This window comes from Macaca nemestrina, chromosome 10 (genome assembly GCF_043159975.1).
Source record: "Macaca nemestrina isolate mMacNem1 chromosome 10, mMacNem.hap1, whole genome shotgun sequence".
NCBI lineage: Eukaryota > Metazoa > Chordata > Mammalia > Primates > Cercopithecidae > Macaca > Macaca nemestrina.
In genome coordinates, this window is record NC_092134.1 from 73,536,890 (window position 1) to 73,825,247 (window position 288,358).

Consider the following 288,358-nt stretch of genomic DNA (forward strand, 5'->3'; position numbering starts at 1 on the left):
TCTGAGAAATGTGTTATTAGGCAACTTCCTCACCATATGAACATCATAGAGTGTTCTTACACATACCTTGAGAGTATAGCCTACTACACATCTAGGCTATATGTATAGCCTACAACACATCTAGGCTATACGTATAGCCTATTGTTCCTAGGCTACAAAATTGTACAGAATGTTACTGTATTGAACACCACAGGCAATTATAACACAATGGTAAGTATTTGTGTATCTAAATATAGAAAAGGTACGTAAAAATATGGCATGAAAGATTTAAAAAAGTGGTACTCCTATATAGGCCAGTTCCATTATAATCTTATGGGACCACCATCGTATATGCAATCCGTCATTAACTAAAATGTCATCATGTGGTGCATGACTGTGTGTGTGAGTGTGCGGATGACTGCATCTATTATGCTTTGCTTTATTAGTGATATATTTGGACTTCTTTTTTCTCATACTAGTTTTTAAAAAAGTATTATTTAGCTAATATGTTATATAAAAAACCTGTGAGATAATAGTTAGAACTTTAGAGAAATATGTGTGATTACACTATTTCCTAATGTAAATATACAACTTGACATATATTTTTCTTAAAATAGTATTCAAATGATTAGTATTATATAATCATGTTTACAATTTAATTTTCATTTGCTAGAACTTCAAGCTAATATTATATAAAATTAACAACACCAAGCTTAAGATTGGCTTTTTAATTTTAAAACAAAAATTATGTAAACAAAATGTATAAAGAAAATTATGTGAAGAGGACAATGGGAAAAACTGCTGTAAATAGATTTTCTTATAATTAACTTGAAAAGTAAAATATAGTATGAAAGTTTGACTTGGTGATAGTGAATATAATTATGCTCTATATTTAGTTATTCTTTAAAATAGGAAATGATTACATTCATCTCAACTTAGGGTAATGAGCAAACATAATTTTAATATAGTGCCTTTCACATAGAAGTCAAGAAGCTTGATATGATGATAATGACAATTATATTTTTAATTTGAATCTATGAGGCATAAGTTATCTCAATTAAAGCAAATTGGAAATGAAGAACTATAATCAATAGAAACATAGTAACTTAATGTCATCATTTTTTTTTTTTTTTTCCAATACATAGTAGCCATTTTGTCTTTCAACCTAGCAACTCTTCCTCTCAGGCATAAAATCTCAAATTTCCTTCAGGAAAATATCCTCCATTCAAACTCAGACCACAAGGTTCAGGAGGGTCTCTGTCACAAGCTAAATCTCTGCATTTGAGATTTAGCCTGGCCAAGCAAAGCCCTGAACTGCCTTAGACACAGAGATTGGTTGAATGATGAGCATTTGGCCAACTATATTGAAGCAGAATTCTGGGGCTTGTGAGGAGCCACTAGGACGAAATGGTCACTGTTTTGCTAGACTTGAAGCTATGATCATGTATGTAAGCCAGGAACAATTGACAAACATTTTGAAACTATAAGAAGTCTTAGAATGTAACCTGTATAGAGGAAATTGATACTGAGCAATGGAAAAAGACTCAGTCCTAAAGACTTAAGTTGAGATCCTTGAATCAAGTGGCATGTCAAGTGATTTCTGAGGAAGAAATTTCTTTTACTTATCTAACTTGGGTGCATTTTTTTGGTCAAAAATGGAAGACTGTACTTATAAACTAGGCCTGGAGTTGATTTTTTTAATGTTTTATAGATGTTTATCTAATTCATAGTACTGGTTAAGTGAGGCATAATCCTATATAATTTTACTGTCAATATTCCACACTGTAAACTAAGTTGAGACTTCAGTAAATTCTCAAAGATAATCAGTATGGATGCACAGTCATCTCGTGCATTCTCAGCACTTTATTGATATTCTTTTTTAAGGATGAAAGCATGATGCTTGCTGTTAAGAAAGTTATAGCATATTTTGGAAGAAAATAAAGATACATTAAGCAAGAGCAAGTAAAATGCTCTCTGTGTCTTACAGTGCTCCCTATGTCTTATAATTAAGTGCTCTGAGTAAACACATCCCCTCAGGGTCTGTGTACCTTACCACACAAATTACATGTTTCATCCACTAGGGGGCTGAATAGCAGGCAACTCTTTGGTTAGAGTAGCATTGTAAATTTAGAATTTAGTGATTAGACAAAGGGCAAAACCTAGGGAGATTATTAGCAAGGAGAGGAAGATTATTTGCTAGCAGAGGATGAAAATACTTGAGCTTGATTTCTATGTTAATGGATGATAAGATAGGAGCTTGCAGGAGGATCAGGGGACATTTGATGAGGAGCAAATAGCAAATAGTCCCAAAGCATTTTGCACATAGCTATTCTACATATTATAAAGATGAAATTTTGGTTTCTGGTGTGTTTACATAATTTTCCCTATTTCAAATACAAGTGTAGATTATCTTTCTGAGCCTATTATAATTTTGTTCAAAAATTAGAATGTGTGGAATTCGGTGTGTTAGAAGAATTAAATGTCAAGGTTCCATCTTAAATCTTATTGCAAAAATCAATAGCTGAAAATCATTGACCAAACCTTGGTAAGTAGGAGTTCATCAGGTCAAGAAATGGGAAAGAGCATTATAGGCTTATGAAATAGCATGAGGCAAAAAAAAAGGGGGGGGGCGGGGCAGACTTATGAAAATAAAGAGACACATGGGTCTATATTTTAGAAATGATAAAAGGACTTATAAGAAATAAGTCTGGAAAGCTAAGTAGTGATAGCTAATGAGGCATTTTTATACCATGCTCTTGATATTGATCTTTTTATTTTACAAAACAAAAACGTCATTGAATATTTGGAAGGATGGTGGTAATTTGATAAGAATCTAGGTAGAACACAAAAGTTAAATAATCATGGGGAAAATTTGAGTGAAAGACTAGATATGGAATATTTATGGGATATAAAGAACTAGGGGATTAGATAAAGACCTATGTGAATTAGAACAGGGACCACAGGTGGAGTGTGGTAATGTCCATGGAGATGGTAGAGCCCTGTTGATTGATTTGTGACATTTTTATTGTTTTTATTTTCTATCTTTATGAAAAATAATTGTAACCAATGCTACTTTCTCTTAGTGTACAAGTCAAAGTCCTTTATCTGATCACCAGGTTTCTAAAATTGGTCCCTAATTCCCTCTAAGATCTCATCTGCTGCTTTCTCCCTTTTTTCTCTGTTTGAACCCTGCTGAACAACACCTTGCCCTTTCTTGAACATGCCAGATGTACTCCTGACTTAGAGCTTTTGCACTTACTGTTTTCTTTGCTCAGGATATTCCTTCTTCAGAAATCTTCATGGCTTGTTTCTTCACCTCCTTTATCTTTATATGCAAACATCACCGAATTTACATTTTCTGTTCTATCTAAAATTGCAACCTCTTTATCCCCCTTCCTTGCGCTGTTATTTTCTTAGCACTTATTATCTAACATATGTAATGATTTACCTTTTTTGTTTGTTTTCTCCACTAGAGAATTATGTGTTCTAAACGTTTTACTATTTTGTTTACTGCCATAAACTTAGCATTTAGAACATCTCTACAATTATAAGTATTCAAATATATTTGTCAAATGCATGAAGTAATATGTTTTATGGTTTATATAGCTGTTTATGTGCTTTTAATATTTTTATTCATTTGTCATATATACCACCCTACCACTACCACTTGTGAATTTGTCCAAATTTGTGTGCAGAAAACCTCTGAACACAATATACAACTCCCCCATGCCCACCAGGCCCTGTTCCTAAAAAACACACGCACAAACACACAAATGCACTTTCCTTCTCCCTTCCTGTCTAGGAGAAAATATATGAGAAAAATATTTTCTATTTTGACTTAATAACCTTGTGGATGAAAGCTATATTACATAATGTTTTTTACCTAATTTTATCTATTAGGTGAAATTCATTCATATATATTAAGCTAATCTATGTAGCTTATTATGTCAAGTTCCACACCGTGACAGGCACCTAATATTTATCTGAGCTTCTCTCTCTCCCTCTCTCTTTTTTTTTTTTTCTTTTTTGAGACAGAGTTTCACTCTTGTCATCCAGGCTGGAGTGCAATGACACAATCTCGGCTCACTGCAACCTCTGCCTCCTGAGTTCAAGTGATTCTTCTGCCTCAGTCTCTCAAGTGACTGGGATTACAGGCACCCACAACCACACCCAGCTAATTTTTGTATTTTTAGTAGGGACAGGGTTTCTGTCCTACTAAACCATGTTGGCCATGCTGGTCTCGAACTCCGGACCTCAGGTGATCTGCCCACCTTGGCCTACCAAAGTGCTGGGATTACAGGCATGAGCCATCGCACCCAGCCTGTCTGACCTTCTGTTATTGTTACTAACCTGTTAGAAATAGATGAAAGGCCCTTGAGCTCAGGGGAGACAGAGTCTACGGAAACTTCAGGGAAGAATCACCACTGGACTGTTTAGGAGTGGTCACATTGTCACCCAGTCAGTTCTGGCTAGTGAGATCGCAGTGGGATGCTCCCCAAAATGGACTTCAGAGAAAGCCCCTTATTTAATGATTGAAGGGTCACATTCAATTGGCACAGCCCTTTTCCCTCTGCACTGCATCACTTGCACTTTCCCAATCATCCTACCTGGAATGATTGGTGGGAGTGATGGTGAAAGGTGCAGCAGTCATGAGGTGATAAATACAGTGAAAACCATTTGTCAGTACTAAGACTTACCAAGCAGAAAGTCAGAAAGACTCTCGGTCTCTGATGACATCACTCAGACTTGAAACAGCTCTTAGGCAGCTATTTCTGGATTTCTTGTTACATGAGGGGGATAAAACTTATTTGCATAGGCCACTGCAATTTGGTTTTGTATTTCTAAATGCATTCCTAATTACTGCAGTAGTAAGTTAGTGGTTCAAATATGTTGATTAGTTTGTGTTAATTAAGAGTACTATAATACATAACTTACTTATCTGCAATACTACATTCCTTGTGAAATCCTTTATTTGATAGCGATGAGTTATATTAAAGTAAAAATGGAACTATTAGGGAACTTCATATGTAATTTTAATTTATTGACATGGGTTAATGGCTTCATGAGGTAAAATTATATTTGAGAGGTAGGATCTTATAATAGATAATAAGGGCTAATATATGTTGCTTATTACAAGTGAAATAGAGTTTTAAGTGTTTCACATTTAATTTTCCATCCAATTTTTAAGATAACTCTATTAATTTGTATCAAATCAAATGTAAATCCATTACTAAATATGTCTCAAGCTCTCTTTGTTGTATATATATCATTTTTCCACAAAAGTTTCTCTAATTTCCACATTGTAAAATGTTCTGTATCTGTTAACGGAATGTTACAAAATTAATATCACCCAAAATAGAACTGCATCAAGATAGTTTGGTTAATAGGTGAGACTGGTACAGATTAATTATCAATGCCCCATTAATATGTACTTTAAATGCAAGCACATAAGTCTTCCCATTATGATGACCAACAATTTTCAGGTTGATAAATTTCAGAACCATTTCCTTTCCTTATTATTCAAAAAATGTAGTTTTAATCACTATCTTGAAATAAACTGTGTGATAAAAGTTCAGGACAAAAACGAAAATATTGAACACTATACTTGCATTAAAAATAATGATTAGAAGATGAGATATAATTTAGCAGCAATTTTTTAGAAAGGATGGGGTGAGATTAGTTTCTAGCCCAGCATCTAAAAACTTGGAAGTCACCTCTCTGTTCTAACCACAAGTAAAACACTGAACAAACCAAAAATCAGCAACTCTTCTTAGCTCTATAAGAGTGAAGATCAGGGCGCAAGCTGCTACCCTCTTGCTCAAATGGAGACACCAACAGGTAAATACAGATAATCACAATTTATGGAAGCAGAAACCATGAGTAATAACTTCTGCAGGAACCACTGTCAAAGGCATGTAAACCAGAGCAACTCCTTCTTAAACAGGAGCTGGGGAAAATAAGGTTGAAACCTACTGGGCTGCACTCCCAGACAGTTAAGGCATTCAAATTCACAGAATAAGATAGAAGGTCAGCACAAAATACAGGTCATAATGACCTTGCTAATAAAACAGTTTTCAGTGGAGAAGCCAGCCAAAACCCACCCAAAGCAAAATAGCCATAAGAGTCACCTCCGGTCGTCCTCACTGCTGCACTCCCCCCAGCTCCATGACAGTTTACAAATGCCTTGGCCATGTCATGAAGTTACCCTATATGGTCGAGAAATGGGAGGCACAAGTAATCCACCTCTTGTTTAGTATATCATCAAGAAATAACCATAAACATGGGCAACCAGCAGCCCTCGGGGCTGCTGTGTCTACGAAATAGCCATTCATTTATTCCTTTACTTTCTTTAAACTTGCTTTCACTTTTCACTGTGAACTCAACCTAAATTCTCGTGTGAGATTCGAAAACCCTTTCTTAAGGTCTGGATCAGAACCCCTGTCCTGTAACACCACTGCCCAGGTAGCAAACCTGAATTGTACTTGAATTGCTAGAGGCTCAATGAGGAAAAATCTGAGAGATAAGTACTCTAGGGGGACCCAGCCATCAGAGGCTACCACACGCTTTTATAAGACTTACCTCACAGAGCTCTGCCAGGTCTTCACAGTGAATATCAGACTAACACCTTATGCTTCTGGCAGGGTGAGGGGAAAATGAACCATTAAGAAATACCTCAGAGCATTCAGTTCTTAACAAGAAGAAACTAGTTAATCAAAGCCTAACCTTCTGGAGTTGTATCCAAGTCTAAGTGACCCTAGCTAAGAGAAATAACCAGCTCCATCCAGCTCTAGCCATCCTGTCCCACAGAAGGGGAGGAAAGGAAATTGAGAAGCAGGTGAAGTTCACCGTCCAGACACAAAGGCTCACTAAAGACTGAAACATAAGAAGAAGACTATAGAATGCTCCCCTCCCCCACACCTTACCACCACATTACTAAAGGCCTATTTACATCCATTTATTTTACCCAGTTATTCATGTCTGGATATCAGGAAAAGATTATAACACATAATAAAAGGTAAGAAACAAAACAAAAGGCACATTTTAAAGAAACAGCAAGCATCAGAGTCAGACTCAAATAAGGCAAGGATGTTGGAATTATAGGACTACAAATTTAAAGCAACTGTGATTAATATGTAATGGGATTTAACAGATAAAGTAACAATCTGCAAGAACTTAGGTGGCAATGTAAGCAGGGTGATGAAAATTCTAAGAAAGAATAAAAAAGAAATGTTAGAGATCAAGAACACTGTAACAGAAATGAAGAATGCCTTTGGCAGGCTTCTTAGTAGGTGAGAAATGACGGAGAATAGCTTCTCTGAGCTTGAGGATATCTCAATAGAAACTTTAAAAACTAAAAAGCAAAGCTCCCTGAGAGAGAGGAGAGAGAGAGAGACAGAGACAGAGACTGAGAATACCCCAGAATATCAATGAACTGTGGGACAACTATAAAAGGTATAACATATGCATAATGGGAATACCAGGAGGAGAAGGGAGAAAGGAACAGAAGTAATATTTGAAACAATAATCACTAAAAATTTATCCTATTTGATGTCAGACATCAAACCACAGATGGAGGAATTTCAAAGGACACCAAGCAGGATAAATATCAGAAAAGCTATATCTAGGCATATAATTTTCAAAGTACAGAAAATTAAAGACTTTTAAAAAAATTCTGAAAGAAGCCAGAGGGGGAAAACACCATACTTATTAGAAAAGCAAAGCTAATAATTGAATCTAATGTCTCAGAAACCATGTAACCAAGAAGACAACACAGTGAAATATTTAATGTGTTGAGAGAAAAAAACTGACTGATTTATGATTCTATATCCTATGAAATTAACTTTCAAAAGTGAAGAAGAAACATAAGAGTTTCTCAGAAAAACAAAAATTGAGGGTAGTTGTTACCAGTAGAACTCCCTTGTAAGAAATAGTAAAAGAAGTTCTTTAAAGAGAAGAAAAATTATGTAGATCAGACATTTGGATCTACAGGAAGGAAAGGAAGAACATCTGAGAAGAAATAGGTGAAGGTAAATGTAAAAACTTTTAGTTTTCTTATTCTTAATTTGCCTAAAAGGTAACAGTTTGTTCAAAATAATAATAGCAACAATGTATTTGATTATGTATGCATGTATATATAGAGAGATATATCTTTTTCTTTTAATTTTATTTTAAGTTCTGGAATACATGTGCAGGATGTGCAGGTTTGTTACATAGGTAAACGTGTGCCATGTGGTTTGCTACACCCATCAGTCCATCACCTAGGTATTAAGCCCCACAAGCATTAGCTGCTTATCCTTCTGCTCTCCCTCCCACTACCCACCCAACAGCCCCCAGTGTGTGTTGCTCTCCTACCTGTGTTCATGTGTTCTCACTGTTTAGATCCCACATATGAATGAGAACACGCAGTGTTTGGTTTTTCTGTTCCTGTGTTAGCTTATTGAAGACAATGGCTTCTAGTTACAGCCATGCCCCTATAAAGAACATAATCTCGTTCCTTTTTATGTCTACAAAGTATTCCATGGTGTACCAAGTTTTATTTATCCAGTCTATCATTGATGGGCATTTGGGTTGATTCCATGTCTTTGCTATTGTGAATAGTGCTGAAATAAACATACGTGTGCATGTATCTTTATGATAGAATAATTTCTATTCATTGACTATATACCCAGTAATGGGAGTATATACCCAGTAATCATCAAGCTGTCTTCCACAATGTTGAACTAATTTACATTCCCACCACCAGTGTAAAAGCATTTCTATTTTTCCACAGCCTTGTCAGCATTTGCTATTTCTTGACCCTTTAATAATCATTATTTTGAATGGTATGAGATGGTATCTCATTGAGGTTTGGATTTGCATTTCTCTAATGATCAGTGATGCTGAGGTTTAATATATGTTTGTTGGCCACATAAATCTCTGCTTTTGAGAAGTGTCTGTTAATGTCCTTTGCCCACGTTTTAATGGTTTTTTTTTCTTGTAAATTTGTTTAAGTTCCTTGTGGATTCTGGATTTTAGACTTTTGTCAGATGGATAGATTGCAAAATTTCCATAGGTTGCCCGTTCACTCTGATGACAGTTTATTTTGCTATACAGAAGCTCTTTAGTTTAATTAGATACCATTTGTCAATTTTTCCTTTTGTTTCCATTGCTTTTGATATTTTTGTCGTTAAACTTTTTCTGTACCTATGTCCTGAATGGTATTGCCTAGATTTTTCTTCAAGGGTTTTTATAGATTTGGGTTTTACATTTAAGTCTTTAATCCATCTTGAGTTAATTTTTTAAAAGGTATAAGGAAGGGGTCCAGTTTCAATTTTCTGTATATGGCTAGCCAGTTTTCCCAGCACCATTTATTAAATAGGGAATCATTTTTCTATTTCTTGTTTTTTGTCAAGTTTGTTGAAGATCAGATAGTTGTAGATGTATGATCTTCTTTCTGAGATATCTATTCTGTTCCATTTGTCTATGTGTCTGTTTTGGTACCAGTACCATTCTGGTTTGGTTACTGTAGTCTTGTAGTATAGTTTAAGTCAGATAGTGTGAGGCCTCCAGATTTTTTTTTTTTTTTTTTTTGCTTAGGATTGTCTTGGATATACAGGCTCTTTTTTGACTCCTTAGAAAATTTAAAGCAGTTTTTTCTAGTTCTGTGAAGAATGCCAAGGGTAGTTTAATAGGAATTGCATTGAATCTATAAATTACTCTGGGCAATATGGCCATTTTTATGATGTTGATTTTTCCTAACCAGGAACATGGAATGTTTTTCCATTTGTTTGTGATTTCTATTATTTCCTTGAGCAGTGGTTTGTAGTTCTCCTTTAAGAGGTTACATTGCTTGTTAGCTGTATTCCTAGGTATTTTATTCTCTTTGCAGAAATTGTGAATGAGAGTTCATTCATGACTTGGCTCTCTACTCGTCTATTGTTGGTGTATAGGAATGCTTGTGATTTTTGCACATTGATTTTGTATCCTGAGACTTTGCTGAAGTTGCCCATCAGCTTAAGGAGTTGTGGGGCTGAGACGATGGGATTTTTTGGTATAGGTTCATGTCATCTGCATACAGAGGCAATTTGACTTTTTATCTTTCTATTTGAATGCCCTTTATTTATTTATCTTGCCTAATTGCCCTGGCCAGAATTTCAATACTACGTTGAATAGGAGTGGGGAGAGAGGGCATCCTTGTCTTATGCTGGGTTTCAAAGGGAATGATTCCAGGTTTTGCCCATTCAGTATGATATTGACTGTGGGTCTGTCATAAATAGCTCTTATTATTTTGAAATATGTTCCATCAATACCTAGTTTATTGAGAGTTTTAACATGAAGGGATGTTGAATTTAATCAAAGGCTTTTTCCACATCTATTGAGATAATAATGTGGTTTTTGACTTTAGCTCTATATGATGAAACATGTTTATTAATTTGTGTATGTTGAGCCAGCCTTGCATCCCAAGGATGAAGCCAACTTTATTGTGGTGGGTAAGCTTTTTGATATGCTGCTAGATTTGGTTTGCCAGTATTTTTTGTTTGTTTTCTGTTTTTGAGATGGAGTCTTGCTCTGTTGCCCAGGCTGGAGTGCAGTGGCGTGATCTCGGCTCACTGTAAGCTCCACCTTCCGGGTTCAAGCCATTCTCCTGCCTCAGCCTCCCTAGTAGCTGGGACTACACGCACCCGCCACCACGCCTGGCTAATTTTTTGTATTTTTAGTAAAGATGGGGTTTCACTGTGTTAGCCAGGATGGTCTTGATTTCCTGACCTCGTGATCTGCCTGCCTCAGCCTCCCAAAGTGTGGGGATTACAGGCATGAGCCACTGTGCCCAGTCAGTTTCCCAGTATTTTATTAAGGATTTTTGCATCGATGTTCATCAGGGATATTGACCTGAAGTTTTTTGTTGTTGTATCTCTGCTAGGTTTTGGTATCATGATGATGCTGACCTCATAAGATTTAGTTAGAGATAAGTTCCTCCTTTTCAATTGTTTGGAATGGTTTCAGAAGAAATGGTACCAGCTCTTCTTTGTATCTCTGGTAGAATCCATCTGGTCTTGGACTTTTCTTGGTTGGTAGGCTATTTATTACTGCTTCAATTTCAGAACTTGTTATTGATCTATTCATGGATTCAACTTCTTGGTTTTATCATGGGAGGGTGTATGTGTCTAGGAATTTATCCATATCTTCTAGATTTTCTAGTTTACCTGCATAGAGATGTTTGTAGTATTTTCTGATGGTTGTTTATATTTCTGTGGGGTCAGTTGTGGTATTCCCTTTATCATTTTTTATTGCGTCCATTTGATTCTTCTTTATTTTCTTCTCTATTAACCTAGCTAGCAGTCTGTCTTATTAATATTTGAGGAAAAAAAAGCTCCGAGATTCATTTATTTTTTTATTTTTATTTTTTATGTGTGTCTCTATCTCCTTTAGTTCAGCTCTGATCATAATTATTGTCTTCTGCTAGCTTTTGGATTTCTTTGCTCTTGTTTCTCTAGTTCTTTTAGGTGTAATGTTAAGGTGTTGATTTGAGATCTTCTAGCTTTCTGATGTAGGAATTTAGTGCTATAAATTTCTCTGTTAACACTGCTTTAGCTGGAACCCAGAGATTCTGATATGTTGTCTCTTTTTTCTCCTTGGTTTCAAAGAACTTGTTGATTTCTGTCTTAATTTCAATATTTGCCCAGGAGTCATTCCAGAGCAGGTTGTTCAATTTCCATGTAGTTTTGAGTGGGTTTCTTAATCTTGAGTTCCAGTTTTATTGCACTATGATCTGAGAGACTGATTGTTATGATTTAAGTGCTTTTGCATTTGCTGAGGAGTGTTTTGCCTCCACTCATGTAGTCAATTTTAGAGTAAGTGCCATGTTGCACTGAGAAGAATGTATATGCTGTTGTTTTGAGGTGCAGAATTCTCTAAATATCTATCAGGTCCACTTGATCCAAAGCTGAGTTCAAGTCCTGAATATTCTTGTTAATTTTCTGTCACAATGATCTGTCTAATATTCACAGTGGGGTGTTAAAGTATTTCACTATTATTGTGTGGGCATCTAAGTCTCTTTGTAGGTCCCTAAGAACTTGCTTTATGAATCTGAGTGCTCCTGTATTGGGTGCATATATATTTAGAATTGTTAGCTGTTCTTATTGAATTGATCCCTTTACCATTATATATTGCCTTTCTTTGTCTTTTTTGATGTTTGTTGGCTTAAAGTCTGTTTTGTCAGAAACTAGGATTGCAACCCCTGCTTTTACCTGCTTTCCATTTGCTTGGTAAATTTTCCTCCATCCCTTTATTTTGAGCCTATGTGTATCTTTGAACAGGAGATGGGTCTCTTGAATACAGCACACCAATGGGTTTTGACACTTTATCCAATTTGCCAGTCTGTGTCTTTTAATTGGGGCATTTAGCCTATTCACATTTAAGGTTAATATTGTTATGGGTGAATTTGATTCTGTCATCATAATGCTAGTGAGTTATTTTGCAGATTAGTTGATGCAGTTTCTTCATAATGCCATTGGTCTCTATGTGTTTTTGCAATGGCTGGAACCAGTTTTTTTGTTTTTGTTTTTTTCCCCTATATTTAATGCTTCCTTCAGGAGCTCTTGCAAGGCAGGCCTGGTGGTGACGAAATCCCTCAGCTTTTACTTGTCTGAAAAAGATTTTATTTCTCCTTCACTTACAAAGATTAGTTTGACCAGATATGAAATTTTGAGTTAGAAATTCTTCTCTTTAAAAATGTTGAATATTGACCCCCACTTTCTTTTGCTTTGTAGAGTTTCTGCTGAGAGATTCAATGTTAGTCTGATGGGCTTCCCTTTGTAGGCGGCCTGGCCTTTTTCTCTGGCTGCCTTTAACATTTTTTCCTTCACTTTGACCTTGAAGAATCTGATGATTATATGTCTTGGGATTTATCTTCTTGTGCAGTATCTTACTGGGGTACTCTGGGTTTTCTGAATTTGAATGTTGCCCTATATTGACAGGTTGGAGAAGTTCTCCAGGATGATATCCTGAAGTTGTTTTCCATCTTGGTTCCATTCTCCCATCTCTTTCAGGTACTCCAATTAGTCATAGCTTTGGTCTTTTCACATAGCCCCATAGTTCTTGGAGGTTTTGTTCATCCCTTTTTATTTCTTTTTTTTCTAATCTTGTCTGCTTGCCTTATTTCAGCAAGATAGTCTTCAAGCTCTGATATTCTGTCTTCAGCTTGATTTTTTGGCTATTGATACTTGTGTTTGCATCACAAAGCTCTTGTGCTATGTTTTTCAGCTCAGTCAGGTCATTTATGTTCCTCACTAAACTGGTTGTTGTAGTTAGCAGCTTCTGTAACCTTTTATCATGGTTTTTAGCTTCTTTTCATTGGGTTAGAACATCTTTACCTCAGTGAAGTTTGTTATTATCCACCTTTTGAAGCCTATTTCTATTAATTCATCCATCTCAGCCTCTGCCCAGTTCTTTGTCCTTGCTGGAGAGGTGCTGCAATCATTTAGAGAAGAGACATTCTGGTCTTTTGAGTTTCCACCATTTTTTTTGTTGCTTCTTATCTTCGTGAGTTTGTGTAGTTTTGATCTTTGAGACTGCTGACATTTGGATGGGGTTTTTGTTGGGACTTTTTTTGTTGATGCTATATTGTTGCTTTCTGGTTTTTTTTTTGTTGTTGTTGTTGTTTGTTTGTTTTTCCAGTTAGGCCCCTCTTCTGTAGGGCTGTTGCAGTTTGCTGGGGGTTCACTTCAGGCCCTCTTCACCTGGGTTCCCCCTGCACCTAGAGATATCACCCAAGGAGGCTGGAGAACAGCAAAGTTGGGTGCTTGCTCCTTCCTCTGTGATCTCTGTCCTTGAGGGGCACTGACCTGATGCCAGTAGGAACACTCCTGTATAAGTTGTCTGGTGACCCGTTTGGTGGTGGGGGGGGGACTCAACAACTCAGGGGGGCTGGGACCTGCTTAACGAAGCACTCTGGCTGTCCCTTGGTGGAAGGGGTGTACTGTGCTGAGGAGAAAACTAGTGTCTGGGCTGCTCGAATTCCTCAAAGCTAGCAACAGGAAAGACTAAGTCTGGGAGATCAACCCACCTTTTCCCCTAGGGGCTCAGGCCCTGGGAGATCAGAGTTCTGTTCCTAAGTCCCTGGTTGGTGTTGCTGAAGTTCCTGCAGGGAGGCCCTGCCCACTGAGGAGGGATGGGTCAGGGTCTGGCCTAAAGAGGCAGTCTGGACACCAGCTGCCACAGTTGGTGGTGAATACCTCTTGGGTGCAAGCCATCCCCTTTTCCCAGCACCAGCGGGGAACAATGATGACCTGGAGCTGTAGTAATGGATGCTGCCATTCCCCACCAGGAGTTCAGCATTTTAGGCAGCTGGCAGTGACAGTGATGGCTGCCATCTCTCCCCTGGGGAGCTCAGTTTTCTTAGGCAGCAGGTGGCAGCAGGTAGCTGCAGTGATGGCTGCCACCCTCTCTCAGGGAGCTCAGATGACTCAGGCAGCAGGCAACCACAGTGATGATGGCTGCCCCTCCCCCCGGGAACTTGGTAGTCTTAGGCAGACTCTCAGCTGAGTGGCTGCTGAGAATCTGCACAGCTCTCTACACTACCAGACCCAAGGTACTGGTAGTGTAGGCTCACAAGTGGGATCTCCTAATCCATGGGTTGCACAGATTTGTGGAAAAAGCATGGTTTCCAAGTCTGGGTAGCACAATCACTCACCACCTCCCTTGGTTAAGAGTGGGGGCTCCCCTTGCCCTTTGTGGCTCTCAGGTGGACTGACATACCACCCTGCTTTTCTTTTCCTTCTGTGGGTCACATCAACCACCTCGTCAGTCCTGATGATAGAACCTGGATACCTTGGTTACCAGTGCAGGATTTGCATGCTGTTTTCATTCTTTTCAGTGAGAGCCTTTGACTACAGCTGCTTCTAGTCAGCTATCTTGGCCCTGCCCTCCTGCATGTATATATTCTTATGCATGCTTATGTATAAGTGAAATGAACAACAGCCATGATACAAGGGATGGAATAATTGGGATGATTTTGTCATTATAAGGTACTCACACTACCCATGAAGTGGCACAGTATTTTTGAAAGTGTACTTGAATTAGTTGTCAGTATTGTAAGTTCTAAGTTAACCACTCAAAAAAGTAAACAACTATTATACTTAGAAAGAGGAGAAAATAGAATAAAACGCTAAATTAAAACCACAAAAAGCAGAAAAAGAGTGAAAGACAAACATAGGAACAAAGAACAAGGGTAACAAATTGAAAATAGTAAGAAATTGGGTGATATTAATCCACTAATATCAGTAATAAGCCAATGGTTTAAATGGACCAGTTAAAAGAGATTGTTACACTGGATCAAAAAACAAGACCCAACTATATATTGTCTACAAAAAAACCCACTTTAAATATACAGATGCATATAGATTAAAAGTAAATAGATGGAGAAAGATATAACATACTAACACTAATCAAGAGAACAGAGGTAGTTATACTAATTTCAGACAGAGCAAAATTCACAGAAAGGAAAGTTGTCAAGTGAAAAGAAGGGCATTGCATAATGATTAAAGAATCAATTTTCTAATAAGACCTAACAATCTTTAATGTATGCACCTAACAACAGGTTGTCAAAATACGTAAGGCACAAACTGATAGAATGATAAGGAGAAACAGATGAATCCACCATTATAGTTGGAGACATCAACCCACTTCTATTAAAAATGAACAGATCCAGCAGGCAGAAAATCAGTAAGGACATAGTTGAACAACATTATCAATCAACTGGACATAATCTGCATCTATAGACTGCTTCAATCAACAATAACAGAATATGCATTCTTCTCGAAGTCACATGGAACCTTTACCAAGACAGACCACATTCTGGGTTATAAAACATATCTTAACAAATGTCAAAGAATAGAAATCATTGTCTGCTCTCAGGCCACAATGGAATTGAACTAGAAAGATAGCTGGAAAATCCCTAAATATTTGGGTATTAAACCACACACTTCTAAATAAAACACAGATGGAAGAAGAAACCTTAAGAAAAATTTTGAAATATTTTGAACTATACTAAAATAAAAAAAAAAATCAAAATTTGTGGGATATAGCTAAAGCAGTGCTTAGAGGGAAATTCATACCCAAATTTATACATTAGAAAAGAAAAAAGATGTGAAATAAACCATCTAATATTCCATCCTTAGAAAACAGGAAAAAAAAGAGAAAATTAAATCCAAGTAAGTGAAAGAAAAAATAATAAAAGAGCAGAAATCAATGAATATGCAAACAGGAAATTAATGAAGAAAATTAATAAAACCAGAAGCTGGCTTATTAAAAAGATCAATAAAATTGTTAGGTCTCTGATCAGGCTATGTAAGAAAAATAGAGAGAGAGAAAACAAATATTGCCAATGTTAGAATGAAAGGGAAGACATCACTATAGTTCCTATGGACATTGAATGGATAATAAAGCAACACTATGAACATCTCTATGCTCACAAATTTAATAACCTAGATGAAATGGGCCAATTCTCTGAAAGACATAATCTGCCAAAACTCACATGAGAACAAATAGACAATATGAATAGGCCTGTACCGATTAAATGAATACAATCAGTAATTAATAATGTCCCCAAACAGAAAGTATAAGACCCAGTACTGTCTTTGTTCACACATGGCATAGTCATTTATGTAGAAAATCTGAACTAACTGACAAAAAACTCCTGGAACTAATAATCAATTATAGCAAGGTTGTAGAAAATAAGGGCAAAATAAAAAGTTCATCACTTTCCTATATGCCAGCAATGAACAAGTGACATTTGATATTAAACACACAGTACCATTTATATTAGAATCTCCCAAATTAAATACTTAGGCATAAATCTAACAAATCACATACAAGATCTATGTAAGGAAAACTACAAACATCTGATAAAAGCAACCAAAGAATAACTAAATAAATGGAGATATATTCCATGCTCATTGATAGGAAGACAATATTATCAAGATATCAGTTATTTCCAAGTTGATCTACAGATTCAGTGTAATCCCACTCAAAATCCCAGCCAAGGGGGTGGATCCAGGATGGCTGATTAGACACAACGATGGTCTGTGGCATGCATGGAGAGGAATGTAAAGGAGCGAATGAATTCAGCACCTTCAAATGAGATATCCAGGTTCTTACATTGGGACTGACTGGAAGAACATCTCAATCCACAGAGAACTAAGAAAAGTGGGCAGGACCAAAGGAACCCCCACCCCCAGCCAAGGGAAGCGGTGAGTGATTGTGTGAGCCTGCTGGGAAACCAAGCTTCTCCCACAGATCTTTGCAACCCACAAAACAGGAGATCCCCTAGTGAGTCCACACCACCAGGGTCTTGGGTCTGATACACAGAGCTGTGTGAAGTCTCAGCAGAGCAGCTGCTCACACACTCAGAGACCCAATAGTTTTACATAGTCCAGCCCTGCGATCCTTGGCAAAGTGGGAAATCCATCTGTACATATCCCCAGGAAGAGGGCTGAATCCAGGGAGCCAGGTAACTTTGTTCTGTGGGCCCCACTTCTATGGTACCTCACAAGTTAAGACCCACTGGCTTGGATTCCAGCCAGCCAATGGCAGTGGGTTGGAGTCTGCCTGAGACAGGTCCAAGTTCCCTGGAGGAGGGGTGGCCACCATCTCTGTGGTTTGGTAGACTCAGCCACTCCATTCTGCCAATCATGGAGAATACAGATGGTTCAGATGAAAACAGATCCCCCACAATGCAGCACAGCTGCCTTGCCAGATTGTGACCAGACTGTCTCTTTAAGTGAGACCCTGATTCATCCCTCCTCACTGGGTGAGACCTCCCTGTGTGGCTTTGGCCACTCCAGCAAGGGTTCTACTGACAAAGCGATCTCTCCCTGAGACGGAGCTCCTGGGGAGAGGGGTGGCTGTCATCTCTGCGGTTCAGTTGACTCAGTCACTCCAGCCTGCCAGGTTTGGAGAATAGAGGTGGCCTAGATGAGGAAGGGACCCTCCCACCCCTAACACAACACACCTGCTCTACCAAAAAACAGCCAGACTGCTTCTTTGGTTGGGTCCCTGGTTCCATTACTCCTGACGGTGTGAGACCACCCAGTGTGAGACCACTTCCTACAGGTAGGGCAGGCTGGCAATGGGTCACTACTTACCTGGGACCAAGTTTCCAGAGGAAGAAGCTGACTGCCATCTTTGCTGTCTCACATCCTTTGCTGGAGATACCTCCAGGTATGGGAGAAACCAAGTCGACTGAAGTCTGGAGCGAACCCCCAGCAAATTGAAGTAGCTCTAAGGTAGAGTGGCCTGCCTGTTTTAAAAACAAAAACAAAAACAAAAAAAACGAACAAACAGAAAACAACAACAACATCAACAAAAAGATCCCACAAAAACCCCAAAGGTCAGTAATCACAAAGATACAACGTAGATAAGCCCACAAAGATGAGAAAGAATCGATGTAAAAACACTGAAAACTCAAAAAGCTAGAATGCCTTCTCTCCCTCAAATGACTGTAACACCTCTCCAGCAAAGGCACAAAACTGGGCTGAGGCTGAGATGGTTGACTTGACAGAAGTAGGCTTCAGAAGGTGGGTAATAATGAACTCCGTGGAACTAAAGGAGAATGTTGCAACTCAACGCAAAATCCTAGACAGTCATTTTGTGGATATAAATAAACTTTCTAAAGTTTAAATGAAGAGGCAAAGCCCAGAATAGCCAACACAGTATTGGAGAAGAATAAAGTTGAAGGACTAACACTACCTGACATCAAGACTCACTATAAAGCCACTGTAAACCGAACAGTGTGGTATTGGCAAAAGGATGGACAAACAGATCAAGGAAACAGAATAGAGAGTACAGAAATAGACCTACAGAAATACAATCAACTGATCTTTGACAATGGGAGCAAGGGAGGCAATGGAATACTACGGAGAAAATTCTTTTCAACAAATGGTGCTGAAACAACTGAACACCCACATTGCAAAAACAAAACAACAATAACAAAATGAAACTAGACACAGACCTTAAATCTTTCACAAAATGTAACTGAAATTGGATCATAGATCTAAAAGTAAAAAACAAAAACATTTAAAACCCCTGGAAGATAAGAGAAAATCTAGATGATTAAGGGTTTGGCAATGCCTTTTTAGATGCCAACCCAAAGGCACGATCCAAGAAAGAAAGAAGTGACAAACTGAACTTCATTAGAATTAAAATATTCTGCCTCACAAAAAACACTGTCAGGAGAATAAGAAGAAAAGCCACACACTGGAAGAAAATATTTGCAAAGGACATATCTGATAAAAGATTGTTATCCAAAATATACAAAGAACTTTTAAAACAATAAGAAAACTAACAACCCGGTTTATAAATTGACCAAAACTCTAGACTAACACTTCACCCAAGAATATACACAGATGGAAAATTCTCATCTGAAAAGATGTTCTATATTATATGTCAGCAGGGAAGTAAATAGCAATGAGATACTACACACATATTACAATGGCCAAAATCCAGAGCACTGATGGTACCAAATACTGGAGAGGATGTAACACAAAGCCTCATTTAAAGCTGGTGGGAATGCAAAATGGTACAGCCACTTCAAAAGACAGCTTGATGGCTTTCTATAAAACCAAACATTCTCTCACCATACAATCCAACAGTCATACTCCTTGGTATTTAATCAAAGGAGTTAAAAACTTATGTCCACACAAAACCTGCACAAGGATGTTTTTAAGCAGCTTTATTAGTAATTGCCAAAAGTTGGAAACAACCGAGATGTCCTTCAGTAGGTTAATAAATTGGAACATCTAGACAATGGAGTATTACTCAGCTTTAGAAAAATTGAGCTTTGAAGTCATGAAAACACATGGGGGAGACTTAAGTGCATATTCCTAAGTGAAAGAAGCCAGCTGAAAGCACTACACTCAGTAGGATTCTAACTACATGACATTGAAAAGAAAACTACGGAGCTAGTAATCAGTGGTTGCCAGGGTTTAAGGGATATGGATGAATATTTGGAGTACACAATTTCAGTGCACTGAAACTACTGCACCATGCCAAAAGTGAACCCTAATGTAAAAACTATGAACTTTGATAATGATGATGTGTCAATACAGTTTCATCAACTGTGACACATTTACTACTCAAGAGGCCGGGATGGGGAGTGATGTTGATAACCAGGGAGGCTATGCATGTGTTGGTGTGTCCAGAATTGGTGGGTTCTTGGTCTCGCGGACTTCAATAATGAAGCCCTGGACCCTCCCAGTGAGTGTTACAGTTCTTAAAGACGGTATGTCGGACTTCGTTCCTTCAAATGTTCAGATACCTCTGGAGCTTCTTCCTTCTAGTGGGTTCATGGTCTCACTGCCAGGAGTGAAGCTGCAGACCTTCAGGGTGAGTGTTAACACCTCATAAAGGCAGCATGGGCTCAAACAGTGAGCAGCAACAATATCTATTGTAAATAGCAAAAGAATCAAGCTTCCACACCGTCCAAGGGGACTAGAGCTCACTGTGCGTGATAGCGCCTGCAGTCTGCTTTTATTCCCTTATCTGGCCCCACCCACATCCTGCTGATTGGTCCATCATACAGAGAGAGGACTGGTCTATTTTACAGAAAACTGATTGGTCTATTTTACAGAGAGATTATTGGTCCATTTTACAGAGAGCTGATTGGACTGTTTTGACAGAGCGCTGATTGGTGTGTTTACAATCCCTGAGCTAGGCACAGAGTGCTGATTGGTGCATTTACAATCCTCTAGCTAGACCTAAAAGTTCTCCAAGTCCCCACTAGATTAGCTAGACACAGAGCACTGATTGATGCCTTTACAAACCTTGAGCCAGACACAGAGTGCTGATTGGTGTATTTACAATCCCTTAGGTAGACATAAAAGTTCTCCAAGTCCCCACTAGACTCAGGAGCCTAGTTGACTTCACCTAGTGGATCCCGTGCCAGGGCCCTGCAGAGCTGCCTGCCAGTCACCTGCGGTGCACCGCACTCCTCATGCCCTGGGCGGTTGATGGAACTGGGCACCAGTGGAGCAGGGCAGTGCTGGGGAAGCTCGGATCACGCGGAAGCCCCCGTTGATGGGGGAGGTTCAGGCTTGGTGGGCTGTAGGTCCTGAGCCCTGCCCTGCAGGGAGGCAGCTAAGGCCCTGCAAGAACTGCAGTGCAGCACCCACCAGCGGCACTGCTGGGGAACCCAGCGCATCCTTTGCAGCTGCTGGCCCCGGTGCTAAGCCCCTCACTTCCTGGGGCCCAGTGACGCTGGCTGGCGCTCGCAGGGCGGGGCTGTGGAGCCCATGCCCACCGGGATCTTGCACTGGCCAGCAAGAGCCAGGCACAGCCCGGGTTCTGCCCACGCCTCTCCCCCTACACTTCCCGGCAAACAGAGGGAGCCAGCTCCCCCCTCGGCTAGCCCAGAGAGGGGCTCCCACAGTGCAGTGGCAGGCTGAAGGGCTCCTCAAGTGCCACCAAAGTGGACGCAGAGGCTGAGGAGGCACCAGAGTGAGGGCTGCTGGCACACTGTCACCTCTCATTGGGGCAAGGGGTATATGGAAAATCCCTGGACTTTCAATTTTGCTGTAAACATAAACTTGCTCTAAAAAAATGGTCTATTTTTACAAAAAGTCCAGAGAACAAGAATAGGCTGGGAAGGGGTTTGAGGGGAACTTCTGTGATGCCAGTAATGTTCTCCTTTTGAACTGTGTTAGTTTATTCTGTATAAATCTATTAAAGTGTATACTCATGAAAAACAACAGTAAAAATTCATTTCAACCCTTAGGAATTCATTGTATTTTGGGCCGTGTCTGACTTCTGTTGACATTATCAATTATGTACATTCAGGCAAAATAAATGCCCTTAATTTGGTCTGGTGTGGGAAATTATGTGTTGATTAGCATTGAGTAACAGCATTTAATGGAAACTTAAGAATATATAGTATATATTTCATTTCAAAAGTTTAACATGAACGTTTTTAATTTTAATTTAATAAGCAATACAGTTTTCTTACATATTATAGAAATATATATGCATGTACTTTCTAAGAAACAGCACAGACCTGCAATAAAAATTAGTGATAAGAAATAACTAGAATACAGTAGGAATAGAGTACAGAGGAACATGGACAGGGTTAAACTGCATAATTCAGACAAAAGAGATATTCTGATTTTATTGCATCCTTCCCACCAAACTTTCTGTCCAAAAAGAATAAATAAAGCTTAGCAGATAGAAGCACTTATGATCAAGGTAAATGTTGAAAAATAAGTAGCACCTTTGGGCATCAGAATGATTGTCGACATTTCCAGGAAGCTAAAATAGAGCATTTCTGATTTTGAAAAGAAAATAAAACTAATTAATTTGTACCATAAAGTTTAGCTGTTGCATATTTCAGTATTTGCATAGAATGTTTGACTGACAATGTAAAAAGGATTCAAAACAGAGTTTCAATTTTAAATAAAGAAAATGCTACAGGTGTTTTGTTTTCTATGTCTTACTTTTAAAATTAGCCAGAGAATTTCTTGAATATACACTCAGCCTGCATCATAGAATACTGTAGTAGCATTTTAATAATCAGTATCTATCAATTCATTTCAATAAAGGAATACTCTACGCCTGGCACTTTGCTAGATATTAAAGTTGTCATTATAACTAAAATAACATCCTTGTCCACAAGGAGCTCACAGTCCAGTAAAAAAGAGATGAATTTGAAAATATATTTGAGGCCGGGTGCAGTGGCTCACGCCTGTAATCCCAGCACTTTGGGAGGCCGAGGCAGGAGGATCATGAGGTCAGGAGGTCGAGACCATCCTGGCTAACATGGTGAAACCCTGTCTCTATTAAAAATACAAAAAAATTAGCTGGGCATGGTGGCGGGCACCTGTAGTCCCAGCTACTCAGGAGGCTGAGGCAGGAGAATGGCGTGAACCCGGGAGGCGGAGCTTGCAGTGAGCAGAGATCACACCACTGCACGCCAGCCTGGGCGACAGAGCAAGACTCAGTCTCAAAAAAAAAAAAAAAAGAAAGAAAAGAAAAGAAAATACATTTGAAACTGTAGGCAAAATATGTACCCCCACAGAGAAATTCAACATTTGGTTTCAAATTTGTTATGCAGTGAAAATTACAAACTACAACAGAGATTTCTCTAAAACATTATGTTCATGTAACACTGTAGTATACCTGAAAGGCAAGAACTTAAATAAGTGTGCCGAAAAACAAAGTAGGAATAATTGAACAAAATATACTTTAAAAATGATCAACGACATAATATATTCCTGATTTAAATAAATCTAAGTTATTTTATTTAGTTTAAACAAAATACGTATCCATATGAAAATGCCAGTTCTTTCATTTTTGGTTAATTCCTTTACACATATTATTTGCTAAGTTCAGAACTGCTATATATACAAAAATTTCAAAAATAAGTATCCCAAGATCGCATAACAATCACTTTAAGTACATTCATGTGTAAGAAGGCAAAAAAAGAAGGTTCTATCTTATATTTTAAAACTTTGACAGGTATTTAAATGTATTATTTATATTTCATTAATTTTCTTTAAAAATGAAATAATACAGCCATGATTTAGGTCATGTAAAAACAACTGCTTGGATCATCTTAGGTGTCAAGCAAAACTATCCTCTTTAATTCACTATCATAGTAACCATAGTTGATAGACCATGTGGCAATATGATCATTTGTTCAGTGGTCATCAAGATATCTATAGAATAAACAAGACAATTACATTTTATTTTTTTCACTTAAAAATCACAAAAATACAGCCTAAAATATAATTTATACTTTAAAAATAATTCTAAAGATTAACCCCTAAATCTAATCCCTTAAAAAATTCTTGCAACAGTTAGCTGGATATGTCTGTTGCCAAGGAATGTCTTACTTATTAGCAACAAGTTACTATGTATAACTTTTATTCCAACAATCTTATTTTAAATATTTGTTTCAATACTGAGATGAGTAAAACATATTTGTTCAAAGAATATAAGTAGTAAGTAAAATGATTTCAAAAATCTATCAAAAAAGTAGAATTATTCATTCTAGGAAATAATTAACATACTGGTTTAAAATATCTGGGAGAACTTTTACATAAAAAGCTTCAAATTTAGTCAGTTTTAGCAAACACTTGAAAAGACCTTGCTCTTTCTTCTGCAATATAGGGAATTACTATATCTGACTTATATTTGATTAAGTTACAATCTCATTTTTGTTGTCACTACAAAGAAGGATCCTTATATTAGTAAATGCACTCACTGTAATTACTGAGGCCGCCTCCTGTCAGAATGACAATGCTATTTTAGCATACGGGTGTCAGTTTGGCTGAATCTAACCAAATACATCATTTACTACAGATGTTTTTAGGGCCCACCCAATTCATAAAAGATTTTACTGTGATACATGAGTTTACCCAAATTTTTATTAAAGTGTGTTTTTAGGGTAGATCTTGATGAACTATCTTGATGAACTAGGCAAACAAATACTGAATGCAGATTACTCTTTTTACAGTTTTACCAGGAAAACTAATAGCAACCCCTTCACCATGGATCTTTAATTTAGGTGTGATTTTTGTTTGTTCTCTGCAAGGGAATAAAGAAGAAAATCTAGAAAGACTATATCTATCTAGATAAGACGTAGAGGTAGCTGGAATCTCTAACATAAAAGAAGCTCTAGTTACACTATTGCCAGACAGCTGTTGTGGATTTTAGTGTTATTAGGTGAAAAAAAAAAATCACCAAAATAAGAAATTTGAGATAGACCTTATTCTAATAATTTCATTAACACATCTTCAGGTTTTTAGATCAAGAAATACTGTAGAAGTGTTCTCCTCAAGACTATGCTACAGCAATAATTTCTTGCATACAATTAAAGAATTTAATAAACTTGTAGTGTGTGTTCTGCGCTCTGGCGTTCTACTTTAGAAAACAAATGAGCACTGCTTCTAAAATAAAAATGAACAAACTGAAAAAGGAATTAATGAGATATTGACATGTTTTCTATTAATACAATATTGGTATGTTTAAATGATTTTGATATTGCTATAACAACATATATTGTGCAAAATAATTAATCTCACTAAATATTATTTCTGATTTGCCAAGAATTATCTGCCATGGCAATCAGGAAATAGTCTTCAAAGTAAGTTTGCAAACATGATTTTGTAAACCATGATTGGAAAAATATATTCATTTGGGATATAAACTATCAAGTAGGGTTTTCATATGTATTTCTAGGAAAATATTTTATTCACTCTATAAAAGTAATCATTATGACCTTATGGCTTCTGTAGTTCAATAGAGAAAAAAGTGTGTTAGAAGTTAAAAGACCTGAATTCTATCCTCAACCCTGCATTTACTCAGAGTATTGGTATAGGTTTAGGCAAAATCCTTAATCCAGTCTAGTTTTATACGGTAAAAATGTGGATACCTAACAAAACTGAGGGTTGAGAGGATGAAATGAATTCATTAAATATATATTCTGAGACATAAATATATCAAAACAAATAAAAATACAATTAGATCTAATGCTTAGAAATAAATATTTTAATTCATATGTGCTATTTCACTAAATCTAGAAATATTAGTGCTTTAGTTAGATGTAGAAAGTTGATGGTAGAAAAATAAAATCTATTGTACCACTGAAAAGCTTGTCAGAAATATGTACTCTTGAGATTCAGAGGATGAGAAAAAAAATGTGTACTCTAACAAGCAAGCTATATAAACTGAATCTAACTCAAAAAACTTATTTTAGATGCATATAAAAACTGAAAAAACAGAATTAAAGACTTAGTCAAAATAATGTTTTAAAATTTCCATCCTAAATTTATGTGAGATAAAACGCCATTCTTTTGTTTTTCTGAATAGAGGAGGTTTTTATCAACTTATTCTATTTTAATAAAATGTTTAGTATCAGTGTTTTCACACAGAGATTCTCTAGCTTATTTTGCCACATTTAAATTAAAAACAAAGAAACAAAATTCCTGTTTGATCATGTGAAAAATATTTGCTCAAATGTGAATACATTTATGGTCATTAAGTAATTGCCTACTGATATATCCCTGAATATTGTTCACCTTATTAACAAGTATATACAAAGACTGAAAAACATGTAGATCATGCAAACAAGTGTAAGTGTAAATAAATACACCAAAGAAAAAAAATCCATACTAAACATGTCCATAGTTAAATAAAAATGTTAAAGAAGTTTTACCTAGATATTATAAAAACATAGAAAGTAAAACATTAAAAAAAAATTATATAAAGAAAAGGAGGGGGGGATGATGAGGAAGCAGGAGATTGGGATGGGAGATGTAATTTGATCTAAATTCCCATATGCTCCTGTAATATCAAAAATTCATTTTGCAATATTAATTTTGCTCTTAAGGTAGAGACTTTTAAAATGACCATTCTCAATACTACAGCAATTCTTTCATGATTTGGACATAAATGAATTAAAGTGAAGAAAAATCAGTAGATAAGACTAAAATAAACCAGATTGTAGCACCCTGTAAAGAGCTAAAATCTCCAGTGTACAAACAACTGATAGGAAAGAAGAGAAAATCAGAACCATAATAAAATGACAAGCTCAGAAAATCACTCATTTTTAACTGCATCAACAAAGATAATTTATAATTTTGATTATGCAAGCATTATAATTACTGATAATTGGGTCTCAGCTTTTAAGTGCCTTCTCAAACATGAGCTCTGCATATGGTTGTGCAGAAATCAAAATTTTAAAGAGAGATGAGTCAAGTTTGTAATATTAGTCTTATATTCTCAATACTTTAGATGCTGATTGGTGCTCTGAATGGTTGTGGTTAGAAATCTTGTTGGTATGATGTATCAGTGATGTCACTGCATTGATGGAGACTACAGAATAATATGTAATGGTGCAATGTGGTGATGGTAAGCTTTGTTACTCAATGTTGTCAGGCACTTTAAGAAAAACATTCATGATAGTGCCAGTTTTTCAAGACTCTAAAATTATGTTCAATTATATGTGTATGTAATTATAAACGTGCATCACAGTTGACTTTGAAAAGAATGCAGCGCCTTGCAAGTGCACTATTTGAATAGAGGTAAGGAGAACTACAGTCTAAGGACTGCAAAAGTCTAGATGGAGAAGACAAAAGCAATGACACTTGTTTTCTCTATAGAACAAACAAAGAGACAAATGACAACAAAGATGTTCAGAGAAACTTGCAAAATAATCTAGAGTGTAGGGTAAGTTGTATTAAATGATGAAAATTAATATGTAACTGTATAGGTAAACCAAATCATTTGTATCTTACAGTCTTTTTTTTTGGTAGCTAGGGATATTATAAATGGGATAATCACTAACATTCTAAATATAATGTTTTCTAGTAAGTACATTTTCCCTTTTTCTTTTTTTTTTTTTTAAACAGAGACAAGAGTCTCACTCTGTTGCCTAAGCTGGAGTGCAAGTGGGACCATTATAGTTCCCTGAAGCCTCAACCTCCTGGGCTCAAATGACCCTTTCACCTCAGCCTCCCGAGTAGCTGGGACTATAGGTGCACACCACCACATCCAGCTTATTATTGTACTTTTGGAATCATGATATGTAGCAACCAATCTGGGAATTATTTATTCATAAAAGATAACATTTTCCTGATAACTCCAACCTCAGAAAAAAATGTATTATGCCTGACTCAAATATGTTATTTTTATGAAAAAAGAGTCATATTAAAGCAATTATGTCTATACATAATAATTATCATTATTTGAGATAATTTGCATTGGGGAGAAAAGCAAGCAATTAGAAATTACATATTCAAGGCTGGGTGTGGTGGCTCACACCTGTAATCCCAGCACTTTGGGAGGCAGAGGCAAGCGAATCACCTGAGGTCGGAGTTCGAGACCAGCCTGACCAACATGGAGAAACCCTGTCTCTACTATAAAAAACAAAACAAAAAAACCCCCACAAAATTAGCAGGCATGGTGGCACATGCCTGTAATTCCAGCTACTCGGGAGGCTGAGGCAGGAGAATTGCTTGAACCCAGGAGGCAGAGGTTGCGGTGAGCTGAGATCGTGCCACTGCACTCCAGCCTGGGTGACGAGAACGAGACTCCATGTCAGAAAAAAAAAAAAAAAAGAAAAAGAAATTGCATATTCAGGTTCTAGCAAATGCAGTTCTCTAATAAACACTAAATAAATCATAATACAAGTTACAGTTAAACCTAATTGTATTACTATATAGGATGTACCATTTTTGTACCTATATTTTATCTTTGCTTCTCTGGCCTCTATTGGTAGGCAGCATGGTAGTGAACACTCTAGGGGATCTTTCTGGTTTTAGGTAAACCTGAGTTTTAAATTTGGTTCATATCACCTTTTAACTTCGGGCAGTTTGCTGAGCTTCTTTGTTTTTGGTTTTCATTCATCTGTCATGTCAAGCTGGTAATAATTCTGCCATGATTTTGGTTTGAATATTGAAAGGCATTACATAAGCAAAATTCATCTCATAAATATTAGTTCCCTTTCCACTATGTATCTAATCTCCCTATTAAGCCTAAAAATAATAATTTTTTATTTTGTTTTATTAAGTCTTCAACATTCTACTTATAAAAGGGATTTTTTAAAGGTGTTTTAGATAAAAAATAAGTTTCAACTAACTGATCATGAATATCTCTTCATATTTATATCATCTACATAAAAACTTACATTTATATCAGATATCTTTTAGTCTTTTCTATATTCTTGATTGTCATGTTGTACAGCCAGAAAAAAATGAGTAAAAATTATCTAGATTTTTTAAAGTGCACATTCCAACATAACAAATCTAATTATTTTACCTATTTCTTAGTATTAGGCTGAGGTCAATAAGTCCATGAGCTAAGGTGTTGAAATTTGGTACCAAAAAAGTGATATTTATGAGTCATGTAGATTTATACTGAGAAAACACCATGTCTTCCAATGTGAAATACACTAAAACCTGATCTGTTGTCTCCTAAGGTATGCTAGGTGAACGCAAAAAATGATTAGGAAAGGAGGTGAGGATAGGTCAGGAAAAGTGCAAACTCAATGTTCTATTCATAAATTAGTGATGGCCTATTTAAGTAGTGAAAAATATGGGGGGCTCCATTAACACGAATGAAAAAATTCTTAAAGTAGCCATGAATTATTTTGATACCTTAATTAATGACACCCTTCCTTCTGTACAATTTCATAATGGGGGAATACAGATTAGTGGGGATTGTAGTGGTATACACTGACTTTGCTTCATGATATCTCAAATGTTTAAAACCTATTGTTCCCCAGAGGAAGAAATATGTTCAGCATTAATTGTTGTAGAGGCGGAAGCCAAATATATCTCCTCCTCCATTTATGTGACTAATAATGAAAATCCTAGGTTGATACTCTTTTCTCAATCTTGAAAAGATTCTGCTAAAGCAGCAAATCTTCAAACAAGTTCAAGAGGGTGGGGAGCGTGAACAAGTAGAATAATTTATATTACCCTGGAACAATTCTGAATCCTGTAGGTATGTATGTCACTGTTTCATGTGTGTTCTGGTTTAACTGTCAATATTTATGCATGGCAGTTAACATGTGTGCATATTTGTAACTCTGTGCAGTGCTACTGCCAGGTGTGACTGTACAAATCATGTGCGTTGAATGTGCAATTTTTACTTTCTTTTCTAAAAATTTAATATAATCAGCGTTAGAAATAACGAATGAAGGCTGGGCGCGGTGGCTCAAGCCTGTAATCCCAGCACTTTGGGAGGCCAAGACGGGCGGATCACGAGGTCAGGAGATCGAGACCATCCTGGCTAACATGGTGAAACCCCATCTCTACTAAAAAAATACAAAAAATTAGCCGGGCGAGGTGGCGGGCGCCTGTAGTCCCAGCTACTCGGGAGGCTGAGGCAAGAGAATGGTGTGAACCCGGGAGGCGGAGCTTGCAGTGAGCTGAGATCCGGCCACTGCACTTCAGCCTGGGAAACAGAGCGAGACTCTGTCTCAAAAAAAAAAAAAAAAAAAAAAAGAAATAACGAATGAAGATAACCAAAGAGCAGCCAGACAAAAGTGAATTGGTTTTGACGTGATGAGAAACTGATCAGTAAGTAAATAAACCTCCCTGGAGAAGGCCACTGAAATGCACCCAGCAGAACGTCTCTACTAGAAGGTAATAAAAAATATATAATATAGCCTTTGACCTAAAACCTCATGATTATTACTTTGTCATTTATTTCCCCCTGGAACATGATATTCATATTAGTTTAATGTACCTTTTCAGAGAATTCAAGACACTTTTTGGGAAATAGAATTTTTTGTGTGTGTTTGGAAATTTATGATTGGAGAGTTACTACACAATTTAGGGGTTACACCTCTTGAGAAATCCAAGTTTAATAAAAAAGAACTAAAAATATAAACATAGCTAATTCAAGAATCAAGATTGGGTGAAACTAAATTAAAAACAGCCGTAAAGTCCCACATTTTTTCCTAATTTATTTACCTATGATATTGGCACATCTTGTTTTACTTAACATTTGAAAAATACAAGTATCTCTTCATATGCAAAAGAGCAAATGTTAAATGAAAAACTGAATTGTATATAGCTTCCTAAATATGAGCCACATGCTTAAACAGTGAATTAACTTTATGAATCAAATCTTTAATGTTAACTATTACAAAAGCCTGGTATCCAGGTGCAATCTTACCAGAAAAAAAATAGCACCTGCCTTTATTACAATAAAAAAAATGAATGTCTAATTTGCTTTGACATCTTAGGAGTGACATGACACTGCTTTAATAGTCAAGCACTAAATACTTTTTAAATTAATCATAATGTTAAACTTCAGATTTATAGATGCAAATATATTTATAGCTTTAGTCATACTGTACAATTTGTTTCTTGTTTAAAAGTACTTTCTCAGTCAAAATGGTATTTATAGTTTAAAAAGAATATGCCTCTGTATTCAGGAGTGATTCAGGTTCCCAGATGTTTTCACATAGTTATGAAAATGGGAAAGTGCTGAATTAACCTGGGCTGCAATATTTCAAGCTTTTTGCTATCAGGTTATAAACTATACATACAATTGCAAGTCATACAGTGCCTCTCTTTCTAGAAGGCTTTTTACGTTTCCTGGCTTAGTTATGTCCAAAGGCAGCAGGAAGTACTGCCATTCTTATCCTAGGAGACATTTCCAGTGGTTGAGCACAAGGCCTGTTTGTGGTTTGCTTTTACTCTTGCATTTTGTGGAAGGGAGGGAGCTGAGACAGCTTAGAGAGTTCATTAAAACCACCTCTCACCCTTAGTTGTAGTCAGATGAAGTATTCATAACACTAACCTCCAATTACTACTATGTGTTGGGAAAAATTAGAATTCGGTCTACTTACAATCCTGCCAACTAGGATTTTACTTTGATATTTCAGTATAACAGCGAATCTGGATTGAGTGCTGTTTAAAATTAAATCCCTGATTATTACTTTCTGGATTACGAACTAAAATCCTTGTAAAATCAATGGATGTGGTTCATTGTTAAGAGTCGTGCAGACTTTTACATGTTAGGTAAGAATTCTAAAAAGTATTTGAGGGTTTTATTGTCTAGCACCAGGTACTAATGCCCCCTACTCAAAAAAAAAATCATGCTCATGGATTAATCAAGTCTAACAGTGCTCAGATTTAATGGTTTAACATTGATTTTCTTTTCTTTGTCAAATTTATATATGCAAATATTTTTATAGCAGTCAGATATATTTTTGAATAAGGATCACCCTCATTTTTACCCATGTGCTTATCTTTAAAACTAACATTGTAAAGTAGCACACAGACATATGTTTCTTTTGTCTTCATGGATTTTTTACCTTAAAAATAAATTATCGCTTCTTTTTAATTTGTTTTTTATTCTCCAGACACTCTGTGTACATGTGGGTAAGCATGTGGGAGTATGTGTGTTTGTGTGTAAGAGGAGATAATTAATTGTCTCTCATCTCTATCTCATACATTAATATCAAGCAAAAAAATGAAATGTATTAAGGATCACTTTGTAGGATTAGGCATCCTCCTTCTACCTACTTAAACTAGGGGTTTGAAATTCAGAACTTTCCACATAACCAAGACCGAAAGTCACTGGGAGACTTTAAAATTAGTATTTTCACCACCACATCCAGAGTCAGGTATGGAAATAAACCTGTAGCATGGATTCTTTCTATGCATAATCTCAAAATTTACCCAAATAAGTTTTAAAACTAATTTAAAATTTGCCATTGAGGAAAATATCATCTCCATCCTTAATTGTGACTCCTCATTTCAGCTAAAAACTTTTCCAATACTTTAAAAAAACAAAATGAAAAACAAACTGCTAGGGAAAGCAATAAACACTGAAATCAGAGATGTGATTCTTGTTAAATATTAGTTTCTCTTTCTGAGGTTACACTCGGTGGATTTGAAACTTTGACATTAACATCTTCTGAATGTTTAGATTTGCTCAAGCGTTCCGATTCTCTGGTTGTCTTTCTTGCACTTTGCTCCCTCCTTTCCTTTGCAAGCAATCTATAGTTGATAGCATTGCCAATGAGCAGCCACACGCTTGCTGCTACCACAATAGCCCCACAGGCCATGTACATGTATTTATAATCTCCAGTTATATCCACCAATTTACCTAGAAGACAAAGAGCATCTTTTTAAGTTGGCATCATAAAACAGTCATATAATGATAAAAATTTCAAATAAATTATTCTTCAAAGTATATTCCTCTTATTTAAATTAATATCAAATAAGACTTTAAAAATAAAAAAAATCTAGATTATGACTTCTATATATGCTTAGTAAAGATATGCAGAGACACTCACAGTATTATATTACCAGTACATTAAATTTACTAAAAATTATTTCTCCCACTAAGATACACAAACAAGACAAGTTAGGTATATATGTTTTGTGTGTATATATTAATACATACAAGAGTGAGGTATATTTTTATATCCATACATGTAAATACAGATATCTCTATTTACAGTACACATGTTAGGATTGCTTCACCTTTTCCATGCTTCCTTTTCTCTTCAACAGAGAAAACTTACTTTCTTTAGGAGAAACCCAAAGACTTTTACATGGTTCCTAACAGTGTCTAATATTTACTAAGTGTTTTCTCTATGCTCCATACTAGCCTAAGAATTTTATCTGTAATATCTCACTCTATCCTTACAAGGAGTACTGTGAAGTAATCTGGGCATGGTTACGTAGCTCGTTAGTGGTAGAATCTAGACTCTTAATTGAAGTCTGTCTGGACTTATTCTTAACTACTCTGCAGAATGGCTTCACCTAACCTGTTGGTTAAGTGTAACACTATTTGAGCTAATCCCAGTTTCTTACTTTATCTGAGTCTAAATTATTAAGGGCAAACTAATCAGTAAAAAACTACTTGTTCCATTTGATTATTGAGACCATTTAAAATTTAACCTGGTGCCCTTTAATCTAGACGTTTACTGACTTTTAAAATTTTGTCAGCTTATATTTAGTTTTGTCTCTTGCTTATGCAGGCATCTAATTCTTAGTAATTATTAACAGCAAAATTTAGTGTATACAAATCTACATAAATTAGCATATGTATTCCAAGTGACTCTGATATACAACTTTCAAACCAGTCTGTTTAGTCAGAATCCATAACATTCTCCCTAGAATCTAGTCAGTGGCTCAACATTAACTTTGTCTACTTGCAATATATTACCTATTTGAACAAAATTTTCTGTTTTAATTAGGTAGATGGTAGAATGGTTTTAAGTAAGCATGATATATTCATAAACATAACAAAAATTGCATAATTTTAATTTTCCTTCCTAACTTGAGTCAAATATTTCTATTTCTACAATGATTGTTATACTTCTAAATATAAAAGCATTAGATCCATGGCCCATCAGAGTGAACACCACTTTGGGCTGCCACATCAGCATACTTTCTAAATGTTTTAAGAATTTTTTAGCGTCATCAAGAAACCAGATATGCTTTCCAGAACTAAAGCTTCAATTCTTTCTGAGAGGAGCAGTGAAAGTATAGTCTGAAAAAAACAAATATGAAATAGAAACCACACACTCCCTACTTTTCATTGCTATGCTGCAACTATGTCAGAAATAACAGCAATAATATTCAATCATTCAAAAATATTAACTCAGTGCCTACTATGGGCCAGGCAGTTCTAGCAATAATCAAATACTATAGAGGAGAAGTCAATCTAAAAGTCAAGACGAGTTGATGGGTGCAGCACACCAACATGGCACAAGTATACATATGTAACAAACCTGCACGTTATGCACATGTACCCTAGAACTTAAAGTATAATAAAAAAAAAGTCAAGAAATATTAAGGGTAGCAGATGGCAGATACGGAATGAAAAAATGGATATATAATGGCTACAGTCTGAGAGTTTCAACAATAGGTCTAAAATCAATTACTGCCATTTGCTACCAGTGGCACACGGTTTGGCAATGTTAATGCAATAAGCATTCAAAAATATTGAAACTGTTTTTTAAAAATATTAATGCACATTATCTGCTCAGGTGGGAGTGGCCACATAAGATTCCTTTATTTTAATTCTTAGAGTCTATCCCCACAATGTATTTGGACTTGATTCTTTTTTCATCCCCTCATGCATGGTGACTTCTCTGTTAACACTAAGAATTGTGTGGATCATGAATAGGCTCTAAAACTCATTTGATCAAACTAATACTATATGAAAAGAAGGACCAGTCGTGCTTATCTTATGTAACAAAATCAACTGCCTGATAAATAATAAGACCTACTGGCTTTCACTCTTTATTGACAATTGTTTTGATGTCATGGTATATTTATATTGAGAGATATACCAACTACCATCAAAAAGTCAATGATGTCATTAAAATTAACAAATTAAACATGAATTTTTACACTTTCAGAATGGTTCCTTGATGTCATGTAGAAAACAGTTAAAAAACTGACTAAATAATGGAAAAATTTACATTTAGCCTGGCAGTGACTCTGACCATGAGAGAGCAGGCCAAGAGTCTAAGTCAAGTATTAACCAAAACAATATACAGTTGTTGCTGGCAAAGGCTGGTGCACAAACAGAACGTAATATTTATAACATTTAAAGTCTAAGACGAAACGAAGTTTTAACTTCAAAATGCTCTTATACATGTCTTTAAACCAGAAGTTCAGAGGGCATAATTTATTCCTTAAAGCATTCACCACTGTAATTCAGAAGGAAACTATAAAATAACCACAAGCAATTCTAACAAAACTCTAATGCTTCTGTGATGACTATTTTATCTATTTCTCTCTCTCTCTTAAATATCAGACCAGCTTCTCAATTTGTGAGGGTACTCTTTGGTCATGCCCTAAACATGTACTGCATCTTTTTACTGAATACTTTAGCATAGACACTTTTATTGGCATTTTGAAAATATTTCAGATTTTAAAATCTGAAGGTAATCTTTCCAATTTATAAACATGGAACATAAGTGGCACCCAAAAAACCTCTGAATAAATTTTCAGTCATCCCTGTCTTTCTCTATATGTAATATATACATGAATATATTCCTATCAGTGATATTATAAATGTATTTTCTCAGCATGTAACAAATTTCAAATTAATATATCTAATGTACTCTATTAAAAAATAGATTCTGACCTTTAGAGAGAATATTTTACATTTTTGGCTCATTTCAATATAAACAGTTAAGAAATTGTTCACCAATGATAAAGATAAAATAGCATTTTTTTCTGATATATTTTTAAGAGACCAAAACAACTGAAGTAGATAAAAATCCTGAAGATTATGATGCTAATTATCAGTCTAACATAAGTTCTTAAGTTCATAGGTCCAGGTTCTGAAACAAATTTAGGTCTAAAATTGACTATGAAATTTTTAAGTTTATAGTAAAACCTAAAATTAGCCTGCCCATATTCCTTCAGGCTATTAGTATTATAAAACACATTTAAAAATCTGTATATAGCCAGGCGCGGTGGCTCAAGCCTGTAATCCCAGCACTTTGGGAGGCCGAGGTGGGCAGATCACAAGGTCAGGAGATCGAGACCATCCTGGCTAACACGGTGAAACCCCATCTCTACTAAAAATACAAAAAAAAAAAAAAAAAAAATTAACTGGGCATGGTGGCGGACGCCTGTAGTCCCAGCTACTTGGGAGGGTGAGGCAGGAGAATGGCGGGAACCTGGAAGGCGGAGCTTGCAGTGAGCCCAAATCGCGCCACTGCACTCCAGCCCGGGCAACAGAGAGAGACTCCGTCTCGAGAAAAAAAAAAAAAAAAAAATCTGTATATAAAGTCTCAGTTAATGGTTATTAATTTTATGCTTTATATTTTTCTTGATGAAAAATGTTCTTACCAGCAAGAGGAGGGCCAAGAAGAACTGGGCCACACTCCACAACTGTGACAAGTCCGACGGCACTGGAAAATCTCGGTGCACCCACGAGGTCCATGAGAGTTTCAAAGAGAACACTGCTAACACTCCCAAATCCAAGGCCAAAAAATATAGCATATAATACCAGGCTTGTGTAGTCCTGTGCCAGCGGGCACAAGAGATGACACACTCCATTGAACATGATTGCAAAACTGAAGAAGTACTGAATTCGAGGTCGAATATGTTTGGAGTTTGCAATTAATCCTACAGAAGGCCTAGCAAACATATCAACGAAAGCCATAATAGATAGCAGAAAAGCTGCCGAGTACTCATCAATTCCCTGGTCTTTAGCATATGGAGCCAAGAATATAATGGGGGCAAAAAAACCTAGGAACATAATGACATTTCCAGACAGATATATCAGAAATCCTCTATGCTTAAAAAGGGAGAAATCTAAATACTTATTAACTTTTTCCCAAGTTGATTTCTTCGGTTTGATTTTCTTCTGGCCTGAATCGTCTTCTGTTGTGACAGTCTTATTTTTAGACTTAGAAGTGGTTTGACTGGGTCCAAGGGGTCTCATGAGGGACCCAGCCACACAGGCATTCAAAAGTAGACTTCCCAAAATCAGGAAACTTCCTTTCCAGCCAAAAGTATTAAAAAGGTACTGATTGAAAGGAGCCAATGAACTTAAGAAAACAGGACTTCCTGCCATGGCCAATCCATTTGCCATGGGTCGCTTCCTATAGAAGTATTTGCCAATTATTGTTAAGGCGGGTTGCAGGTTGAAGGCTAAACCTAAACCTAAAAAGAACAAAACAAAAGTGGGGGAAAACACAAACACATTATGGCACTCACAAAAGAAATTACTCCTCAAAATTTACATTCAAGGGGGAAAGGCAGAATTAAAAATGCAATAAGAGATAGTACATTTTGATTATTATAAATGTAATTGCACAAAAATAAAAAGGTTTTCATAATCGAACACTTGAAATGACAGTTTCATATTCCTTTAATTTTAAAGCACAAAAATAAAACTAAGAATTTCTACTGATGTATCAACAGTCATACAATAGGTTGAAACTAGGACAAAATTATTAGTTCTCAATTAAAATCATTTAATTACACAGATCCTTTCCTCTTGACATACACTTATATACACATATATGGAATAGATTTCTTCCTTGTGAGCAAGAGGGCAATATAAAGGTGTGAATACTTTCCTTTTGGCATTGAAGAATTATAAACAAACTAAAAAGGTCATAATTTGTAACAATCTTATGTCTCCCTACAAACGTTTGTTTGAACACCATGCAAATAACAAAAAGAGTAATGAATGTATGCCATTAATTTCATGCTCTACATCCCTCACATTCCACATTTAATGTATATAGATGCACATGTGTGCTAAGTAAAAAGGAATTTTTTGCTTGAAACATAGTTTTTAATTCAGGGATTAATGCTGATTGTTTATATGAGCCAAAGTCCCCACTGTCTAGGGAGCTCCTTGGCAGTGTTGAGTGTCACCTTTGGAAAATTAATTACCTCTTGTAGCTCACTAAAGTACTACTGAGCGATTGTAATAAATAAGGTCCTTTAAAAAGTACATTGATTGAGGCCGGGCGCGGTGGCTCACGCCTGTAATCCCAGCACTTTGGGAGGCTGGGGCAGATGGATCACGATGTCAGGAGATTGAGACCATCCTGGCCAACATGGTGAAACCTCGTCTCTACTAAAAATACAAAAATTAGCCAGACATGGTGGCAGGTGCCTGTAATCCCAGCTACTCGGGAGGCTGAGGCAAGAGAATTGCTTGAACTGAGGAGACAGAGATTGCAGTGAGCCGAGATCACACCACTGTACTTCAGTCTGGCAATAGAGCAAGACTGTCTCAAAAGAAAAAAAAAAAAAAAAAAGTATATTGATTTACATAAAATTGACTTATATAACTATCTGTTGTTTTTCCTTAAACTAGGCATTACTCTATATTTATTTTAGGGGCTAGAGAGGTAAGAGTTCTTCTATATTTACAAATTTACCTAAATTGAAACAGTTCTGTAAAGTGGTTAAGTATTCCAGTTGTGAAATACACAGGTCTGTGTACAATACTCCAACCGTTTAATACAGACATTTTCTATAAGTAAGAGGACCCCTAAAAGCTGACAGGAAGGAACAAGAACATGCTTTGGCGAGTAACAGAATAGCATGTTCTCTAACACTATACCTCAGCCATACCTGTGAGAAATGCAGAATGAGTGTAATTAAATCCGATTTATAAATAACAAAACTGACCAGCCTGTGGTCAAGTAGCTTGTAAGTGGAAGAACCCAAACTAAAATCCAGGTATTATGGTTCAGAGCTTAAGTTTTTTTTATCTTATATCATTTTCCCCATTCTGTCGCCTGGAACTTTTGCCTTCAAATGTTAATCCATATTTTCATTTGGAAATAGTTGCCATCTCTTTCTCATTCTGGCATGGTAAAACGAACATAGACCTGAAATAAGTAGAACTGATCTGCTCCAAAAAAGTACCTATTTTATATTACTGGGCAAAACACTTAGACTTCCTGACCTCGACTTCACCTAACAACACAAAAAGATTTTGCCAAAATAAAGTAAGTTCTAGAACTGTAAGATGTTAAATAAATGGCATTGTGATTATTTGCAAACATTTATTTATGAACAGCAAAATTCTGGGTACACTGTAAAGTACTATGTATTCATTTTTTACATTAATCATTCTAATAACTCCTTTAAAAAGACATATTATTTATCTAATTTTATAGATAAAGAAACTTAGGTATAAGGAGGTTAACGTACCCATGATCACACAGATAATATGTGTCAAGTTTAAATGCTAGATCTGTCTACTTTTGGAAACTGAAGTCAAAGTATTTGCTGATAATGATTTAAAGTAAATCCCTCATAGATGGACTTAATAATTAACTTTGGGGGCATCAAAGTATTTGAGACGCAAAGAATACAATTGTAAGTTGGAACACCAATAATGCCATTTATATCTGCAGTACAGGAAATAACAAAATCATCTTTTCCCTACTTGTAGGCCCATCCCGACTTCTACAGTCAAATGCAGTGGTCAATTTCTCTACACAAAAGAAAAGGCACTCTCTTCGCTATGACAATGCTTAGATATAAGATGATTTTCGTTTATAATATTAAATGCATTTTGTTATACCAAAAAAGGAGAGAGATGTGGATAGATTGTAAAGAGAAAGATTTTAACATCACTATTATTGTACGCCTCAATACATTTTTTTCACCAAATGATACATGAGTGTAAGATTACACAAGTGTAAATATGTTTGCCTTTTTATCTCTGGGCAGAAAGGAAAGATTCCGTTTCTTTATATATTGAAGTCCAATTTTTCCTAATATGTTGAATATAAATTTGTAATGCAATTTTTTATTTAGACTAATAAAAAAGTGATTTTTGAAGTGTACATATTGTTGTCAGTTTGAGTCAATAGATATGTGCATGAGAAACAACTATGATCAAGTGACAGTAGGTCATTTTTAATACTTGTGTTAGAAGAAAATGTGGCTCACCAAGCTTTTAAACAGGATCATTTCAATAAGAAAAAGAAGGAACAGAGTCAATGAGCTCTACCACTAATCGGAACAAGCAACAATAATTTTATTGTTGAAGCTAAATGAGTGCATCCAGAAAATATCTCTCTGGCATAATTTTAACATATTATGAGTGGAAAGTCAGATAGATACTGCAAATGGAAATAACTCATGAAAATAAGTTTTATAATAATTAAGGTATTTATTTACATCAGAAAGTCTATGTCCAACAACACCATCTCCACTGGCTGAAAAGTAAAAAGCAAAAAAGAAAAAAAAAAAAAAAAACTACAGCTGTTTTATTTTAAATTTATGTGATAATATGTAACTTGTCTGATAACTTTATTTTTTTAAAAATGAAATGTTTGGCCATTATATAGCTTGAATTTCATTTCAATGTACTAGATGGAAATACTTTAAAACTGCATTGTTTAAAAAAAGTAAATTCAAAGAAAATAAGAATTTTCTATTGTTCATTCTTCTCATAGAGTTTTGAAAACAACAGAAGAGTTAAGAATAAACTGAAGACTAAACGACTTACCTGTAATGAATCCCACAGTGAGGTACAGCTCGATCACGCTGCTACTGAAGGAGGCCAACACCATTCCAAGACAGCATAATAAGCCTCCTGCTATCACCACCGGCCGGCTGCCATATTTATTCACCAAAACACTACTTATAGGACCTAGAGCAGAGAGGAGATAAAGAAATACTCAGTTGCTATTGTCATTTATTTGTTTATCTTTAACATCCAATCATTTGGAAAGGCAAGAAAGCACATTTTAATGGTCAGAGGAGAAATATTAGTTCACATAAAATATAATGAGAACTTTCCAATACTTCACAAATGATCAGTTTGAGAGGTTATTTTCAGTCTTATGTATAAAAGCACATGAAATAATAAATTAGAAGTGTTCAACATATATTTTGTCACAACCATAATCATTCAAATCTTGATGGAAAAGTTTTTCAATAGAACATAGCTAAAATATCCAAAATATCTTAACAGATACAGGTAAATTTATGTAATAAAAAATCGAGGAATTACATAAATGACTTGTCTGTTAAAATTTTATTTTTGAGAATAATATGTGTATACACATACATATGCCATTAATTAGAGCTGAAATTGTTTTTTAAAATTATCTTCAACAATGATTTTTCTTTAATACCATAATTTGTTGATTCTGGGACACCTATTGTTTTCACATCCTATCATATTAGCAATAAGGATGTCTTACACCTAATGACTTCTTCCAATCTAGGTTCATCAAGAGGCAGTCATGGTAGTAATGTTGTTATCATGGACGATGCATGTTTGAATTTGCTTATTATTTCCTGTGGCTCGATTGGACAATGCTTAATCACATTTCAATAGAACCTTTTAAGGAGCATTTGAAAAACGAATATAAACATGGATCCTGATTTTTGCCTGAAAGATCTTCTGTTGACACATTCTAGTAAGGTAGAATAAATAGCAACATCAAAACTTAAAGATTGGGTGCAGCTCTTTGGATGAAATTACTAGAAAAAATGGTGGATCTCGCTGTTAAAATATATTGCACACTGACAAAGAGAATAAGCTTAGGTGTGAGATGTGAATGTTGAAAACTCAGACTCCAAAGTAATTTAGAAGAGTCAGATAGTGAAAGGGAAGAAGGTTTAGGAATGTCTTACCAATTTTTTAATGTATATTTTCCATTGTATGTCTGTGTGTGCATATACATAAAATATTCACAAGTGATTAAAATTATTAAAATAATCTGCATTTAAGTCTAAAAAAGTTCTTTTGGTAGTTATAAAAATTCTAAATGTTGAGAAACTGTTTTATTTCAGTGACAGCATTATTTTCTTTCTTGGTATACTATAAAATAACAGTGCAACTTAACAATTGAGACTATCTTAGACTCAATGAAATTCCATAGTATTTTATGGGACTTGTCAATGTATAAATGGCTTGCTTTGACATTTCATTCTTAAAGTAAAATTGTATTTCATCTGAAACTAGGGTCACTATTTGGAGGAAATAAATACTATGTTAGGTCAGAATTTTCAATCAAATATTTGGCCTAAAAATTTTTTAGCTAATACTATGGTGTTAAGAATTTCCAAGTGTATTGTATTTGAGAATTTTTACATGGATCATATATAAAACACATTGAGATTCATTTATCAATGCACCCATATCCTTTTATACAAATATAACTATGATTTTTATTCTGCAAAAAAAAATGTAAAATTAAACGTCAATGCCTAATATTATTTATTACTCCACAATATCTTTTGAAAGAATATTGGTAATAACACACAATTTCAGAAAGAGATAACAAACACAGAATACAAAAGTTTGCATTTATAATAGCAATCAACATAAAACTCTAAAAAGGCCACATGAAAGCTCTATAAAAACAACAGGGTTTGGAGGGAAGAAATCAATGTAAATTGTACTAGTTGTATAAAAAGAATATAATTATGTCCATAACATGGTAAAGTGCACCTGAAGAGCTGAAGGAAATTAATAATTATACATGTAGAGAATATACATAACACATATTATATAAGATATACCCCAGAGACATTGCAGGTGAGGTTCCAGAGAACCTTGATAAAGCAAATATTGCAATAAAGTGAGTCACAAATTTTTTGGTTTCTCAGTGCATATAAAAGTTATGTTTACACTTCAAACACTATATTAAGTGTGCAAAGAATTATATCCAAAAAGTGCACATAACTTAATTAAAAATATTTTATTGCTAAAACATTTAATGATAATCTGAGCCTTCAGTGATTTTCAGTCTTTTTCTAGTGGAGGGTCCTGTCTTGATGTTGATGGCTGCTGACTGATCGGGGTGGCAGTTGCTAAAGGCTGGGGTAGCTGTGGCAATCTTGTTGTTGTTGTTGAGACAGGGTCTTGCTCTGTCACCCAGGCTGGAGTGCAGTGGATTGATCATAGCTCAGTGAGGCCTTGACCCCCGAGACTCGAGACCCTCCCAACTAAGTCTCCCTAGTACCTGGGACCACAGGTGTGTGCCACCACGCCTGGCTATTCTTTTTTTTTTTTTCGTAGAGATGGGGCCTTGCTATGTTGCCCAGGTTGGTCTTGAATTCCTGGGCTCAAGTGATACTACCACCTCAGCCTCCCCAAATGCTGGGATTATAGGTGTGAGCCATTGTACCTCGTTGGCAATTGCTTAAAATAAGACGAACAGGTTTGCTGCATCAGTTGACTCTTCCTTTCATGCAAGATTTCTTTGTAGCATGTGATGTCATTTGACAGCATTTTACCCACAGCAGAACTTTCAAAATTTGAGTCAATTCTCTCAAACCTTGCCACTGCTTTATCAACTAAGTTTATGTAATATTCCAAATCTTTTCCAGTTATATCCACAATATTTACAGCATTTCCTTCAGGAGTAAATTATATTTCAAGAAACCACTTTCTTGGCTCATCCATAAGAAACAACTCTTCCTTGATTCAAATTTTATAAGACTGCAGCAATCTAGTCATATCTTCAGGCTCCACTTCTAATTCTAGTTCTCTTGCCATTTCTACAACATCTGCAGTTACTTACTTCACTGAAGTCCTGAACCTCTTAAAGTCACCCATGAGGATTGAAATCAACTTCTTCCAAACTCCTGTTAGTGTTGGTATTTTGACCTCTTCCCATAAATAATGAATGATTGTAATGTTATCTAGAACAGCAAATCCTTTCCAGAAAGTTTTCCATCTCCTTTTCCCAGATCCATCAGAGGAATCATAAGTATGGCAGCTGGTAGCTTACAAAATGTATCTAAATTTTAAGAATTGAAAGTTGAAATGACTCCTTTATCCATGAGCTACAGAATGAATGTTGTATTATCAGGCATGAAAACAATATTAACCTCCTTGTACATCTCTATCAGAACTCTTGGGTGGCCCAGGTACATCGTCAGTAAGCAGTAATATTTTGAAAGGAACTTTTCTTCTTAGCAGCAGGTCTCAACAGTGGGCTTAAAATATTTAGCAAACTATGCTGTAAACAAATGTGCTATTATACAGACTTTGCTATTCCATTTATAAAACACAGGCAGAACAGATTTGGCATAATTATTAAGGGCCCCCGAATTTTCAGAATAGTAAATGAGCTTTGCTTCAACTTAAAGTCGCCAGTTTCATTGGCCCCTAACAAGAGAGTCAGCTTGTCCTTTGAAGCTTTGAAGACAAGCATTGACTTCTGCTCTCTACCTATAAAAGTCCTAGATAGCATCTCCTCCCAATAGAAGGCTATTTCATCAACACTGACAATCTGTTGTTCACTGTAGTTACCTTCATCAATGATCTTAGCTAGATCTTCAGGATAATGCTGCAGTTTCTAATCAGCATTTGTTGCATCACCTTTCACTTTTATGTTAGCAAGATGGCTTCTTTCCTTAAACCTCATGAATCAACATTTACTAGCTTCAAACCATTCTTCTGCAGGTTCCTTACCTTCAATAGAATTGAAGACAGTTAGGGCCCTGCTCTGGGTTAGGCTCTGGCTTAGGGAATGTTGTGGGTGGTTTGATCTTGTATCCAAACTTCTAAAACTTTCTTCACTTTTCCTTTGCATTCACAACTTGGCTAACTTTAGTGCTAGAGACCTAGCTTTCAGCCTGTGCTTTCAGCACCTTTCTCATAAAGGTGAATCATTTCTAGCTTTTGATTTAAAATGAGAGACTTGCGACTATTCCTTTCACTTGAACACTTAGAGGCCACTGTAGGTTTATTAAGTGGCCTAATTTCAATACTGTTACATCTCAGACAATAGAGAGGCCCTAGAAGAGGGGAAGAGATAGCAGAACAGCTGGTCTATGGAGCAGTGAGAACACACACAACATTAAACTTACCCTCTTATATGGGCACAGTTCATGGCACCCAAAAACAATTACAATAGCAACATCAAAGATAACCATAACAGATATAATAATAATAAGACTTTGAAATACTGTGAGAATTACCAAAATGTGACACAAGACACAAAGTCAGCACATGCTGTCAGGAAAAATAGTGCCAACAGAGTTTCTGAAGGCAAGTTTGCCACAAACCTTTAATTTGTAATTAATGCCATATTTGCTAAGTGCAATGAAGTGAAATGCAATAAGTAGAAGTATACCTGTATTCCAATTTTTTGATTTTTTGCCTCTAAATGATAAAAGGGCAGTATAGTTATTTTCATTTCTTAAGTTTTGGTAAATGTTTTTGATAGACTTCTCAGAAATGCTAAGTTTATTGACTAGAAATAATCTTTTTGTTAATCAGATGGTTTCCAATTTTCTGCTTTTCACAATATTGAGGACAATTCAAATGAATTGTCAGCCCACAGATCATTACAAATAACATTTGATAATAAACCATTATGTGATTTTTGGCAAGTTCAAATAATTGACTAACACTGAAAATAAAATACTTTCCACTGTCATCTACTTTATTATGTGAACAAGTTACTCAGCCTGTACCTCAATTAAAAACCAAGAAAGAAATACAATAGAGACAAAAACCTGTATCTGCTTAGCTAGCACTAAAAAATATTCATCTATAGATACACAGTATGGCTACTGATTTCATTAAAAGACACATTTCAAGTCAAATGTTTACATTTTATTTAGTAATTATCTTATTTTGGTTGGAATCTGCTATAACAGTATTATAATAGAATATTTTAACCATGTAGTGTCTTATGATCCCAGAAAAATTTTTAAAAATTAGATATATGTGCAATGGTTTTGCAAATAAAAATAAAATGAATTGAAATACTTAAACCCATGAAAATAATTTGCAGAGATGTAACAAAAATATAAGTTCAAATATAGACTAAATACAGAATTTACCATTTTTCTATCCCATGATCATTCATTTATTTTTAAATGATTGATATTGAGCATCAGATTTTATTTTATTTTTTTTTGAGAAAGATGAAGTCTCATTATGATGCCCAGCTTGAAGTACAGTGGCTATTCCTAGGCACTATTATAGTGCACTGCAGTCTCAAACTCTGGACCTCATGTGATCCTCCCAGCTCAGCCTCCCGAGCAGCTAGGCTGTACTAGCCTGACTAATTTTGATATTGAGATTCCATTGTTGTTTTAGAAAGAAGTTACTGTTTCTGTTCTTATGTAAAAATTTGTAGTAGAAAGAAAATTCAAAAGAAATTTTTAGACCTTTTTTAGTTCTGGGAATGATTGTTTTACACTGAATATGTTCCTTATGGACAATTTGCAGTCAGTGGATAATTTTAGAGATATAAATTTTAGAGATAATTTTAGAGATATAAATAAAGCAACAGCACAGCTTTTCAGAATTTTATAAGACCTTTCATTCAATTCACAATGTGTCATAACTATATAAATAGTATAATAAAAGAAATGTAATTATGAATTTATCTTAACACATTCCATTTGGATATTCAAGCTAAAATGAAACAATTTAATAAGAAAACTTTTCATGAAGAGTTTCAAGAGAGTGTATAAAAAGAAAGGCTCCTTACTCATCCCATTTTATTCTGGCTTATGATATGAAAATTGTAAAAAATTTCTCAAATAGCAGGTGAAAAACAGAACAATTTTGACTCCAGAAACAGAGAAAATTCATATGACACAGGAGGATGACAAAGACCCACTCCATTTGTTCTCCTTGAGTCAGATTATATTAGAGAACAATTCAGCCAGAGCTTAAGTATGCCATTCATTCTATAGGGTGGTAGCCTGATACGGGCCCAAAGAAAGATGGAATCCCCTTAATACAATGGGCATAATGAGTAAAATCATATATAACATTGCATAAACACCATGTGCTACTTATTTCTCCCATAAAATGACCATGTTTAGGACTGCTCTTTTAGTAAATATGGGATGACGCCCAGATAACATGAAAATGCTCTGAATTTCTGTTTGGAAGCTTGAAACCAAGGGATCAAATAGATAAATATGTGAAAACAAATGAGTAGCCCTGCTAAGTGTTTCCTTGGGCATTTTGGCATTGTCATTTCCAAGGAATTATGCCTGGGCCTCAGGCATTCTTCTGTTTCTTGCCAAGAATATGTGTGGTTCACATGAAATAGCTACTGTTTAAGTTGATGTTCATTGATTTACACATGTACTCATGGTACATATTTTCAGAGAGCAATCTATGCTACAAATAAGACTATATACTACAATTTGGTATCATTGTGATTAGTTAGAAAGAAAAATTAAATAAAATTTAAATGAGCCATACAACGCAACAGTAATAAAAGAGTTGAACAAATAGATTCAGGTGTAAAAGGGAGTCTGTGGTAAATCACTATTTTCTATAGTCTTTGTATAACCAATTACTAGAGAGTTATATAAATGCATTGAGATTTTATATGTGCCATTACCAATAATAAAGCATTTACGTACCTTAAGTAGTACATTTACCAATCCAAATATTGGAAAAGTTAGAAACCTAACCATCAGACTTTGAGAGAACATAAATGCCTCTAAAACAGAAGACGAAAAAAGAAAGCTAAATCTTATCAACCAAGTATTTAACAATAAATAGTTCCATGTTCCTAGGAATGATTCTGATTGAGTAAAGCTTCACTGAATCCTAAAGGATGTGGAGATCAAAAAGTTTTCAAATATTCTACCTGTAAACACAAGTACATTTTGCAGTAACTTCTTCAATTAAATATCATATTGTCAAGACATATGTGAATTTTTTTAATATTTAAAGTATTTGAAGACTAGTTGTTTAAAAAATACACTTGGTTTAATATTTAACAGAAGAATCCATGCACAATGTTACAATATATTTCACTAACAACAATGAAACCATTCACCAATCTGCTCCTGGCTTCAGGTCTTTTTATTACAGTAGTCCCTCTTACCCAAGGTTTCACTTTCAGTGTTTCAGTTACCTGTGGTCAACAAAGGTCCAAAAATGTTAAATGGAAATTGCAGAAATAAATAATTCATAAGTTTTAAATTATGCAGTAGCATGATAAAATCTCGTGTTGTCCTGCTTCAACCTGTTTGGGATATGATGTGAATCTTTCTTTTGCCCTGTGTATTCATGCTGTATAGATTACCTACCCATTAGTTACTTAGCAGCCCTCTTGGTTATCAGGTTAACAGATTGCAAGAAGATAAAAGGCAAGTATACTACAGTTAGATATTTTGAGAATAAGAGACCACATTCACATATCTTTTATTTAAGTATATGATTGTTCTTTTATATGAATTGTTGTTAATCTCTTCTTGTGCCTATTTTAAGGGCATATAGTGTTGAGTACTATCTGTGATTTCAGGCCACCACTGAAGGTCTTGGAACATATCTCCCACAGATAAGAAGAGATTACTTTATATGCAATTGTGGGTTTACTATGAAATGCAGCTTAATCTCCAGAGCCCTGCACTTTCATAGGTCACTTCCAAGGACCTGGGAAGACCTAGAGATGTGTTCACATGGTCATAGGCTTAATAAAATTTGAAAGGTAAGACATATTCATATTTTCTTTTTCTCAAACAGTTTCTCCCAAATGGTATAATCTTTACAGGCAACAAAATCTAGATTTACTCCTGGAAATGCCAATGCTTTTTGTCTGCACTCTACATAAAAGTCTCAAGTTTAGATTTACTTTAGTTTCACAGGGCCAAGTTTGAATTGTTTTGTTCTTGTAATAATGGGGTATAGTTTCTGTGTATTTCTCAGACACTAAGATCTATGACAGATTTTTAAATTAATGTGATCCACAAAACTGGGAAAATTCCAGGGTGTTCACAAGAAACACATTTATTTTCTCTATGGCCATGAAGATCAGAGGCCATCTATTTTTGATCCACACATAAATCTCATTAGAAAAATGTAATTGCTAGGTTTAAAATGTCATGCTAATATTAGTTACTAGTGCAATTTAAGGAAGAAAAAAGACTGTTTATATGAACTTACCAAAAATAATTTTACAGAAAAGATAGCCTTTAATATTGTATAAGTTACCCTAAACACACCATTGCATTGTTCTGTCTCTCAGAGGCACAGCATCAGAGCATTCTGAAATAAAATATTTTCCCCTGAATTTATCTCAAATATAGCCTACAAATATTTTATAAAATATTTACTATTGTGCCTTAATAACATAAATCACAAGAAAGATGTCTATTTACATTCATTAATAAAACTGTTACTTTTCTTGAAGTATAAATATTGTTTTTCATGGTTCACCAATCTGTAAAGAAACATTGGGACATAAATAAAAAACTGTATTCTAAAGGCAAATGATAAAATTAAAAGTATCTGGCAAATAACCGATAAAATAAGAATTTCAAGGATATAACTTACCATGTTTATTTGTATCCCTAACTATTGTCAAGAGGTTTTAAGAAAAATGCCCATAAAGATGAAGTAAATCTTATTCAGTGAACAAGAAAATGGGGTCCTATTTTAATGACCCTCAAATGTTTCCAATGATATATAAAGAACAGACTTCAACAGAGAGATAAATGTGCAGCTATGTAGATAGGCAGATAGAAAGATGGATTGATTTTAGCTTAACTACTATGCTAGATACCTCTTTACACTCTACCCTAAATTGTTTACTTTCATAATTCTGAAGGATAAAAGTTCCAAGTTACATGTTTATTATTAAAATATTCAGTAGCCATCAGATTAGATTAGTATATGTAGTAGTAGATTAATATATGTCCAGTTTCAGAATGTACATGTTTTTCCTTAAGTAGAAAAAAAAGTCCATACAGAAGATTCATGAAAAAAACTAATGATTGACCCAAAATATTTTCCATATCAAATTATATAATACAGCTCACAGCTCTTAAAAATGGCAATGAGACTTGGAGATGAAACAATACATATGTGCATTAAAATAATGTTATGCACATAACATTATTATGTGAGAAATGAAAGCTATCTGACAAATGAAAATAAATTTGTCATAAATTGATGCCCAAGAACCAGTTCACTGTGAATTACAGACTTATCTTAAAACAAAGTGGCACAGAGATGTACATGTGGTACTGTAGCAACAATGAATAATTATCATAGTTAAGAAATTTGTTAAATTTATAGAAATGCCAATCATATGAGACAGTGGTTTACATATTCTTCTCAAATACATATTAGGTACATATAAACTGGTAATCATTAGTGACTCCATTCACATTCTACTGGGTCTATTTTCTTGTTTCTCCTTGCTTTATTTTTTACATCAATATTATCATTTTATTCTATTTACATTATGAATTATTATGATTGAATTAATACCCTATAATAATTATGCTATCCGTAGTAGAGATTCTACTCCCCTTTTTTAGGATACCTCGTGCTAGTTTCATTCAAAATAAAGTTTTAACATTTAAATTTAAATTATTCCCATCTTCCCTTGTAGAGGAAGTAGCATATAAGACAGTACAGTATCTGCTGGAAAATACAGAATATCCTTTAATAAGTGAAAATCTAATAATTATTCATAAGTTTTCTAAAATATTTTTGCAAATTTTATTTTATTGTGGTAAGAACACTTAACATGACATCTACTCTCAACAAATTTTTAAGTATATGATAAAAGCATGGTATAGTTTTTCCTAATTGTTTTGTTAATTGACAAATAAAAATTACATACGTTTGACCCTTGAACAGCACACTCTGTGTATGCAGTTTGGAATGCATGGAGGATTGGTCCCCCTAACCCCTGTGTTGGACCCTGTGTTGTTCAGGAGTCAATTATATGTAATATTTATTTATCAATTAACAAAAAATAACTAATAGCTAAAATAGCTAAAAAACTAATAGCCTTCTTTTGGCTCTGAAAGCCTTACTGATAACATAAATGATAGATAAACATACATTTTGTAAATGTATTATATACTGTATTCTTATAATAACTGAAGCTAGCCAGAAGAAAATGCTATTAAGAAAATCATAAGGAAGAGAAAGTATATTTACTATTAATTGAGTGGAAGTGGGTTATCATAAAGGTCTTAATCCTCATTGTCTTCATATTAAGTAGGCTGAGGGGGAGGAGGAAGAGAAGTTGGCCTGGCTGACTCAGGGGTGCCAGAGATGGAAGAGGTAGAGGGGGTGGAAGGGGAGGCAGGAAAGGCAGGCACACAGTGTAACTTTGTGAAACTACACAGAAATTTCTGTCTGACATTTTTGCACTTTCGTTTCTCTAAAAATGTTTCTATATAGTACTAATCTTCTTCCACCATTTGCTTTAGTTTCAGTGCTTGTATCACAGAAGAGCACAAGTCATTAAAAAAACATCAAAAGCAGTCTTGAATAATCAGAACCCTCTGTCAGATTATCTAATGTCAATTTGCTTTCTGGCATTGCTTTATCTTCTTTTTATTATTATTGTTATTATTATCATTATTATTATTATTATTATACTTTAAGTTCTGGGATACATGTGCAGAACGTACAGGTTTGTTACATAGGTAAACACGTGCCATGGTGGTTTGCTGCACCTATCAACCCGTCACCTACATTAGGCATTTCTCCTAATGCTGTCCCTCCCCTAGCCCCCCAACTCCCGACAGGCCCCGGTGTGTGATGTTTCCCTCCCTGTGTCCATGTGTTCTCATTGTTCAACTCCCACTGACGAGTGAGAACATGTGGTGTTTGGTTTTCTGTTCCTGTGTTAGTTTGCTGAGAATGATGGTTTCTAGCTTCATCCATGTTCCTGCAAAGGACATGAACTCATCCTTTTTTTACAGCTGCATAGTGTTCCATGGTGTATATGTGCCACATTTTCTTTATCCAGTCTATCACTGATGGGCATTTGGGCTGGTTGCAAGTCTTTGCTATTGTGAATAGTGCTGCAGTAAACATACAAGTGCATGTGTCTTTAGAGTAGAATGATTTACAATCCTTTGGGTATATATCCAGTAATGGGATCGCTGGGTCAAATTGTATTTCCAGTTCTAGATCCTTGAGGAATCGCCACACCATCTTCCACAATAGTTGAACTAATTTACACTCCCATCAACAGTGTAAAAGCAGCCTATTTCTCCACATCCTCGCCAGCATCTGTTGTTTCCTGACTTTTTAATGATCACCATTCTAACTGGTGTGAGATGGTATCTCATTGCGGTTTTGATTTGCATTTCTCAGATGACCAGTGATAATGAGCTTTTTTTATGTTCGTTGGCTGCATAAACATCTTCTTTTGAGAAGTGTCTGTTCATATCCTTTGCCTACTTTTTGATGGAGTTTTCTTGTAAATTTGTTTACATTCTTTGTAGATTCTGGATATTAGTCCTTTGTCAGATGGATAGATTAAAAAAATTTTCTCCCATTCTGTAGGTGGCCTGTTCACTGATGATAGTTTCTTTTGCTGTGAGGAAGCTCCTTAGTTTAATTAGATCCCATTTGTCAATTTTAGCTTTTGTTTCCATTGCTCTTGGTATTTTAGTCATAAAGTCTTTGCCCATGCCTATGTCCTGAATGGTATTGTCCAGGTTTTCTTCTAGAGTTTCTATGGTTTTAAGTCTTATAAGTCTTTAATACACCTTGAGTTAATTTTTGTATAAGGTGTAAAGAAGAGGTACAGTTTCAGTTTTCTGCATATGGCTAGTCAGTTTTCCCAACACCATTTGTTAAATAGGGAATCTTTTCCCAATTGTCCTGTTTCTTCTATGCCTTCTACCTCATTGTCTGGTGCTAGTTTGGAAACACTCATCTCCATCAAGTCATCTTCTACTAATTACTCTGGTGTGGTTTTTATTAGCTCTTGAATTTTCCAAGATCTGTATCTTGAAGCCCTTTACCTTCCCACCTTTTCTGCCATATCCACAACCTCTTTCATGATTTCTCTGATTGGCTGTATCATAAATTTTGTGAAGTCTTGCAAAACATTTTTTCTCTAGCAGAAATGTATTGCTTCAAGCTTGGTGACTTTCATGGCTTTTCCTATAACAATAACGGCATCTTCAAGGGTGTAATTCTTCCAGACATCCATGATACTCTCTATACAAAGGTTCTCTTCCACAGCGTTGACAATTTTTTTCCATAGAGTACCATGTGTAATGAGCCTTAAAAGTGCTATGACCTCCTTATCTAGAGGCTGAATGAGATACTCTGTGTTTGGGGGCAAGTAGACCACCTTGACACCTTTGGCATTGAGCTCATGGTGTTTGGGGTGGTCAAGGTCATTATCCAATATATAAAAAAAATGCCAGTACGGCAGCCCTTACTGGCAAGGTACTTCCTGAATTCAGGGACAAAGCATCAATGAAACCAATACAGAAAAAGGGTTCTCACTGTCCAGGACTTCTTGCTGTACAGCCAAAAGACTAGCAGCTGGTGTTGATCTTGCCCCTTCAAAACTCAGGGGTTATCAGCTTTATAGATAAGGACAGTCCTGATCATAAATTGCATTTTCTTAAAACAGTACAGTTAGCCTGTCCCTTACTACCTTAAATTCTCAATGCTAATTTCTCTTCCTTACTAATAAATGTCCTTTGTGGCATTTTTTTCCCCAGACTAGTACACTTTTGTCTGCATTAAAAACCTGTTAAGGCAGATATCCTTTCTTCTCAATGATTTTTTCAGTGGTCTCTTGGAAGTCATCTGCTGCTTCTTGGTCAGCAGAAGCAGTTTCTCCTGTTAGCTTGACATTTTTTAAAGACAAATCTCTTGTTAAAATTATTAAACCATAGTTTGCTGGTATTGAATACTCTGGATTTAGATATTTCATTTAGCTCGTACCTTAAGTTGTCATTTGCTTGTTTTCAAATCATATTAAAGTGCCGATTTACAGGTATGTCTTATAGCAATCCCAAACCTACATAAAAGCTGCATTTTCAATACAAGATAAAAAGTTTGCAAAAACTATGAAGTTTTCACACCTGTTGGCAGAGCCTGCCACAAAAGTTTCATAAATTTCCTTTTATTTTCTTACAGTAGTAGTTTTGCTGTATTCAATTATCTTGAAATGAGAGACAACTACAGTAGCCAACTTCAGTCTATGGTCCATATCAAGCAATTCAATTTCCTATGGGTCCCATGGTGTTATTCAAGGTTTATGGTATTACACTAAACTTGATACAAAATATGTAAGAACTCTGAGAGTCCATTTTTTTATTGTGATAATTTACTGGAGGAAAGAACTGCCCACATAGAGATAAGTGTCACACTTATAAGTGTTTTAAGCATCACACAACACTTTAGCCCAGCACAGTAGCAACAGGAGATGGCTACAAAATTATTACAGTAGCACAGTATGTATTACAGTTAATTTCAGACAGTCTGATTTTACACTGTGTCCTTATGTTTGTTTACATTTTTCTGCACTGTGAATGGTGCCCTGTAATGTGTTTCTGTGCATAAGTTTTGATAAAATTTAACTTCTAATAATAGATTTGTAGCTAAAATCCTATCCTTTCTAGCTAAAATTTGGTATCCTTTGACTGATGCCTCTCCACTTCTACCAATCCCTGGATTAACCCTTGCAATTCTCCTGTCTCAGCCTCCCGAGTAGCTGGGATTACAGGCGCCCACCACTATGCCCAGCTAATTTTTGTATTTTTAGTAGAGATGGGGTTTCACCATATTGGCCAGGCTGGTCTCAAACTCCTAACTTCAGGTGATCTGCCTGCCTTGGCCTCCTAAAGTGTTGGAATTACAGGTGTGAGCCACAGCGCCTGGCCTATGATTCTGTTTTTACGATTAATGGTATCTAGACTACTTCACAAATTGTTGTAGGATCCATGTTGGAGGATCAAGTGAAATAATATATGGGAAAGAGTTTTGCAATTATTAAACAAATAAGATCCACTTTTTCTTCCTACACCAAGGTTGCCTCTATTTACACAGCTTCCGGTTATACAACCCTACCCTACCCATTACCTAGGCTAGGCCTAGAGAGAAAGAACTGCTCATATAATTGGTTAGGGTCTGCAAATTGATTCAACCTGTTTGACAGTATTGTTTGCTTTAAACAGTGTGAGCTAGACACTTTGCACCCTTTTACTTATGGTGTCTCCTATGTGCTCCTCTTCCTGGATTATTTCCCTCCATTTGGCCCGAAAGAAGAAGTTAAGATCACAAGTTCTAGATATATGGTGGGGATCAGGAAGCAGAATGATACAATCAAATGTTCATTTATTAGAAAAGAGTTAAAAATAATTGATTAGAAAAATCGTTTATAATTTTTTAATTTGAAACAATACATTATACTATTTTCTGTACAACATATTTTGAATTTCACATTAAATAACAATTTCACTGTTGTTTAGAGTTATTTAATGATTTATTTATTGAAATGTACAACACAATAACTTTATTACAATAGTCTAATAATTGTAAAAATTTCTGCTTAAATAGTAACTTAATTTTAATGCCTTTCTTTCATATTACTATATCATTAGATGTATACACACATATGTATGCATGTGCAGTTCTTGGTAGTAAAATGTCATTTGTTTTAGAACACACTAGGCCAGGTGCACTGGCTTACACTTGTAATTCCAGCTCTTTGGGAGCCTGAGGCAGGAGGCTCTCTTGACCCCAGGATTTAGAGACTAGCCTAGGCAATACGGTGAGACACTGTCACTACTAAAATTAAATAATTAGCCAGGCATAGGGGTACACACCTGTAGTTCCAGCTACCTGTTAGGCTGAGGCAGGAGGATTCCCTGAGCCCAAGAGTTTGAGCTATGCAGCAAGCTATGATCATCACTGCACTACAGCCTGAGAGACAAAGTGAGATCCTGTCACAAAAGCAAAAACAAACACATACACACAGACAACAACAACAAAACACACTAAATATTGCCTTTCTGATTTTGAGGGGGTAGGGATCATATTGCAAGGACATCCTCATCCATAAATTTCTCAATTATTTTGCTGTTACTCTGTCAATATTCTTTGAAGGAAAAGATAAAATAATTTTCTGCTAGGTTCAGATGCATGAGAAGACAACCTATTTGGAATGTTAACATGGCTTGAACCAAACTGGGGTACTATTAAAGATGTTCATGAGGGAGTTAACATTAACGCAGAGTCTACTTTTGCTCAGCTTAACAATAAATGTGAAGCCATCTTCTCAACTCACTTTCTAAGTTTTCTTTAGACTTTAACTACCAGGCGGGTACCAAATAAAAAAATTGTACATTAAAACTCTTTTCTGATTGTATAACAAGACAAACAAGACCTTTCTAGCATTTTCAGGTGCTCATGTCACTGATGCCTCAAAATAAACTGAGTCATATACATTGTTTAATTCATGTCCCAAAATAAAATTTGCTTTGGCTCTTGTATTGCTGATTTCATTGATAGACATCACTATCAGAGGGTCAGTGTGATAGTCTTTAGCATCTGCACCCGAGCTCTTGTTTGGCATCCAGGAAAAATCAGGTCGCACAAATGAATTGAGGGTTGGTGAATATGGAGGATTTTATTGCCGACGAAAGTGGCTTTCAGCAGGAAGAGGAGTTGCAAAGGGAATGGAGCTGGAAGATAAGCTTCCCCCAGAATCCAGCCTTCCCCTCTGGACTCTTCTCTGAAGCAACACTGTCAAGTCGTCACTCTGAAGTCAAGCTGCTTCTCTCTGATGTCCAACCATAGTCTCCGATGTCCAGTTGCTTCTCCTCTTCTCCTCTTCTCTGCCAGTGGAGCCTATGGTTTTTATGCATACAGGATGGGGGTGCCGGTGGTGGGCGGGGGTTATGGGTGATTTTGGAAAAGGCAACATTCAGTGGGAAAAAAGGAATGTAGGTTCTCACTTGGGGTTGCTGTTCCAGGCTTGAGGGTGGGGCACTCGCCAGGGGACCTGCACTCTTCTGCTCAGAATTTCCCTGCCTCCAGTTCCTATCAATAATCTTACACAAGATAATATACGTGCATTTTGTTTAAACTGATTTTTTTTTCTGTTTCTCATATGGAAAACATTCTAACAAGAACTTTTAACAGTGATTGTTATTGAATTACAAGTACTCCACTAAGTGACTTTCATTCATTATTTCATTTTCTCTCAGTAAGACTGTAAGTTAAATAGTTGAACTCATATTCTACAGATTTGGAAATGGAAGCTTGGAAAAGTTAAGTTCTTGTGACTGAACAAATTACAGAGCCAGGCTTTGAATCTAAGTCTTTTTAATTGCAAATCCTATGTCCTTAAGATTATTGTAAGTTCAGCATAAAAATTCCTCATTTTCAAAATTAGAAATTGATATGTAATGAGAAAATTTCTGTAACAATTGTACACATTTAAACGTAATATTTCGATGTAGTAGCTTCTAAATATATTTAATTTGTTTAATAAAAATTTGTTAAAGTCTTAATTTACTTGAAAATTGATTTAGGTAATTTTTACAACAATACAAGTGAAAACATTTGTTCATTCCTTTACTCACCACATATTTACTGAACATCTTTCAGGCTATGTGTAGGGATTATGATAAACAAGAGAGTTATGATGCCTGCCTTTAAGGAGTTTATATTTTAAAGGATTTATATAAATGCTAAAAATGCAAAGCATGTCATGTAAGATTATGATGTTGTATCCTTTTCTCTAATTTAGAGATGGCAAATTATCAGAATGAATTTTAAATGCAAAGGCATTTAAATGATCTTTTGTAAATACAACTTTTACAAGTATTTTCTTAAGTCCAAAGATATTAATGTAGAAAAATGATGTTTTGATTTATAGGTAAATAATTTACAAAGTTTGCCTTTTGTTCTGACTCCTCAGTAATTATTTTAGCCTCTTTCTTTAATGCCAGCATCCTCAATTTCTCTTTTTACAGAATGGCTAATTATCAGTGAAACAGCATGATGAGTCCCTTGAGTAACTGGTATTCATATGCATTTTCCCTCTGGTACCTCATGCAGCCTAGCATTATACATATTAAGTTCTGAAAGAGTGGTTTCTTCTTTGTCAGAATAATTTCTGTGCACTGAATCATCTACTTTTTTTGACAATTTACAGACACATGCAGTTTCTTGTGGGTGGGAAGATCCTTTCTTAAACTTCCAATAATATAGCTCTAGTAACAAAACAAAACTAAACTATTATGAAGAAAAGTAACTGTGCATGGATTTATACAGAGAGGAAAAACATGCTGAAGGGAAGAGAATCTTCAAAAGATATTGACTGATAAAGATGTAGCCCAAGAATATCATTAATTCCCCATCTTTACTTTCAGCTGAGCCCAAGAGATCTCTAGAGATATTCATTTTGCTACAAGTGTTTCCCTTCTTTGGGTTTATCTTTTAGATCAGGACCATTATCTACAGATGCTTGATTGTTTCAAACCTCTCTATACATTTTCATCAACTTTCATTAGGATATTTTTCCTTGCCTTTAATTTCTCTTTAAACTGCAGAACACTCGAGTTTCCCACCTCCATTGTGATTTCTCACTTTCCTCCTAGGTTGACATTTAGGGACACTGTGAAGTGTTACAGGTTGTTAGGCATGAGGAGGGCAAGAGCAGGCTTTTCTCCCACATCCACTAGGAATATTAGGTGGTGGTTTGACAATTATCACACTGCCTCTTTAAAAATGATACTTCAGCAACCCCACCTAGGCCACCAGGGAGAGACAATCTCCTGATGATCCAGAACTGTTAACATTAAAGTGTTAATGGAATGCAACCAGGGAGAAGCAACTTCCTGGGCATGAGCTTTAAGAGACAAAATGTTGGAGTATGACTTTCCAGGGGCATTCCACCAGAAAAAGGAAGAAAGCCTCAGATGGGCACGTGTACAATTTCCTAAACACACTGCTCATGCTCACTTCCCAAGGGTAAGGAGGGCACTGTGCATGTGAGCAGCCCACCCGAAGGGAAGAATCATGGGAAAGGGCTGCAAGATGCCAGCCTATAAAGACATAGAATCACAGTTAAACACCCCAAGTTACCCACTAGGATCTCTTTTAAGTGTTCTTTCCTTTCTTTCCTACTCTAAAACTTTTTAATAAACATTCGCTCCTGCTCTGAAACTTGCCTCAGTCTCTTTTTCTGCTTTATGTCCCTCAGTCAAATTATTTCTTCTGGGGAGGCAAGAATTGAGGTTGCTGCAGACCCAGATGGATTCACCACCAGTAACTAAGATGACTTCTACCACAACAGGAGGACTGGCAGGCAACAAAGTGAGCACTGAAGACACACTCCTTTCCTCTCTGTCCTAAAATAAGCTGTAAATCAACTAACCGATAGCATAAAGTTATTGCTTTTAGCTACTGGCTGGCTTCAGAGACTCCCGTGAATTTTCTTCAGATTCAAATCGATGTTTTCTTGCTTCTTAAAAGAACTCTAAAACTGAATGAAAAGGATGGTGGTAACTGAAAATGGTGACTGTATTAGCATGCTATCCCTACGATAACTTTCTTTTCATTTCCTTCTGAACGAAAGAAGCAGAACGCTTCACTGTATCTCTGGATTTTTTGCCGTATTTTTAATAAGCATCTACAAGAAACCCTAGGAAGCCCATTATTCCTAAGACTAACCAGAACTAAGAACAAACAAGGGGAAAGTTCTGGCATCTGTTCAGTACAGCTGTGAAAAGTTTGTTCCTCCTGGTACCACATTTACAAAAACACTGGGTAAGGTTTCTCAAAGTGCTCCAGGGTGTGAAGGGGACTTTGGTACCTCCTGCATTAAGAATCTTTGAGGATAGGAAACAAAAATCTACTCTTAATAACAGTCAATATCCTTAAGAGATTCCTTTGTACCTAAGTGTTAAATTTCCTGAGAGCTAAGCTCTGTGCTCATAGTCTTTCACCTATGAGCAGTCATTAGCATTTTCTTTCTCTGAGGCAAAGCTCATCTGTGGGTCATACTATTCCTGGCCAACAACGTTCTCGTTAAGAACAAGAGTCAAAATTAGTGACAAGCAAAATGTTGAAATGCCAGCAAAGGGTAGGATGAATGCAAAAACACGGTTTATATTTTGGAAACAAGGACAGAGGCTTGGTCTATGTCAGAATTTGGAGCTGGTACGTAAGATTTTTAAAAAATCCAACAGGGTAATTGTGAGAAATGTGTAGGTCACTCTACTTTTAATAAGCCACAGGGGCAAATAATAAATGCACGCTTACACATAGACATATAGCTTGGAAGGTATATAAGCTCTGGAAAACTTTGTAATTTTGACTTGGTCTGGGGATAATTTCCAGGCCTTGTCCTGTAACCGGTTGCAGAAAATAAAAACTTTTTTCCTCCCCAGTTCATCTGCATCTTGTTATTGGTCCATGAGAAATGGCAGCCCAGCCCTCAGTTTGATATGGAAACAAGTTCAGATTTGTACTTGCATTTCACAATCATTCACACATAAGCTTCGAAAAATTACGTTTTTGTTAGGAGATATTCTATCTTGGAAATCTTATAGTATAGTTGCATATTTTATGGATAAAATTATTCCTTGGCAGAAAGACTTCATTCTTGTTATGGTGTGACATAGACTGCTAAAGCAATTCTCCAAATCAAAACCAAAACCACCCAAATCCAATGTGGCAGACGTGCTGGGCAAAATAGTTTAGACCAGACATCTGCCGTGGAGTTGACGTGGACACATTTTTTATAAGTACAACATCTCTGTGATAAAGCACCATAAGAATTCATAGTCTAGAGATCTTTAAGGATATAATTTAATATAAATCTTATAAACAACCAAATAATGAAATAAAATAGGAGAATGGATCATTATCTCATACTGTAGAGGCAAAGCATTTATCAGTATCTGCAATCCACAAGCTCTTTGTGTGGTGTACTCTAGTTTAGACCGGCGACTTACAGGCACAAGCTGACATGCTAAACCATTGGAGAAGTAAGGAACTATTCTATTTGTTGGGTTGGTATAAGAGTTGACAGGATAAAAACAGGACCATACCCCAAGTATCAGTTAATGTAACTGTGCTTCTAGGGCCAGGAACACTGGTTCAGAGCTACGGAAAATTTTGTAACAGGGATAAGCTAGAGTCAGTATAATCTAAAGATAGGGAGTCCCAGTCATCCCCCCAAAAGTCCAGTCTTTTCAAATAAAAGCAATGGTATTAAACATTAGAAAATCTACAAAAAGTCCTATCAATTTACCTAGTTACTCACGAAGTCAGCTCCCTTTTTATCCCAGCCAAAGGAGTTAAGGAGTATAAACATTGTGTTAGCAATCAAATGCCTAAGAGGACACAGTTTAAAGTAAAATTATTTAATGAGGTTTCAAGAGGAAAGAGGTTTTAGAGATTCGATTATTTTAAAAGGTCCATTACTAAGCAAAAATCACTTCTTAGAATTCTAATAAACTGGTCTGAAATTCCTCTTTCTCAACAACGCAATCAACCCAAACACGGGCATTTTTAACTTATTATAAATCTTCAATTTTAATTCATCAATGATTTCATAGGACAACGAGTAGCCTCTTTATTATTATTATCTAGGCTTTTAGGTGTGTGCCAAAATTCTCTCAAAGAAGATAACCTCATGGAGAGGATTAGTTGAGTGGTACATCCCGTTTGATGCTGACCCTAAATGTCCTTTGTGCCTCATTTGCAGATCCCTTCCCCATCTGCAATTGTGCCTCACAGCAGAAGCACAGATGCTATCTGAGTCTTGAGAGCCGGTGTCTGTGACTCGCTGTTGAAAAGCTGTGGAACAATATGCAATCTCCAATATGCATATTGGAAGTAGAGTCAGAGAAGACCTCAGGACTTGCTTAGGACAAGCAGACAGAGGAATTGTTCAGTGAAAGGGGCTGAGTGTGTAGAGAACAGATGACCGGAAATGTCTTGGAAAAGTAGTTCCAGAGGGCTCAGTGGGAGGGTTTAGAAGGCATGCTAATGCAAGACTAGAAATCATGAGAGAATCATTGGTCAGCATGTGGAGGAAGTTACATATGAGGAGGACAGATGATCAGGACTTGCTTGGTAACAAAGGCTAGAAAGAGATGAAGAACTAAATAAGAAGAGGTCTTAATTTCCAGGCAGAATTAGGCAGTTGAGCTCTAATGAGGCTGGTCATCTGTGGTCAAGTTATTTTGATAGGGTCCTAAACTGACATCTGACCAGTCTGTTGTTTAGAAGGAATGATTTAACTGCAGTGGTGGGAAATACAGCATCTGCAGCAGCTGATAGTGGAGAAAGTCACCAAGTGTAGCATCCTGAACCAATCCAACCTTGGAGTGATGCCTGACCAAAGTGAAAATGAGTTCACAGCAAGAATTCACCCTACAATGGACCTTAGTGACTGCTGGAGTTAGTAATTTGGATATGGTATTTAAAATTAGTTTTAGAAAAACCTTGTTTTTGTTAGTTTTTGGTATGCATTCCACTCAAGCCCTCCCTATTTTCTATTATTTCATATTTATGAAATCTCTTCTCCCAGATAAATCATTTGGTTTAACACCCACTCTCTAGCAATTCTTATTTTGCCTCCACTGTGCTTTGTGTGTATGCTGCTTCTGCTAATATTTTGCTCTTCCTTTAAGATCCAGCTCAAACTCAGCCACGTCCATGATTCTGTCCCTGGAGGCTTGCTCTCATATTTCCAACCACTGATACCTCTACTCTCAGATATGAGAATAAATCTCTCACAGTTTTATGGTGTCTCACCAGCTATATCCCTGAGTTCTTATTAAACCATGCATTAAAATAATGTTTCTACCAAAATCTTGTTACCTCAAGTAGATGGTGATCTCTTTAAAGGGTGAATGATGCATTCTGCTTCTCCTTTTTTCTTATCATACCAAAGTCATAGAGAATTTATATCTGATAGGGGCCATTTGAAAGGTTAATTTTATTCTAATGTTGGTGTGTTTTTAAATACATGGCGATATTCATAACATAAAATTTATAATATATTACTTACTCCACAAAATTTCATGATAAATATATATTAATAAAGTGTTCAAAAAACCCCAGTGGAAACTGCATATTAAATTTATGTTTTAATATAATGCAAAAGCAGTAAGGCTACAGTTTTTCATTTAAAAATACCCCCACAGTTACCTATGATAAGGCACAATGAAGTGCATGATATATTGCTAGATAGAACTGGTAAACTTCTGACCTGATTCCACTTTAGGACGGGCTTTGTTTTCCTTTTGAAATAGTCATATTTTCTCATCTGACATCAAGAAATAAAACCTACCACAAACAGAACTCTTATTCGCCATGAACTGATGTAAAGCAGCTTACTACTAATGGCTGCAATGCATCATAAATTCAAAATAAATTAGTGGCCATTAAGCCACAGGCTCCCCATCATTTGTATTACAAATGATGCTGAGACATCAGGCATTACTGGAACCACCTTTCATCTGAAGAGTGATATTGATATTCTTCAGCCAGAGCACATTAAAATGATTCAATGAAATACACCAACTTTGGGAAAGATACAGCATGTTAAGCTTGTGATGAGAATAATACTGAAGTTTCCTAGGAGGAAAAAACATTTTCTTCCAATATAAAAACTGTGTCTTCGAGGTAGAAGTTAAATATATCTCAAATCAAAGTGACTTTTTAGAAACCCAGTAGTGGTGTACTATTTATACCTTAGCCGTTCACCACCTAAATCACAAAGCACAAAGGGAGTGTTCAAAATTTATTCATAAGCTATAAAAGACAATTTCAATTTCATTTTTGTATCATGTTTTAAACTCTTTTCAAGATGATTTAGTTATACAGAAAATGTATTGGGCTTTATTGGTGTCATAGAAAAGGAAATGTCAAGCTGAATGTTAAGAAACTAGAGAGTAATGCATAAATGCATGAATTTATAGCAATGGGTGAGATTTTAAAAAATATAGCTATAGACCCAATGAAACTACTCTTTTAATGTGTTATTTTTATATATATTTTGAATTTAACATCTGAATAATATCTAGTTACAAATAAAATAGAGAATGCCAATGATGTAAATCATCAAAGTCCTCAAATCCATTCAACTATAATCTCAAAGGAATTTTACTAGTTTTGGTCCTAATGGCAACAGAGACTGCCTGGAGTGGCCTCTACGAAGACAGGGGCTGCAGTGGGGGAGGTGTGGCCAGGGCCCCACACTATGTAAAGCTGGCAGGGACCAGGAACAGGTGGCAGCCCTGCCCCCCACCAAGTTAAAGGGATTGGAGCCCCACACTCCCCAGTGCAGGTGTAGCTGCTGCTGCCACTGCCCAATCACGCCTCCGGACCTGGACATCCCTGCACTCTCTGGGGCCCAGGAAGCTCCCCTGCCCCATAGGCTCAGAAGTGCCTGCTCCTGCTCCCTGGCCTATCCCTGCTTCTGGTGGCTGCCTAGATTTCAGGTCAAAGTTGAAGCCAAGCCTGGGTGCTGTTGCGACCTGGCCATGTGCACCTCTTGGGGTAGTGTTGACATGCCAATCCTTCCTGGACACTCTCTGAAACTTTGGGCATCGATGAGCTCTGGGAGGGAGGCTGGGGCAGGGGAGCTGAGGGCAGCTTGGTGTGAGCCTCCAGGTGACCCTTGGCACAAATAACCTGAGTGCCATGGAGGGCATGTTGATGGTGGCAGTCAGACAGATTCCTGGGCAGAAAGGGGCTGGATCCTCAGTGAAACCCCACCTTTAATTCAGAGACAGCCTAAGGCCTGGGGCCAGACAGTCAGTTCTGGGTAGAATCTGCAGCCCAAAGTGAGAACTTATGGAGCTTTTTCCTGGCCCACCCATGGCTGCCTACAGACCAATCAGCATGCACTTCCTTCTGAACCCTTAAAAACCCCAGACTCTGCCAGACTCACACAGACGTCAGGATTACCAGCTGCAGGAAGGAGCTACCCACTTTGGGTCTCCTCAATTAGTCAGGACAACCTGCCTGTGGAAAGAAGCTGTCATCCACTGTGGGTCTCCTAAGAGCTATTATGTTGCTCAATGAAGCTCCTCTCTGCCTTGCTTACTCTCCAGTTGTCCATGTACCTCATTCTTCCTGGAGGTGTGATGGGAACTTGGGACCTGCTGAATGGTGGGACTGAAACAGTTGTAACACAACCAGGGCTGAAACACCCCCGTCTCGCCATGTCGCAGGTGATGAGAAGGAGAGAGGAGCTGTGGCCCTTTGGGAAGCCCCTAGGTCTGGGCTCCCTGAGTCAGGGCTGTGACACCCTCTTTGGGGCTCTGTGGCTCCTGGCATTGACAAGCTTCCAGGTACCACTGCATTCCCCAGTGCCCACAGCAGAAGCTGCTTTTGGTATGCCCGGTCCAGCCAACAGCCTCACATAAAGCCAATACCTGTGCCAGCACCAGGAACTGCCCACCTGCTGCAGCCGGCACGCCTGGCTGTGTGCTGTGGCTGGACCCCCATGCTCACTGCTCACTCACACATCCCTTGCCGCTTTGCACCTTGCTCACCCTTGGCAGGTATGGGATCTGGGCAGATCCCACAAGCTGAGCACAACCTGCTGGGCCAAGTAGGCTGAACGAGCCCAGCAGGTTTGAACAAAACTTGGGCACAGAGGTTTTGGGCTGGTGAAGCGACACCCCTAAGGACCCCATGACCCTAACCCAAATCTTCCTGTTGATTCCCTTTACAGTCAGCAGATCCAGTGTGTACTAAGACAACTCACATTTGTTGAGTTGCACATTGAGAGTGTAAAGTTACCATTTGAATGTGTTCGCTCACCTCCCAAGAGCCCTTTTGGGTATGTTGGCAACCTCAGGGATTTTTTTTTTTACCCCCACATATCAATGAGAATGAATTACACACTCTTTCTACAAAGATATTTAAAAGTGATCTTGTCTGTCAACTCATAGCAATCAGCCCTTCATATAACACCTTCTCTTTTGCAAAATTAGTGTTGGCAGGGAGAGGATAAGGAGGCCTCTAGCTATATCTAGCTCAGAAAAGCTGTCAATTTAATAAATGAGTGGGGTGAAGAACTACGCATGAAAGGAAGAGTCCATATGGAATGTCAGTTCAACTCTTATGAAGTCCCTCAGAAAGTGGTAAAAAAAATTAAGAACACTGGGTGTTTGAGATATTTAAGTAATACAGGAAGAAAGGAGTTTGAAATTCCCTGAGAAAGGGAAAAGTGTGAAGATGAGTGAGTTACAAGTCACAAATTAGGCTTCAATCACATATGATCTTTCTGGGCACAGCACCCTCTCATATACCTACTTTGGCATATTTCCTTTAGAAGCCAAAAAGATTCAGGAGCCATTATGTTTTCTGACATAGCACTAAAACTATAGCATTTTTTTTTTCCCTTGAGATGGAGTTTTGCTCTTGTCACCCAGGCTGGAGTGCAATGGCATGATCTCGGCTCACTGCAACCTCCACCTCCCAGGTTCAAGTGATTCTTCTGCCTCAGCTTTCCAAGTAGCTGGGATTTCACAGGCATGTGCCACCACACTGGGCTAATTTTGTGGGGTTTTTTTAGTAGAGATGGGGTTTCTCCATGTTGGTCAGGCTGGTCTCGAACTGTGACTTCAGGTGATCCGCCCACTTCGGCCTCCCAAAGTGCTGGGATTATAGGCGTGAGCTACTGCGCCCAGCCAAAACTATAGCATTTTTAAGTATACTACATGCAAATAATGCTTTTCTCCATATATATGGAAATACATATATGGATATATATATATATTTGCATAGATCCTTTTCATTGAACAAAGACCTTCACACTTTTGTTTATCCCATTCAACCACTCACAACAATTTGTCATTGATAAATATCACTATTTAAATGATTTAAATATCACTCAAAAATCCTTATTTTACAGTGAACAAAACAAATTCTCACATAGGTTCAAGGACTTGTCTGGAGTCACACAGCTTCTAGTGGTAGAGTTAAGGTTTGACCCTGTATCTTTTACCTCTGGGTTAAATCCTCATTACAAAATACCATGATGGCATGACACAATATTTATGTTTTCAAAAAGCATTCAGTCATTTTCAGAGCATTTTTCCTTGGTGTGGGCCACCTGAGCTCTATGTGGAAGAGCCAGAAGCTGCACTACAACCATGTTGCAGATACAGAAGTCAGGCTCAGAGAGTTTACACCACTTGAATAAGAATCACATGGCTAGAAAATAACGAAGACTGGAATTTGGTTTTTTTTTTATTTTAAATTCAAAGTTCTTAGCCAGTGAACTCGATTAATTGAAGACATACAAGGAAAAGTTAATGGGAGGGCTATCTGGGATTCTTATTCTACTATCAAACACTTCAAAGCACTGAGCTTGAGGCTACCAAGCTTGCTTTCCTAGGAACTAGTCCTGTGATCTTTCACCATTTAACCTTTTTGTACTTCAGTTCTATAATTTGGAAAATGATGATCATATCCTTCACAAACTCATAAATGGATTAAAATTCAAATGAGGTAATACATGTTAAAGGATGCTATAAACTTTACACTGCCATACAAATGTAAATGTCACTACTTTCTACCACTTAACTCATGATTTTCTGAAAAGGTCTTATGGGCAGTTTCTTATTTGATTCAGAAATTTGGAACATACATTTGAATAAAGTTAAAATATATATACATATTTAAGCTTGAATATCTTACATTCAATTTTATTAGCAGTATACAATATTAACTATATTTATTAGGTAAAAGGAATTATACCAGGCCAAAAAAAGATACTTGGCATAAACACCTTGAGGACCTGTCTTGGCAGAAATTTAATAAACAAACATGTATGCTTTAGATTTTCATGATCATTTATTTTGTAGAGTGACAACCTCCCCCACTTTGTTTCCCATTGACTCAGTAGTGCAAAGATCTTGATGGGTCTTGGGATAAACACTGCTATATATAATCACAAGTGATGAAGAGACTTGAGAGTAAGTCTCTCAAAAAGCATGAAACTTTCTTAAATCTAATAACAAAGTAATATTTCAGTGGAGGAGAATAGTACTGAATCATTCCATTCTGAAAAGCAAGTATTTCAAGAAAGAGTTTCTGAGCATACAAATGCCATTTGGAATCTGAATGACTCTCAAAATAAACTAGGAAAATAAAAATAAAAATACATGAACTCTGCGTACTCAGATAAAATGTCCTCTGTCATATGGTCACCTACCTTGTCCTCCTTAGCTAAGTCAATCCCAATGTCTTTTGGTGACTTCCTTTGTTCATTACATAGCATTATTATTATTATTATTATTATTATTATTATTAATTATTGCTTTACCAATATTTGTACTCAGCTGCAACTATACTATATAACAATAACCTTAATAATCATATGCTAACATATATCCCACAGTTATATTAATATAATAACATAAGAAATAGGTGGCATTTTGGAAATTCCAGTAGGTCATCATTTTAGGAGGTGTGTTGTCTATTTTTTGTTTGTTTGTTTTGTTTTTTAATTTTAGGAAGCCTACTCTTTTAGAGTGGACATAAGACTATCCATATGGATGGGAGTAGAAAATTAAGTTATTTTTAGTAGACAGTGCTAACAGAGAGGTGCCTAAATATGAGTCAGAGGTGTTTTGTTTTTTTTTTCCTTTTGTACTGGGGATCCTAAAGAACCCTGCAAACAGTGAGGAAATATGTTAGCCATAACTGATGTGGACACCAGCAAGCTAAGGCTCCAATAATTCCTGGTAGATCCTGAACTAATTTTTGGGAAGAACCTCAGTCCTGAAATTTCAAATCTAGAATTCCACAAGTGATATGGCCATAACTGACCTCTTTGTAGACACAGAACAATCTTTTTGAAAATGTGAAAGTTTGCAGACCACTCAATAGAAGAATAAGAGATGCTCATTAAGTTTTAATTATTTGAAAGAATGAATCCTTTCCTAAACTTTCTTATAACTTTTCCACAAAGGCACATGACTGGATAGCATTTTTTAGGTATAGGGTCAGCTAAATTGTCAGCAAGTCACACTGTGCTATTGAATACTGTGTTTAGATTTTCCTGAACTCGTCATTCCACATTCAGATGCCTACTTTTGATAGGTCAATTTTAAGTGACAAATGAAGACCTATTTTAAGCCAAAAATTAATGAGACTACCCTGTTTACATGATGAGGATCCATCCCCTTGCTATATAATCTTTTTAAGAACCACAAAAGCATCTATCTATGCAACTTATACCAGAATTAAGGGGTGGCGGCGGGGGGAAGTGTTGGGCTTCTTGTAGAGAAAGATGAACCATAAAAGGCTATATTGCACACAGGTGCAATGAAAGGATTAAAAGCTATAAAATTATAACCAAATGATAGGAATGAAAATGTCAAAAAATAATGATTTTGGAATTAGAAGAAGGCATTTAATAAAGAGAGAATAGAGAGAGGGGGGCAGGGAAACAGAAAGAGAGAGACATGCTACTTTTCACTTTTGTCCCAGAAGATTTACATGAAGTATGAAGTCAAAAAGAGATGATGGGAAAGGCAAAGACAATGCCCACCTGGGCAGCATGGTAATCCGCATAATGAGTTATAATACCAATAGATTCCTTTGACATTTATGGATTCTGTGAAATTGTGTAAATTGTGTAGGCTTTAACAGTAACCTTAATATGAATAAATGACTAAAAGGAAAAAAGCATAATTATTAACTCAATTATACAAACCATACATAAATATGGTTAATAAGAACACTGGCCATCAGAGAAATGCAAATCAAAACCACAATGAGATACCATCTCACACCAGTTAGAATGGCGATCATTAAAAAGTCAGGAAACAACAGGTGCTGGAGAGGATGTGGAGAAATAGGAACACTTTTACACTGTTGGTGGGATTGTAAACTAGTTCAACCATTATGGAAAACAGTATGGCGATTCCTCAAGGATCTAGAACTAGATGTACCATATGACCCAGCCATCCCATTACTGGGGATATACCCAAAGGATTATAAATCATGCTGCTATAAAGACACATGCACACGTATGCTTATTGTGGCACTATTCACAATAGCAAAGACTTGGAATCAACCCAAATGTCCATCAGTGACAGACTGGATTAAGAAAATGTGGCACATATACACCATGGAATACTATGCAGCCATAAAAAAGGATGAGTTTGTGTCCTTTGTAGGGACATGGATGCAGCTGGAAACCATCATTCTTAGCAAACTATCACAAGAGCAGAAAACCAAACACCGCATGTTCTCACTCATAGGTGGGAACTGAACAATGAGATCACTTGGACTCGGGAAGGGGAACATCACACACCGGGGCCTATCATGGGGAGGGGGGAGGGGGGAGGGATTGCATTGGGAGTTATACCTGATGTAAATGACGAGTTGATGGGTGCTGACGAGTTGATGGGTGCAGCACAGCAACATGGCACAAGTATATATATGTAACAAACCTGCACGTTATGCACATGTACCCTAGAACTTAAAGTATAATAATAATAATAAAAATTTTAAAAAAAAGAATGTGTTGAGTATCCAGTGACAGCATATAGAGGGCATAACTTTCACCCAACTTAATGGCACCACTAATAATGCAAAGTGAAAAAGTATTTTGCAATTTTTCATTGACAAAAATGAATTATAACATGAAAGTTGAGACAAATTGGAAAAATAATCTCAGACAAGTATCTAGGTAAGACACCTATTTGATGTTTCCCCACTTAAGAAGTTAATAAACTTTCAGAATTTCTAGGTTCCTGTTTTCCTCTACTAGGAAAAAAAGTACACCACAAAGTATAAAAGTATATGTCTTTTCATGGGGAAATACAGCTGATTGTCATCCCATAGGTGTCACATAATGGCATTCATTATCTAAGCATGGCTTGATGATAGTTTCTTATTTATGTTTTAAGAGAAAACATCTTGTTCTATCATCCAGGCTGGAGTGCAGTGGCACAATCATAGCTTACTGCAGCCTCAAACTCCTGGGCTCAAGTGATCCTCCCACTTCAGCCTCCTGAGTAGCTAGGACTATAGCTGTGCTCCACCATGCTCAGATAATTGGCTTCCAAAGTGCTGGGATTACAAGCATAAGCCACCACACCTGGATGACGATAAGTTCTTGTGCTTGAAAGCTCCAATACCTTTTTTGTCAGTAATCTGAAAGCATATCCATCTCTCAGGGGCAAACTCATATCGATCATTTACCATCTTAGTTCAAGACACTATGACGTATCTGCAAACTGCTACATTGCTTAAAGAGCTGCTCACAGCCAATACGGCCTCACTCCAGTGTGTAGCTAAGAGAAGAATATGCAGTGGATGCCAGGATGTCACTAAAGGAAGTATTTGGACCCAGAGAATTAGCAGTGAGTGAATGCCCACGCTCTTCCACCTGGCCCAGACCCATTATGTCCCAAATCCTTGATCATCCTAATCACCCCTCGAAGAGACTTTTTTTTTTTTTAAACATCCAGGTTGCTCTATTAAACCCACCATGCAATACCCTGCTTTATAATTTCTACATTTTTACTGTATGCTTTGAAGCTATTTCCATCAAGTCATAACACCTTCTCCAACCTCCTTGTTATTATCTATTGGAACCTGGGTCTCTATTCATCTTTTTCATGCTGGCTTATGGCTAAGACTCTATCTCTGTTCCATTTCCAATCATCTTTCATAGTGACATCAGTATACATGTGGCTTCTTAAGTTTCTCAACATCTTAAAATTTCCCTTGATCTTTTGTGTTTCTCTTTTTTTGGATATTCTACCTTATCATATACTGCATGGTCATAAACTAAAATTTGTCATTAACTAATATGACACTACCTCCCCCCCAACACAATTAAAATGTAAACATCACCCTCACCAACTTAAACCACTGTCAGTTCATTTCACTTGCTCAAATACTCTTACTATTAACAGCTTTTTAGCCTCACCAAGATTTCCAATACACAAATGCTATTACTTCACTCAAATCCCCGATATTTACCAAATTCTCCTACTTTTTGTTCCATTGTTATAGAACTTAAATTAGATGGCTAATTCTTACAGCAACTCCTTTGAAAGCATTTCTGAATTATTTACTCCTGTCTACATGATGTTTATCTGGAAAATACCTAACCCAGGATGAACTCAAGGGCATCTCTACAAAGACCCGAAAACTGCTGGATTCGATCACAAAACCATACTAACTGGTGCCTTTAAATTTCATGACATACAACTTCAAATGTAATCTCAACAGTGTCCCAATGCTGCAATACAATTTTCCAGTAATTTGGCTTTCCCCACATCTGAGACTATGTACACCTCTTCCTCTATCCTCTGTTCAAAGTAGCCACTGCTCCATTGTCAGCCTACGATGAAACTGTTAATGTCATCACCAGAGACTAACTCATCTTTTCATGACTAAATACCTCACTCTATCTGAATAAGTATTTTCACTCCTTCTAAATTATATATATATATATATATATATATATATATATATATATCATATTTTTAATGATCTTGCTGACAAATTGTAACACTCAATATCAGTTGGCTAAAGTTCCTCCACCACTGGTCAGTGTTTGGATAGATACTGACAAGTTTTGTCTCGTGACTCTCCTTTTGATTGTCATCCTTCTTTAGATAAGTAAAGGAATTTAGTATAATTACTATTGCAATCTAGATGTTTTTTAAAATTTTCTGAGGTGACATTGCATATCTTTATTCTGATCTATTATGTATTGATCATAAAGTATAAATTTCTAGACAATCTGATTTTCAAGTATTGTTTCGCATACAATTCTTAATTTTTTTCAGATATGTATATAATGATTACTGGGTGGTGAGTTTCTGGAGGGGCTTAGTTGAGGTTGCAATGTCTCAGACAGGAAGGTAAGGAAAAGCGTGACCTGAAACACCACAACCAGCATCCCTGACAGCCCAAGATGGAGGATCCACGACTAGAAATCAGATCTCCTGGTCCTTAGTTCTGTACCCTCTTAATTTTTAATGTTATTTACTAACTTGCTCACAACTAACACAATCATTATAATCTAGTGGATTAGAAATTGGTTAATAAGATTTTAGACCATATAATTCAATATCCAAGAGCAGTAAGCATAAGAAGATTGTATGAAACAAACAAAGCTGTCTGTCATACTACCTGAAATGAATCCAATCTTCCCCTTCTTTCCCTTTTCCCCTACCCTTCATTTTGTTCTATTTTTAGAGTGGAAAATCTACTTGAAAGCCATACACTTAATATTTCTACTAATCTACAACTAAAAACTTTATTCTGTGCTTTCAGCAGATTTAAACATACTGATTCTTTAAAAACACACACTTTGGCTACCTAAAAATAGCCATTCTTTATATTCCCAAGACCCTTCTCAAAACAGCCTCATGTCACTTTTAATTTCAGCATGAACACCACTAGAATTCAAAGGAGCATTCTGATAATTTACAGGTCTAAGACAAATCAAATTAGATGTGCACTCATTGATCACTTTAGCTAAAATAGCTTTAAACATGGTCAGAGGAGAAATGAGATTGAGACTAAAAAATGCTTCTGAAGTCTAACCACTGACTGTGAATTTTGATTGCTTCTTCATATTCTGTACAAGATTAGAATGGCTTAGTCCAGTTAAAGTTCAGTCTGTGACTTCCGAGAACACATTAAACACAATGTGGCAATTTTAGTCATGTCTGAAAAAAAGATGTTGTGCTGTGAACAGTGCCAAGTAAACTGTCAACACTCAAAAACTAAATTACAATAATAAGAACATGTAGGAGGCCGTTCAAGAAAAGACAAGTGAAATGTCTGAAAGCTTAAGGAACTAATTTATGAGGGATGATTAAGAGAAAAAAAATGAATACCATGGCCAAAGAATACTAAGGACAGTGATGGAATAACTTCATATTTTTTGAAAGGCTTAAACATATTGAAAAGTAAAAGCATTTATTATTCGCCAGGTAGGATAAAAATGATACCACTATATAACATTTTCTTTAGTATAGTTTTCAAAATACATCTCATATATCTTAGAGTGTAATTAAGCTGTAAAGAAGTCATTTAAAATCTATAAAATATTATTTTTGTGATGAAATAATTTGGCAGAGGAAAGTTATTTCTAATGAAAGAACCTGATGAGCCATTTTTAATAGGGAAATGGAGACTGACCTAAAAGGGATAAATAATTCTAAAACAATGATTGAAGGTACCACAAAATCCTGGAAGTTGCAAGCAGACACCCTCATCCTACCTCGCACTGACACTCTCTGTATGACGTTCAGAAAACTCCTAACTTTCTCAATCTGTAAAGTAAAGCAGTGGAGAAAAGTTTCTCTCGCTTTGTAAAGATCTATGAATTCATATAATAATGATTCAATGTGGTAGATATTTCTTTAGATAATATTAACTTACATGGAGTTGAAAGTGGAATCTAGCTAATGACAAACCATACCTATAGCATGGCATTAAGAACTCATCAATAGTATTCTATACTTTTAGTGATGAACATAGCAATGAATTATGCCCAGTATCTCTGTGATTAAATTTGGATGTGTTCCTGAGGAAAAGCATTCATGCAACAATATTTTTGGAATTATACTATTATTCCTTGGTACAAGAATATCAATAGGTATCATTCTTGAGCATGTATTACATGGCAGGAAATACACTACACTTTGAATAATTCATCTAATTTATTGGTATTATCACAAACCAAAAATTTTCCATTATTACCTTCATTCTACGGATAAAGAATTTATATTAGACTTGCTTTTAATGTTATCCTCTTAAATGCAGAAATTCCATATACATCTTAATTTTTAAAAAGTTGTTCTTAAAATACATAAAAACCCTCCACTTCTTTAAGTATAATTTTAATGATAATATTCTGACATCATAAACTAGTTAATCATGCTCTGTAAAATTAAATACAAAGTCACATTTATATTTTAAACTCTAGCTCTTTTCTTTTGTGCAGCTTGGCAAGCATCTCAGATATAAGCACCCAACTGGTTCCAGCAAGTCCTGTAGCAATAGTTACTTAGAATTCCAATTGAATTTGCTAATCTGAGGTATTACTTCCAAGTAAATACATGTTGCAAAGTAAATACATGTTGCAAAGTGCAACATGTATTTACTTAGAAATATATGTTGCAACATGTTTTTACTTGGAAGTAATACAGCAGATTATCAACTTCAATTATAACTCTTTTTTGTTATCTATAATTGACACAAAAACCTACAGACTAATTTATTTTCTCCTTTCCTTAATATACACCTGAAAAGCTGTATTAAACTATGACAACAAGCTTAGCTTCCAGGGGAGATACCCAATATGTCCTTTGGCTGGTGTGAAAGGTGAAAAGTTGTCCTGCTTTATCACATTACCAGTACTTTTTATTCCACTGACACTTAATCCTCAGCAGTAGAATGAGAGACACACACAAAAGCTGTATTCTGCTGAGGATCTAACAGAAACTTTTCTGCTTTAAGGTTTCTTGGAAAGTGTATCTGACTACTTATGGAGCTGGTGAGGTATCTAAAATATTAAAATCATATATATATATATAAAATCGGTAGGTCGACATTACATACATATATATATATTTTTTAATCACCACAATTACATTTTTCATTTTGAGTTTTTATAACCTGCATGCCTGTTTAAGAATGAAAGAAAAAGAGAATTTGTAAAATATTCACTAACTGCAAGTGGGAATATACTTTTCACATGGAAGAAAAAAAGGCAATGGAAACAAAACAGCAATATAAACAGGGGAACAACAGTAGAAAACAAATACGTATCGTTTTAGAATTTTGTAAGAGAAAATAGCTGAAGGAGTTTCAGATCTTATGAGTATTTGTGCATATTTACACTGCGACCTCATAATAGCACACAGTCATTGTGCAATGCCTTATGCCTAAATATCCCACATTTCCACATTTCATACTACAGGAAGGAGTTAATTTTGAATATGTTATATGTTGCCTTTATACTAAAACGCTGATTCTTTCTAAACATTTCAAACCTTTTTTATCCTCAAAAAAGTCTTGCATTTTCCCTTTCATCAATTATTCCTTTGACCATTAAGGCTTTTATTTCTTCTGTCTTCTCTCATAGCAATTCACATCTTCGCCTTTAAGAGTATTATGAAGCGTTAATAAATTTTACTTCTCTTTATTCCTGACTAAATGGAACTCCTTGTCAGGCACCACATCTTTGTAATCTTTGTACATCAGTATCTACCATAATTCCTGGCACAGAGGAGGATCTTAATACATGTTTATTAAATGAAAGAGAAAAATATGAATGAAGTAAGTCGGGTTCCAAAAAAGTAAGTAACTTCTGAAAAATCACCACATTATTGAGTGGAAGGGCAAGGACTAGGATTGTATTTCAATGTCTTATTTGATCATTATTATAATAATTTTTATAATGTTCAGTTTGTTCATTCCTTCAAAAATATTTTCTACTATATGCCAGGGCATGTTTAGGAATACAGCAATGAACTAAATAGAAGGAAAACAAAATCCCTGCTCTCATGACATTTATATTCCAGTGGGGCACTGAAAGTTTACATTCTAAACATGCATTGTCCAATATGGTAACCATTTGCCAAGGGAGTTTTTTAAAATTTAAATTAATTAAAGTAAAATACAATAAAAATTCACTTCCTTTCTCAGACTAGCTTCAAGTGTTCAATAGCCACATGTGACTACTGGGTAATATATATTAGACAATCAGATTTATAGAACATTTCTATCACCACAGAAAGTTCTACAGGACAGTATTATTCAAATACAAAGTAAATAATAGATAGTGATAAGTGTTATGGAGAAAAAAACATAACACAATGAAGATGGATAGAACCATGTGATGTGGTGTTGAAATTTTAGACAGAGTACACCTAGAAGACCTCTATGAGAGGTGAATTTTGAGTAAAGACCCAAAAGAAATGAAGGCATTTTTAAATCCAAGGGAAAATCATTCCAGGTAAAGGGAAGAATGGGTGCAATTCCCTAAGATGAGAACATGGCAGGTATATTCTAGGAATAGCAGGTGGATAGCATAGCTAAAGCAGAGTTAGCAAAAGGGAGGATAACAGAAGACAAGTTCATGGAGATAACAGGGAGAGTAGATAATGAGAGTGAGTTGGGAAGTCTTAGGTAGGCTTGGACATGACTGAACTTAGGTTATGACAGGATTTCATTGGTAGGTATATTCAGAAACAGGAACACCAAATCATAGACTACAAAGATAATCTAGACTATAAATAATAGTACCTTGGGCCAGGTAACAGCAGCAAAGGTGATGAGAAGTGATTAAGTGTTGGATTTATTTAGAAGGCAGCACCAATAAATTTGCTAATAGAAAGTTAAGTGGGTAAAAGAAGAGAGAGGAAAAGTCAAAGCATAGCACCAATGTTTTTTACCTGATCAACAGATTTGGAGGAGAATTTCAGAAGATGAATTTTAGATATGCGAATTCAGAGATGCCTGTTAAGCATTTGAGTGGAAATACTGAAAAGAGGCTTTATATATAGGTCTAGAGTTAAGGAGAAGTTGAAACTGAAGATATAAATTTAGGAGGCATCAGCCTATAAATATGAGCTACAGTCATGAGAAGGTGCAAAGTCATCTATGGAGCAAGTATATATGGAAAGGAGATCCAAGAGCCAAACTTTTGAACATTGAGAGTTTAAGGGGAAAGGAAGAACCAAAAATAGATACTGAAAAGATGTGGCTAATGGCATCAAAAGAAAAAAACTTAAGTGTAATATTTTATAAGTAAAATCAAGAATGTGTTTTATGGAAGATCGAGAGTGATTAAATACTGTATCAAATGCTCCAGAAAGGTCAATTACAATGGGGACTAAGAAAAGACCACTACATTGGTAGCACTGAAGTCCTGAGAGACTTGAAAAGAGCAATTTCAGATGAGGGGGTAAAAGAAAAATTCTGACTGGAGTTGGGGCAAAAAGAAGGGGGGAGAGAGAAACTGGAGCAACACTTTCAAGAAGTTTTGCTTAAAGGGAAGGACATAAGTATGGTTGTAGCTGACAGGTAACGTTGGTCTAAATAACATTTTCCATTTGTTTTGTTTTTTTCCCAAGTCGAAGGATGGAATACCATGGTTATAAGCTACAGGAATGACCCAGTTGTGAGAGGGAATATTGCTAATGGAGAGAGAAGAAAGAATTTTGTCCACAGTAATGCCCATTAATAGTTGAGGGGGTGAGAAAGGAAGTGTATAGTTGACCTTAGTTAGGACAGATACTGATACAGGAAAGAAAGTAAAGTATGTCAGATCTGGATGTAAACAGGTGGGAGATTGTAGTAGTAGAAATATGTGGAAGTTTTACTGATTATGTAAACTTTCAAATGAAGTGGGAATTGAAGTTACCTTCTGGGTAACTTCAAGGAGGGAAGACAGTGGCTTTGGGGAATACGCATTAAATGACAAATAATCATCTCACTGAGTGAGAGAGAGACTGGGCTAGAGTAACAGAATATAAAATATGGTTAGCAGGCAGCATTTTGGGCCCACCTAAGATTATCGATCATCAATTAAAGAGATTAGTAAATCCTACAGTGTGGTTTACATTCTGCCATGGAGATAAAGGAACTAAGCTGATGGCTTCAGCCAGAGTTCTGGTTTCATCAAGAGATTTAAAAAAAAAAAAAAAAATTAATGGTAGGTGGATAAGAATGTATGCAAGGAACTTAAATTAATTGAATCTGAAGTTTAGCTCGGTAAGGGAGGTGAAGATGGTATGGAAAGCAGTTATAGATGAGGTAGTATAGCAACACCTTAACAGTACTTATGGAGTTAAAGGATTATTACAGTTGCAGTACTAGAAAACAATGGGGTGGAAGATAGGACATGGTGACTGAGGAGTAAGTTATTTAAAAATTGAGATTATTTGAAAGTTGTTGATAATGACAAGTTTAAGGGTGTGAACATGGGAGTTGGGGATCTTCTGGAAGACAAGGAGTGGGGAGGAGACTGGATGATGATAATAGCTATTGAATAGCTATTGTTTCATTCATTCCCTTTTTTCAATTACGACAAAGTGTCTGGATTGGATATATAATTTCCCCCTATATTGTAGAAAAATCACTAAAATTTAGAAGGGATGGATAACACGTTTAAGGGAGATACTGGAAACAGGACATTCCTTGGTCTGACATCAAATATATACTTTTGTTCACTATTTTATTTTAGTGATACAAGAAGGTTACACTACTATGACTGGTCCTTTTCAATAACAAAAATATACACATTTCTGTTATTATGGGTACTAATTATGGTCTCACAAGATGAAAAATCGATTTCAAGAAAACACAGACCAAATTTATGATAGGGTGCTTAAAAAAAGAAAAAGATCTAATAAATTTTAGTCAACTATAAATATATAAGTAACAATTAACAATAACTTAAGAAAATTCCAAACTGGGACAAATGTATTATCTTTCCAATTCTGTGTTCTTTAGACAGTGATCCTATAATAACATGTCAATCAACTGATGGACTATATAGCTACTGCATATGACACCAGCCTGAAGAATTAGAAAAGAAAGGTATAGTCATGAGGCATTCCTATTCCAGAAAAGTTAACAAAAACATGAGATTCAAAGTCAGATAGACCCAGGTATGCATCCTGTTTCCAATATTTACTTAGAAGATTAACATGTTTATTCTTAGTAAATTCAAAATACAGCAATCCTCAATAAGTGCAGATTGATATAAAATATATATTTAATACTTTTGTTTCCCTTTAAACCTACAGCTATTGCTAATGAATTTATCTAAAGTTTATTTGTTACAAACTGTTACAAAATTTGGTTTAACTCATTTTTTATTGGGATCATACATTTTGTATATTTTTCCCTTATGTTATAAAGTAGATCTTTTTCAGGCTTCTCTTGGGCCCCATTTTTCTGTCTTCTTTCCCACTGCAATTCCAATATTGTGGAATTTAATTAACACATCTCTTCATATAATCCATACTCTTCAGGATTTCATATTGTTTTATTATATCTCTTCTTAGACTTGATATTTTCACCTTGTAAAGATAAAATCTGATTTGTCTTTCTTACTAGAACAGGTATTCTTTATATCAAAAACAAACATGAATTCACAAATAAGTGCTTTCGATGATTTTAGCTTCTCTGTTTTTAATTTTCTCTGGATGCCATGTTATGAAGAATGGTGCTCATTTTGTGCACCTATTTTGTTAAAGTCTATCTGAACACAATACACAGCTATTCACAGCAAAGGTAATGCACAATGACCTCTGTAATCACAATGGATTTTGCAATTTATGCATTCTCACATGTGACAAGTTTTCTTACTCTACTGCATTGAAAAAGACAAAAACAAAAAGTGAGGGAATGGGGTCCTAGATGATGGAACATAAAACCTGGACTAAATGTTAAAACATCTAATTTAGATAGTGTCTAGAAGTACCATAGGCTAAAGATGGGCAGAGTAACAGAAAGATGGATCACTTTTTTTCTTCTTATGTCTACAACTATTTTAAGTTGAAATATAAGGCAAAGCAGGCTTTATCATATGATACTTATTTCCTTCTATATCCATTTTTCCTAGTTTCCATGCTGCAGAAGCTGTACGTATCTTTGGACAATTTTGAATTTTCAAAACAGCTTAAATAAATTCAATGTTAGAACATAAACTTAACATAAACAGGTTGAGATGGTAGGACATCTTCTCCCAGATAGCCACAGTATTCTTTGTTACTGTATTTAATTATGAGATATGAACTAATCATAGAGTTCAGAAATATTAGTTCATACAAATAAACCGCAGGCATTTTATATATAAGGAATTGAAGCAGAGAGGTGTTGAGTATCTTCCCAAAATTCCAATTAATAGGAAGCAGCACTGGAATCTGAACACAGACAAATCCTCCGTGCCCTACCACTATTCCACTATGTCAATGCCTCTTAAAAAAAAAAAAAAGGCAAAACATTTTTTAGGTATTTTGTAAAAAAGATGAGTTACTCATCTCTGAAAGCTTTTGGTATGCTTTGAAACAAGATTGTATGTAGGCTTTTTACTTAAAGATCAATGATTAAGCACTCTAAAGAAATAAATAAACGAGACTGCCAGTGGAAAAAAGAATACCTCTTAGACAAAAATCACCATAACAAATAAAGAGTTATATTTGGAATATTACATAAGTATCATTGAAGCTATAACTAGTACTTGTATATATAGCTAATTTAATTTGGACCTTATTAAATTTATTCTTTAGCTAATAAATATGTATGACTTAGCTAAAGCAATAAAAAGAGAACTGTCTGAAACCAAACAGAAATTTAGATACTTTGTGAGATGTGTTTTTCTGACACTATTACTGATCCTCCTAAGGGAGCATGAATGTCTTCAGAAAATTTATCTTTTAAAAGGCATTTCTGTTTCCAATTTTGTTTCTTCACAAATAGGTAGAAAAAAATCTAAATATAATTGTTCAACATTCACTGCTGTTTCATTTAATAAGCCAAAGAGAATAAAATCACTAAAATAAACAAGAGATTACAAATATAAAATTAAAATATGAGGTGAATAAAAACCTTTCTTTTTCTCCCACATTTGTATTTTGGAGTGGTTTATAGGGCACAGAGGTGAGGCTATTTTGTTAGGGAAACAGTTTCAGAAGCATGCATGAATTGCCTCAGGTTTCTAGTACAATTGTGTCTGATCTAATATGGGAGCCAACTCTAAGGGGCAGAGGTTATGTTGGCTTTGAAAAGTTTTATCTAGCTTCTAAAACATCATGTTTGACTTAAGAAATACTATTAAGTAATATTTTTGCCACAACATAGAGGTACTTAATATTTCTCATGAGAAGGACTTATAGTTCATTTTATCGGAGTCATCTGACTAAACTTGTTTTTCTTTACCTGCAAGAGCCAAACTAACTCTGTGTAGATATTTTACCTACATTTTAAACGAATCATGAAATACTCCTGGTGCCCAAGAGGCATTTGGAAAGTTAATGACAGCCTCTGTATTCAAGGACACTGTAACTAAGGTTATTAAAATTCAACCCTTTGCATATTTCTGATGGAAGTGGGGAAAAGTTTGTCCCACACAAGAGACTAAGAATACAAAGGGAGGCTTTAAAAATTTTCTGTCTCTAGATCCATGTTCACTCTTTGGAAGATGATAGAAATCGGAAACATTGAGAAAGACCTATTTCAACAGCAGTTTCTATATTCCAGTTTTACCCAAAAGTCAAATAAGCAACCATCTGTTGTTTGCTATGTAGATTTTTCAGCTGCCATTGCCAAAACACCCATCATTTCATCTTCGTACCAATATCACGGCCGTTTACACCAGCTGAGATAAAATCCTAAATGTTCTGAACTTACTATATGGTTTTTTCCTAATAGAACCAAAAAGAAACTTTAAATGCCTTTGATTTACAGATTATTCTTTTATTTATTTATTTTTATTTATTGTGAGACAGTCTTGCTCTGTTGTCCAGGCTGGAGTGAAGTGGTGCCATCTCAGCTCACAGCAACCTCCCCTTCTTGGGCTCAAGTTATCCTCCCACTTCAGCCTCCTGAGTAGCTGGTACACAGCACACACCACCATACTCCAGTACATTTTTGTATTTTGGGTAGAGGCAGGGTTTCACCATATTGCCCAGGCTGGTCTTGAACTCCTGTACTCAAGTGATCCTGTCAAAGTTCTGGGATTACAGGCATGAGCCACTGCACCCAGCTGATTCTTGTATTTCTATATCAATATAAGTCATATACATGAACTTAGGATTATCTAGTAGAAGAATGGAAAATTTAAATGAAATTCCAAATTGCCTGCACACACATCATATTTCTCCTTTTGCTCCCCTTTGTTCACTATCCATATTTCTCTCATAGTCCTATTTACAAATGCTCTTTACTCATCATATAAGGGGAAGAGATGAATCTGAAGTAGATCAGAGTTCTATTTAATGGTTTTATTCCGTTTCAGCCTTCCAAGAATGCACACTCATTTCCTGGGGTGCTGAGAAAATATACAGTTGCTTCCACTGACTGCTGCTAATCCAATCATCGATTGCATGAGACACAAGGCCAAAGTAGGAAACCACCAGCCAACAGAATGCTACAGTCATGCACAGCACATTCTAATCAGAATAATTCAAGCCTGTGGATCATCAGTTGTTCATCAGTTTTCAAAAATCCATCAAAGCTTCCACAGAAGCTTTCCAAAGCTTTATACTTAACGCCCTTCTAGTGATTAGGACTATTCTAAGTGTAATTATTATTGCTTTTATAGCTTAAGAAAGTTGTGTTCCTTTAAAAAGAACTTCAGTAAACTCCAGGATGATAACCAATACCTATCTACAAAAACGCTAATGTAAATTAGCTTTGTGGTTGTGCAGGCTTATGCAATTCTTATAAACGACAGATAAACTATAATAAAAACATTAGGTAATTACAAACACCTTTATAAAGTACAAGAAATGCAGTAATTTCACCAGAGAAAGGGCATAGGTATATTATTTGCAGATTCTATATTTACAAATGTCTTCATTATTTGCAGATTCTATATTTACAAATTTGTCTACTTACTAAAATTGATTTGTAACCTTAAAATCAATACTCTCAGTTCTTTTGCAGTCACTGGTGGATATGTGCAGAGTGGCGAAAAATTTGGATCACCTGACATGCATTGTGTGCCCTCATCTTCCCAGCTGAGGTCAAACAAGGTGATGATCTGCTTTCTTGTTCCAGCTCCCAGAGTATAAACAACTGTCCTTTTCAGGGCCTATATAATACCACATTTTCTGCATTTTCGTGCTTTTTGTTGGTAATTCTTCTGTTTAAAATGGCCTCAAAGCATAATGCTGAAGTGCTGGCTGGTGTTCCTAGGCACAAGAAGGCTGTGATATGCCTTATGGAGGAAAGGTATGTGTTTAATAAGCTTAATTCAGGAATAAATTATAGCACCTTCAGCCAAAATTCAATGTCAGTCAATGACATATATTGAATCCAATGTCTTTAAATGGAAACCCATAGAAAACAAAGCCATGGATTGCTTTGTGAATGAAAATTTTATGATCAGAGGTTCAGGGAACTATAACCCTAAATCTCCCCTAGCAGCAGCAATTTGGTATTTTTTCATTCAGTGTTTGTGGCACTTTATAGAGCATAACTACCACAAAGAATGACAACAATGTATTTTAACACATTCTGGATTATGCATCTGCTCTTAAAATTGATTAAAAAGGAGAGTACTCAGAGTTCTGATCCTAGTACCTGTTACGAACTAAATTGTGTCCCTCCAAATTCATGTTGAAGCCCTAACACTTCGTGTATCTGTCTGTGAAGATAAGACCATTAAGGAGGTAATTAAGGTTAAATAAGCTCATAAGAAATATTAAGTTGGGCCATAATCCACTATGACTAGTTTCCTTATGAGAAAAGAGAGAGGCCGGGCATGGTGGCTCATGCCTGTAATCCCAGCACTTTGGGAGGTCAAGGCAGGTGGATCACCTGAGGTCAGGAGTTCGAGACCAGCCTTGCCAATGTGGTGAAACCCCATCTCTATTAAAAATACAACAGAGCAAGACTCTACATCAAAAGGAAAAAATGAGAGACAGAGAGAGAGAGAGAGAGAGAGAGAGAGAGAGAGAGAGACACCAGGGATATATGCACACAAAGAAAAGACCACGTGAGGACACAACTAGGAGGCAGCCATCTAACAAGACGAAGAGAGAGGCCCCACCAGAAACCAGTCCTACTGGCACCTTGATTTTCAACTTCCTGCCACTAGAGCTGTGAGAAATAAATTTCCATTGTTTAATCCACTCAGTCTGTGATATTCTTTTATGGCAGCTAGAGCGGACTAACATGGTAGCATAGATATCTATCCTCCAATCCTCTTCTCTTTTGTTTATGTGGATATAATATGTGGCCCAGGATCATTTCTGGTAGGTTTTAGGCCATCAAATACAACTTTCTCCATCTTTTTACCGTAGATCGATCACATTTACCTCCTCTGGACTACGAGAACTCTCTGTGACTCTTCCTTCCACGGCTTTCACAAATACTGTTTCCTCTGCCTCAAACACTTCCTTTTGCTTGACTAGTGCTGCCTCCTTATCCTTCAAATTCAGCTTCAAGAAATTTGCCTGATCACTCAATTATGAGATCAATTTCCGTTTTCTGTTGTTGCATGGCACCCACTGTGCCTCTTTACTAACATTTATCATAACTGTAATGAAATAAGGAAAAGTGTAAATGGCTATTTCATATTCTGAAAGCATAGCCTGTGTCTGTTGGCTCGCTGTGGTTTTTCCAATGCCACACCAGTGTTTTGCACATTTAAGATGCTCAGTGTGTATCTGTGGAATAGATGAACGAGTGAAATTATATATAGTTTTCTTCTTAATTGTGATGCTGGATTTCCCGGACATCCCTACCTCTGGTGACTGCAAATGAATCCTCAGACAACAATTGTGCAGGGATAGTTTATGCCATCACCAGGGCCTTCCCTTAGGGTCAAATATATGAACCACACTCCTGTAGCATATACTTCCATCCAGCTGAGCAAATTCTCACTCAAGGAGAGCCATCTAGATTAACCATTTAAAAATCCCTTTGGAACAATGCAATTATTCCGCCAAAGTCACTACTATTATAACGAAAAAGTATTCAACGTGTATTTACTTTGCATTCTGTGACATAATCCATCAAACTTAAGTCACCCACAGCATATGAAAATATAAAATTTAATTTCATTTTTTACAGAGCTCTTTAAAATGGTTAATTAAAAAGAACTGCGGTAAATTATTCAATCCTAATATGTTGTTGAGGAAGAGCTGGGAAACAGTAGGAATGTTCCTTCTTTTAAAGGAAACATTCAGCTGGGTGCAGTGGCTCACGCCTGTAATCTCAGCACTTTGGGAGGCCTAGATGGCTGGATCACCTGAGGTTGGGAGCTTGAGACCAGCCTGGCCAACATGGTGAAACCCTGTCTCTATTAAAAATACAAAAATTAGCTGGGTGTGGTCTTGGGTGCCTGTAATCCCAGCTACTCGGGAGGCTGAGGCGGGAGAATTACTTGAACTCCGGAGGCAGAGGTTGCAGTGAGCCAATATTGTGCCAGTGCACTCCAACCTGGGCAACAGAGTGAGACTATATCTGTTATGTATCCACATGAAGGGAAGGCGAGGGGAGGGGAGGGGAGGGGAGGGGAGGCGAGGGGAAGGGAGAAAAGAAAAGATCCATAGAAAGTTTTCAAAATAACCAGTTAGTTCATGACAGCATTTCATTCTAGAATTCACTAGGACCTTTGGGGAACTGAACTCCATATATATCTATCAAATATCCTAGTTAAGGAAGAAAGCATTCATTAAGGATATAAAAGTAAGTCAGAGAACATGAGGGGAGATTTAAAAACCCAAGCTAGGATGCTGACCAAATCACATGACAAAACTGATTGCTCCAATGGGGACATCACAGCTGCCACCAATGACTACATAGTTTACAGTGAAAAGTCCCATTGACCCTAAACACTGACACTAGTTTTGCATGAATGGGTTATTAATTATCTATAACCACCTCATCTGAATGTTTTTCTTGAGGAATCTGCTTCTTCACATCAGTAGTTTCTGAATGAAAACTGGCCTTTCTACACTGGGTTGACGGAGCCTGGGTCACATGCCTGTGCCCTAAGTGTAATAAACTCTGAGAAAGTATATATCTGTCTTTTCCCTTGGGGAGGCAGAAAATGATGATGTTGGGAATCCCCTAAACATAGGAAGGATTTTTCAATATAGGATGGCCCAAAAAGAATGACCAATGTCTTGTCCACTATCCAAATCATAGGAGGCACAAGGGAAATGCCACAGAAAATATGAGTAAAGGGCATAGATTTCTTCTAGAAATGATTATTGACCTATTTATTTCTTGCATTCCCAGTTGTTTTCAAATGTTATTGGCACAGATTGCTCAAGTCAGACTTACTATCTTCTTTGTTCCTTATCTGCAGTTTCACTGATTAATGGAGAATATATATATATAAAAAAAAAAAACAGCAGCAACAAACTGCAATGAATCAAAAACTACAATTTCCTAAGTATCATATTTGGTGTTTATTATTAATAATGACTCTTAGCAGGAGAGTGTACACTATACATACACACACACTCACATATGCACACACAAATGTATATATTCTAATGTAATTTTTATAGATAAGGAAACTGAGTGTCCGAGGTAAAATGGCAAATAGGCTGAATGACCCAGTAGCAAAGTCTCAATTTCATACCTGTTATTAATACTTTGGAGCTCACTCTCCAATTACAATGCTCTTCTGCTTCTCATTGCACAATTACATCACTAATAATCCATTTTGAGATCCTGGGACTTTCCATATCTATGTTCCACTCTAGGCACCAACTCATATAAGATGCAGTTAGGGCTGGGTGGGTGTGGTGGCTCACGCCTGTAAGTCCAGCCCTTTTGGAAACCAAGGTGGGAGCATGGCTTGAGTCCAGGTGTTTGAGACTAGCTTGGGCAACATAGTTAAACCTCGTCTTTACAAAAAATCAGAAATTAGCTGGGCATGGTGGTGACCTCTCCAGTCACAGAATATTCAGGAGGCTGAGGCAGGAGAATTGCTTGAGCCCAGGAAGTCAAGGCTGCAATGAGCCATGATCACACCACTACACTCAGCTTGGGCAACAGAGTGACCCTGTTTCAAATTTTTAAAAATTACAGTTGAGTCCTCTGGGTGGCTACTAAGCATTATATTTCATTAGGCAATAGTTTCCAAATATGATATACGCATTTTGACATGTAACCTATATATGCAGCTTGCTAGCTAGTTATAAAGTATCTACATGCAAAGTTCCCCGTGAGTGACTAGTAAAACCCAACACATTTTTACTCTTGAAACATAACATATTAATCTCTTTAAAAAGACTAAAGTAGTAAGTGCTTATTGTTAATACTTTGTCTCTTCAGAATCCTTCCTTCCTCTAGGAACAGTAGTGTCCTTCCATTACGGAACTGCTCCTTTCCTATCTCAGAGGCATAGTTCCGCTCAGGCTGCCAGTGTTAGTCCCTCATTCACCCACTGCCTGCAGGGCAAATGCAAAGTAGGCCATGTCCTAGCAATCTTCCTTAGAATTTGTCAAAGTATAACTTAGGGAATAGTGGCAGTCTTCCTAGTGTCAAATTTGAGCTGAAATATGAGGCTGAAATGTTGGTAAACATCTTCCTGGTGCCAGGGGAAGAATATCAATATAAATAAACAAAGCTGCCCTCTGGAAGAAGCAGAAGAGAAAAGAGAGAGTGCAACACGCTGGACAAATAGAATTATTGGTGCTAGTTGAGCTGGACGACATTGGTGTCTGTGCTTCTCCTCTGTATACATGATTTGTATACATGAACATTTCTCTTTAGGCTTTATGGTATCTGTATCAGGTTTCTGTCATTTGCAACAAAAACACGTCTGCATAAAGTGAGTAACGATATAATAACATATTTTTGAATTTTTTGAAGCCAAAAATCAGGAAAGGTAGTCTTATTCTCATCAGGTCATAAATTAATAAACAGGTTCTTTTTATATATCAGTAAGTGAAGGGTTCACTGTCTAAGGCACATGTATCAGTCAGAAAAGATTTCAACAAAGGTTCTTAAAATTTCTGTTGAAAATAACATTTAGTAACTCTCTGATATTATTTGTACTAGATTATCCGCTCTCTGTAGGGAAAGTATGTCCTGGAATAATTTCAAAGGCTCTAAGCACACTTCCAATCTGTCGTTGACCTCTATCCCCTTTCATCCCTGTTTTGGAATAGACACACAGATTTCATCACAGAAAGCTCCAGGGCCAGGACTCCATTCCTACTTTGTGTTTTGAAGTCCTTGCCTCTCACTTTTATTCCATGGAAACTGGCAATGATAATATCCACTCACAACTTTTTCATTTGAGATACCAAAGGATATCTCTTCTCTAACAGAGATATGACCAAGTAGCACTTGTACATTTCATGATATAATATAAGCTAAATTGACTAAGGATATCTCATAGTGCATTCTCATCCCATGTAATAATGTATATAACTTATATTGTGGTTACACAATAAATCAAGCTCTCATGTTTGTAATGATCAGTATAGTCTATATAACTGTAGAGAAAGGGAAGATGCATGCCAGATCAAATCACCTTGCCAGGAGGCGTCCAGAGGGACATACGTCCTTCCACTTATATTTAATTGGTCAGAAATAGTCACTTGGCCTCAGCCTAAGGGGAGGAAAGCTGGGAAATATAGAGGAGTGCATGGATACATGGTGAGCATAATAGTTTCTGCCACACTGTGCCATATTTCCTAGAAAGGTTTAGTGATATTTATACCTACGGATGAAAAAAAGAGCCTAACATGGCATAGATATAAAAAGTCCACAGCCTACTTGCACAGGGCTGTCAAAGTGTACCTCGTACTTTGTGCTTTTTATAAATCTAAGATGAAAGCCCTAGCTATCTCAAACACAGGAATGGAATGACTTTCTTTTTTTATTGTTGCTAAGACATTGCACAGTATGAATTATTTTAATAGCCTCCCTCATTCTGTAAAATATTAGGGCACAATGCAGAATAATATATTGAGCTTATTTAAAATTTTAAGAGAATAGAAAAATACATATTTGATGTTATGACCACCAACCTGCTATGTTAAAGCCTTTTGCTTCTTGGCCTCCAGTAAAATAAGGTCAGTGTTCTAATGTTCAATCCCTGTGTAAAGTAGTACATCACAAAACTATTACCCTTACTTTCACACAATTGGCCTTCACTATTCACATAAAACAGAAAAATAAGTTACCATGGAGACAAAGCCAATTCTTCTCTCCAGAATGGCTGATTCTTCCAAGTCAGAACGGATTTTTATCAGAAAAGTCACATAAAGTACTCATAGAAACTGGCAGTCCAAAATCTGTAGTCAGTAACTGTATAGGTAACCATGTATAGATTATCATTCAATAGAATACAAAAACAAATATTGTACTAAAGACAATCCTATGTAATCGCTATTTACAAAATAAAACCCTATGTCCTTCTAAACAGTGTAGAAAGTTTAAATTCTGTTTTCTACCTCTACTTAGTGCTTTATTAATGGGGTGACCATACTGTTTGACCTATTAGCTAAAATTTGCTAGACCTCCAGGAGAACATATGGACATCCAGATGGGTTGCTGTAATTTAATGCCATTATTCTAAGGATGAAGTAAGGTATAAACATAATTTGCATTCTTTTCCATCCTTCCTGCAAACCTTTCATTAGTTTCATTTTTAATGCAGACATCAGAAGGGAAGATAATACCTTGCTACCAAAGCCCACATGCCAACTAATTACTACAAGAGACTCCAGTCCTGACATCACAGGCCAGGCCTCTGAACACGCTCTGTCTTACTCAGTGACCCCACAGTAGTGATTAATAGGTTGAGTGCTAAGCCCTAATGAATGTGTCAGATCTTAGGTGTTCTCTAGGCTAACGCAATTAGCATTGCATTGAACAGAATATTTCAGCTACTTGCTAGAGAGACTCATTATACTTCATATTAAACTATGTCTTTTCACCTTATGCTCTTTAAATTTATTTTATAATCATCAACCTAAAAGACTCCTGTAAATATATTTCATATATTATATGAAAATTTAAGTATTTTAAAATCAAATATTGATTTTCTTCTACAACAGTGAACCCCTGTGTTGTGTATAAAGTGAAGTTGTTTTCAGAGATGCTTGTTAAAATGCAAGTTTCTGAACTCTATCAACAGAAATCCTGATAAAAGGGGATTTGGGATAAGGCCCAGGACTTCATTTTTAACAAGACTCATGACTCAGAAGCAAAGCATTTTGTAGACCACACTTGAAGAAAGACTGCAATGTGAGTAACAGGACTAATACCTGTGTCTTAGATTAACTGACTATATCTAAATAGTTACTATGTTTCTGAAAAAAAAATTATCGCATCCACATTAAGAAAATTGTTTCCACATTAGATTATAATTTTAAGTATGCCAATTATTTTTGGTTAAAAGATTAGAAACTAATTATCAGGATAAGATGTAGATGTTATTTCCAACAAATTATGTAAATGTATAAGATCTATATTCAACAGTGGACATGGCAGGTAAAAGCATTTTCATCCACTAGACAATGGGCATAGAATTGTGTTTACAGTTTTAAAAGAAGGACCAAAGGTGAGCAGAATTTCTTCAATTCCTGACTTTTCTCTATGGCCAGAGATGAAACATTAAATGTTTTAGCCAGAGGACGTTAGGCAATATTCCAGGTATTTACTTGGATCTAACCTAGATATTACCATCATCAATTACTAAATACTAAGAATTTGTATGTATCTAGCATTGCTTTCACAAAACAAGCATATATAAAATCCCTATCACCCTAAAAATTTTAAGGCAGCTTTTTCCAAATTTATAACTATTTTAACAAACTACCATTTTCTTCCTGAATTTCAAAAGAATTCTTTTGTGCTTTTAAAAATTTATACCATACATAGTAAAATAGAAAAGTAAGTATGAATAAAATGAAAACACTTATTTGTAGTAAATATAGGATATTTACTTTTCATAATTTCATATTGAGATTTCGTAGTTGGAGAAAGTTAATTATGCCACTGTACATTCTAATGTTCCTTTTAGATCCAGCCAGAGGGTGGAGGGCTGTCATAGGCAAGTCTATAAACACATGCATATTTTGTTCAATGGAGAATGTTGAGAAACCAAGCTCTGTCTAGGACTGGCTGGATGTTTTGTAGTTCTGTTTCTTCCTTTAGGAAGGCTGCATTTCCCAGCATCCATGGTCCCTGACTCTGGGTAGGGCAGTATAAGTGTTCTAATCAATGGAATATGTACAGAAATAATGTTTATTCCTTCCAGGCCTACCCCCTAAAATAGTCCACATGATCTTCTGTGCTGTCTGCCTTTACTATTTGTCCAGCAGATGGAGCAGATTTAGGGAACAACATACAAAGCCTTGGGTGATGGAATAGCCACCTGTTGAAACATTGCTTCAGCAAGAAATAAACCATATTATTTTAAGCCATTGAGACTCTGAGGTCTGAAAACTAATAGACAATGTAAATTAAGATTTGGTTAACTAAAACGGTGTATAAAATTGTGTCCTACTGATGAGTTAGTCAACTATCTGCTCAATAAAGAATTATGACTATATAAGACCTGAAGTTCAAATTCAATGGACTTATATTAATTCAGTAGAAGAGACTGTTTCAATTGTATTTAAGAGGCAAAAAAAAAAAAAAAAAAAACCTCCTACGTATCTTAATATTAGCACGTTTTGGAGTTTAAGTCAAGATGATTATGTGCTGCTCTATACAGGAATATCTATTCTACAATACCTACTGTTTCTATGGTCATACGAAATAACATTCTTACAATCTATAAAGCAACTGCCCAAAGGAGATTCACAGAATGTGTGTTAGAAGTAGAATTTTGCATTGACATGCCCAAATAGTATTTAAAGGATACCTTTTGATACTGGAAGAAAAATGCATGTTTAACCTAACCAAATGGATAAGGGAAACATATGCTGTATTAATATAAAATCACTATACATAAAAAGTAGAAAACACATTCCAGCACCAACACACATAAACACACACACACACACACACACACACACACACACACAGAATTATTTCAGGATCAACTGTTTACCTTCATAGTACAAGAAAAAGATAATGTCCTAAAGAATAATTATTATGTCACTGAACAAATGATGTTGGTGGAGGTGGTACACAAGCCACTGAGCTGAGATGGAAAGAAATGAATCAGGTTTACAGAAGGCCTGGGCTGAATCTGGCTTTGTCACTCTCTAGATGTAAACAGAAAGATGTCACTTTCTAGATGTAAAAGTCAGAGACCATAGGTGTCAAATGCTTGGAGTTGCAGTCTCTATTTGCCACTAACAAGCTGTTTGACTTGGGAGAGCTATCTTATCTATTTCCTCAGCTATGGAATAAGGAGAAGATAATACTTATTTCACGGATCATTAAGAGGATTAAGTCATATCACACATATTGAGTACTTAGGCCTTGGGTGAAAGTAAATATTACTAAATACTGGATATTATACTAATGTCCTATCTCCATGACTAAGAGCCATATTATCCTTACTTGAAAAATAAGAAATCACAGAAGATAATTGATATAATTTCTTTAAATGACTATAGTCTGAGTCTATATCTATCCCTTAAAGTCAAATATCCACTTGAAAAATAAAAACTCTAAAAGACATATTTTAAGTAATGACTTTCAAAAAATTCTACAAGAGAGTCTGGTCTGCTACTGAGATTGATTTAAAGAAAATAGGTGACATAATAAGGCACCAATAATTCCAAATTTTTAACATTTAGAAGTGGGATGGTACTTTGATCTATTCATTATCCTTCATGACTCATACCCTCATTTGAACATAGAAGGTAATAAGATAATTTTCAGGCAACCATTTAAGTTAAAAAGATGTCATATTTAATGAGTCTTACAGAGATAAATAATCATTTCAGTCACAGAAATTTGAATGGGTCTAGAATGTACATGTTAACACTTCATTTTTGCAGCTTAAAGCGATGTACTTTCTGGGCTTATAAACTGTCAGCAACTTAAATTTTCTTCTCATTCAGAAGAAAGCATTTCTACCAGAGGTTGCAATAGTGAAAAATGACATCAGCAATATGATGTGGACTTTATTTCAAACTAAATGAAGTAGCTTCACTTGGAAATTCCATAATTTAGTAAATCTTGCTTTGTGCTTACCAATTCTTATTCAAACAAATCCCCTATTAAGACTCGATTCAAAGCAAATAGCTTAAGATGCTGAATCACTAAAATCATTGAAAGTTCAGTTCTAATTATACTTTTGATTGGTTTTAAGTGACTATAACATAAAAACAGGTTTTAATATACCAAGACACTATATGTAAAACATTGTGACACGGAGGAATTATTTTCTTAATTCAGGATTCTATTTACTGCAAGAAGCTTACCTCCTGCGTACATAACAGCCAGCATAATGGATGATATCCATGCTATTTCACTGTAGGTAGTGTGGAATATTTGCTGAATTTCTTTGAAGAATACGGTGACGGCTTTAGGGAATGCATATGAAAATCCAATGGAGATAAAAGCTGCTCCAACCACAACCCAGCCCCATCCTCCATCTGGAGGTGGATGCAGAGGTGGGGTACTTGGCATTGGTGGCATTTCTGCTCCTCTAATGAAAATTCAAGTAATCTATATTTAAAAAAATGAAATAACAGTTTAAATTTTATTTCCCCTTTTGTTTACCACTCTTGATAGTCACTAAAATAGTACTTTCTAGTTAAAACTACAATATGATTTTTCATGAATATTTTTCACACTCTTCTATTCAGAAAATTACCAGAAAATGTACAAAAAAAATCAATGCAAGTTATATACCTTTGATTACTGTGGGCTAAATATTTAAATAATTTAATGTGATTATTGAAACAAAAATTACTCAAAGTGAAGAATTTAGATCTGAACTGAAGTACAATTTTACATTATACATCAGACATAGCTCTAAGATAGATCTCATACATATTCTACTTCAATCATCAGTTGTTTTAACCTCAATAATTGATAATTTTGGTCTCATTTTTCCTTCCCGCTTAAGGCTAAACCAAGGAATGAAATGATGGTTGCACAGCCTTTTGACATGATCTATTGGCTTTTTTTTTTTTTTAAGTGCTTTCTGTTGTCTAGCTTTTTGATGATTGTCAAGACAACTCTAACTCACTTTTTTTTGTTGGGGCGGGGGGGCGGGATGGATTCTCACTCTGTGGCCCAGGTTGGAGTGCAGTGTCATGATACTGGCTCACTGCAACCTCTACCTCCCAGGTTCAAGCGATCCTCGTGCCCCAGCCCCCTAGTAGCTGGAATTACAGGCAGGTGCCACCATGCCTGACTAATTTTTGTATTTTTAGTAGAGATGGGGTTTCATCACATTGGCCAAGTTGGTCTCAAACTCCTGACCTCAGATGATCCACCCACCTCAGCCTCCCAAAGTGCTGGGATTACAGGCATGAGCCACCACCTCCGGCCCCCACTATTTTTTTAAAATAAAAATTATAGGCCGGGCGCGGTGGCTCAAGCCTGTAATCCCAGCACTTTGGGAGGCCGAGACGGGTGGATCACAAGGTCAGGAGATCGAGACCATCCTGGCTAATACGGTGAAACCCCGTCTCTACTAAAAAAATACAAAAAAAAAAACTAGCCGGGCGAGGTGGCGGGCGCCTGTAGTCCCAGCTACTCGGGAGGCTGAGGCAGGAGAATGGCGTGAACCCCAGAGGCGGAGCTTGCAGTGAGCCGAGATCCCGCCACTGCACTCCAGCCTGGGCGACAGAGCAAGACTCCGTCTCAAAAAAAAAAAATAAATAAAAATAAAAAATAAAAAATAAAAATTATATATTTAAGGTGTAAAACGTTTTGTTATACATACTCATAGCAAAAATGATTACTACAGTCAAACTAATTAACATACCCCTTGCCTCATAGAGTTACCGCTTTTCTTTTTTGTGCTCAGAACACCTGAAATCTACTCTGTTGGCAAATTACCAGTATACTATACAGTATTACTAACTATACTCACCCAGTAGTTCAAGGCTGCAGTGAGCTCTGATGGAGCCACTGCACTCCATCCTGTGTGACAGAGAGAGGCCCTATCCCTAAAATGTTTTTTAATTAAAATAAAATAGCTAAATAAGCTTTAATTGCCACAATGATTTGTACAGAAAATATCTCATTTTTAAAAATGTTTTTTATAAATATATTTTACATGTCTTATTTATATACTCATACATCAACAAATTTAGCTTTTTTATATATTTACTTGTATCTATTATATATTTATGGGGTACAATGTGATGTTTTGATATATGGTTATTTTTTAAAAAGCAGTCTCAAATTACTCTTTTATAGGAAGTAGAGGTATAATTGATAAATGTGCCTACCATTCTATTAGACACTATAAATTTTAAAAATTTTAAATGAAAATTTAAAAAATTTTCATTTTTTAAATTTTAAAAATTGTTAAATGGTGAAAAAAATTTTAAAAATTGTTAAATGGTATGAAAAAGGTAAATCCTCCTGATTTTCCCAAGAAAATACAATAAAGTAAAATTTAAAGTTATTCCTGACTAAATATACAGATATAAAATATGGCTTTAGATACAGTGGCATTAATTTGATGGAATAGTCTCAAGAGTTCAAATTACTTATCTTATTGAATTAATGCATGATACTCAAAGTAATCTATAATGTAATCTATAAGTATACAAAAATGGATAAGGGGATCTCACTCAATAAATATTGTGTACTTATTATGCTAAATACATGCTTTTTATTTTCAGTAAGTATTCAATTTAGTTTCAATAAAAGCCTTTTCCGGTATTTTTTTTTTTTGTATTTTTAAAATGTGACAAATTTCAGAAATATTAAGAAGCCTTACCCAAGTAAAATAGTAATGGAAGGGACTCAATTTTACTAATCACTGCTGACTTTACAGATAATATAAATAGAATTAGAAATAAGACTACCGAGTAATGTAATTTAGGGGGACAAAAAGCAAGCAAAAAAATTGTTGGCATTTTTATTACAGCTTCTCTGCATATCTATAGTATTCTTATTGATCAAAATGGTCACAGGCATCTAATTTTCAAAAAATGAATACAATAACTTGAAATATTTTATTTTATAGGTATACATTTGTATGTTAGAAGCCTACCAAAAAATGTCATGGAAACTATAGTGACAAGGTCAAATGAAAGGCTTTAACCACAAAGAAATAATGCACATAATGTAGAGCTTAGTCAATCACAGTAATCGGGGCAAAGCCACTTCTATAAGTTAATGTCATGCAAATGCTAAAATTGCTAAAATCAACCCAAAATACCACACCTCTCAATAATTATTTTGAGATGGTTTGTAGTCTTCAGCATGTGTACAGCTTGCTTTTGCAATCATTTTTGCTTTCTTAGAAACATAAAAATTACCTGTCTTCTATCTATCAATTCATCTATTAATTGGGAGATAAGTTTATTTCTCCTTGGTCTTCAGTTAACCTAACATGATGACTTTACATCACATGTGAATTGGAAATAGTATCTTTGAAGATGTATAATATTTAAGGAAAAAAGAAAAGGAAATAAATATTGTAAGTGTTAGTGAAACCAGTTGAAAATAGCAAATGATCTCTGAAAGTTGTCTAAAGTATCTGAATCTATATATTACTAAATTTTATTGCTATATTTTAAAGTACCTATTTTATTGCTTGAAAATTTAAAAAAGAAACCATAGAAGAATACTGAGGAAATACCAAAGGACATTTATGTGGTAAACTACTCTTTGTTGTATAATCAGCATGTAAAAACAGTTACGGGGCTTAAAGTCCTCACTCTGCAGTTTTCCTGCTTGCATAAAGAAAACTAAACCATCTTTTATTACTAATTCATGAGTTTAAACTATTGTAGTTTTTATCACATCTGCTATAGTAAACATTCAGAAATACAACTGGATGATTTTTTTTACTCACTTCAAATATCATAAATAACATTTCTAAGTAATCTTAAACCCATATTTTAAAATAATAATATCAATACAAATATTATAATTCATTAATATTCAAATCATGTTATAAATATGGGATTTCCATTTTACAGACAGGAAACTATGCCCATAGGAAAGTAAAGAGGTGTGTGTAGACTCACACAATAAATAGGTGTCAACACTAGTATAAATTCTATGAATTAGAATTTTCTCAGCATTTAAATACGCTCCACCTTTAGAAATGGAACACTCTTATATTAAAATAATTTGAACTTATAGACCCTTTAAAACCATTCTACTTGGTTTGCTCCTATACAAAGAATAAAATAGAAAAGAAAATGTATATACACATGCACACACACATATATACAATTCTATTTTCTAAAATTCTAGTTTATTGTGAAATTGTACATTTAAGCCTATTTTCCTTTACATGGTTTCCTCTTGTGGCATGAAAATTAAGCATAAGAGCTTCAAATGCTACAAATACCGGCTCCATCATTTACTCTGTAACGCTTAGTAAAGTAATAAAACTGAGTCTGTGGTGTCATCTGTAAAAACAGGATAATACCTATATTTAGTTTATAAGGTCATTAAGAACATTGACAGAAGACTACATGTAAATGGCATCACTAATATGTACTAGACAAATTTACCTATCATTATCCTAATTTTTATTAAAATTATATATAAAATGACAATGAGTGAAGATCTTAAAATTACATTTTTAGAGAGAAAAAATATATATGTGGCTTTCAAAATTCCATGTCTTTTATTACATTTAATGTAGAAGCTATAACTTTTAAAAGCCAAATCTTAAAGTGAAATTTGCATGACAATCTCATCTTGAGTGTCAAAAAAAAATTGCATGAAGAGTACCTACCTCACAAGAGTAGTGTGAGAATTAAATGAAATAGTGTGTGCTTGCCTCAGGTTTGTGATCTGCACATAGTTCAGTGTTCAATAAATCATAGTTTAGGTTGAATGTGAAATCCTCCAGAATTTCTCTAAAAATATTAAATAACTGTAGGATCTTCAGAAAATAGCAACAGCCATTTTTTAATCAAATCACCTCCGTGTGTCCCTCTCTGACCACATCGCTCTTTCTCTACCAAACGGCAACAACTATCCCAAATTGTATGATGGCTTTTAAGTTAATGTTATTTATACTTTTACCATATATGTATGTGTGTATATGTATATGTTATATGTTCCTAAATTTATATATAATACATAAGCTAAATATATATTATACATAAAATTTGTATTACCTAAAATATATATAGATCAGAGTCAACATTTAATTCTTAACAATAATAACAATAATAAAATTATTAATATTTCAAGTATATATTACATTTTATACATTATATGCATGTAATAATATGCATATGACATATATAATCTTGGAAACAGTTTTTTAATTTAATATTATAATTTTAGATTTAGACATTATGTACATAGACTTATAAATCTCATGTCACAGAGTACAGTTGATTCTCATTATTCATGGAAGCTGTGCTCTATAAAGTCACCATGAACACTGAATTACCAAATGCTGAACCGCTGCACATAGTAGAAAAACAAGGTTAGGTTTCTGTGAGACTCTGATCACATTTTTATCAACCAATCAATACAAAACCTTGTTTTACGTGTGTTTCTGTTTAAAGATACCTTACTTAATACATATTGCTGATTCATTGAAACTAAACTTACAGGGAATAGCGCCGTAACTCATGTCTGGATGAAGCTTATCTAACACAAATATTTTTTCTAAAAGACACTTCACAGTTTTCTCGTGCGGAGGAATGCTAGACAGCACTTCAGCATTACTCTTAGGGAATATTTTAAACAGCAAGATCACCAACAAAAAGCACAAAATGTGAAAAACATGGTATTAGACTATAAAAAGAATACTGGTTTACAGTGTGAGAACTTAAACCAGAAGGCAGGGTCTTGCCTTGTTTGACCTCAGCTGGGAATGTAAGTGTTGCATAACAACTTTTTTTGCTGTTCTGTGCATGTCAGCAAATGATTGCAGAAGTGCTGTGAATCACAAATTTCTGTGGATATGCAAATTTACAAATATGGAATCACTCATAATAAGGATTGACCATACGTCATTTTTGAATATACATGTGTATGTATCTATATCTATATGTAACTCATACCTAAGTATATATAAAGATTTGAACTGTCTCCAGATAGATGTCATTATGCTCCTATGAACATTCCTGTACTTTTCTCTCTTGGGGCATTTGTGTAAACAATTCTGCAGAGATACTGGATAGGAATTATAGAAGATTTATTGTAGAAATTTACACTGAAACAAGCAGTGCATAAGAGTTCTCCTTGCCACATATCCTGATCAATGCATAATTTTTAATTTTTTTCTAATGCAGTAGACATGAAAAAATTCATTGTGCTTTTAATTTGCATTCTGTGATCACTAATACTTTTGAGTATCTTTTCATGTAGTTAGAGCCATTCTGTTCTTTAAACACCAGTTCTTGTATTTTACTAGTTATGCTTACACCAATGGAAGAAAACTTCCAACTTGTCCTTCTAAAATTTGGACACTTATGCATCATATTTCCACTTCAGTAATTATCCTACAAATTCAGAATACATTTTCACTTAAAGATTAAAATAAGTAACTATTTATCATTTGCCAACGATATAAATACTAATTAGTAATTTAAAAATTTTAAAAATAAAAAATACATTAAAAAATATAAATCACCCACAGTCCTAACACTAGAGTAAACTATTATAGACATACTGGTGAATATATTCTGCTATATATAGTCTGCTATAGCTTCAGTTATATATGTTTACATAATACATTTTATCCAATTGAAAATGACAACAATTTTTATATCAAAATTATATGTATAAATATGTACTAAAAGAAAACAACTTCCAACTCATTAAGTATTGCTAAATATTTTCACAATCGGATTATGATTCTTCTGAATCGCTTTTTGAATCACAGTTTGCAATAGCTGTGTTTTTTTACACAATATCCTCCTCTGGCCTATAAAGAGCATCCACGGTTTGGCATTTCTACAGAGTATTCCATTACTGTCTAGGAATTTCTTTCAAGCTGCTTACACCACTTTAAATTTTGACACTGATGTTCTTCGTCTTACCAGAAAATATCAACAGAAGATACTCAGTGAACAACAGAACTTATATTCCTTCCTCTAATGGTCCACAAATGGTTTATTGACTGAAATATCAAAAGACTGAAACTGTCCAACCATGATCAGAAACAATCACTAAAATGTGCATAGGCATAGGCAACATTAGCAACAATGATTATAAAATGCCATCCAGTGTAAGACATCCTGACTTCAAAGATGTTAAAATGTGAAATATGTGCTTCTTAGAATTGAAGAAACAACAAATGCATAAATATTTATCTGTATATATGTATATTCAATGTGTGTATATATTTATGTATATAAATTTAACTAAAATGTGCTGTATAGAAGTAGAGTTCTAAGATTTGAATTTCTCATTTATTTGGATTTCTTTAAAAATCACAAATAGCTGCATAATCAGTTTTAATATTTCACTGGTTAATATTCTCTAAATTATTTCATAAAAAATTCAGGACTGTTTAGATTCTTACCTTATCTCAATATTATAAGCTATTGTAATAAGTACTTTTCTTATAGTTCTGATTTCAATTTGAATCATAGGAAAACATAGATTTCTCCAAATTCCTCATTCTCCCAATGAATAATTTGGAAACAGCCACAATATTTTTGCCTTCAAATAACATTTCCACTGACTTATTCACTATCCATCTTTCCCATCAGATTCTAAGATAACAAGGCAGTTATTGTATTCCAAGTTCTCAGTATAGTTATTAGCATATAATAGACAAATTGTCTTTATAATAAAATTTGTCTTTATAATAAAAGACAAATTGATCAATAAATAGCTATAAATATTTGAACTTGAAAAAAAAATTTCACCCATTATGCCATCCGCTGTCATTTTATCTCTGTAAGTATGAAGTTTCAGGTTTTGTTTTGTAATGAAGTTAAAGAGAAATAAATCAGAATAAAATGTTAGGCCCCTATATGTTTGTTTGAGGCAGACTTTTTTTTTTTTAACAGTCCTTTCTAGACAGTGGCAGCAATCTCAAGGCAAATGCTGGTAGCAATTATGGTATAAGTGCCTGAGAAGAGGTTGGCTTTAGATGACATCCTAAATGAAAAGTAAAGGAAAGGAATATTTGCTAAATGTATCTTGACTATGGTATATACAAGTAAATGATGAGGCCATCATCCAAATTCAGAAAAGGACTAAAAAAATGGAAGCATCAGAAAAACTGAAAGGAGTAAAAATGGATAGTAATAGCATACACTACCAGCCCTTCCTTTGACTCCTCCCATTTTTCTATCTCAAACACACATACACATGTGCATCCACATGCGTGTGCACATGCACACAACTACATATTCACCTCCTCTAAGTATCAATCATATCCCCAGACATATTTTAATGCACAAATGTTCTTTCTTTAACAATTCTGAATGACAATAGGTGACCTGCACATCAGCCTTCCATAGATAATCAGCTGTTTCACATTTCTCTAGATTCCGGTCTGAAGGAATATCACCGAGGAATTCTGATTTATATTCCCTATTAAATTCATGTTTTTCTAATGTACTGCATGTTCATTCTCTGAACTGTCAACTACTCAAATTGTTTCCGCTTTGTTATAAAAGTGAAGCTATTTTCTTAGATGCTACACAAATCGTTCCTTTCAAAAGTACACTTGCCTTTAAATAAAAAACATATGATTAAGCATTTTTTCTCCTCAATCTTTTCTGTTTTTGCATTACATTTTTCCCACAGTTCATCAATTTATTTCTCATTTATATGATATTTTACTCTCTGTTTTCAGCACATTTCCTTGATTTGAATGATAACTGTGGGCTCCAGGGTGCAAGGCGCCACTCATATACTTCTTCATTTTCTTATCTACTACTTCTTTTGTTTTTCTTCATATAAAATGACATCTTATGATCTCTTAACTGATCCATTAGAAAACAGACCCAGAACCAATCAGTTTCAAAAATTATAATTCCAACATTGTTACGTCTGCCTTATTAGTGACTCTTGAGTTGACCAGTTGTCAAGATCCAAGTCATACACACTCATTGGCTTCATGCCTTTTTTTCCTATGCTCAATTCTATAATATTTTAATACAATTTATATCAGTTGTGTCTTATTTCTTTTAACAAGCACAACTTGTAAGCATAGACAAGAAAAACAGAGTTAAAAGCATAGTTTTACCTGTTGATAGATGTCCACTTGAACAGATTTCTTTGGATTATATGTGAAATCTTTAGGCCTAGTCACTAAACCTTGAAGTGTGATATTTGAAGGTATTACAAATGAAGAGAGGTAGAGTAGATTTTGGATTATCTAAAGAAATAGAAAAACAAATCATTACATGCATATTTGAATTCAGTAAGCCAAATTAGAGCCACTGCCTTTAAATCACCTCAATAAAATTTGAACATCTTTTAATAATTAGTGAAATTGAATACATCTTTGTCAATACAATAATAGAACTAAGATATGACTAAAATGACCAAACATGGCATGAGAAAAAAAATAAAAAGTATAAGATTTAAAAAATCAGGTTTTGTTAAAAAGAAAACAACAGTAAACTATAAGCCTATGATTATAAGAAAGAAAATTCTTATTGGCATTCACTATCTGTCACTTAAATAATTCCCTATACTCATTTAAATAATTTTCTCTAAAATTCAATTAAATAAATTAAATATCCATTGACAATGAAAATAAAAAATTGAAATATAATTATTAGAAATACTGTCAGTAATATACATGCCTTATAATAAGACAGACTGGGTTTCAGGAAAGAAACAAATTATTTTAGAGATCTTGTGATTTAGAATTCAAACTTCCTAATCAAATCGGGGTGACAGAAAAATATGCTAAATCTCTAATCCATCAGATATATTTGTTTCAATTTAAATATGCTGCTGAATATATAGAATTTAGTACCTAAGAGTTTGTTTTGTTTGGACCAAGGCTTTCTTTGCCTAGATCAAAACTAAGAAAAATGTCAATACCTTCATTAAATACCCAGTGTCTGTCTTATATCCAGGGCCACCTATTCTAAAGTGCTGAACAAAGGCAACACAGCCACCAGGTCAAATGAGGTTTGTATGAGAGTATGAGGAAAGTGTGATCTGCATGCCAAGTCCATGAGAAATGGCGGGTGGGTCGGGACTAGGAAGAAGATGAGTGAAGAGGCTTAAAAGTCATGAATAAACACTGAGAAATTCATAAGGATGGAACTAAAGGTCTAACTTGTGCTAGGAATGAAGAGTTCACACTAAATGGGTCTCCTGGGCCTGGGATTAGAGCAGTGAGAAGAGGCACATACATCAGCTCTGGTCCTACAGGGAGCCTTCGGACCCATCTGCTGCTTTTTAAAGCTGGGTAATTTGAGAATAGCAGCTCCATCCCACCCCAAGTAATCAGCTCATCCAAAGGTAGAAAACCTTTATATTTTGAAGAAATTATTTTATATCTATTTCCTCTGGCAGGGAGAACTTCCCTGGCTTCCAGGCAAAGCCTCAGAAGAGAACCTGAGGCATATCTAAAAATTAGGTTCTGATCTTCCAGTCTATGTGCTTAATTATACTCATAATTTATACAGGCTCCATGTGGCAACCCTCCAAGAAAATAAAAAAATATATATAATTTATGCAGGCCAGCTTAGGGACCAGATAAAAGAGACCTTGACAAGTCCAAATTCTACATGCTCACCAACATTTCTGTGAAATTTCACAGCACCTTAACTTAATTGGCCTATTTTCTTCCAGAAAGACTAGCTCACATCCAGAGTTCCTTTCAACAAATGAGTAAATAATCCAGGAAGACTCTGCTTGATAGTTATATCTATATCGATCTATGTTGCATCCTTTTCTTTACATATATTAAACTATCATCATATATTTCATATACATTTATGCAGATATATTTATACAATGCATTTACTAATCTTTAGTTTTAAAAATGAAAGGTAGTGTTTTAGTGGAAACATTAAAGATGAGGAAGCATAGAAGCAGAGAATAGTATAGTTGTTTCCAGGTACTAAAAGAGGAAAATGGGGAGGAATTAGTCAAAGAAACAAAGATAAAATTATGCAAGATGAATAGATCTTAGAGATCTACTGTACAGCATAGTACCTATAGTTAACAATACTCTACTGAACACTTAAACCATGTGGTATGAGGGTAGATCTTATGTTGTTTTCTGTTCAGAATGTAACAATAATAAATAAGGAAAGCAGGAGCAACCTTTTGGGGGTGGACATATTTAAGGCATAGATTGTAGTGATGGTTTCATGGGTGTACACTTATCTCCAAACTAACCAGGTTGTACACATTATAGACAGCTTTTTTTGTATGTAAATCATACCCCATTAAGGTGGTTTAAAAGTATTTTTAAAAAGGTAGTGTTTTAGAGTTTGTATGTCTGACTACAAAGCCTGTAGAAAACCAACAATCCTTAAGCCAATGAGAAAGCTTTCCTTCGATTTGGAAAAACCATTATTTAGAGGACTGCTTCTTGAATTCCAAGCAGGCATAAGCTTATTCCCCCTACAAAAGTAGCTTTAATTATTATAGCCAGAAGTTGGGCTTTGCCATCTGCTAATTTTGTTCCTTAGTAATAACTCATATGCCGTATGTTTTATGATGGGCTTTACTTATAACAGGGTGCATAAAAAATAAAAAATGTTTTAGAGCTTTTTATTTTTCTAAAAATGCAAATAATTTACTTTCTTAATCCCATGAACTCCAGGGAACTGGTATTTTGAATCACGTTTTATAGACGAGGGCATAAATGATCAGAATTGCAAAGTGACTTTTCTAAGTAAAATGTCTATTCTAGTAGGTGACCAAACTGCTACCACAACTCGTATTTTTTTATTAGGGCCTTTGTTGCTGATTCTACTATAACACAACATGAAAGCTAACTCTTTCTGCATACAATTATACTCCTTCGGTTTTATTCCTCTGGAAATTTCCAAATTTCAGTTCTTGTACATGTCCATTCTGATGGTATTGTTCATCAGAATTCATATTCTTATCTTTGGAATTCAAAAACTACAACTATCCTTCAAAGTCTTTTGAAATTCATCATCTTTCCAGCTCATTGACACCTGTGCTTTCCACAATGTTTTTGAATATATAGGCTCCAATAGAATATCACCGTTTACAAGAATGACCTGCAAGTGATTTTCAACAATTTATGTGGTGGGATGAACTGAAGCCCAATAACTTCGCCTTTTCTTTTAGAATCAATACCAGTTGATTAAACTATGGAGAAAAATATGTAAGACATAGGAGTAATTAAACTATCAGTGATGATCCATGGCTAGACTATAATGTTATATTCAAGGCTCTTTCAGTCACATAAAGTATTAGAATGTTCCTTTATTTATTTTGTGAAAAATCTTTCTTCAACTTTCAAAGCCTAAACCAGCATGCCTCCATTCTATGAAGTCTTATCAATATCCCATGCTATCCAGAAGTTTATATTTCAAAATACAGTCTAGAAATAATGGACTCACCAAACTAGTCCCAAAATAATCAATAGTTCTTAGACTATTGTTTTCACTATAAATTTCTCTAGAAGCCCTATAGTTAAAGCATGAGTTTTTCTCTACATCCTACTTATAAAGTGTTTATGAGTAGTAAGTTATATTATGTTTTCACCTAAATGAATTAATTTGTTCTCAAAGAATGATTGTCTGTTTTTTAGCTATTTCCTTTTTTAATACAAAAGGATATAGCAATATCAAATTAATGTACAATGTTTAACTTTGGGTGACAACTCACCCAATTTTACAACAGAAATTAAACTGAACCAAATCTTTTCTTTCCCAACATGTAATTAAATTAAAATTGGACTCTAATCCCAAGAGGCTATTTTATTCTTCAAAGTGGACCATCTCGTAAATCCTATTGACTAATTTACTTTGACATCTAGACAAGAGAGATATCAATAGTGCATAGCTCACAAAATGTCAGTAACACAAAACCTGTTTTTAGACTAAACTATTGCAGTGGTTAAATGACTGAGAATGCTAATTGGCAATAAGGATCAAACTAACTAAAAATGTTTTATAATGGGAAAGTTAGAAAAAAATAATATAAACCAGTATGTAATTATCTATGAAGAATTGGAAGTGGACCTCCCATACCAAACAATTCCCCTGATTCCTAATACAGGTTGAACATCCCCAAATCCAAAAATCAAAAAAATTATGCTTCAAAATCCAAAACTTTTTGAGTGCCTATGTGACATCACAAGTGAAAAATTCCACAGCTGACCTGCTTACAAGCATTTCGGACGAGATATACTCAGACTGTAGAATTATGTGTAAAACAGTTATAATAGGTTTAATGCCAGCTATGTCCATGTTTGGATCCCCAGAATTTGTAATATTACCTTATATGGCAAAAGATGTGTATAAATTAAGGCTGTTGAGAGAGAATCTTATCCTGGATTACCCAGGTGGGCTCTAAATGAAATCACATGTATCCTTATAACAAAAAGAGACAGAGGGAGTTCAGAGACAGACACACAGAAAAGAAGATGCAGAGAGGAGATGTGCTGTGAAGATGGAGGCCCAGCAGAAAGTGATGTGACCACAAGCCAAGGAATGCCAGCTGCCACGAGAAACTAGAAGAGGCATGGAACAGAGTCTCCCATAGAACCTTTTTAAGGAATGTGGTTCTTCATCTTGACGTCCAGAAATATTAAGAATACAGTTCTATTGTTTTAAGCCACCAAGTTTGTAGTAGTTTGTTACGACTGCACTAGGAAACTAGGATAGTAGTAGTGGTGACTCATTTATAAAAGCCATTAACCAAGCAACTGCACTACTAAGATGTTTTTCTTGTAGGCACAATTGCACAGGTATGCAAAGACACATGATGTCCAGGGCAACATCATTTATCACTGTGGCAAACTGAAAGTCATTAGAAAATGTATAAATTGTACATTCATAAAAAAGTATTAATATCATATAACTATAAAATGAATAGGCAGATTTACACACATTGATATGGCTGAAATGTTGCTAAAAGTGTAATAAACGAAAAAGTAAGATGTAGAACAGAATATAATTATTTTAAATTGTATACACAGAAAGACTACTTAGGTTGAGAAAAGAAAACTAGCTCAGAGCAATATAAGCTATATGAAGTATCGAAATTTATCAGGCCCAGAAAGACAGGAGTATGAGACTTCAGTCAGCCCAGACCCTCTTCCCCACCCATGCCTGGAGGCAATTGTTCAAAGTAATTTTGTTCTTGACTAGCTGCTTCATCCATTATCTTCACGTTCTGGAGTTTGTAATACAAAACAAACAAACAAAAACAATATATAGCCAATGAATAGCTGATGTTATTTTAATGTAATTTTTTACAAACAACTCAAGAACCCCCTCTTCTTTTCCTTTAAAAATTCACCTGTAGACTGCCACTAATTGGAGTGTATATTCAAGGCAACTGAATCTATGTTCCAGAGCTGCAATCCACAAGCTTGGTCCAAATAAACTTTCTATGCATATTAATTTTGCCTCAGCTTCTTCCGTTAGTGAGATAATACACATACATTTGCATATCTATACAAATTATGCCTTTGGAAAGTGACCATGTGGGATTTATATATTTTTGAAATGTTTAAATGTTATATAATGAGTAAATCTTATACTTCTATTAAAAACTTGAAAATACAAAAATGTTGAAATACAAAACTTTAGTATGCAAATATAAATATATTTCCTTACGTGTTTACTTGGTTGTGAGTTGTACTTCTGTTCATATTAAATATAAAATTTTCTTATTTTTTTCTAATGTTTTTCTCCTTGTAGCTAAATTTCTGTCATATTTAAGAGAAATTGATCCTTGCTTATAGATATTATCTAGTTGTTACAGAAAACCAGAATATGCGACCCCAGAATATGACTCTTTAGCTTAAGGATTACTTTGAGCTGATTATTTTGAGAACCATCAGACACAGGAGAAGCTCTGAAAGTCAAGTCACCCTTTTGTAAGGGAAATTTATATCTATAAAGGAAATTTCTATTTTTAATGGTGTCTCCCTCTCTGCACCAGTAAGAGAGGAACAACTAAATCGCTAGAGACTTATCAAAAGAGAAGGCATGGACTTAATCTGTGTAACAAACCTTATCATTGTTTATCTGGTTTTCCTAGGCATCTCCACATAACTGGCTCTTCCCACACCTTTCTTTCTTTTAATTAGTGGACAATGGTATTTAAGCCTGAATTCAAATCCGCCTCCTTGAGATTCACTCATTTTTCTGGGTATCTCACAAGTATAATGAGGTATATACTTTATAAACTTCCTTTTGTTTTTCTCTTGTTAATCTGCATTTAGCTACTGGGGTTGCAGCTAAGAACTCAGAAAGTATAGAAAGAAATTATTTTTTTCTTCCCTTACATGGGAAGCCGGAACAGTGCTGAATATCATGCCCCTTCCTCAAAAGGGAGTCAGCCCAAACTTTTAAATATGATTTTCATGTCCTTTAGGGAAAAATTTATCTGGGAGTTTTACATGTTAGCATGTGTGCAGTCTTTAATTCTCTCCCAGAGAGAAATTGTGTATATGGCTCTACAGTGAAAGAGGATGGCACAATCATTGTGTGTATATCCTGTTTTGTTTGTGTTTTTCTCCTTCTAAAGTTTTTAAAGCCACAGAGTCCTTTCTAGGAACGAAATCCTACTCAGAATCCTACTACGCAAACCAGCTACTCTGGTTTATGGGGTTGGGAGTGTCATAGAGAGCCTGGAACTCCACTTATCGGCATCCCCTGACTCCTGAAATGGTCCCTGGTTCTTCCTAAAAAGCTTAGAATTCCTTAGAGCATAGCTGGGAAGCCACTTATAATACTTTTCTTACCTCTCAACTTAGGAAAAAAACAGAATTATATGTAAGAGATTTTTGATCCTCCATTTTGCATTAGTCTCCAAAGATTCTCTGGTGTTTTGGTTATTTTCTCAATTTGAAAGCATTGGATCATTAACTGGCACTACAAAAGAGGAGGTAAAGAAAAATCCCTGGATACTTCTGGGAAGATTACATGGCCAAAGAATATCTTTCTGACTTTTATATTAAAATGTCCATTTTAAAAAAAATCAAATAAAAAAACCCACAGGATCTCCTGATATCAATGATGAGATTCAAAAAGATGTTAGAATCCCTAAAGTTTCTAAATAATACAGTATTACTGAGGCAGGATGAAGAAAAGTACCACAGCAAGGTGAACCAACCTGGCCACAGGCATTGAGAAACAGGGTCTTCCATTTCACCAAGACGTAAGTTCCCCCGATGTATGGACTCCTCTGCCCACCTGAGGGCAGAAGCTTCCTTGTGAACCACTGCTCTTCAGAATCCTGAACATATTTAGTTCCATCTATGACATATCTCTTTGTCACTCAACACTTTGTCAGCTATAGTCTCATAATTCTATGACCCCTTCCCCTAGTTCCCGTGAGTAATCATACTTATAATATGGGAAAACTAACCTAAATGCCAACTCGGAGAAGTAGTTGCATATGTTACTGTCATTCATTTGATAAACTATTAAATATACATTAAATAATTATGAAAACTATATAATAAAAAGGGAAGTATTTGTTATATAATTTTTAGTTTAAAAATACTGATAGTAACCTGTATGATAGCATAATTCCAAAATGTTATAAAAGATACACGTAAAAAAACATAAACATAGGCTATAGAATTAGGGTAAGGATTGCAGAAAAAATTATAATTCCTTAATTATATTAAGTTGGTATAATACCACTATAACACGATAATATATAAAGTACTTAAATTAATATTACACATTTACTTATTTGCCCTAATTTTTATTTTTATGTCTGCTTTGAAAAATAGGTTTAACTAGTCCACAACTGATTCAAATACAGTTTTTGTAAGGCAATACAATGAAACTGGAAGCTGTATTTTATTTAGAGATCTTACCTTAGAGATCCTGTGGGTTTTTTTATTTGATTTTTTTTAAAGTGGACATTTTAATATAAAAGTCAGAAAGATATTCTTTTTTTTTTTTTTTTTTTTTTTTTTTTGAGACGGAGTCTCGCTCTGTCGCCCAGGTTGGAGTGCAGTGGCCGGATCTCAGCTCACTGCAAGCTCCACCTCCCAGGTTTACGCCATTCTCCTGCCTCAGCCTCCTGAATAGCTGGGACTACAGGCGCCCGCCACCTCGCCCGGCTAGTTTCTTTTTTGTATTTTTAGTAGAGACGGGGGTTTCACCGTGTTAGCCAGGATGGTCTCGATCTCCTGACCTCGTGATCCGCCCGTCTCGGCCTCCCAAAGTGCTGGGATTACAGGCTTGAGCCACCGCGCCCGGCCCAGAAAGATATTCTTTGGCCATGTAATCTTCCCAGAAGTATCCAGGGATTTTTCTTTACCTCCTCTTTTGTAGTGCCAGTTAATGATCCAATGCTTTCAAACTGAGAAAATAACCAAAACACCAGAGAATCTTTGGAGACTAATGCAAAATGGAAGATCAAAAATCTCTTACATATAATTCTGTTTTTTTCCTAAGTTGAGAGGTAAGAAAAGTATTATTTTTTAACTTTCACCTTTTTTTGTTTTATATTGATGTTTTTAGTCATACCTAAATGAAATTACGAGACTCCTGCATAATTGTAAAGAGGAAACCCACAGTCACCACACAAAAATTTAGATATAAATAACATTTGCTGATTACCAATTGCCTATATACATTTATCATTGCTGCCACCTATTATGGTACAGGTAAGTATCAATAAGCAAGACACTTAACAAACAATTTAATACACATTTTTTCATAATACTATCTTTTGGCTACTGTCTTCATTTGGCAGGCAATGAAAATAAAGTTCAAACATGTCAAATATCTTGTTTAAAGTCTGAAAGTCTACCATAGTGTTTGTCTCACTCTAGAACTATGCTCTTAATGAATTAAAAGCCATATACTTCCTACCAACTTATTATCTTTCATTCATGAACTCCTTAAAGTGGTCATATTGCCACTCCTTCTCCACCCTCCTGTATTTTGCTTGTTCTAATACTTGCTTTCCTCGTGGTCACTTGCCAGGTCTTCTGCCTCCACCATTCCAGCTATGTGCTTCCCCAATGACTTCAGGAGACACTCAATTAGTTGGTAATTGCCAAAACAAGAGGAAATGAAAGCTGAAACTCATAGAATATTAACTATCCACTAGATTCAGAAAATAATACCAATAATCAGGATTATGAAAGAGCCATGTTGAAGGGAAGGACTGTAGAATTCATAGGAACATAATAAAGTTACCAGATCTTTCTTCTACCATACACTTACAAGTGAATTGATTTGGTAGATTTTATTTTTGTTAATACTTATTTGTCCCCTACTCATACTTGTCATATTTCTCTGTAGGCAAAGTGTAGTTCCTATTCATTGACTTTAGGTTTGGACATGTGACTTCCTTTTGTCAATGGAATGTAAGTCAATGCAGTGTGGGTCATGTCCAAGAGTATGTTTAAAATATGTTTGCATATTTTGCCTTTATAGTAGTCCTTGCTTTCCAAAATAAGAACATGTCCCTTTAGCCTGGATCCCTCAAAATAAGAAAATGTTTGATGGTTAGCTGAGCCCTTCAGAACCAACCAGAGCCACAGCTGACCCATAGTGCCTAAGCAGCATAGCATGGGTAAGAAATAAATATCTGTTATTGTAAGCCCTAAGAGATTGCAGTTGTTTGACAGAATAACAAAATCTGAGCTAAAATCCCAAGAAACACGTTGGCTCCAAGGATGCGCAGCCAGTAGTGAGGAATCTGTTAGAAGAAGTTAGAAAAATGGCAAGATATGTTAAACAGTAACAAAATATTTGGTAAAACTTTTCCCTGATATCTTCAAATGCAGAAAATGTACACAATGTATTTGGGGCTCTGGGAAAAGAGGTTTGGAGATGATGCCGGTTGCATGAGTTGGTGGTAATTAGCTACATTTAGAAGGTTACTATGGAAGCTATAAAGCCATAATAGCAGGATTGCAGGGACAAAAATAGGAAAAGGGATAGGTATTGTAGGACTTGCAGGATGGAAAGATATGTTCCGCCCCCATCCCCCACTTAGCTTTAGCCTGGTAAAAGATTCTCAAGTTAAGACACTCAGGACAAGTAAAAACAAGGTCACTAAGCCAAAGAAAAGATCAAACCAAGAGTATGACTTTAGCTTCTTTTTTAGTTTATAGCATTTTATTAATATATTCCTTAAATTAACAAGTAAAAATTGTATATATTTATGATGTAAAATGTTTTGCTATATGTATACATTCTGAAATGACTAAATCAAGGTATTTAACATACATAGAACCTCACATACTTATTTTCTGTGGTGAGAACACTTAAAATCTACTCTCAGCGATTTTCAAATATACAATATATTGTTATTAACTGCAGTCACCATGATGTATAAAAAATGTCTTGAACTGATTCCTCCTAACTGAAATTTTGCTTAGCATCTCTTAAAATCTTTTGCAGGAGTAAGTCAGACACCAGTAAGTCTTTTCAGTTTAAAAAACAGTCGGGAATGTAGCAGGGAGAAGAGATCAATGGTGTGGTCTCATGCAGGTCTGATAAATTTGAATTTTCTGCAATGAAGCACATAGAAAGAGGCATGTCTTTTATAAAGAATCGATGGTACTATTATTTGTATTAACTAGAACCAAATAATCTTTTCAATGTCTTTAAGAGTGTTATACTGTAAAATATGCTACTAAGCTGGATATGGAAAAGAACAGTGACTGTTGGAAATGTAAAATGACCAAGCGATTAAGATGACTCAATATCCAGTAACTTGCTTTATGTGATATGCAAAAATATAATCCCATGTGGTATTTAAAAACATATATCACAGTAAATGTCACTAAAGTGTTGTAACATTTTGGCCAAGTGACAATAATACTGGATCTTAGTTTCTTTATTTGTAAAAAACACAGTGCAGAACTTAGTATTCTGAGTCCCTCTGAGCTCCCATACTTTGATTCAACGACACTAAAATAGTTCTCTTATTGGCTGTCTTAGCATGTAAAACACAAATTTCTTCCCTGCTCTAAGAAAATGCTACTGCCATTCAAAATAAGTAATAAACATATGGACAGTGTTTTAACAACTTTTCCAAGCTCCTAAAAACTATGGCGACAGAACAGGGACCCTCCCCCGCAAAAAAAAAAAGAAAGAAAGAAAGAAAGAAAAGTTATTTTGAAAGAATCATTTGAAGAAATTACATTATATAAGCAGACAGGGCCTGTGCTTAACAATTAAATACTACAGGCTCCCAAAGGCCAAGTCTTAGTTCCTTAAGACTGCTTAGAATTTTATTCTATTCTCAAATCACAATTTAGTTTCCATAAAAGCTATAATATGAGATCCTCAGAGAATCTAGTGTATGTTTAGTTTTCCTTTTATGAAGATTAAATTAATAAATTTTTTTATACTACTTAACAAAATATGTTCCTACAAAACTGGTACAATTTAGCTCAATATTGCAAATAAATCACGTGAAGGCTTTTTTCAAAGACAGAATGAAAACAGAAGCTTGTATACTGTATATTCAAATATAAAAGAACTAATATTTCAATTCATAAACTATATATGTTATTTAGTTCCCCGTATTTGCCCAATTCATATACTCTTAAAACAAACATTTATACTATACGACTATCAAGTGGGAATCATGTCAACCATATGTTGTTGGATAAAAATATCATGATCAATAGCATTTAAAAAGCCATGAAATACATCATAAATAATGCATAATAGTTGACTATTTACAGACACTCCAAAAAGTATTTCCTTTTTTGAGCTTCTATATACATTTTATGACACTGACATCAGTGAGGTCGGTTCACCACCAGCATGTCCTATAAAGGATCAAAAAAACCCATTAAAGTACGAGGCAAAGCTGAAATAGATCATTTCCATCACATTCTATAAACATCAAGATTCACTATGAAAATCCTCTCCAAGGAAATGTCATATTAAATCACAGAATTCACAACTTTAAGTCCTTATATTTAGAATTTGTTATTGTTACATAATAAACACTAAACACTGATAATGAAGTTGGTGCTGAATGGAATAAAAATGAACCCATAGTTAAAGATAACCTAGATGAAAGCTATAGGAGCTGCTAAAATCAGTTTGTTGGATCCTGCTTGTCAATTCTGGAAGATGACCAGAAAGAACCATCATCTTAAATACAGAGAAAAGAAAAACTTAGCTTTTTCTTTTCCCCATACCTTCCTGTACTAGTCAAGATCCCTAAAACACATCAACAAGCACACACAGTCCTCTGGGAATTGATGGCATACTTGTACCACACTAAATTAGAAGTAACAAAATTATTAGGAACATTTTGTCTTTACTCATTGTGTCCATTTTTCTTCCCCCTTTGCCTCCCCCTAAAGACCTGTAGACGGGCCTCTTCCAGGTTTGGTGACAACAGGGAATAAAATATATCAATAATGCCAGGCATCAACTTGATACTAATTTAATTTCTCAATTTTCAAATTATGTTATTGTTTAATTTTGTTTCCATCTTGACCTTTCCTCCTATATCTGGGTATCTGCTCATCATCCTAGACCAGAGATTTCCCTGCCTGACTGGGTTCCACTCTGCCCCAGTCTACACACTCATGTTTGCTCTGACTTTGCTGCAGCATGGAGAAGCAGCTGTGTGTTCCTTAACACTTCTTCGATACACCTTCACTCTCCACCAGAGACACCATGCTTTTCTGACCTTTGGTTTAGCAACCCCATTCACTCCAGCCTGAGAGACAGCCCACCAACAGCTGAGTGGGGAGCACCAGGTTGCTGTCCTTCCTACCCTGCTCACTAGAAGGACAACATTTCAAACCTGGGAGCAGCAGGAAGGAGGTTTCTATCTTCTATCAGACAACCTTTCCTTTCTTTTCTGTCCTACAGGAAAAGGAGTCCGTCTCAGGCTAACCCATTTACTTATGATTTTTAATGAAGTCTTTTGTCTTTCTAAAGGATTTGGTGTCAGTGATTTTCACACTTTATTTTTAATTTATCAGTCATTTCTAGTTCTTTCCTTAGCCTACAAAATGTGTATATTTCTCTGAGCCTAGAAAAAGTAGGAAAAATGTCCTCTTTTAGAGTTGCCTTTATCTTGAGCCACCACTAAATTTCTTTCATCTTCTTTACTTCAAAATTTCATGCAAGAGTCACGTTTCCTTGTAGACTCTACTATCTCACCACATTGGCATTGTGAATTTCTTGCACTGGACCTTTCTCTTATAAAGTCTGACTGAATAAATTTTCTCCTAAAGATAAGCTATAGCTTTCTAATCTCCAAAGCCACTGAACTTCATCTCATTAACATTTTTAACGGTATGTAATAATATTCAATTGTACCTTGTACTTGAGACTTTGCAGTCCTTGGCCTCTCTCTTATTATATCACTACTCTTTATTCAATGGCTACTTTTCCTCATTAGGTCCTACATATGTGGGTTCTCATAAAGGTTAAATTGTTGGCTCTTTACTCTTTACGTATCCCCCATAATATTATCTATCTCTATAGATTCAGTTACCACTTTTATTCATGGTGTGCTCCAATTCTCTACCTCTTGCAGTAATCCTTTTCCTAAATTTAAATTCTTCATTTATTGCTACTTCCTAGATATTTTCAAATGGGCACCCCACTGAAATGTTAAATTTTTGAGTTTGTACATTGCAGGAACCGTTCCTAAGCTGAAAAACCCCAAGTCCTTTCTTTAATAAGTAATTCCTCTTTAATAGCTCTTGAATGCATCTTTCTTTTCATTTCTCTCTTGATCATCATGGTTCATGTGCTTTTCACCTCACACACGGACAACTGTAATAGTCCCCTAAAGGACTGTCTTACTTTCAGTTTCCCAACCTTGCCTCCTATATCTCTCCACGCTTCTGGCCTCTCTCCAACGCATCCTAGCAGGATTGATCTCCCAATAGTAATTCTCAGATTGGGTCACTCCTCCATCTTCAACAGAAGGCATACCAAAGTTTGACTACCTTAAATTTTTCTTGCCTATTTTCCATAATTTCATGCATTTTATTCAAATTGCATAACACTCTATCAGAAGACACCTGTCTCACAGGATGTTGACAGGTATTACACGGAAATGATTGGTAGATTTGAGAAATTTTCTGTTAAATGTTATATTTCACAATTTCTCAACATCTTCATTATGTCAATATGCATTTTTTTTTTTTTTTTTTTTTTTTAAGATGGTGTTTCGCTCTGGTTGCCCAGAATAGAATACAATAGCATGATCTCGGCTCACCGCAACCTCCGCCTCCCAGGTTCAAGAGATTCTCCTGCCTCAGCCTCCTGAGTAGCAGGGATTACAGGTGCCCACCACAATGTCTGACTAATTTTGTATTTTTAGTACAGACGGGGTTTCTCCATGTTTGTCATGCTGGTCTCGAACTCCCGACCTCAGGTGATCCACCCACCTTGGCCTCCCAAAGTGTGGGATTACAGGTGTGAGCTACTGTGTGAGGCCGCAATTTGTTTTAGTTAGACAATACAGAACTCCTAGACTGGCTTTCATGTACAAAGTTTTTTTCTTTTTTTTCTCAAGAAAATCTAAACTGTAAGCATCCTGAGACCATAAACAGTGAATAAATCATTTATATTCATTATAGTGTCTAATAAAGTGACCTTAGGCCAAGGAAATAACTTCATGTCAGGATACGCTGAACTTTATTTTTTTATAACTATTCATAAAATTATTTTTATAGTAGTCTTTTGTCCCCCAAGATGTTAAAATTTATGTACGTTTAATTATATAAACTAGCAGTTAAAAATAAAATGATAACCCTAACATGTAGTTTGTTATACATGTAATCCTAAAATAGATATTGCTGCTAGAATCATTATCTGCAGATAATGATAAAGTTTAGATCTACTCAATGGATTTAGCTTAAAAGCCGAATGTATTTCCATAAATGAGGTACAGGATTCATAAAGTACTAAGTACAGCTAGGTAAAGAAATTTTAGTCTCAGCAAAAGTTTTTTTAATGACCAGTAGAATTCTACTTGGAATTTCTAGGGTCAGTTTAACCCGGTTCCTTTGGGATCAGCATGTAACATGTATTTTCAAAGACCTTGGGGAATAAAGCTGTATTATGAGATTCTTGGGGTCGCAGGACTCTAATTGGCTCCAAGCTGGTCCCTATAGGTGATAGAAATAGACCTATTCTGAGAGGAGTTCAACTGAATTCAGCCATGCTCCTCAGGGGCCTAAGAAAAAATGACCCGAATGCTATTGGTTCCCTATATGCCCACAGCAGACCCTCTCAAAGAAACCAGTGACAGAGAGATCCCTATCCAAATATAAGAAATTAATAAACAGTATAAATTGAATCACTGTTCGAAATACTACATTCAGTAACATTTAAAATTGAAAGGAGCTGCAAGGTGAGAATTACTCTTCATTCCTTTTCATTCCATCCTCCTCCCCATGCTTAAATCTCTCTAACTTGTAGTAATTACCTGATGAAAAGGAAGATTATTACAGGAGATAATTTAGTTAGGAAAAATATTAACAATTTTTCTACAATTTTTGAAGCAGCTCTATAAAAACATATTTGCAATGAGCCACAGAAGTACCTAGATTAAAAAAACAAAACAAAACAAAAAAAACAGCATTTGCTGGCACAGGTAAAGCTGGGACTCCCAACTGTATGCTTACAGAGCTAGAGAACTGATGAACATTCTAGGAGTTTATTTGCATGAACTGACAATTTTGTTTGTTTTGCAATGTGGCTACAGACAGACAGGACAGTGCATCGATGCCCAGGAGGGAGTAAAACAATAAACAAGATGGATGACATGGTACATACACTTTTCTCGTCTGCAGGAAAATTTGAGGTTCCAGGGGATAGGTGATTTAAGAACTGATGCTACAGAAGCTGTTTCCACAAAATACTTTAAGACTCTAAACACAATGATGTTTTAAAATTCATATATGGTCAGGTATGGCATGGATTTGAACAGGGGTCATTTTTTCCATTGCTGCCTGCACCTCAGTTTTGGGTATTTGGGAATCAGTTACTTTGGAAGCACAAGAGGACAAGAACTTTCCATAGGCAGTGTTTTTGTTGCGCTGTTGCTTTTTCCACTGAGGGCATTAGCAATGATGAGAAAGCAGTAGGGCAAAAACTCATTTGACCTCTCTACTCATTTGACCTCTCTTTCAGCTCATGTGCTTCCCACAAATATTTGGTGCAGGAATTTACAGAGAATTCAGGGTCATAGAAAAGGCAAATGAAGGTGAACAGTCCAAAGAACTACAATTATTACTATCAACCTAACTTCATTTTTAGTCATCAGTTCATCTATTCATTTGTTCAACAAATATCAATTGAAAGCCTATTATTTGTCAAGCACTGTGGCTACAGGGCTAAACAAAATATGAATACATATTTTAGTAGAGGAGAGAGGCAATGAGAAAGTTAAAAATATAAATAAGATAATTATAGATTGCATTCTATATAAAGAAAATAAATACAATATTATAATAGAGATTAATCATTCAGGGATAGAGGTAAAAAAAAAAAAAAGTCTGCAAGTAGAGAGTGGCCAAGAATATAAGAGGTGGAGAAATTTTCATTTTACTTATTCTGAAGAGTAGAGGCTAAAGAACCTCCTTCTCTCCTACCTGCCTCCTTCTCGATCCAAAACACAATAGCAATCAAGATAACTCATTTTCAGTCTAAAAGAAATAAGACTAGACATAATGCCTATACATTCCAAGGCTATTTTTCAAATCTGGTTAAATAATATCTTGAAAACACTACATTGGAAAAAGTCCTCTATCTTCTGTGACGTTCGGCCCCAGACTCTTGGAAGCTCTCAGGACCACCTTAGTGATGCACTGTTTCATTCTTTCTTGGCTACGAATCCCACAGACTTGGACTGGTTTCTACTTTTCCTGTCTTTTGCCTCTCTATCCTTTGTAAAAGTTCTGTTCTTGGACATTTTGACTGCAAAGTGGGATAGCCTTTCTAACTTGCTTTTCCTTGATGCCAGTAAAGTCAGGCAGAAAATGCCTTTATTTTTCAGGTTATTACTAATTACTGTGGAAAAACACATGAGCATTGTAAAAATGATTAACATGAATAAGTTCCACAGCTTGGAGTTATGGAATAACTAACTGTGCTGGTCTTCAGTTACAGATCCTGCCTGTCTCTGAAATGATCATTTTAGTGGCAATAACTTTCTACCTTGGGTTTTTATACTTAGAGGTAACCCTTACCATGCTTCTTTCTTAATTCTAATTCTGCCCTTATGATGAAATCAAGGTAGAACATTGTACTTAATGTCTTGGTGTCTCCAGCATTCATTCATCCATTCATTCATTCATTCACTCACCAAATATTTATTTGGTATTTCATTTTATGCCAAAGACTGTGCCACACATTGGAAATACAAAGATGACTAAGACGTAAGAGATAGTTTCCTTTCTATAAAAGGACAAAATGTAGGAGGTAATTATAAAGTAGATAATTACATCATATGATAAACTTCCTGAGACAGGTAAGTTCAGATTTCTATGGGGCAAAGAGGAGAATAACCTAACCTAGATAATGATAGTCAAGAAATTAGAACAAGAAGAGTTAAGGTTGCACTGAACTGTTTGAACTGTCTTGAAGAATGGGATTAACTCCTGGGATGAGTTCAGGTAGGGTGAAATTGGGAGTAGGGTGAAATAGGTAACAAAAAAAAATACCAGTTGATGATGGCAGTGGTGGCCCTTCTATAGTGGCCACTGGCATGATGCCAGCTGCAGTGGGAGGGGTACATCTGGGGCTCCAAATAGCCGGGAATAGGTGGAAGCTCCGCTCCTTTCCGACTTGGCAAGGCAGAAGTCTTGCACTCCCTGGGAGCAGCTGTGGCCACCGAGCCATGGCTGGGGACCCAGGCATCCCTGTGCTCTTGGGAGCTGGGGGCAGGCAGGAGCCCACCTTCCTAGGTGCAGCTGCAGCCACTCAAGTCACACTGCGGACATTGGCATCTGTGCACTCTTGGGGGCCTAGAAAGGCCCCTCTGTCCCTGCAGGCTCAGAAATGCCTGCTCCCACAGCTTGGCTTCCCTCTGTTCCTGGTGCCTGTTCTGATCTTGGAGCAAAGATGAGGCCAAGCCTGCACACTGTTGGAAACTAGTTGGGTGTGTCTTTGCTCAGGGCAGCACTGACATGCCAGCCCCCTGCCACCTCAGCCCCCCTGGAGTTTGGGCATCAACAAGCACAGGAGGGAGGCAAAGTGGGGGCTGAGGGTAGCTTCAGCACTAGCTTGCAGCCACCCGTTGGCACAAGCAGCCTGGGCATCATGAACAGCTTCAGGAGACAGACAGACTCCTGGATAGAAAGGGATGGGTTCCAGGTGAAACTCTACCTTCAAGCTGGGGAAGGCCTAAAGCTTGGGTGCCAGGCTGTCAGACCCAAGGACCAGAATGGGAAATTATGGTGCTTTTTCCGTGCCCACCTGTGGCTGCCCATGAACCAATCAGGAGACACTTCCTCCCATCCAAAGCCCATAAAAACCCTGGACTCAGCTAGACTCAAAGAGATGATGGGACAACCTGCTTGTGTAGAAGAGTCTCCTCTCTGAAGAGAGCTGAGCAGACATCGGAACTACTAGCTGCAGAGAGCAGTTACCCACTTCAGAGTATCCTCTCTGCTAAGAGATGAACACTCATCAGGATACTGTGGCTGCAGAGAGGAGCTACCTACTGCGGGTCTCCTCTGAGCTGTTCTATTACGCAATAAAACTCCTCTTCCCCTTGCTCACCCTCCATTTGTCCACATACCTCATTCTTCCTGGACACAGGACAAAAACTCAGACCTGCTGAATGGTGGGGATAAAAGCTGTAACACAAACAGGGCTAAAACACACCCCTTCCCCGTCATGTTGCAGGCAACAAGAAGGAGAGAAGAGAGAGGGAGGGAGGAGCTATGGCCCTTCAGGGAGCCCAGACCTGGGAGTTCCCTGAGCCAGGGCTGTGACCTCAGCCAGCATGCCTGGCTGTGTGCAGTGGCTAAGCCCCATGCTTGCTCACTCATATGCCCCTCGCTGCTCCACACCTGGCTCACCCTTGGCAGGTATGAGATTCAGGCCAGCAGAGCAAGCCAAGTACAGCCTGCCAGGCCAAGTGGATGGAATGAGCCCACCAGACTCCAGTAAAAACTTGGGCAAAGGCACCACCAGCCACAGAGGTTTCTGGCTGGTGAAGTGACACCCAAGGATCCTATAATATTTGTATGTCCTAGAAGTAAGGGACACCATGGCACCATGACCTATGTAGTTGGAAACAAGTGAGGGTAGAAAAGCACAAAGCACATTTTTCTTAAAACTTTCAAAATTACTTACTGGTTTTTGAGTAAGGGAATGATTTGGCTAGTTTGCATTTAAGAGATAGGGTAAAGAATACAGTTGAAGACAGAGGTTATAGCAACAAACTATTAGATTCTACTGCAAGTAATCTAGAAAAGCCATGACAAAACAGTAGCCTTGTGGAAAGACAAGAGGGAAGATTTGAGAGCAATTAAGGAACTAGAACCTTACTGTACTTGGAAGATAGATGCTAAAACTAGTGGAAGAAAAGAGAGGGATTGAGAATGAGACAGATATTTGACCTGAAAGTCTCGCTGAAACCATTTATTTATTGAGACAAGTTTTAGGTAAAAAAGATAACATGTTTAGTTTGGAATAAGTTCCAATTTGGAGTAAGCTATAAATACCACTAGCTTTGTTAATAAACATTTGTATGCAAGGTTTAAGAGCTCCTTAAAAAAATCTCTTTAATATTTCAATGTTCGATTTTCAAATTTTTCCAGCTTAAGTGTCACCCCTTCCAATATGCCTCTGGCCTACCCAATAATGATGCATTGGACCAACCTCTTCACACACAAACCCTGATTTTGTCTTTTTACTAGAAAGGAAAATGCAGTTCACAAAAAGACTGCACTCAAAAGATCTCATCCTAGATTCCATTATAAATTCAAAGTATCAAAAATTCACAACTATTCATTAAATCTTTCTATTATAAGAAAAAACACTAAGCACTACATTAAAACACACACACACACATGCAATGAGCTAAAACATAATAAAGTTTAAAATAAGCTGTCTCTGTATGAAACAGGGTGCAGATGAAACAGGAGAGGAATAAACTCATTTCAAGTGATATTCTAGTAAATTCTTCAGTTGAATGGTAGTCCTCTGGATATTAATTTTGTTAATATGCTTTCTACCTTATGCAAATGTTACTTAAACTCTTTTGCATTTAGCGAAAGATTTTAAGTAACATTTGCATAAGGTAGAAAGTATAAATTATATAGGAAACATAAAATAAAAATATGTCCCTTTACCTACTTAGTAGATAAAAATACTCTAGGAAGGAATTATGTATTATCTACACTCTCTATTTTTTGCATTTTGTTTCCTTCTTTAATGTGGCATACTTTAATTCTTAAAAAAAATTATAATAATTTAGAGTAATTGAGGAGTAAGAAAAAAGCGATTTATTAGTTCTCTATTTTCCAGAAATTATAAAGTTTGTTAGTGGGGGTTGTACCTAATTGTTTATAATTGTTCTTCACATCCATTTGACATGCTTGAATGAAAAAAATGGTAAAAAAAATCCAATTATTACTAAACAGATTTTATATGAGTAATAGTTTGCTGTTAGCTACAATTAAAAAAAATCAGGAACTACTTCACATCAAAAAAGAAAAGGGCAGAAATCATGCCAGCATACTTAAAAAAATAAAAATTGTACTTTAAAAAATAAAAGTTCAATTTAAAATATTAGTTTACTCAAAATGCAAATATATTCAATATAAAAATTTATTTTTTATCCAATTAGTGAAAGAACACAGTAAAAATACTAAAAAATGAAGTAAATTGTTTTTACCTAGAAGCATTATAAATCAGAAGCAAATTCTGTCAAATGTTAGTCATTGAGAACATCAATCTGTACAATGACTCTGCTGTCAACTTCAGGTTTTGAGACTTAATCATTTCAGAAGCAAGAAAGCCATAAGTCATATTTTACCCAAGAGACACTTGGGTACACATATTCAAGCTGTTACCCTCATAAATTTCTTGACAGTTTGCCCAAAGGTCAATTGGCAATGAAATAATAAAAAATTTAATTTTGAACAGATTATGTGAAGAAAGATTTAAAGAAATATTTAGTCATTTGGCTTTATATATAACTGGGGAATCTGCAATAGCTGCAAAACTAGTAAACACATAATAGTCCTGAAGTATACTTAATATGTAAGTGCATGATGTGGAAAGTGGAAGTGCTAAATAACATCAGAACATCTGACCCAGTTCATTTTTTTTTCTAAAAGTGTTCATTTAAATTATTTTATATAAAAAGAAGCATAGTTCATTAATGTGTAATCCCTACACAGATTTTATTACATCATGCATTGTATTTTTTCAGACTGTGGTAAAATTATGGTTGATAACAAAACAGGCCACAAATGCTTCCCCTCTCTATCTTCCTCTTTTAACATTTTCCTTTTACCTTTACTTTGAGGCTTAAACATGTGATCTGCTGTGTATGCCAGTCTGCCCTGGCTGCCGTAACAAAATACAGTGGTGGCTTCAACAATGGAAATTTGTTTTATCACACTTCCGGAGGCTGCAAGTCTGATATCTGAGTGCCACATGGTCAGGTGAGGTTGAGGGCTCTTTTGCTGTGTGCTCACTTAGCCTTCCTCTGTCCAAGAAGACAGTGGGAGAGATCAAGTTCTCTGTTGCCTCATAAGGACACTGATTTCATCAGAACAAGATGCTACCATCACAACTTAATTACTTCCCAAAGGCACCATCTCCAAATTCAATCACACTGGGTATTCTGGGGGTATACAAAGACTCAGCCCGGAATACTATGACCAGTGAATAAGACAATAAGAAATATGAAAATATGAAATAAGTAGATATTTGAAACCATTTGTGCATTTGAGCCTGTCCTCTCTTGCTAGTTCTTAAGGATGTCTTGGGACCCTTGTCATCACCATGCTATGAAGAAACAAACTAGTCTGCTGAATAATGACTGGCATACAGCCTTGTTCCATCATTGCCCTCGTTGACCCAGACTTGCTTAGCTGTGGGTAAGATGATCTGAGAGATGAGGATCAGACCTACCACTTTATGAGACAACTGTAACTGAGTCTTAGCATTTTAGAAGTCCTAAACCCTCTAGCATGTTTGAATCTGATCTATCTTCTGTCCCATTGTATCCATTGTGATCTGGGATACCAGAATATCACATGAGTAACAGCATTCCCAAATGTACTCCTATCTCTGTAGCATGACTTCTATCTTGACTGTTGGTTTTCACTCCAGTTCCCAAAGGACGGAAATTGTGGCCTAAATTTTAGCCCTTTTTATTGGAACATAGATCTCCTGCCTTATTTCTGCCACGCTGCTCCTCTTTTCTGTACCTTCTTCCCAGCACCTCTTACTTTAGAGAGCTGATAAGACTGTAGAGAATTTTGACTTAACGTAAACAGGCCTGCTATCTATACATATAACATTGGTGGGCTGACAAAAAAAATATCAGCACAGTTCAGATTTCCTCTGCTTTCCCCACCTGACTGGCCCTTTCAAATATCAGCACTAGTTCATGTGTAATCTAAGCTCTTTGGACCCAGTGATATGGATTACCCGTCACCTTAAACAGTTCTATCAACAAAGTTTTGCGAGAAGAAGAAAGCCTCTTTCTATCATTTAATTCACAAATATTTATCAAACTACTCCTATGTGGCAGAAGTCCAGTGTGCTAGCACTACGGGTATAAAGAGGAAACAAGATATAGTCTATGCCTTCATGGAGTATATAATCTTTTTAGAGATAATAACAAGGAAAAAAGAATATAACACTCTATGGCAGCTTTTCAGCTAGAATTATCTGAATCCCTAAAAATGGAAAATTGTTTTAGTGGCTATTTTCTTAGTTCTTCTAATATTACATAAATATTATGCAACATAATGCAAAAGAGAAAAGTTAACACATAAAATGGATAAATCAGGTGTAAGGCTTAGGTCATTAGGGAATAATTTTCTCATCAAAATCTAGTTGGGAAAAACTGCTCTAAAGTAATAACTATTGTATAAGGCAGCATAACTAAACCAGACTGAGATCATAAAAATATTTTGGTTACTTGAGCCTTGAATGATGAGCATGATTTCATCAAGTGACAAGCAAAGAGTAAAAAAATCCAAAAGAATATTTGCAAAAATTCTTCTCAAGAGAGATGAGGATATCCTTGGAGAACTAACAGATAAATAAATGCCCTCTTCCAGTTAGATAACCAATGATGTTCCAACAAGTAGCACAGCAAAGATCAATAGAGACTTAAGACATTTGAAGAACTGATACACAGAATTAAACATGCAGTGTCATCTTTATAAACCTGCTTCAATATTAAGTTCAGTGTTATGGGTAAGAAATGAATATTGAAATATTTTATTCATCTTTGTTAATGTCCTTTGGGTTATATGAGACAGTTTTTCACTCCTTCTATGATGTTAGGCTGCACAAAAGAGAAGAAAGTGTACTAATTAAATGCTCAGGTAAATATTTTATTGCTAACAAAAATTACTAGAGATTACTTGTGGACAAAAAAACCCCAGAAAAACAAAAAAACATATTCTCTGACAACTTGTCTAAACTATAAGTAACACAGTGTCCTACCTTACTGAGCTAGGGCTTAATTTTGTTCAACATCATGGGAGTCTCAATTTCAGCACTTATTCTTTGTTATGACATATTCTTACTAGTATATGTTAGAATCAACTTCAAGAAATAACTGAATCTATTTGCCAATTATTGTCAAAAACAACAGCTCAATATTTATTATGCCAAAACCAATTCATCAATTTCAGCAAATGTTCTTCTACACTCAGATATAAAATGCTCAACGTTTTGTTCAAGAGGTTAGCTTCATTATACGTGGAAATATTATGTGGCAAAATCATTCTGACATGTTTAATATACTGCTCAAAATTATAAATTTCATAAGAACCTTGTAAGTTATTTTATCATAGAAGTGATGGAAATGAGACTTTAGCCTACAAAATATCCTGAGTCAAAGTCAACTCTTTTATGCTTTAGAGTGGAGAATTCTAAGGCTTTGTTAAAGCTCGGGTCAAATAGCTGACTAGATCCAAAACTGCATTTGAATTAAAGTCCTTGGACTACTATAAAGTACACTTACAGAACTATCTTGATAGAGAGATGGCACAGCCTTCCATCCAGGTACGAACACAAATAAGCTCTTTGATTATTATATAAGAATGTCATGTTTGCAACCCACACAATTAGAATTCAATGCATATCTAATTGCAATAGGCAATACAGAACTGCGATGCACTTTATATTTGATAATTTGCTATCCACCTTTAGTCCAAAGTCAGCCAAAGAATCAACATGTTGCTGTAAATTCACATGTGAATGTAACCTCTCTGCTGCAAGCACATGATGATAAAAAAATCTGAAAAGCAAAAAACAAATTAAATATCTAACCTAAATGGTGATCATAATAACAATATCAACAAGAAGAAGCATCTCCATTGCCCAGAAACAGAGGGAAAACACAGCATGGTTTTCCAACACAACATTGGAAAACACAGCATTGAGCCTGCTGGAATGTGGGACTGGAAGTAGTCAATGAAGCAGAAGTTCATGCTCTGCGTGGTAGAGGGGGCTCTAAGTACTCCACACAAGATGGGAGATAAGAAAGTCTGTCTCCCTGATACAGGCCTGGTGCTGGTCCGGCCTGCTGTCCGTACCTTTAAACCTCCTGAATGGAGGAATACAAAAATAAAATCATTGCTCATCAACACCTGAGAATATGTGAAATTATGAACCTGTCAGCATGGCTTTGGTGTGTATCTAAATGAGAAGTAGTAATACTATCCCAAATGTTTTGGAATGAAATTACCTAAGTCCTAGAATAAAAATCAATTTATTTTTACTATTTTTTTCCAACAAAGTACACACACACAGTTATAAAATACAATGATTCAGAATAGGAAAAATAGGTTACTTTTGGCATTATAATATGAAATACAAATAATTTAATGATTAAAGATTTAGTCTTATTTTCAGAATGTCAATGTTAAAAATTTTTAAAATTTTCCTTACTAGCCAAGACTTGGCACACTATATAATGTACCTTATTTTAAATAATTATGATTAATACATCTTTCAGCCAGTAGGATTAAGAACCACAATTGATAGTTTCATAAAAACATGTAAAAATTATCTTCCCATCTAATACAATACAGAATCTCTGCTTAGCCTTAACTTGGAATACTTCAAAAATAAAATATTTTTTATTACATTAGCCAGTATATATAAAGTTTCTCACTGTTATTCCAATATACTTAGAGCATGAAATCACATGACACTAAAGGAAAAAAAAAAATCACCTCTATAATCTAAACTACAATGAACATGAATACGATTTGTATCATTTTTAAAGTTACCTGAATAGAGAGAGAACCCGCGTTTGACACTTTTCTCCCGGCTCAGGGCTAAGAACAGAGGCAACTGATCATTAACTTTTAGCCACAAGCAAACTTACACACATATCTCCAGAGACTCTGCTTTGCCCTTCCCTCTCTCTTCTCTCAAATAGGGGAAAGTTAGTTCTTTCTCTTTTTCAAGAACCTGCTTTGACACGCACAATTAGTTGATACTTTTCAAAGTCTAAAGTAAGCTTGGCTTAAATTATATCATGGGTCAGAGAAGGTGGCCAAGACTGGCAATGTGAACTGCTAAATTTAACCTTCTCATGTGTTATGTTGATGTAGCCACATTTTCAAGCACATTTTCCATCATGTGATTTAATATGCATAAAGCATATTGCAAAAATGCTGTACTATATAAATTAATAGTTGAGTGACTTTTCACTGAGTCTGAGACTAGGTAACTTTGTAAGTTACGAACAATAATAAAGAGGCCAGGGTCAAAGTGTTGAATCTCTTGTAGGCCAGCCAGTTTAATCTGTTTCCTGATCACACATAACACTCCCTACATGGTCAGCCATTCTGTAAATGCCTGTTCTCTGCCCCAAAGAGTCCCCAGCCCTGTGTGAGGGTGAATCTGGTGATAGATCATTAGTACCATCTTTGTGTTTGAAGAAATTACAATAACCTTTGGAAAAATGCAGTGCTGTAATTTATTAAATACTTTTCATATTCTAGGTAACCATTGTGCCAAATAATTTATACCTATTACCCTATTCTCTAAATGATACATGATAGACATTATGATCAATATTTTCCTATGGGGACACTGAAGCTCAGAGTTTTGATTACTTATTTCACATAGCTGTGAAATATTGGGTCCCGGATTCCAACTCTAGATTGTCCAGATTTGAGGCCTATGTTCCTCTCTATCAAACAGCATGCCAGACTCCCTCTATCAGTGGAAGAGAAATATCTGATTTCCTTTGTGAAAGATGCTATTATTTACATCTAAGCACTAAGCAGTTGCCACTTGTAAAATATGCTTCCCAAAGATTTGGGAAGGCTGCATTTCTAAATGTGTATAATTATTAAATAATAATAAACAGGTAATAACACAAATAACTTCTAGAAATTTTATCTAATTTATTTAACCAAATAAATTAAATGCTTTTACAAAATATGTGGTATGTTTCTATCATTTCTACTGAAAACTTAAGCTTAAAAACTAAAATGAAATAAAAGCATAAAGAAATTTTACCCTAGTACAAAATTAGACATAAACTGAGATTTTAACACAGTGAACAAATTGTACTATGAATTTCACAATTATATAATATATCTGACAATCAAAAGCAGTCTATATATTTACTGAGAAATCTTCAAATGCTTCTTTGTCCCAATGAAACAAGGTGCTTAGTGGCTAGTGAGTGTTCAATACATTTATTTGGGGTAAAATTACTAAAATGTAATATAAGTGATTAACCAATGAATAACTTCATTTTGTACCCTGTACATATACCTCAAAGTAGTTTCTTTTTTAAAAAGGGTAAAAGAATAAAATTTCAATAATATTGTTTGCTTTATCAACTACTTTTTTATATTGATAATATGACAAGACTCAATTTTATGTACAGAAATTATCATCAACATTATTCAGTTAATATGTTATTTATTACATCAAGAATAACAATTTTAAAAGGCTCCCATATGTATAAGTTAACTGTTTTAGCTAGTATTATTACAAAATATTCTAAAGTTAAACAAGAAGAGAAATACAAAGACATACTTTTGATATGTAAACATTGTTATCAAGAAAATAGTTTGATAAGATCTATAAAGAACAAAATTGACAGGAGTTTGAAAAATGTATTTTGTACTTATTTTGTATTATTTTGCTTACTGTCGTTACAATATAAAATCCTCAAAAAATACTATCCACTGATAAAACCAGGGTCTGTTAAGTCTAGTGTGCATGTTCGAAAAGTTTAAAGAGTTCAAATTATAAATTACATATTTTCTTTCTAAATGTAGAATTCATCTTTCTTCACATAAGATATTTCTTCTATCATATTACTTTAACATGTTAAATAAACATTTTAAGCAAATATATCAAAAATTAAAATTCACCTAAAGCAGCAAATTATGGGTTGTTTGCTGGTGTAAAACAAATTGCAAATAGAATGAACTTAGTTTAATATTAACTTTAGTCACCTTTGTAATCACACTAACACCTTCAACAATTTGACTCACCTTTTTTTATAAGAATATAACTTAGAGTACAGAGAAATCACATTACTAAAGTTGGGCAACTAAATTCTGTGAGATGTGAGATAAACACAGACAGTGTGGTTTCTACATGCACCTTTGAGAAAAGAAAAGCCAAATGCAAAACAGACCTGTTCACCAGGAGCCCTGGGGAGAGAATGGCTGAAGGTGACTAACTTTTGCCAAGGTTATAAATTCTCAAAAGTAACTCCAAAAATAGGATCATGCGAGATTTTTTTTTGATTTCCGGTTTCCAAAATTCTTCAATAATATGAGGACAGGAGAGAAAGGAAATGCAGATAGTCTTAGGAGAAAACCTTGATAAATAGCCTGTGTGCCCTTGGAACAGGTTATTAATTCCGTGTTTAAAACACGACAATAAGTTCTTGGCAATAGATTTATTTATAATATTATTCCCAAGTTTCACGAAGCATTTTACACATTTCCCTTGTGAGATTATGATGTTTTTCGCATTGTAACTAAGGAGTAAAACTGAATTAATGTGCAAAATCCAAGTTTTTCATCTGAATAAAAAGTACAAGAAATTCTAAAGAACAGAAAGCTCACATATATCTTGTGAATGGAAAACAGCAGTAAATTAATCAGAAAACACAAAAACCAAAGGTCTCACAAACATAATGGAAATAATATAACACATTTCTTTTCTCATCTGGATACAATATTTTTTTCTATTCTTTTCCTGGAAACAGTACCATAATCCTAACTTTCACTGAGTAGTACTAACAGTGATTCTATTTTCTAAATTCTAGAATTACAATGGAGCTAAAAGTTAGCTTACAGCAGAAGAAAACAATCCACATTAATTATCTCTCAGAGTTATAATGTAAAAAGAAATCATTTTAACCTTGATAAGCATAAGAGAAAGATGCCATCAGTCAAATTTGCTTTCACAGAATAATTCCTTTAAAGTTTTAATACATCCTAGAAAAATCTAATTGGGGGAGGGTGATCCTAAATATGCAAGTATTCTACCACCTTAATAGATTCCCCCTTCTTGCTGACAACAGGAGTTCACTAATGGAAAAGAATTATTGGAAAGGTGATTTGAGTACATGGTACATTTAAGACCCTTACTTTCTTAGCTATTATCCATTCAATAGTAGATACTACTGTATTTAGCCAATAGAGGAAACAAGTTCAGAGAGAGAGTGCTTTAAAAATATTCTTCTAGCTCAGGACCTTGGGTTCCACTTAGCTCCCCACCATCACTCTCAGCTTGCAGTGTGGTCCCACAGCTTTCTATTAAATGCACTAACATTCTGCCACTCAGCTCAAAGTCTCAGAGTCAGCAAAAATGTCTCCTCTTCTCTAAAATGAAACCAAAGTTGCCAATCCTTGTAAATTCTACTTGGAGAAGTTAAATCTATCTTCTTTCCCTAATTCCCACAGGCACCAACAAGTTTAGTAGCCTTCCAAGTGTTATCCCAGCCTTCAATCTCTCTACTCAAAACCCCAAATCTTTGCCTAAATTGTACATCTAACATGAATGCAGACAACGACATGCTCCTACTCAAAACTGGTCAATATCCCCTCCCCTTCCCAACATCCACATACCACAAGCATCTTCCACCCACCCAACCACCTAACCACTTCTCCTCCACATAGGAATGCCAGAGAATATGTTATAAAACATAATATGATAGGGTGTGTAGTTTCCATCTGTTGCTATTGCAAATTACACTAGAATAGGTATCTTAATGTGCTTTGACTTTTTACTGCTATTTGTAAAATAAGAAGTCATTATTTCTCCTGGTTTAAAAACACTACAAAGGCATTAGTCATTAACCAGATATAAATAAATGAAGTTTAAGGCAACATTAAATCTACTGTCTCAGTCACATCTCACAGGGCATGAGATCTTTCCACACCTCAAAACAAATTTATATCTTAAATAAAACTTAAGGTAACCTTTTGTTATTTTAGGATTTTTATCATAGTTTATTTTATTGTGTTTTTCAATTTTGTGACAAGGTCTCACTCTTTCACCCAGGATGGAATGCAGTGGCAATCAAAGCTCACTGCAGCCTTGAACTCCTGGGCTCAAACTAGCCTGCTTCAGCCTCCTCAGTAGGTGGAACTACAGATACATGCCACTACCTCTGGACAATTTTAAAAATTTTTTTGTAGAGACAAGGTCTGGCTATGTTGTCCAGACTGGGATTTTAAGTTATTTTAAATAAAAGTAGAAAACCTCCATATGATGATGTCAGAATATAACAATTTAAAAAGCAATGTAAAATTACATGGCAAAGACAGTTTATAGAAGCCATAACCATGCCCTAGAAGTTAAAGTCCCATGGCTTCAATGCTTTTATTACCCTCTGGGTTCCCCACAGGGACTAGACTCTCTTGGTGTTCTCCTCAGCAGCAGATGGAGGACATGGACCTCTTTTGCCCTGGACTGGCACTGTGACAGACCTCAGCCTGTTCACTAAACGTCATTCCCCCGGGACCACCAGTTATTACTATTATGATGCAGCATAAAATTCTTTTAAAAAAGATGTTTTTAAAAAAATCTAAAGGATTCTTTTTAAAAAAGGATTATTTAAAGGGCTCTTAAAAAAAAAAAGCAGCAGTAGCAAAAGCAAAAACAAAAACCACAAAATAAAACGACGACAAGAAAACACCTTGATTTAGTATTAGAAGAGTTGGGTAAAACCTATACTCTACTTCTCATCTTGAACAAAGTATCTAACCTCTGTAACCCCCAGGCTTCTCACCTACATACTGGCCTCATATTTCCTAATGCAGATACTACTGTTAAAATAACACTTCAATCCACTCCACATCTGATAGCTGAATTTTCAAGAAAAAATTAAGCAAGCTTGATGCAGCAATATTCTGGGCTCTCCCTTTTCCAGATATGCCTTCCTACGGAGGAGACAGATTCTGATCTGGTCTACATTGTATGATAATTTTACTAGAGCAGGTTCTTCCCATACAAGGGAAAGCCTAAGTTTTGATAAGTTCAAATGAGAAACCCCATTTGACCATATATCCAAGCAATATTCTCCAGTTCTGCATCAATTTTAAGAATTAAAGAGATGAATCAAAGGGACTAGCTGAATACATTTTTTCCTTGTGTTTAATTAAATAACTAATTTAACCAACATATAGTGAGTAGCTAGCCACAAAACCCATTATATTATGTACAGGAGGGATGCCGGGATAAATAAGGCAGCTTTACTTTTCTCAAACAGTCACTCGCTGTAATAATAGACATTGGAGGCTACAAAAGGTGGGAAGCTAGGAGGAGGATGAGGGTTGAGAAATTACCTATTGGATACAATGTTCACCACTTGAGTTATGGGCACACTAAAAGCCCAGATTTTACCACTGCACAATATATGCCTGTAAGAAATATGCACTCATACCTGCTAAATAAATTAAGAACATTTTTTAAATATTCACTTTCCCATGGTGGGAGGCTATATATGTGTGTGTGAGTGTGTGTGTGTGTGTGTGTGTGCATATTTTAAAACCAGAATTGTCAAAGCTAAAATAGAGTTATAAAGTAGTATTAGCAAAGTCATATATTATAAAATCTTGCATAATTTAATTGATCACCACATACATTCACATAAGCTAAAGGTACGAGCCAAAATAATAAAACTACCTACTCTAGGCATCTGCTGTCACATCATAAAGCTGTTAAGTAATGTTAGGATTTTAATTATCAAGACAGTATCACAGAAATGTTTCCCTGTATCTAAAACCATTTATACTCATTTTAACCATATTTTTATAGACACATTACCACATTTGACGGATTATTTCATATCAGAAACTCTCAATTCATTATTTCTGAACCATGTTATGAATGGAGAAGACTGAACATTTAAAAACTTTCCTAAGTTTAAGATACTGCCAAATATCTAAATCTGGCCAACTCAACATGAAAGAAAAAGCCTAATTATTTGATTGTTAGCATTTATACCGACCCACACAATCCATAGTCTATGTGAAAGAAATGAGGACACAGTGAGAGGCTTACTGGAATATTAGGGAGGATATATTAACAGCCGGGCATGCTCAGCTTACCTCTGTACTGATTTATTAATGCAGTTTCAAGGTAGAAAGGCACAGAAAGGCATAGAAGGCATGGGAAGGCATTTGGCACATAATTCACTTGAAACCTTCCACTAACTCATTGCAGTGATTTTTTTGGTCAAATAGTTCCTATTTTCCTCTGCTACCCTTCTGTTAACTGCTGGATTCAAGTGAAAACATAGGGAAGAAACAGTGATATCCTTTGTAGCTTCCGTGTTCAAACAGTTCTCCAAGGCTACCCAAAGATTCAACCATTTCCACATCGTTGAGTGCCTTGGGGAAAGCTCCTCCTAATTTTCTGTGATTTCTAGCTTTATCCAGGTAAATGAGATGCCAATTAGTTAAGTGTGGGAGAAGTAAGACTGTAAAATGAAAATCGAAGGAATTGATTGAAAAACACCACAAAGATACCACACGTATTTGAGGAAAAAGTGAAACCTCGTTTTACTAAAACATACTATGTGATTATTGATATCTGTTTCTTAACCACAGACTCAATAGGCCTGTGATTATAGTTTTTAAGTACACAATTTAAAGGGATTCCTTGTATTTCAGGTGTCTATGTAAGGAATGTATTTTGTTTTGTTTTTCCTCGTACTAGAGAAAACCTAGGGTGTCAAAAGACAGGCACAGACAAACTGTTTTGTAAGAGCAATGCACGTTTTAAAACTGCATAAGAAATCATGGCATGCTGCAACTGGCCTTTGTGTGTGGGTAGCTAGAAAGAGTAAACAGGTCTTACCACCCTGCCTAACTAGACTGCTAGAATCTATGCTACTTCAGGGATCATTGGTTCTTCCCCACTAAGCTGGAAACATCTTGAACAGACATTATTTGTTTATTGGCATTAGGAGGTATGTAACACATGTTGGTTGAATTAATTAATATATTGTCCCTTGGGATATAGCCACTGTGGTGAAGGCCTAAAAGACTGATCAAATATATGCTCCCACCAGGCCTAAAGCAGACCCACCACCGTCAAACACAGAGAATGGGGCACTGACCGAAGTAGTCATTTCTATGTATCCACTTAAGAGACTCCTCTCTCAACAATGTCTTTGAAAACTCTATACAGATTAGGTTTTTCTCACTTGTGAAGTATTTTTAATCTAGGATCTCTTATTACAAGGTGCTGCATACTTTCCCTACTACCAAGATATTCGCATGCTGAAGTAGTAACATCAAAACTAACCTAAAGACTCACAGTATAAAACAGTTAAGACAGTACAATAAGTAAAGTCAATGAAACGAATTATTATAGAATATACAAATTTGCTTCATCTACATATTTATGATGACGAAAACAGACAAAGAAGAGGCATTTCAAAGCATGAAAGGTTTTAAAAAATTAAGTAAACTATCAAATTACAAAATTCACGTAATTATACTAAAATGCCTCCACCACAAAGGCGCTCATCCCTTTGAGATAGTTTTGGATACTTTCCTATCTAGATCTGAATAAAGAAAATGAATCTAGAAAATACAGTATTTGAGGAATAATTTAGTAATAATTATAGCTACCACTTAATTATTCCCTACAATATGCCAAGTATTAATAGTATTTTAAGCACTTAACACAAATTAATAGCTAATTCTCACAACAGCCCTATAAAGAACTTGTATTGTCCTCATTTCACAGATGAAAAAACTGATGCTCAAAAAGATTATAATTAGTAAGCATCAGAGGCAGCATTTGAACCCAAATGCTCCAAGATCTATATTCTGTACTCTTCATAAGAACAGGCAGGGGTAAGCTGGTTTCCTTAGCAAACTATGTATCCAAAAGGAACCATACGACATATTACAACCTAGCCCTATGATCATACTTAACATGGAACAAAAAATTCAGTCAAAGCAGCAAATACCCCTATGACTGACCTAGTAACCTCTTGGCACAAACCACTGTTTCTACTCTGAGGCTCTCCATAATTTCACAGTGTTGAGCTGTATTCTTTTTCTGTTGCTGCTGTAACAAACAACCACAAATACAATGGCTTAAAGCAGCACAAATTTATTATCTTACAATTTCAGAGGTCAGAAGTCTGAAATGGGTCTCACTGGACTAAAATCAAGGTGTGAGTGGAAGGTTTAGGACAGAATCTGTTTCCTTGCTTTTCCATACTCTGAAAGCCACCACTGGCATTCCTTGGCTTCTGGCTGCATTCCTACATCAACAAACCGTCAAGGTTGGACTGAGTATCTTTCATGCTGCCTTCTCTCTTTCACTTATAAGGATCCTGGTATTTACACTGGGCCCATGCACATAATCAGGGATAATTTCAAAGTCACCTAATTAGCAACCTTAATTCCATCTGCAACCTTAATTCTCCTCTTACCATGTAACATAATATTCTGAAGCGGCAGAGTTTAAGATGTGGGGGTCCATTATTCAGTTTACTACATAGATATACCAAGATTTGTTCATGAACTTGAGGTAGAAGACAGAGTACATGATACAACAGAGGTAGAAGATAGAGTACATGATACAACAGAGGTAGAAGACAGAATACAGCCATACAGTTGGTCTAGGAATTGTTCGCAACAAACAGGTAATATAACTTTGTAAATTTATCACACTACTCTTATAAACTAGTTAAAATATGTAGCAATCCAATGCAAAAATAGAAATTTGACCAGTTGAATACAGTTGCTTACATTTATTTGAAAGAGTATAGACTAGTTATAAGAACAGTCTAGAGAAGATAGTATAGACTGGTTATAAGAATATTGAATTTTAAGTCCCTTATAAGTTATGCAGCCTTCAGCAAGACACAATGCTGAGCATCAGTTATCAGTTTTCTCATCTGCACAGTGAGGATTAAAATCCCTGACCTGCTTTAAACCAAGATTGTATGAAGGATTAAATCAGATTGAATCATGAGTGTGAAAACTTCGTGAGTGATAAGCCCTTTGCAAACAAAATATGAATGTAAAAAACCCCAATATGATCATTTTTGTTCAAAATGTAGATTTTTAAAAAGTGTCAATGATAAAGGTAAATAACTAAAAGTATATATCTCTAGCTTTCTCGTTAATTTTAAAATCAGAATTCATGTTAGTAATAAAAATAGAATATAATTCTATTAATATTATTGAAACTTTATCATTTACTACTTTTTAATCATTTTAATGAAGGAAGTTTATATTTAGCTTCTTTTTATATACAGAGAAACTGAGACTTAGTCTCTTGACCAAGATCACACAGTATATTGGATCATGAAAACACTAGAAGCTAAAAGTACCAAGTTTAAGGTATGTCCTATTTTAGAAAATGAACTAAAACAGTAGTCATGCCAATATTACCATTCACAGTAAGATTTACTAATTGCATAAACAGCATGACTTACAACAGCTAGATGGAAGAAAGCATCATTACACACCAAGGATACTCACAGAGTAGCTCTGTTGGCACCAAGAGTCCTAGAGTCTTTGGTTCCCCAGATCACCTTGTTTCAGGTTTCACATGAAAGCATCACATCTTAAGATTGACTCCTAGAAGAATCAAAGAATATGGTAACCATCTAAATATTTTTATGCATGTTTAGAAAAATGGAAAATATATCCAACTTCATATCTGAAAGACTTAATAACATATAGCTTTCTATTGCACTGGCTGAAAATGCTATTTACCTTCTTTTAAAGCTCCAAGGTTTTATTTAAAGGCCCCTTTAGATATAAACAGATTATTTAGTTAAATTTGTTCACATCACTACTAGCCCTATGTTATAATTATGGCACCTGCCTTTATTTGTGCCTGCCCTTATATTTTCTGTCCCAAGTAAAATTTCTCAAGGTGTAGAGGATTTCCTGCCAAAACATCAGAGAGACTCATTTCAGTCCAGCATCTTTGGGATTTCAAACCAATAGCTTGTTTTTAACTTTTGAGTGATGTTTCCCTCCATTTTTGGTACAAAAATATATGTGAGTGTGAGTGTGTGCGTGTGTGTGTGCATGCATATGTGTGTGTGTTTATAAAGTTATATCTTGAAATTTTTTACATAAATACACTAAAATTCTATTTATATTAAATGTCTTAATTAAAAATTGAGCAAAATTTCAGTGAAGCATCTAAGGTTTAACAATACATCAGAAATATTATAAAAATATAACCAATGTTTAATAATCAGTTCTTGTATGTTCTTTGATATGAACCTTGAAACAAGTTTTTCACTTCTCTGTCCAACTTCTTTACTTGAAAACAAAGGATATACTAGTATTTACCCCAAAAATTTGACTATTGAATTAAGCTAGTTAACATTTGTAAAATACCAATACATACAGTGTTTGGCAATGAAATGATAACAACATGAATAACAATTGCTATTATTGTTATTAATAACAATTGTTGAATGAATAATTGTTATTGATTGTAATAATTGTTAATAGTTAATATTAATTAATATTAATTAACATTAACAATTAACTATTAACTCTTCTCTTAAAGCTACAAAGTTCTATTTAAAGACTCCTTTACATACAGATTATTTAGTTAAATTCATTTGCATCACCACTAACCCTATGTTATAATTATGTTACCCCATAATAGTTGATTAAAATATAATTATTAATAATGACACTAATTAATATTAATATTGCTACTTAATACAGTAAAAATTAGAATATATAGATGAATAAACATTAGATCCCTGCAGATTCTTTATTTTAAAAATAAAATATTTAAGTTTACAAATTCTTATATTTATCTTATTATTAAATCAGTATAATCAACTTTGAGATGTAATCAAGAAAAATCAGATTGTTCTACAGTAGCATAGTGCAGTGCAAAGGTTTTTAAAGTATAAAAAATATCACATGAGTAAGGCCAAAGAAAACAGAACAGAAATAGTCTGAGGTCATTCTGATAGCACTTGTAATGTTACGTGATTTAACCAGAGAACCTTGACATTGTAGTTTAAAATGGAAGGAATTTTAGGTTGATAATCAATTGTTTACTTTGTAAATTCCAAAACTATAATAAGTAGACCATATATATACATTGTAATTTAATAAAAATTACACAAAAACTTGTGAATTTTACATGCAAAATATCTCCTTATAACAATAAATTCATTTGAATTTAGAATCAATATTAAGATATACTTCACAAAACTCCCAGTATTATTATGCCACAATAATTAAACTTTATATAGTAAATATTTTTAAAACATAACATCTTACTCTTTCTGATTCAGTAATTACCACTAAAATTATATAATTTTGAATTTATTTCATGTATAGATATGGTGACAAACTGGTATTATTTGCTATAATCCATTTTTGTCTGTGTAATTATATTTCTTACCTTGTACCTAACAAGTGAGATCTCCCACATTTTGATTCTCATGTGAAATAAAATAATATTACTAATATTTGAGAATCATTAGTTAAGGAAGTTTTCTTTCTCTTTTTTATTTCTCAACTAAAAATTTGTTTTAACAACATGACTTTAGAAATTCCCTGGCTCTTCTCTACAACATTAGAATATTACAGTTAATTTTAGTTTACAGTATTTTGTTCTGCAAATACAGGGCAGTAAAAGTTTCATTTGTCTTAAAGAGTGACTTTATTCTTTTAAAACAGGAGCAAACTTTAAAAGTTATGTTTGAGGGCTGATATGTAAATCATGTCTACTAAATAAAGATTTTTTAAAAAGAAAGGTAGTTGAAATGAAATAAAATGTTTTCTATTTGTTTTAGCATGCCTTTCCATATTCCAAGTAACTTTTACCTTGTACAAAAGTTAGAATACCTGACCTTCTGAAGCATGCATGTGTAAATCACAGATAAGTTCTACAAAGACTTTTACTTCTATTAAAAGGCAACTTTTGCATAATTTCTTTAATATAAAACCAATAGCAAAAGTATAAGCTATATTTACTTTTCTAGAAAGGTTCATAAACTAAGAGAAATTCCTTGATCTGTTTTACTGAAAATAAAGTTAACACAAATAAGAAGGAACAGGAAAGAAAAAAAAAATGGAATCTCTAGGCCTTTGGAAGGCTAGGTTAATGTCTAATTTCTCATCCAATTATCAGGTAGGAAATAACGTGGTATTTTTAATTCTGTAATTTCAAAGATCATTATTTAGGTGATTTAAATGGCCATACTTTTTAGAAAGGGCCAGCAGCTATTTCAATACTGCTATTTTAATAGAATACCCTGGGTGTCATAAAGTTCCATGTCTGGCGTAACTCATAATTAATTGACTCAAGAATTTTAGTTACAACCAAAATGCATTACCCAGGGTTCATGATCTCTTCCAACTCATGAAACAAATTTTAATCAAGACAGAAATGAAATATATTTTTGCAAAGGTGCTTATTCAAAGGGCTAGGAATGTATGATGTAATAGAGGAAATATATTACTCATGTTTACACCTGGTTGATTATTATCTACAGAATAATAAAAGTGAAAAATTATGTCAGCTGACATATGTAATTTTATTAATTTATTTCACAAAATAAATAAATGTCCTCCTAAAACAAGAGACTGTTTTAGAAACCACAGTAAATCTAAAAGGAATATTTAAAACTATGTAAACCCACACTCAAATTTTCAGAAAATCACCAAACAATCTATTATCTTAGGAGAGAGAGTCTCTCCCTTTAACTTAACAGCACCATCCCATCCAATCATGTTTATAAATTCTCATAAGGGCTGAAAAAAAAGTTCCTTGAATAAAATATTTATTAATACCTCAAGCTTAGTTCTTGCCTTATGATAGGAGTTGGCATTAGTAATAAAGCCAAAGTAACTGTGAAACCATCTACTATCTTCTTTTAAATCTTTTTGCTTTTCCCTTCCTTAAGCCCAGAAAGCATGTTTGTTTTGGAAGCAACTGGCAAACACTACAAAAGGAGAACTTAAAGTGAATGATTAATGATCAAGGCAAAAATGTAAAATCACATCAGCTGATAAGTGGCTGACTAACTCAAGGTTGAAGAATGTGAGGGCATTGTGGCAAAGCTGAAGAGTAACATTTCTTTTGCTGGCAAATGACAGGCATGAGACACCGCATCATACTCTTAAATGTCCAAAAGCAAATCCATTGTTTTAAGTTTACATAACCAGCAAAGGTGATCTTTGAAAGTCACTGAAGACAGATTCTAAAAAGCCATGTTGCAAACAACTACATGTATATAACTGTAAACACTATTTACAGCTACGGTATATAGCTGTTTTCATGGTTGACATAAGAAATTCTACGGTACTCCTTAATAAGTAGTGTAACTTAAAATCTCTAAGCAAGGGCAATACAGTTCCATGAATCGAATCTAAGGAAATGGCCTACATCATCATATACTGAAAATGAGTAACAGAAACACTAGGACAATAAGCTTTGATCTCAGAACTTTAACAAAATTATTCAGTTCACTAATCTTGTTCTCACTTCTTTGTTATAGAGACATTAACAGCCTACCCTTTTCCTAATCGAGGAAGTCAAAGATGAAAGAAAAATCAATAAACATTGAAAAAATATAATTTGTTTAGTGGTGTACTGAAAATTAACCATGAGGAGGGGCAAAGCCAAGATACACTGCAAAGGCAAATCATACCAAGCTTGTCTTGGAATGTTGCCATGCTCAGTTTATCATCTTACTTTGAGGGAAGCATGGGTGGTTGTGAGAGGGGCTCTGCATGAGAGTAAGAGAGAAGCATAAATAGTAGCTTCTTTTAGCTACCATCTCCCCATAGCAAAATTTACATTTATCTTTCACTCTATAAAGCAAATACTACACTAGAGCTTTTAGCAATTTTATTTTTATATACAATTAAGGTGGACAAATATGATGTGGTGTTCTTAAGCATGTGCCTCAAAGGCCTACAACTAGAGGAAGTATAACTGGCCAAGGGCTCAAGCTGCTGACCTCTGAAATCCATTGTTGAATTTGCGTGAAGTCCACATTTCCCACAGGCACCTCCCAACCCACGCCTGAGCACAGCAGGGATACCAAAGCAGACCCATTCCCGGGACATATGGGACTCCTCTGATGATCAAATTTGTCCAGGAGACTCCCAGATGCCCTTGCCTGGCAAATGTAGTTATTCAATCATTATCTTTGGGGAAAATAAGACATGGTTAATAATGAGTTGTTAAAGGCCAGGTTGCTGCATAAACACCAAAAATTATACAGTGGGAAACTCAGTTTTAAGATAATTTTCAACTTCCTAACGTGGTCCCAGGATGCTGAACTATAGTGAATTGATTAGAATTACAGAGAGATAGATTTTTGTTCAATATAAGTATGACCTCATAGTCAAAGATATCTAAAGGTAAAATGGGCACTCTAATCCTCTTAATCACTCTTTGATAATGGTAACATCCCCATTTTACAGAAGAGGAAATACTCGGCTTGGAGAAGCCAAGTTCTCAGGGGTATACAGATTTAAGGATAGAGCCAATATTCCAACTTTGATCTTGCTCACCGTTTCCACGATACCAGTTAGAAGAAATATCTTTCATGAAAAGATACCAAATGCACATGAATCAGCCATAAACAGGTGGTTGGACTATGTGGTGTATAAAAACACTTCTAGTGCTAAACTTTGATGAATTGTATGCTTAGAATTCACTTCATAATACAGTATCTCCTTTATTTTATATAAAACACACATTCTTTTTCATGTCTTGTGAAACAAGTAAATCTACAGACCCAATTTAAATTTTTGTTACAGTTATTCAAGTGCTCAGGTAAGACTATGCCCTTTTAAAATTTAACAATGGAAATTAATATCATCAAGTGGGTATCTGTCCTAATAAGCAAAGCATAAATGATGATATGCAAATCCTAAACAATAAATATTAAATTAATATAATATAATGCCTTGAAAAAGTGAAATATTAGACAAATATCTATAAAATTTGTACTAATATTTTTAGAACTTTTTTTCTGGTGGGGATGGGGGATGGAGTTCCACTCTTGTAGCCCAGGCTAGAGTGCAATGGCACAATCTTGGCTCACTGCAACCTCCGCCTCCCAGGTTCAAGTGATTCTCCAGTCCCAGCTTCCCGAGTTGCTGAGATTACAGGCACCTACCACCACACCTGACTAATTTTTGTATTTTTAGTAGAGATGGGGTTTCACCATGTTGGACAGCCTGGTCTTGACCTCCTGACCTCAGGTGATCCGCCTGCCTCAGCATCCCCAAGTGCCGGTATTACAGGTGTGAGCCACCGTGCCTGGCTTAGAATTTTTAAAGTAAAATACTATTAAGCAAGGCCACAAAACCAGAGGTATAGATCCAGTTAATATCATCCAAATTTTCCACTGATCTGACCAACAAGACTCCTGTATCAGCCCCAACCACCACTGAACTTTGAACACTGTCATCCTCACTTAGCTCAAATAATAATGTGGTTGAAAGTCAGGTCATGGTAGTATTTGGAAATGAAATAGCAAAACACCTTTAAACCAAAGCTCTGTTTACAAATTTAAAGCCACTAAATTCCACTGATGCCTCTTGTCTCTCACTGTCAAGCCCCAAATAAACTGCTTCCTCTAATCACTAACCTTCTTTCGCAATCTCTCACTCACACAGCTATGCACTTTTTCCCATTTGGTTCATACTCTCCACCCTACCACACTCCTTTTGATGTCCTTCTCAACCTTGTCCATTGTACACTCTATGACTACCATTTTTTAATAAACAAACTTCCTTATTCCTAACCGAGACATTATGTTGTCTCCAAATTGTTTTCTCCTTGAAAGCCTGATTTATATAAGTCATTGTCTTCATACACTCAGACCAAGATAGAGGCTCAGAATAATCTTACTTCCATTTTGTGGCTTTTGTATCATTACTTTTCCACCTTCATGCAAAAAATTATTTTTCACTTACATTCACCAATCTGTATCACTCTGAATACTAGGACTCATCAGCTTTTAGATCAGTCCTTCAAAATCCATTTCTCCTGATTCCAAAATCTCACCAAATCAATATTGATAATCAATACCTATGTACTACAATAAATAATCTATCCATAGAATTCATGATCTCTACTTCAACTCTCATTTCAGAAAACCATTTCCCACTTGGATCTCATGGCCACTCTGAATGCCTCTATCACTAGAGGCTTAAACATTGATGTTCTACTTACCAATTAGTTCCCTGTATTTCATGCAATCTAAAATATTTTATTTCTATCAATCCTGTTCTGGAATCCTCTTGAGACTGGTTAGTCTCTTGACATATTTTCTCCCAAACTATGAACCCTTTTTTAGCCTCACTTTTTTTTCTCTATTCAGCTGCAATGTTAATCTTCACTCAAATCCCAGTTACATTACATCATGGTAAATCTATCTTGAGAAAATTACATACCTGGATCCTCAGCTGGTTTTTAGAAAGTGGGAACAATACTTTTTCCTCATAGAAAAAAAAGGTTTAAATGTGGCAACATATGTAATGTACTAAGCACAATTACTAACACATCATATGTACTCAATAAATATTAATATCATCTATAATCAATCACTAACAATCTCAAGTCCCCCATGCCTGTCTTCTTTCAACAAGAATTCTCAAAATTCCAAACTTGGAATGGACTATACAATTATTGTACTAAATAGAGCAAAGGAAAATGGATTAATTGTATAGATTGATACCACTACATATTCATATATTTCAATTTCAGCAGGACCCCAAGGCCTGTTCTGTAAGCTCTTCACACATATCTTTGTATCTTCCTCTCCTCCATTAAAGTTCTAACATCATCCGTTATCCTTAAGTTCCCTAAATATCCTCAATCACCTCCTGCAGTTGACCTGGCTTCTTATTGTTGTTGTTCGCATTGTTGTTGAGACAAGGTCTCACTCTATCACCCAGGTTGGAGTGCAGTGGCACAATAATGGCTCACTGCAGCTTTTATCTCACCAAGTTCAGGCGATCCTCCCACCTCAAACTCCAAAATAGCAGGGACTACAAGCACATTCCACCACATCTGGCTAATTTTCGTATTTTTTTTTTTTTTTTTGTAGTGACGATGTTTTGCAGTCACCATGTTGCCCAAGCTGATCTCAAACTCCCGGCGTCAAGCAATCCTCCCGACTAGACCTCCCAAAGTGCTAGACTTACAGGAATAAGCCACACACCCAAGTGACCTGGCTTCTTATTTAAATAAAAAATTAATGCCATCAGATCAGGCATGAACTCCCACAACATCTTCGTTACCTATGCACACTTCTGTATCTCTATTAGTCCTTCATTCATTCCCTTCTGCTTCTGGAGTGTAAGTGAACCGCTTTCTGGTCACCAAACATTTTACCCGATGTGATCATTTCTTCATGAACTTTACAGTGCATTATTAGTACATTCTCAAGTTGCTATAAGGACATACCCGAGACAGATAATTTATAAAGGAAAGAGGTTTAATTGACTCACAGTTCCACAGGGCTGGGATGGCCTCAGGAAACTTACAATCATGGTGGAAGGGGAAGCAAACACATCCTTCATGTGGCAGCAGAAAGGAGAAGAATGAGAGCTGAACGAAGAGGGAAGTCCTTTATAAAATCATCAGATCTCATAAGAACTCACTCACTATCACAGGAACAGCACAGGGGTAAGAGCCCCCATGATTACATTACCTCCCATCAGGTCCCCTCCCATGATACATAGGGATTATGGGAACTACAGTTCAAGGTGAGATTTGGGTGGGACACAGCCAACCATATCATTCCACCCCCGGCCCCTCCCAAATCTTATGTCCTCACATTTCAAAGCACAATCATGCCCTTCCCAATAGTTCTCCAAAGTCTTAACTCATTTCAGCACTAACCCAAAAGTCCAAGTCCATAGTCTTATCTGAGACAAGTCAAGTCTCTTCTGCCTATGAGCCTATAAAATCAAAAGCACATTTGTTACTTTCTAGATACAATGGGAATACAGGCATTGGGTAAATACACCCATTCGAAATGGAAGAAATTGGCCAAAACAAAGGGGCTACAGGCCCATGCAAGTCTGAAATCCACTAGGACAGTCAATAAACTTTAAAGTTCCAAAATGATCTCCTTTGACTTACTCCATGTCTCACATCTAGGTCACAATGACGCAAAAGGTGAGCTCCCATGGCCTTAAGCAGCTCTGCCCCTGTGGCTTTGCATGGTACAGCCCTCCTCCTGGCTGCTTTCATGGGTTGGAGTTGAGTGCCCGTGGCTTTTCCAGGTGTACGATGCAAGCTGTTGGTGGATCTACCATTCTGGAGCCTGGGGGATGGTGGCCCCCTTCTTACAGCTTCACTAGGCAATGCCCCAATGGGGTCTCTGTGTGGGGCCTCCAACCCCACATTCATCTTCTGCACTCCCCTAGCCCTAACAGAGATTCTCCGTGAGAGCTCCACCCCTGCAGTAGACTTGTGCCTGGACACCAAGGCATTTCCATACATCCTCTGAAATCTAGGTGGAGGTCTCCAAACCTGAAATCTTATCTTCTATGCACCTGCAGGACCAACACCATGTGGATACTTTCAAGCCTTGGGGCTTGCACCCTCTGAAGCAATGGCTTGAGCTGTACCTTGGCCCCTTTTAGCCATGGCTGGAGTGGCTGAGACACAGAACATCAAGTCTTGAGGCTGCACACAGCAGGGCGGGTCCTGGGCCCAGCCCAAGAAATGATTTTTCCCTCCTAGGCCTCCAGACCTGTGATGGAAAGGACTGCTGTGAAGGTCTCTGACATGCCCTGGAGGCATTTTCCCCACAGTCTTGGTGATTAACATTTGGTTCCTCATTACCTATGCAAATTTCTGTAGCAAGCTTGAATTTCTCCTCAGAAAATGGATTTTTCTTTTCTATCACATTGTTAGGATGCAAATTTCCAAACTTTTATGCTCTACTTCCTTTTGAACATTTTGCCACTTAGAAATTACTACCACCAAACACCCTAAATCCTCTCCCTCAAGGTTAAATTCCACAAATCTCTACAGCAGGGGCAAAATGCTGCCAGTCTCTTTGTATAGCAAGAGTGACTTTTACTCCAGTTCCCAACAAGTTCCTCATTTCCATCTGAGACCACCTAAGCCCGGACTTCATTGTCCATATTACTATCAGCATTTTGGTCAAAGCCATTCAACAAGTCTCTATAAAGTTCCAAACTTTCCCACATTTTCCTGTCTTCTTCTGAGCCCTCCAAACTGTTCCAACCCCTGCCTGTTACCCAGTTCCAAAGTTGCTTCCACATTTTTGGGTATCTTTATAGCAGCACCCCACTCTATGTGGTTCTAATTTACTATATTAATCTGTTCTCATGCTGGTATAAGGACATACCCAAGACACGGTAATATATAAAGGAAAGAGACTTAATTGACTCACCATTGCACAGGGCTGGGAGGGCCTCAGGAAGCTTACAATCATGACAGAAGGGGAAGCAAACATGTCCGTCTTCACTTGGCAGCAGGAAGAAGAAGAATGTGAGCCAAGCAAAGGGGGAAGTCCCTTATAAAACCATCAAATGTTGTGACAACTCATTTGCTATCATAAGAACAGCATGGAGGTAAAAGCCCCCATGATTAAATTACCCTCCCACTGGGTCTCCCCACAACATGTGGTAATTATGGGAACTACAATTCAAGATGAGATTTGGGTGGGGACATAGCCAAACCATATCAAATGGTTTTGCTATCTGATCTGACCCTATGCCACTGCTTTATTCTCTTTTAACATCATGCCTTCCCTTGCACTACATCTAATAATAACATTGAACTAATTTAACTTTCTAGTCTGAATAGATGTCAGTGCCTATTAAGAAATCCTCTAACTCATCTTTCTGTTGAGCAAGCTCCTGCTTATTCTTCAAGACCTAATTTAAGGGTTTCTCCCCTGTGAGAGTGGTACACAAGAAAGACATAAGAGGTAATGAAGAGTACTAACAGGATAAGGAAATTCCAGGAAAAACAATAATAGGGAAGACAATGTCTAGAGTTGATAAATGATAACAGGTTTCAATTATGATATTGGATTTCATACTTAACTTCTATCTTTCACATACATTTTTCCTTACTTCATGAAAATCATTTCAACCACTTTCTAATAGCATTAACAAATAGAATCTTAAGCCCCTCAGGTTTGCAGATAATTACAAAAATGTCTCCAACTGTCAGGAAATTATGTTTTCTATCTGTTATAAAGACATTTTGAAAGGGGAGGGAGGAACGAGAAGTAAAGTTACAACACACATTTGTTGGTGAGAAAATAAAAATCAAATAACAGAACATTGACTCAGAAATTTTTTTGCAATCGGAAATTAGTTAAGTACCAGTTATTTATGTTATTATATTACAGGTCCAAGGTAACTTCTAAAACTAAAACATAAGACTTTATAACTGTTTTCAGTTTTGTTTTTTGTTTCTGAGAAAGAGTCTCACTCTGTTGCCCAGTCTGGAGTGCATTTTCTTGGCTTACTGTAGTTTCCACCTCCCAGGCTCAAGCGAGTCTCGTGCCTCAGCCTCCCATGTAGCTGAGATTACAGGCATGCAACAACATGTTTGGCTAATTTTTGTATTTTTAGTAGAAATGGGATTTCACTATGTTGACCAGGCTTGTCTCAAACTCCAGACATCAAGTAATCCACCCGCCTCAGTCTCCCAAAGTGCTGGGACTACAGTCATGAGCTACTGTGCCTGGCCAAGACTTTATAACTTTCGATGTGCACTAAAGTCAGGGTCTAGGTTGTTGTTAACATCGGCAAAGTTTCACACAGTTTTGCTTTACTTTGTGTTTTTTTTTTGTTTTTTATTTACTTTGACCACCCAGCTTTATTAAGTTCTGAATGAAATAAATTCTCCTGTTATATTACTATTTTGATTTTATGCCAAATGTTATCAATATCTTAAGCCTAATATTCAAACTTATCAAATGCCGTATCCATATTTCCAATTGAAAATCTGCCATATGCTCAGAGTTGCAGCAGGACAGATACTGCTATTTAAAGGGCAACCTAAGAGTTATCTCCATGGATAATTATGCTCTTTTGTGAACTGATGTAGGTCATTGTTGAAATAGTTTCAAAGTCACCCTCCAAAACTGAAATACAGATGTGACATTTGGTAAATTTTCAGAACCTATTGAAGTGTAATACCATGATTTTCTTCAAGAATACCACACAGTTTGCCAAAATTCTCTCTGTGCTGTGAAAAGGCTGCTAGAAGACCAATGTTTTCAAACTGTTCAGCTTGATTACACTGGGGTGGTACCATTTATCTAAAGCTATTTTAAGCATCTTCTTGAATTACAGTAAGCTATATTGTAAATCTAATTACATTTGCCCACAGGGAAGTAAGTACATAAGAAGCCTGCTCTGTAATCTACTTAATAAAAGGCACTCCAGTTTTCTTCACAGCATTTATCAAAAATTGTCATTATACAGTTGTTTATATTTCTAATGCCAGTCTCTTCCACTGTAACTTCCATGAGGATATATGGATGTGTTGCATATGTAGTACCTAGCAGTGCCTAGAGGGCCAATAGATGTTTGATGACTGAATAAACAAATGAATAACCATGTAAGAGACAACTAGATTTATAGACATGTATACTTACCACTTTCAACTTGTGCAGAAAACTTTTATGTATATTAGAGACTCTTGGGGTCATACTGCAGAGTAGTGTAAGTACAGTTTTTCAATTCAAATGGAATGGATTTAATGTCAGAACTGTTATTTAATAGTTCTATGATCAAAGACAATTGGATTGAGCTTTCTTACCCTCTGTTTCCTCAACTGTAGAATGTGAATAATTACATTGGAGTAAGTATTAAAGTTAATGCAAATGAAAGTATGTACGCAACATAGTCCGTGGCAGAAAGTAAAGTCTAAATCAAGGAAGTAATATCATTTACTAATATTTTATACAGAATCTAAGTGAATTATATTAATCTAAATTAATTATCCAAGTGCTTTTAAAAATTGACAACATAAATGTCTTCTGAGGATATGCTGGCAGTGATAACTCATCAATAATTTATGGCTGTAAAATAAACTTTCCAACATCCTTTGTGCCTGTATTCCCAATTACTATAAGGTTTTTCAACAAGTTACTTTCAACTAAGTTTCAGAATTCTTTAATCTGTGCACAATTTCCAAATTCTTCACAACAATTATGGAATCTATCTCTACTGAACTCCATAAAGACAATCTTAATTGATGGTTACTCAATTCTCTAGTCTACATTGCATGTTCTTCCTCAAGCAATTTTTATTTCATTATTGCCCACTCATTCTATAACTCTGACTACTATCACAGTGGGAAAAGCCATCATCACTGAATCGTGCTCTCCCTTCTGGACTATACCTTCCTTGAGGCTCTATCCTCTGCATGAAGAATCAGATCCATCTTCATTCTTAACTTTTATTCATCCACTAATCCAATGTAAATTTACTGTGCACTGTCTATAAGACAGGTACTGTGTTATACTTCAGAGTTACAAAGAGTAACACATAAAATCCTGAGTATCAAAAAGGTCACATTCTAATAGGAAATGCAAATGAAGAAACATAATTATGAAAAATATGGTAAGCGAAATAAATATGTGCATGATTTTATGGGAACACTAAGAAAGGATATCTAATCACTCTGGAGTGAATGAAGGGCAGAAATAGGTTCCAGAAGAAAAGAATGGTTAGAATAATTCTTAAAGGATAAGGAGGAATCAATGGGCTCAAAGGACTATAGGTAAGGAATTCCAAGCCTGAGGGTCAGAACGAAGCACAGAAACAAAGGATAATGAATCTGTATAGGAAATGCTAACAGAGCAATTTATTTTGAAACACTTGTTAGATCATCTGTGCAGTTCACAAACTTTGTCTCCAGAATGTAAACGTATAAGAAAGGACTTTATTTAGATTGTGTTTAAATTAAAATGAATTAGCATTATAATGTTTTTAATTGATACTTTTTTGTAACACTATATAAAACAGTATTAGGAAACATATGGTTTGCTAGATGCTACTCAATGTTTCAGGGCACATGGATACAGTTTTGATATTCCGAAATGGTGAAGTGTTACCACTATTATACATCTTCCCACCAAGGACAAACTCTACACTGCCTTATTAATGACATCTAGGAAAGGGCCACAAAGACATTCTATGAAAGGAAGTGACACATATTGAAAAGTACAATGAATAATGGTTCTTTAAGCCCTAGACTGTAGAACAGCATCAGAATTGGCTCCCTTCGTTCACCTATGGAAAAAGTAAAAAACAGTGACATCCAATAATGTTAAGCAACTCTCCCCAAATTAGAAATATCCATGTAAAATGGCTCCCTTCAACGTAAATATTAGAAAAGTTACAACGCAATATTTTGTACAACATACTAATTTTGTTCCTATGCTGATATATGCTAAAAAAAATAGGCCTAGAAACTATTGCACAATTATCATATATATTTGGACCCATCAAAAAAGTGTGGCTTATAAATTAACTATTTTTATATCCTATCAAAGTAGAAACTTCACTTTTCGTTCAGCACGGTAACCCCACCAAAAGTAAAGTAAGTTCTAAGAATTATTTTTGAATGAATGAGTAAATGAACACATACCATGTATAAGAATAACTCTGGAGAATTTGGCAGTAAATGAACACAAAATGTCTCTGCCCTAGTAGGGAATACAAACACATTAAAAAGATTGCTTTGTATCAATTAAATTTAAAAAGGATTATAAGAATAAGACATAGTGGAAACTGGTTCTTTAGCTTGTGTGACAAAGGAGGCCTCTGGGATGGAAGAGTTGGTGATAGGATAGAGATTTACCTAGGTAACTACTTTGTATGTGCTATTTCATCATTTCTCACTACACCATTTCCTGGCAGCTATTACATCTCCAATTTATAAAGCTTAAAGAGTTAAATAAGATTTTTAAACAATATGTATGTGTAGACATATAAATATATATATATTTTTTAATTTTCTATACAAATGTTGCCTTCAAGGTTTTGTTCAACTAGAAACTTTTTTAAGCGTTCAATTTGACCACATAAGTCATTTTTTATACATGCAGTTCCTCTGAAAAAAATCTACACAACGTAAGTTTTAAAATTCTTAAGGGAACTTTGGCAAAACACCAAAATATTTTCTTTTTTTAATGTTTTGGAAAATACATTTACAATATCAGACTCTTTATGAGGTTTCCAAGATGAAGGATGGGTATTTTCAGTTAATACATGGCAGCACTTGTTTTTGATAGGAGCTGTGAACAAGTTTCATTGCATCTGTCAATCAAATGGTAAAAAAGGAAAAAATCATTGAAAAAAAGTCCTACACAATTGCAAACACATGGGATGATAAATGGTTTTAGTAGTAAACGGTGGCATGGATCCGCTTGTTATCTAGATAGATAGAATTCAAGACTATTTTAGGAAAAGCACTACTTTTTTTCAGCATGTCATGTATTTAATTTCTCGTAGCAAGCAAAAATAACAATCCTAATGTCTGGAAAAGTGGAATTCTAAATTATTTTTTCTCTGAGGGGGGCATAAAGTTCAAGTTAACCCAAGATTTAATTTTAAATGATAAAACAGGGACATTCGCCAAAATTTAAATAGGACACATAAGTTCTAATCACGAAATGTCCCCCAAAAGTCAAATATTAAAAACATAAGAGTAAATTGCAAATTCTCTTTTGTTCTGCTTACTAATTGTGTTGAGTCTAATGTCTTCTTTGTTTCTAGCAACATTCCTGAGTTTCCTTATAACCATTTAAATTTGTCATGTGGCTGAGAAAGTTACAACTGTTAATGCTGCTCCAGGTACTGGGAAGATGACATGCCTAGAGGGAACATGGAGGCTCTGTACCCCCACCCACACCATGTTCTGTGCATCTCTTCCATGTGACTATGTCTGAGTTATATCCTTTATAATAAACTAGTAACTATAAGGAAATGTTCCCTTGAGTTCTGTGAGCTGTTCTAACAAATTATTGAACCTGAGGAAGGACTTGGAATCCCCAATTTGTGGCCATGTTGGACAGAAGTTGTGGGAGATTTGGGGACATACTACATGTGATTGGCATCTGAAGTATAGAAATGTATTGTAAGACTGAGTCTAACCTGTGGAGTCTGCACTAACTCTGGGTCATTAGCATAAGAATTGAGTTAAATTGTAAGACACCCAGTCTTACTAGACAAAATTGGAGAATGGTAGGCAAAGGAAAAAGTATCACATATTTGGTGTCAGAAGAGTTGTGTGTGTGTGTAGACAAACAGTAGTTGGCCAGGTATGCTGGCTCATGCCTGTAATCCTGGTACTTTGGGAGGCCAAGATGGGAGAATTACTCGAGCCCAGGAGTTGAGACTAGCTTGGGCAATATCGGGACACCCCCGTCCCTACAAAAGATACAAAAAAAGTAGCCAGGTATGGTAGCTTGCATCTCTCCTCCCAGCTACTTGGGAGGCTGAGGTGGGAGGATAGCTTGAGCCCAGGAGTCAGAGGCTGCAGTGAGCTTTGATTGTACCGCTCTACTCTAACCTGGGTAACAGAGTGAGATACAGTCTTAAAAAACAGAATGACAAAAAAGAAGCAGTAGTTTTCGTTTTTCCTTTTAATCACTTTGATTATACAGCATGACTTCAACCCCCTCGTTGTTACAAAGAGTTTTATATTGCAGTTTTAGGTTGCTTTTGTGTTTGTTTTATTGCTTATAAACAGTAATATCTGTAAAAACATTATAAGGGGAGAAATAAGAAAGGAGCAAAACAACGCACTGTTTTGTATCAAACAAAACTGATGGAGTAAACTACAAAATGATTTTCAAAATAGAGAAGGATAAAGCCAAAGAATGATGGTAACAATTACAAGACGGTTATGAAAAATTAGCTCTCAACTCCTAAAACAGGTGTTGAAATTGCTAAAAAAAAAAAAGAAAAAAAAAAACTTTGAAAAAATATAATCAATGAGGTTTTAAAGGGTTATTCAAGTCAAAAGCCCATCACCCAAAAAGATTATATGGTTTGCTCATGCATGTATTACTCAGTTTATATTTCCCAATGAAAGATAAAAACTGAATAGGATTGCAGCTATTAAATTAAAACGTAATGTTTACGAACTAACTATTCTAGCTCAAATCAGATTCAACTATCAAGATACAATGCAGCTCACATGTTAATAGTAAAGGTGTAATAACCCATCAGGATACATAAAAATACATAAACTCTTCTCATAATTTGATATCCATATAAGTACTTAGTATCATGTTTCCTGTGTTAATTGTAGGTCAAAATAGCTAACAGAGATTCCAGTCTCCTCTGATAGAAACCTATAAAAACCTTTTCCTAGAAAATTATCATGAAAAACATTTTATTTTTATTTATTTATTTATTTATTTATTATTAGACTTTAAGTTCTAGGGTACATGTGCATAACATGCAGGTTTATTACGTATGTATACTTGTGCCATGTTGGTGTGCTGCACCCATCAACTCGTCAGCACTCATCAACTCGTCATTTATATCAAGTATAACTCCCCATGCAATCCCTCCCTGCTTCCCCCTCCCCATAATAGGCCCCAGTGTGTGATGTTCCCCTTCCCGAGTCCAAGTGATCTCATTGTTCAGTTCCCACCTATGAGTGAGAATATGCGGGGTTTGGTTTTCTGTTCTTGCAATAGTTTGCTGAGAATGATGGTTTCCAGCTGCATCCATGTCCCTACAAAGGACACAAACTCATCCTTTTTTATGACTGCATAGTATTCCATGGTGTATATGTGCCACATTTTCTTAATCCAGTCTGTCACTGATGGACATTTGGGTTGATTCCAAGTCTTTGCCATTGTGAATAGTGCCACAATGAACATACGTGTGCATGTGTCTTTATAGCAGCATGATTTATAATCTTTTGGGTATATACCCAGTAAAGGGATGGCTGGGTCATATGGTACTTCTAGTTCTAGATCCTTGAGGAATCGCCATACTGTTTTCCATAATGGTTGACTAGTTTATAATCCCACCAACAGTGTAAAAGTGTTCCTATTTCTCCACATCCTCTCCAGCACTTGTTGTTTCCTGACTTTTTAATGATTGCCATTCTAACTGGTGTGAGACGGTATCTCATTGTGATTTTGATTTGCATTTCTCTGATGGCCAGTGATGACGAGCATTTTTTCATGTGTCTGTTGGCTGTATGCATGTCTTCTTTTGAGAAATGTCTGTTTATATCCTTTGCCCACTTTTTGATGGGGTTGTTTTATTCTTGTAAATTTGTTTGAGTTCTTTGTAGGTTCTGGATATTAGCCCTTTGTCAGATGAGTAGATTGCAAAAATTTTCTCATGAAAGACATTTTAAAGATTACAGTAAATTACAGTAAAGATTAAAGTATTTTAAAGATTAAAGTATTTTGAAAATGTTTAAATTTTCAGAGATAAAAGAATTACTTGTAGAATATTTAAGATGTTAAAAGCCAGTTCTGTCTTCTTGGGTCAACCAGTAATGAACTGAGTGAATTTGGAAAATTTAGTTAATTTCTAAAAATCAAATTTTCTTCATTTCTAAAATAGGATTATCTCATAGATCAGTGAAAGAATGAAAATGATATACTACTTTCCCAAAGTGAATCATAGAAACTAGAACACCTCTCCTCCAACGCAAGCAATACAATCTAGAAAGTCACTCCCTCCTTTCTCCCTTATTTCTTGAAGCTTCTCATTCCAGAAAGATCTTGCCCCTTCCTGGGAGAAAATAATGCTATACAAAGAGTCCAAGAAGAATCTGAACAGACAGGTTTTGCTGGGTTTTCCTCCTTCAGCCTATCACCATTACATTTTACCCATAATTTTATCCAATTACATTTCAACACAGCTGTCTATTCTTTATCAAACAGGTCTTAGCTCATTTTGTACTGCTGTAACAGAAAACCACAGAGTAGGTAATTTCTAAGCAATAGAAGTTTATCTGGCTCACTGTTCTGGAAATGGGAAGCCCAAGAGCATGGTGCTGGCACCTGGACAAGGCCTTCCTGCTGCATCATTTCATGGCAGAAGGCAGAAAAGCAAAAGAGCATGAAAGAGCAAGAGGGAACCAAATTTGCTTTTATAGCAAGCCAACTTTTGTAATAACTTATCAACTCGCATGATAAGGGCATTAATTCACTCATGAAGGCAGAGCCTTTATGACCTAATCACCTCATTAGGCCCCACCTCTTAACACTGTTGCATTGGGAACTAACTTTCCAACACATGAACTTTGGAGAACACAGTCAAATCACAGGAGAAACTAAACATAAACTAGACAGTTTCCCCTGGGTCTTTGGGTCTTCATTTCTGAAGGCTTCCATGTCACATAAAACTATAATTAAATAAATTTGTCATGCTTTTCTCATTAACCTGTCTTTTGCTATAGGAGTGTCAACCTATTATGTAAGTCTAATGCCTCTGATTGATGTATGAGAAAAGGTCTCACACCTTTCTAACCCTACAAAGGTGAATGCTAAAACAAAAAGAAGAGGGAAAAAAAAAAAAAAAAAAAAAAAAAACAGAAAGAAAATGATAAATGAGCAGGGAAGCCTCAAGGAGACAGAGGTGAAAATGACTAGTCACTATAAAATATCAGATTATTAGATTTAAAATATTTGGCAGAAAAAAATCTGTTTGTCCCAAAATGCATTTTCCTAGTTTCTTTTGAGCTCTGGGCATGTAGGCAGCACACGACAGATTTGAGAATAACACTTTGTGGTATCCTAAATTTATGTACTTTTTAAAAATTTAAATATGTGTGACATGTTTCTTTCTTTCTCTTTCAATGTGCACATGAAAGGAGCAGTGAAGGGACTGCTTCTTTTACTAAAAGCAGTCAGAGCTAAAGCAAAGATAATCTTTCTACTAAGCCAGAGCAGGAAGCTAGATTTACATTTGAATCATGTGACATGGTGACAGTTTCTTTTTTAATACTCAAAGGGTAGAAACTCATTATTCTTAACGATTTTCTGTTTAAAGAAATGAGCTAAAAGGTCAGAGGTACTTGACTTTTACAGGTCCATAATGGAAATAAAAACAAAACTTTCTAAGTTATGGGAAATCAGGAATTATTTTCTCATAATCTACATACTACATGAAAAGGAACATATCAAGTTGATGTGCTTAAGGATTAGCATCTGGATTATCACAGTGTGCCCAGCACTACATAAAACTGGTATAACACTGGAATTTCTAATCTTAAATTCATGTAATCAAATTCATCATATATCTCCAAAAGTATGTGCTACTTATTGTCTCTCCAGCTGAATTTGTCCACCACCCTTATAATTCTGCAAATTGCAATATCTGATAATAAATTCCTATTTTAAAACATATTAGCTCGGTGTGGTGGTGCACACCTGTAGTCACAACTACTTGGGAGACTGAGGCAGAGGACTGCTTGAGCCTGAATAGTCAAGACTGCAGTGAGCTGTGATTGTGCCATTGCACTCCAACCTGGGCAACACAGTGAGAACCTGTCTCAAATAAATAAATAACTTCCTATTTTGTACATATGTTTTTGTCACCAAATGTAAAAAAAAGTATGTTGCCTGAACATTCTATAGAATAACTTAATCAGAAAAGGCCTAAAATACTTTTGTTCTATACATTAGAAAAAAAGAGGATAATAATTTAACTTCAATTTTCAATGATGAAAATTTTCTACATTAATGTTTTCCTCTTTGATTGTTTCTTGACATTAATGCTGGGAAAAATAAATTCATCTGAGGGAAACAGAAAGTGTTCTTATTTAATTTCTTCAAAATATCGTAAGTGTAAACAGGTAGTAATTTAGAATCTACATAGTTTTGATCATTTTATCTCACGAGTTCATGAAGCCTAAGTTTCCTTTATTTGAAGATTGGTTACTTAGTTTCTAATAGAAAAAAAATAAATAAAAATGTAAGGAAAACAAAATTCACATTCAGCATACCCTATACAGTTTTTTTTTTTTTAACATAAGTACATTTAATAGAAATTGGTGAAATAGCTGTTTAAATATTTAAATATGTACTAAAACATTAATACTTCTAAGTGTGCACTTAAGATGAGTCTTTCTGAATACTACTGATTTCTAGCATGTCATTATTAACATACATAAAGAACCAAGAGCAGGGATTTTTGAGTGTTTCAGAGTTTTAAGTGCAGTGTATAGTTTACCTTCCTCTGAAGAAGAGGGAATATTTTTTTCTGATGGGCAGATAAATCAAGTCAGAAATATCCCCTCTGCCACCTCCGCGCTACATAGGAGTCTTGTCAAAATAGAATCTATCTGAAGTATAGATAGGTTTTAGGAAATTATAACATAATTCCTTATAAAATCTTCATGGAAAATACTATTGTATAACTGATACTTGGATTTTCAAACAGATAAAAATGAGTTTCAAACTGCTGAAAAATTCATGAATTTGTTTCTAGATTATTAAGTGGAAAAAAATGGTGTTCAAGTAATTAATTAGTAAAGTAAAGGATATTTTAATATTCTCTAATGGCAAAAGCATTAGATTGTGTTCTCATTTATTGCATTGCATGATTTGTAATGTGTTCTATCATAAGCTCACTTTGTATACAAAACTGAGGAATTTGTTTCAGCCACCTTTCCAATGGAAAGAGAATTGAGGAAATAAGTCAACAAGGCAATCAATGTTAATAAGGGGCAGAAATTCAAGTTCTGATAGTACATTTTGTACCTGTACATAGCAGAGAACTTTCCAATTAGGGCCAACAAGTAGAAAGCTGATAACTCCAAGCTGAGATTTATAGGGAGAGGTCAGCAGCATGTAATGAGAATTTGGAGCACATACATCCAGCTGTAACACCTTTAGTATAAGTATAGTTTCTAATGGCAAAAGCTAATGGTTGCGTGACAATAATAAATAATGGGGAGAGAATATTCTAGCCGTAGGCCTCAGAAAAAGAACTGTGGTGGCATTACACAATTTTCACTAACACTAGATGAAAGAATAGTTCTAAAGGTGTAGTTGCATTCTCAAGTGCCTCAGCTCAACTAGAACGTGGAAACCATAATAGGCAAGAAACAACATTTCCTTGAATTCTCCCCTTCTATCCTTTTTTTCAATATAATTTATATCTAAAAATATCTTTGCAGGGAAAACAAAAGAAATAAATCATTTCCCACTTTCCTATCACCCACTGTAGAGCATTCAAGATAAACTTGTTTTAATTTACAAAAATTCTCTACTTGGCCAAACTTTAGTCAGACTCTTAAGCCTTCTCCAAGGCCCATCTGTGCACTTTCTTGTAAAATCCAGTTTTAGCAAAGCACCCTGTTAAGTCGCTTTAGCAAGAACCTTACATCTTTGATATAGGATTGCCCTGGATATCTACTCAGGCTCTTCATCCTCCACCATCCGTCAGGTGATATCTGACCACCCTGGCCTATCCTCAGTAAGAATTTCATTAAGGTTGGTTTGGCCAGAATCCCCCTTATCCCAAAAGTCTCTTCTTAGTAATTTTCCACCTACTAACCCCTACCCTGCTCTTTGGCTATGAATTCTCACTTGCCCAATCTTTCTCACCAACTCTAACATACAGTTGCAATGGTTTCCCATACCTATGGTAATAATATTAAATAAAGTCTTTCTTACCAAGCTTTAACAAGTAATATTGAATAATTTTTTTTCTTTAACACAATAAACAACACTTAAAAGCACTGGAATTTATCTGGCACTTATCGTGTACCTACCAGTATAATCTCAGTGTGCTGATAATGCACACAGTGTGCATAGTGCTACCACCTGGAGGTACTCTGCACCATCTACAAGGCCATCTACAGGTAGACTTGAAGTAGTATGTAAGAAAGGATTCCAGAGTTGGCAGATTTGGAATCAAGTGATCCTAACCATGTGACTATGGACAAGATAATGAACCAGGCTGTTTTAGTTTCCATATCCATAAAATAGGGATAATGTTAGTAATCATCACTAAGGATTACTAAGCATTAAATGCAAATAAAATATACAGTACAATGCCTGGAAGAAGTTAGTAAGTGATATGGTTTGGCTCTGTGTCCTCACCCAAATCTCATCTCCAATTGTAATCCTCATGTGTTGAAGGAGGGAGCTGGTGGGAGGTGATTGGATGGATCATGGGGCGGTTTGCCCCATACCGTTCTCATGATAGTGAGTGAGTTTTCAGGAGATCTTATGGTTTTTAAAGTGTGGCACCTCCCCTGACTCTCTCTCTTGTTGACATGGAATATGTGCCTTGCTTCCCCTTCGCCTTCCACCACGGCTGTAAGTTTCCTGGGACCTCCACATCCATGAGAAACTGTGAGTCAATTAAATCTCTTTTTTTTTTTTCATAAATTACTCAGTCTCTGGTAGTTACTTATAGCAGTGTAAAAACGGACTAATACAGTGAGCTATTAAGCTGAATGGTTTAATTTGTTGTATTATTTATCAACTTTTGTAATAAGTGCAGCAAAAAATGAAGCACCATACTTGGTGTCACATCTCTGAATGTGAAACACGTGGAACTATAGGGATTGAACTCTATTGCTAAAAGTTAAGTAACAATATCTCTCTTATTTAAACTGTAGACTACATACAATGTGGCTTTGTTATCTCATATGAACTGACATGATTAGTAGTCCATTAGTGTCTGATGTATCTGTGACTTTGGCAGCCATACTGCACAAATTGCAGTTTCCAAAGTATCATAGCTTCCCTCAAAACCCAAGAAAATAGAATACAGTAGGCTGGGGTAGAATTGATATTAGCAAATACAAATAGTACAAAGGAACTTTAACCAAAAAGACTGCCTAACTTTGTATAATGTAAATAAAGTACAAGCACATGGCAGATTTTTGAAGAATTTTTACAAGGATCAGAAAAATGTAATTCAAACTCTTGTCAGATCCACCCCCAGATGAACATCAGAATTATTATTCTTCAGTGCAACCAAGGCCTAGAAGTCGGATATATTATTAAGAGCAGAATAGATACCTCACCGTTTGGTAACTTTCACACAATCCCCAATTCTCCCTAACTCAACACTCATCAGCCCATTAATTCACAACAGTATCTTTCCACAGCTCTCTTCAATACCTTCTTCCCCAAGTGTGACTCAGCCACTCATGCACTGCCCAAAGTACACCTGTAATTAAAATTGCTACTTTGAATACAAAAAAAAGGCCACACTGCTGGCTGCTCCTTTTGGCATTTTACAAATAAAAAAATATGCTAAGTTATTCCAATTGGATTGCCTTTCATCTTAACCGGGGGTGATACTGTCCCTCAGAGGATATTTGGCAATGCTTGGAAACATGTGGCTTTCACAATTGGGAGCATGCTACTGGCTTCTAGAGGACAGAGGTAGTGCGAGGACTAGGGCAAGGCACGGAAGGTGCCTAGGGCTCAAGATTTAAGGAGGCATTCAGGGTTGTGCAAGTACAGGATTAAAATTTGCGAGCCCCAGAGAATGAATGCCTCCTTAAATATTGTGCCCTAGCTGCCTCCCTTACCCAACCCTAGTCCTAGAACTGGGTAGATGCCAGGGATGGGGCTAAACCTCACCCATAAAAGGAATTATCCCATCCGAAATATTAATAGTGCTGAGGTTGAGAAACACAGATAGATTTTAAAAATCTAAAGAAAATCAGGGTTAGAAACTTTCAATTCCCTTTATTTTCCACCACTTTAAGTAACAAATCTAAAATTGTACATTGTTACAAGTGCATAAAAGTCAAAGCAGATGAAATTCTAGCATTTAAGTTTAATCTTCTTTATTCCTATTTACATTGTATACAATGAAGTTACGATGAGTTCTACTCTTTCCTTTCTGTTCCATCTTCCCTCTGCTAGCATGTCTTTTACTCATCCCATCTACTTTTAAGGTATAGATGTAAAGATGTCTTCTAATTGACATCTTCCCATAAAAATGTGACCTCTCACTTCTCAGGACAAACAAATTCTCATATTTGATTCTACTGTCTTAGGGTTTTATAGTCTTACAGTAATTTATGTGCTTATTTATTTCTCCCCACCCCACTTCCCACATACAAACAAACATGCACACAAATACACACACACTAATTTAAGCTACTTATGTGCATGAACCGTGCTTTTATATTTACTCTCCCAACCATCTCTACATGGAACGGTACTTTAAACAAGTAGGACACTCAAACCAACGCAGGAACAGAAAACCAAACACTGCATGTTCTCACTTACAAGTGGGAGCTGAACAAGGAGAACACACGGACACAAGGAGGGGAACAATACACACTGGGGCCAGGGTGGGAAAGAACATCAGGAAAAGTATCCAATATATGCTGGGCCTAATACCTAGGTAATGGGTTCATCTGTGCAGCAAATCACCATGGTACATATTTACCTATGTAACAAATCTGCACATCCTGCACATGTACCCTGGAACTGAAAATAAAATAAAAATTTACAAAACCAAGTAGTATACTCAATGTGTTATAAATGGACTGATGAGGCAAGTATATATAATAATAGCTAATGGACAACAAGAACCATAATATTCCCTGTAGGCTATATAAACATAATAGTGCATTACTAGGCCTTGTTGAGTCCAGTACCAATGCTCTCTTCCTAGCAGATATCTTCATCTATTCCAAGTCTGATGACCCAGAATGTTTGAGGTTTGTCTTCTGTAGATAACCAACTTGAATTCTGCTACAAGCAAAAGTACAGAAGGGAAACTATTTTCTTCCAAAAGGCCTATTCTAGCAGCAGAAGACCCAATGTCTTTGCCTGAGCTATGAGCTCCAATTCAAAAAGAAAATAAATCCAATTATTAGTAACAGTTGGAGAAAGAACCTTGTAGTATATGTAAAACTCTTCAGGATATCAAACTGATGCAGCTTGAAAGCACATTTCCATCAATCTCTACCTCACCCTTGACACTGTAACTATTCTAAAACACTTCTAATTTTGAATTTTAGCCAAAAATAAGCTGAGACTACCTAAGAGGTTAATATGTAGCTATAAATATCCCCTTTGAAAAAGAATACAATAGATATGCAGCAAATTTTTCAGTTATTTGTCCTTGAAACAAATCTAATATATTTTGTTTCTAAATATGCAATTTGACATAAATCAAATCGAAAGTCTTCTCCTTGTGAATACCATGAAGCCACTGATTTTAATCATTTAATCTTATCAAGGAATTAGCTTAGCTTTTAACTAGCACCTGGAAAGATTAAACTCTAACTTTACAAACTTATTATGAAATAGTTATTGTGAAAAAAAAATAACTATTAGAAATTTGATGCATGTATATTCCATTGACATAATAATTTTCAAAACTTGGTCTCAGAGATAGGTTTTCTCATAGTGCAATTTGACTCTGTGCTAAATACGAATCATCTTGCTTAGTTCATAGCCATTAGGTGAAAGAAGAAAGCTGACTTGTTTTGAGCACTCAGTGAGGGTGAGCCAAGTAATTTCCGTATGTGTTTCATTCAATACTTGTAACAACCCTGATGAAAGAGATTTCACCAGACACATTTTACTGATGAGGAAACAGCCTCAAAGAGGTTTATTAAGTTGTCAATTTTCATACCACTGGTAAATAGCCAGTGCTTCTAAAGCATGATCTTCCAACTGTGTCTAACTACTACCATTTGCAAAATGTACTGGATTACATTTTGTCCCATGAAAGACAGAAAATCTGTTCATATCTTCAGAGTATTCCACAAGTGAACCAATATATGCAACTTAATGCTAAGCTGTAATAATGCTCAAGATCAGGACCATAAACTTCCCAAAGAGAAAATGTACCACACCAAGGAAAGTGACCACAACAGAGAGCCATCATCCTGCTGAATTTTCAGTGATGTATTCAAAGAGAAAGAAGGAGAGTCAGGGTATGTCACAATTACTACAATGCTAATCCAGTTCTCAATCCTTTGTTCTTCGTTTCAATAATTGTTGATTTGTGACTACTATGTATAGGACAATTTGTGCCTACTGCATAGAATAAAAAGATTTAAAAATGCTGTCTTTCTTCAAAAAGTTTACGTGCAATGAATACAAAATTTAAAGGGCAAGATAATACACAATGAGTTCCAGAAGCATGTTTCTATCAGTGAGAAAAATTTCAAAAGAGAAAACAGATTCTTCCAGCTGGAGTCATCATGATAGCATCATTAAAATGGGTGGACTCTGAGTCGGACAGCTAAATATCAATAGGTACCCACAGTGAAAAAAATAAAAGTATATTAAATTGAGAAATCAAATGTTTAGACACAGAAAGTCATACAGCAAATTGTGGCAATGACAGTAAAATCTGAAGGATAAGAATTCCTATTAGGCACATCCTCTTAAGTGCTTTATAGTGGAAGGCTTTTATAGCAATGGGTTATAATACACTCTACCACTTCCATTTAAATGTTGCTTGTAAAAAGATTTTATTTTCTTTCATTTTAATACTTATTAGTAGTTTAATAGTTTATCATTGTAATAGTTTAATGTATAACATGTATATATGGATACTGGTTATAACATAATAGCTAAACAAATATGAGAAGATAATATTTTAATAGGCACATAGCTTCTGAATAGAAGATTTTATTATAATTATTTGAGAAAACATTGAATGATTCCTAGATTCTCCAAGTACTGTTCTACCACTGTATATGGCAGAAATTGAGACAGATAGAGTTGGATGAAAAATTTTATGGACTAAATGTGTGTGTTCCCCCAAAATTCATATTTTTAAGGCCTAATTCCCAATGTGATTATATTAGAAGGTGGAGCCTTTGGAAGGGGATTAGGTTTATATGAGGTTGTGATGAGAGGAGTCTTCATAATGAGATTAATATCCTTATAAGAAGAGACCAGAGAACTTGCTGGCTTCTCCCAAGCCTATCATTGAGGACAGCATGAAGATGGCCATCTCTAAGTCAGAACAAAAGGGCCCTCACCAGGAACTCAATTGGCCAGCACCTTGATCTTGAACTCTCCAATCTCCAGAATTGTGAGAAGTAACTGTCTCTTGTGTAAGCTCCCCAGTTTACAATATTTCATTATAGCAGCCCATGCCAACCAGATAAATGGACAAACTGACCTCAAAGCAACTGCAAATGTAGATTTTTAAAAGTCTTTTGAGAATCTAACGTAGTCTTACGTGATTATTTCTAGCTATATCCCAAAGATTGGAAAAATTCAATTCAGAGGTTAGGTGGGCCATTAATTAATTGATTCACTTATTTAGGCAGTAATTGAGAACCTTTCATATACCAGGCCCTGAACTAGGTACTGGACTAAAATACGCGTGCGCGCGCACACACACACGTGCACACGCACACATACACACATGCAAAGAATATGATGGGTTTTTTCCCTCACCAAATAACAGGGAAGACAGACATATAAGCACATAATTGTATTCAAATGTGCTAAAAGCTACTAGAGGGGTTGTTTATGGCTCTATGAAAGCAATGACTTATTCCTGTGGGAGTCTGGCATAATTCCCTACAGAAAGGGACAACTGAATTGAGTCATGAAGACAAGCACTTAGAGAAGAAGATTGGATAGGTCATTTCAGCAGAGTATTCAAAGACATAATTCTTGATGGAGGCTAGTATATGATGGCCCTGAGGAACTGAATGAGTGTTCAGAAGGGGCAAAAATTTACACTAAAAATATGTGATGGCATAAGATGTAAGATAATTTAAGATTAAAAAAGAGAGCTAAGGATTAAAACAACAAATAGAGCTCAATATGGGCTTTTAAGCATGGCAGGAATAAGACTAAATTTGTTTTTTAGTAAAACTTCTTTGAGGGCAATGTGAAGAATTATAAAAAAGAAAAGAGGAGCTATGGAATAGTTCAGGTGGACGATATTAAAGATCTCACCTAAAGTAATGGCAACAACAATGGAAAGATGTTGGATTCAAGGAGATACCCAGAGTCTCAAGAGTTTAGTAAAAATTTACATGTGATAGTAAGAAATGTCAAGAATGACCCTAGTGTTTCCAACATGGAAGACTGGGTGGATATTAATTAATAGGTTTGTAAAACTGGCACACTGAATATAATATATATATACACATATAGTCTATATATAGTATAGTATAGATAATGGTCACACATGACTGCTGGTAAAGAGATGAGTTAGGGCAACAAGCTGTAGGCCTAGAAATCATCAGCTTAGAAGGCCTGAGCTGAAACTGAAGAAATCTGTCACTGAAAAAAAATCAGTAAGAAAGGGAGAAAGAAGGGGTTTCAATAATAGTGTCAGGTAATAGAAAAACACGAATCTGTGAAGGAGACAAAGGTAAGGAGAAAGGTAATTAAATGTATAAAAAAGAATGAGAACTGAGTGAATATGATGGATTTATCCAGAGAAAATTTCCACATTTCATTTGACTTCCTCTGAAGCTTTGTGGGCAAAAGCATGTCATTTATTTAAAGGTAAAAAATCTTTCCTCAGCAGGCTAAACCTGTTTTCAGCAAAATTAATAACAAATAACAGACACAAAAAGACTAATAAATAAAAATCAAAAGTACATACATACACACACATATATATAGATAACGGTACTATAACTTCATTTTCATAAGAAATTGATATGTACTTTATACAGAACAAGAAATGTAAATACTGGTATATCAAATTTTATGTACTTATGAAATAATTCATTTAATTTTTCTAAATAAGTGCAAAGAAATTAATGGATTTTTTTCATCGTTGAGGATGTGACATAATGCCACAGGAAATTATTTCTGGACTAATTCACCAATTGTGCATAAACTCTCTTGGGTTCCAGGTCAATGTATAAAGCACAGCACATTGTAAGCGATATGAGTCCTGTGGGGAACTGCAAGATTGGCTTCATTTCTAATAAGGGAAAAGTTTTATTTACAAGACAACTCAACTGTGAAACTGAAATAATAACATGAATTAATTTAAACACACTGCATTTAAAGGTTGAGTACTTTTAACAACCTCTCTCCATGTTCCGGAGACTAAGAAAAAATATATATCAAATAATATTTATAAATATTTACAAACGTCTCTTGTTGCTAAATGTTGAACCCCCACATGCAATATATTTTGTTGAAAAGTTTACATCTATTTTACCCAGTGGCAAAGGAATTAAAACTGTACTGGTCACAATCTATATTTCTTTTGTTTTTACCAGACTTGCTTTCCCTCTTTCACAATCTGATCAATTTGTCATCCACTGTGAGCCTGACTGTCCAAAGGCTAAATAATCGAAGGAAAAATGAGTAGAAATCTGCATCTTAAGAGTTACTCTGAGCTCAGCCTGTGTTTTAATATTATGACAGTCATATGTTCATTTCTGTGCCAGGATGAGTGGCTGGCAAATGTGGGAAGAATTTTGGGCTTAGATCAGCACTCCTGTGTTTGAGTCAGGATCTACTCTATTTGCTATGTGACTACAAGTGAGTCACTTAAAGTGCCTGAGACTCAGTTGTACTCATCTATAAAATGGAGAGAATTATAGCATTAGTCCACCTCACTGGATTAATGAGATGAATCAATGAAAGCACTGGGTTCATTGTAAAGGACCATACAAATTTGTAAATAATTAGTAGTTTTATTTATACATTTTTGAGTTATCGAGGGCCTAGAAATAACCCAGAACATAATTAGATATACTCATTTGCAGAGAATTAAGGTGGGTCAAGATGATCGCTTTCAAGTCATATGTTCTTCTCTTCAAAAGCAAACAAAAAAACCTCAGGCACTTAAAAGGAGGACTAAAAAATTATTCCTTAAAATGCTTAACATTTTCTTAGAATTATTTACACAAATAATTAAGATTATTTTCTGTAATATAGTGATGATTTTACTTTTATAATCTGTAATTGTACCTACTGATATGTTCTTTTTTCCTTTATGCTCTGACCACATAATATGGCGTTTCATAGACAATGAATTTGCAATAACTATAGAATATATTGGAATAGCAAAAATTTTAGATGTTACACATAATATAACTCAGTCAATGTAATTTTTTCAAAGAAATCTCCTCCTTTAAGTAACAATTCTATCATTTAAGTATTTTTATATAAAGGGAATTACATGATAATTTTTTTCCAAAACTGACAAGTTGTTCTGTTTTTATTTCCTCAATGTATATTAGGCATAATTGCTACTATCTTCCTTTCCCTCAATTTGCTTCTCAATGGTGCTGAACGCACATACCTAGGTAGACATGCTTATATCACACGATCCTTACCCAAGGTCACAGCTAAGTAGACCACAGGTCACATCAAGTGAAAGGGAAAAATAAGTAATATTTCTTGAGTTGCTACCATAACCAAATCATTACTCTTATTTTGAACTTTTCACATGTAGTAACTCATTTATTCCTTACTACAACTATGAGGTAGGCAGTATTACCCCAGCATCCCCATTCATAGGTGAAGAAATTGAGTCACTCAATCATTAAGGAAGCTTCCCAAGATTACAGATCTAGGAAGATTTGGATCTGAGATTCAAACCCAGCCAGTCTGGCTATAGAGCTTGCGCTATAACCATTGTAATATATAGTATTCTTAAATAGTATCCCTTGTTACCATCTGTAAGTGAGGCTAAGTCAATTTTACTTTCTATCTTAAGAATGTGAAGTAATACACAGGGAGACTGCATCAGTTGAACTGTGCTGGACACTAGAAGTGTGATGTCATTTTGCACTGCAACAGAATGGAAAATCGGTAGTCCATGAAGAAGATCAGCACGGCATTGTCATTCCGGTAAGGTCTCATAAAATCAGGCTTCAGAAAAATCCTCCATATTTCACATTTCTGAGTTCATTATTGGAGTTAATTTGTACAAGTCTCTATCCTTTGAAATATAAAAATTCTTCCATTGAAAGCAACTAAAAAGTATACATACAGTAGGAAAAACAAATAGCAAGAAAGTACAATATATCCAGAGAATAAAACTAACTGAAAGGGGAAACCAGATGGCTAAGACTAGTACTTGCTCCAGGTATCCTCTTGGGACAGTTGATGCACTGGTGGACTTGAACTTGGGGTTTTATAACCCAAAAGGGTACGTGCAACAAGCCATAAAGCCCAAGGCCAGACAGAAGTAGAAAGTGTAAGAAGTGATATGCCCTGCTGTCACTGAATAAAACTGCGTTGTCACTATACCAGAAATATGCTTGCAATAGTACACACACATATAGACACAAACACACACACACACAACTAACAATGCAAAGAAACAAGTCTGCCTCTAAATTTGGTGCTAATAGTGGGGAACAAAAAATATCACCTGCAGATTAATGACCGATAGCTATTCCAATTTCATATTACCAATTTTATATTTAAAAAGTGATTTAAAACATGTTGACAATGTTTGAGAGTTTACAATATTGGGTGATGTCCCAGACCCCAGCAGAGAGAAATGCAAACTTTCTCAACTAGGAATTCAGCTTAATCCAAGTTTCAAATAATTCCCACATGATAAAGATCAAAGTAATGCTCACTTATACAGCATTATGAACAAAATCAGGAGCAAATACAGATAGCAGAATCAGGCTTAAAACACCATTAAGTAGCAAGATTATCAAAAAGAAGACATAAATTAGAGAACATGAAGAATTGTATGAGAACTATTTTAAAAACTGTTTGCTCATATCTAAGTTATTATTAAAAGAAAAAAACAAGGGAAAGCAAATGATGATAAATACAAAATTGACAATGGTGATTATCTCTAAAAAAGAGATATGAGTAGAAAAAATGAGACTATGGAGATGCATGTAGGTAACTTTAGAGTTTTGTTAATATTTTAATTATTGACTTGGCTGGTAGGTTCAATGACTTTCATTATATTAATAATTAATTAAGACAGAGATATCTATGATGGGAATATATCACAACCTAAAGATTATGATTAGTCTAATCCAGTTCTGAATACTTGAGGGTCAAAAAAATACATAAATATTTTTAAATCTATTATTGTAATTTACCACACTGATATAATATAGGAAAAAAAAACTATAAAATAATCTCAAACCCTACCAACCTAAAAATAGAAGAAAAATTCCTTAATCTGATGAATGAAATATATAATAAATCACAAATAAAACAAAAAAACAACCAAAATCTGTAACATCATACTTAGTGCTATCCCTTTAAGAGATCAAGACTGTTACTTTCTTAAACATCCTATGCAAAATAGTAAGACAAAAAAATATAAATGGAATGTAAGAGGTTAGAAACAAAATTCTCTTTGCACACATTACAGATAAACTATCAGAATAGGGTAGAAAATCTACAAATAAAACATGGAATTAATTAGATAGTCTAGCAAGTTTGATAGATAAAATATTATCACATGAAAATAAATTGCATTTAGTCACAAAATATAGAATATGTAATTTTTAAAAAACAACATATATGATATCTCAATATATAGTTTTTCCTTAAAAATATAACAAAATATATCAAATTTATATAGATAAAATAACTTTTAAAAACACAAGACATAAAAGACCAGAATAGGGAGACAGGCCATTCTCATTAATTGAAAGCTTCAATATCATAAAAATGCCAATTCTCCCCAAATTTGAAATTGATGTATTGATTTAAATGCAGAGAAAACTCCTATTATTATGATTTTCTATTTGAAAGCCCTAATCTAAAATTTCTATGAAAGATCAAATGGCCAAGAATGACAGAGTCATTTCTAAAGTAGAATAAAGGTAGGGATATGGGGGATTTGCACAATTATGAAGACTTATTAAAAAGCTTTGGTGATTTCGACCATGAGAGGTGCTAATGCCACAACAGATGAATTTAACAAGGTACAGAATAAAAGCCCCAAAATGTACACATACGCACATATAGACACACACACACACACACACACACACACACACAGAGCATTCTGTAGGGAAATGCCATTGCTCTAGGCTAACTGGTCACGCATAGGGGAAAATATGACACTACCCTTTCCCCTCCGACGATGCAGAAAAAACAAAAACAAAAAAAGAACACCAGATGGATCACCATAGGTGACAAAACAAAGCTGGAACTGAATTATCCAATGAAGTAGTCCATAGCCAAATGATGCAAATTAAAACCTACATTAATTAAAATTAAATTTAAAATTCAGCTACTCAGTCACACTATCCATAATTCCAGTGTTCAATGGCTACATGTAGCTAGTAGTTACTGTTTTGGATATTGTCAAATATAAAATATTTCCACCAGTGCAGAAAAATGTTTTGAACAGTGCTGAGAGATATTTAGGATAGAATCTTTATGACCTTGAAGTTGGGAAGCATGTACTAAACAAAAAAACCACAAAGTAAACAAACAAAAAAATCACAATCGGAATATAACTAATAAGTTTAGCTAATTCATAATCACATATCAAAAAAGACTGTGTAGAAAATGAAAACGAAGGCTTTAATCTGAAAGGTGTCTGAAATACATGAAGAATATACAGAATATATAACATATATAAAACAATTAGAAGATAAAACAATCATAGAAAAATAGACAAAAGATTCATGAGGTGCTTCATTCTCATTGATGAAATAAAAAGATAATTGAAGTCTAACATTTTATCAATATATGTAGGACTAAAATGTTTGATCAAGTTCTGTGTTCTATTTTAAATTATCAAGAGTACTGGGGGAACAACCACCTATGTTTTTTCAGCCTGGAAAAAAGACTACAGTGGCTTACACAGAAGCCCAGCAACATATAAGTAGGTTGAGAATAATGTTTGAACATGTTATTAAATCGATACTTCTAATGTTAGCTTATCCTTCATTAAAATATAGTTTTCTAGCTCACTTAATAATTTATCTTCATCTCCTTTTGAGCACACAGCAAAATACTTGGGAGGCCCATAGTGCATTCATATCACGTTTCACTCTGAGTGTAGAAGTTGACAGTAACTAAGGCATTAATTTTATGTTTACTTCAGTTAGAAGAATCAGAGACCACAAAAGTGTGTGTGATCGGAGGGTGGAATGGAAAAAGTAGACAGAGTTATAAACATATGAGGAAATACTGTAAATATAACTAAAATGCATAGTTTCCTCAAAACAAAGATAGATTTCAATCACTGAAATTCATGAATAAGTATTACTCAGCACCACCCCACATCCCCACCCCAACCTCCCCACCTAAATAAAACCATAGACATGACTTTTTAAAATCATACTTTCTTAGCATATAAAATTTGAAATCCTTGAAGTCTTTACACATATAAAGACTTCATGTTTTAATAATTGTTAAATGTTAAAAAATAATGTTTGTATACCTTAAAATTCAAAACAAAACTATGTTCATACTACATAATCTAAGTGTTTTGCCTCTGAAGGTCCTTGGAATCTAAGAATGAGAGGAAAACAATTACTAGCCTGGCAATTCTGGTACAAAGTGAAGAGCATTAAATGGTACACAGAGAAAGAAGACATTCAAGTCAGATTAAATATTAGGAAACATAGGACAATGACTACTAATAATTAGGAAGAATCCACACCATAAACAAGGATCCCGGCCCAATGGATGGAGAGTGAATGATGGGTGGTAGCCTATAGTCCAGGGAAACCAGAAATCATCACAGACATGATCATTTTACAGTAGTCAGACTTCAGCTTTCGGATGGGGTTCAAGGACTGCTCGATCCAGGAAACAAGACTATCAACAACATGGCAGTGCTACAATACTCACAAGGATTGGGAGACAGATTTCTACAATCAATCAGTGTGAAGAGCAGCCATGAGTTAACCCTAATAACAGAGGAACATGAAATTCAAGGTCATGAATGCAGGCCTATAACTTACCAAAAAAAATAGTGGTCTAGACTTTAGAGAACAATAGTGGAGACCCATGGATAAACCATAGTGCACCAAGTCTTGCCTCAGACTTGTTATTTAAAAACACTGCTAAAAACGAAAACCTCCAGTGGTCACTAATAGGGCACTCCATTCCAAGTTAGCTTCACTAGTTGCTCAGATCTTAGGCTGAGGCTGTTTAATTATATATTCTGCATCAAAAAAGATTGAATTTGGGCTTGAAAATACAACAGATGTGCCAACTTTGCATAGTTAAGGAAAAAAGAAGGCCATAATCTTGGACACTGGTGTGAAGGATAAGTTTTTAAAGTAATGCTGTGATTTAAAAAAAACTATAAATATTTCTCCCAGTTTGGAGGGGGTGAACTTTTGTGCCTAATTTTATTGGTTTCTGATTAATACTCCTATATGCTTCCCTTTTGAGCCATGTTCTTTTCATACATTTCATTTCTCTTCCTCACAAATGCTTGCCTTCTACTTCCTCCTCTGCTACACAGGCTCTCAATCATTTCTGCTGCCAATTTCCTATTTTCTGTTGCTTCCAGTGTAGACACACAATATCTATGCTATCCTGCTGTCACGAGGGTGAAACCACAGACACTATTCTTTTCACAAAACCAAGAACAGGAATGATTAGAAAGGCCTTAGTCATCAACTTGCCAGGCTGACAGAAATGCAAAAATAAATACTATGACTTCCACATACCACAGGGCAAAAGCAGACCCTGAACACACAGGCAAGGTCAATTAGTTGATATCTACTTACTTAAAATTAATTCTAATGTGGACCATTTTGTGCTGTCTTCCTCTTTTGTAAACATACCTCACTGTAATTTTTTTTTTTTCAGAGGAAAGTGTTTTTATATGAAGCAGTAGATAATTGCCAAGTCAATCAGTTTTGCTTTGTATCTAGAATCTCAACAATGAATCTATAATACTCAGAGTTCTTTACTATGGCAAAACAGAATAACATGAATATCCAAACCTTTTTCATAGGCAGGGACCAATGGTTGCAAAAAGCAAAATCCATACAATGTAGTTTTTAAGAAAAAGAGGAGAAAACAAAGACAGGATCAACATAGAACTCAGCTGCAGAGTGTTGTCAGGCAGCTGCCCTCTCTGTCTCTGTAAGGAACAATTCAGTTGCTATTAGCATCACCTAAGTGCTAAAGTGTGGAATCTGGGGTTAGAGTGTCTAGTCTCAAACATCATCTCTATTATTTACTAATTTTGTGAATTTTAGTGAGTCACTTAAAGCCTTAATGCTTGGATTGTTTTCTGTAAAAACTGAAGTAATAATGGTCCCTATCTCATGTGTATGGATTAAACAAGGTGACACATGTAAAGTGTTTAAGATAGTGCCTGGAACAGTAATCAATGTAAATCATTACAATAATTGCTTATTTGGAACATACACTCCATTCTTCTCCTTGCCCAGCAATTTATTCCATTTGCACAGGTCAAAAGAGCTACCAGCTCAGAGTTAACAGTATCTCACAACTGTAGTGCCCATAACCTCTGGCATACTCAGTCCGTGTCATGTGAGGTACACATGGCTATCTTCACCTGATCTGTGGGTAGGAGCAGATTCTCTTAAAATCTGACAGCAGGAAGTCAAAGACCTGCCTTTCTGGTGTGAATGTTTCTAATTTGTAGATTTAAAAACATGTAAATAACACAAAGCACTCAAATTATATGTATTCTACCTCTCAAGATAATATTAAAATAACATTATGAACAAATGAAGCCGGCTGAGGAAAAATGTTCTGCTTGTAAGGTGGTGAGGTCACTGTATGCCTGCAAACCTTTTAATTGAAACTGGATAATCACATTTCATGGATTCAGTAAGATTAATTCACTGGGTAAAATAATGGGCTAAATAACCTCTAAGATTCTTTGATTGCACGATTCAATTTTACACAGAGATTGTGTAATACAATGCATGATATTAAATTGAAATGAAGTCTTGAATGCAAATCAGGAATGTAAATTTCCCTTTGTCTGAATCCTACAAATCCAAAAAGGAATAGGGTATGTCTTGTAAATCAGATTAGGTAAAGGCTAAATGTCCATTCGAGTAAAAACTATTTGGTAAAATGTTCATGTTAAAGTGTGAAGTCACTCTAAAAGGTTAAATGTTCACATTAGATACATTTAACATTTAGGGCTATTAAAGTAGCTGAGAAATAAAACAGAGCCATGGAAATTTTCTTTATAATCAAGTGTTGCAAATGGGAAAATAGAAGAGCAGAAAAATCACAAAATTATATCGGTATTAAACTTTACATAGAAAACGCAGTCAATTGCCAAGTAAAACATAATTTCTAATATCAAATATATCATTTATTATGCCAAAATTTTACGGAAAATAGGTGATTTCCACAAAATTCAGAAAAAAAAAATGATTTGCAGTCAGGGAGGAGGAGATGATAGTGCTAGTGATACCATTTCTCTTTGAAAGTTCTTGATCATAGTATCTATGTACTTTATTACCAGAATAACTATTGGAAAGGGAAGATCACACACCTTAAGAGTATGATTAATGAACAATTAAGACTACAAATTATGATGTATTTTGGACTTGGAAGGGAGCATTCTATAAGAATTAGTTTCCCATAATATGTATTTTAATTACAGTGGGGAGTGCAAAAACTGTGGAAGGAAAATTCCAGCTATTTCAGTAGATTGGCAAACATTAGCCAAAATTTAGGAAACTTACTCTTGTGCTTCTTGAATATAGGTGACTGTTACTCATCTTTTTTGCCCCATTATTGAATAAAACCTTATTTGTAATTTCACAGGTCTCTTATGGTAGAAAGAATGAAATGAGATTATATGGAAACATAGATAGAAAAAGTATTACATTTATAATAGTATAGCAATTTATGCTAGTCATGTGGTTTAACAAATGTTTGACTACATGGTATGTGGGATAACACTTTAGAATGAGGTGAGAAAAATGATTTAGGGATGCTGAGTTGTGTACCTGATAAGCACATAAATGGTACTGATAAGCAATGTAGCAATATAAGCTATAATACTATGGCTATAAAAAGAAAGATAATTTGGGATAAAGATATCAGGAAATGATTTCAATATTCACTATTCCTGCAATATAATCTAAATGTCTTTGCTCCAATGAGGGAAAAAAAACTCAAAGATACAAAAAACTGAGTCACAGTTAGTTAACAATAGTAAAATATAGCTATATTTCAGTAATTAAAAGCTTGTACCAGGAAACGAGTCCAAAATTTTAAATTGCCTCTATAATATGGCAATGCACAGAAATAAGGAAAATCAAGATGTCAGTAAAATGCTTTTTCTAATTATTAAAACTCCAAAGTTTGGGAAGATAGAGTGATTCTATCAATAATAAAGCAACAATAGTGATTTCACATTTACTGCCTAAGGATGTTCAATTTAAATTATTTGAGTCGATTAGGCCAGACTTTAGGTCTCAACAATTAATTCAGACCTCAATAATTTCAAGTTATTGTTTTGCTATTATTACATACATATTAAAATTTGAATAAACCATATGATTCTGATATTTGTGATTTTTATTATGAAAACAAGCACAGAGCCTACTTTGATACGCATTGTAAATCACCTAAGATCAGGTCACATGTTTAGAACTGTGAAAATGAAATCCAAATTTAAGTACTCTTCAGGTATGTACAAGGCATTATAAATAATATTTTCAAAATTCTAGTTTTTCTATAAAGACAAAGGTCTTTCGCAATGTTTCCTAAATAGCCTTCCATAAAATACCAATGTCCTAAAATCTTCTATAAAAACGGCATCAATAATCAAATAAGCTTGAAAATTTCTAAACCTATCAATTGTCTGAATATAGACTATAGATTAGAGCCTAGTGCCTGTCCAATATCAAGTAGGATTTTATGAGTACATTAATCAAATGGATGAGAAGAGTGCATGTATTTAATAAGAAGAAATCATTTTGCCTTTATAATTTTTACAAATGTACTCTAATTTAGGTGATATATTCACATAACTAAAGGCTCACAGAATAGAGTAGGAATACAGGCAGATTAAATTTTTTATTCCCTATTTTGCAGAGAAATGAGGCTAACAATACTACTAAAATACAGAAGTGATTTTGTTCATACACCACAATATTAACTCAAAATATTATTCACTGGAAAAATCTAGATTAATTATGTAATACTGTTAGCCAGCCACCTATCCAAATAATGTATTTACGCTATAACATATAACAAAACCTATAGAACTTCACTTAAGTAAATTCTCAGGCAGAATATGATTTTTAACTGGGTAATGATGCTAAAAAATATGCTATTAACTGCCATAGTAGAAATAAGTTCTAGTAACCTTTTAAATAATGAATGTTGGGAAAACGTGAAAATAAATTACATGTATCATAGTTCTCCTCATATACTAGTCTCACTCTGGAAATAAAATTTGTTTAATTTCCATGCCCTATACTTTTTTCCAGAATAAAAGTTACCCAGTCTTCTTGTGTCATTCTGTTGAACATTCGTTATTTTTACCCTCACAAACACCCGACTTGAGACACTTGAATAACTAAGAAATTGAGTCAAGCAAAGTCCTAAAGTGATGGGCCTATTTTTGCACAAGTGAAGGTAAATAACATAACCTAAAAATCAACTGCACATAATTTTTTGTATTTAAAAAAAATCTAATTTTTTTTATTAAAAAAGCTAAAATATTTATCAAATTTAAAATAAATGCAGAAAAATGTAAGAACTTACAGAGAATAAGTGCAAATTTAGGCATGTTTAATGGTCTACCCAAAATATTGCATGACAAATGATTTTTTAATTGTTATCATTGTTTAATTCTCTTTACTTTTGCTCAAAGTAAATGACAAAATGCTTGGGTAAGAAGTAAAAGAAAAAATTTCAACAAAATGATGTTATTTAAGTACTATCGGGGTGCTTCCCACCTTCAGTAAATGCTTTAATAAATGCCTTCAATTTTTCTGTTATATGCCAAGCAAAATGCTGTACAATAATATCCCTACTCTATGTATTTATACCTAAAGGTTACAGGCCCAGGGTGGTAAAGCAAGCCAGTTACCTCAGGCATCATGCTGTTTGTGTGTCCTTTATGTTTTTCTTTGTCAGGCTGGCTTCTGGGAACTGTTAGGTTCCCATGACTATTATCTGTAGTTTCCCCTTCCAGTGAAATTGAAGGGCATTACAGGGAACAGTCACCTGGTCCTGGCCAGAGTTAATGCCAAGATCCCACAGAGTCAAGTCATGGAGCAGGAACCAGGCCAGGGTGCAAGATAGGTAGCAAACAGGTTCCAGCAGACTCTCTTTCGGATTTCCTGGCACTTTGGAGTTTGCAAGGATAAATTTGCATCTCTCATGAGTAAAGTGATGTCCAGAAAACACTGTCAGCTACACAAGCATCTTTATGCTGTTTAGGACGCTGTTCTCAGCAACAGTCCCAGAGCAGATTTCTGAGGCAATGGCAACAATATCCATAATACTCCAAGAGCATGAACAGTCACCAAAGGGAAGAACGCCTGGTAACTTTGCTGGTATTATTACTGATGCAGGTGTGTTGCTATACAGTGTGATAGTTTCACAGATGCAGGAAACACTCAGCATCTGAGTGTCTGCCAGTCTTGACACATAGTCCTCTCCAAATGCCTCTTTTAAATCTTATTGAAAATTCCTCTTACAAGAAAATGTAAAAAATCAAAAGGTAAAAGTCAATGTCAAATGAAGTAAGAGCAAGTTTTTAATAGTAATCACTGCCATAACTGAAACAAAATTATGCTGAAAAATTGGTGAATGCTATGTGGTTTTATTTTATTTTATTTTCACTTTCAGATTTCTAGGAATTTGAGAGACTTCTCATGGATGTGAAAAGGAGAGACCTGTTCTCTTAGTCTGTTTGTGCTGCTATAAAAACAATAACACAGAATGAGTAATTTACAAAGAATGCAAATTTATTTCTTATATTTATGGAGGCTGGGAAGTCCAAGATCAAGGCACAGGCAAGTTTAGAATCTGGTGAGAGGCCCTGTCTCTCCTTCCAAGATGGTGCTTTGTTGCTGTGTCCTACAGAAAGGAAACACTGCATCCTCAAATGGCTGAAGACAGAAGCGCAAGAGGCCCAAACGCCGCATGAAACCTCTTTTATTTATTTATTTATTTATTCATTTATTTATTTATTTAATACGAAGTCTCACTATGTGGCCCAGGCTGGAGTGCAGTGGTGAGATCTCGGCTCACTGCAAGCTCCGCCTCATGGGCTCAAGTGATTCTCCTGCCTCAGCCTCCCAAGTAGCTGGGACTGCAGTTGCCCACCACCACGCCTGGCTAATTTTTTTTTTTTTTTTTTTTTTTAATTTTTAGTAGAGACGGGGTCTAATCATGTTACCCAGGATGGTCTCGATCTCCTGACCTCATGATCCACCCTCCTAGGCCTCCCAAAGTGCTGGGATTACAGGCTTGAGCCACCGTGCCCTGCTGGGTCCTCTTTTATATAAGGGCCTGACTCCTATTCATAAGGCAGGAACCCTCACAAACTAATCACCTCTTACTGGCTCTGCCTCATAATGCTATCACAACGGCCATTAAGCGTCAACATGTAGATTTTGAAAAAGACACATTCAAATTACAGCAGCTGTACAGGCAAAGAATATATAATTTCTCAAAATAAAGTTGGATTATGTAATGAAATAAAGAATCATGGCACTTCAACCGTATTATATTATTCTGATGACTTTAATAGCATAAAGAACACATACAAAACACTTCATTTGAAATCATTAATGATTTGATTACAAGAGATGGTCGTTTTCTGGAGCCAATATAGTGCATGTAAAAACGTTTCTTGGCCAGGCACAGTGGCTCATGCCTGTAATCCCAGCAGTTTGGGTGGCTGAGGCAGGTGGATCATCTGAGGTCAGGAGTTAGAGACCAGCCTGGCCAACATGGCGAAACCCCATCTCTGCTAAAAATACAAAAATTTGTAGCACGTATAGTTGCAGTTACTCAGGAGGCTGAGGCACATGAATAGCTTGAACCCAGGAGGCAGAGGCTGCAGTGAGTCAAGATCGCACCACTGCACTCCAGCTTGGATGACAGAGTGAGACTGTCAAAAAAAAAAAAAAAAAAAGGCTCTCACTCCAACAGACCATCTGGGAGCACATGCTGCATCAGGACCAGAATGGACCTGCCATTTGTAGATCATATTTGTTTCATTCAGTAAGGGTTTTAACAGTATTACTGTTCATAATCTTAGCATGTTCTTCATCATCTTGTATCTCTAGTTCTGCTTTTATGAAAGAAACCATATTCATACAGAAATACTTCATTTACATAACTTTTTGTTTGAATTGTTGGTCATAGACTCTTAGCTTTGGTAAATTACAACTTAAATATTGATTGTCTAAAACACAGATGTTCCATGCTCTTGACCAAACCATAAAAGTTCTCTATTAACAATGAAGTATTTCCTTTTCTTCCCCATCATCTCTCTCCTATAAAATACCACTGAATGGGTAGTATGTATCTTCTACCTGATAGTGTTCCCACACCTCCTTGATTGTGTATCTTTTCAGAGTCAAGGAAGAGATATTTTAGTTCCCAATGCATGGATCAGATTCTCTTGTCAACTATAAAGTTCCACTCATACTGTAATACTATTAGACACTACAAAACTTTGCTGTACACTGAATATATAAGTCCCCAAAATTAATATGTTGTAACCTAACTCCTAACGTGATGGTATTTGGAGATGGAGCCCTTGGGAGGTGATATAATTTGGTTGTGTCCCCACCCAAATCTCATCTTGAATTGTAGTTACCATAATCCCCACATGTCATAGAAGGGACTTGGAGGGTGGAATTTAATCATGGGGGTGGTTTCCCTCATGCTGTTCTCATGATAGTGAGTTCTCATAAGACCTGATGGTTTTATAAGGGGCATTTCCCCCTTTTGCTCAGCACTTCTTCCTGTCATCATGTGAAGAAGGATGTGTATGCTTCCCCTTCCACCATAATTGTAAGTTTCCTGTGGCCTCGCAGCTGTGAGGAACTGTTAGTCAATTAAACCTCTTTCCTTTATAAATTACCCAGTCTGGAAAATGTCCTTATAGCAGCAGAAATTAATACAGTAAATTGGTACCAGGAGTGGGGTGCTGCTGTAAAGATATCTGAAACTGTGGAAGCGACTTTCAAACTGGGTAATAGGCAGAGGTTGGAACAGTTTGGAGGGCTCAAAAGAAGACAGTGAGATGTGGGAAAGTTTGGAACCTCCTAAGGCTTGACCAAAATGCTGATAGTAATATGTACAATGAAGTCTGGGCTGAGGTGGTCTCAGACGGAGATGAGGAACTTGTTGGGAACTGGAGTAAAGGTCACTCTTGTTATGCCAAGAGACTGGTAGCATTTTGCCCCTGCCCTAAAGATCTGTGGAAGTTTGAACTTGAGAGATGATTTAGGGTTGTCTGGTGGAAGAAATGTCTAAGCAGCAAAGCATTCAAGAGGAAGCAGAGCATAAAAGTTTGGAAAATTTGCAGCCTGATGATGTGATAGAAAAGAAAATCCCATTTTCTGGGGAGAAATTCAGGCAGGCTGTAGAAATTTGCATAAGTAACAAGAAGCCAAATGTTAATCACCAAGACAACGGGGAAAATGTCTCCAGGGCATGTCACAGACTTTCATGGCAGCCCCTCCTATTACAGGTACGAAGGTCCAGGAGGGAAAAATGGTCCTGTGGTCTGGGCCCAGGGGCTTCTGCTCTATGCAGCCTTGGAACATATTACCCTGCGTGTCAGTTGCTTCAGCTCCAGCCATGGCTTAAAGGGGTCAAGTTAGAGACAAAGCCATTGCTTTAGATAGGGCAAGCCCCAATCCTTGGCGTCTTACACGTGGTGTTGCACCTGTGACTGCACAGAAGTCAAGAATTGAAGTTTGAGAACCTCTGCCTAGATTTCAGAGGATGTATGGAAATGCCTAGATGTCGAGGCAGAAGTTTGCTTCAGAGGCAAGGCCCTCATGGAAAAGCTCTGCTTAGGACAGTGAGGAAGGGAAATGTGGGGATGGAACCTCCACACAGAGTCCCCACTTGGCACTGTCTTCTGGAGCTGTGAGGAGAGGGCCACCATCCTCCAGACCCTAGAATTGTAGATTCACTGACAGCTTGCACCACGTGCCTGGAAAAACTGCAGTCACTTAATGCCAGCCGGTGAAAGCAGTTGTGACAGGAGCGGTATCCTGCAAAGCCACAGGTGTGGAGCTGCCCGAGGCTGTGTGTGCTCATGCTTTGCATCAGCATGACCTCTATGCAAGACATGGAATCAAAGGAGATCATTTTGGAACTTAAGGTTAAATGACTTCCCTATTGGATTTCAGACTTGCATGGGGCCCATAACCCCTCTGTTTTAGTCCATTTCTCCCATTTGGAATGGGTGTGTTTACCCCTATGGTATCTATTAATACAAAGTAACCAACTTGCTTTTGATTTTACAGGTTCATAGGCAGAAAGGATTGCCTTGTCTCAGATGAAACTTTGGACTTGGACTTTTGAGTTAATGCTGGAATGACTTAACACTTTGGGGGACTGTTATAAGGGCATGATTGTGTTACAAAATGTGAGGACATAAGTTTTGAGATGGGCCAGAGGCAGAATGATATGGTTTGTCTGTGTCCCCACCCAAATCTTCTCTTGAACTGTAGTTCCTAGAATTCCCACGTCATGTTAAGGACCTAGTGACAAATAATTAAATCATGAGGCAGTTACCCTCATGCTGTTCTCATGATAGTGAGCAAGTTCTCACAAGGTCTGATGATTGTATAACAGGCTTCCCCCTTTGCTCAGCACTCATTTCTCTCTCCTGCTGCCATGTGAAGAAGGACATGTTTGCTTCCCCTTCTACCATGACTGTTAAGTTTCCTGAGTCCTCTCCAGTCATGCAGAACTGTGAGCCAATTAAACATCTTTCCTTTATAAATTATCCAGTCTCATATATGTCCTTATAGCAGCATGAGAACAGACTAATAGAGGAGATGATTGGGTCCTAAGGGTAGATCCCTCATGAATGGAATTAGTGACCTTATAAATGAGACCTAAGAGAGCTCTCTCACCACTTCTCCTATGTAGTACACAGGTATAACACTGCTATCTGTGAATCAGAAAGCAGGCCCTCACCTGACACTGCATCTGCCACCAGCTTGATCTTGGACTTGTCAGCCTCCAGAGCTGTGAAAAAAAAATTCTGTTTTTTATAAGACACTCAGTCTCTGGTGTTTTATTATAGCAGCCCAACCTAAGACAAAACATAAACAAGACATACTGTCATTCAACTCAACTGCCTCACAGTTAGAAACATATATTATCTCAATTATGTATTTCAGGACAGTGTATTACTATTAAAGAAACACGTTTTTAAACATGTAAGCTGGAACAGCATTACAGCACTACCTTTATGTTTCCTATCAGAGGGCTACAGTTAAGAGCTAAACTGTTTATAATGAAGGACTTCCTAAATCTTCTGGAATAGGTTTAAGATGAACTCTTACATTGAATTTCAAATTATAATGAAGTTCTGGTATTCTAATGAACAAATTATTAAGATTTCTTTAGTAGTCATTCTCATTAAAGAATAATTGGAACTGAATACACCTGTTTAATAAAGCATAATCAAGTACTCAAAAAAGAAGAAAACAATATTCAAATCCAAATCAATAACATTATCTGTGTCTACTTGCTTTCTTGATACTAGCATCAATCCCAACATAAAATTTATAAGGTTAACACTTTTGAAAGAGGAATTGTATATGTGGAAGACTCACAAAGTAAAGTATTGCCAACATTTCTCTCCTTTTTTTTTTTTTTTTTGACACGGAGTCGCTCTGTCGCCCAGGCTGGAGTGCAGTGGCCAGATCTCAGCTCACTGCAAGCTCCGCCTCCCGGGTTCACGCCATTCTCCTGCCTCAGCCTCCCCAGTAGCTGGGACTACAGGCGCCCGCCACCTTCCCCAGCTAATTTTTTGTATTTTTAGTAGAGACGGGGTTTCACAGTGTCAGCCAGGATGGTCTCGATCTCCTGACCTCGTGATCCGCCCGTCTCGGCCTCCCAAAGTGCTGGGATTACAGTTACAGGCGTGAGCCACTGTGCCCAGCCTCTTGTTCTTTTAAGTTTGCCTTTTGTTTCTTGAAAAAGACTTCCAGGTGTAATTCTGACATTTAAAAATATGATGATTTTTATTTTTAGCTACCACATTTTAAAAGAACAGAATCCTAAATATTTCTCTTGCTGCCCTGTAATTTCCCTCTTCTACAAACTGTGTTTTCAAAGAGGGAGGACTCCCTCTTCCTGGGAAGAAAACATGTAATATAAGGGAAAATACGGATTTTGGAAATAAACCTTTGTTTCCTAACTAGCCAGAGCCATCCTAAATTGGAGACAGCAATGCCCAGGAAATAGAGATGCTGAGGTTGTCAGGGAATGATTCAGGATTGCATGAGGTGATGCTGTAAAAACTGCATAACTATATGTTTGGCACACACTTAGCACCCAGTTTGTTACCTGCCTTCACTTTCTCCTTTCTCATTCCAAAAATCTGAGTGTATAAACCCTTTTGCAAATCCTTCAGACACCAAGAGAGTACAAAAAAATCATATATTTAAATTTAGGTTTTACAGACCACAAGTGGTTATCTGAATGCATAACTGAGCAAGCATTAAGTATTGCTGCTTCAAGACAAGAGCTAATAGAATAAAAGGACTAATAAAATGTAAAACAATTTAAAATAGCTCATAGATTTTTAAAAGTTGGATAGAAATGTTACAAAATTGGCTCAGAAACCAACACCCTAAATATGGCACTTTGACATTCAGAAGGAGCCACAAGGTCTCTCTCACCTTCTCCACCCTCCACCATCCTCAACCCTCCAACCCCCTATCTATCCATGCCCCCTTACCCACATCTCTCAATCTTCTATGTCTCCCAAAGCACAGAATGAAGTTGTTCTCTAAGTCACTTACCTGCCTAAAGTCCAAATATGCCAAAGAATAAAACAATTACCACTGGTCCCTTCCCTGAGTTTTCATTAACTGAACTCATATCGCAGAAAGGAAGACTGAAGTCTGTCAATAAAGCAGGACAGATTTTTGTCAATGACAAAAGGACAGGACAGATTTTTGTCCTGACAAGGTTCTTTGGTACAAATGGCCTTTGTCCCAGGACACTGTATGTTCTTCAAGTCTATTGAATTCCCCTAAAAATCATTTAGTATCTCCCTAAAATCATCCATCCTTTGCCATCTTCCGTTCCCCTAGGAAGTAGGTTATATAAGCATCTGTACTACATTGGGATACTGGGCACTCACTCGGTGATTCTTCCCTGGGCATGATAATAAATTGCATGCCTTGTCTCCACTAATCTGTCTTTTGTGAATTGATATTTCAGCAAACCTTTGGAGGGTAAAGGGGAAATTTCCCTTGGCCCCTATATAATATTCACACTTAAAGTAACTGAGCAAATATACATAATAATTTTGATCACAAATGCTTAAGTATCCCAATGAACAGTCATAATTAGGTTTCTAGGCATTTAAATTATTTGTTGGTGAAACTGTTTTGGAAATGTTTCTTCCTCACCTTTATTTGGAACATTTGAAAATAAATGTAGAAAACGGATTCAGGTATCTTAATGAGGTAGAGTAACAAATTTGTGTTATTAACGAAAATAAAATGAAAACAAATAAAAATACACATTTCCTCATAGAAGTATTTTTTCTTAAATTAACAGCATATATTACTTAGAAATGTAATGGTAAAAAGGAAATAATTGTATATGAGCCTTAGATCTGATGTCTATAAATCCTCCTGTACCAGGATATTACTGTGTTCAATTAATGCTCTCCCCATGGCACAAGAGGCCAGGTTACTTTCACACAAATGCTAGCTAATGTGGCCTACAGGGAATACAGACTTACATTTTCTTCGATTATCTGTGGCTTCCTCTGAATCATTCACCTTTTCCTATCTACTTATGAGTTTGTCATATCCATTAGTGATATTCAACAATTCTGCAGTTTCTGCCCCTTTTTCAGTTCAGAACAAGAAGCTGGTAGGAAGTTGCATTGATTCTTTCTTTTTCTTCTGGAAGCTGTCACTACTTTATGAAAATGCTTTCAAGCACTTTACTGCTACATCAAAGACACTGTGCAACAGGTAATGGATAATGAGGACCTATATGAATATTATGAACTGATACTACAGGAAAAGGAGAAAATTACAAATGACTGAATGTTAAGCAGCAAGGTAAAGAGAAAAAGAGTTGTGGACAGAAAGTGACAAAGAAACAGAGAGGATGCAGAACGTTATAGTTCCATAAAAAATCAGTATATTCAATAAAAATTTGCAGAGCCATTTGTACTAAGAGCTAACTCAACTTTTTAAAAAATGGCACAATGCTTTGAATAGAAAAGAATTAAGCCACATGATAGAACAAATTGGGATATTCATTTATATAAACTTCTAAAAGTACATTCCTAACTATGTTCTAGCTCAAAAAGGTTTTCATTTTAAGAGTCCATTTCTGGATGCTATTGGATAAAGAGGATCTACTTACTAGTTTTGTAGACTTAGGTCAATTACTTGATACATCTGTTTCCTAGTATTCTCTGTTACAAAAATGGAAATAATAACATCTACCTCATTTGGCTACTGCAAGTTTTTAATGAGATAAGGCATGAAAAGCTCTGGGGACACTGTTGGTACTTAGTTGTATGCTCAGTATCTAGTATTTATTATAAATAGTGATTAGAAAAAAATATTAGTGTTATATCCAGCATTCCTTCATGTTATGAAAATAGAGACATAGATCAGTGACTTTCCACATGGATTATATTTTAGCCTTACAGATTATTGAGTAAAATATAACTTTTAAGTAGTTAATTAGTTGATTCAAATGTTTCATCAAGTTTAAGAATCAGTGTTCCAGATACTTACAAAAAAAATTCATAGACAAATGGTTATAGCATTATATAAATTACATACAATAACATGATCCTTATTCTTCAGCAGACTTATCTATCAGTGTACTTTTGATTTTGAGTTCTGTGGCACTTACTATGACAAGCTCCTCTCTTAACTAAAGACTACCCATCTCTCAGCTCCAAAATAAATTTCACTTGTTTCATTAATGCCTTCTTTGATTCCTCCATCAGAAAGCAAAGTATCTTCTGAAATTCTAGAGCAGGATTCAATAAATATTTTTTTTTTCTCTAAAGTGCCAGATAGTAAAAATGTTAGGTTTTGCAGGCTAAGTCACAACTAATCAACTTTTCCCGGCAGCAGGAAGGCAGCCACAAAAAACAGGAAAACAAACAGGTGTGGATATATTCCAAAAACACTTTATTTACAAAATCAGGCAGTGGTCTGGATTTGGCCCAAGGGGCTATACTTTGTCAACCTCTGTCCTAGAAAATCATGTTCTCTATCATTAATTTTGACACTTATCCTACTCTGGGTTGTGGCTTTAATATGTGTGTGTGTGTGTGTGTGTGTGTGTGTGTGTGTGTGTGTGTGTGTGTACATTTTTTAAATGGCACAATGCTTTGAATAGAAAAGAATTAAGTCACATGATAGAACAAATTGGGATATTCATTTATATAAACTTCTAAAAGTACATTCCTAACTATGTTCTAGTTCAAAAAGTTTTTCATTGTAAGAGTCCATTTCTGGATGCTATTGGATAAAGAGGATATATACACACACACACATATATATACACACACACATATATATACATATATATTTAGTATCGCCTTAAAATCATATATATACACATATATACACACACACACACATACACACACAGAGATATAGTCACACACACACACACACACACACACAATCTCTCTAAAATTTCAGTCTCCTTTGGAGGATGACAGTCAGAAAAGATGTCTTATACTTATTTGTCCAGGTATTTTTGCAGAGTACTTCATATAGCAATGCTTAATTATTTACTGACTTGAATTTATGTAAGGTATGAGAGCCAAGATCTAGCTGTCATTAGCATCTTACCTGTACTGAAACACTGGCTGAGGCATTGACTCTTGGGGTGCTAGAATGGCCAGCCTCATCTTGCTGAGTCCTTATTCTCCCTGCCTGTAAATGAATATAATCTATCCTACATGACAATATGAGGATTCAAAATACTATATATAAAACAGAAAACACACAGAAGACACTTAAATGACATCAATAATTATGTTGGCATATGTTTTAATTGGAACAAATATCTCTAAGTCATTATAACAGAATGATTATTGTCTTGCTCTTTGCGGTAGTTTTCAAATGTGCTTATGTGTGCTAACACGTCTAAATGGAATTTCCATCTTAAAATTCCCTTAGGTTGTATTCCCAACTGGTATTACTAACTTTATAGCTAAGTGAAAATTTCACCACTTAAACATTTTTGCAGCATCAATATTAGCACTTGAATCTCCTCATATATGTGCCAGAAACTAGAATTTTATCCATCTTGAAAAGATCCACATTATTTTAATATTTGTTTATTTTCTGACCTTCCTACTTGGGTCATGCTGGGAGTACCAATATTATAACTCATAAATACTTCTGCACAGAACAGATGCCTCAGGAGTAAAGAAGTTCTGCCTCAATATATGCCAAAAATAAAGGTAGAGATAAAAATTACATTATTATGTTTATCATTTATTGGCTACCTACATTATTTCTCCAACAACTCATAAAATAAATTTTATTATTTCCAAAATGAGAAAACTGGGCTCTAAAAGTTACATATCTTGATTTTGGTCAAACAGCTTAGAAATAGCTTAGCTGAAATTTCATTGAGGTATATCTATCTGTCTTCAAAGTCTCTGATCTGACATGTGACATTGAGATTGAAAAAAAAAGGAGAAGAGAAAAAAGAGATAACTACAAAATAAGACTGACTACATAGAGAAGATGACATGAGATGTCTACAAAAAAAAATTGGCTCAAGGACATGAATTGCTTAACCTTGCTTTGAGATATGTTTGATATCTGGGTAACTCAAGACTAAAAATGACTTACCTGTTCTATTTACAGCCATTTCTCTAACATCCAAAATAGTGTCTAGAACACAGCAAGGGAATAAATAGTTGTTAAAGTATTGCATTCTATGGCTTAAAATATGTCAGAGGCTTTATTCAAAATCCCACTTCACTGTGAATTTGATATATACCCATCTATGAGAATTCTCCAGACCCTACTCTATTCATGCACTCACTGATACCCACAGCACAGGGCTTCCATGGGAGTCTTGCCACCTCTCACACATTCTATCCCTACAACCTTGCAAACTGAGTTACAGGAATGACATCCTGGATTTACTGTTCCTTTGGTGGTTCTCCAGCCTCCTTGAATCCATAAGAGGTTGTTACTTTCTCTAAGCTTCCTAGCTTGGTTCCAGGTAACTCCTTCAAAGAGTAAGGAAGCCTTATCATTCCTGCTGACTTTGTGTTGTAACAGACCCAAACTCATTATACCTGACTAGCCTCCATTTTAAAAAATATTTATCAGACTTTGCCTGTAATCCCAGCACTTTGGGAGGCCAAGGCGGGAGGATCAAAAGGCAGGAGATCAATACCATCCTGGCTAACACAGTGAAACCCCATTCTCTACTAAAAATACAGAAACAAAAATTAGCCAGTCGTGGTGGTGGGCGCCTGTAGTCCCAGCTACTCGGGAGGCTGAGGTAGGAGAATGGCATGAACCCAGGAGGCGGAGCTTGCAGTGAGCTGAGATCGGGCCACTGCATTACAGCCTGGGCGACAGAGCAAGACTCCATCTCAAAAAAGAAAAAAGAAATTATCAGAATTTTCCCCCCAAGAATATCTTAAAATTTACTGCAGCATGAAATACTTTAAATTAATACTATTGAAAAGGTACATTGTGTTCAACAGATTAAAATCCAGACCCTTCCAATGACAAGATGTGTAACCTTGGGCAAAATACATCACCTTTGTTCTCTACTCTGCCCATCTGTAAAATAAGGATAACCATAATGTTTCCTCATAAGGTTTTGAGGATTAAATTAATTAAAACATGTAAGGTATTAAAATGATACCTGACATATAGAAATGTTCAACAAATGTAAGTTATTCTTACTTAAAGCTTATCTTCATAACTTTACTTAATAGCCACTTATTTGGTCCAATGTCTTTAAATTCACTTATTATACACAAAAGACATATTTGTTGTTTTACTACTTAGGGCATTAATCTATAAAACAGTATAATTTTACTGAGTGGCTAATTTCTAATTATAATCAAAAGTTAAAGTGAGCTTTCCTATCATCCTCCAGTGGTTTATTCATTTATTTATTTATTAAACTGTGGGCACAGACAGGAAAGTTCAGCCCTGAGATAACTATGGGATTCTCCCAGAGGTAGATCTCTATGTATACCTTGATTTCCCACTCTGACTTCACCTGAAGAGATATTGACAAGTTACATCATGAACAATAGTTCCAATATTTACATTGAAAACCACTGTTATCCTTGAAGTATTCTATGCATTTGTGGACTTTCCTAAACTTGAAATAATCCATGATAGAGCAGCCTTAAATAAAGAACTTAACCAGGTCACATACAAAAAACAGGAAGAAAACTGAATATGTTAAATTGATAGAGAAAACAAAAGACATGTGAACTGTCACCACATAGGTATAGTATGTCATTCAAACAGGAAAGGGATTCATTGCACATGGCCCCAGGAAGCTGAACAAAGACTCTAGGTAGAAGCAAGAAAATTTCAGTCACAAGTAGGACTGCCTTTAAAAGAACAGTCTTCCTCAGTGTGTACACTTAATAGATGGTGGTTTATTGAACATAATGAAAACAATACATAAAAGTGGAAACAGATGTCTTCCAAGTTTCTTGCAACTCTATAATCCACCAAAATGCTAAAGATGACGTAAATATGAATACATTATTATTCCCGACATCTACCACTTTATAGAATATTCAGAAACTGAATACTTATATAAAATCAACTATAATAGAATGTTAAGAACAAATAAGACATTGTAAACACAATGTTCCTGAAATTTTAGGAAAATTATTCCACCTATCCAGAGGCATCAGAGGAAAATTTGAATGTGGTGTTTCAGTTCAGTTTAGAAGGTGAGGTTAGAGCTAGAAACGGAAATACTAGGAAGTTAGATTCATTTCAAGATAAAAGAACAGTATGACCAAAGATTTGGCAGTAGGAAGTAGAATGAGAATGGACAAGGCATGAGGACAGTTCAATTTGAGTTGAGTATGATGGTAGTGGGAGATGAACATGAAACAGCTGTTTGGAATTACATCATGCAGGGACTGAAATGTCAGTCCTTGGACCTAGGTGGTGGGAGTGTTAGTTAACCGAGGTGTGCTTCAGTGAGAGTATCTGATACCATGTACAGAATTAACTGGTAGGGTGAGAGACCAGAGGTGGGAATACCCACTAAGAGACTATTACATGACTGCAGGTAGTATGTCAAAAGCACCTGAAACCTCTGGCAACAACAGAATAAAAGGAAATAATTTTAAAAAATTATTTCAGATGTACACAAGTCCAGAGAAAGGGCGGTCTCAAAAGCTTCTAGGTTAGAATACTGCTGAGAGCAATATGAAGAATGAGGGCGGCAGAAAGAAAGAAGACAAAAAGGAAGGAAGAGATCACAGGATACTGGAAGTATCAAAGGCACAGTAAAGAGAAGCTGTCCTGCAAACATCCAGAAATGTCTGGAAATGCCTAAAAGTTGAGGGCAGGTCAGGACTGCAGCAAATGGCTTGGGAGTTATTCCTACTGAGGTGAAAGCAGAGGTCAAGAGCAGATGAGCTTTGTCAATCAACAGAATGCAGGCTAAAGAAAAGCCCGGCCAGGCTCAGTGGCTCATGCGTATAATCCCAGCACTGTCGGGGGACAAGGCAGGCAGATCAGTTGATGTCAGGAGTTTGAGACCAGCCTGGCCAAATGGTGAAACCCCATCTCTACTAAAAATACAAAAAATTAGCCAGGCGTGGTGGCGGGCGCCTGTAGTCCCAGCTACTCAGGAGGCTGGGGCAGGAGAATCACTTGAACTCAGGAGGTGGCAGCTGCAGTGAGCTGAGTTCACCTCACTGCATTCAATCTGGGTGTCGCTGCGAAACTCTGTCTCAGCAACAACAAAAAAAAGCCCAAAACAGAAACTGGGGAACACATACTTATATTGAATAGGAGGTGAAAGGCGAGCTGGAGAAGCAGCAGTAAATGAGCAGTGAGAGAAGTAACAAAATAAACAACACAAGAAAGCCAAAACAGAAGTTCAAGAAGCATTAGGCATAACACTGCCAAAGTTTATTGACAGTCCAAAGCAAATAATTTGGAGTCTAGGAGGTCAATGATGCTCTGATTATTAAAGTTAACAGTTGTTATGCCTTACTAATAAAGAACTCATTGTTTCAAAACAAAATATTTTAATACAAGGGTATTATTTTCATCCTTTAATGAAAGGCAAAATAATTTTGAGAGTACTTTGAAAGTACTCTGATCCCACATAATTTTTTAAACAATCTCAATTTGATCTTATTGGCCAATAGTTTTCAACCATATCGATCACCATTCCACCACAGGTATCTTAAAATGTAGACAGGCATTTTTGACTGTTACAATGGCTAAGGGAAAGCCACTGACTTACAGAAAACAGAGATAGATAATTGTTATGGACCTAATGTGTGCCTCCAAAATTCATGTTGAAATCCTAATCCCCAAAGGAGTGGTATTAAGATGTGGGGATTTGGGGAGTTAAGTAGGTCATGAGGATGGAACTCTCATGAATGCGATTAGCACCCTTATAAAAGAGAGTTCTCACTCTCATCCCACCATGTGAAGATATAAGAAATCAGCAGTCTATAACCCACAAGAAGCCTTCACCAACACCTGCACCACGCCAGCACCCTGATCTCAGATTTCCAGCCTCTAGAACTGTGAGAAATAAATTTCCATTGTTCATAAGCTACCTAGTCTATAGTTTGTTATCGCAGCCCAAATTTACTACGAAAGGTCACAGACACCCAATGCTCTGCAATGAAAGAGACAGTCCTACACAATGAAGAAGTGTCCCACTCCAAATGCCAATAATCCCACCTGTTGAAAAATACTGTCACCGACTGCTATTTATCACTGAATTTGCCTTTCATATATTTGAGAATTGATGGAACTTCAAATGCTAGAATTTTTGAAAATCATTTTTAAAATGAGATAAATAGTAACATCCCTTTGAAACTTATCAAATGCATGCTTTGTAGTTTTATCATGTATTCTTATCTAATCTAGTTACAAAAGACACAGCTCTTCAAGTTAATTACATACTAGGGCAGCTGCTTTGTATAAAGTACCATTCTTTTACATATTAGCTTCAATAAAAATCTGATTAGAGATATTGACTAATTAATAATGATACATATTGTGCTAGGTGGAGAAACAGCAAATGCTTGTAATAAAATTCTTTCTACAATATACCAACATTTTATATAGATCTTTATTTATCCAAACAAACATTTCATTTGTGTTCACCACTTACACAAAATATTTTCTATTGAAAGTTGCTATTTTAGTGCCAAATATTATATAAAACTAATCACCAGACTCTATAATTGAACCACATAGACATTTTTGTAGAACTATCATAACTGCACAAAACCTTTAATGGAAGTACCTTTAAGCCGGTATCTTGTAGCTGTCGTTCAATTGTCCCATAGGATTTTCATGAGGTCCTTTGAGACTTCAATGAATATTAATGTAAACATTTGCAGGAGTTTTAGTATTAGGTCCGAAAAATTATTTCTAAAAATATTTGCTTGATTTATCAACACTGATATTTGTGAATATGTTGAAATTGTCCATGATGCACCTAAGTCCCAGTTAGTCCAGCTCCAGCTGGACTAGTTTTATTATAGTCAACTCCAATTTGTTTAATTTTCTCCTATATTTTTAATGATTATAGTTGATATCTAAATGCGCAGACCCTCTACTTATTTACTAATTACCAAATACATGTGGTAAGTATTATTTATTCCTCTCAACAATGGTTCATTTTAAGTTAGTCTCTCAAATTATGATTTTAAACAGCTGGATCTCTCATAGAGGTAGACTTGGTCCCTGGATTCACCATTTAAAGGAGCAACTGAGAAAATGAAGCTTTTTCACAAGTTAAAAAAAAAAAATCCATTATTCACTGAGAACTAGTGTGCAGTTGTTTCCCAAAGTATTTCTTAATCACTTTCATCCAAACAGTTTTGAGAAAGCCTGGGACAAACCAGGATGACCTCTCAAAGGGAGTCCACTTAATAGTTTATTATGCAATTCAACTTTGTTGTGCCATCTAATGGCAAGTTCGGCATTTCAGAGTTTCCAAAAATCTACTAAAAATAAGCCAGTGATGCTCGTGACAAACTAAAACGTGTAAAGTCAAATATTTAATATCTAACACTAGTTACTGAGTTATTTCTATGCATGTGCTCAGCACAGTGCTATTTCACAGATATTATCTCATTCAATGTTTACAACCAACATATAAAATTGGTTATTATTCTATTTTTACACATGAAGAAACTGAGACTTAAAGAGGTTTAGCAACTTGTCTTTGTTGGCAAGTGGCAAAGCTAAGATCAAAACCCAGACAGGTTGGACTTCAGAGCACCTCCTCTGCCCTATCCTGTCCCAAGTACCAGCTAAACAGGGGTTCCCAGATGAATCAGACATACCATCTACTCTCAAGGACCATGTAGCCCAGGAAGAGAGATAGGATGCCTTCCCAAATAATTGTAATTCAAGGTAATAATGTAAGAATCAGCCTAAGAGAAGCGTAGATCAAGTTACGAAGTAGTTCAGATGAACACAGATTGCTTCAAGATGTGGAAACCAGGAGGATACTTTTTATTTGGGATGGGCTGGAGGGAGGAGAGGAACAAAGAGCAATAAAAGAATGTAATTACTCTTTGCTGCATGCCACTCCATTTATCAGATACAGTAGGAAACAGCTTTGTTATGTTCTTTGGTGTTCAGAACAACCATACAAGTACTACCACAACATTGCATAAGACAAAGCCAGTCAGTGGCTTAACTAAAATTTAAATCCAGTGCCCCTGCATTACGGTCTGCCCTTTTCATTTCTTTCTTTCTTTCTTTAATCTTTTTTTCTTTTTTCCTGACCACCTTGAGTAGGTCACTCTTTGATGTTTGCACTTCATGGGCACCTTTTGCTAATCTGTCAGACCAAAGAGAGTATTTTCCTATTTTGCACAAATGAGCATCATAAACTAGATGATTAGATGCAAGACAAGGAAAAGGAATCCTCAAAAGAGCCTCAAAAATTCTGTTCTCAGGGCAGAGTTCATGCTGGATTTCCTGCCAGATTCAGAGTTGAAGGCAGGAGACACCTGGCTTGCTAATTTTTATTTCCTCCTCTCCCCACTTCCCTCCAGTTCGGCCTCCCTCCCTCTTTCCTTCTTTCTATAATCAGTTGTTCTGAACCATGATATGCCAGACACTGTACTGGGCTATGGAGAAAACAACAGGTAAGATCTTTGCTCTTATTTAGCTTCACACAAGGCAGAAGCTATATTACATAGTGGTTAAAGCCAAATAGATCGCATGGATTGCTTGTCTCAGCCCAGCCACTTACTAGGTGTACCAGCTGAATAAGCTATGAAACTTTCTGGGCCTAAATTATTTGTTCTGTAAATATGGATATGGACAGATCTACTTCACAGGGTTGTTACGTGCTATCAGGCAGTAGCAGCACAGTGCCTGGAATATGGTGAGCATTACAGAGTTGTCATTATAGTCGTTATGTACTACAGTTACTTTATACTCTTAGGAGTGAGTGGATTGGTTTGTCCAAGGTGTAGTAGAAACTGCAGCTCAAACTCTTCTCTCAAATGATGGAAACCAATTCATTGACAAAGATAGTCTTCAGAGAAGGATCATCCTCCCCTCCTAACATGAAGAAAAATCCTTCATTACCTGTTTTTATTCATTAAGGATCACTATTAATGAACAAAAAACGGGCTGAATACAGGTTCCTGAGAAAAGACACTCTTCTCAAATTTGCCTTTTAGCAGATCTTACCAACATTTCTTACAACTGCGGAGTTCCTTTCAAGTTATTTGGGATATATGTTTCTTCCATCAAGAGGAGAAAAAAAAAGGGGGGGGACTAAAAGGCAAATGGGATACAAGAAAAGATTAACTTGGATGACTGCCTATATGAGAACTTCTTGAGAACAGAATTCCAGCCTCATTCATCTTGGTAACCCTGGTAGGGTGTCTAGACTGATTATAGGAGCTCAAATATAGCCTGTCTAAATTCTAGGTGTTTACCACACACTTTATTCTTCCCAATAGCATTTCAGAGTGGGTACCACCAATCTCATTTTATAGATAAGAAAAAGGTAAAGCCCTGATTGTTAAACAACTACTCAACCTTACAAAAGTGCAGAACCAATCTGTTCTAAAGTTAATTCCCTTTTTCCATGTGAATGTCTCAAAAATGTTTGGTGAATGAATACAGAATTAAAATCAAATTCTGGAGATGCCTTTTATTTCAGATCCATGATCCAGGAATATGACTCTAGACAAGGGAGGTTTCTTTAGGTAATGTTTCTCTCCTTCCCTTTAAAAGAGCTCAAAGCCAAAAATATAAGCCAGACATTATCAAAGAGCAAATGAATGTCTAGAAATAAACTGAGCATTTATAGAAGGATACACTAATTTGAACTTTGGGAAACAGGTGTTAAAATTTCAGATCACTTAATATTAAAACATGCCTTGGGGGAAAAAATGTAATATGTAACTGCAAACTGTTGATGTATTTACAAAAAATAGTTTCTGACTTTGTAAGTTGTTACACAATACACTGAGTTTCTTATGGTTATAATCTTTCCTTTCCACTGAGATCATTCAGTCCCTCACTTGGATTGCTTTAAATGTAATGTGCTCAGTTAGAAGTAGAAGCTGGAGTTAGGATTGCTTCACCGGGGCTAAATATTAGTCACTTTGCTCAACCCTCATTTGCCCTCTCCAGTCCCCACCCAACTCTCATTTTTCAGCCACACTCCACCAAATGCATACTTAGTGCTTGTGGTTCCAGTGACACAACACATTCAAGCTAACCTGTCTGTGGAAAGTTGGCAACCCTCTGAGTTCAGACTGGGGTTAGCCATGAAGCATGGGGTGACAGGAAATGGCATCCAGTAGTCACTCCTTCCTCTGGTCCGGTCTTTTTCACATCACCTTCATCACTGCCCGCTATTTTATTCTTCTGCTGTGTCTCCTTTGGGACCCAAGAGGGAAGAAGGACATGAAATAACAGCTGTCCTAATGCCACTAACCAGCCCTAACGCAACGCAGCCTAGTCCTACTTATTTCTCCGGGAAAGGCAATCAAAAAACAATTATAGAGAAACCACTCCTCATTTCCTCTTCTATGTCTCTCGTGTGTGTGTGTGTGTGTGTGTGTGTGTGTGTGTGTGTGTGTGTGTGTGAGTGTGAGTGTGTGTAAAATTTTAATTTCCCTGGAATTGGAACTACAAAAGTCTCTCCTCAGCCCTACCGGGAAAGTGGTATTGGGCACGACCGCCCTTTCCAAGGCAGTCTGCAATCGTTTTCGCGGAAGTAGAGGAGAAAAGCGGGTAGAGAAGGGAGCTGCCATGCAGCATCCGTTGGGAAAACAGTTCGCACGTGAGCGGGCTCGCACGTGAGCGGGCTCGCAGCCTGTGGCGCCACCTGACCGGGCCTAGTGCCCCCAGTGTGGTGCAGTAGCTCAGGAAGCCCAGCAGGCACAGGCCCTCCTGAACCCTTGCCAAGTCAGCGCTCCCTTTCTGCCTGGGCTCAGGCCTCGCCCGCATACACTTTTCCATCTGCTTCCACCCCTGCCATCCTTCCTGGGGACCAAAAATGAAGAAAGACAACCCCCACGCCCCAATCCCCCGGTATTTCGTCTTCCCCTCGCAGCCTCTTCCTGTCCTGATCATCTGCTCAAAGAGAAGACGTTCCCTACACACACTCTCACCACCCCCACCTCCACCTTGTGCAGCAATGAAGCCACGCTACCCTAGGGGGTTCGGGGGCCGGATGCTGGCAGGGCGCGCACTAGAGACACGCCGCACGCAAGCAGCCCTCCGAGTCCCGTGAGCCAGGGAGACTGGGGTGCACCGCGCCACGCTCAGTCTAGGTGTAAAAGCCGAGAGCGTGGGTACCTCCTGGCCGAAAGCACGCGGGGCGTTCCTTGCCCGGGACCCCGCACACCCCCAGCAGCTCCCGGGCCGCTGTCGGCGCTCACTGGCTGACGCGAGCTCTCCTCCCGCGGCCGCTTCGGGGTTTTTTGTCTATATAAGGGCTCGCTGGCCAACTCTGCGTTGGCACGTTTGTCACAGGCTGGCCATTATTTGCACACACGCGTGCGGCTCCGCGGGCAGCTCGGGTCGCAGACGCGGGCTTTCGCTCCTCTTCGCCTGCGCCGCCTCCTCGTCCTCCTCCTCCGCCCCCCTCCCTCCCCAGCTGTACTTACTTTATCTGGTCTCTGGCGCAGGGTGGGCGCTGCAGCTCTCTGTTCCCCGCAAGCCGCAGCCGGTTCGCCTTGCTGTCAACGGGTGAATGGAATTATTTATTTATTTATGGCCCCTGACGTGTCCTCGCCCGCCACAGCCAGCGGAAAAGGAGGCGGCGGCGGGAAGGGGAGGCGCGGCTGCTGAACGCCCTTGTGGGTGCGGAGGAGCGCGCGCCGGGGGTGGGGGCCGGACAGACTGCGGTGGAGGCCGGCCCGGGGGGTGGTGGGGGGGAGCCGCCTCCCGGTGCCTGGAGACCGACTGAGCATGCTCCAAGCGGCTGTCAAAGCTATAGGCAATTTCTCTATCGCTCGGGGCACTCCACTTCGGATTTTAGTTTTGACCAAGGAAGAAAGCCAAAAGGCAGGTAGATCTGTCGTTTCAGATGGGTCGTGACTTGCTGTATCCGAAGTACTCTGTAGCCTGACCTAGGAGTCAGGTGTGGGGTAGCTCTGTCTAGATATTCCAGAGAGTTGTGTAACCCATGCATGGGAGAGGAAAGCATGCAAAAAGAGAAGAGTCTGGCCGAATGCAGGGAGAATAGGAGATCCTCACTGTGAACTTGCAGTGAAAGTGTTGAGCCATTTTTCAACTGAGGCCTTTTTGGGAGAAGGAGGTAGTGCACTGTTGGAGATTAGACTCACTAACCAAATCACTTTACAGAAAAAAATAAAATTGACACCATAGGAGGAAGGGTATAGAAAACAGCACCAAAAGACATTAAAAATAAGGATTTTTTTTTCAAATCATTTATAAGTAATTCCTTTCATTTTTGGTTTCTCCAATTATTTAGTTCTTCAAACCAGCATTTAGTTATTTGACAACGAATAGTGCTAGAGATAATGGTAATTGTGCAGTCATTGGTTTGGTCTCTTCCTCTGTCTAAAATATGCTTCTTGGGAAAGTTGGAAAGAGGAAGGGCTGGAAGAGAACGTTTAACCTACCCCAAAGATTGAGTTTCTTTAATAACTTTAAGTTAAATTGCCACTTTAGAGAAAAAGAAACTTCCAAAAGAATAATTGTAGGTTTTGACTTGACAAGTCCTATTGCAGTTTGTCTACCAGTTTAACTAGCTTTCTCCTCCTTGATTTCACAATAATCCTTTTAAGATGTGTTCTATGATTCTTCACATTTTACAAATTTATAAAAAGATAGTTAAGTCATTTGGGTAAATTCACACTGTCTTTTGCCGCAGCTAGTCTGTTGTAATGGACAAAATTTGAATTTCAATTTCTGTAGCTATGAAATAAAAGTAATATCAATCTTGGGTTGATTTCATAAGATTTAAGTGAAATAATATACATGAAGTGGCTGGTAGGCATAATATAAGGTGAATAAATAATGGTGATTAATAACTTCAAAATTATTGGAAGATAATTTTATTGAAAGAATGATATTTGAAACTGGAAAAAAAGGCAGAAAATTACAGAAAGGATTTTATATTTTTAAGCTAAAAATGCTTAAATAGACGTTTGTGTAAGACATAATAGGCATTTTGATAATGATGGAATGTCTAGCAGTGACTCTAAATACTTCATTTAATTACAAAAAAGTTAAACATTTCAAAGAAACAACATGAAGGCACATTTCAAGGTCATATTCTTGAGTGTTTGCTATTGACATTTTTCCTGCTCATTCATCACTTTTATTTCCTGTCAAAGAAGAGGAAGAAGACCATATGCTTTCTGAATTTCGATCCTATTCTCCCTTTTCCTTCTCTTTGATTTTTCTTTTTTGTTGTTTTTTTTCTTATAGTCCCATGTTCTTGGCTTGTTTAACCTATTGCTGAATGCCAAACATCACTACTTATAGCATGATATCATAACCTTCTTTTTAAGTCTTGTTTTTTCAACAATTAAAATTCTGGATCTAATTTACCTACTGTCACAGAGTTAGTATTTGGGAACTCATTTCTAAATTGCTTTGTTGTGGTAACTAGGTATGTTACGTAAAATTTGATTTGACTAGAAAGGAATCTGAAAGGAGGGAGAATCAGCTAAGAATAAATTCAGCCAATTTATCCTATTACTTATAGTTTAATATTGTTAAGAAATGGAGGAAAAAAATACAATTTAGGGAAAAAACAAGCCATATGATTAGAACTTGGAATGCTCTGGTAAAATGTTTGCCTTGATTTCTTTTCATAAGCTGAAATAACAGTGAAACAAATAGCAATACACTTAACATTCTAGCAACTCATATTCCACAGATGAGCAAACTGTGAATACGTACATAACATATATACTCATGAAGTCCACGTGTCTTTTACTATATACCCACATCTTTGTGGTTTAGGTTGTTTATCCCTTCTTCATTCCTCAGTCATGCACAATCTTCTCACATTTTTCCATCTTTTCTCATTCACCGCCCTCTTTCCCATATCAAACTTGCCTAAGCCTTTTTTCTTCCTTTAATGCCCAGCAAATATATCATCACTTCTACAGCATTTTAAGGATTCCTTGTTAACAAATAAGGGTTAAGTTCATCTTTCTCTGTGATCCTGCCCATAGAAAATGATTTAGGCCTCTATCTGGGGCATTATCTTTCTGCTTCACATATGACTATATTATAATATGATTTTTGTTTCTGTAGCCCCAATATATTAGGTTATTTGAAAGTAAAGATGACATTTTATTCATCTCTGGCATTGTCACAGGCTTTTGAACCACAGCGACTCCATCTTGAATAAGTCCTGAGTAAAATGAGGCTGAGACTTATTGAGCTGCATTCCCAGGAGATTAAGGCATTCTTAGTCACAGAATAAGGTAGGAGGTTAGCACAAGATACAGGTCATAAAGACCTTGCTGATAAAACAGCCGGCAGTAAAGAAGCCAGCTAAAACCCACCAAAACCAAAATGGAGACAAAAGTGACCTCTGGTCCTCCTCACTCTTCATTATGTGCTAATTACAATGCATTAGGATGCTAAAAGATATTCCCTCCAGTGCCATGACAGTTTACAAATGCCATGGTAAGGTCAGGAAGTTACCCTGTAAGGTCTAAAATGGGGAGAAACCCTCTGTTCTGGGAACCCTCCGTTCCCACCCCTTTCCCAGAAAACTCGTGAACAATCCATCTCTTGCTAACATATAATCAAGAGGTAATAATAAGTGTTAGCAGCTGAGCAGCCCATGCTGCTACTCTGCCTTGGGTGTAGCCATTTTTTTGTTCCTTTACTTTCCTAGTACACTTGCTTTCACTTTATAGATTCATCCCAAATTATTTCTTGCATAAAATCCAAGAACCCTCTCTTGGGGTCTGGATCAGGGCCCCTTTCTGGTAACAGAATCATCTATCATGTAGCACAAATCCTTGCAGAGAGAAAGGTAATTAGTAGTGTTTGCTGAATGAAGAAAAGAGATGACAGTGTGGCTGTAGACAACACATATGTGGTAGAAGCTATTGGTGCTCTCAGTATCTATGATCTGCATGGCTACACACTTCCTGGCTTTCCTTACAGTTATATTGGGACAATGCAACTATGTAGTTCTAAAAGAGTATGAATGGAAGTGACATGTGTAATTTCTGTTAAAGGGAGTTAAGACCCCGTGTGCCTCCTTCATCACTCTCTTTCCCTACCACAGTACCATGTTTCTGATGAACTAGCTACACAGTGGAATGGCTGAAAAAGAAAGACGGCTTGAATTGCACTGTACTTTGTGTGAGCAAGAAACCATTATTTTAAGCCTCGGAAATTTCAGGCTCTATTTGTCATGGGAACAAAACCTAGCCTATTCTGACCAATATAAGATATTACTTAAAAAGACTGTAAATCGGCCAGGCGCAGTGACTCATGGTTGTAATCCCAGTACTTAGGGAGGCCAAGGCGGGTGGATCACCTAAACTATTGGTGCTCACAATATTTATGATCTGCATGGCTCCACACTACCTGGCTTTCCTTGCAATTATATTGGGACCATGCAACTATGTAGTTCTAAAGCGTATGAGTGGAAGTGACATGTATAAGAAGTTCAAGACTAGCCTAGCCAACATGGTGAAACTCCATCTCAACTAAAAATACAAAAAAATTAGCCAGGCGTGGTGGTGGTCACCTGTAATCCCAGCTACTTCGGGAGGCTGAGGCAGAAGAATCACTTGAATCCAGGAGGCGCAGGTTGCAGTGAGCCGAGATCACACCACTCACTCCAGCCTGAGCAACAAGAGCAAAATTCCATCTCAAAAAAAAAAAAAATTGTAAATCATAATGGCATAAAATCCCCAATGAAACACTGAACTTTTGAAAATGCACTAATGTGTTCTTAAGTCAAAACTAAAAATATCGTCTCATGACCCCGAAATTCATATAATAGCATTTTCAGAGTAAGACTGTGAGATTAAAGTAAGGGTGTGTGTGTTTATAAACTACACACAATAGAGTCATTATAGCTAAGTACAAAAGACCAAATGTCCCAATGCTTCCCTCAACTTGGGTGAAAACAAATGTATACCTGTTCCAGTGGCAACATACTGTGGCTGAGATTGCAACTGGCTAGCAGCTGTGAATATGATTGCTGTAACCTGCTTTCACAGACTATACAAACTATAAAAATGTATCTCCACTGCTTCTAGATTTAAATCTTGAGTATATCTATATAGGCTACTTTGGAAATACCTTCTATGAAAAACTCCCATAGAATTTTGGGGAAAGACAATCTAGTCCAATTCTATAAAGCATATAAAAGGGGAATCAATTGCATTGACATTGCTGTATGGTATGCCTTTAAATAATAGCACACAAGGGTCTTTGGTTTAAAACAAAATGGCTTTTTTGGCTCCAAAAATCTCTCAATGGATTATATATTAAAACACTTATTTGTTGGGGTATTTTTCTAAATTTACATGTTATCAATTATTATCTATAAACTAAACTTAATGGATTCGGGGTGTTTTACAGATGCTTCGCCACGTAAATATTCTGATTATTTTGAATGCATATAAGATTAGAAACTTAAATTAAAAGTTATCATCAGACTGTAAACTTTTCAGGCAGAAATCTTGTAAATGGTGGCTAATGAGTATTAATACTTAATACATTTTATGAAATGAATCAATGATGACTGAATGTGTTATCAAGAAGCTAAGGTTTAGTGCCTTTTTCTGTGCAGTTGATCTTTGCTGGGTTCCTTAAGCTCTCTGAGTCATAGGTTTTTACTTTAAGACCTTAATAATTATTAATAGCTTCGCTTTCTAAAATTCAGTGATACTTGTGAGCACTTCAAGGGTGCAAAGATCCACAGAATTTATGCATAATCATAACTAATGAAGAAAACATTTGTGTAGCTTTTTTTCTATTAAACTAAAAATAAATGTTTACTTCTCAGATTTTGGAGAACAGTGTTAATTAGGATGCTTTGTAAAATGTGACCATAAATTTACCCGCTTAATTTTTAATATTTGTATTACTTGCCATGTACCTGGAATGTCCTTGAAGGGTTAGTCATTGTTTGCCTCAACATAATACCTCATAGGTCACAAGAGAGTTTCACGCAAAACATTCTCAACTGCAGGAGGGTTTCTTAGTAAACTGGGCTTTCAGCTGCTGTTGCCTCGTTTCATTGCTCAAAGTTAAGGCCAAGTTGCCATTCTGTTTTCCATTCAGGAACTTTTCTTCTGCTTTCCATCTAGCAGGAATTTTTGTGCCATTTTGCTATACAGGCATACCTCAGAGATAATGCATTTTCATTTCCAAACTACCTGAATAAAGTGAATATAGACATAAAGTGAATTACGTGAATTTTTTGGTTTTCCAGTGTATATAAAAGTTATGTTTACACTATATCTGTTAAGTGTGGAATAGCCTATATCTGGGAAAACACTATATGTACCTTAATTAAAATTATCTTATTTCTAAAATATGCTAACCATCTATAAGTCTTCAGAGAGTCATCATCTTTTTGCTGGTGGAAGGTCTTGCCTTGAGGTTGATAGCTGCTGACTGATCAGGGTGGTGGTTGCTGAAGTTTACCGTGGCTGTGGCAATTTCTGAAAATGAAGTTTGCCTCATCAATTGAGTCTTCCTTTCAAGGAAGATTTCTCTATAGCATGTGATGCTGTTAGATAGCATTTGATCACTAGACCTTCTTTCAAAATTGGAGTCAACCCTCGCAAACCCTGATGCAGCTTTGTCAACCAAGATTATGTAATATTCTAAATCCTTTATTGTCATTTCACCAATAATGGCAGCATCTGCACCAGGAGTAGATTCTACTTCAAGAAACCACTTTCTTTGCTCATCCATAAGAAGCAACTCTTCATCTGTTGGCAAGTTTTATCATGAGATTCTTATGATAAAATGATCAAATGTAGTCAGCTTCAGTCTACACTTTTAATTCCAGTTATCTTGCTGTTTCCACTACATGTGCAGTTACTTCCTCCACTGAAGTCTTGAACCCCTCAAAAGTCATCCATGAGGGTTGGTATCAACTTCTTCAAAACTACTGTTAATGTTGCTATTTTGACCTCTTCCTATGAATCATAAATGTTCTTAATGGCATCTAGAATGGTGAATTATTTCCAGGTTTTCAATTTAGTTAGCCCATATTCATCAGAGAAGCCACTATCTGTGACAGTATAGCCTTATAAAATATATTTCTTAATTGATAGGACTTAAAAGTTGAAATGACTCCTTGATCCATGGTCTGCAGAATAGACAATGTGTTAGCAATTTTGAAAACAATATTCATCTTTACATCTCTTTCAGAGCTCTCAGGTGACCAGATGCATTGTAAATAAGCAGTAATATTTTGAAAGGCATCTTTTTTTTCTGAGAAGTAGGTCCCAACAGTGGACACATTTCCATTTAAATTTTCCATGTACATGGAGTTGTAAATTGTAAAGCTTAATAGAAATAAAAGATGATATTATTATATATAACATATACACACATTTCTAAAATAAATAGTCCTTCAGAAATAAGATAGTAAAAGTTCATCTCAATGGTTTTTTAAAAGAAAAATTGGACAATTGCAAAATCTAGAAATAGTTTTCTACAGAAAATTAATCACTTCACTGGTATATTGCTCTAAATAAATTCCTTATTCCATTAATATTAGATGTTTATCTTTGGTTAACTATAAGAAGCAGCATTTATCACGTAGCAGTTACAGACCCAGTTATTAAGTAGTGCACTAAAAAAATATATTTATTTTCCTCTGCAATTCAATCCCATTTTACTCTGAGACTGAAATTCCTCCTCATAACTATTCTAGAGAGAATTTTATCTTTTTTCACTCTAGATATGGGATCTTTGAAAATTTTCCCTCTTTTGGTTGGGTGTGGTGGCTCACAGCTATAATCCCATACTTTGGGTGGTTAAAGCAGGTGGATCCCTTGCACCCAGGAGTTTTGAATAAGCCTGGGTAACCTAGCAAGACCCCATCTCTACAAAAAATAAAAAATATTAGTTTCATGTGGTGGTGTGCACCTGTAGTCCCAGCTACTTGGAAGACTGAGGGAGGATGATCACTGGAACCCAGGAGTTAGAAGCTGCAGTGAGCTATGGTCGTGCCACTGCTACCCAGCATGGATGACAGAGTGAAACACTGTCCCTAAAAAAATAAATAGATTATTCCTATTTTTATTTGAAAGAGATTTTTTCCTTCCTTTCTGCTCTGCTTACTATTTGTGTGTTTTAAAAAGGAGTATAAATTGACAATAATGTTATGCTCATAGATTTTGTTTCCTGAACGAGTGTTGCTTGTCTCTGCTCTACAATGTCTGAAGCCCCAGCTGACAATACTGGAACACAAAAACACAAGCCTCTAATATCACCTAGAGGCTTTTTCAATCACATGTCTGATACTTGGGCAGGAATGACTGAAAGGCCAGGTTCACTTGGGCCTCCTGATTGGGGCACCTAAACATGGCTTCTCTATGTGGCTTGAGATTCTCAGAGCATGATAGCTGTGTTCCAAAATGTAGCATACTGAAAGATAGCCTTGCAAGAACAAGGTAGAAGTTAACCTAGACTCAGAAGTTACTTGAGGCTTAAAATAACACAAATGTGTGAATTCACTGTTTTGTAAGTCAAAATTCTGAATGACTTGTGGTTCCTTTGCTCTGGGTCTCACAATCTGGGGGAAAATCTTCCAAGTTCTTTCAGGTTGCCAGCAGCACTCAGGCCCTTGCAATTGTAGGGCTGAGGTCCCCATGTCCTTGGTAGATGTCAGCTGGGAAACTATCAGCTCCTTAAGGCCACCTGAGTTCCTTGTCACATTGCCCCTTCATCTTCAAAAAGCAACAGAGCCTGGAGTCTTCTCATGTTTCAAACTTCTCTGACTTTTTCTTCTGCTGCATCTCTTCTTCTGCCATAACAGAATGTGATACGCTGGGTGGCTTAACCAACATTTATTTTTCACAGTTCTGGAAACTGGAAGTCAAAGATCAAAGTGCCAGCATGAGCAGGTTCTTGGCGACAGCCTCTGCCTGGTTTACAGGTGGCCATCTTGCTGTGTCCTCACATGTCAGGGGGGTAACTCTCTTATTTACTTTTATGAAAGGAATTCCATCAGGAGGATTCCACCCTCATGACCTCATCTAAACCTCATTACCATCCAAAGGCCCCATCTCCAAATACCATCACATTGTAAGTTACAGTTTCAACATGTGAATTTTGAGGGGACACAAACATGCAGTTATTGGCAACTGTAACGTTGTAGCAACCCCCATATTGAACTCTTGGTCTCTGTGGTAAAAGATATTATAGTAGAAAAGCCAAGCCTCTGAACCTAAGTCACCCTGCACAGTACGCTGCATAGTATCACAGCCAATGAGGTTTATCTGAGGCACAATTATTGCTAATTGAAATCTTTTCACAGTATCTTGCCATGAAGACTTGAAATATAGTCATATAGTCAGTATTGGCAATTATTGACAGTCTCTATGGAGACTGAACAAAAACAAAACAAAATAAACAAAAAAATATATCACCTAGTGGGGAAAAAGGGGACTCTCAGGAGATTAGTGCCACCCTTAAAGGAAAAAGGAGTGGTAGTCCGATGATATTCTAATTCACAAACTGGCTGCTATAGAAAATGAATAATTTCTGAAAGATAATTATAAACTACCAGGAACTCAACCAAGTAGTAGCTCTGATTGCCACTGCCATGCCAGAAATTGTATCTTTATTTAAGCAGATAAATATAAATACAGCCTCAAGTACATATCATGGAGTCATTAACTGGGTGAATGCACACTTTTCTATGCCAATGAGAAAGGAAAGATGAGAACCAGTTTGCATTCATATGGAATAGACCAAAAATAGTAACAATACATTTAGAGTTTTTCTTCAAGGATTTCCTGATTTTCCTTTTCTCTCATATGATATAGGATGAAGAGATCTGACTATCTGGACCTCTCACAGAACATCACGCTGACCCATTACACAGGTAGCATGATATTCATCAGACCCATTAAGACAGAGGTACCTAACACACTGGAGTTCTTAGAAACACACATCACTCCTGTGAGTGGGAGGTAAACGTAGTGAAGCTTAGAAATCTTCCACTTCTGCACAATTTTTAGGGATTCAATAGTGCAGGGTGTGTCAGAATAGCCCCTCCAAAGTAAAGACACATTATTACACTTTGCACCTCCTACCTTGGAAAAGGAAGTATAATGTCCATTAACCTCTTTGCATTTTTGGCAGCATATTTCAAACCTACAAATACTGCTGTAGCTCATGCCCTAAGGTACGTGAAAAGCTGCCATCTTTCAGTGGTGTTCAGAGGAAGAAAAGTCCTTATAATGTAAGCACCCTTCCCTGCTGAGAAACATAATCCAATGGGTCCTATGTTGTTGGTGGTAATCAGCCTGTTGGATTGTGTGTGTGTGTGTGTGTATGTGTGTGTGTGTGTGTGTGTATTATATCATGTGGGCTTTGTGGAAATCCTCAGTGATATATACAAACTTATAGGCAGTAGCAAATGACCTGGCTGCTGGTCAGAGGCCCATTTAACAGTAAACACCTTTACTACTAGAACTTGCACTAAAAATACTATGAAGAATAAAAAAGTTTATTTTTAGATAATGGAAATTATTTAAATGGCATGGTCTTGAACCCGAAGGAGCATTAATGTGATTACTAGTAAGACAATCATATTAAAACCTCCCTGGGCCTCAAGACCATGCCTTTTGCAACACAGTATCTCATACCTTTTGAAAAACTACTGGCTACTGGGCCCCGGGAAAGAATGAGTGTCTGATATCAAATGAGCATGACCAGGGAATTGCCAATTATCAGCTGAATCCTGTCAACCCCACCAAATCACAGGCAGATCCAGCAACGATGCATTATAAAATGGCAATGGTGCATGTGGGATCAAGCATGAGCAGCACCAGCGGGTACAAGAAAGTAACATGAGCAGTTAGCTCAGACTCCCATGGCACCCACAACTACTGCACCAGCACACCTCCCCTAGCCACACATACAGCTATATGAGGGATCCCATACAGCCAGCAAGGAGGAGACAAAAAGACAAAATTTATTTTATGTATGCATCAGTTCAGCATAGACAGCTGTGTTGCAGCCTTATTCACGGGTAGACTTAAAAAAACAGAGGTGAAGAAAGATCTTGCTAATGGGAAGAACTTCAGATGGTGTACCTTGTCATGCACATTGCTTGAAAAAAGACATGGTCTAAGATTAGGATATATACAAACTCATAGGCAGTAACAAATGATCTGGCTGCTGGTCAGAGGCCTGGAAGGTAAAGAATAGGGAGAATGGGGACAAAGATGTCTGGAATACAGGTATATGGATGAACGCAAGGGAGTGGTCATAAAATGTGAAGATGTTTATATCACATGTTGGTTCCCACCAGAGAGCGCTCATCACAGAAGAGTCGCTAAACAAGCAAGCACTCCAAGTGACCACTAGGTTGATGTCAGCCAGCTTCTGTCATTGACCATGCCAGTGCAGTTATGATGGACACATATAAAGCAGGAATGAGGGGAAAAAAAGTGGAGGCTATGCATAGACCCAAAAGCATGGAGCCTGACTTTTACCAAGGCTTATCTAGGAACTCCTTCTGCTAAGTATTCAATTTGCTGCAGTAGACACCAATGCCAAGGCCAGATATGGGACCATTCCTCCAGGAGGCCAATAGACCACCTTGTAGTAAGTTGTCTACACTGGGGCCCTTCAATCATGAAAGAGCCAGCATTTCATGCTCATAGGAATAGACACATTTCACATACGAGTTTGCATTTTCTGCATACAGGACCTCAGCCAGCACTATTATCTGAGCTTATTTGATCCACTGTCTTGTTATCTCACATAACATCGTATCAGATCAGGGGATGTACTTTTCAGTGAACGAGATGCTGGAGAGAACCCTAATTCATGTTATCTACTGGTCATTGCACCGACTGGATTCAGAGGTATCTGGCCTGATAGAGCATTACAATGGACTCTGAGGGGACAGCTGGAGTGTCAGCCCAGAGCCACCTGTCTGCAAAAATAGGGTACCATTCTCCAGAGTGTGTATGCATTAAATTGGTGGCACAAACTTGCTTACTCCCCCTTCTCTTCTCTTTTTTTTTTTTTTTAAATTAATTAATTAATTTATTTTTTTGAGACGGAGTCTCCCTCTGTCGCTCAGGCTGGAGTGCAGTGGCCAGATCTCAGCTCACTGCAAGCTCCGCCTCCTGGGTTTAGGCCATTCTCCTGCCTCAGCCTCCTGAGTAGCTGGGACTACAGACGCCCGCCACCTCTCCCGGCTAGTTTTTTGTACTTTTTAGTACAGACGAGGTTTCACCATGTTAGCCAGGATGGTCTCGATCTCCTGACCTCGTAATCCGCCCGTCTCGGCCTCCCAAAGTGCTGGGATTACAGGCTTGAGCCACCGCGCCCGGCCCCGCTTCTCTTCTCTAATAAACACTTTGGCCCCTAAATTCAGTGTCATTGTATGCTTCTTGAGAAACCAATCTGTGACATTATAAATATTTCCTCAGTTTAGAAGTGAGTGAGGAACTGCAGATCAGGCACAATTTCTCTCATCTTTGCATTTGAAATTCACTTTCAAGACACAGAACTTGTGAAATTCCTACACATATAGAATACATATCATCATTAAGCCAGTAGTTTAAAAAAGAGTTAAATATGCAATTTTAAGCCCCTTCTTTCTAAACTCTGGTTATCTGTTGATTCACATGCAGTAATTTAATTTTGAGTATGTAGATTAAATCATACACGTACATGTATTTTTTAGCTTTTATTAGCAAGCTCACTTTTCTAAGTGAATCATGTTTACTTTTAATACATTTTTACCTAGACTTTATGAAGTATAATTTACTTCCAGGAAAATTCACGTTTTGTAGGTATATAGTCTTATGAATTTTGACAAAAGTATACATCCGTGTAACCACTACTATAATTAAGTGGTCAGTTCACTAACTCTACCACCAGCCCTTGGAAACCACTGATTGAGGTTTTTGGTTTTGGTTTGTAAATACTTTGCAAATGCTTTTCTTTCTTTTTAAAAAATATTCTGCAACATTGTTTCTTTTTGACACTTTATCGCCCTTCACAATCATGCCTGGTATTTTAGGATGACTCCAATTTAGTGATATCAGGACAGTCCTCAGGAATTTCCTTTTTTTTCCCTTTATGTTCTGGACCATCTTGTACCCACCTGGGGAGAGTTACCACTGCTGCATGACATGATGTGTTAATCCAGTTTCCACACTGCCTAGCTCTGGGACTTTACCTTCTGCCTTTTCTAATCAGTCAAGCTAGCTCCTTGTTTCTCAGAGTTCATTGCTTTAAGGTTCTCAAAGATTCTCTGCTTGAACTGAGTCATCACACACAGCCTCAAAGACTCGTGAAATGAAATGAATTTATGTTTCAACTCCAGTAATTCTATCACCTACTTTGTCCCTATAAGTCTTAGATTTAAAAGACTTACTGCTTCATTAAATTGCAAGCCCATTTAATGGGAAACACCTTTACTACTAGAACTTGAAGGAAAAATATTATGAAGAATAAAAAAGTTTATTTGAGATAATGGAAATGAATCTTAATTTAAGCCCTCATTAAGGTTCAAATAGATTATCAAAATGTTCTTCTAAATGATTTCCCTACTTCTAATTTTATTCCACCTTCAGCATTTTATCCTTTGTAAGGACATCTGTATTATCCTTCTCCCTACTAACTCTTCTATTGAAAGTGAAAGATTAAAAAGTGAAGACTAAAAAGAAATCACGTGAGAAGCTGATGTAACATTCAAGGTGATGTGCATGTTTATTTAAAATAATGCCGCTGTTCCCTATCCAATGTACTACAATGGCTGTTCTTGTGGGAAGCACTTTCAAGAAAGAAATATAGACATATAATATTTGCTTTTCCACTATAGCAACACTTTGTCATTCATGTAACATGTTTTGACCAAGCCTGAACTTCATGTTGTAATAGGAGAAAGCAATTTGGAAATTAGGGGAGTCCTATGTTCTTGTACCTTTTTGTAGTCTGAGAAGAGATTCAAGTTTGCAATACTATTTGCCTTATTGAGTCATAACGTCCTTTACTAAACATTTCCTTATGAGAATCTGGGAAGGATAAATCTATATAAAATCTATAACTCAGGATTTGATGAATGAATCTGCTACCTGTTTCTTAGAAAAAAAATCTGGGCATTTTTATTGTTATTTAGAACAAAAAAACGGCTCACAAACCCATTAGTTTTCATTCCAAATTGTTGTAATTAAAAAGATTATTCTTAATATTTCTTATTTCAATTTCCTTATTAATATAATTAGCCTTAATCAGGGCTTCTGATTTATTAAGGACAGATGAAAACATTGCAATATTCTGGATGAATTTTCCACTTAAGTTATCCTCATGTTTTCCATATCTGATATTATTTGAACATTATCTAATGAATATTATTTTTATATGCACAATAATAAAATACTAGTTAATAATTGACAGCTGTTTCTTACAAGTTAAAACATGAAATGGATGATTAGTCAATACACATGAAAATAGAAATACCTGATTGCAATTACATTAGAAGACATTTCTCCTGTAACTTTATGTATGGCCTCTTTCATGCTTGATGCCAGCCACATCTATATGTAGTCTCAAAAATGGAATCAATGATTTAATGAATATTTATTGAGGACTTATTATTATGTGCAGCAAAAATGGAAACAATAGGTATTTCATGAGTATTCGTGATGTATTAGGATCTATGTCCAAATTTTGATGTGCATTATGTCTTTTAATCTCCACCACAAGCACAAGAAAGATTAGTACATTGTGCAGGTGAGGAGTCTGAGGCACCTAAATCTTAAGATCAGTTAGAAACATCCAGTCTACTCAAGCCTGTCTGGTTCCAGGGTTTTTGTTATTATCAACTACACTTTAAGGCTGTCCTTTTTTATTTGTAGGCACAAAGATGAATGAGAAATGATCCATGTCTGAAAGAACTTTACCAGCTAGTAGATAATCTAGTTAAAACATATATAAAAATAATGATAACTCAAGATGGAAAGAAGGCCAACATATGAATTCAGATCAAGGTAGGGTGAATGGAGCAATTTCTTGTGGTTGAAGGGATCATGAATGGCTTCTTAAAGGACAGAAAGCTAGCAGAGTGCAATGATTCAAAGCTTGGGCTACTTGAATTTAAATCCCAGTTCTGTTACTTAATAGGTACATAACCTTGGGCCTCTTTTAGAGTCTCAACTTCTTTATCTGTGAAATGTGGATGATGATGATAATAATAATAGTAATTGCTTAATAGGGCTATTGTGAGAATTCAAAGATCTAATATTTTAAAAGTAGGTAGACTCGTGCCTGGTACATACTACAGACTATCCAAAAAAAAAAAAAACAAAAACAAAAACAAAAAACCTAGGCTGTTACAAGACAAGAGTAAAAATCACTTTTCACATTGAGAAAAAAGAAATTAGAAGAGGGAGGGGTTAGCATTTCTTGTGGATATATTAGATCCTCCAAGTCAGTATGGAATTGTTACTATGATAGAAATTGTAAAGATTCTAGGACTCTGAGAAGTAATAATTGCATGAAAATATATAGCACATATGTAACAAAATTAGTTGTAAAATACAACGTATAGGATTAACATAACTAATTCTGAAGTTTCCCATATCTAGCAGTATCTTTGATTGAGCCTATTTATTTCTTCATATCTGACCAGTCACTATAGTCTGCCATTTGCACATCCATAATCTTTCTTGAATCTGTCTTCTCCTCCCAGTTCCAGTTGCTTCTTCCTTTTTAAGGATTGCTACTCTTTACTTCCTTTAAATTATTCCCGTAACCTTCTAACATACTTTCTCCCTGCCTTCCCCTCTTGTTTTTCCTTTAAAGGACAGATTTGAGTCTGTCACTTGACAGATAATATATTTGAAAGCCTCACAATACCGGAATATCTTTTACATAAAAAACAAAACGAAACAAAAAAACAACACACACGTGTTTCTAATTTCTCACGGAATGACACTGGCTCTCTGAAGCAGATGATTCCACTTTGCACATTCTTGGCTTCCTGAATTTATTTGTCATGCTTTCTCTTTGTTGTCTGGTCAACCTCTTCTCTTGACTATTTTTACAACATGATGTAATGGATCTTTCCAATAGTCTCAGAATTCTGGCAGAAAGACTGGATACATTCATTAAGCACCTACTACAAAACTGCCAAAGGAACAGAGTGACCACAACCTAGATAAAAGAAGACTAGAAAGTTAATGTAGGAAGGTTCTTAATGGGAATTTGTAAAAATAAAGGACACCTTTGTTTGCCCCTTTCTAACTTTTCAATCAAACACTGTAAGAAGTTTTGAAAGTACCCTTGGGAGGACTTGACATGAGTTCTCAAATATTTGGGAATACGTATTACCATGGAAACATAGAAATACATGCATCCTTCTTGTCTTCAAGAGTCTGATGGAGGGAGCTGGCTAAGATATTTGGAAGGGAAGAGAGAAAGTGTTAATTTCAGAAACCATACATCTACCGTTTGGCAAAGCAAAGTTGCGTAATTTCCACAAAAGGCAATCAGATGCCAGGGAATGCACGTAGGCTTGAGTTGTCTCGCAGAGACCCACCCAAGATAATCTATGATGTCCCTCCAGGAGACAAGAGCTGACGAAAGGTAGCAAGAAGTCAGTCTGTACATTTGCTCACATCAAGAATCCAATAAAGTTAACTCAGGACTGGATTAAATAGCACTAAAAATAAGACCCTTGCTACTTTTCCCCAGTCCCTACTCTGTTTCTGGCAGTGCAAACAGCAGAGAGAGGAGCAAGTGAAGGAAGACCAAACCATTTACTTATTTGACAGAGCAGATCTCTAGGAACAAAAGGAGGCCTAAATTGGAAAAGGAGAAGAAACTTTAACTTGTACCAGATGGATTTTTAATAGAAGAAAGAGCCAGACTTCTTAGTTCATAAGATTGATACTGAGGTTGTGGGATCTTCCTGAGATGTGCTTAATTTTAAAAGTAGATCTGAAATGATGTATTTGAAGGCAGAAATAAAAAAAAAACATATTTAACAATTTCTTATTTGTCTCATCAAAGTTTCTCATTTAAGAAATGATTTGTATATAGAATCTTTCTTGGCAGTGTCTAAACTTCATTAAATCTCCATGATTTAAAAAGAGCATAAGTAAAAGGGCCAATTAAAAAGAAAACTTTCCTTAGAGCCTGCACTTTTATCTACATACTTCACTATCTTCATTATCTCTTTGCAATATACCTTTGTTTTTATTGTTGAGACAAGGTCTTCCTCTGTCACCCAGGCTAGAGTGCAGTACCACAATCACTGATTACTGCAGTCTCAACCTCCGAGACTCAAGCATCCTCCAGCTTCAGTCCCCTGAGTACCTGGGACTACCTGGCACAAGCCACCATGCCTGAATATTTTGTTAAATTTTTGTCCAAGTAGGGTCTGCCTATATAGCCCAGGCTGGTCTCAAACTCCTGAGCTCAAGCAATCCTCCTGCCTTGGGCTCCTGAAGTGTTGGAATTACAGGTGTGAGCCACCATGCCAGCTTATAGCATAAGTTTTTGAAGTGGTAGTATTTATACAATCCATCTCCACTATCTCCATCACCTTACTGCCTATTATTTCTCAGTTTAGTGCATTCTGACTTATCCCATGTTCCCTTTACTGAAGCAACTCTTCATTTTCTAAATCCAATGGATACTGCTCAGTTATGTTTTACTTGATATCTCACAAGTATGTGACACTTAAAAACTCTGTCTTCCTGAAACTCTCTCTTTGCTTGGCTCCCATAGTGCTGCATTCTTCTGTTTTCCCTCCTACTTTCTTACTCAGGCATTTTCAATCTTCTTGCAACCACATCCTCTTCTACAGGAAACTAAATGTTGACGTTTTTATGGCTTGGTTCTAGACTATCTTTTCATCTTATTTTATGTGCTTTTCTTCAGTAATCTTACTTATGTCTGCAACTTTAGTTATCTTCTATATGCTTACGATTATGATGCCCAATTTATTTTATGACCACCTATTTAACAACCTACTTGATATGTCCATTAAATATCTTAAATGCATTTGCAACTCAATATGTCTTGAACCGATCATAAGCTTCTGAGCCTCTAATCTAGATTTCTTCCAATATTCCATAGTTCTTCAAATAACAATTCATGTAGTCCTAAAAGCCACAATATTTAAGCCTTCCCTGCCATTTACCTCTCCTTCAACCTCCATATTTATTAAATCATCATATCCAGTGGATGTTTGTTCTTATCGCTTTCGTCTACACAATTTCTTTATCTCCAGTAGAACTGGCCCTGCTTCATGTTTCTCCTGCACTGTTGCGACTTGAGCCCCCGACTGATCTCTCTACTTTTACACTTGCCCTCTGTAATCTATTGTTTATATGGCAGTCAAAAAATTAAAAAACACACTTACCCAAACTGTAATCAGATTAGGCACTACCCTGCATAAATCTCTTCATGGCTTCCATTTCACTTAGAATAAAGAACCTATTAATGCCTTTTGCACAGTTTGCTAATTCCCTACCTAATACCTATTCTCTGTTTTTCTTGTTAATAGAATCCCTATCTTATTTGGTGCAATATCAATACACTTGTCTAACAACTATAATATCTAACTTGTTTTTGCAACTAAGTGATGCCATATAACTAAATTTCTGCCAGTGAAATGTAAATGGAAGGCTTTTAGACTGAGTCTCAGGTGAAGGATACTTAATAGGTATAGGCCTTTTTTGTTCTTTCCTCACTCTTCCTTTATCTTGCCTGGAATGTGGACATGATGACTGGGGCTTCAGAAATCTTCTGGAGCCATGAGATAACCATGAGGATAAGCTATACCTAGCACTGAGCCTCAGAAAATTATACACCAAAGTATGCCCTTGGCAGGCTGAGTACTTTGAACTGAAGTCGACTGGGAGGGCCTCAGAAACAAGGTCTCTCTGATATTCTCCCACCCTCCCTTTTCTCATACCTCTTTCTCCTCCAAGGTGAGCCATAGAAATCAGAATTCCTCTCCCCCCAAACAAGCTATAAAGCGTAGAAAGTTTATTCTCTGACCTACATTCTCTGGAAGTAAATATTAAGACCCCCTTCCAGAGTGTCCTACTATGTATGGGGGAAGGAATGCTACACACAGAGCCCTAGAGTAGTCTGAACAAACAGACTTTGCCGAGTTCCCGCCGCAGTTTATTACCATCAGATGACACCCTTTTTGTCTAATCTTGTTTCTCCACAACTATCCATATGTCTTATCAGACTTAATGCAAAAACACACAGTTTTCCCTGGGTCTTTAGGTCATTTCTTCTGAAGGCTTCCATGCCAAGTAAAACTTTGGTTAAATACATATTTAATGCTTTCTCGCTAACCTGTCTTGTTTTATAGGCGCATCAGCCATTATCCTTGTGATGGGTGAGGAAAGTGTACTACAGTGTACTACCTTTTCACCCCCACACTGGGAATGTTGAGAAACCAAGATAGACTATGATCAGGCCAGGACTTCCTACCTCTGTAACTTTTTTTTTTTTTCCCCTGAGAGAAAATTAAACCTCTATCTTTTTAAAGCTCTTCTTACTTTTGACATATGATACGAATAGACAAGTGCAATTCCTAATTGATACTATGATCTTCCCTTATCTATTTATAGAATTAGAATAATAATATATCACCAACCTGGGAAGCTTCTGAGAGTGGAAATGGCAGTATTAATTATTATCGATTATTTCTTATCTTAAACCTGAACTGCCCTAAGGAATTGGGATATGTGGTCACCCTCCCTATAAAGCCCCATGTAATCTACCTGCTTTACCTCTTGCCTCCTCCCTCATGCTCAGTACACATAATTGATTACTTTTCATTTCCTAGACCATATCAAGTTCTCTCCCTTCTGGAGCCTGTGCTTCCCCTTCCTCTAGTTTTCTTCCCTCATCCACTACACAAGTCATCATTCAGATCTCAGCTTAAATATCATTTCCTTAGGAATCCAGACTAAGTTAGATATCTCTGTTACATGTTAACCATCTTTGCTTTTTAGTGTTTGACTCTTGCTATATTTAATCGTAATTTTGTGTTGATTTGATTAAAATCTGCCTTCTACCTAGGTGGTACCTTCATGAAGGCGGTGATGGTGTCTGCCTTTTAAAAAATTAATCAGTAACTAACACAGGGCCTGACGCAGTAATACTTACATCTTGCATGCATGAATAAATGATATTTAAAGAATTGGATGTGGCATCATTCTATTTGCATAATAACTTTGCACAGTTTCTTAAATTTTTTCCAATGTTTTTGAAAATAGCCTGTGTTTCATTACGTAAGTTCATGTTTCCCTTTCTTTTTCCTTTTTTTTTTTTTTTTTTTTTTTTTTTTGAGATTGAGTCTCTGTCTGTTGCCCAGGCGGGAGTGCAATGCAGAGGCACAATCTCTGCTCTATGCAACCTCTGCCTCCTGGATTCAAGCGATTCTCCTGCCTCAGCCTCCTGAGTAACTGGAATTACAGGTGCGGGCCACCACACCAGTCTACTTTTTGTATTTTTAATAGAGACGAGGTTTCATCATGTTGGTCAGGCTTGTCTCGAACTCCTGACCTTGTGATCTGCCCACCTCGGCCTCCCAAAGTGCTGGGATTATAGACGTGAGCCACTGCACCCAGCCTCATATTTCCCTTTCTTCTCCATTCTCCATTCTTTGTTCTACTTTGTAGTAACAGGTGCAGGTAAAAAGATTCAAGAAACACCTCAGCATTGGACACTGATTAACAAGGTAGATACCAAATACTTAATGAAATTGATCTGACTTTGAAATGTAAGTAGAACCTGATAAAGATTAAAACAGAAAATTTGTAAATAACTCTATAGCATGTATACAATAACATTGATGTTAAATTTACTAAGCAGACTGGTTAAATGTATAAAACTAGTAACAGTTTTGTGGTCCATTGTTTTAAACTGAGCTCCTACACTAGGCTTCAACACACCAAACCAAAATGGAGTCACTCATGCCAAATAGCATATAATCACACTGAAACTGTAAGGAAGCAGAGCAAATAGCTAGGTTTTTCCTAAAAAGAGGAGATTCACAGCAACGGATCAGAAAGGGTTCAGTCAACCTGAGCTGGCCAAATAAGGAAGTCCCCTCCATTTCAACTTTTACAAGAAAAATAAACTGAAGTAACCTAATGTTAACCAATCTGCTTTTTGTGTTATTCTATTTCCTTGTTCCTGCTCAAAAACCAACTGTTTTGTGACGCCCAATGGAGCTACTTCTATTTTTAGACAGAATGATTTCAGATTTCATGAATTGTTAATAAAAGACAAGGAGATCTTCAAAATGTGGGCTTTTTAAAACAGTTTTATTTCAGGAAGCTATGTATAATTACGACTTGTTTTTGGCAACTAATTTATCTTCCATGAGGAATTTATAATAGTTTACTAAATTATAAGTTATATGTGTGTTTATTTTTTTTTCTTAATCTTGTTTGTTTTCTGGCCTTTGCTTGTACTCTTAAGTGCCTCAAATTTTCTTTATCTATCTGAGCAAGTCATTATCTTTGGTGATACTTCTGTCTTTTGCTGTGTATTTTCAAGGAGACTAAGAGATTCTTATCAAATGGCTCAATGTTATCTTATTTCTACTACACAAGGGTTTTCAGCCATTGCTATGCATTCTTATATTTTAACTTGAATTCTATATTTCACCTTTATTTCTACTCATGCCTCTGTTTATCTCCTTGTTCAATCACTAATATTAAATACATTTCTACTTGTACTGACAGCTTTCACATTCTCTTAGCTGGTTCATCTTCACTGATTTCTTGCAAAGCGGGAAGATCTGCTTATCTAACACAAAAATCACAGCAATTCTCTTAATGGTGTGTTGTGTTCATTTCACTAAGAAAGGAGTTTCTGAAATTTTTTAGCATGGATCATTTAGCCACCTGTTGAAGCTTCCTTCTCAGATTTAAATGAATACTGTGAAATGCGTAGGGTTATCAAGGAAACAAATAATATATATAACATAATATTATATATAATATAATATTATATATATATATATATATATTTTTTTTTTTTTAATGGATTCTTGCTCTGTCTTCCAGGCTGGAGTGCAGTGGCATGATCTCGGCTCATTGCAACCTCCGCCTTCCTGGTTCAAGCGATTCTCCTGCCTCAGCCTCCCGAGTAGCTGGGATTACAGGCATGTGCCACCACGCCTGACAAATTTTTGTATTTTTAGTAGAGATGAGGCTTCACTATGTTGGCCAAGCTGGTCTCGAACTCCTGACCTCAAGTGATCCACCCGCCTCGGCCTCCCAAAGTGCTGGGATTACAGGTGTGAGCCACTGTGCCCAGCCATAAACATGTCTTTAATTACATGTTACATAGAATGGTCTAGCAGTGTATCTAATAATTACCATATTCCAAAGCAGTTATGGGCTTAAAATATTTCCTATATCTACAATAACTCAAACCTGATATGAGCAAATTTGTGATTTTAATAGTGACAAAGTTATAGGTACTATTTTGTTTTGTTGGCTTAAAAACAATGCTAAATTTAGTCAGAGGTTAGTAAAAAGTAAGATAATGTCTTTTTATTACTGACTTATGAATTCTATCCACGGATCCCAGGTTAATAGTTCCTACTTTTAAACATGATCAATCTATGGAAAACAGCCACGCAAAGAATGCATTCATCCCATAAAAATTTAGTGTACTTATACTGTTCTAAGGATTGAAGCCTACAATTTGTCCTTGAGGAATTTGTATTCTGGTGGAGATAGACATGTGTGAAGGTTAATACTGAGTGTCAACTTGATTGGATTGAAGGATACAAAGTATTGATCCTGGGTGTGTCTGTGAGGGTGTTGCCAAAGGAGATTAACATTTGAATCAATGGACTGGGAGAGGCAGATCCAACCTAATTTGGGTGGGCACAATCTAAAGAGTTGACAATGTAGCTAGAATATAAGCAAGCAGAAAAACATGAAAAAAGAGACTGGCCTAGCCTCCCAGCCTATGTCTTTCTCTCGTGCTGGATGCTTCCTGCCCTTGAACTTCAGCTTCGGACTCCAAGTTCTTCAGATTTGGAATTTGAACTGGCTGTCCTTTCTCCCCAGTCTACAGACAGCCTATTGTGGGACCTTGTTATCATGTAAAGTTAATACTTAATAAACTCCAGTACTCATTTGTATATATATATATATATGTAGACTCTCCTATATGGTAGCCCTCCCCCTACCAGTCAGGGAGGCAATGTGGGGGTTATGCCAGCTGCTAGGTATGTCTATGCCAATTATGCATTCTGGAACTGGGGAAATGACCACAGGATGAGTCCGGGCCCATTTATCAAGTGACCTGAAAGTCTACCAGTTTTGAGTAGGATCCAGAACAGGAGAAGGCTCTGCAACAGGTCCAGGCTGCTGTGCAAGCTGCTCTGCCACTTGTGCCATATGACCCAGCAGATCCAATGGTGCTTGAGGAGTCAGTGACAGATAGGAATGCTGTTTGGAGCCTTTCACAGGCTCCTATGGGTGAATCACAGCGGAGGCCTCTAGGATTTTGTGCAAGGCCCTGCCATCTTCTGCAGATAACTACCCTCCTTTTGAGAGACAGCTCTTGACCTGTTACTGGGCTTTGGTGGAAACTGAATGTTTGACTATGGGTTATCAAGTCACCATGTGACCTGAACTACCTATCATGAACTGGGTGCTTTCTGAGTCATCTAGCCATAAAGTGGGTCATGCACGGAAGCATTCCATCATCAAATGGAAGTGGTGTATACGTGATCCGGCTCAAGCAGGTCCTGAAGGCACATATAAGTTACAAGAGGAAGTGACACAAATGCCCATGCTCCCCATTCCTGCCACCCTTCCTACACTTCCCCAGCCTGCACTGATGGCCTCATGGGGAGTCCCCTATGACCAGTTGACAGAGGAACGGAAGACAAGGGTCTGGTTTATAGATGGCTCTGCACGACATGTAGGCACCACCTGAAAGTGGACAGCTGCAGCACTACAGCCCCTTACTAGGACATCCCTGGAGGACAGTGGTGAAGGGAATCCTTCCCAGTGAGCAGAATTTCGAGCAGTGCACCTGGTTGTGCACTTTGCATGGAAGGAGAAATGGCCAGATGTGTGATTATATGCTGATTAATAGGCTGTAGCCAATGGCTTGGCTGGATGGTCAGGGACTTGGAAGAAGTATGATTGGAAAATTGGTGACAAAGAAACTTGGGGAAGAGGTATGTGGAAGAACCTAGTCAAACACTGTGAAGAAATTTGTATCCTACGTGAGTGCTCACCAATGGGTGACCTCAGCAGAGGAGGATTTTAATAATCAAGTGGACAGGATGACCCGTTCTGTGGACACCACTCAGCCTCTTTCCCCAGTCACCCCTGACATTGCCCAGTGGGCCCATGAACAAAGTGGCCATGGTGGCAGGGGTGGAAGTTACGCAAGGGGTCAGCAACATGGACTTCCACTCACCAAGACCGACCTGGCTAGAGCTGCTGCTGAGTGCCTAATTTCCCAATAGCAGAGACCAATACTGAGCCCTTGATATGGCACCACTGCTCGGGGTGATCATCCAGCTACCTGGTGGTAGGTTGATTATATTGGACCTCTTCCATCATGATGAGGGCAGAAGTTTGTCTTTGCTGGAATAAACACTTATTCCCGATATAGGTTTGCCTATCCTGCATGCAATGCTTCTGCCAACACTACCATCTGTGGGCTCATGGAATGCCTTATCCACTGTCATGGTATTCCACACAGCCTTGCCTCTGACCAAGACACTCACTTTATGGCTAAAGAAGTGCAGCAGTGGGTTCATGCTCATGAGATTCACTGGTCTTACCATGCTCCCATCATCCTGAAGCAGCTGAATTGATAGAATGATGGCATGGCCTTTTGAAGTCACAATTACAACACCAACTAGGTGGCAATGCTTTTCAGGGCTGGGGCAAAGTTATCCAGATGGCTGTGTATGCTCTGAATCAGCGTCCAATCTATGGTACTATTTCTTCCATAGCCAGGATTCACGGGTCCAGGAATTAAGGGGTGGAAGTGGAAGTGGCACCACTCACCATCACCCCTAATGATCCACTAGCAAAATGTTTACTTCCTGTTCCCATGACATTATGTTCTGCTGGCCTAGAGGTCTTAGTTCCAGAGGGAGGAACGCTGCCACCAGGAGACAACAATAGTTCCATTAAACCTGGAGTTAAGACTGCCACCTGGATACTTTGGATTTCTCCTACCTTTAAGTCAGCAGGCTAAGAAGGGAATTACAGTGTTGGCTGGTGTGATTGACCTGGCCTCTCAAGATGAAATCAGTCTACTGCTCCACAATGGAGGTAAGGAAAGTACAACAGCCCAATCTAGGCAGTACTACAAATGACTCAGACCCTTCAGGAATGAAGGTTTGGGTCACTTCACCAGGAAAAAAACACAACCTGCTGAGGTGCTTGCTGAAGGCAAAGGGAATACAGTATGAGTAGTAGAAGAAGGTAGTCATCAATACCAGCTATGATCATGTGACCAGCTGCAGAAACGAGGACTATAATTGCTATGAGTATTTCCTCCTTCTTTTGTTAAAAACATATTTGTGTAGGTATACACTTGTACTAAGAAAATATCTTCATTTTATTTCCTTTCTCCTTTATCATGTGACATAAGATTTATTGACTTCACATCAGTATTTAAGTATTGTTAGCTTTCTGTAATAGAATTTGGGTTGGGGATTGGTGCATTTCCGGTTGTATGAAGGATAATTGTATTTTGTTAGGCATAATTATTACTTTATTCTTTTCTTTATTTGAAGATTGTATATGGTCTCCCCAGATGTGTATGGGTTCAAGCTGACAAGGCATGGACTTGTGATTTTTAATACTGAGTGTCAACTTGATTGGATTGAAGGATACAAAGTATTGATCCTGGATATGTCTGTGAGGGTGTTGCCATAGGAGATTAACATTTGAGTCAGTGGGCTGGGAAAGGCAGATCCACTCTTAGTTGGGTTGGGCATAATCTAATCAGCTTCCAGCTCGGCTAGAATTTAAGCAGGTGGAAGAATGTGAAAAGAGAGACTGACCTAGCCTCCCAGCCTACATCTTTTTCCCATGCTGGATACTTCCTGCCCTCGAACACGGAACTTCAAGTTTTTCCATTTTGGAACTTGGACTGTCTCTCCTTGCTCCTCAGCCTTCAGACAGCCTGTTGTGGGACCTTGTGATCATGTGAGTTAATACTTAATAAACTCTCTGTATATATATATGTATGAATGTATTTCATTAGTTCTGCCCCTCTAGAGAACCCTGACTAATACAACATGTAAACAAAGTATAAACTAGATATTCAAACTAGGTTGTTATATGCTATAATTATAAAACAATTCTGTAGATGAGAAGTGGAAAAATTATGTAGTAGTAGAGAATGTTAAATAACCATCTGTATTATACATCAAGGATTGCTTTTAAAACAGGACTTTAGGAAGCACTGTATAAAGAACAAAATTATTTGAAAATCTATCATGATAATCATAATGGTAATGATGATGATGATAATGTATGCATATATAGGAGGGGGAGGTTGAAGACGTGGCTAAAAAAATAAGGAAGTAAGGATATTTTCAAGATTTCTACTTGGATTACTTCATGGATAATGATGCTGTTTGTCAAAACCAGGCTTGTAAGAAATTTTGGTTTAACAAAAATGTTGCACTTTTCCTTTCTTTTGTTTTTTGTAAGTGTAAAGTTGAGACATTGGATGGAAATGTCCAGCAGGCAATTGAAACAACAGAAAAAAAGTAAAAACTGCTTATGGGAACCTGTGATATGTAGGTGGTTTTAATCACTAGAAAGGATGAAGTTACCAAGGGAAACAGAGAAAATAGAAGAGTTGAGGATGGAACCATGGAATAGATTAACATTTAAGGGTAGCAGAGGAGAAGAGACCCCTTAAATAAGTAACTCTCAAGAAAGTAGGAGGAAATAGAGATTGATGTCTCGGAAGATAAGAAAAATGTTAACTTAGTCTTTTACTGTTCATTCCACTATGTCATCTCTTTCATTCTCACGCAGTGTTCACATTTTTCATTGTAAAATAAGATTTAATATTGTGTACATTTACAGTTAATTTCTTATTTTTGAAGAAACTGACAAAGATTCCACACACTATATTAATTCCATATTTCTACCTCTTGAAGATATGACGTATAGATATTCATTGTTCTTTTATTGCATCATTTTTTTGGCCAATGTGTTTTACCTTCTCTGGTCACTGTGGATGGCTAGCTTTTCCACAGTTAGGATTGAAGGATTTCCCTTCCAGATGCTATTTAATCACAAAATTGTGATTCTTTCTTACTCAATTGCATTCATCTTTAAAAATAATATTAATGCCATAAACATTTTTTCGAGTTATTGTTTATATTTTTCCCTCTCTTTCTGCTTCTCAGTAATTCTTTTTCATAATGGAAGACTAATTTTCTTGGGTACATTCAGAAATAGGCATTGCAGGGTCTTCTCACATGCTTCTTATTACAGGGAGATTAATATTGGCATAAATCAGATTGAGATTTGAAAAACAGAACAACGAATCCATTTTCCTGCCTTGTTGAGACTTTTAAACTTTTCTTATGTTACATTAAGAATATTTTAAATGTTATATTTAGATAGAATATTAATTTATCTTTCCAAATCTATCAATCTCATGTTTGAAATATTTTGCATATAATATCTTGATTTCTTGTTTTCTGAATTGTTACGCCAGCCTTCAACTGCTTGTGTAACCATATGACTTCCAGAATTTAGCCATTTACATTAAATTTTTTACTTCTTTAAATGTGATATGGTTGCATATACAGAAAAGTACATATAACATAAATGTATACAGCATCACATTATTAAAAAGTGAACAGCAATTAAACTACCCAGGTCAAGAGAACATTGTGACTCCATAGGAGTTTCCTGTTTGCTGCTCTCCATTCTTCACCCACCTTTTTCAACTTTTATGTAATTTCTCCCTTGTTTTGCTTTATATTTCTACACCCCAAAAATATATACCTAAGCAAAATAACTGTTGCTATTTAAAAAATTGTACATCAATTAAATCATGCAGTGTGTATTTCTTCTCTGTTCTATTTCTCTTGCTCAATATTGCTTTAACCATTTCTCCAATAGTGGTGCAGGTCCATTTAGTTTTCTCACTTTATTTTATACCATTCTAGAATGAATCAGAATGTGTTAATTTATCTTATTCTTGATGGACTTTTAATTTACTCTCACAATGTTGCTATTAGCTTTTGTGAGCTTATTTCCTAGTGCACATATACACTATATGCCCACAATTTCCATGACTAAATACATAGGAATAAATTTCTGTATGAAGTTTTGCACATTGATGGCTTTATTAGATAATTTCTGTTTTTTTCCAATGTAGTTGTAAAGCTTGCATTCCTAGGAGCATTGGAGTAATTCCTGTGGCTCCATATTTTTTCTAATATCTGATATTATCAGACATTTAAAAAATCTCTTTTGTTACTTTCATAGTACTATTTCATTATAGATTTAATTTAAATTTTTCTGATATAAATGAGTGTTCCTTTTCATGTGCACATTGGCCAATTATGTATTCCCTTTTGTGAAGTTATAGCTCCTCATTTTTTTTATTTTTCCATTGTGTTGACTTTTCCTATTGATTTCTGGCACTCTTTATATGTCCTGGATATTTTTATATGTCCTGGATATAAGCCCTTTGTCAATTTCATATACTGTAATAATAGTCTTCTATTATGTTATTTGCATTTTTATACCCCAAATGCTGCTTTTGATAAAAGGATGATCTTAATTTTAATGTAACTCAATTAATACATATTTCTTTTATAAATATTTATTTTTATGTCTTGTTTACTAAATATTTCCTTGCTCTAAGATCATGAAAGTATTTTTTATTAACTTCTAAAAGCTCTACTGTCTACTATTTTCCCTTTCACATTTAGTTCTATAAATATTAGTAGTGTGAAGTAGCGTCCAATTTTAGTTTTCCACGTGAATGAGTACTCAATTGCCCCAGGACCATTTATTGTTGCACTGCTATGCAAAGCCATCTCTGCCTTACGCCAAGTGTCTCTACATCGCTGAGTGTGTTACTGGGTTTTCTATCTGTATTTATTTCTGTATTCCTAGGCCAATACCATAATATATACTCTTAAATGACATAAAACAGTATGATTATTATATTTATTTTTAGTTTATAGATGTTCATCTGGATTTTTTTACAGATTTGCTAATTTCTAGTCTTTTTGGTTGTGTTTTTTTCCCCCCATATTAACTTATCATCTAGTAGAAATTCCTTTACCACCAGTCTGCTTGTGGTGAATTCTTTCATATTTGGTTTCCTTGAAAATGCCTTTGTTGCAGTTATATTTTTGAAGGAGATTCTTTTAGATAGCAAATGGTTGGTTCTAGCACATTGATAAATCATTCCACAGTTGTTTGACTTCCTTTTTGCTACTGAGACAGCTGTCAGTCTGTTGATATGTGTTACAAAATTCTTGGCTCTTTCTTGCTCTTAAAAAACATACTTGGTGTATTTTGTCCAGTTTTAAAAATTTCTTCATGTGGAGGTTGTGGTCCAAAATACACAGTATGTCATCAAATGGAACGGGAATCTATCTATTCTTTTCCAACAAAACACACACACTTGCAAAAATACACACAGCCATCATTTTTATCTCCTTGGATATAAACAGGTAAAATTTGAAAACTATATCTCCAAGAATGTGTGTGTGTTTTTTTAAATCATTGAAACAAGCAACAAATTCTTCATGAAATACGCCTATGCTTCTTTGAGTCGACAGTACATACAGTAATTTTATCATTAAAAGTGTCTGTGAGTTAGGAAGGACTGATATGGCTATCACTATTTTATAGGTAACAAGAGGAAATCAACTAAAGTTTCCTTTTTTTTTTTTTTTTTTTTTTTGAGACAGGGTCTGGCTCTGTTACCCAGGTTGGAGTGCAGTGGTGCCATTTCAGCTCACTGCAACCTCTGCCTCCTGGGTTCTAGTGATTTTCCTGCTTCAGCTTCCATAGTAGCTGGGACTACAGGTGCATGCCACCACGCTTGACTAGTTTTTGTATTTCTGGTAGAGACAGGGTTTTGCCATGTTGCCCAGGCTGGTCTTAAATTCCTGAGCTCAAGCGATCTGGCTGCCTCAGCCTCCCAAAGAGCTGGGATTAAAGGCATGAGTCACCATGCCTAGCTACAGTTACTTTTTCAGAGTATTCTCTTAAAAGATAATTCTGGATCTAGAGTTCAAACCTTCTAAACTTCCAGTATGTAAATTTTATTACACTTTGAAGAGAATGAACTATAGAAAGCAAACATTTTGTTAGTTGTTTACTCAGTATGTAATTTTGAGATTTTCCCCTAATGACAATTAAGAAGAACCACTATTTTCCAGTACGTAAACAAATCAGGGCATCCCCAAATACATTGTCTGTCTATAGTCATCAGTATTTTATTGTTTGAAAAGGAGTCAAAAGAAACACCCCTTACAAACATAAATTTTGTAAAACAACTTTAGTTGCTTTTATCAAAATTTAATTAAGTTAATCATTATTTAATATATATAGCTATAATTTTTATTAAACCATATCTCATCAGAATTGGATTTTAAGAAACATGAATATGAGAAATAACATTAAATGACATTAAAAATATAGTATGAAAAAGGTTCTATAAATAGCCTTCTCTGAAAATTTACATCATCTTCTCATGAAACTGACACAAACTGACAACTTTATGAATATTTCTACTGAAAAGTGTAATTCAATTTGAACTTTTTGAATCAGGGAAACTGAATTTTCAAGGCAATTTCTTCCATTCCAAATTTTCATGGAAAGTTATATTTTTATTACATAAAATAAATAACTCTGAACTCCTGAGTGTCGACATGAATCACTTTATAAATGCCTAATAATATCTAGCATAATATTAAAAGTGGTCTAAATTGATCTTTCATAGGCTAGGCTCTGTTAATGTCTACTTATTTCCCAGAGAGTATTCCTCAATAAAAGTTCATTTGAAGACAATAATATAGCTGTACATTGAAAACTTATTAAAATGAATTCCTTGTGAAACAATATTTCCATTTCTGTAAGTCTGGGACAATTTTAAGTTAGTAATACATAAAACAATTCATGTTTTCTATGATTATATGGGTATAGCCACTTATTAAAATGCAATATATGGTATTGATTGCCCTTCTTTTGAGAAAACTTAATATAATATATAAAAACAATCTTATGTAAATATTTGTGAAACATACGGCCATAGTTTCTGAAGAGAAATTATTTCTTCTTCCACTTAACAAAATTATTAAAGTTAAAATAGAATTATGCATTTAAATATTTTTATGTAATTAACTTCTCAACATATTGTGGAGAAAATCCATATCTGTTAGTTATCAGAAATCCTGTCAAATTTATAACATATATAAATTTTAAAATCTTAACTTATAGCATATATAAATGATTAAGCTAATTCACAAACATTTGGCTGAAATAATTTGCAAAAAATAGCTTACTTTTATATAGGGTGAAATGTTATACTCAAAAGTTGCTCAAGTAATGGATACCACATCACACAGTAAATTACTATTAGGCGTTACCCATTGCCTTTACCAATGATTGTATCTGCTACTACAGTATTACAATTATTGCTTTACTCTCTTTTTAAAGGTTTAATTTTTCAGAGGGTTTAGGTTCATAGAAAAAGAAGAAGAAGGTATAGAGATTTCCAAGATACCTCTGCCCCTGCACATGGTTAGCCTCCCCCATTATCAACAGCTTCCACCATAGTGATAGATTTGTTACAACTGTAGAGCCTACACTGACACATCATAATCACACAATGTCTATAGGTCACACTAGGGCTCACTCTTAGTGTTGTACATTCTATGGGTTTAGACAAAAGTATAATGACATGTATCCAGCATGATAGTATCATATAGAATATTTTAACTGCCCTAAAAGTCCTTAGTGTTCCACCTATTCATTCCACCTCCCAACACTTTCCTTCCCCTGGAAACTGCTGATCTTTTTACCATATCTGTAGTTTTGACTTTTCCAGAATGTCATATAGGTGGAATCCTATAGTATGTAGCCTTTTCCAGTGGGCTTCTTTCACTTAGTAATATGCCTTACTTCTCCTTTTAAAATAAATGTTAACATTGCAGTAAGTCTTTCTTAATGTTCAAAATTAGATTTAGTCAATTTGTTTGTATTTTTTAAACCTACCTTTGCCTTTTCTAGCCTTTCTGCACATGTTTACTGACCACCTACTACTGATTGTCTAGATTTTGGGGGTCTAGTGTAGAACAAGATTTAGAAGATCTCCTTGCCCCTAGGACTTGCATTCTAGAAGTGGAATTCAAAAGCTCACTAGTTAACACAGAAATAAACAATTGTTAAGATGAGCAAAAGGCAATATAACAGAAATTGAGGGGGTGAGTATTAAATGTAAGAGAGGAGATAGCTCAGATTAGATTATTAGAGAGCATTTTCTGAGAAAGAAGTGACATTTGATGTAGAATTAAATAACAAGGCAAAGAAAACTATTCAAAGAGTGGAAGGAAAAGTAATTCCAGCAGTTAGAACAGACTGTGGAAATGTTACAAGTTAAGGATGTGCTTGCAGTAATAAAAAGGCTGAAAAAAGCCCAGCTCCAGTGTGAGAAAGATATATACTGTGACTGGAATGTAGCTGGCAAAGCAGGTGGGGATTGGAAATGGTTTGAGAGGACATTAAAAAAGAAGGCAGAGGCTAGGCACAGTAGTTCATGCCTGTAGTACCAGTACTTTGGGAGGCTAAAGCGAGATCAAGGTGCCAGCATTTGGAGAGAGCCTTCTTGCTTGTTATCTCATGGCAAAAGGTGAGATGGGGAGGGGGAACAAGAGTGAACCTGAATGAATCCTTGTGTAAGGAACACACCCCCACAATAAACAGAAAAAATTACCAAGTTAATGGCAATCCCTTCATGAGGGCAAAGTCCATTGCCACTGTTTAATACTGTTAAAACGGCAATCAAATTTCAATGTGAGTTGGGGAAGGAACAAGCATTCAAACCATAGCATCATGAGTTTGGATTTTTCACATGCCCAGATGATAGAATTCTGATGATGACATTTGAAGTCCCATGTTACCCTTTAATTGACAAGCAGATCTGAATATTTAGTATCTCAAGCACTGCTGGTGTCAGATGTAAGCCCTTGAAATATTGCCCTCATTATTGTTCTCACTTTCCACTCTTAGATTTCAGTGTTGCAAGCCACTGAGCCATACCCTTGCAGGTGCTCTCTCCATTGACTGGAGCCCTATTACTCTTGAATTCTGCCCATCACTTTACATACAATGACACTGCCTCTTCCGATGAAATCTCACGCATCAGCCATTTATAGCTTCCAGAAATGTACTATGTATATAAGTATTTCAGACACTCTTTATCTTTTCCTGAAAGCTCAAGATGGTCTATGTGGACTGAACTTGTCATTTTGCAGGGACAATGCCTGATTATGAGACATTTCTCCTAGTTTCAGCACTACTATGGTGGGAATATATAAACTTTTTTTCATTTCCAGTGTTGGGGCAAGAGACTCTTACTATAAAACGTATGATATAATATTTTCTGATGAAATAGACAAAGTAGACAAAATGCATAGACAATATTAGATTTGGGGTTTATACGGTAGATCAAGAAATCCTATGAAAACAAAAATTTGAGTTTTACTTTCTCTATTAAATATTATACTTAAACATCATTAGAGGTTCAATATTCTGGAGTTTTATTGTGTTTTGCATTTTATTTTCTCTATTAAAGATTATATTTCAATATCATTAGAGATTCAATATTCTGGATCTGATAGAAAATCCATATTAATAGCACCATTTGAGCATTGCTCTGTTGGGCAAGGCACAGCACTCAATCTACTAATATATTTACTCAAATAAAAACTTATTTAATATCTGAATTAAGTTTCTGTGAGATACATGAGGGTTAGAAGGATGAATTGGCTTCATTCCTGTCCTTGAAGTGTTTTCCTTTGCTGTTTTGTAATTCCTATCCACACTACCCTCTATTTAAATCTTCAGACTTTCGGTAAAGGTTGTGAAACATTACAGCATGGTGGAACTGTACTTTGGGACAATAAGAAATGACCAAAAAGTCTTTCAAAATATAAAAATGTGGAGACATTAGTAGTAGAAGAAACATAATAGTGGGTTAGGAAGAGATGACCAGAAAGAAATCTGGGTATATTATGTCACTGAGAGTGACCAAAACGTATCTGTTAGAAATATACAACTCACTGGCCGGGCACGGTGGCTCACACCTGTAATCCCAGCACTTTGGGAGGCCCAGAAGGGCGGATCACGAGGTCAAGAGATCGAGACCACCCTGGCTAACACGGAGAAAACCCGTCTCTACTAAAAATACAAAAAATTAGCTGGGCGTGGTGGCGGGCACCTGTAGTCCCAGCTACTAGGAGGCTGAGGCAGGAGAATGGCATGAATCTGGGAGGCGGAACTTGCAGTGAGCTGAGATCACACCACTGCACTCCAGCTTGGGTGACAGAGAGAGACTCCATCTCAAAAAAAAAAAAAAAAAGAAAAAGAAAAAAGAAATATACGACTTAACTGACATTTCTCAGACACAGTTGGAAAAGATAAGCAATAAACATTGGACTTGCTATGTCGCTGATAAAGTGACTCAGGCTTTGCCTTATAAAGGAATGAATGATCTTTTGCAAACTGCAGGGTGTGGAGACATTGGGGTTATACCATATTTTAGGTTGTTTGAAAAAAAAAAATACAGTACGAGTTTCACAGCCAGACTAGTCCTAAATGAAATCTCAAAACAAATGAACAAACAAACAAAACAGAACAAAAAGCAAGGAAAATCCCAGGCAAAAGAGAAATCAAATCCTCTCAATTTGACCATTCAATCTAATTCCTTCTGTTTGTCACTATTCTGAAACTATCAATAATTATATGTAGGTGTGCCTTACTTTACATTATTGATAAATTCTGACTTATCTAGAAAATCTAATCAAGTATTTCTCCTCTCATTTAGTTGTTTAAAAAAATCTGATCTCTGCTTGACTGCCGTAGAAGTTATAACCAGATTTCTATCATGTTCCTTGTTAGGTATCTTTCTCAAAGTCATAGACTGAATTTTCAAAATAAAAAGTAAATAGTGCTTTTGATTTTTAAATCTTAGCGTTGTAAATAAAATAACACTTACTTTTCATATTTTTAGCCTCTAAGTGAAATAAAGCATGTTTACTCCATTCTTTGCTTCTGATTTCTCATCACTAAATAGAACACATACCCAACTAGGGAAAGCTTTAGGCAATCCATCTCAAAAGGATCACACTACACTACAGTATTTGTCTGTTTTCAATAAATCACATAGGTGTTCTTTCATTGTCTTGTGTTTAAGAAATTCCAATTTCACTGTGAAATATTCCCAAACTCATTTTATCAGCTCCAGCTTTTATCTGATGGAGAGAATTTGACATGATACTGGGAGTTGAGAGGGGAAATTCTAATGCCTAGATGAATATGTCACTCAGTTTCTTTCCTTGGTCTTTAAGGTTTTCTAGAAAGCTGAGTAGGAAATTATGTATTGTATACTAAAATTGATGTGAGATCATCCTAGCATATATATAATATATAATGTATATAATACATATATTTTATATACATATAAAGTTATGCCAAGGATCTCCCATCTGGTACTCTAGAAATGTCCTTTGAACATACTGAGAAATTGTTGTTAGCCTCTATTGAATGTGACTATTTATTTGTTTATTTATTTATTTATCTATTTATTTTGAGACAGAATCTTGCTCTGTTGCCCAAATTGAAGTGCAGTGACACAATTTCAGCTTACCGCAACCTCCACCTCCTGGGTTCAAGTGATTCTCGTGCCTCAGTCTCCTGAGTAGCTGGGACTACAGGCACGTGCCACCACACCCAGATAATCTTTTAAAATATTTTTAGTAGAGATAGGGTTTCCCCATATTGGCCAGGCTGGTCTCAAACTCCTGACCTCAGGTAATCCTCGGCCTTCCAAAGTGCTGGGATTACAGGTGTGATCCTATCACCACACCCAGCCTATTTCTTTCTTTATGTAGCTTCAATTGTTAAGTAAGTCTCACAATAAATTAAATAACCCATGAAAATTCTGTTCAGTGTTACACATATATTTTTCTATAGGAAAACATTTGGATTATTGATAGATTGTGTCCATATATCCTTCACCAAATCACCTCTTTAAGCTGGCAATTATCTGTTTGATTTTACATTTCTTCTGATCTAACTTTCAAGGTTTCTTCTGGAAATACTCATTTATAAAGATTTCTTTAAAATGTAGGATCTAGAGCTGAAGACTTTACACCAGGTGTCAATGGACCAATGCAGAGTTCTAGAATCAGTGGTATCATTTTTTTTCATGTACTGAACTCTATCCTATCAATGCTACTCATCTCTCCAAGTGCATATGAGTGATTTGGGCAGGCACATAGTATCGTTGACTTACATTAAGCCGGAATCAACTATGCCTATTTGATTTTCCTTTGCATTAACTGCTATAAAGCCTTATTTCCCCTATTTGATATATCAGTTGATTTTTTAAACCTAAAATCCCCATGTAAGGGTACTTAGATGTAAAAAACAAAACCAACTCATTTCTTTTTATTAAGCAAAAAAAGAAATGTACTAAAAAGCTATTGGGAGGTTCAAAGGGTCTCATGGGGCCAAAGAACCAAGCTTGGAGGCCATGTGGGCAGGAATGTAATTTCCTATATTTGTGTCCCTAGATTTGAGTGAAGCCTTGTTGCAACTGTAGATATGCTTTAAAAAGAGAGTATCTCGCTCCTGTATTAAAAGATAGTTCCTACCTCTAAAGAAAACTCGTAAAATGGGGAATTTTCCTAACATGGAAATGAGGTTCAGAAGATGTGCCAGCACAAAAACTAACAATGCTCACTACTCCACTTTAAAAGTTTGAAATTTATGTTGTAACTGGTATAAACCTTGTGAAGGTTAATTTTACATGTCTACTTGACTGGACTATGGGGTGCCCAGATGGCTGGTAAAACATTGTTTCTTGGTCTTCTGTGAGGGTGTTACTGTAAGACATTAGCATGTGAATCAGTAGGCTAAGTATAATAGATCCATTCACCTGTGTGGGTGGGTAGATGTTATCTAATCCACTGAGGACCTGAATAGAACAAAAAGTCAGAGGAACAGTGAATTATCTCTGTCCCTATTCTTGAGCTGGGATATGCATCTTCTCTTGCCTTCAGACATGGGTGCTCCTGGTTCTCTGACCTCATGACTTACATCAGTGGCACCCTCCCATTCCTCACTCACCTCCTTGGTTCTCAGGCCTTTAGACTCAGACTAAATAACACTAGCCAATTCTGGGTTCTCTAGCTTGCAGAAGGCATACTATGGGACTTCTTGGACTCCAAAATCAAGTGAACAAATTCCCATAATGCATCTCTTATGTCCTATTGGTTCTGTCTCTCTGGGGAATGCTCAGTAATACAGAGCTTTCCCTTTTTACTGAAATGTTAAACCTGCAATGTTCTTTACTCCCTTCTTATGGTTTATTATATAACATTACCTATTAGTGTTAGATACAAAGACTTGGGTTTGCAAACATTAACTTTCTAAATTAGTTAATCAATGCAATGAAATGTCAAATTTGAAAACGAGGAAAATTATTCCTGTTAGAAATGATGTTTTCAGGCATTAAAGGAATGATTTGTTTGCTATCTTTGAGAATCTGTTAATATTGTAACAGCACAAAAAATTTAATATATTTGGTTCCCTGAAATTAAGTCAAGACTACTGAAAGTAGAGTCAATAAATTTCTGCATGAAAGTTAAAAATTACGAAGGGTTCTTGTTAAAATGCATATTTTTAACCCCACTTCAAACCTATTAATCCATAATCAGGGTTAGACCCTAAGAATATAGATTTTTAGCAAATCACCTGGGTGATTTTGTGCACCATAAAATTTGAGAATCACTGCATTAAATACCAATTATCTTGTTACCTAACATTTTGAGCAAATTTCTTTCCTAAATTGCTGCTATGATTAAAATCAGGCCTCTCTGTAACAGCTGTACTCTTATATTGAAAACAATAAAATGGCAAATTGGTGCCTATTTGTATCTCTTTAACATTTAATTTAATTTAATTTAATTTTGGAATAGGTAGTACATTCATATGATTTGAACATTAAAACACTATAAAATAGTATACAGTTATTCTTGCTCCAACTCCTGTCTTCATTCTTTAAAATCACTTTTATTAGTTCATGGTGTATCCTGTTAGTGTTTCTATTGAGATATTTTCATTTTCCCTTCGTTCTTTTGCAAAATATATCAAACCATACACTGTTCTGTGCCTTGCTTTTGTAACTTAAAAATATATCCTGGACATTCTTTCATACTATGATGTATATATACATTACCACCCATTACATATTTTTAACATTATTTTTATTCTAAAAGCTTTTCTAAAAGGTTAAATGAAACCACCTTATTGCTATTTGATAATACTTCACATTATATTCCAGTATTAAAGACATATAACTAAAGAGTGGATGATCCAGGTAGGAAAGTTGATGTTCCCATGATATTAGTCAATTTTCTTTTTTAAGGAACATGCTATCTTTATTTTGTGAAGAAAGGAGTAGTAACCTGTAAGACAAACAAATAAAACAGGACTTAGATATTTAAAGCAAGTCTGAATGTTTTCTATTTTAATTATAAAATGTTTAAACAGAAAACCATTTAAATCATGTTATATGACAATAAAACTTTGAACTGTTTTGTTTCAATATACTATTTGTCTTGATCCCTTCAGGCTCCTATAACTGTGCCATACGATGGACAGTGAATAACAAATGCACATTTATTTATCATAGCTCTGGAGGGTGGGAAGATTATCCTGGATTATCCAACTGGACCCAGTGTAATCACAAGGGCGCTTAGAAGTGAAAGAAAGAGGCAGGAGGTAGATGACTGGAGAGATGGCAGCATGGAAAGGACTTGGCCTGATGTTGGTGACTTTGAAGAAGGAGGAAGGAGGACTATGAGCTAAGGGATATAAGCAGCCTCTAAGAAGATTAAAGGGGTAAGGAAATGAATTCTCTCACCAAGGCCCCCAGGAAGGAGCATAGTGCTATCTACCCTTGAGTTTAGCCTGGTGAGGTACATGTCAGACTTCTGTCCTAAAGAACTGTATGATAATACATTTGTGTTGTTTATATTCCTCAATTTGTGCTAATTTAACAACTTAAACAACACAAATATATTGCTTGGGATAATATGTAGCAGCAAAAAAACAATGACCCAAAGCTACTTATATCAACATGGATGATTATTATATGATGCAAAAAATGTTTATAGTATAATGTCGTATACATAAACATTTAATATGATCTGAAAGTATAAAGAAATTGAAATTACCTTCACCAAATTGAGAATAATAGTTACCAGCATTTCAGAATAATGGAATAGAAAAACGATAATAATAAAAAAAAGTATACAGGACACATCAACTATATTGCTGATTTATTCCTTAAACGATATGAGACAAATATTGTATTATTCTTTGTACATAATTTTTATGTCTGAAATATCACCCAACTTCGATATTGGGAGTAATATCACCCTCTCTCCCTCTAAATCTTAGGGACACTGTCACAAGGGGGGTGCACATCCCCTGCGATATAGGGAGTAATATCATCTTCTCCCCCTTTGGATATTAGAAACAATATCACAATGGGGATGTACACCTGCTATGACATTTGGAGTAATATCATCCTTTCTCCCCCTCCCGGATACTAGGAACAATATCACAGGAGGGCTGTACACCCCCTGCGATATTGGTAGTAATATCATTGTCTTTCCCAGTGGATATTAGGAACAATATCGCATTGGGGTATACACCCCTTCTGACATTAGGAGTAATATCATCCTATCCCACAGTGGATATTAGGAACAAAATCTCAGAAGGAGTGTAGAACCCCTGCGATATTGGTACTAATATCATCCTCTCCCTCCTTGGATATTAGGAACAATATTATAGGAAGAGTATACAGCCCCTGCGATATTGAGAGTAATATAATCCTCTCCCCGCCTGAATATTAGGAACAATATCACGGGGGTGGGGTACACCATTTGTGATAGTGGGAGTAATATCATCCTCTCCCCACCTGGATATTAGGAGCAATATCACAAGTGGAGTATACATCCCCTGCAATATTGGGAGTAATATCTTCTTCCTCTCTGGATATTAGGAACAATATCACAGGAAAGGTGTACACCCCCTGCAACATTGGAAGTAATGTCATAATCTCCCCCCTTGAAATTAGCAACAATATAGAAGAGGGAATGTAGACACTCTGTGATACTGGGGGTAATATCATCCTCTCCTTCCCTGGATATTAGGAACAATATCACAGGAGAGCTGTACACCTCCTGCGATATTAAGAGTAATATTAGTCTCTCCCTTTCTGGATATTAGGACCAATATCACAGAAGAAGTGTACACATGCTGCAACATTGGGAGTAAAATCATTCTCTATCCCATGGATATTAGGAACAGTATCACGGCGGGGGCCGTGTATAGTTACCAGTGGGGTAACTGGTATACCCCCCCCTGTGATATTGGGAGTAATATCATCTTCTCCCCACACTGAAGAACAATATCAACGAAGAGATGTACACCCCCTGCGATAATGAGAGTAATATCCTGTCCCTCCCTGAATATTGGCAACAATATCACAGGAAGGTGTACACTCCCTGCGATTTTGGAAGTAGTATTATCTTCTCATTTCCTGAATATAACCAACAATGTCACTGATGAAGTGTACCCCCCCTGCAATATTAGGAGTAAAATCATCCTCTCTTCCCCTGGATATTATGAACAAGATCACATGGGGGGTGTACACACCCTGCGATATCGAATGTAATATCCTTTTTGCCTTTGGATATTATGAACAATATCACAGTGGAAATGTGCTTCCTCTGCGATATTGGGAGTAATATCAACCTCTTCCCACTTGGATATTTCGAATAATATTACAAATGGGGTGTATACCCCATGTGATATTGGAAGTAACATCGTCCTCTCCCCACTAGATATTACGAACAATATTACAGGGAGAGTGTATACCCCTTGCGATATTGGGAGTAATATCATCCTCTTTCCCACTAGATATTACAAACATTATCACAAAGGGAGTGTACACCCCCTGCGATATTGGGAGTTATAGTATACCTTCCTCCCCCTCTGGATATTATGAACAATATCACAGGTTAGGTGTACACCCTCTGAGACATTGGGAGTAATATCCTCTCCCCCACTTAGTATCACGGACATTATCACGGGGGGTGTACAGCCCCCCGTGATATTGGGAGTAATGTTATCCTCTTTCCTCCTGGATATTACGAACAATATTACAGGGGGAGTTTACACTTTTTGCGATACTGGGAGTAATATCATCTTTTTCCCTGTTGCATATTATGAACAATATCACAGAGTCGTGTACACCTCCTGTGATATTGGGAGTAATACCATCCTCTTTCCCCCTAGATATTACCAACAATATCACAGGGGGGTATACAACCTCTGCAATATTAGGAGTAATATTATCCTCTCCCCTTCTGGATATTAGGAACAATATCGCAGAAGAGGTGTATACTTGCTGCTATATTGGGAGCAGTGTGATTCTCTCCCCCACGGTATATTAGGGATATCACAGGTGGGAGTGTACATCCCCTTTGATACTGGGAGTAATATCATCCTCTACCCCCTCCCACCAGATATTATAAATAATATCACAGATGGGTGTACACCCCCCAGTGATATTTGGAGTGTACACCCCCCACGATATTGTGAGTAATATTACCCTCTCTCCTTCTGGATATTACGAAAAATGCCACAGAAGGATGTACACCTCCTTTGATATTTGGAGCAATTTCATCCTCTTCTCCCCGGATATTATGAACAATATCACAGGGGAATGTACACCCCCTGTGATATTGTTCATATTATCCTCTTTCCCCCTGTATATTACAAAAAATATCAAAGGAGGGTGTACATCCTCTTCAGTGTTGGGAGTAATATCATCCTTTCGGTCTCTGGATATTACCAAAAATACCATAGGGTGATATTGGGAATAATACAATACTCTCTTTCTTTGGATATTACTAACAATATCAAAGGGGCGTGTACACCCCTGTGATGTTTGGAATAATATCATCCTTTCCGTCTCTGGATATTATGAACAATATCACAGAAGGATGTACACCTCCTGTGATATTGGGATTAATATCATACTCGCGCCCCCCACCCCCCGCCAAATATAATGAACAATATCACATGGGGGTTTACACTTCCTGTGAAAATGAAAGTAATATCATCCTCTCCCAACCTGGATATTAAGAACACTATCATGGGGGTTGGGGGGTATAAAACCCCTGCCATATTGGGAGTAATATTATCCTCTCTTCCCCTGAATTTTAGGAACAATATCACACGGGAATGTACACCCGCTGAAATAGTAAGAGTTTCATCATCTCCCCACTAGGATATTATGAACAATATCACGGGGGGGTGATATTGATACAGCCCCTGTGAGATTGGGAGTAATGTCATTTCCTCCACTTTGGGATATTATTAACTAGATCACAGTGGGGTGAACATCCCTTGTGGTATGGGAAGTAATATCACTGTCTCCCACTCTGGATATTACAAACCATATCATGGAGGGTGTTCAGCCCCTGCGATACGGGGAGTGATATATTAGGGCAGGTGTACAACCCCTGCAAAATTGTTATTATCTTCTCCTCGCCATGATATTAGGAACAATATTACAAGAGGGTGTACACTCCCTGTGATATTGATTGTAAGATCATCCTCTCCCCCCTGGATATTAGAAAACATATCACAAAGGGGCTGTACAACTTCCGTGATTTTGAATGTAATATCTTCCTCTCCTCCGCTACATATTACGAACGATTTCACGGGGCGGGTGTCCACCCCTACGATATTGGCAGTAATATCATCCTGTCCCTCCGGGGATATTACGAACAATAACACAGAAAGTGTGTACACTCCATGAGATATTTGGAGTAATATCATTCTGTTCCCCATTGGATATTAGAAAATGTATCACAGGGTGGTGTCCACCCCTGCAATGTTGGAAGAAATATGGTTCTCTTTACCCCTGGATATAGGGAACAATATAACAGAGGGGTGTACATCCCCTGTGATATTGGGAGTAAAATCATTTTCTTGCCCTGTGGACATTAGGAAAAATATCACTTGTGGGGTGTACACTCACTGTAGCATTAGGAGTACTTTCTCCGTAGGATATTACAAATAAAATCACAGGGTGCACACCCACTGTGATATTGGGAGTTATATCTTTCTAGGATATTACAAATGATATCAGAGTTCACCCACTGTGCTATTAGGAGTCCTATCTTCCTATGATATTACGAATAATACCACAGGATGTACCACCACTGTGACGTTAGGAGTAACATCTACCTAGGATATCAGGGTGTACACTCACTATGACATTAGGAGTAACATCTCCCTAAAATATTACTAATAATAGCGCAGAGTGTACACCCACTGTAACATTAGTAGTAACATCCTTCTAGGATATTACAAATAATTTCACAGGGTGCACACACACAGTGACATTAAAAGTACATCTCCCTAGGATATTACTAATAATATCACAGAGTATACAACATAGTGACATTAGCAGTAATATCTCCCTAGGACATTACAAATAATATCACAGGATGTACATACATTCACTGTGACACCGTCACTGTGACATTAGAAGTAACATCCCCATAGGATATTATGAATAATATCACAGAATGTACACCTTCTAGGACATTAGGAGTAACATCATTCTAAAATATTACAAATAATATCACAAGGTGTACACTCTCTGTGATCTCAGGAATAACATCCTCCTAGGGTATTAGAAATAATATCACAGTGGCTAGCAAGATGGCCAAATAGGAACATCTTGGGTCTGCAGCTCCCAGTGAGATCGATGCAGAAGGCAGGTGATTTCTGCATTTCCAACTGAAGTACCTGGTTCATCTCACTGAGACTAGTTGGACAGTGGGTGCAAGCCCATGGAGGGCCACTGAAACAGTGTGGGGCGTCACCTCACCTGGGAAGCACAAGAGGCTGGGGAATTTTCTCCCCTACCCAAGGGAAGCCATGAGGGACTGAGCCTGAGGAGTCATGCGCTCCAGCCCAGATAGTGCACTTTCCCCATGGTCTTTACAACCCACAGACCAGGAGATTTCCTCCAGTGTCCACACCACCAGGACTCTGAGTTCCAAGCACAAAACTAGGTGGCCGTTCAGGCAGACGTTGAACTAGCTGCAGGAGTTTTTTGTTTGTTTGTTTGTTTTTTGTTTTTTTTCCCCATACCCCAGTGGTGCCAGATACGCCAGTGAGACAGAACCGCTCACTCCCCTGGAAAGGGGACTGAAGTCAGGGAGCCAAGTCGTCTGGTTAGGCGGGTCCCAACCCCATGGAGCCCAACAAACTAAAATCCACTGGCTTGAAATTCTTACTGCCAGCACAGCAGCAGTCTGAGATCCACCTGGGATGCTAAGGGGAGGGGCGTCTGCCATTGCTGAGGCTTAAGTAGGCGGTTTTGACCTCACAGTGTAAACAAAGCTGACCCAGGAAGCTTGAACTGGGTGGAGCCCACTGCAGGGCAGGGCATCTCTGAAAAAAAGGCAGCAGCCACAGTCAGGAACTTATAGATGAAAAAAACCCTCATCTCCCTGGGACACAGTACCTGGGGAAGGGGCGACTGTGGGCACAGTTTCAGCAGATTTAAAGGTCCCTGCCTGATGACTCTGAAGAGAGCAGCTGAACTCCCAGCATAGCGTTCGAGTTCTGCTAAGGGTCAGACTGCCTCCTCAAGTGGGTCTCTGACCCCCACGTATCCTGACTGGGAGACATCTCCCAGAAGAGGTTGACAGACACCTCGTGCAGGAGAGTTCTGGCTGGCACCTGGCAGGTTCCCCTCTCGAATGAAGCTTCCAGAGAAAAGACCAGGCAGCAATCTTTGATGTTTGGCAGCCTACATTGGTAATACCCAGTTAAACAGGGTCTAGAGTGGACCTACAGCAAACTCCAGCAGACTTGCAGCAGACATGCCTGACTGTTAGAAGAAAAACTAACAAACAGAAAGGAATAGCACATCCACTCAGAGACCCCATCCGAAGGTCACCAACATCAAAGACCAAAGGTAGATAAAGCCACAAAGATGGGAATAAACCAGGACAAAAAGGCTGAAAATTCGAAAAACCAGAACTCCTCTTCTTCTCCAAAGGATCACAACTCCATGCCAGCAAGGGAACAAAACTGGACAGAGAATGAGTTTCACAAATTGACAGAAGTAGGCGTCAGAAGGCAGGTAATAACAAACTCCTCTAACCTCAAGGAGCATGTTCTAACACAAAGCAAGGAAGCTAAGAACCTTGAAAAAAGGTTAGACGGATTGCTAATTAGAATAACCAGTTTAGAGAAGAATATAAATGATCTGATGGAGATGAAAAATACAGCATGAGAACTTCGTGAGGCATACACAAGTATCAATAGCCAAAGCAATCAAGCAGAAGAAAGGATAGCAGAGATTGAAGATCAACTTCATGAAATAAAATGAGAAGACAACATTAGAGAAAAAGAATGAAAAGGAAGAAATATGGGACTATGTGAGAAGACCAAATCTACTTTTTATTAGTGTACCTGAAAGTGACAGGGAGAATGGAACCAAGTTGGAAAACCCTCTTCAGGATATTACCCAGGAAAACTTCCCCAACCTAGAAAGACAAGCTGACATTCAAATTCAGAAAATACTGAGAACACCACAAAGATGCTCCTAGAGAAGAGCAACCCCAAAACACATAACCATCGGATTTGCCAAAGTTGAAATGAAGAAAAAAAAAGTTAAGGGCAGCCAGAGAGAAAGGTCCAGTTACCCACAAAGAAAAGCACATCAGACTAACAGCAGATCTCTCTGCAGAAATCCAACAAGCCAGAAGAGAATGGGGGCCAATATTCAACATTCTTGAAGAAAAGAATTTTCAACGCAGAATTTCATATCCAGTCAAACTAAGCTTCATAAGCAAAGGAGAAATAAAATCCTTTACAGACAAGCAAATGCTGAGAGATTTTGTCACCACCAGGCCTGCCTTACAAGAGCTCCTGAAGGAAGCACTAAACATGGACAGGACCAACCCATATCAGTCACTGCAAAAACATACCAAATTGTAAAGTCCATCAATACTATGAAGAAACTGCATCAACTAATGCGCAAAATAACCAGCTAGCATCATAACAATATGATCAAATTCACAGATAACAATATTAACCTTAAATATAAATGGACTAAATGCCCCAATTAAAAGACACAGACTGACAAATTAGAAAAAGAGTGAAGACCAATCAGTGTCCTGCATTCAGGAGACCTATCTCACGTGCAAAGACACACATAGGCTCAAAATAAAGGGATGGGGGAATATTTACCAAGCAAATGGAAAGAAAAAAAATCAGGAGTTGCAATCCTAATTTCTGATAAAACAAACTTTAAACCAACAGAGATCAAAAGAGACAAAGAGGGCATTACCTAATGGTAAAGGGATCAATGCAACAGGAAGATTTAACTATCCTAAATATATGTGGACCAAATATAGGAGCACTCAGATTCATAAAGCAAGTTCTTAGAGACATACAAAGAGACTTAAACTCCCACACAATAATAGAGGGAGACTTTAACACCCCACTGTCAATATTAGATCAACGAGAGAGAAAATTAACAAGGATATTCAGTACTTGAATTCAGCTCTGGATCAAGTGGACCTAATAGACATCTACAGAACTCTCCACTGCAAACCAACAGAATATACATTCTTCTCACCGTCTCATTGCACTTATTCTAAAATTGACCACATAATTGAAAGTAAAACACTCCTCAGGAAAAAAAAAAAAAAAAAGAAAATCATAACAAACAGAATCTCAGATCACAGTGCAATCAAATTAGAAACTCACTCAAAACCACACACAACTACATGGAAACTGAACAACCTGCTCCTGAATGACTACTGGATAAATTGTGAAATGAACAGTAAATTATCACTGTGTAAATTATGAAGAGCATCTTTATTTCTGAAATAAAGATGTTCTCTGAAACCAATGAGAACAAAGACACAATGTACCAGAATCGCTGGGACACATTTAAAGCAGTGTGTAGAAGGAAATTTATAGCACTAAATGTCCACAAGAGAAAGCAAGAAAGATTTTAAAATTGACATCCTAACATGAAAAGAAAAAGAACTAGGGAAGCAATAGAAACAAATTCACAAGCTAGCAGAAGACAAGAAATAACTAATTTCAGAGCAGAACTGAAGGAGGTAGAGACACAAAAAACCCTTCAAAAAATCATTGAATCTAGGAGCTGGTTTTTTGAAAGATCAAAAAAATAGACCTCTAGCCAGGCTAATAAGAAGAAAAGGGAGAAGAATCAAATAGTTTCAATAAAAAATAATATATAGGATATCACTGCTGATCCCACAGAAATACAAACTATCATCAAAGAATACTATAAATACCTCTATGCAAATAAACTAGAACATCTAGAAGAAATGGGTAAATTCCTGGACACATACACCCTCTGAAGTTTAAACCAGGAAGAAGTTAAATCCCTGAAGAGAGCAATCACAAGTTCTGAAATTAAGGCAGTAATTAATAGCCTAGCAACCAAAAAAAAAAAAAAAAAAAAATTCCAGGACCAGACAGATTCACAGCCAAATTCTACCAGAGGTACAAAGAGGAGTCGGTATGATTCCTTCTGAAACTATGCCAAACAATAGAAAAAGAGAGAATCCGTCCTAACTCATGTTATGAGGCAAGGATCATTCTGATACCAAAACCTGGTGAAGAACAACAGCAACAAAAAATTTGAGGCCAATATCCCTGATGAACATTGATGTGAAAATCCTCAATAAAATACTGGCAAACTGAATCCAGCAACACATCAAAAAGCTTATCCACCATGATCAAGTCAGCTTCACACCTGGGATGCAAGGCTGGTTCAACATACACAAATCAATAAATGTAATCCATCACATAAACTTTACAATGACAAAAACCACATGATTATCTCAATAGATGCAGAAAAGGCCTTCGACAAAATTCAAAACCTTTCATGCTAAAAACTCTCAATAAACTAGGTATAGATGGAATGTATCTCAATATAATAAGAGCTATTTATGACAAACCCACAGCCAATATACCGAATGGGCAAAAGCTAGAAACATTCCCTTTGAAAACTGGCACAAGACAAGGATGCCCTCTCTTACCACTCCTATCCAACACAGTATTGGATGTTCTGGACAGGGAAATCAGGCAAGAGAAAGAAATAAAGGGTATTTGAATAGGAAAAGAGGAAGTCAAATTGTCTCCGTTTGCAGATGACATGATTGTATGTTTAGAAAACCCCATTGTCTCAGCACAAAATCTCCATAAGCTGATAAGCAACTTCAGCAGTCTCAGGATATCAAATCAATGTGCAAAAATTGCAAGCATTCCTATACACCAACAACAGACAAACAGATCCAAATCATGAGTGAACTTACATTCACAATCGCTGCTAAGAGAATAAAATACTTAGAAATACAACTTACAAGGCATATGAAGGACCTCTTCAAGGAGAACTACAAACCTCTGCTCAAGGAAATAAGAAAGGACACAAACAAATGCAAAAACATTCCATGCTCATAAATAGGAAGAGTCAATATTGTGAAAATGGCCATACTGCCCAAAGTAATTTATAGATTGAATGCTATCCCCATCAAGCTACCATTGACTTTCTTAACATAATTGGGAAAAATCTACTTTAAACTTCATATGGAATGAAAAAAGGGCCTGCATAGCCAAGACAATTCTAAGCAAATAGAACAAAGCTGGAGGCATCACGCTACCTGACTTCAAACTGTACTACAAGGCTACAGTAATAAAAACAGCAGGGTATTGGTGCCAAAGCTGATATATAGACCAATGGAACAGAACAAAGGCCACAGAAATAACATCACACATCTACAACCATCTGACTTTTGACAAACCTAACAAAAACAAGCAATGGGGAAAGGATTCCCTATTTAATAAATGGTGTTGGGGAAACTGGCTAGTCATATGTAGGAAACTGAAACTGGACCCCTTCCTTACACCTTGTACAAAAATTAACTCATGATGGATTAAATACTTCAATGTAAGACCTAAAATCATAAAAATCTTGCCTAGAAGAAAACCTAGGCAATACCATTCAGGATATAGGCATGGGCAAAGACTTCATGTCTAAAACACCAAAAGCAATGGAACAAAATCCAAAATTGACAAATAGAATCTAATTAAAGACCTTCTGCACAGCAAAAGAAACTATCATCAGAGTAAACAGGCATCCTACAGAATAGGAGGAAATTTTTGCAATCAATCCATCTGACAAAGAGCTAATATCCAGAAAGTACAAATAACTTAAACAAATTTACAAGAAAAAAACAACTCCATTAAAAAGTGGGCAAAGGATATGAACAGACACTTCTCAAAAGAAGACAGTTATGCAGCCAACAAACATATGAAAAAAGTCTCATCATCACTGCTCATTAGGGAAATGCAAATCAAAACCACAACAAGATACCACCTCACACCAGTTAGAATGGCAAACATTAAAAATTCAGGAAACAACAGATGCCGGAGAGGATGTGGAGAAGTAGAAATGCTTTTACACTGTTGGTGGGTGTGTAAATTAGTTCAACCATTGTGGAAGACAGTGTGGCAATTACTCAAGGATCTAGAGCTAGAAATACCATTTGACCCAGCAATCCCATTACTCGGTATATACCCAAGATATTATAAATTATTCTACTATAAAGACTCATGCACACGTATGTTCATTGCAGTCCTATTCACAATACCAAAGACTTGGAACCAACGCAAATGTCCATCAATAATAGACTAGATAAAGAAAATGTTATGCATATACACCATGGAATATTATGCAGCCATAAAAAGGATGGGTTCATGTCTTTTGCAGGGACGTAAATGAAGCTGGAAATCATCATTCTTAGCAAACTAACACAAGAACAGTAAATCAGAGACCACATGTTCTCACTCATAAGTGGGAGTTGAACAATGAGAACACATGGACACAGGGAGAGGAACATCACACTGGGGTATGTTGGGGGGTGGGAGGCTAGGGGAGGAATAGTCTAAGAAGAAATACCTAACATAGGTGACAAATTGATGGCTGCAGAAAGTTACGATGGCACGTGTATACCCATGTAACGAAACCTCACGTTCTGCACATGTACCCCAGAACTTAGAGTACATTAAAAAAAAAGAAATAATATCACAGGGTGTGATATCACCCACTGTGATATTAGGAGTTGTATTTTCCTAAAATATTACAAATAATATCACAGGGTATACACCACGTGTGTACACCCTCTGTGATAATTGAAGTAATGTCTCCTTTGGATATTACAAATAACATCACAGGGTGTACACTCCCTGTGACATTAAATGTAATAAAATTTCTAGAAAATTATGAATAATATCACAAGGTGTACACCCACTGTGACATTATAAATAATATCACCATAGGATATTGTAAATAATATCAAAAAAAGTACAACACCTGTGACATTAGGAGTAACATCACCCTATGATATTATGAATAGTATCACTGGGTTTACACCTTTTGTGACGTTAGGAGTAACATCCCCCTAAGATATTGCCAGTAATATCACAGGGTGTACACCATCTTTGACATTAGGAGTAACATCCACTCGGGATGTTAAGAATAATATCATAGAATGTATGCTACCAGAGTAACATCCTCCTGTATTACAAATAATGTTACAGGGTGTACATCTCCTGTGACATTAGGAGTAACATTCCTCTAAAATATTGCTAATAATATCACAAGGTGTACATCCCATGAGCATTAGGAGTAACATTCCCCTAGGATATTACAAATAATATCACAAGATGTACACCCCCTGTGAAATTAAAAGTAACATCCCCCTAGGAAATTATGATTAGTATAACAGGTAGTACATCCTCTATGACATTAGGAGTAACATCACCATAGAATATAACAAATATTATCACAGGTTATACACCACCAGTGACATTAGGAGTAACATTCCCCTAATGTTACAGTGTATGTATACCCTGTGATATTATTCATAATATTCCCTTAGAATATTACTGCTAATATCACAGGTCATACACCCACTGTGATACTAGTAGTATCTCCCAAGAAAATTACAAATAATATCACAGGATGTACACCCACTGTGATATTAGAAGTAATATCTCCCTAGGATATTATGAATAATATCACAGGTTCTACACACAGGCTGTACCTCCACTGTGATACTACTGGTAAAATCCTCCTATATTATGAATATTATCACAGGGTGTACACTCACTGTGAAATTAGGAGTAACAATCCTCTAGATTTCAAGAATAATACCACAGGGTGAACACACATGGTGTACACCAAATGTGAGATTAGGAATAAAGTCCCCTTAGGATATTATGAATAATATCAAATAACGTATACATATAGTGTACACCCATTGTGACATCAGGAGTAACATCCCCGTAGGAAATTACAAATAATATCACATGGTGCACACCATGTGTGTACATTCACTGTGACATTAGGAGAAACATTCCCCTAGAATATTATGAGTAATATCACATAGTGTAGACTCATGGTGTATACCCACTGTGACACTGGGTATAACATCCCCCAGGATATTAAGAATAATATCACTGGGTGTACACCCACTGTGACATTAAATGTAACACCTCATCAGGATATTACAAATAATATCACAGAGACTGTACACAAATGGTGTACAACCTTTGTGACATTAGAAGTACCATCCCCAAAAAATATTAAAAATACTATCACAGGTGCTTTACACACAGGGTGTACACCCACTGTGGCATTAGGAGTGTTATCTCCCTACGATATTACTCCTTATATCACAGGGTGTATACCCACTGGGGTATTAGGAGTAATATCTACTTAAAGATATTATGAATAGTATTACAGGGTGTACACACAAGGTCTGCACCCACTGTGATATTAGGAGAAATATCTTCCTAGGATATTATGAATAATATCACGGCTATACACTCACTGTAATAATAGGAGTAATAACTCCTTAAATACTATGAAAAAGATCACAGGGTGTACACACATGGTGTGCACCCACAGTGATTTTAAACGTAATATCTCCCTAAGATATTCTGAATAATATCACATCCTTTGTGATATTAGAAGTAGCATCATTCTAAAATTTTACAGAAAATATCACAGCGAATGTCCACACATGGTGTGCACACACTGTGATATTAAAAGTAATATATTCCTATAATATTAAGAATTATATCATGGTGGGTGTCCACAGATGGTGTGCATGCACTGTGATATTGGAAGTAATATTTCCCTAGGATTTTAAAAATATTATCACAGTGGGTGTCAACACATGGTGTGCACCAACTGTGATATTAGGAGTAATATCTGCCTAGAATATGACAAGTAATATCATAGTGGGTGTCCACATATGGTGTACACCCTCTGTGTTATTTAAAGTGATATCTCACTAAGACAATACGAATAACATCACAGTCAGTGTATACACAGAGTGTGCATTCACTTTGATTTTAGGAGTAATATCTCCCTAAAATACTACAAATAATATTTCAGGGTGTGCACACTCTGTGATATAAAGAGTAATACCTCCCTAGGATATTACGGGTAATATCACAGGGTGTGCTCTCACTGTGATATTAGGAGTATTATCTCCAAAGGATTCTATAAATAATATCCCAGGGTGTGCACCCACTGTGATATTAGGTATAATATCTCCCTAAGATATTATAAATAATATTCCAGTATGTACACGCATGGTATACACCCACTGTGATATTAGGAGTAATATCTCCCTATGATATTATGAATGATATCCCCGGGTTTATACCATGTGTGTATATTCTGCAATATCAAGTATAATATCTACCCAGAATATTACTAATAGTATTCCAGGGTGTACACTTATGATATACACAAACTGTGATTTTAAGACAGTAATATCTCCCCAGGATATTACAAATAATATTCCAGGGTGTACACACACAGTGTACATCCACTGTGGTACTAAGAGGACAATATCTCCCCAGGATAGTACAAATAATATTCCAGGGTATACAGATATTATGTACATCCTCTGTGATATTTGGAGAGTAATATCTCTCAAGGATATTATGAATGATATTCCAGGATGTACACACATGGTGTACACACACTGTGATATTAGGAGACTCATAACTCTTAAGGATATTTCGAACAATATCCTAGGTTGTACACACAGAGTGTATACTCACTGTTACATTGGGAGAGTAATATTTGCCAATGATATTATGAATAATATCCCAAAGTGTACATACATGGTGTAAACCCACTGTGATATTAGGAGATCACTATCTCCCCAGGATATTAAGAATAATATTCCAGGGTGTATATACATGGTGAACGCCTACTGTGATATTAGGAAAGTAATATCTCCCCAAGATATTATGAACAATATCCTAGGATGTACAAACAGGGTGTACATGCACTGTGATATTAGTAGAATAGTATCTCCCCAAAATATTACTAAGAATATCCCAAGAGGTACACACATGGTGTATACCCTATGTGATATTAGGAGAGTAATATCTCTGAAGCACATTACGAATAATATCTCAGGTTGTATACAAATGTTGTACACCCACTGTGGTAGTAGGAAAGTAATATCTCCCCAGGATATTATGAATAATATCGAGGGTGTATGCATATGGTGTACACCCAATGTAATATTAGGAGAATGTCTCCCTCAGATATTTTGAAGAATATCCCAGGGTGTACACACCGTGCACATTTACTGTGATATTAGGAGACTAATATGTCCCTAAGTTATTATGAATAATATCCCAGTATGTACCCATATGGTGTACACCCAATGTAATATCAGAAGTAATATCACTCCAGGATATTATGAATAATATCCAGGGTGTACACACATGGTGTATACTCACTGTGATGTAAAGAGTAATATCTCCACAGGATATTACAAATAATATCCAGAGTGTATGCACATGGTGTATGCCCAGTGTCACATAAGGAGAATAATATCTCCCCCGGATATGACTAATGATATCCCTGGGTGTAAATGCAAGGTGTACGCCCTCTGTGATATTAGGAGAGTAATATCTCTACAGCATGTTATGAACAATATCCCAGGTTGTACAGAAATGTTGTACACCCACTGTGGTATTAGGAAAGTAATATCTCCCCAGGGTATTATGAATAATACCCAGGGTGTATGCACATGTCTTGCACACAATGTAATATTAGGAGAAAAATATCTCCCCCGAATATTACGAAAAATATCCCAGGGTATACATGCATGGTGCAAACTTGCTGGGATATTAGGAGACCAATATCTCTCCAGGATATTATGAATAATATCCCAGGGTGTAACCACATGACCTACACCCATTGTGATTTTAGGAGTAATATCTTCCCAGAATATTACAAATAATATACTAGGGTGTACACCCACTGTGGTAATAAGAGTAATATCTCCACAGAATATTACAAATAATTCATTTGGGGGTACACCCACAGTGATATTAGGAGAATAATATCACTGCAGCATATTACAAATAATATCCCAGGATGTATACATGTGGTACACCCTCTGTGATATAAAAAGTAATATCTCTTCAGAATGTTATGAACAATATCCCAGGGTGTACATCCACTTTGATATTATGAGTAATATCTCCACAGGATATTATGAATAATGTATTTGGGGGTACACCCACTTTGATATTGGGAATAATATCTCTCCATATTACAGATAATATCCCAGAGTGTACACCCACTGTGATATTATTCCCAATATCTCCTAAGATACTATGAATAATTTCACAGGGTCTACATTCACCATGATATCAGTAGCAATATCTCTGCACGATATTACAAATGATATACAAAAGGGTACACTCACTGTAATATTAAGACTAATTTCTCCACAGGATATTATGAATAATATTCCAGCATTGACACTCACTGTGATATTATTAGTAAACTCTGTTCAAGAGATTATGAATAATCAGGGTATATACACAACGTGTACACCCAATGTGATATTAGGAGTAACATCTCCCCAGGATATTAAAATAATATCACAAAGTGTAAACCCATTGTGATATTAGGACAAATATCTCCCTAACGTATTATGAATAATATCACAGAGAGTAATATAGTTACATAGGGGAAGTAACTACTAATGTCACAGGGAATATACACACCCTGTGATATTAAGAGTAATATTTTCGTATGGTATTATGAATAATATCACCAAATGTACAACCACTGTGATATTAGGAGTAATTTCTCCTAAGGTATTATGAATAATATCTCAGGGTGTATAATCCCTGTGCTATTAAAAGTAATATTTTCATAGGATATTAGGAATAATATCACAGGGTCTACATTCACTGTGATATTAGGTGTTATCTCTCACTGGGATATTATGAATAATACCACAGTGTACACACATGGTGTACAGCACCTGCGATATTAGCAGTAATATCCCCATAGGATATTATGAATAATAATACAGAATGTACACACGTGATGTATATCCACTGTAACATTAGGAGTAGAATTCTCCTAGGATGTACAAATAATATCACAGGGTGTACACACAATGTGTACACCCGCTGTGACATTAGGTGTAACATCCGCCTAAAATATTACAAATAATATTACTGATTGTACGTGTATCATTTGACTCACTGTGGCATTAACAGTAACATTTCCCTAGGATGTTATGAATAACGTCACTGGTGGTTTACACACATGAGGTACAACCCCTGTGACATTAGAAGTAACATCACTTTTGGATATTATGAATAATATTACTTGGGGTGTGCACAGATGGTGGACATCCCCTGTGAAATTAGGAATAGCATCCCCCTAAGATTTTACAAATAATATGTATGTACACCCCCTGTGACATTAGAAGTAACATTTTCCCAGAATATTACAAATAATATCATGGTGTGTGACCACCTGTGACTTCAGCAGTAACATCCCTCTAGAATAATAGGAATGATATCACAGGGTGTAAACCCTCTGTGACTTTAGTAGTAAAATTTCTTTAAAATATTATGAATAATATTATAATGTGTACACATTCTGTGACATTAGGAGTAACACCCCTCTAAGATATTAGAAGTAATATCACAGGGTGTACACTTCCTGTGACATTAGTAGTTACATCCCCCTATGATATTAGGAATAGTATCACAGAGGTACAGCACCTGTGACATTACAAGTAACATACCCCTAGGATATTATGAACAATATCACAGTGTGTACACACTCTGTGACATTACAGGGTCCATATTACAGTGTACACCCCCCGCAATATGAGGAGTAATATTACCCTCTCCCCCCAGATATTATGAATTATATCACGGGGGGGATGTACACCCCCACGAAATGGTGATTAATATCACCCTCCTCCCGGACATTACAAACCATATCAAAGGGGAGTGTACATCTTCTGTGATATGGGGAGTAACATCAACCTCCCCTTCCCGGATATTACGAACCATATCACAGGGGGGTGTTCCCCTCACATGGTATAGGGAGTAAGATCACCCTCTCCCTCCCTGGATATTATGAGTCATATCATAGCGGGGTGTACCCCCACCATGGTATAGGGAGTAATATCACTGTCTCCCTCCCTGGATATTATGAAACATATCACAGGGGGGTGTACATCCCCTGCGATATGGGGAGTAATATTGTGCTCTCCATGCCTGGATATTACCAACCATATCACAGGAAAATGTACACCTTCTGCAATATGGGGAATAATATCACTCTCTCACCCCATGAATATTACGAACCCTGTCACAGGGGAGTGTACACTCAACCCCCACCATAGGGGGAGTAATATCACCGTCTCCCCTCCCCCCCGGATATTGCTACCTATATCACAGGGGTGTGTACACACACGGTATTTCCTCTATTTGGAGTATTATTATCTTTCTTTCTGGATATTATATACAATATCTCAAGAGTGTATACACCCCCTGCGATATTGGGAATAATATCCTCCTCTCCCTCCCTACAAAATAGGAACAATATTACATCGTGAGTGATTATTCACAGCGGTACTGAGGTTAACAATAATCTCTCCCCCGGATATTAGGAACAATATCACAATGTTGGTGTACATCCTCTGTAACAATGGAAGGAATATTGTCCTCTTCCCGCCTAAACATTAGGAACAATATCATAGGATTGGTTTACATCCCTTTTTATATTGTTAGTAATATCATCCTCACACCTGGATATAAGGAACAATATCACGAGAGATGTGTACACTTCCTGTGATACTTGGAATAGTATCCTCTTCCTTCTTGGATATTAAAAACAGTATCCCAGGGGAGGTGTGCACCTTCTGGAATATTAAAAGTAATATAAAAATCTCTTCACTGAATATTTGAAACAATATCACAGAGGGTGATAGTTTGCAGGTAAAACCCCTGCAATATTGAGACTAATATCATCCTCTCCCGTCCCTTTATTTCAGGAACAATGTCACCGGGGGGTATACATTCCCCCATGATATTAGGAGTAATATCATTTTATCCTCTTCTGCATCTTAGAAAAAAAAAGTCACTGTTGGGCTGTACACCCCCTGCGATATTGGGAATAATATTATCCTCTACACGCCTGTATATTAGGAACAATATCATCGGAAGTGTGTATACCCCCTGTGATACTGCGAGTATTATCATTTTCTAACCCCCTGAATATTAGGAACAATATCACATTGAGAGTGAACACCTTCTGCGATATTAAGAGTAATATCATCCTCACTTCCGAAACATTACAAACTATATCACAGAGACGGTGTACACCCCATGTGATATTAGAAGTGATATCATTCTCTCCCTTTCTGGACAACAGAAAAAATATCATAGGGGGTATATACCCCCTGCGATATTGGGAGTAATATCATCTTCTTCCCCCCGGATACTAGAAACAATATCACAAGGGAAGTGTACATTCCCGTGATATTGAGAGTAACGTCATCCTCTCCCCCCTGGTTATTAGGAATATATTATCACATGGTGAGTATACAACCACTGTGATATTGGGAATAATATCAACCTCCCCTCTTTTGGATATTAAAAACTATATCACAGGGGGGTGTACACGCCCTGAGATATTGGGAGTATTATGATCTTCTCTCCACCTTGACGTTAGGAACAATATCACGGGGCAGGGGTTGTACACACTCTGCAATATTGGGAGTAATATTATCTTTCCCTCCCTGAATAGTAAAAACAATATCAGAGTTAGGGTGTACACCTACTGTAGTATTGAAACTAATGTCATCCTCTCTTTCCCTGGATATTAGGAACAACGTCACAGGTGGGGTGTGCATCTATTGTGATATTACGGATAATACCATCCTCTCTTCACCTGGATATTAAAAACAATATCACAGGATGGGTGTACACGTCCTGCGATATTGAGAGGATATCATCCATTTCCCTCCTGGATGTTAGTAACAATATCACAAGGAGAGTGTACACCCTCTGTAATATTGGGAGTAATATCATTTTATCTCCTTCTGAATACTAGTAACACTGTTAAAGAGAAAGTGTACACTCCATGAGATATTGGAAGTAATATATTCTTCTCCCCATCTGGATATTAAGAACAATATCACGGGGAGTATGTACACCACCTGCAATATTATCCTCTTTTTCCCTGTGTATTATGAACAATATCACATAGGATGTGTACACACCCCTCGATATTGGGAGTATTATCAGCTTCTCCCTTTTCAGATATTAGGAACAACATCACTGTGTGTGGGGGTGGTGTACAACCCTTGTGATACTGGGAGTAATATTTTCTTCTCCCCCCTGGATATTAGGAACAATACCACACGGTGGGTGTACACCCCCTGCCATATTGGGAGGAATATCAGCCTTTCCCTTTTTGGATATAAGGAAAAATATCACAGGGAAGTGTGCAGCCCCTGCGATATTGGGAGTAATATCATGCTCTTTCCCCCTGGATATTAGGAACAATATTACAGGGCGGGTGTACATCCCATGCAATATAGAAAGTAATATCATCCTTCCCCCTTTTGGATATTACAATCAATATGACGGGGTGGGGGATATACATCCCATGCGATATTGAAAGTAATATCATTCTTTCCCCTTCTGGATATTAGAATCAATATCATGGGGGGTGTTCTCCGCCCCATGATAATGGAAGTAATATCATCGTCTCCCCTCACTGGATATTAGGAACAATACCACAGTGGATGTGTACGTTTCATGTGTATTACGAATGATATAACATGGGCGGTGTACACCCTGTAAGATATTGGGAGTAATTTCATCTTCTGACGCCCTGGGTTTAGAAACAATATTACACAGAAGATGTACACCTGCTGCGATATTGGAAGTAATATCATCCTGTCCAACTTTGATATTAGGAACAACATCACAGTGGGGGTGTAAACACCCTGTGATATTGGAAGTAATATCACCCCTTCCTCCTGGATATTAGAAACAATATCACAGAAGGGGTGTACATCCCCTGCAATATTGAGAGTAATATCTATCTCTCCCTGCCTGGCTATTAGGAACAATATCATAGTGGGTGTGTACATCTCCTGTGATATTGGTAGTAATATTATCCTCTATCACCCAGGATAACACAAAAAATATCACAGAAAGGCTTTACATCCCTTGCAATATTGGGAGAAATATCATCCTCGCCCCCACTGGATATTAGAAAAAATATCACAGGAAGGGGTATACAGCCCCTAGGATATTGGGAGTAATATGTTTTTCACCTAAAAATATTAGAAACAATATCACAGGGGTGGTGCACACCCACGGCGATAATGAGAGTAATATCTTCCCTTCTCCTGTGGATATTAGGAACAATATCATAGGGAAAGTGAACACCTCCTGCGATATTAGGAGTAATATCACCCCCTTCAGTAATCACACCCCCTTCAATATTGAAAGAAATAGCATCCTTTTTGTCCCTGAATATTAAAAAACTCACATGGGGATGTAAACCCTTTGCGATATGCGATTTTGGGAGTAATACCATCCTCTCCCCCACTGGACATTAGGGAAAATATCACAGAGGGTGTGTACACCCACAGAGATTCTAGGAATAATATTATTCTCTCCCACACTGGATATTTAGAACAATATCACAAGGGGTGGTGTACACCCTTTGTGACATTGAGAGTAATATCATCTTCCCCCTACACCTGATACTAGAAACAATAACACTGAGGGGGTATACACTCCCTGTGAAGTTGGGAGTAATATCATCCTCTCCTTTTTGGATATTAGGAACAATATCCCAGGGGAGATGTACAACCCCTGGAATATTGGGAGTAATTTTATTCTCTCCTCACCCCCAGATATTAGGAGCAATATCATCCTCTCACCACTAGGATATAAGAAACAATATCACAGGCCGGGTTTACACCCCCTGCGATATTGGCATTAATATATTCCTCTTTTCCCCTCTATATTAGGAACTACATCACAGGGGGTGTATACACACTCTGAGATATTTGGAGTAATATCATTTTCCACCTACCTGGATATTAGAAACAATATCACCGGGGGGGGGGTGTACACACCCTGTTAATGTGGGAGTAATATCAGCCTTTACACCACCTGGATATTATTAACAATATTACAAGGGAAGGTGTATATCCTCACGATATTGAGAGTAATATGACTCTATATCCCCCTTCGGTTATTAGGAACAATATCACAGCGAAAGTGTATACCCCTTGCGATATGGGGATCAATGTTATCCTTTCCCTATCTTTTGGATATTAGGAAAAATATCATGGTGGTGGGGGGACTGTTCACTCCTTGCGATATTGGGAGTAATATCATCCTTTCCACTCCTGCATATTAAAAACAATATTACAGAGTGGGTGTACACTCCCTTCAATGTTGCATACTATACCTCCTTCTGGATGTTAGAAACAATATCATGCAGGCCTTGTACATCTCTGAGATATTTGGAGTAATATTATCTTCTCCCCCCTGAATATTAGAAACAAATTAGAAACAATATCATGGTGGGAGGGTTGTACACCCTCTGTGATATTGAGAGTAATGTTATTCTCTCCTGCCCTTGGATATTAGGAACAATATCACAGGTGAAGGTATGGGAATAATATTATCCTCTCTCCCTCTTCATATTAGCAACAGTATCACAGGGGGCTGTACTGCCCCTGCGATATTGGGAGTAATGTCATCCTCTCGCCCCCTGGATATTAAGAACAACATCACGGGGAGGGGTGTACACACCTTGCAATATTGAGAGTAAAATCATCCTCTCCCCCCACCCCGGAGATTAGAAACTATATCACAAGGGTGATGTGCACTTCCTGTGATATTTGGACTAATATTATCCTCTCCTTTTATGGATATTAGAAATAATATCACATGGGGTGCATACACCCCCACACGATATTGGGAGTAATATCACTCTCTTCCTTCAAGGATATTAGGAACAATGTCACAGGGTTGGTGTACGCTCCCTGTGATGTAGCAAGTAATATCATTCTCTTCCCCCCTGGATATTAGTAACAATATCACAAGGTCAGTGTACATCCTCTGTAACATTGGGAGTAATATCATCCTCTTTCCCAATATAAGGAAAAATAAAGCAGAAGAGTTGTACACCCCCTGCGATATTGGGAGTAATGTCATTTTTCCCCCATGGACTTTAGGAACAATATCACATGCTGGGTGCACACTCACTGTGGTTTTAGGAGTAATTTCTCCCTAGGATATTAGGAATAAAACCACAGGGTGTACACCTATTGTGATATTAGAAGTTATATTTTTCTAGAATATTATGAATAATATTACACAGAGCACACCCACTGTGCTATTGGGAGTCATATCTTCCTATGATATTATGAATAATATCATAGGGTGTACACCCACTGTGACATTAGTAGTAACATCCTTCTAGGATATTATGAATAATTTCACAGGGTGCACACATACAGTGATATTAAGAGTAACATCTCCCTAGGATATTACAAATAATACCACAGTGTGTACACATTAAGAGCAACATCGTTCTAGGATGTTATGAAAAATAGCACAAGACATACATACCCTGTGACGTCAAAGATACATCCTTCTAGAATATTATGAATAATATCACAGGATGTACAACCCCTGTGACATTAGAAGTCACATCCTCCTTAGGATATTATAAAAAATATTACAGGATGTACATCCATTGTGGCATTAAGAGTACCATCCCCCTAGTATATTATGAATAATATCACAGTGTGTACACCAACTATCATATTAACATCCCTCTAGTATATTATGAATAATATCACAGGGTGTGCACCCACTGTGATATTAAGAATAATATCTTTCCTAGAATATTACAAATAATAATATCACAGGGTATACACTTACTGTGATATCAGGAGTAATATCTCCCTTGGATATTATGAACAATATATCCTTAAAATATTATGAAAGTAATAGTAGAAGTAATACCTACCTAGGATATTATGAATAATATCACAGGGGGTGTACACGCATGGTGTGTACATGGTGTACTCATCCATTGTGATGTTAGGAGTAACATCCCCCGAGGGTATTGCCAGTAATATCACAGGGTGTACATCCTCTTTGACATTAGAAGTAACATCCACCCAGGATGTTAAAAATAATATCACAGAATCTACACCACCTATGACACTAGGAGTAACATCCTTCTAGGACATTACGAGTAATATCACAGGGTGTACACTCCCTGTAACATTAAGAGTAACATTTCCCTAAAATACAAATAATACCAGCAGGTATGCACCCTCTGTGAAATCAAAAGTAACATCCCCCTAGGAAATTATGATAAATATCACAGGGTATATTTCCCCACCATGACATTAGGAGTAACATTCCTTTAGGATATTATGAGTAACATCACAGGGTGTACACACCCTGTGATATTAGGCATACTATTTCCTTAGGATATTGCTGCTAATATCATAGGTTGTACACCCACTGTGATATTAGGAGTAATATCTCCCTAGGATTTTATGAATAATATCACAGACTGTACACCCATTGTGATATTAGAAGTAATATCTTTCTAGTACATTATGAATAATATCCCAGGTTGTACACACAGGCTGTACAACCACTGTGATATTATGAGCAAAATCCCCCTAAAATAATATGAATATTATCATAGGGTGTACATATATGGTGTACATCCGCTGTGACATTAGAAGCAACATCCCCCTATAATTATATAAATAACGTCACAGGGTGTACACTCAAGGTGTACACTTACTGTGAATTTAGGAGTAATATCCCCTTAGGATTTTACATGTAATACCACAGGGTGAACACACACGGTGTACACCAACTGTGACATTAGGAATAACATTCCCCTAGGATATTATGAATAATATCACAGAATGTATACACATAGTGTAACACCCCCTGTGACATTAGGAGTACCATCCCCCTAGGAAATTACAAATAATATCACAGAGTGTACATCCACTGTGACATTAAATGTAACATCTCGCCAGGGTTTTATAAATAATATCACAGGGAGTCTACATACATGGTGTACACCCAACTGTACCCTTTGGAATGATACACAGCAGCAAAAACCAATGACCCAAAGCTACTCATATCAACATGGATGATTGTTATATGACAAAATGCAAAGTAATATGTACAGTATAATGCCATATACATAAACATTTAATATGCTCTGAAAGTAAAAAGTAATGGAAATTACCTCCACCAAATTTAGAATAATAGTTACCAGTGTTTGAGGATAATGGAATAGAAAGATGATGATCATAATGATCAAGAAAAGTACAGGATGCATCAACTATATTGCTATATTGCTCTTTTATTCCTTGAACAATATAAGACAAATATTGTATAATTCTTTGTACATAACTTTTATGTCTGAAACATTTCAAAATAAAAATCTCAAGTACTTATCTTAAAAACAACACATGAGATAACATTATGCCTCAGCTCAAAACACTCAATTGAATTTCAATCCCCTTCCCTGTAGCTCCTGGGTTAAGTAAATCTAGTTCATGCATTTTTCTCCACAACTGTCTTCTAACTTCCCTCTTGTTTACTTTGCCCCAGCTATACTAATCTTATTGTCACAAAATTTGATAACTTTATTCCAGTTTCAAGGCCCTTAACTTGCGTTACCACTATCTATAATACTTTCATCAGAGTATGATAGTATTGAGTATTATGTATTAATTATTTTCTGGTATTTGAGGACAGTGGCAGCATATGAAGAAACAAAAGGACCACTTCTTGCTCACTTCCAAGGTACATCGAACTTTCCCTGCTTTTAAGTTGTGGATCTTCCTTACTATCAAGAAATGTTAGCTTTCTCTATGGATAGTGTATTGCCAAAGGAAAGGAGGCAGAAAGAACTCTGTGTTTCAGAGGTTGAAAAGAAAGCAGATTCCTTGGTGATATCTCTGGGAAGGAGGAATGGTGGTTGAAGATGTTATTAGGCCTAAATTTATACGGGCAGAGAATCTCCCAGGCAGTAAGACTTTAGAGGAAAGAGATTGCCGGTTGTGAAGCCTGTAAAGCATGGAGCGTTTCAGGTTAGGGTAGATGTCAGCCTGGGGTGAATGAAGCGCAAAAGGGGAGGACTTCCCTTTTTGAAGTAACCTTCTTCTAAGAGAAGAATCCCTTAGCGTAAGCTAAGAAAAGTAAGACTTGAGTGCAGTGCAAACAGCATCATTGGAGAGATAGGCGAGAACCAGTTTTTTTATAGCAGGGCTATATGACAGCAAGAAGCAAAGACGACCATAGCAGCAGGCACGGCTGCCAAACTTGAGCACTCCTCGATGCTTAGAATTGGTGGCCTGTGGCTGGGCGCAGTGGCTCAGGCTTTTAATCCCAGCATTTTGGGAGGCCGAGGCGGGTGGATCACGAGGTCAGGGGATCGAGACCATCCTGGCTAACACCGTGAAACCCCATCTCTGCTAAAACTACACAAGAAAACAAAACACAAATTAGCCGGGCTTGGTGGCTGGCGCCCGTAGTCCCAGCAACTCAGGAGGCGGAGGCAGGAGAATGCGAGGCGGAGCTTGCAGTGAGCCAAGATGGCGCCACTGCGCTCCAGCATGGGCAACAGAGGGAGACTCCGTCTCAGGAAAAAAAAAAAAGAAAGAAAGAAAAAGGTGGCCTGCTGGACATCCATTTCCCATGATATCAACTTCTTAATTACTTGTGTGATCAAGGGGACCCAGCATTTGACACTGGCTTTTCTACCAGAAAGGAGTGTGGTGCTCAACCTGGTTCTAACGGAATTGAGTACAAGTAAGTTATGAGTCTTACACCCTAAGTGAGAAGCAAATATAAATAATCAATAACTTGAAACACCTACAGTCCAGCTATGCCAGATATCTCATTCTCATTAGGATATACTAGGATATACTTTACACAACTTTCCTCTTTGCCTAGGATATTATTTATGTCATACTATTAAATTTCAATTCAGCAAAGAGAGCATTTCCTAAATAAGGGAATGGTCTTTAACCCTTTTGATGAATTTCTGCTGAAATTAGCTTGGAGGTCACATAGAACCAGGGTTTCCTGTAATGAACACGAATACCTACTATGTTCATATTTTCCGTTTTCAGGAAATGATTAGCTTCTCCTGCTGAGAAACAGCAATGTCTTTCTATAGGGCTGTTATTATCCTATCAAAGGTCAAAAATTTACCAGTGAGCCAATAAAATGTTAAATGCATTTGTTACACAATTTAGTAATATTGATAATCGTTGCTGAAAGATAAATATTTGGTAGTCCATTTCTCTATTACCAAACTTTGTCAAATTTAGATTAAGAAGCATGTATAAGACTTTTCATACAATTTGCATTTGAATTGAAAGACATGCACTCTAATAGCTGGAACAATGAACAAAAGTCAGTTTCCTCTAGGGAAAAAAATAGAAAATTGCTTACTAATAAGATATCAGCATGAATAGATGATAGTTAACTATTTAGCTCACTGATTCTAAGCACTATTTTAGAAGTCTCATTTCTCCACATTCCCGACAGCATTATCGGAATTCATGTTTTTTTCATAAACTACACATGTGTGGCTACAGAAATGTCAAAGTAATTTGATGTCCTGCTGTTTCACATTCACTTTTGATATAAACGGGCATACGAAAATTTTATAGCAGTAAAGACAATTTACTGATTCTGTCATACCTGTCTTGGTCAGTATGAGTTTTGGTATTAACATTTTCAGCTTACTTTAAGATATAAGAAGGTCATTGGAAGATATGACAAAAAAGGTAAAAAATCTTATAAGTGATGAGAATCTGACTCCACAGTTCACTCTTTTTGAAAATCAAATGGCTGGTCACGGTGGTTCATACATACCTGTAATCCCAGTACTCTGGAAGGCTGAGGTGGGAGGATCACTTGCATTCAGGAGTTCAAGCCTGGGCAACGTAGTGAGACCTCATCTCTACTGAAAAAAAGAAAATAGCCAGGAGTGGTGGTGCACACCTATAGTTCTGGCTACTGGGGAGGCTAAGGTGGGAGAATCAGTTGAGCCCAGGAGAATAAGGCTTCAGTGAGTCATAATTGTGCCACTGAACTCTAGCCAGGGTGATGAGCAAGACTCCGTCTCAAAAAAAAAAAAAAAAAAAAATTATATGGCTTCATCTTAGTTTCTCCGCACCTACCACCTACTTATTTCCACCGCCTGCATCTACCCTCACCTACTTGACCAATAGACTTGAACACTTATGTAGCCTCCCAACCCTGAAGACAAGAGAAAAACTTGATGTCTTTGGATTTTGTTTCTTATTTATTTAAAAGTAAAAAAATATGTATTATGTTACAATATTTATTAGATGCATAATAATGTTACCAGAGCAACAACAAATATATAAGTTAGAAGTCAATATTCAACATATAGTCACCATTATGATGTAGGGGTTGTGGTGATAATAAGGTGATTTATTACTCACAATGCAGGAACAATAGTGAACATAGCAACATTCTGACTTGAAACCTCTCTTCTGATCCAGGAACAAGTATCCTGAGCTGCCGTTCATGATTCAGGTTGGCACCAATCAAATTGGAAGCACATTAATTATACATTACTGTTTCTGAGCCACAGGTGGGTATTGTGTTTCTAGCTGCTCAAATGAGTTGTCTCATTCCTTATTGCTTACCACTAATATTCTCATCTTCCAGTTTTTTTGTTTTTATCTGCTAAAGACGTGAAGAATGGGAACACTACCGTTGCATCTCCCAGACCCAGAGAAGAATGTTCACTCCCATGTTCTCACCTTTTTTTCATCTTTATTTGATGACTATAACTTTGTCATTCATATTTTTTAAAAATTGTGGGTGGATGTTTTGAATTTTTTAAAGATACACAGTAAATATCAACTTCTTAAATTTTCCCTCGCTGCTTCCAGAGGAGGCTGGTATATTTTTTCTCTGGTCAACAAAGAGAGAAGTATCAAGTTTTAGGTGAATGTCCAAAGAGTCCACTAATACTTACTGAGTATCTGCTCAATAAATTGCTTCACTCGATAATGAACACCGTGCCTGAACAACTGAAACTGACCCTTGGCTTGGTACAGCTTGGAGCATGCTTTTTTATATTGTTTAGAGATGTTCAGATTAATGTTTTACTCCCTACTTAACTGGTTACACAACTGGCTTTACTTAGGTGAGTAGTGGGATATAAAAGACCCTGCTGTAAAGTTTTGCCCAGGCTCCCTTCAGATCAAGACAGTTTATGTGAATCTTTGTGGTTCATAACCTGAAAACAAAGCACATTCTATGTGCCTGAGATGGGATTCTAGGGGCTGGGAACCGTCACTGATTACCTGTACTGTCCTTCTCCTGTTGTACCATACCATTTTCTTTTAATAAAGACTTATGTGAGTACACCTTGGGGAGTCATGTTTGTCATATAATTATCCAATCCTGTGTAATCAAAGCAAAGTCACCCTCTGTAGGGTTCCTTTAAGGGAGGAAGGAAAAAAAAAAAGAGCGTACAAAACAATTTTTCCAATGACTGAGGTTCGAAATAGTCACTTGCCAATAAACACTGGCATACAAAGATTTTATTCACTAAAGAAAGGGTGATAATTATTTGAAGACTACATTTACCTCTCACTTTACATTTTTGCTATTGTAATGTGACAGCAGTACCACAATATTTCAAATTACAAATACGCTTACACACACAAAGATATGGATGATTAAAATAGCACATGTATTAAAATAGCATATACACTATATACATATATGACCAAATATATAAGACTTATGTTACTTAGCAGTTTCTGGGGTCAATGTCCTTCCTAATTCTGACATTTAAAAGTTGCAGGATCTTAGTCACTTTGTGTTGTCTGTCTGTGCTTCAGTTTCATCATCCATAAAATGTGAATAGCAGTAATAGATTATATAAGACCATGCATGGCTCATAAGTGCTCAGTTACTATTAGCTATTATTATTATCATTATCTTTATGAAAGTCATCAAACGGACAGTATATTGAAAAAGAATTAGAACTGTTTCCCATGTATTGCAAACCTTGCCAATTAGAAGTAAGATTTAGAACCAAATAACTCTCACTTTTTATTATTTTATTCAACAATTTTAAGTTTATTATTGGAATATTAGTAGCACAAAAGTAAGCACATAAATATATTCTTTCAACTGTGAACGTCCTTGTTCCTAGATCTTGTGGAATGCTATTTGAAAAAGCATGTTGTGAACTCTACAGTATTGTACAAAAGTTGGTATTCTTATTAATTTAAACCTAGTTATTGGTTTCAATGTAAAATACTGCTCTTGCTAACCATTATCTTCTACAGCACATCTTTTGAGTAAAGACATGCAAGTAGTACTGAAACTATTGCAATGTGATAATCACAGAGACTGGACTGGTTCAACATCCAGATGTTTTGATTTTTTGATAAATCAATCTCCAAGGTTCAGCTCATTCACAGTGTGAGGCTATTTACCTGTTCAAAGTACATCGCTTTTGTCCTCCAGTTTTCATATTGGCTTCCTGTCAAGGTTCGCATTGATTTTAAAGTTTTATTGTTGACGTTTAAAGCACTTAATGGCCTGATACCTTCTTATATTAATGATTTGCTTATCCCCATGGGACAAGAATAAATTTTGAGATGTACCTTTGCTAGCTGGATGTCAGTCTTAAATGTCACCTTGAGATTCAGAGTGCAAAGGCTTATTGTCTTTTGTTCACGTTCTTTTTGAGATCAGATAAGACATCATAAAGAAAATAACACAACTTTTCTAAAGGTCAGTGGGGCGTCATAGAAAAATGATGTATCAAGACCTTTGGTTAATCAAATTAATGTATGTTTCAAGCTCTCAAATAAGATTTGTAATGGGCCGAGCAAAATGACTAAAGCCTCTAGAAAAGTAACAATACAAATGTTAAATCTGTGAAATGCAGAAATTATTAATATAATACTCTTATTTTAAAAACTTGGAAAATATCCTATGTTCCTGAGTGAAAAAATATTTTGCTTTTTCTTCTCTCAAGTCAATCTCTCAAGGAATTTTTTAAAATTCTTAGATATGTATGATCAATTGCATGGATGGAAAAATGCCGTAGCATATTCTAGAATCAATCACAAATAGTCTTTTTGAATTTGGTGTTTAATTTTGAACACTAGGTTATGCTATGTATTTGTGTCAGATCGCTTTGTTTAATGACACATGATTAATGCCAAACGTAGTCTAGTTTATTTTTTAAGAAAATCACTGTTTTTTTTTGTGAGTGTAAAGTATTAAAAGATAATGTAGAAAATCAGCTGTTTATGACCTGGTACACCTTATAAAAGGAATTGTAACTCATGATATAGAAAAAACAATTTTGTATACCCTAGTACCATTATCAATCTATCTTATTTCTAAAGTCTTTATTTCTAAAAACTATCTATCTATCTATCTATCTATCTATCTATCTATCTATCTATCTACCTATCTAATCTCTTTAATGTACCTACCCACCTATCCAACTACTAGTTTTGTATCTCAGTCTATTGCCTTGTCTGTCACTTGCCACATCGATATTTGATACCTGATGACTTAGTATAAATCAAACGTTGTGCACATAAAACAAAGTACAAGGAAGTGTTTTTAAAATGTTAAGCGCCGAATAAATTACATATTACCACACTTTGTCATTATTTTCTGTTAAAGAGTGTGTTGCATATGAAAATAACCTGAGTGACTTCAAAAGGTCTCCTTCCCATTCTACCATCTATCTTCCATCCTGTCTATTCCCATAGCTATGTAACACAGTTTCTTCTTGTACATATGGCCAAAATAAACTCTTTAAACTTCTATGATATGATGAAATGGTGAAAATCAAACAAAATATTTTTCCAGAACATTTAGATTTAGAAATATCGTGGGTAAGATTATTTGTTGATAGCTCAAATCAGAACATGAAATGTGAAAGATGAACTGTTAAATTTATTTTTAAAAGGTAAGTTTATTTTCTATCATTATTTTTCTATTAGAGAATTTAGTTTTGGCACCATGAAAGTTAAAGAAGAAAAAGTTGAAAAGTTTATTAGAATAAAAGATCCAAAGTACCTTAGCAATCTAAGGGGGAAAAGTCATTTTTAATTACTTATAAGCAATGCAAAATATGTATTGATTTCCCAAACAAATAATTTGGTGGAGGAAGTTATGAAAATAAACATAAGCACTATTAATCTGTATGTAAGCAATGCAAATCTGAAGCTATACTGGATTGATATGCTTTTGTAATTTGGGGACAGTTAAATTTTTTTAAAAATAAAATAGTATTTTTTTGCCAATCAATTTTCTTCTCCTGGCATAGGACTTGCTTAGAAACATTGGCTGATGTATTCATTCCTTTTGGTAACTGAGGAAACATTTAATGCATTACTTCTGCTCTGCACTAAATGTAACTAGAAGTTTAAACCATGAAAGCATGTTGCTATAGGACTGAATTACTCCCAGGGAATATTTTTTAGATATTATGATAAAATCCTGCTGGTAGGTTTGTTTCTTCTGGATTAATGAAAGAACTTTAGAAACGTAAGGGAGCCTGGTTCTTGTTGCCCATTTCTTATAACCACTGTACTCTTTAGGTTTCTATGTGTGTATTTCAAATAGCTCAGTGATGATTTCCTGAAGGTAATATGTATGACTGTGATGGTTAATACTGAGTATCAATTTGATTGGATTGAAGGATACAAAGTATTGATCCCAAGTGTGTCTGTGAGGGTGTTGCCAAAGGAGATTGACATTTGAGACAGTGGGCTGGGAAGGGAAGATCCACTATTAATCTAGGTGGGCACAATCTAATAAGCTGCCAGCACTGCTAGAATTTAAGCAGAAAAATGTGAAAAGAGAGACTGGCCTAGCATCCTGTGCTGCATGCTTCCTGCCCTGGAACGTTGGGCTCCAAGTTCTTCAGTTTTGGAACTTGGACTGGCTCTCCTTGCTCCTCAGCCTGCAGACTGCCTATTGTGGGACTTTGTGATCATGTGAGTTAATACTTAATAAACTCCCCATTTTATATACATATATATTTTATATACATATACACACACATTATATACACATGCATATACACATGCATATATATACATATATACACATACACATATATATACACATGCATTTGTATATATATATGCATGTGTATATATTTCATTAGTTCTATCCCTCTAGAGAACCCTGACTCATACAGATTTTGGTACCAGGAGTGGTTCTAGAGGAATAGAATATTAAGGATGGAATTCTTTCACTGGTTTTGGGGTTTCTGGAGTTGGCTGCTTAATATGATTAGAACGAAAAATTCTAGAACTCTACTTCTAATACTATGGAGAACACTGATAGTCCTTGGCTTGAGCTGTTTAGAGAGTTATGCAAAATAAATGCATTTGATACTCCTGATTCATCATTCATGAGAGGTAGGGAGTTTAGTGATTCTACAAAATACCTTTGACTATATATGGAGAACCAAGAAACATAATGAAGCTGGTTGTTTGCTCCTAAGTTTAGTGGACAAAATGATGAAAGAAAATGATGAACTCAGGGATTCTGTCTCCTGGCTTCAGAAGCAGACAGTGAGCCTCAAATCTGCTAAGATTGCCCTGAGTGACAGTCTTATCTCCTGTAGAGAAAGAGCTGAAATTATGGAAAAACAGAAACCAGCTCTTATCCTGCAAGTGGCTGATCTGCAATGAAAGGTGCATGCACAGCCTCACCAGATGTCTACTGTTAAAGTGAGGGCATTGATTAGAAAAGAATAGGACCCTGCAATTTGAAATGGTGATATGTGGGAGGACCCTGATGAAGCTGGAAATATTGAGTTTGGAAAGTCTAATGAACATTTTTTTGCCAGAAGAAACAGTTTCCCCATCCCCAGAAATGGCAGCATCCCCTCTCCAACCCATGCTGCCATCAGCCTTTCCACCTTTGTCTGAGGAGAAAGCCCTGTGCTGCCTGAGGCAACTGTGATGGCCTACCCTGAGACATATGCCAAGCAAGATACTGTTGATTCTCCTCAGGAGCCACCCCCAATACCCCTGTTTGCTTCTAGACCTATAACTAGACTAAAGTCTCAGAGGTCCCCTAGAGGTGAGGTTGAGAGTGTGACCCATGAGGAGGTACACTACACTAGAAAAGAACTACTTGAGTTTTCTAATTTCTATACACCAAAAACTGAAGAACAGGTATGGGAATGGATATTACGGGTGTGGGATAATGGTGGAAGGAACATAGAGTTAGGTCAGGCTGAATTTATTGATTTGGGCCCACTAAGTAGGGATCCTGCATTTAATGTTGCGATTTGGGGAGTTAAAAGAAAGGTTATAATAGTTTATTTGCTTGGTTAGCTGAAATATGGGTTAAAAGATGGCCCACTGTGAACAAGCTGGAAATGTCTGATCTCCCTTGGTTTAACGTAGAGGAAGGGATCCAAAGGCTTAGGGAGATTGGAATGGTGGAGTGGATTAGTCACTTTAGACCTACTTATCCTAACTGGGATGATTCAAAAAATATACCCTTAACTCGTGCCTTGTGAAATTGATTTACGAAGTCGGCACCTGCATCTTTGAAGAGATCTGTAATTGCTCTTCTCTGTACGTCAGATCTAAGAGTGGGAACTGCAGTCACTCAACTACAAAGTTTAAATACAATGGGAATAATTGGATCCTGAGGTGGCAGGGGCCAAGTGGCAGCACTCAACCATCAAACGCAAGGTAGGTGTAGCTACCATAATGAACAGCAGAGGCAAAATGTCATCAGAATGGTCTGACTCATGTAGAGCTGTGGCATTGGCTAATTAATCACAGTGTTCCTAGAAGTGAAATTGATAGGAAGCCTACTGCATTCCTACTTAATTAATATAAGCATAAAACTTCTATGTTAAATGAACAAAAGACTAATTTGAATGATAAAAACAGAAAATCACTGTCCCTCAATTTCCAGTTTACGGACTAATAACCCCTTGAATAAAGGGGAGGCTTGGTCTCCTTAGGAAGGACCCCACTGTATAACTAACAATTTATGCAGTAAATCTTTCTCCCATCCTTCCTCAAGGAGACCACTGGGCTTTTACCAGGGTAACTGTGCATTGAGGAAAGGGAAATTATCAGACATTTCAGGGACTATTGGACACTGGCTCTGAGCCGATATTGACTCCAGGGGATCCAAAACATCACTGTGGTCCTCCAGTTAAAGTAGGGTCATTTGGAGATCAAGTGATTAATGGAGTTTTAGCTCAGGTCTGACTTACAGTGGGTCCAGTGGGTCCCCAGATTTATCCTGTGGTCATTTCCCCAGTGCCAGAATGCATAATTAGCATAGACATACTTAGCAGTTGGCAGAACACCCACATTGGCTTCCTGACTGGTAGGGTTATTGACCCAGACTATCAAGATGTAATCATTCTACTCCTCTGTACTACTACTTCAATGGAGGTAAGGAAGAGTATGCGTGGAATACAGGATATCCATTAGGGTGTCTCTTACTATTACCATGCCCTGCAATTAAGGTCAATGGGAATCTATAACAACCCAATCCAGGCAGGACTACAAATGACCCAGACCCTTCACGAATGAAGGGGTCACTCCACCAGGAAAAAAAAGAAAAACATTACCTGCTGAGGTTCTTTCTGAAGACAAAGGGAATACAGAATGGGTAGTAGAAGAAGGCAGTCATCAATACCAGTGATGACCACGTAATGAGATGTAGAAACGAGGACTGCAATTGTCCTGAGTATTTCCTCCTTCTTTTGTTAAAAACATGTTGTGCATCTGTACACTTGTACTAAAAAATAATCTTGCTTTATTTCCATTCTCCTTTATCCTTTATTACCTTTATCTCCTTTATCAAGTAAAATTTATTGACTTCACATCAGCATTTAAGTATTGTTAACTTTATGTAATAGTATTTGGGTTGGGATTAGTGTGCTTCTGGTGGTGCAAAGATAGTTACATTATGTTAGGCATAATTATGACCTTTTTATTGTTTTCATTTGAAGATTATGTATGATCTCAAGAGATGTTTATGGGCTCAAGTTGACAAGGGGTGGGCTTGTGGTGACTGTCAACTTGATTGGATTGAAGGATACAAAGTGTTGATCCTGGGTGTGTCTGTGAGGGTATTGCCAAAGGAGATTAACATTTGAGTCAGCGAGCTGGGAAAGGCAGACTCACACTTAGTCTGGGTGGGCACAAAGTGAAATACACATTTGTCTAATTAGCTGCCAGTGAGGCTAGAATATAAGCAGGTGGAAAAATGTGGAAAGAGAGCCTGGCCTAGCTTGCCAGCCTACCTCTTTCTCCCGTGCTGCATGCTTTCTGCCCTCAAATGTTGGACTCCAAGTTCTTCAGTTTTGGAACTCCGGCTGGCTCTCCTTGCTCCTCAGCTTGCAGATGGCCTATTGTGATCATGTGAGTTAATACTTAATAAATATAAATAAATATATATATTCCATTAGTTTTGTCCCTCTATAGAATCCTGACTAATACAATGACTATTGTATTAAAATAAGTTTATTGAGGCTGTAATTGACATGCAAAAACCTGCACATACTTAAAGTGTATAGTTCAATATTTTGATGTATGTATACATTCATATAATTATTAGCAAAATCAGAAAAATGACAATATTAACTACACTCAAAGGTTTAGTTTTCTCGAGCCTCTTTATAATCTCTCCTTACTGCTCCTTTTCTTCTTCCCTGAGCAAACACCGATCTGATTTCTGTCACTATAAGTTAGTTTGAATTTTCTAGAATTTTGTAGACCTGGAATCTGGCTTCATTCCCTTGTCGTAATTATTTTCAGATCTATCCATTTCTTTGTGTGTGACAATGACTCATTGCTTTTTATTGCGGAAAGTATTCCATTTTATGGATACACTGCAATTTATTTATTTATTCACCTGTTGATGACATTTGGGTTCCTTCCAGTTTGGGACTATTAAGAAATAAATGGTATCGGCATTTGTGGATAGTTCTTTGTGTGGAAATGCTGCTATTTCTCTTGGGTAAATATCTAGGAGTGTAATAGGTATGACATATGGTCTGTGCATGTTTGAACTTTTTATGAAAGCTTTTATATTTATTGAATTTTGTTTTATGGCATAGAATATGGTCTTACTTTGTAATTGTTCTTAATGTACTTCCAGCAAATATGTATTTTACTTTGTCTTGGGTGTAGCATTCAGTAATTATCAAGAAGATAAAGTTGGTCAAGAATGCTTTTAAAGTCTCTTATATTCTTACTGATTTCTGTGACTACTTATATGAGTTATTGAGAGAGGAGTGTTGATGTCTTCTACTATAATTATGGATATGCCTACTTTTCTTTACAGGTCTCTCAGTTTTTGTTTCATGAATTTTATTAGATGTATACACATTTAGAATGGTTATATTCTCTGGATGAATTGACCCACATATCATTTTAAAATATTGCCTGACTGATATTAATATAGATGCTCCCGATTTCTTTTGATTAATGTTAGTATGGTGTATGTTTTCTATTTTTTTTTAACCTTTAATCTAGTTGTGTCTTTATATTTAAAGTGGACATCTTAAAGAAACTACTTAGATGGCTCTTGACTTTTAAAATCCATTCTGAAAATATCTGTTAATTAGTGTGTTCAGACCATTTAAATTTAATGTGATTATTGATAATATAGAGTTAAAATCTGATATATTGCTATTTTCTATTTATATTATATTTTGTTAAATCTATTTTTCTTCTTTTTCTGTTGTGTTTTGGATTGAGTATTATTTATAAATTCTTTTTGTATCCTTCATTGGATTACTAGTGCTTTCAGTGGTTGCTTCAGTGTTATTGTATATATATTGACCTTATCACACCCTACATTTAAGATATACGGTTCACCATAAATACAATGACCTTCAAAATTATATTTTCATTCTTCCCCCATTACATTTGTGTTATAGTTGCCATACATTTTATTTCCATATAAGTTGTATCATCTTTGCTTTATATATTTTTAAGAGATGTAATAACAAAAAATCTTTTATATTTACCCATGTAGTTATCATTTCTCATGTTCTTTTGTGAACATCCAGCTTTTCACTTGCATCATTTGTTTTCTGCCTGAAGGGTTTCCTTTAACATTTTTTGTACTATAGATGAAGTTTGATTTTGATCTCTATTTTTAAATGTTCACCTGGGGGTGGGGAGCAAGGGGAGGGAGAACTTTAGGACAAATACCTAATGCATGTGGGGCTTAAAACCTAGATGATGGGTTGATAGGTGCAGCAAAACACCATGGCAAATGTATACCTATGTAACAAACCTGCGTGTTCTGCACACGTATCCCAGAACTTAAAGTAAAATACAATTAAAAAAAAAAAACTTTTCCAAAAAACACTTGACCATAGGTTCTGACTAAAATCTCAAAATTCAATTCAACATTAATTACGCTCTATGAAATTTCCAATGTCAGGCAGAGTTTGGGCTCATTAACTAGGACAATTCTACAAAAAGCAATATTGTTCTGGTGTGATGGTTAATTCTGCAGACAGCATGGACTTCATACATACCCATTATCAGTGCCTTGAAAACCAAACAACTTTAAAAGTTAGCAGCAGTTTCTGCAAGTACAAAAATACATACTTATTACAGAACACATGGTAGTAAAATTTGTCAAAATATATTATAAAAACTCAAGGCATTTTTGATAAGGCATCAAACTAATAATATATTATAAATTGATGGAATATAATAAAATAACATTGTCTTCAAATTATACAACATAATACTTTACAGCAATATTAACAAACTATTCATATTAAGCAGTATAGGAGTATCTAAGGGAGCACAGAGAGTAGGAATGATTATAAACAACCTCAGCAACTATTTTCTTCTATGCTTCAAATTTGGTGGTTGACTTTTTACCTGCCAATATGAAAGACAAAGGTTAAAACTATTATTTAAAAAGAATTCACCTATGGTTTCCAGTTATAATAGATGATTTAGTGTCCTTTTCCATTAATTTTATTACTTGAGTCATTTATAGGTCTGATTTCATGAATTCATCTTTCTGTTCACAATAAGTCACATTTTCTTGCTTCTTTGCATATCTGCTACTTTTTTAAATTGGAAGCCAGATGTTGTAAATTTCTCCTTATTGTGTAAAGGTACTCCCTATAAATAATATTTGAGCTTGTTTTTGGGAATGAGTTATCTGGAAGAGTTTAATCCTTTCATTTCTCACTCTTTTTTCTTTTTCTTTTTCTTTTTTTCTTTTTCTTTTTCTTTTTTTTTTTTTTTTTTTTTTTTTTTTTTTGAGATAGGGTCTCCCTCTTTTGCCCAGGCTGCAGTGCAGTGGTAGGAGCTTGACTCACTGCAGCCTAGACCTCCCAGCTCAAGTGCCCTTCCCTCCTCTACCTTCAGGGAAGCTGGGACCACAGGTGCATGCCACCACTCTCGGCTTTTTGTTATTATTATTTCTAAGTTTTATAGAGACAGAGTCTTTCCACGTTGCCCAGACTGGTCTCAAATTCCTGGAGTCAAGCAATCCTCATGCCTCAGTCTCCCAGGGTATTAGGATTAGAGGCATAAAGCAGTGCACCAGGCCCAGTTCTCACTTTTACACTTTGTTAGGCAAGGCAAGAATAATATTTAATGTAAACCTAATTTTCCCACTATTGAGGCAAAACCCTTCTGAATACTTTACCTAATATTCCATAATTATAAGGTTTGCTAGAACTTTTCTACTGTATCCTATGGAATATCTGGGGGCTGTTCTCTCAAATCCTTTCTGGTCATCCTTTTACCAGGGTCAGTAGATTCTTCCCACTCATGTGATGATTAATACACAGCTTAGTCTTGAGGGGGCACCTCTGCAGATGGCTAGATATTCTCTCTATCTATCTATCTATCTATCTATCTATCTATCTATCTATCTATCTATCTATCTATCTATCTCTGTCCCTCCTTCCTTCACTCTTTTCTCTTCTCTCTGGCAACCTTCTCAGTTTATTCCAGCTTTCTTGATCTTCCTGAGCTTCCAGCTGTATCTCCATTACCCAGAACGACTGCCTTTCTCTGTAAATTCTTTCCTGAAATGAAGCGTCAACTCTCTCCTTAGACAATAATTTGGGGGCAATCATAGGGCCCACCTATATTGTTTCCTGACTCTCAGGCATCACTGTCTTTTGTTAATTGATGTCTAATGCTACTGTGTTGAAAACTGTTGTCTCATGTACTTTGTTCTTTTCATTTTTCTCAGGAGGCAGGATGAAGGCAGTCCCTGTTATCTGCCTTGTTTGGAAGCAAAATTCCTTCTATTATTACATGGTATTATTGTGATAAAAAGATAATAAATATATGATTCCAAACGACTTCAATACACATTTTTTAAAATACTGACAGAAGCTATACAATGTTGACAGTGGCTACTTCAGAATTATGGAATTACAAAATGATTTTTACTTTTTATTTACTTTAAAAATGTGTTTAATGAACTTATTTCATTTTTAAAACATGTATCAAATATCCTTATTCAGATTCTTTGGAACAGTAAAAGGAGAAGGCCAGGGTTCAAAAAAGGTGCAGTAGATTTATGAAAGATAGATCACGTATTTTCTCAACATTATGAGAATATTTGCGATTGTAACCACACATTCAATTTGATTGATTATTTATTGAAGTATTTGCTATGTTTAGGAGACTTTCATGTGAGTGTGTTGTGGATATGAAGAATAATATAATACTGTACTGTCCCTAACTCTAAAAGACTTAAAATATAGTAGGTACTATAGCTCGTTTTTCCCTGAAATAGACCCTGGGAAAAGAATTTCAATTTAAATAGTCAGAGGAAGTTAAAGTATGTTCAGTAGTGGTGTGAGATAGTGAAACAGGGAAGAGAAGGAAGCCATCTTCCTTCCTGATAAGATGTAAAAAAAAAATCTTATCAAGTTGGCCTATCATTGAGGTAATGGCAGGACTGTTTGGGAATAGGTGAGTAACATAGTTCTTAGAGCTGTCCCAGCTGAGAGATGACAGATGACTGATTTTAGATTGTCGTAGCTTGAGGGTTGCTCCAAGTGTATTAATGCCTGGCACTTCAGGTCTGTGGTTAGGGGTTTAAAATTATCTTTTATGGCTTCTAAGAAAGCTCTGGGGCAACATCATGCAGATAATGGCAATTGAATGTCATCTAGAGCATAATGAAGTATAAAATTCAGAGAACCAATAATGTCTGCAGGAGGACAGTACAATGGTGACAATATTTGTAGCCACAGTAGACTATAACATTATAAAAGGAGAGACATTTTTTTCTGGGTGGTGTAGCAAAAACACACACATACATAATAAATTTTTAAAACAAGTGTGTGAGGAAGCACATAAACTAAATGTATCCTATATCTTTCACAATCTTTTCTGTTTCAAACCTGAATCAGGATTTTTAAACATAAAGCCAAGAATTTCTTGCATTTGTTCTCTAGCTTTTTTGTACTGGGCTGGATGTGGTGAAGTCAGAGTGAGTGGCCATACAAATAAAGAAAGCTCAAAGTTGGTGAAAATAACATTGTAAAATCTTTACATTTTTCTTACTTAATAAAAAAATTGAAGTGTGAAAACACAAAGGCTGCTTATCTAAACTGCTAACTTACTCAGAGTCCCCCATGGAACAATTTAAGGTTTTTGGTCATAAAACATGAATTCACTCAAAAATTCTTTTATTTTCCTTAGAGAAGATCTTAGTGGTTTATAAAGTAGATGCTTCCCAAAATTGACAAAAAGTTCACAACTCATAATTCCACATAACTTAGAAATTTAAAAACTACTGAATTTACCCCTGGATTGTGTAATTCGGAAACATACTCAATAAAAAGCACATTTCTTTTTATATGAAACTCCAGGGCAAAATCATGCACCAAGTGAGAATTCATGAAATCCTAACTGAAGATGAAGTAGCTACCATCTGCCAGTATAAATAAGTAAAACCAAAATTATTTAAGGATTTTTATTAAAAGAGTAAAAGGACACTAGAACAATGCATTTTATTTTATTTTTATCTTCATTGAGCTATAATAGACAGAGATAATATATATTCAAGGTGTACAAGTGATGTTTTGATATAACTACAATGTAAAATGATTACCACAAGCAAGCTAATTAACCATCTCACATAGTTGCCTTTGCTGTTGGTGGTAGTGTGAAAATATTTAAGATCTACTCGTAGCAAATTTCAAGTATATGACGCATTATTATTACTATAGTCACCATGCTGTACCCTAGATCTCCAGAACTTATTCACTTTAGAGCTGCAAGTTTGTACCCTATGACCAACATCCCCCCCTTTTCCTCACCTCGTGGTACATGGTAACCACACCTCTACTCTTTATTTCTGTGAGTTCAATGTTTTACATTCCACATATACATGATGAGATTATGTGTATTTGTCTTTCTGTGTCTGTTTTATTTCACTTAGCATGGTATCTTTTAGGTTCATCCATGTCATTGCAAATGGTAGATTTCCTTCTTTTTAAAGGTTGAATATGATTCCTTTGTGTGTATGTATACTGGCATGTGTGAGTGTGTGTAATACAAACATGACTTTTTTAAAAAACCTTTTTGTTTCAGGTGTACATGTGCAGCTTTGTAATATGGGTAAGTTGCATGCAATGGGGGTTTGGTGTACAGATTTTTTGTCACTAGGTAATAAGCATGGTACCCAATAGATAGCTTCTCTATTGTCATCCTCTTCCCACCCTCCACCCTCAAGAAGGCCTTGGTGTCTATTGTTCCCTTCTTTGTGTTCATGTATAATCAATTTTAGCTCCCAATTGTAAATGAGAACGTGCAATATTTGGTTTTCTGTTCTTGCATTAGGATAATGGTCTCCATCTTCATCCATGTCACTGCAAAGGACAGGATCTTGTTCTTTTTTATGGCTATGCAGTATTCCATGGTGTATATGTCACATGTTTCCTTTATCTCATCTATCATAACTAGGTTGATTTCATGTATTTTCTATTGTGAATAGTGCTACAGTAAACATATGCATGTGTGTGTCTTTATGGTAGAATGATTTGGGTATACGTCCAATAGTGGGATTGCTGGGTTGAATAGTAGTTCTGTTTTAAGTTGAGAAATCACCAAACTGCTTCCAACAATGGCTGAACTAATTTACATTCCCACCAGCAGTGTACAATCATTCCTTTTCTCCACAATCTCACTAGGATCTGTTCTTTTTTACCTTTTAATGATAGTCATTCTGATTGGTGTGAGAGGGTGTCTCGTTGTGATTTGATTTGTATTTCTCTAATGATTAGTGATGTTGAGCATTATTTCATATGCTTGTCGGCCATGTGTATGTCTTCTTTTGAAAGGTGTCTGTTTATATATATGATGTTTTCTGTATTTATTTTTTCATTGATGGACAATGAGATTGTTTTTGTACTTTGTTGTATTTTTCATTTTCAATTTTTATGGGCACATAGTAGTTGTACATATTTATGGTATGTATGAGATATTTTGATATAGGCATACAATGCATAAAAATCACATCATGGTAAATGGGGTATCCATCACCTCAAGCTTTTGTCATTTTTTGTGTATTACAAAAAATTCCATCTATAATCTTTTAGTTATTTTTTAACTCTACAGTAAATTATTTTTTACTGTACTCACCCTGTTGTGCTATCAGATACTAGATCTTATTCATTCTATATAACTCATATTTTTGTACTCAATAATTCTCCCACTTTCCCCCTACCTGTACTACTACTCCCAGCCTCTGGTAACCATCCTTCAACTCTCTATCTTCATGAGTTCAATTTTTAGCTCCCACAAATGAGTGAGAATATGTGAAGTTTGCCTTTCTCTATTTGGGTTATTTCACTTAACATAGTAGTCCTCCATTTCCATCCATGTTGTTGCAGATGAATGGATCTCATTCTTTTTTTTACAGCTGAATAATACTCCCTTGTGTATATGTAACACATTTTCCTTGTCCATTCATCTGCTGATGGACACTTAAGTTGATTCCAAATCTTGGCTCTTGTGAATAGTACTACAGCAAATATGGGAGTGCATATATCTCTTTGACATACTGATTTTCTGTCTTTTGGGAATATATCCACCAGAGGGATTTGCTGGATCATAGTGTGGTTCTATTTTTAGTTTTTGGAGGAACCTCCATAGTGTTCTCCTTAGTAGATGTACTAATTTATACTCCCACCAACAGTGTATGAGAGTTCCCTTTTCTCTACCTCCTTGCCAGCATTCATTATTGCCTGTCTTGTGGATAAAAGCCATTTAACTGGGGAGAGATAACATCTCACTGTAGTTTTGATTTGCATTTCTCTGACGATCAATGATATTGAGCACTTTTTAATGTACCTGTTTGCCATTTGTGTGTGTTCTTCTGACGGTTATCTATTTAGATCTTTTGCCCATTTTAAAATCAGATTATTTGATTTTTTCCTATTATTTGAGCTCCTTATGTATTCTAGTTATTAATCCTTTGCTGGATGGGTAGTTTGCAAATATTTTATCTCATTCTGTGGTTATCTCTTCATTGTGTTGATTGTTTTCTTTGCTGTTCAGAAGCTTTTAAACTTGATGTGATTCTGTTTGTCCATTTTTGCTTTGGTTGCCTGTACTTGTAGAGTACCACACAAAAAATCTTCCCACACATCAATATTCTGGAGAGGTTTCTCAACGTTTTCTTGTAGTAGTTTTATAGTTTGATGTGTTAAATTTAAGTATTTAATTCATTTTGATTTGATTTTTGTATATGGTGAGAGGTAGTGGTCTAATTTCATTCATCTGCATATGAATATCCAGGTTTCCCAGCACTGTTTATTGAAGAGACTGTCCGTTCTCAAAAGTATATTCTTGGCACCTCCATCAAAAATTAGTTCACTTTAGATTTATGGATTAAGTTCTGGGTTCTCTATTCTGTTCAATTGTTCGATATATCTGTTTTTATGACAGCATCATGCTATTTTGGTTACTGTAACTCTAGTATAATATGAAGTCAGGTAATATGATTCCTCCAGTTTTGTTCTTTTTGCTCAGAGTGTCTTTGGCCACTCTGGGTCTTTTGTGGTTCCTTATAAATTTTAGGATTGTTTTTATTTCTGTGAAGAACCTCATTGGTATTTTGATAGGAATTGCATTGAATCTGTAAATTGTTTTGGGTAATATGGATATTTTAACAATATCGATTATTCCAATCCATGAACATGGATTATCTTTTTGTTTTTACGTGTCTTCTTCAATTTCTTTCATCAGTGTTTTATAGTTTTCATTGTAGAAGTCTTTCACCTCTTTGATTAAGTTTATTCTTGGATGTTTTATTTTAATTTGTAACTATTATAAATGGTATTACTTGTTTTCTTATTATGTCTATTGTGAATAATGCTGCAATAAATGTGAAAGTGCAGATATCTCTTTGAGATAATTTTATTTTCTTAGTATATATATGCAAAGGTATGATTACTGAATCATATAGGAGTTCTGTTTTATTTTTTGAAGTATCTCCATACTGTTTTCCATGACAGTTGTACCAATTTGCTTTCCTATCAACAATGTATAAGGGTTCCTTTTTTTCTCCACATTTATCTTTTGACTTTTTGATAGTAGTCATCCTAACTGGTGTGAGGTGATATGTCATTATGGTTTTGATTTGCATTTTTGTAATACCTAGTGATGCAGAACAAAACCTTTTTCATTTGCTATTGTTGTACTGAATAACCAAATTGTCTCCTTTCTGCAGATAAGTTTGGAACCCACTGTGACATTGATGAATAACATAAATTACAATTATTTGTTGATTTATCCTTTTTCATCATTGACAATCCTCTACATTTCCTAAAATCTATTCTATGCACAGCATTTATTTATTTACTTTTTAGAAACGGTGTCTCATTGTTTTGCCCAGGCTGGAGTGCCGTGATGCAATCATGGCTCACTGCAGCTTTGACCTCCCAACCTCAAGGTATCTGCTGCCCCAGCCTCCTGAGTCACTGGGATCACAGGCAAGCACCACCATGACCAGCTATACATTCCTTTTTAGGACAGGGTTTCCCTACATTGCTCAGGCTGGTCTTGAACTCCTGGCCTTAACAATCTTCTTGCCTTGGCCTCTGGAAATGCTAGGATTATAGGTGTGAGCCACTGCACCAGACCTGCACACAGCATTTACATTAGTTTTTTCGTATAAAAATATATCACACTATTACCTTGCTTTAAATCCTCCAACTCCTTCTCATTTCCTGGAATAATATATCCATAACTTGGATATTGTAGCTTTAGTTCTAGCTAACTTCAGTAAAGTGAATGCTGCACTAAAGCAAATCACACAAATTTTGGGGTTTCTCAGTACACATAAAAATTATGTTCACATTATACTGTAGTCTATTAAGTGCACAGTAGCATCGTGTCAAAAAAGTACATACCTTAATGAAAAATATTTTATTATCAAAAAAGGCTAATACAGAGACTTGAAGTAAGGACATACTGCTGGAAAAATGGTGCCAATAGTCTTGCTTGTTGCAGGGTTGCCACAAACCAAGTTGTGAGAAAACAATGTGCAAAGTGCAATAAAATGAAGCAAAGTAAAATGAGGTATGTCTGTAATAGTATTCTACACATCATACAAATAAAATAGTGATTTATAAAACTATATATTCAATTCTCAGTTACTCCTTCAAATGTCATTTCTGCCCCACTCTTCCTCCCACTGTCACCCATGCTCACTATCACCAGCCTTCTTGCTTTACTTTTGAAGATGTTAAATCCCTGTTTCAGACTCTTTGCTCTTGCTTTCTCTTATGCTGAATTATCATATTTTTCTTCCCCTAGTCTGACCCCTTCTCAGCATTTACACTTACACAAGAACCTTACTTTTCGACAAATACTCCAATTTAAAGTGTATCTCTAGAACACATTTATATAACATCTTTCTTCCTAACTTAGGGAAAAATAACACTATGTTATCTACTTTTTTTATTAGTTTATGTGTTGTTTGTTTCATATTAGTTTATTTGTAGCTGATTTTTCTAAAGTCTATTTACTAAAATATAAACTCCATGAAGGGAAAAATTCGTCTTGTTTACAGAACAGCTTCTGCCACATAATAGAACCCAATAAATAATCATTCAGTGGATAAATTAATAAATGAAGAAAAGTATTACAAATGATTGAACATAAAAGCACTAAAACCTCCCAAGAGAATATAAGATATTAGATTTAAACTTAGTATCAAGGCCAGGCACATTGTCTCATGCTTGTAATCTCAACACTTTAGGAGGCCGAGACAGGAGGATCAACTGAGCTTAGGAGTTGAAGACCAGCTCGGGCAACATAGTGAGACCTCATCTCTACACAAACACACACACATACACACACACACAGAAATTAGCCAGGTGTGGTGGCATGTTCCTGTGGATCCAGTTACTTGGGAGGCTGCAGCAGGATGATTGCTTGAGCCTGGGAGTTGGAGGGAGGCAGTGAGCTGTGATTGTGCCACTGCACTCGAGCCTGGGCAACAGAACAAGATCCTTATCTTAAAAACAACAATAGTAACAACCAAGTAAACTTGGGTGCATAGATGTATTCGTTTAAATTATGCATATAAATTTTTAAATAACGATTTCAATCAACTAGTTTTGAGAGATATTTCCTTCATCAGAAGTACACAAGATTATTTTTTAAAAATTAAGTATAACTTTTAAAAAGCTATTTTGGGCCAGGCACTGTGGCTCACTCCTGTAATCCCAGCACTTTGAGGGGCCAAGGTGGATGGATCTCCTGAGGTCAGGAGCTAGAGATCAGCTTGGTCAACATGGTGAAACCCTGTCTCTACTAAAAAAAAAAAAAAAAAAAAAAAAAAATAGCCTGGCTTGGTGGTGGGTGGCTGTAATCCCAGCTACTGCGGAGGTTGAAGCAGGAGATTTGCTTGAACCCAGGAGGTGGAGGTTGCCAAGATTGCACCATTGCACTACAGCCTGGGCGACAAAAGCAAAACTACGTCTAAAATTTAAAAACAAAACAAAACAAAAAACTATTTTGAATCGCGGTATACACTCTGTGAAGCAAAACACACACATTTTAAAGAGACTTGTTTAATAATTTATATATGCATGCAACCCACGTGCAACCCAAACAGATATAAATAAAAAACGTTTTCATCCCTTGGCTAGAAAGTTGCCTTATCCACTTGGAATCACAATATAACCCTCTCCATAATCATTATTCTTACTTCTTGTGTCATGGATTAATTTGTTCATTCCTAAACCTTATTTCAGTTGAACAGTGTGTATTCATTTATGTCTACTTTCTTTTGCTCAATATACTGTTTATGATGTTCATTCATTTTGTTGAGTATATCACAGCTCATTTTTTAAATGTTCCCTTTTGCTAAATATTTTATTTTGTGATTATACTCTTATTTATTTATCCCTTCTGCTGTTGATGAGTATTTGGGGTGGTAACAGATTTTATCTGTTATAATTGTTATATTGCTATTAAATTAAACTACTAGGGATATTATTATAGAAGACTTTTTGTAAAAATAAGCACTCGTTTCTTTTGGATATATATCTAGAAGAATAATTCTTAATTTTATTAGAAACTGCAAAAGGGTTTTCCAAAGAGATAATACTGTTTTTTACATCTACGGCATTGTATAAAAGCTCCACGTGCTCCTCAATCTCAACCATATGTGCTATTTTCAGTCTTGTAACTCATTAGGGTTTTAATTTCCAGTTTCTGCTGAATAATGATTTTGAGCATCTATTTACATATTAATGGCCCATTTAGTTTAAAGTCAAACAACTTATAAAGGCAAATTTTAAAATTTGAAAGTTGTATTTGTGCAGCAAAGATTCATTTCATGGCGTACACACAAGATTAGGTGGTCTTCGTTATGTCTGAAAAATAAAGAGAAGGTTGGAGGTTTTCTAAAACAGAAAAATGTTATGTATTGCTTTGAAAAAAGTTCATTGACACTAGCAATGTTTTGGGGAGCTGACGAGCTCTGATGGCTGAGTGGCAAAAGTGGGTAAAGCTAGTCTTACAGTTATACCCAAGTGCTTTGGTAGCTATTAGATGAAACTGGCTTCAGCTTATAATAGGCAGTTTTAGCAGCTGGGCTTATGGAAAATTTAGTTCTTGCAGCAGGTGCTATCTATGTCCCCTAAGTGCTTTTTCCCCTGGCTCCTCAAATCTGATTTAGTTTGGTATGATGAGAATGACACAAGTTGTAAAACCAATTTTCACAATGGTTTTTGCCCATTTTTATTGAGCTCTAAAGTGCTCCAACAAATTCTTAAATATTGCATGTTTTAGTTGTATGGGTTTTTTTGTTAAAATTCCACACATGGTTTATGTTATCCTTCTTTCCATTCATTTTATTCAGCTTTTCAAATAATTGGTTTCACATATTTATGTTCACTTTAAAGTTTTTGTTAATTCTAACTTCTGAGTTATGTGTGTGTCTTCTTCTACTGACTGATTTACCTCTGTGACCCTGATGGCCACAAATCTCTATTTACATAGGAAGACCTTATTCCTATTTGAAATTTAGCTCCTTTAGACCTCATTGTGTCAAGATTATCTTTCTTTCCTTCCTTCCTCCTTCCTTCCTTTGTTTCTTTCTTCCTTCTTTCTTTCTTTCTTTCTTTCTTTCTTTCTTTCTTTCTTTCTTTCTTTCTTTCTTTCTTTCTTTCTTTCTTTCTTTCTTTCTTTCTCTTTCTTCTCTCTCTCTTTCTTTCTTTCTTTCTTTCTTTCTTTCTTTCTTTCTTTCTTTCTTTCTTTCTTTCTTTCTTTCTTTCTCTCTTCTCTCTTTCCATCCATCCAATTATAACCTACCAATCTATGTATGTGTATATATAATTTTTAGTTTATTATTTTTTAGTGATTTCTGGGGGAATAAGGATGAGTTATGACCATTTATATCCTAACCAGCTGAAGAATTAATAGATATTTACTAGTGTTTATTTGTTTTACATATTATAATGTAAATTCCTTGAACAACAGTGTTAGTTTCTTCTGCATTGATTTTTTTGGAGGCACCTGAAGTAAGTATTTAAAGCTTAGTTGTAGAAATGATGCAGGATCTTGAACGAGAATGATACCTGTTGTGTTGCTCATGTAAGTGAACCTGTGATCCTTCTGTCAAGGATCCTTTCCCTTCATCACCACAATACATTCAAACACACAGTTTTTCCTCTGTTTACATTTCATAGACAAAATTATTCTGTTGTTTTAAATTATTTCAATTCATGATACTACACATTATTAGTTCATATTTATAACTCCATTACCTAAAATTTTACCAACATCATTTGCACACTGACATGTTCTGTTATATATTCAAAGTATCCATTTTTAGATCCTCACTAGTAACTTCAAATATTTTGCAACTTTTATTAACCAAGATCTATCTTTGAGGTTCACCTTGAGAAACCTAGAGTCAGATATTCCCATAGCCAGAGTAACAGAGAGTGAGATGATTTTTTTAAGTTTCATATTTTAATAAGCAAGTTAGCATATTTTAGTTAGCAAGAAGACAAGAATATGAGTTTTGAAACCAAATTAAGCACTAATGTTTTAACTTACTAGATTCAAACTCTAGTGTTTTAACTTTACTAGGTATGTGACATTGAAAAAGTTATTTAACCACACTGTACCTTATTTTACCCTTTATAAAATTAGCTAATAAAATTATTTACATCATAGGATTGTACATATCTAAGTTTGCAGATTAAGTAAAAGAGTGCCTCACACAGTGTTATAAAAGTGCTTATTATTATTATTGATATTATTATTAATACCATGAGCCACTACCTAGATAGGTAATGAAGATCGAAAGATGAATCAAATATTGCTCTATCTTTGGAGAATTTAAGGTCTTTTGGGCAATAAATAGGTAAGCTCTAATATAATGCCACACATATATAGATATAACTGATGTATAAGCCTAATTGAACAATGTCCCTTGACTTCTCTTGGAAGACATGCAACTAATTTGCCTTGAAATATTACTTGTAACCTCCCAAGGAGTGGGGGCAGCTGATAAAGAAAATGTAAATAAAAGCATTCCAGGAAGATAAATATAATGTGCAAAGTCATTCATAAAAAATTAAAACAAACCAAAAATATTGTTTTTTTGGGGGAGATAGGAAGCTCTGTGAGATGACAAAATAGGTTGGTGTATGTGAACACATGAGGAGATGGATAAAACAGGGGTTGGATCATAACTTCTGTATTTTATGACAATTTTTATATTTTAATATAAGTTAAACACAACTTTAGAATGTGGAGA

At 36.1% G+C, this 288,358-nt stretch overlaps 2 protein-coding genes, 1 long non-coding RNA gene and 1 other non-coding gene across 21 annotated transcripts; 2 read left to right on the plus strand and 2 right to left on the minus strand.

Moving 5' to 3' along the window:
• Positions 1-32,299: 32,299 nt before the first annotated feature.
• Positions 32,300-130,421, minus strand: LOC105474050 (solute carrier family 16 member 7). 4 transcript variants are annotated; one of them, XM_011728370.3, is made up of 6 exons: positions 130,363-130,421; positions 102,626-102,757; positions 93,729-93,975; positions 40,435-40,578; positions 36,291-37,109; positions 32,300-32,574 (listed from the first exon to the last, which is right to left on the minus strand). In XM_011728370.3, the coding sequence occupies exons 3-6, from the start codon at positions 93,943-93,945 to the stop codon at positions 32,318-32,320; spliced, it is 1,437 nt and encodes a 478-aa protein (XP_011726672.2). In that variant the 5' UTR covers positions 93,946-93,975; positions 102,626-102,757; positions 130,363-130,421; the 3' UTR covers positions 32,300-32,317. The 4 variants fall into 4 exon arrangements, with proteins under 4 accessions (XP_011726672.2, XP_011726670.2, XP_011726669.2 ...); XM_011728368.3 differs by lacking the exon at positions 130,363-130,421 and adding an exon at positions 128,080-128,221; XM_011728367.3 differs by lacking the exon at positions 130,363-130,421 and adding an exon at positions 127,982-128,073.
• LOC139356728 (uncharacterized) lies at positions 110,698-198,287 on the minus strand. Of its 15 annotated transcripts, XR_011609082.1 has the most exons (7): positions 197,648-198,275; positions 189,102-189,143; positions 183,201-183,252; positions 142,730-142,763; positions 137,696-137,794; positions 126,891-126,984; positions 110,698-113,050 (listed from the first exon to the last, which is right to left on the minus strand). XR_011609082.1 is itself a non-coding variant. In XM_071071528.1 (5 exons), the coding sequence occupies exons 1-5, from the start codon at positions 198,066-198,068 to the stop codon at positions 151,468-151,470; spliced, it is 576 nt and encodes a 191-aa protein (XP_070927629.1). In that variant the 5' UTR covers positions 198,069-198,287; the 3' UTR covers positions 145,792-151,467. The 15 variants fall into 15 exon arrangements, 8 of the variants coding, with proteins under 8 accessions (XP_070927629.1, XP_070927628.1, XP_070927632.1 ...); XR_011609088.1 differs by lacking the exons at positions 126,891-126,984; positions 142,730-142,763 and having other exon boundaries at positions 183,202-183,252; positions 197,648-198,285; XM_071071528.1 differs by lacking the exons at positions 110,698-113,050; positions 126,891-126,984; positions 137,696-137,794; positions 142,730-142,763 and adding exons at positions 145,792-151,471; positions 151,830-151,887 and having other exon boundaries at positions 183,202-183,252; positions 197,648-198,287.
• Positions 198,288-207,379: 9,092 nt separating this feature from the next.
• On the plus strand, positions 207,380-207,527 carry LOC112425303 (U4 spliceosomal RNA). Its single transcript, XR_003016370.2, has one exon. It is a non-coding gene; the product is annotated as a U4 spliceosomal RNA (small nuclear RNA).
• Positions 207,528-263,673: 56,146 nt separating this feature from the next.
• LOC105474051 (uncharacterized) lies at positions 263,674-266,490 on the plus strand. Its single transcript, XR_982643.2, has 3 exons — positions 263,674-263,842; positions 265,573-265,664; positions 265,742-266,490. It is a non-coding gene; the product is annotated as an uncharacterized lncRNA (long non-coding RNA).
• Positions 266,491-288,358: the final 21,868 nt, after the last annotated feature.

Excerpts from the sequence above, each read along its gene's own strand:
- LOC105474050 (XM_011728370.3), bottom strand. The coding sequence starts at position 93,945 with ATGCCACCAATGCCAAGTACCCCACCTCTGCATCCACCTCCAGATGGA. Across the intron at positions 40,579-93,728 it reads GGCTGTTATGTACGCAGGAG|GTCCTATAAGTAGTGTTTTG; the intron begins GTAAGCTTCTTG and ends TCTCTGCTCTAG. Across the intron at positions 32,575-36,290 it reads TCTTGGCCCTCCTCTTGCTG|GTAAATTGGTGGATATAACT; the intron begins GTAAGAACATTT and ends TTTGTCTTCTAG.
- LOC139356728 (XM_071071525.1), bottom strand. The coding sequence starts at position 198,068 with ATGATCAGGACAGGAAGAGGCTGCGAGGGGAAGACGAAATACCGGGGG. Across the intron at positions 183,253-189,101 it reads AATGGCTGTAAATAGAACAG|CTCTGGAGGCTGACAAGTCC; the intron begins GTAAGTCATTTT and ends TTTTTTTCACAG. Across the intron at positions 179,104-183,201 it reads GGTGGCAGATGCAGTGTCAG|GACACAGCAACAAAGCACCA; the intron begins GTGAGGGCCTGC and ends TCCTTTCTGTAG.